Consider the following 288,358-nt stretch of genomic DNA (forward strand, 5'->3'; position numbering starts at 1 on the left):
ATATTATAAACAGACAACCATTTTTATTTATTTTCTAGATTGCCTTAGGCCATATCTTCTTAGAATTGTGGCCACATGGATCCATGTACCTAACTGTCGTTTTTAATTTGTGAGATTGTATTTAATAATTTTAATTGTATATCTTATTGTTTTAACTATATAACATCTGTTTTTATTGTATAAACTTGTATACGGTTTTCGTACTAATTGTAATAAATATTTTGTGTGATATATACTACAACCTACTTATAGATTTATTTCTATGATACATACACATAGAGACGATTCTAACACTAAGCAAAAGCTATACGAACCTAAGATCTAGCATTACATTTATCAGACCCTGCCTCTTTTGGCGCTCCTCTCTATTTATTCTATATATCCTATATATATATAGTTGATCACAATACTTTAGACATTTTTATCTAATGATTTTTCTACAAATTCAGCATTACGGTCTATGGGAATTTTAGTAGATAAATAATTTGATAAACTTTTTTAAAGGATTGTGTTTATCCCCTGAATTAATTGAAGAAATAAGTGCAAACTTTTCACTGCCGTATTGTAAGGTTTTCCTTATCTCTGTTGAGGCCAACTAGGGACAAGAGAGTTACTAGAATGAGGAAACAATGGCTGTGTAGAATACAGTCTTGTGAACTTCCAATTCTTACTGGTATTGAAAATCTCACATTTAAATTACAGGAAAAGAGATTAAAATAAATAATGAAAGTATAATGCATGTTTTGTTTTCTACACATAACTGAACAATTTTTAATACAATCTAGAAGTGCTTACAAGGACAGTCTACTCTAGAATTTGTATTGTTTCAAAAAATAGATAAACCCTTTATTACCCATTCCCCAGTGTTGCATAACCAACACGATTATTTTAATATAATTTTTACCTTTGTGATTACCTTGTTTCTAAGCCTATGCGGACTGCCCTCTTATTTCACTTCTTTTGACAGACTTGGTGTTTAGCCAGTCACTGCTGACTCATAAATAATCCCACAGGAGTAAGCATGTTATCTGTATAACAAACATGAGCTAGCGCTGTCTAGCTGTGAAAAACTGTCAAAATGCACTGAGATAAGAGGCAGCCTTCAGGGCTTAGAAATTAGCATATGAACCTACTTAGGTTTAGCTTTCAACAGAGAACACCAAGAGAATAAAGCAAATTTGATGATATAAGTAAGTTGGAAAGTTGTTTAAAATTATATGCCCTATCTGAATCATAAAAGTTTAATTTTGATTAGACTGAACAGGATTAATTTTGTATTAAATACAGTATGTGTCCTGTGCATTAGTTGTGCATCTATGATACACTTAATCATATGACATGGAAAAAAAATTATATGCAATCACAGCAGTACTTATTGCCTTCCAACATAGCCCTTGGTTGTATTTTTAATTGAGCTTTAAGCGCCATCCTTCAAGTTTTATTCCTTTTCATCACTTTAACCTGTCTTTAACCTTTATAACCACATGGGGCACCACTCCTCATTACAACCTATTCACCCATCTTCCCACCTTAATGGCTTAGAACAGGGATCGGCAAAGACAGGCAGATAATAAATATTTTATGCTTTGCATTCCAAGAGGCAACATTTAGGATCTTATGTAGATATTTCAATATCAAGCAAGAAAACGTTCCACAATTTTTATTGACAAAATTCAAAATAAAACAAATTAGTCACTCAGAAACTTACTTAGTTCATTCTGTTATTTTTCTGAAGAAATTCTGCTGTGATGAGATTCAATTTTAAATTTCTTTTGTGTCAACCTATATGGTAGTGCTCAGAGCATTGGTTTGCCACCCAGCTGGTATTTTGGTGACATGGCTGGTATATTTAAAGTTCAGGTTGAAGATGAAAATAAAGATTAAACATAAAAATAAAGATTCTATCATAGTAAAACTTCTTCCAAGTATGTTAGAATCTAATTATAAGCCTATATTTATTTAAAATCAGTCCTAGCAGCTATAGTTCCTGTGATGAGAGTGGGAAGTGACGTCACCGGATGGGGCGGGGCTTAGGTCCGTTAGTCTATGTCGCAGTTACTAAGCGAGATCAATGCTACCAGATGTATATTTCCATGCTCTTCAATAAAATAGTGTTGTACCCTCTTTGCTGTGTCCTGCATCTCATGACATGGTGTCAGAAGTCCTTGCCTGCGCTTCTGTTTCCTGATTGATGACGATGTAGAAGTTTACCCAACCTGAGCCTTTTGATTTCTCTCAGCCTGCAGCTTGGCCCACATGGCGTCAGCGGTTTCAGCGCTTCAGGATTGCTTCCAAGCTGGACAAGGAAAGTTGTGAAGTACAAGTTAGCCTTTACTTTCCAAGAAGGGGAAGAATTTGACTTTGAAATAGTTATGAACAAACTCAGTGCCCAGTAAGAAAAAATGCCAAGAGTCAGCGCTACAATATCCCTATTAGGGGATATATTGCTTAAGGTGGTGTCCACGATCAGTCAATAAATAAATAAATAATAATAGGACCTATAGTGTGTAAAATTTATAAAATTCAATTTATAAAATTAATAGCATTTAATAGGGTTACAATGTAAAATAAATGAATATATAAAAACAGGTGGTAATATAAAACAAATGGATATGTAAAACCAATTGGAATTAATATTATGTAAAAAACAATGTATAGGTAAGATATCTACAAAACCTATCGTTCTACTATACCTAATATTCCTAAACTAATTTTGATAAGAGCAACTAAGATCACAATGAATCACAATTAGTCAAATAAATATGTCTGTTATTGTAAGGCGTGTAAGAATGTTTATAGGAGAAATGCATGCAATCTTTGCCACTCAGTCTCACACCACACCTTAGACTCTTAAACAAAGAGAGTCAGGACTTTGCTCATCGACATGAGGGGACTTAAGAGAAGTCAGGAAGGAAATAGAAACAACCAATAGTGTGTAAGATAGCATTAGTAATAACACACATCATAATGAGAAGTAAAACCTAAAGTGCACAACCAATTAAACTCCCATTAGAAAGAAATAACTTTGATACAGAGAGATATGAGAACAAGATGTAATGTGTGATAGAAATTAGTTAGGATTAGCACAGCAGTACTTTCAGAATGTCCATTGATAGAAAACACTTATAGTGCAGGGTTCCTGAGAGCTACCCAGCTGGGGATGTTATTCCCTAATGAGAAAGTCAGTATTTCTACTAAGAAGTAAGCAGATATGCTGTAGGGCTGACTTAACAGAAACAAATGCCTGCTGTTGGAGAGTTGCTTGTAGCGGCACCACTATAGTAAATAAGCATATAAAATATAACCAGGTAACAGAAAGAGTGAAAGCTCCACTCAGAGATGTGTAATTGAAATTATAAGAGAGCCTTACTCACTGATCCTGCGTGCTTAAGAGATGGTCCGGCAAGTAGTATCTTAGTTGTGAGTACTCAGGTATGCAGCGTGGAGCTCCGGTGCCAGATCCTGTGAGACTGTTGTTTAGAAGACGCTCAGTGTGTCTGCAGCGTGCAGACAGCGTTACTGGTAAGTGCTGGGAATTGAAACTGCTGGCTTCTCAGTGTGCTGCAGCTTCAGGTGTCAGTGAATGTAATCTGATCCCTCTGAGCAGCAAGTGCTGTGAACACAGCGTTTTGGCAGAAACAAGTAACTAAAGATTTTGGCAACAGTGTTGCAAACAGATTCAAGCTGAAAAGTAACAGCTAAAATAAGCACAGTATAATTGACTTGTATTTGGCTAAGCTAAAGTTAGATTCAGCCTGTTATGCCTTCAACTACAAATTACTTAGCACTGAGGCAGGAAAGGGAGGAGACTTATATAACCTTGCCTTGCATATCCTTAAAGAGACAGTCCATAACATTACAGGATACCCCTCCCAAGGAGCCGCTCCGCGGATCAGGGTCCAGGCCTGTCCGGGTGTTTACGATGAAATTCTGAGATCAATCGTGGAGCTGAGAGATTGGAAGAAGGTTCCCACGAATCCTCCTCAGCACTGAAGTTTTTCCATCTGATTAGGTACTGGAGTCGTCCCCTTTGGTATCGTGAATCAAGAATAAACTGGACCTCGTATAGGTCATCAGGTACCGTAGGAACTGGGTTAGACTGGGAAGAAGAATTCGCTCTCATCTGCTTATAAGGCTTCAGTAGGGCAACATGAAAGACCGGGTGGATCTTGTAGGTGGTAGGAAGACTCAACCTGACTGCGTTTTGGTTTAGCACTTTTTCAATGGAGAAGGGACCGATGAACAGGGGAGCCAGTTTCTTGGATGGTACAGATAATCTTAGATGTTTTGTGGACAACCAGACCTTATCACCAATCTGGTAGGGTGGTGTAGTTGATCTCCGAAGGTCGTAGTAACGTTTTTGACTTTGTTGAGCCTCAAGTAGAGTAGCCTGTATAGCAGTAAATCCATGTGCAATGGAATTGAGGAATTCGTTCACCACAGGAGATTCAGTTTGAGATTGATTGTTCAAATGGTACGTTGGATGGAATCCATAGTTGATGAAGAAAGGAGTAGCCTTTGTAGAATTATTGACTGAGTTGTTGAATGAGAATTCAGCGAAAGGCAACAGGCTTAACCAATCGTCTTGTTGGGATGAACAGTAGCAACGCAGAAATTGCTCAAGAGTTTGGTTAGCTCTTTCACAGAGACCATTAGTTTGTGGATGGTAGGCGGTTGACATACGTCTCTCAATCTTCAATATGCTACAGAGGTTTGTCCAAAACCGAGAGGTGAACTGGGAACCTCTATCTGTTGTTACAGAGTCCGGGAGTCCATGTAAACGGACTATGTGTTTCAGAAAAAGACGCGCTGTTTCTTTGGCTGTTGGTAATCCTATAGCGGGTATAAAATGAGCCATCTTGGAGAAGTGATCAATGACCACAAGGATTGTGTTATGATTGGCAGAAGGGGGTAGATCCACTATAAAGTCCATAGCAATTGCCATCCATGGTCTCTGTGGTATAGGAAGGGAAAGGAGGCATCCATAGGGTAGTTGTCTAGAGTGTTTGTTCTGGGAACAAGTAGAACAAGTAGCAACATAGTCCTTCACATCTCGGGACATATGTGGCCACCAATATTCTCTTCGAATAAGATCAAGAGTTTTATGTAACCCCGGGTGGCCTGCCAAGAGGCCATCATGTGAGGTTTTCAGAATATTTTGTCTCAAGGAAGTAGGAACGAATAGAAGATTCCCTTTGTACCAGAGTCCGTTTGAAGCCTTCTGTAGGTGCAGAGAGTTTGTATGGCATTCTTCCTCTTGCCTGCATTTGAGGTGTGTATTGCTTGTAGTGGTAAGTCCAATCAACCTATCTCTGGGAATTATGTTATCCAAGGGTTTATAATCATCAGGTCTGGGATCTCTCCTTGATAAGGCATCAGCCTTGCCGTTTTTTGTTCCGGGTCTATAAGTTATAACATAGTTAAACCGACTGAAGAAAAGACTCCATCTTACCTGGCGTGAACTCAGGGTTTTATTGATCTTTAGGAACTGAAGGTTCCTATGGTCTGTGTATATGACTATCGGTGCGGGAGTTCCCTCTAGTAGATGCCTCCAGAACTCTAGGGAGGCCTTAATTGCTAGCAATTCTTTCTCCCCTACTCCGTAGTTCAGTTCAGCACTATTCATCAGTCTAGAGAAATAAGACACAGGGTGTAGCGGATGAGCAGAACTTTTACGTTGAGATAAGACTGCACCGATTGCATGGTCAGAGGCGTCGACTTCCAACACGTAGGGTAATGTTGGGTCTGGAAATTGCAGAATAGGTGCTGTCATGAATCTCTGTTTTAAAGTTTGAAAAGCCACCTCTGCTTGTTCATTCCATTTAAAGACTTGGTTTTTCTTGGTTAAAATTGTCATGGGTTTAATGATAGAAGAGAAGCGATAAATGAACTTTCGGTAAAAGTTTGCAAACCCTATGAATCTCTGTATATCCTTTTTGGACTTGGGTGTAGGCCAATTTCTGATCGCATCTACCTTGTTATCCTCCATCTCAATACCAGATGGCGATATTCGGTAGCCAAGGAAGGATATGGACTGGGAGTTAAAAATACATTTTTCAACTTTTACGTAGAGTGAATTTGCTCGTAGACGAGTGAGGACAGTCTTGACATGTTTTATATGGTTCTCCATGGTATCGGAATAAATTAGTATATCGTCGAGATAGACAACCATTATGACATCTAGCAAGTCCCGGAAAAGATCATTCATGAAATGCTGGAAGGTAGCGGGGGCATTGCAGAGTCCGAAAGGCATAACTCTGTATTCGAATAAGCCATATCTTGTGCGGAAAGCAGTTAACCACTCGTCTCCTTTCCTGATGCGAACCAGGTTGTATGCCCCGCGGAGGTCTAGTTTGGAAAAGACCTTTGCCCCTTGTAATCGTTCGATTAATTCTGGTATGAGGGGTAATGGATACCTATTCTTTTTAGTCCGGGCATTCAATTCCCTATAGTCGATAATAGGACGAAGACTCTTGTCTTTATTCCTGACGAAGAATATACCAGCACCTGCTGAGGAAGTGGATGGTCTGATGAAACCTTTCCGGAGGTTCTCATCGAGGTACTCCTTCAAATGCCTAAGTTCTGGATCAGATAGAGGATAGATTCGCCCGTATGGAACTGAAGAATTAGGAAGCAAATCGATAGGGCAATCGTAGGGCCTGTGGGGTGGTAATACTTGAGCTTCCTTTTTATCAAATACATCGGCGAATTCCTGGTAACAAGGAGGTATTGTGACCTCAGAGATGTGCAGGAGTATCCGAGGACAGGTTGAATTGCTTGAATTGCAGGTCCGTATGCAGGTATTGGAGTTGAAGCTTAGTTCACCTGTTCCCCAGAGTATGTTGGGGTTGTGAAGCTTAAGCCAGTTAAGACCTAGTATCAAAAGGAACAAAGGCGTGTGTATAACCTCTAACACAATAATCTCAGTGTGCCCAGATGTGAAAGTTAAACGTATAGGTGCTGTCTGGTGTGTTATTGGGCCTGATTTAATAGAAGAGCCATCCACAAGCTTAATAGGTAGTGAATTTATTTTCTTAATTAAAGGAATTTTATGTGCACAAACAAAATCATAATCAATGAAGTCTCCGGTTGCTCCGGAGTCAATCACGGCTTGAGTAAGGACTTGCTGCTGCTGCCATTGTAGAGAAACAGAAAATGAGAGATGAGATGAGCTTTTGTCAGCAGTAACACGACACACAGACTCAACTAGGGACTTACCCTTCCGCTGTCTAGGGAGATTGGGGCAATCCTTTACGGTGTGATCTGGAGCAGCACAGTACATGCACAGATTGAGATGCTTACGTCGAGCTTTTTCTTCCGGTTTTAACGGACCTTTTACAAAAGCTATTTCCATGGGTTCTTCAGTTGCCCTGATCGTGGGAGCAGAGGTAATGAATCTTCTTGTGGGGAAGTCTGAATGTGCCCTTTCAGACTTTCTTTCACGTAGACGTCTGTTGATGGAAATACTGAGGGCTATGAGACAGTCCAAACTGGTCGGCATAGATATGCGTGCCAGCTCATCCTTTACGTTCTCACTTAGGCCAAGACGAAATTGATTTTTTAGAGCGTGTTCATTCCAGAGGGTGTCTGGAGCCCACCTTTTGTATTCTGTAATATAATCTTCGACTGGACGTCTACCCTGTTTCAATGCCCTAATGGCTGTTTCAGCTGAGCACTGCTTATCATGATCTTGGTAGAGTTGTGACATCGCGGTAAAGAATGAGTCCAGGGAATCAAGAATAGGATCATTTGACTCGTAGAATGTATTTGCCCAAGTTCTAGCCTCACCTGAGAGGTAAGATATAACGGTGAGTACACGTACACGATCAGTGGGGTAGGTTTTCGGTTTGAGCTGGAAAAATAGAGTACAGGAATTTTGAAAATCCCTAAAACGGGTTCTGTCACCAGAGAACTTTTCAGGGGGGCAGACCTGTGGTTAAGGTAAATCTGAAGTTGCCGTCTTCAAAGTCATTTGTTCATTTATGAACTTTCTGAGTTGTTCATTTTCAGACTTGATTTCACGTAAGCCCTGGAGCATGAGATCCATGTTCTGAGAGAGGGTGCCTACCCTTGTTGATAAGTCACTAAGATCCATGCCTGTAGCAAAAGATTGGATACAATAATTTAAATGGCTAAGTAATATGTAAGGCGTGTAAGAATGTTTATAGGAGAAATGCATGCAATCTTTGCCACTCAGTCTCACACCACACCTTAGACTCTTAAACAAAGAGAGTCAGGACTTTGCTCATCGACATGAGGGGACTTAAGAGAAGTCAGGAAGGAAATAGAAACAACCAATAGTGTGTAAGATAGCATTAGTAATAACACACATCATAATGAGAAGTAAAACCTAAAGTGCACAACCAATTAAACTCCCATTAGAAAGAAATAACTTTGATACAGAAAGATATGAGAACAAGATGTAATGTGTGATAGAAATTAGTTAGGATTAGCACAGCAGTACTTTCAGAATGTCCATTGATAGTAAACACTTATAGTGCAGGGTTCCTGAGAGCTACCCAGCTGGGGATGTTATTCCCTAATGAGAAAGTCAGTATTTCTACTAAGAAGTAAGCAGATATGCTGTAGGGCTGACTTAACAGAAACAAATGCCTGCTGTTGGAGAGTTGCTTGTAGCGGCACCACTATAGTAAATAAGCATATAAAATATAACCAGGTAACAGAAAGAGTGAAAGCTCCACTCAGAGATGTGTAATTGAAATTATAAGAGAGCCTTACTCACTGATCCTGCGTGCTTAAGAGATGGTCCGGCAAGTAGTATCTTAGTTGTGAGTACTCAGGTATGCAGCGTGGAGCTCCGGTGCCAGATCCTGTGAGACTGTTGTTTAGAAGACGCTCAGTGTGTCTGCAGCGTGCAGACAGCGTTACTGGTAAGTGCTGGGAAGTGAAACTGCTGGCTTCTCAGTGTGCTGCAGCTTCAGGTGTCAGTGAATGTAATCTGATCCCTCTGAGCAGCAAGTGCTGTGAACACAGCGTTTTGGCAGAAACAAGTAACTAAAGATTTTGGCAACAGTGTTGCAAACAGATTCAAGCTGAAATGTAACAGCTAAAATAAGCACAGTATAATTGACTTGTATTTGGCTAAGCTAAAGTTAGATTCAGCCTGTTATGCCTTCAACTACAAATTATTTAGCACTGAGGCAGGAAAGGGAGGAGACTTATATAACCTTGCCTTGCATATCCTTAAAGAGACAGTCCATAACGTTACAGTTATATAGAAGTCTAGGTATGTGTCCATATGAAGGAGTTAAAAAATGAAAATCGAAAATGGTGTTCCAATCCTATTGTGTAGTTCAGTGTTGGTGATGGAAAAAACATATGTGGGTGAATCGAAAAAGTAAAATTCTCAAAAGAGCTTGAAAAAATGAAAAAAAGAAAAATATGAAATAATCAAAAAAAATGGAATAAAAAATGTAAAAATATAAATTTGTGAAAAAAGTGATATGTGATCAACAATAAAACAATGGTAAAAGGTGTACACCTAAAAATAGTCCAAAAGAGTTTTTTCCTTAAATAAATCCTTAGTATCCTGAAAATGAGTGATATCCCAAATGTAATAAAAAATAGTGAAATGTGTTCTAGTAGTTAGTGATGATCCTTTTCCCAAAGTGAATTTGGATAATATATGATGACATCAAGATCCTATGAAAAATATAAAGATGGACATAGTGCAATAAAGCTACTACAAATGGAAAATATAGGTATTTTACTCACCAAAAGAGCCTGAGCCGTAATACCAGTAACAATCTACGCATTTCGGTCCGCAGGGACCTTTCTCAAGACTGGAATCGACTTTCTGGTAATCTTACCTTAAATGAATTATCTTAGCCAATTGGGTATCCCGAAAATTGCGCCAAAAAACACTGTTAAGTTCAGGTATGACCCATATGTAATGCCTCTTGCTTGCCCCGGATGTATTTTAGATTGTATATCTCTCTCTCTTATTGGATTACAACATGGTTTTCTTCCCTGTGTACTAACTTACCGGATGTTTTTACCGGATGTTTGATCTAACCGGAAGTGACGTCATAACGTTTACGTACACTTCCGGTTTTGCGCCGTTGTGTTGTAACATGTGGCGCGTTTATCTTGGCGGCAATAAGCAGATGGCTTAAATATGTAGGGTTTAGGTAGAAAAAGAGTATATGTAAGAAATATATATAAATGTTAATGTCAAAAATATAAAAAATATATATAAAAATAAAAATATGAATGGTATTATTGGCTCAGGTTCTCGGGTGTGAAGTGTATCTTTACATTCTATTTGAATTTACATAATTTCCGATGTGAATTAGTTAGTTGAAAAATGCACAACTAAGTATAGGATAATATTTATCCATGGCGAGACATAACTATAGATGGCAATTAATATATATACACATTTTGCCTGATAATGCATGCATTATATATAACCTGGTGGTAAATTCGTATACACATATAGAGATATTACACTTGATGGTCAATTGATATTCCATACTTAAACCTTAAAATGATAAATATCTCTACATATTGTGGGGAGTTAGCCTTTGATGTTTTAAGTTCAACCTTAGGGATCGGTTGTTCTGAGAGTCCGGAAAAAATAATAATAATAAATTAATAGATTAATAGTAATACATTCCAGCGATCTAAATGATGTAATAGATAAATACATAATGCACTCCCATATTATCTATATTGTATAAGATGGATGGGTATGTTAGATATCTATGTATCAACTTGCCATTCATTACCAATCCAGAAGTAGGCTAATAGATTGGGAAATTTAAGTGAAAAAATGGAGTGGGAACATATACCTCAGATGGTCCACTTTCTTCACCCATTACACTATATTATTGTCACTAAGTCTATCATGTACTCTGAAGTGGAATAGGGTATGTGAGAAAAGCGGGGGAGCGAAGAAGTTCATAGTGAAGTGGATTCTGCTCTTTTCATAATAAATGAAATATTTCTGTGTTGCTATTTAAGCCTTTTGGAAAAGTGCAGTCTAAAAGGAAAATCCACTTTGATTCCACTTTTAGAAGTTGTCTTTCAAAATCCCCCCTCTCCAGTTTTTCATTGGTCTACTAATACCCATATATTTAAAGGTTTTGTTACTGCCTTTATGTATTTCTTTGAAGTGCTTGTATAGTGGGAAATCTTCTTTACCCATTTATTTAGATCTTTCCCAATGATATTATCCTCTTTGAGGAAGTGCCAATGTTTTTTGATGATTTTTTCTATTACAAACCTATTTTCGCTGTATTCAGAGATGAAAGGCACCTGTATGGTGTTGTCCCCATCTGGAATCTTATCTTTATATTTCAACATGGACCCTCTGTCCATTATCTCCACCTCCTCTATTATTTTGTTTATAGTTTTTTCATTGTATCCCCTGTCCACAAACCTTTCTTTTAGGATTTCTGATTGTTCTCTCCATTTAACTGTGTCAGAACAGTTCTTCCTGATTCTTATTAGCTGCCCTTTTCAGGATATTCGTTTTCCATCTATGATGGTGACAGCTGGTTTGGTGGATATAGTTACTACAATCTACATCCTTAAAGTATGTAGAGGTTGAGAGTCTTCCTTTCTTTATGTTTATATTTAAATCCAGAAAGTGAATGTTATTCCTACTTATTTTGTGTGTGAATTTCAAATTCATTATGTTATTATTCATCACACTTATAGTGTGTTGTAGGTCTTCCACAGACCCCCTCCACACAATGAGGATGTCATCTATGTATCTCTTGTAGAGGACCAGGTCTGCGCCTGCTGGGCAGGAGTCCCAAAATAGGTTCTCCCATTTGCCCATATATATAAGTTTGCATAACTAGGCATAACTAGGCGCAAACCTGGTCCCCATAGCTGTTCCACATGTTTGATTGTAGAACACTCCTCTATCATTAAAATAATTATGACTAAAGATATAAGAGATACCTTCCAGAATGAACTCTCTCTGTTCTGGACTGAGTTCACTATCTTTTTCCATAAAGTATCTTACCACTTCTACACCCAAGTCATGTGGAATGCTCGTATAAAGAGCAGTAATGTCACAGGTGGCTAGGATATAATGATTATCCCATTCTAAACTATTCAGTACATTCAGGACCTCCGTTGAATCTTTAAGATAAGAGGGCAACTTTTGTACATATTTTTGAAGTCTCTTCTCAATGTATTCTGATAGGTTGCAGGTGATTGAGCCAATGCCTGATATTATAGGCCTTCCTGGGGGATTTGTCAGCCTTTTATGTATTTTAGGAAGGTAGTAAAATACAGGTATCTTTGGATGTTTTATGGATATATACCTGTATTCGTGGTTGTTTATTATACCTCTCCTTTTTGCTGACAAAAGCATGGAGTCTAGTTCTCTTTTGAAACTCTCTGTGGGGTCTGAGTCGAGAACTTTGTGGGTATCAGAGTCTAGGCACTACCCACATTACCATAGAAACCAACATCAAGGATATGAGAACCAGTTCAGACAAGGTTATCATAGGGAGATATCATCCCACCATCAAGTAAGAGACGCGGGTTTCAGGGGTAGGTCACCCACAAACTTTAGCAACCAATACCACACCAGATTTCCATCCTACGAAGGAAGAGACATATATGCAAATAGGGGCAACTATGGTTACAGACATGGATATAAACATACGTACCCTAGAGTACATTTCCAAGAAAATAACCAGAGTTATCACCCTAGAGATACAAGACTTAGAAATGATTGGGTAGATACTCCCACACCAACTACATACAGATTCAAACATTTAAGACACATTGAGGACCCAAATAGCACTACCCCCACAGTCCTGAGACACACAAACAACCAACCATCAGGAACTACTCCCGACCACAATAACCACCATTTTTTATGGGAGGGCAATGCGACACTCGTAGACAGAAACAAACAATCAAAGAGGAAAAACAGAATACAAGACACAGAAGAGTCCCCAAATCAAAAAAGAAAAACCACAGAGGTAGAAGAGCAGGTCTAAAGATATAAAGGAAATCTATAAAAACTACACAGGTACATAAAGCACATGAGAGTGAACCAACCATAATTCCCTCTACTAGTAACCATATTAGTAACTCAAAAAACAAAGGGATATATAATCTGAGAAACACAAGCCTAAACCCTAAGGATATTGAAGTATTGTCCTTAGGCTTATCATATGCTCCATCAAGGGGACTGGATAAATTCCAGACCTATACGCATCATGCATGTTAAACAATTGGTAAGAAAATTAACCCTTAAAAGATTCTTTTGTAAATCTGCATTAGAAAAATCAAACTCCCAACAGAACACAAGGACAAGGACAAATGGAAACCAAGTACAAGAGAAGCTTATATACACGGATCTTAAACCAAAATCCACTTTCTTCCCCATTACACATAAAGGACCTCATATTGAAACCTTTGAGAATGTAGTCTGTGATGACCTAAAGAAATTAAGTAACACCTACATAAGAAAATTTCATCATAACTTAACTAACCAGCCGATAAGGGAGGGGGGATTGTGATCTTAAATAAAGAAGATTACAACAAGGAGTCAGATAGGATTTTAGGAGACTCTGATACCTACGAAGTTCTCGACTCAGACCCCACAGAGAGTTTCAAAAGAGAACTAGACTCCATGCTTTTGTCAGCAAAAAGGAGAGGTATAATAAACAACCACGAATACAGGTATATATCCATAAAACATCCGAGGATACCTGTATTTTACTACCTTCCTAAAATACATAAAAGGCTGACAAATCCCCCAGGAAGTCCTATAATATCAGGCATTGGCTCAATCACCTGCAACCTATCAGAATACATTGATAAGAGACTTCAAAAATATGTACAAAAGTTGCCCTCTTATCTTAAAGATTCAACGGAGGTCCTGAATGTACTGAATAGTTTAGAATGGGATAATCATTATATCCTAGCCACCTGTGACGTTACTGCTCTTTATACGAGCATCCCACATGACTTGGGTGTAGAAGCGGTAAGATACTTTATGGAAAAAGATAGTGAACTTAGTCCAGAACAGAGAGAGTTCATTCTGGAAGGTATCTCTTATATCCTTAGTCATAATTATTTTAATGATAGAGGAGTGTTCTACAATCAGACATGTGGAACAGCCATTGGGACCAGGTTTGCGCCTAGCTATGCAAACTTATATATGGGCAAATGGGAGAACCTATTTTGGGACTCCTGCCCAGCAGGCGCAGACCTGGTCCTCTACAAGAGATACATAGATGATATCCTCATTGTGTGGAGGGGGTCTGTGGAAGACCTACAACACACTATAAGTGTGATGAATAATAACATAATGAATTTGAAATTCACACACAAAATAAGTAGGAATAACATTCACTTTCTGGATTTAAATATAAACATAAAGAAAGGAAGACTCTCGACCTCTACATACTTTAAGGATGTAGATTGTAGTAACTATATCCACCAAACCAGCTGTCACCATCATAGATGGAAATCGAATATCCCAAAAGGGCAGCTAATGAGAATCAGGAAGAACTGTTCTGACACAGTTAAAGGGAGAGAACAATCAGAAATCCTAAAAGAAAGGTTTGTGGACAGGGGATACAATGAAAAAACTATAAACAAAATAATAGAGGAGGTGGAGATAATGGACAGAGGGTCCATGTTGAAATATAAAGATAAGATTCCAGATGGGGACAACACCATACAGGTGCCTTTCTTCTCTGAATACAGCGAAAATAGGTTTATAATAGAAAAAATCATCAAAAAAACATTGGCACTTCCTCAAAGAGGATAATATCATTGGGAAAGATCTAAATGAATCTCCCACGTTTATATATCGGAAAACAAAAAATCTTAAAACAATAATCGCCCCAAGTGTTCGTACGATCACCAAAAAGACCAAAAAAAATTATCCATATGGTAAACAAATAAAAGGCTTCTTTCCATGTCACTCATGTAAAGCCTGTAAACATGGCAAGAAAAGTTACACCTTCAAATCAAAGGTTACACATGAGTCTTTCAATATGAAAGAGGTTATTAGATGTCAGGACACAGGCATTATATACTTGATAGAATGTGGATGCGGATTACAATATGTTGGGCAAACGTCTAGGAAACTTAGAGACAGAATCCGTGAGCACATCTTACAGATAAAATGGGGTAAAGAAGATTTCCCACTATACAAGCACTTCAAAGAAATACATAAAGGCAGTAAAAAACCTTTAAATATATGGGTATTAGTAGACCACTGAAAAACTGGAGAGGGGGGGTTTTGAAAGACAACTTCTAAAAGTGGAATCAAAGTGGATTTTCCTTTTAGACTGCACTTTTCCAAAAGGCTTAAATAGCAACACAGAAATATTTCATTTACCCTATTCCACTTCAGAGTACATGATAGACTTAGTGACAATAATATAGTGTAATGGGTGAAGAAAGTGGACCATCTAAGGTATATGCTCCCACTCCATTTTTTCACTTAAATTTCCCAATCTATTAGCCTACTTCTGGATTGGTAATGAATGGCAAGTTGATACATAGATATCTAACATACCCATCCATCTTATACAATATAGATAATATGGGAGTGCATTATGTATTTATCTATTACATCATTTAGATCGCTGGAATGTATTACTATTAATCTATTAATTTATTATTATTATTTTTTCCGGACTCTCAGAACAACCGATCCCTAAGGTTGAACTTAAAACATCAAAGGCTAACTCCCACACAATATGTAGAGATATTTATCATTTTAAGGTTTAAGTATGGAATATCAATTGACCATCAAGTGTAATATCTCTATATGTGTATACGAATTTACCACCAGGATATATATAAAGCATGCATTATCATGCAAAATGTGTATATATATTAATTGCCATCTATAGTTATGTCTCGCCATGGATAAATATTATCCTTTACTTAGTTGTGCATTTTTCAACTAACTAATTCACATCGGAAACTATGTAAATTCAAATAAAATGTACAGATACACTTCACACCCGAGAACCTGAGCCAATAATACCATTCATATTTTTATTTTTATAAATATTTTTTATATTTTTGACATTAACATTTATATATATTTCTTACATATACTCTTTTTCTACCTAAACCCTACATATTTAAGCCATCTGCTTATTGCCGCCAAGATAAACACGCCACATGTTACAACACAACGGCGCAAAACCGGAAGTGTACGTAAACGTTATGACGTCACTTCCAGTTAGATCAAACATCCGGTAAAAACATCCGGTAAGTTAGTACACACAGAAGAAAACCATGTTGTAATCCAATAAGAGAGAGAGATATACAATCTATAATACATCCGGGGCAAGCAAGAGGCATTACATATGGGTCATACCTGAACTTAACAGTGTTTTTTGGCACAAATTTTATGGCGCAATTTTCGGGATACCCAATTGGCTAAGATAATTCATTTAAGGTAAGATTACCAGAAAGCTGATACCAGTCTTGAGAAAGGTCCCTGCGGACCAAAACGCGTAGATTGTTACTTGTATTACGGCTCAGGCTCTTTTGGTGAGTAAAATACCTATATTTTTCATTTGTAGTAGCTTTATTGCACTATGTCCATCTTTATATTTTTCATAGGATCTTGATGTCATCATATATTATCCAAATTCACTTTGGGAAGAGGATCATCACTAACTACTAGAACACATTTCACTATTTTTTATTACATTTGGGATATCACTCATTTTCAGGATACTAAGGATTTATTTAAGGAAAAAACTCTTTTGGACTATTTTTAGGTGTACACCTTTTACCATTGTTTTATTGTTGATCACATATCACTTTTTTCACAAATTTATATTTTTACATTTTTTATTCCATTTTTTTGATTATTTAACATTTTTCTTTTTTTCATTTTTTCAAGCTCTTTTGAGAATTTTACTTTTTCGATTCACCCACATACATTTTTTCCATCACCAACACTGAACTACACAATAGGATTGGAACACCATTTTGGATTTTCATTTTTTAACTCCTTCATATGGACACATACCTGGACTTCTATATAACAGACATATTTATTTGACTAATTGTGATTCATTGTGATCTTAGTTGCTCTTACCAATATTAGTTTAGGAATATTAGGTATAGTAGAAAGATAGGTTTTGTGTAATTCCAATTGGTTTTACATATCCATTTGTTTTATATTACCACCTGTTTTTATATATTCATTTATTTTACATTGTAACCCTAATAAATGCTATTAATTTTATAAATTTTACACACTATAGGTCCTATTATTATTTATTTATTTATTAACTGATCGTGGACACCACCTTAAGCAATATATCCCCTAATAGGGATATTGTAGCGCTGACTCATGGCATTTTTTCTTACTGGTTAATCGGAATCTGGTTGGGAGATTTCGCCTTTCTGAGTAATAGCCTGTGTGGTTGTTTATTGTGGCACTGTATGATAAACTTCTAAACAATTTCAGTGCCCACTTTGTGCCCAAAAGAAATGTGATTCATGAGAGGGCTTGTTTTCACAAACGTGCCTAGCATGTGGGAGAATCTGTGGAGTCATTAATGCGCAGCCTGTATGAACTAGCTGAATTCTGTTTGGTGTTGCTAAAGAGGAACAAATCAGAGACAGAATAGTTATAGGAATTGCAGATGCTGAAGTCTCACTGAAGCTACAGTTGGAGGCTGATTTAACATTGGATGGGGCTATTAGGATGGCCCACCAGAGTGAACTGGTGAAAAAGTGCTGATCTGAGGTCTGAGAGTATTGTGGATGAAATGCAGCAGTTTAGGAGGGCTGCTAGTGAAAGGCACAGTGTGAGCGGTAGACCAAGGGCAACAGATAGGCCCAGAAGCGGATGGGTGCAGCATGCCCACTGCACACGGTGCGACCGTACCCATGATTAGATTGTCATATGTCCTGCTAAAGACAAAAGATGTAGAAAATGTAACCGAATGGGCCATTTTGAAGTGGTGTGCAAAACTGAATATATTAAGGAGATGCAAGTGGATAGCGACCAGGAGGGCCAAGAAGTGTCCTTTGTAGGGTTTGTTGTTGAACAGCCTGGTTCAGATGAAGATTTGAGGGTTACTCTTACTGTAATGGGAGCCAAAGTTGCCTTTAAGATTGACACAGGAGCAGACATCACTGTTATATCCCTTGCAGCATTCATAAAACTGCCTCGACAGCCTCAGCTGGCGAAAGTTACAACAAAAGTCCATAGTCCTGGTGGCCGCATTGATTGTGCGGGGAAATTTCTTGCCAGCTGCAAGTACAAGCAGAGGAAATTCACCATATGGGTGCATGTGATTAGAGGTCGGTGTGTTAACAACCTATTGAGCAGAAAAGCAGCCTGTGGTTTGGGCCTAGTCACCAGAGTGAATGAGATTTCAGAAGATATGTTTGGTGAATTGAGCCTACTGAATTGCAACCCAGTCCGAATATCACTTAAAAGTGACGCAGTCCCATACAGCATTACCACTCCACGTAGAATTCCATTCCCACTCATGCCTGCAGTGGAGAAGGAGCTTCTGCGTATGAAGAATATGGGAGTTATTGAAGAGGTTGTTGAAGCAACTGACTGGTGTGCACCCATTGTGCCTGTTGCGAAGAAAAATGGGAAAGTACGCATCTGCGTAGACTTGAAAAGGCTGAATTAGGCGGTGAAGAGAGAGAGATATGTGCTGCCGACACTTGAAGACATAGCTCCGAAATTGGCTGGGGCGAAGTTCTTCTCAACACTGGATGCTTCCAGCGGCTTCTGGCAGATACCCCTAGATCCAAAGTGCTGCAAACTGACTACCTTTATCACACCGGTAGGTCGGTTTTGCTTCTGCAAACTCCCCTTCAGGATATCCTCTGCTCCGGAAACCTTTCAAAGAGAAATGAGTTCTCTCCTAAGAGACTACGTGGGTACGGCAGTTGTCATGGACGACATCTTAGTGTATGGGTCTACATTGTGGGAACATGATCAGCGATTGAGCTGTGTGCTGCAGACTATTAGAGAGTCCGGGCTGAAGCTAAATAAAGAAAAATGCCATTTTAGGAAAGCTGAGTTATGTTACTTTGGGCATATCATCAATGGGGATAGCATCAAGCCAGACCCCGAGAAAATGTGTGCTATTGAACAGATGAAAAGTCCTTCTGATGTACATGAGCTGAGACAAATATTGGGCCTTGTAAATTATGTGGGCAGGTTCCTTCCAGATTTATCCACAATACTGCACCCTATCACAGAGTTGCTAAAGAAAGATGTTGCCTGGGTCTGGGGACCTTCACAGGAAGAATCTTTTATGCAGGTCAAGTCCCTGCTGGGGTCTAACCACAGTCTTTTGGAAGGGTCGTAGAACCCCAACACTGGGGCACAGTGTTGGGGTTCTACCCTTCCAAAAAGACTGTGGTTAGTGCTGATGCGAGCAGTTATGGGTTAGGGGCCGCCCTCCTGCGGTTGAATGAGAACAAACTACAGCCCATCGCCTACTGTTCATGTACACTGACGGTTGCTGAGTCAAAATATGCCCAAATTGAGAAAGAGTGCCTGGCTGCAGTTTGGGCCTGTGAGCGCTTTCAGTGTTACCTAGTGGGTTTAGAGAAATTTAGTCTGGAGACTGACCATAAACCGCTAGTTCCTCTAATCAACTCCTATGATATTGATAAAACACCCCTAAGATGCCAGAGACTTCTAATGAGGCTGCTCAGGTTCAACGTCCAGGAAGTGCATGTGCCGGGGAAACAACTGGTTGTAGCAGATACACTTTCCAGGCTCCCACTGGCTGCTGCTGAAGAATCTTCAATGGAATCAGATGTGAAAGTGTATGTAGATTCAGTTCTGGCCTCCAAATCCATTTCTTCAGGGAAGCTAGAACAAATAAAAAAAGAGACATATTTAGATACAGACCTTCAAGAAGTTATAAAGTACATAAAAGAAGGTTGGCCCGAAAGTCGGGCAGCCTGGATATCCTTAAGTTCTTACATGTCAGAAAGGTTGCAGCTCATGGAGCTGGATGGGTTGGTGCTGTTCCAGGACCGCATTGTTATTTCTGTTAGCATGCGGCAGGAGATGTTAAACAGGATTCATGATGGCCACTTAGGCATTACAAAGTGCAGAGAAAGGGCAGCTACGGCAGTTTGGTGGCCTGGGATCAGTTCCGACATTGCAAGCCATGTGTCAAAATGTGAATGGGAGCCCTTGATTTCTACTCCGCTGCCTGCAGGCCCGTGGCAGAAAATAGCTGCTGATTTGTGCGAACTGTACGGGAAAAAGTACCTAGTTGTGATCGACTACTATTTCAGGTATTTGGAAATTGCACCTTTGAATGAAATCACAAGTCAAGCCGTTATCACTCGCCTCAAGAGCTTGTTCGCCCGGTGGGGCATACCAATGGAGTTGGTGAGTGATAACGGAATGCAGTTTGCTTCCACAGAGTTCAGTCTTTTCAGCAGAGAATATGATTTTTTACACTCCACGTCAAGTCCACATTACCTGCAGGCCAATGGAATGGCTGAAAGGGCAGTTCAAACAACAAAGTTAATTTTGAAGCAATCTGATCCATACCTAGCCCTCTTGTCCTATAGGGCGACTCCCATTCAAGCCACGGGTTTTAGCCCAGCATAGCTGATGCTAGGACATCAGATTCGCACCACCTTATCCTCTGTAGGTGTCTTCCAGCCAACTGGCTCTATTCCTCAGGACGAGGTCCTTAGGAGGGATGAAGAGGCAAAAAAGGGGCTATCGACTCTTCTACAACAGGAAATATTCTGTAAAGCCCTTGCAGAAGCTGAATGCGGGGCAAAGTGTCAGAATTAAACTGGATGATGAGAAGAAATGGAAGACGCCTGCTACGGTAATTGGACGCTCTCCAGAACCAAGGTCTTATGTAGTCCTTACTGATGGAGGGACAGTCACACGTAGAAATCGAAAACATCTTCAGCCTGTACCTGAGAGTTTGGAGTTGGATGCGTCTGTACAACCGCCGGTGGGATCCCCTGTTTTGAGAGGTGTGCCTTCCCCACAGCAAGATCACAGCGGGGATACGTCTTTGCCTCCAGCAGACTCTCAATCACCTTCTTCTGTATCAGAGGACAGTTCATGTAGAATTACATCAAGCGGAAGAGTGGTGAAACTTCCGGCCCGATATCGGGATTAGCACTAGATAGAACAGTGACCAGAAGTATGGGCAGAATAATCCCATGGTCACTGTGGACTAGGGTAGTCTACCCCGATGTTCAAGTCAGGATTTAATTCATGTTGTTTATGCAGATATTCTCTTTAGCCTGTTATTTGTTATATACTATACAAAACTGTTGTTGTATGCTTCTTGTATACCTTGTTATTTGTTGTATTCAAATGAAAAAAAATGTATGCTTTGTCCTTTAAAAAGGGGGAAGATGTGATGAGAGTGGGAAACAACCGTAACATTACAAATCGCCACCCCCAAACCCACAAAATAAAAATAAACCTAATCTACCTATTGCCCCGAAAAGGGCATTTGTATGGGCATTGCCCTTAAAAGGGCATTCAGCTCTTTTTCGGCCCATTAAAAATAAAAAATGCCTAACCTAATAAAAAAAAACACCCCAAAAATAAAAAAAAATATTCCTATTCTAATACCCATTTAAGAAAAAAAAAAAAAAAAACACTGCAAAATAAAAAACCCTAATCTATAAAAAACTACCAATAGCGATGTTGGGGGCAGCAGATTAGGGGTTCATAAATATAATGTAGGTAGGTGGTGGCGGTGTCCGGAGCGGCAGATTAGTGGTTAACATTTTTATCATAGTGTTTGCAATGCGAGAGGGCCTCAGTTTAGGGGTTAATAGGTAGTTTATGGGTGTTTAGTGTACTTTTTAGCACTTTAGTTATGAGTTTTATGCTACAGCGTTGTAGTGTAAAACTCATAGCTACTGACTTTTAAATGCGTTAGGGATCTTGACAGGGTAGGGTGTACCGCTCACTTTTTGGCCTCCGAGGACAGACTTGCAATACCGGCGCTATGGAAGTCCCATAGAAAAAAGACTTTACAAAGTTTACGTAAGTCATTTTGCGGTAAGGCCAAACAAGTGTGCGGTCACCCTAAACCTTCAAGACTCGTAATACCAGCGAACGTAAAAAAGCAGCGTTAGGACCTCTTAACGCTGCTTTTTTACCCTAATGCACAACTCGTAATCTAGCCATAAATTATCCAAAATAATAAAAATTATTCCTATTCTAATACCCCGTTTTAAAAAAAAAAAAATCACTGCAAAATAAAAAAGCCTAATCTATAATAAACTACCTTCAGGGCCTTTTGTAGGACATTGCCCTAAAGTTAACAGCTTTAAAAATTAACAAATTACAACAAGCACCACCTATCATTATAAACCCCCCCACCCACAAAAAAAAAAAACTAACTTGAAAAAACCTTATCTGCCCATTGCCCTGAAAAGGGCATTTGTATGGGCGTTGCCCCTAAAAGGGCATTGAGCTATTTTACTGCCCATTAAAATTAAAAAGCCCTAATCTAAAAAAAAAACACTAACCCCAAAATCGGTACTCACAGTTGCTGAAGTCCAGCAAAAGATCTTCATCCCAGCAGTGAAGCATCTTCATCCAGGCAGCTCCATCTTCATCCATCACGGGACCTTAAAAGGGCATTCATCTATTTTAATGCCCTTAAAAGGGCATTCAGCTCTTTTACTGCCCTTAAAAGGGTATTCAGCTCTTTTTCAGACCATTAAAATAAAAAAAAAGCCCTAATCTAAAAAAAAACACTCTAAATAAACAAAACAATGCCTAACATTAACCCCAAAATCAGTACTCACAGTTGCTGAAGTCCTGCAAAAGATCTTCATCCCAGCGGCGAGGCATCTTCATCCATTACTGGACCGGCATCTTCTTCATCGTGCAGAGGCGGAGCAGTCAAACTGCTGGTGCAACGCCACCCCCTGCAGATTCTCGGCCAATCGTCCGCCAGCAGGGGGTGTCAATCAACCCGATTGTATTCGACTGGGTTTATTTCATGCGATCTCTGTCCGCCTCCTCAGAGCAGGTGGACAGGTTATGGAGCAGTGGTCTTTAGACGGCTGCAAGCTCCATACGGAGCTTGATAAATGGGCCCCTTAGTATCCAAACCCATTTTGAATTGTAATCACAATCCACTGACACCACTTTAGAGTTGTATTTTCATATATGGGCTAGATTCATTAAGGCTCTATTCATTGCTCTTGGCTGTGATGATTTCCCTTACACACTGTACAAAGGGGTTCATTCAAGACAAACTAACATTAAGAGGTGTAAAATGAACATTGTATATGCCAGGCTTGGTTGGATTCACAGTTTCCATCCTGCTAAATATTTAAGAACCGAAAACACGTTTACGGGAAGGAACATCTCTAGTAAAAACTTTTTCTCGGCTGTGGGCATTTAGTGTCCAAATCCATTTTGGATTCAATATCATTCAAAAACGCTTGTCAGGAGCAGATACTGGAAAGATTGAGATTGAGGTCAAAATGTTTTATAGTCTATTGTTTGTGTGTTTAAGTGACCAAGCACATAGTTTAGACTTTTTCAGCCATGAGAGTGACAAGCTTGGCTTTCACAAAAGTTTTTGCCTTAAACTATAGATAACATACACCCAAATTACGAGTTTTGTGCTACACAGGGTGCGAAACTAACGCCCAAAAATTTGCGTTATTGCATTCTCCATAGCGCTGCCATTGTGAGTTACTGAAAAGCCTCCTTGTGCTGTGCGTTATGGTGCGTTAAGCTCCATACCGCACAAAAGCCAAGAGCTGAGTTTACGTGCTCATGCACGCTTTCCCCCATAGACATCAATGAGGAGAGAGTGTTAGAAAAAAAACAACACCTGCGATCACAGAATGGAGATCGCTGTAATGCAACCCCGTTGATGTCTATGGGGAAAAGAAAATTACGTTTGAATGTAACACCCTAACATAAACCCCAAGTCTAAACACCCCTATTCCGCTGCTCCCCAACATCGCTGACACTAATAAAAGTTATTAACCCATAATCCGCCACTCCCCGACATTGCAGACACTAATAAAAGTTATTAACCCCTATTCTGCTGCTGCTCGACATTGCCGCTATTTCGTCGCTCCCTGACACTAATAAAAGTTATTAACCCCTAAACCACCGGCCCCCCACATCGCCAACACTATAATAAAGTATTAACCCCTAAACCTCCATTCCCCCACATTGTAACTACTAAAGGAAACCTATTAACGCCTAAACCGGCGCCCCTCCACATCGCAAAACACTAAATTAAACTATTAACCTAAACCTGAAACCCCCCTAACTTTAAATTAAAATTAAAATATAACTATCTTAAAATAAATAAACTTACCTGTGTAATAAAAAAATCTAAGTTTAAACTATAAATTAACCTAACATAACTATTATAATAAAATTAAAAAACTACCATTTAAAAAATCTAAAATAACAAAAAATAATAAATACTAAATTACGAAAATTAAAAAACACTAAGCTTACAAAAAATAATAAAGGGGCATTTGTATTGGCATTGCCCTTAAAAGGACATTCAGCTCTTTTACTGCCCTTAAAAGGGCATTCAGCTCTTTTACATTTGCCCAAAGCCTTAATCTAAAAAAAAAACACCCCAAAAAATGAAAAAAAAACTAACACTAACCCCATAAAATCTACTCATGGTTCCTGAAGTCCAGACATCCATCTTCATTCAGGCGGCGAGAAGTCTTCATCTAGGCGGTGACACCTTCATCCATCTTGGGGACGTCTTCTATCTTCATCCCCATGGCACGGAGCAGAGTTATCCTTGAAGACATCCTGCGTGGAGCATCCTCTTCATAAGGTCACCGCCGTATACTGAAGTTGAATGCAAGGTAGCTGTTTCAAAATGGCGTACCTTGCATTCCTATTGGCTGAAACAGCCAATAGGATGAGAGCTACTGTTTTGAACAGCCAATAGGATTTCAGAAGCTCTCATCCTATTGGCTGATTTAAATTTGAAGAATCAAATCAGCCAATAGGAATGCAAGGTACAACATTTTGAAACTGCTACCTTGCATTCAACTTCAGTGTATGAAGAGGACGCTCCGTGCAGAATGTCTTCCATAAAAGCTCCGCTCCACGCCGCCGGGATGAAGATAGAAGACATCCCCGAGATGGATGAAGATCATTTTTTGGGTGTTTTTTTTTAGATTAGGGCTTTGGGCAATTGCAAAAGAGTATAATGCCCTTTTAAGGGCAATGCCCATACAAATGCCCCTTTAGGGGCAATGGGTATCTTAGGACATTTTAGCGTTAGGTTTTTTTATTTTGGGGGTTGGTTGGGTGGGGGGGTTACTTTTAGGTGGGGACTTAAAAAAATTTAAGGTAAAAGAGCTGTTTAACTTAGGGCAATACCCTACAAAAGGCCCTTTTAAGCACTATTGGCAGTTTATTATATGTTAGGGGGTGTTTTTATTTTGGGGGGGATTTTTTATTTCTATAGGGCTATTAGATTAGGTGTAATTGTTTTTATTTTTGATAATTTTGTTTATTATTTTTTGTAAGTTTAGAGTTTTTTTATTTTTCGTAATTTAGTGTTTATTATTCTTTGTAATTTTAGTTTTTGCAAATATTTTTTTAGTGTTAGGTTTTTTAAATTTGTATTTAGGTTTTTAATAGGTTGTATTTTTTTATTTTATTAGAATAGTTATGTTAGTTTAATTTGTAGTTTATGCTTAGTTTTTTTTTTATTTCACAGGTAAGTTTATTTTTTTTAACCCCTTAAGGACAAGGCCATTTTTCAATTTCTTTCCCTTAAGGACCAGGGCTATTTTTACATTTCTGTGGTGTTTGTGTTTAGCTGTAATTTTCCTCTTACTCATTTACTGTACCCACACATATTATATACAGTTTTTCTCGCCATTAAATGGACTTTCTAAAGATACCATTATTTTCATCATATAATTTACTATAATTTTTTTTTATTAAATATGAGGAAAAAATTGAAAAAAAACACACTTTTTCTAACTTTGACCCCCAAAATCTGTTACACATCTACAACCACCAAAAAACACCCATGCTAAATAGTTTCTAAATTTTATCCTGAGTTTAGAAATACCCAATGTTTAAATGTTCTTTGCTTTTTTGCAAGTTATAGGGCAATAAATACAAGTAGCACTTTGATATTTCCAAACCACTTTTTTTCAAAATTAGCGCTAGTTACATTGGGACACTGATATCTTTCAGGAATCCCTGAATATCCCTTGACATGTATATATATATTTTTTTTTAAAGACATCCCAAAGTATTGATCAAGGCCCATTTTGGTATGTTTCATGCCACCATTTCACCGCCAAATGCGATCAAATAAAAAAAATCGTTCATTTTTTCACAAATTTTTTCATAAACTTTAGGTTTCTCACTGAAATTATTTACAAACAACTTGTGCAATTATGGCATAAATGGTTGTAAATGCTTCTCTGGGATCCCCTTTGTTCAGAAATAGCAGCTATATATGGCTTTGGTGTTGCTTTTTGGTAATTAGAAGGCTGCTAAATGCCACTGCGCATCACACGTGTATTATGCCCAGCAGTGAAGGGGTTAATTAGGGAGCATGTAGGGAGATTCTAGGGTTAATTTTAGCTTTAGTGTAGTGTAGTAGACAACCCAAAGTATTGATCTAGGTCCATCTTGGTATATTTCATGCCACCATTTCACCACCAAATGCGATCAAATAATAAAAAAACGTTACATTTTTCACATTTTTAGGTTTCTCATTGAAATTATTTACAAACAACTTGTGCAAGTATGGCATAAATGGTTGTAAATGCTTCTCTGGGATCCCCTTTGTTCAGAAATAGCAGACATATATGGCTTTGGCGTTGCTTTTTGGTAATTATAAGGCCGCTAAACACCGCTGCGCACCATACATATATTATTGTAGGGAGCTTGCAGGGTTAATTTTAGCTTTAGTGTAGAGATCAGCCTCCCACCTGACACATCACACCCCCTGATCCCTCCCAAACAGCTCTCTTCCCTCCCTCACTCCACAATTGTCCCCGCCATCGTAAGTACTGGCAGAAAGTCTGCCAGTACTAAAATAAAAGGTATATATTTTTTTAAGCATATTTACATATGCTGCTGTGTAGGATCCCCCCTTAGCCCCCAACCTCCCTGATCCCCCCCAAACAGCTCTCTAACCCTCCCCCTCTACCTTACTGGGAGCCATCTTGGGTACTGGCAGCTGTTACATTCATTCCCTCCCCCCTTTCTCCCACTTTTTAACATAAAATGTTTCTGTAGTGTAGTGGTTCCCACCCGCTCTCTCCCCTTGCACGCGCCCGCCCACCGCCTCCCGTGCATGCGTGCACGTCCGTGCGCGCCCCTGACGACCCCGGCCCCGATCCTGCCCCCCTCTTAATCAAAGAAGCCATCGATGGCCGCCCACCCGCCTCCCACTTCGGCTCCCACCCACCAACGATTTTCGGCCATTGATGTCCGTGGCAGAGAGGGCCACAGAGTGGCTCTCTCTGCATCGGATGGGGGAAACATTTTATAGCAGGATGCCTCGATATCGAGGCATCACTGCAATAACCGGAAAGCGGCTGGAAGCGATCAGGATCACTTTAAACCCCTAATGTCGTACAGGGTACGTCGCTGGTCTTTAAAGACCAGTTTGTGCAAGACGTACCCTGTACGACGAGTGTCGTTAAGGGGTTAAAGATAGTTATATTGTAATTTTAATTTAAAGTTAGAGGGGTTTAAGGGTTAATAGTTTAATTTAGTGTTTTGCGATGTGGGGGGCTGGTGGTTAAGGGGTTAATAGGTTTAGTTTAGTAGTTACGATGTGGGGGTCAGGAGGTTTAGGGGTTAATACTTTATTATAGTGTTGACGATGTGGGGGGACAGTGGTTCAGGGGTTAATAGGTTTATTTAGGTGTTGGCGTTGTTGGGGAGCGGCGGATTAGGGGTTAATAACTTTTATTATTGTCGGCGGTGTAGAGGGTAATAGGTTTATATAGTGTTGGCGATGTCGGGGCAGCAGAATAGGGGATAATATGTTTAATATAGTGTTTGCAATGCGGGAGGGTGGAGGTTTACGGGTTAATAGGCAGTTTATGTGCTTTGTAACAGTTTAGTTATGAGTTTTGTGAAATTTTTTTTTTTTGCAAAATCCATAACTACTGCTCTCAGATGGCGGTATGGATCGTGTCGGTATAGGCTGTAACGCAAGCATTTTAGCTGGACCACACAACCTGTAATAAGGTGCAATGTAAAATCCTGCACTCAAACGTCATTTGAGTACAGAATGGACGTTGCATTACAGACTAAAATGCTTGCGGTATAGCTATACCGCCGCGACTCGTAATATGTGTTCCTGGCCATTCCAGCGTAATGGCCAATTTTTCAGTACCGCAAAACTCATAATCTAGCCGATAGTATTGTTTAAAGCACTTGAACTATAAGTGTTTTTGTAATAGGAATATTGTACTACTGTGATAGTGATATTTACAGTGTGGATTATAATGACAGCAAATTCAAAATTAAATATTTATTCAGACAGAACAAGCAATTTTAAACAATTTCCCCATTTATTTATATTATCAATTTTGCTTAGTTCCCTTAATATCCTAGGTGAGTTCAGGAGCATTAACAAACACAATTAAAACAGATTAACATATTTTTTGGAGAAAAATATGTAAATTTCATAACATTCATATGTTAATAATCTGGATAGAATAGCCTTCTTTAAAAGGATATATATCCAGATACACAAAACCAAAATGGTGTAACTCAAATAAAAATTTACAAAGAGAAGGATGCAGAGCGCACAAACACCAATCTGTGTGTACACACATTTAATAATTTAAATAAATTAAAAGAGAGAAGCACTCAACCTGGGAACGAGCAATAGCATAATAGCTTGTTCTATGGCTAGTTACCACCCAAGAAGCAGTCTCTTTTTGCTCAACATGTGCCTTTCACAGAGAACTTTCCTGAAGCATATCAGTTTGATCCTGACTTAACAGTACAGTCCAGCCCCGAAATACCAGGCAGTCCTTCTCTGAACAAGAGAAACTGCAAAACCCCAGATGTACGTTTTGACCTATTGTGGGCCTCATCAGTGAGGTGCAACCATATCCCTCTAGGCACACTGAGCAATGGGTCCACATCTGGATTCCCATGTCACACTTAGGGAGACTTCCCTAAGAGTCATAATTTGCATAAATTAAAAGAGAGAAGCGCTCAACGTGGGAACAAACAATAGAATAATAGCTTGTTCTATGGCTCATTATCAACCAAGAAGCAGCCTCTTTTTGCTCAACATGTGCCTTTCACAGAGAACTTTCCTGTAGCATATCAGTCTGATCCTGACTTAACAGTACAGTCCAGCCCCAAAATACCAGGCAATCCCTCTCTGAACAAGAGAAACAACAAAACCCGAGACTTACATTTCGGCCTAGTGTGGGCCTCGTCAGTGAGGTGCAGCCATATCCCTCTAGGCACACTGAGCAATGGGTCCACATCTGGATTCCCACATCACACTTGGGGAGACTTCCCTAAGAGTCATAATTTGCATAAATTAAAAGAGAGAAGTGCTGGGGGGGCGGAGCCAGCAGGGCATGAGAGAAGATGCATGAAACAGTAGCTCCCGAAAAATCCTCTTAATAATGGCAATTTAACTAACTTGTGGCACCCAAATCAACATCTAGTGTTAACGTAGGAGCTTGTGTTCTACCCAGTAGATAGTTGAAGACCCTTTTTTTTTTTTGCATGTCTGTGATGTGGCAATAGATTGCAAACTCTTACAAGAAACACAAGAGGAGAGTGGAAGGGGCGCCATTTTTTCCCTTATTGGGTGAGGCTAGAGACATGCAATTTAGCTGGGAAGCAGAGTTGTTCCGGATTTGTCATGAGCACTTTGAAAGATTGGACCGTACGTTGCTCTCTGCTTTTCAGGGGGAGACGATCAGAAATTCGTCGGATGAAAAAGAGAGCAGTGTGGCTGAGAAGTCAGTGAAGACCATATCAGTCACATGTTATGCAGCTATAGGCTGTGCAGATCTACCTAGAGGTCCGAAGAATACAAGTTTACATGATGTCTATATCGCAGATCGGGCGGTGAACCTTGCTGAGATGGGAATATGCAAGACGCAAGCATCTGTATTTAAAAACCCTACTGTCAACAAGTTTTTCAGCTTTGCACAGACTAACGTTAAGCCTCTGGCTGATTCTCTGCTGGAGCTACAGCCGCAGCACGCAGATCCCGTCCCACACGTAACCCAATGCCCAAGTTTTAAGATATCATCCTTCAGAAACGTCACTCCATCTATACCTAAAGCTGAAGGGACATCGAAACTTACTCCATGGAACAGCATGCAACTGCTCAGTCTGTATACCTTACAGAGACTATACCCAGCACTTCGTTCTGGCGTGGGATAGAACACTAACTCCATTGGCACGCTGTGTCGCAGTTATATCTCTCATCTCAGTTGAACACTGACAGAGGGAGTTTGCATACAAATGGACAGCTTGCCTGAGCGACAAAAAATAATAGAACTGCCTTACCCTACCGTTATTATAGTTCATTTTGGTTAGTTTTTAATGTTTGCTGTGGGCATAATTTGTTGGTTGTGCTGTGTTGAAGTGCTTTAAACTGGAAGCTTGCATGTAAGAGAATATACATTGCGGTCTTTATACTGAAGCAAGGAACAGGGGTGCTGGGGCGACATTATTGTTTTTCTTGTGATTCTTACTTAGGGCAGAGATTGGGTAGCCTTTTTCCCCCAAACTTAACTAATGAGACTTAGACATTTGCTAGATATCTCCCGTGATATTTACCCAGATTTGCCTTACGACAGACTAGGGATTTAAATTCAAATATCTAGCAATAAGTAAATACCAACTGTGACCACTAGAGGGGAGTCTAGGATTGGTCACAGTTCCCCATTTGCATTAGATGTACGTGAAATTAATCTGGTCTAGCCTTTACAATTACTACATTGCTATTAGACATGTCTCCGATAATTTTGCATTTATTTCATGGGAATTTTGCCTGCTGTCATACACAAAGATTTAGAGTTTTGCGTTAGAAGGGGTGCGTTAGCTACGCGTGATTTTTTTTTCCCCGCACCTTTTAAACAACGCTGGTATTTAGAGTTCTCTGAAGGGCTGCGTTAGGCTCCAAAAAGGGAGTGTAGAGCATAATTTACCGCCACTGCAACTCTAAATACCAGCGTTGCTTACGGACGCTGACAGCTTCAAAAACGTGTTCATGCACGATATCCACATAGGAAGCAATGGGGCAGTTTGAGCTGAAAAAAAACCTAACACCTGCAAAAAAGCAGCGTTCAGCTCCTAACGCAGCCCCATTGTTTCCTATGGGGAAGCACTTCCTAAGTCTGCACCTAACACCCTAACATGAACCCCGAGTCTAAACACCCCTAACCTTATACTTATTAACCCCTAATCTGCCGTCCCCGCTATCGCTGACCCCTGCATATTATTATTAACCCCTAATCTGCCGCTCCGTACACCGCCGCAACCTACATTATAGCTATGTACCCCTAATCTGCTGCCCCTAACATCGCCGACCCCTATATTATATTTATTAACCCCTAATCTGCCCCCCCAACGTCTCCGCTACCTAACTACACTTATTAACCCCTAATCTGCCGACCGAACCTCGCCGCCACTATAATAAATGTATTAACCCCTAAACCGCCTCACTCCTGACTCAAAAACCCTATAATAAATAGTATTAACCCCTAATCTGCCCTCCCTAACATCGCCGCCAGCTAACTTCAAGTATTAACCCCTAATCTGCCGACCGGACCTCGCCGCTACTCTAATAAATGTATTAACCCCTAAAGCTAAGTCTAACCCTAACCCTAACACCCCCCTAAGTTAAATTTAATTTAAATCTAACGAAATAAAATTTATTAAATAAATTAATCCTATTTAAAGCTAAATACTTACCTGTAAAATAAACCCTAATATAGCTACAATATAACAAATAATTATATTGTAGCTATTTTAGCATTTATATTTATTTTACAGGCAACTTTGTATTTATTTTAACTAAGTACAATAGCTATTAAATAGTTAATAACTATTTAATAGCTACCTAGTTAAAATAATTACAAAATTACCTGTAAAATAAATCCTAACCTAAGTTACAATTAAACCTAACACTACACTATCAATAAATTAATTAACTAAACTATCTACAATTATCTACAATTAAATCAACTAAACTAAATTACAAAAAAAAAAACACTAAATTACAAAAAATAAAAAAAGATTACCAGAATTTTAAACTAATTACACCTACTCTAAGCCCCCTAAAAAAATAACAAAGCCCCCCAAAATAAAAAAAATGCCCTACCCTATTCTAAAATAAAAAGTTAACAGCTCTTTTACCTTACCAGCCCTTAAAAGGGCCTTTTGCGGGGCATGCCCCAAAGAAAACAGCTCTTTTGCATTTAAAAAAAACATACAATACCCCCCCCCAACATTACAACCCACCACCCACATACCCCTAATCTAACCCAAACACCCCTTAAAAAAACCTAAAACTAAGCCCCTGAAGATCTCCCTACCTTATCTTCACCACGCCGGGTATCACCGATCCGTCCAGAAGAGGGTCCAAAGTCTTCATCCTATCCGGCAAGAAGAGGTCCAGAAGAGGGTCCGAAGTCTTCATCCTATCCGGCAAGAGGACATCCGGACCGGTAGACATGTTCATCCAGGCGGCGTCTTCTATCTTCATCCATCCGGCGCGGAGCAGGACCATCTTGAAGCAGCCGATGCGGATCCATCCTCTTCTTCCAGCGACTCCCGACGAATGAAGGTTCCTTTAAGTGATGTCATCCAAGATGGCGTCCCTCGAATTCCGATTGGCTGATAGGATTCTATCAGCCAATCGGAATTAAGGTAGGAAAAATCTGATTGGCTGATTGAATCAGCCAATCAGATTCAAGTTCAATCCGATTGGCTGATCCAATCAGCCAATCAGATTGAGTTTGCATTCTATTGGCTGATCGGAACAGCCAATAGAATGCGAGCTCAATCTGATTGGCTGATTGGATCAGCCAATCGGATTGAACTTGAATCTGATTGGCTGATTCAATCAGCCAATCAGATTTTTCCTACCTTAATTCCGATTGGCTGATAGAATTCTATCAGCCAATCGGAATTCGAGGGACGCCATCTTGGATGACGTCACTTAAACGAACCTTCATTCGTCGGGAGTCGCCGGAAGAAGAGGATGGATCCGCGTCGGCTGCTTCAAGATGGTCCCACTCCACGGCGGATGGATGAAGATAGAAGACGCCGCCTGGATGAACATGTCTACCGGTCCGGATGTCCTCTTCTTGCCGGATAGGATGAAGACTTCGGACCCTCTTCTGGACCTCTTCTTGACGGATAGGATGAAGACTTCGGACCCTCTTCTGGACGGATCAGTGATACCCGGCGTGGTGAAGATAAGGTAGGGAGATCTTCAGGGGCTTAGTGTTAGGTTTTTTAAGGGGTGTTTGGGTTAGATTAGGGGTATGTGGGTGGTGGGTTGTAATGTTGGGGGGTGTATTGTATGTTTTTTTTAAATGCAAAAGAGCTATTTTCTTTGGGGCATGTCCCGCAAAAGGCCCTTTTAAGGGCTGGTAAGGTAAAAGAGCTGTTAACTTTTTATTTTAGAATAGGGTAGGGCATTTTTTTTATTTTGGGAGGCTTTGTTATTTTTTTAGGGGGCTTAGAGTAGGTGTAATTAGTTTAAAATTCTGGTAATCTTTTTTTATTTTTTGTAATTTAGTGTTTTTTTATTTAATTTAGTTTAGTTGATTTAATTGTAGATAATTGTAGGTAGTTTAGTTAATTAATTTATTGATAGTGTAGTGTTAGGTTTAATTGTAACTTAGGTTAGGATTTATTTTACAGGTAATTTTGTACTTATTTTAACTAGGTAGCTATTAAATAGTTATTAACTATTTAATAGCTATTGTACCGAGTTAAAATAAATACAAAGTTGCCTGTAAAATAAAAAAAAATCCTAAAATAGCTACAATATAATTATTCGTTATATTGTAGTTATATTAGGGTTTATTTTACAGGTAAGTATTTAGCTTTAAATAGGATTAATTTATTTAATAAGATTTATTTTATTTCGTTAGATTTAAATTATATTTACCTTAGGGCGGTGTTAGGGTTAGGGTTAGACTTAGCTTTAGGGGTTAATAAATTTATTATAGTAGCGGCGAGCTCCGGTCGGCAGATTAGGGGTTAATACTTGAAGATAGGTGGCAGCGATGTTAGGGAGGGCAGATTAGGGGTTAATACTATTTATTATAAGGTTTTTGAGGCGGGAGTGAGGCGGTTTAGGGGTTAATACATTTATTAGAGTAGCGGTGAGGTCCAGTCGGCAGATATGGGGTTAAAAAGTGTAGGTAGGTAGCGGCAACGTTGGGGGGGGGGCAGATTAGGGGTTAATAAATATTATGTAGGTGTCGGCGATGTTAGGGGCAGCAGATTAGGGGTACATAGGGATAATGTAGGTTGCGGCAGTGTGCGGTCGGCAGATTAGGGGTTAAAAAATTTTATTAGAGTGGCGGCGATGTGGGGGGAACTCGGTTTAGGGGTGCATAGGTAGTTTATGGGTGTTAGTGTACTTTAGAGCACAGTAGTTAAGAGCTTTATGAACCGGTGTTAGCCCATAAAGCTCTTAACTCCTGACTTTTTTTCTGCGGCTGGAGTCTTGTCGTTAGAGCTCTAACGCTCACTTCAGCCAAGACTAAATACCAGCGTTAGGCAGATCCCATTGAAAAGATAGGATACGCAATTGATGTAAGGGGATCTGCGGTATGGAAAATTTGCGGCTGGAAAGTGAGCGTTAGACCCTTTCCTGACTAACTCTAAATACCAGCGGGCGGCCAAAACCAGCGTTAGGACCCCTTAACGCTAGTTTTGACGGCAAACGCAGAACTCTAAATCTAGGCGTCATTTAGTTAAAGGGAACAGTAACATTCCACTGGTTTTCTGCACTGCAATATGACAGTTACTATCTTTCAAGTACAGGTGAGAACTTTGTTTCTGCAATACTCATTCTAATAGAGAAGTATAAGTATATTGCATTGGGATCTAGGTCTGTTGATAATTGTGAAGGCTACTTCACTTATGGATCTCTGTAATTAGCAATCCTCTTAAAAATGTTCTATTTGCTAGATGACTCCACAAATGTGTATACTACAGAATATCCTGCCATTTTTTAACATATTAAAAGCCTCATATGTCTCTGTACACCTTTGTTGATACACATGAAACATATGCCTACCTGCTTTATATTTCTGCTATTGCCTAGCTTCTAATTTAATATTACAATGTAGTTATATTTACTTGTTGGTTGGCAAGCTCTTGTTGTTTGGGGCAGTTAATCCTATTTATATATATATCTATATTTGTTTATTTGCTATTTACCCCCAGTAGCTGCTCCATATGGAATTTTATTAGGCATATAAGTAACCCCTAGATCTCAGCTGACCCACTATTGAAACTTAATGATTAACACCTAGTTTACTCCTTGTGCCGGACAGATGCCCTGTATTGCTAGCTGTAATTCTATCCCATGGTGATTTTCACCTTTTTATTAATCTAAACAAGACTTTAGTCATAACCTGTCAAATGCGTTAACAGCGCCTCCTCTAGTGTAAAGAAATATGTAATGGTAGGTATCTGGCATCCATGGAGTGCGGCACCGTATATAAAGTCTACTATATGATTGTATGTGTGCAGAAGTGTGCTGTACAGCAAAAGCATATGACATTCTCATTCCTTGATCTTGATTGTTTTTTAACTCAATGTATAACTCTTCTATGGTATTTGAGGTCTAAGATACATACACCCTAATGTTCACTTTTCAGGATCCAACATGTTTTCAACCCTAACGTTTTTGGTACTGACTAACTACAGATTATGGTTATATGACCCAGAGCAGCATGGTATTCACTGACAATTCCTAAGGCATAGATTAACTACATCTTTGTGGTTAATTATACTACCATGCAGCAGTTATTCTATTCTGTTTTATTGCAATTAGCTCAACTCTGAGCCTAACCTTAAAACCAGGACTATCTTATATCTTATGCCTACTGGTCCTGTGTGGTTGCGCCGGCGGCGGCCAAGGCGGTGTTCCATACACGACACACTCAATAGCTTTTTAGTATGAGACTAGCTCTATTGATTATAATATACTAGCTGTGCTGGGCTGTTTGCACATATGCGGTACTATCTGTACATATACAGTTCAGAATTGGAATCATAGTCCGACAGTCAGACCCAATATTGATGTGCTGTGCAGCCTTACTCCAAAACATTTGACAGCTTTCCAGTGCAGGCTGGCCCTACACTAACGCTATTATCTCCCTGCGCATGATACCTTCCATGACCCACATAAACTATATCATATAGAGGAGTCTGGTTGTTGGTTTCCACTAAATTAGATGCAGCCCAGCCCAGCAAACAATTAGTTCACTTTCATGCAACTATCTGTAATTTATGCCCCTAGGGATTTCTCCACAATAGATCAACATTATTGAATTATCACCTCCTGCCCCCCTATATAATAAACCTCCTATATCAGGAGGGTTAAATATGCGGTTTTTCTATTCTATACCGCACCCTAATTACTGCCTTTATAAGTTAGCACTGCAATATTGTGATATATATATATATATATATATATATATATGTGATACTGTTTTTTATTTTCCTTACCCAGTGTAACAGAATTGTCTATTAACAATGCCTATCTGCAGTTTTTGAAAGTATTGCACCATATCTATATCTCCTTCTATGTTACTTATATATAGGAAAAGAAATCCTCCTCTATAGTATTTAAAACTCTGCAGGGTCCATAAGAGGCCCTAACTGTTAATGGAGGAATCTATGCTTGTTATAAAAAGAGGTTCTACCTTTATATTGTACTATAATGTTTCTCCTGTTCTACACTTTTTAACGTTATGTATTGTTATTGTCTCCACAGGAGAATACTTGGCAAATTGTCATTCCTACTTTGATTTCAATGAGCATGTTAATGTACCTGTTGAAAACCTCAATAAAAATTAAAAAAAAAAAAAAGAGAGAGAGAAGTGCTCAACCTGCAAATTGTGACTCTTAGGGAAGTCTCCCAAAGCGTGATGCAGGAATCCAGACGTGGACCCGTTGCTCAGTGTGCCTAGAGTGATATGGCTGCACCTCGCTGACGAGGCCCACACTAGGCCAAAATGTACATTTAGGTGTACGAAATGGTAATTTCAGAGTTAAAACAGAAATGCTGAATCCTATTGGCTGATCCAATCAGCCAATAGGATTGAGCTCGCATTCTATTGGGTGTTCCAATCAGGCAATAGAATGCAAGATCAATCCTATTGGCTGATTGGATCAGCCAATAGGATTGAAGCTCAATCCTATTGGCTGATTGCATCAGCCAATAGGATTTTTTCACCTTTAATTCCGATTGGCTGACAGAATTCTATCAGCCAATCGGAATTCAAGGGACGCCATCTTGTATGACGTCACTTAAAGGAACCTTCATTCTGGAAGAAGACTTCGATTGAAGAGGATGCTCCGCGCCGGATGTCTTGAAGATGGAGCCGCTCCGCGCCGGATGGATGAAGATAGAAGATGTTGTCTGGATGAAGACTTCTGCCCGTCTGGAGGACCACTTCTGCCGGCTTGGATGAAGACTTCTCCCGGCTTCGTTGAGGACTTCTTGCCGCTTGGATGAAGACTTCTCCCGGCTTCGTTGAGGATGGATGTCCGGTCTTCAAAACTGTAAGTGGATCTTCGGGGGTTAGTGTTAGGTTTTTTTAAGGGTTTATTGAGTGGGTTTTATTTTTAGCTTAGGGTTTGGGCACTTGAAAAAGAGCTAAATGCCCTTTTAAGCGCAATACCCATCCAAATGCCCTTTTCAGTGCAATGGAGAGCTTAGGTTTTTTTAGTTAGGATTTTATTTGGGGGTTGGTTGTGTGGGTGGTGGGTTTTACTGTTGGGGGGTTGTTTGTATTTTTTTTACAGGTAAAAAGAGCTGATTTCTTTGGGGCAATGCCCCGCAAAAGGCCCTTTTAAGTGCTATTGGTAATTTTGTTTAGGCTAGGTTTTTTTATTTTGGGGGGCTTTTTTATTTTGATAGGGCTATTAGATTAGGTGTAACTAGTTTAAATACCTGATAATTTCTTTTTTTTATTTTGTGTAATTTAGTGTTTGTTTGTTTGTTTTTTTGTAATTTAGGTAATTGTATTTAATTATTTTAATTTATTTAATTGTAGTGTAAGGTTAGGTGTTAGTGTAAGACAGGGTATGTTTTATTTTACAGGTAAGTTTGTATTTATTTTAGCTAGGTAGTTAGTAAATAGTTAATAACTATTTAGTAACTATTCTACCTAGTTAAAATAAATACAAACTTGCCTGTAAAATAAAAATAAACCCTAAACTAGCTACAGTGTAACTATTAGTTATATTGTAGCTAGCTTAGGGTTTATTTTACAGGTAAGTATTTAGTTTTAAATATGAATTATTTAGGTAATAATAGGAATTTTTATTTAGATTTATTTTAATTATATTTATGTTAGGGGGTGTTAGGATTAGATTTAGGTTTAGGGGTTAATAAATTTAGTATAGTGGCGGCGACGTTGGGGGCGGCAGATTAGGGGTTAATAAATGTAGGTAGGTGGCGGCGATTTTAGGGGCAGCAAATTAGGGGTTAATAATATTTAACTAGTGTTTGTGATGCGGGAGTGCGGCGGTTTAGGGGTTAATATGTTTATTATAGTGGCGGCGACGTTGGGGCGGCAGATTAGGGGTTAATAAGTGTAGGTAAGGTTGCGGCGACATTGGGGACGGGAGATTAGGGGTTAATAAATATAATGTAGGTGGCGGTGATGTCGAGGGCAGCAGATTAGGGGTTAATAAGTATAATGTAGGTGTCGGCGATGTCAGGGCCGGCAGATTAGGGGTTAATAATATTTAACTAGTGTTTGCGATGCGGGAGTGTGGCGGTTTAGGGGTTAATATGTTTATTATATTGGTGGCGATGTCGGGAGAGGCAGATTAGGGGTTAATAAAAAATTAGTGTTTGTGATGGGGGAGGGCCTTGGTTTAGGGGTTAATAGGTAGTTTATGGGTGTTAGTATACTTTTTAGCACTTTAGTTATGAGTTTTATGCTACAGCTTTGTAACGTAAAACTCATAACTACTGACTTTAGATTGCATTACAAATCTTGCGGTATAGGCTGTACCACTCACTCTTTGGCCTCCCAGAAAAAGCTTGTAATATCGGTGCTATGGAACTCCCATTGAAAAAAGACTTTACGCAAATTGCTTAAGTTAATTTGCGTTACGGCCAAAAAGTGTGTGGTACAGCTTTTTTAACAAGACACGTAATAGCAGCGGTAGTGAAAAAGCAGCGTTATAACCCATAACGCTGCTTTTTCACCCATAATGCAAAACTCGTAATCTAGCCGTATGTATTAACTACCTAGTTAAAATGAAAGGATTACTTTCTGTTATAATTTTTAAGCTAAACAACTAACATATTAAAGTTAATAAACATTAATTAAAACCTACTGACCTATATTTTCTCCAAAACAAAGTTTCATAACGTTCTAAAAGTTATATCTTTTATTCGCCGATGATGTCACGTTATCCTGCCCACTATTTTCAGCACTGCATGTTCAAAATACTTAAACCAATAACTTTGTGTTTAACCCCTTAAGGACCAGCGACGTACCCTGTATGTCGCTGGCCTTTTTTTGGGACTTGATTGTTTTATAGCGCGGTCTTGCCACCAGCGTCGAGACTGCTCTATTCCACAAAGCCTTCTGGAGGGAGGGCATTAATAGCGTGTTCTTGCTAGACTTGTGCTATTATGTCCTGAAAAAACACTTAACGACCAGTGACATACAGGGTACATTGTGGTCATTAAGGGGTTAAAGCGCCATTTTGAAACCTAGGTACTGTAAACGGATTGGTACAGAGCAAAGGATACCCACGGAGTGGGTTTGGAAAACAATTAAATTTGCAGACAAGATTTCTGATATACGGTAGAGATATGTTAATGAAATGCTATTGATAAAAAGCGTATTTGGGGTAGTTAGTTTGTAACAGGCATAGAAAATATTTACTTACAGTGGCCCTTTAATACAAACTTACCTGTGAAATAAAACCTAAACTGCCTTACACTAAAAGCTAACATTACAAAAATTAAAAAACCTACCATTAAAAAAATAAAAAAACCTACCATTACAAATATAGCAAACGAAATTATCCAAAACAATAAAAATTATTCCTATTCTAATACCCTGTTTAAAAAAAAAAACACCACAAAATAAAAAAACCCTAATAATAAACTACCAAGAGCCCTTATACAAACCCCCACCCCCCCCCCCCAAACCCACAAAATAAAAATAAAGTAAAACCTAATCTACCCATTGCCCTGAAAAGGGAATTTGTATGGGCATTGCCCTTAAAAGGGCATTCAGCTCTTTTGCTGCCCATTAAAAAAAAATGGCTATTCTAACATTTTAAAAAACACCCCAAAAGAAAAAAAGAAAACATTACACAAAATAACAAACAAATTATCCAAAATAATAACAATTATTCCTATTCTAATACCCATTTAAAAAAAAAACACTCCAAAATAAAAGAAACCTAATCTAAAATAAACTAACAATAGCCCTACAAAAGGCCCTTTTAAGAGCCCTTGGTAGTTTATTATAGATTAGGGGTTTTTTTTATTTTGGGGTGGGTTTTTTTTAAAAACAGGTTATTAGAATAGGAATTATTTTTATTGTTTTGGATAATTTTGTTATTTTTTGTAATGGTAGTTTTTTTTTATTTTTTGTAATTTAATGTTTTTTATTTTTTTTAATGGTAGTTTTTTAATTTTTGTAATGCTACGTTTTAGTGTAAGTCATCTTAGGTTTTATTTCACAGGTAAGTTTGTATTTATTTTAACTAGGTAGTTAGTAAATAGTTAATAACTATTTACTAACTAGTCTACCTAGTTAAAATAAATACAAACTTACCTGTGAAATAAAAATAAAACCTAAGCTAGCTACACTATAACTAATACTGATATTGTAGCTAGCTTAGGTTTTATTTCACAGGTAAGTTTGTATTAAGTTTAAATAGGTATTATTTAGTTAATAATTGTAACTTTAATTTAGCTCTATTTTAATTATGTTAAAGTTAGTGGTTGTTAGGGTTAGGTTTAGGGGTTAATAGTTTAATTTAAGTTGTTGCAATGTGGGGGGTTGGCAGTTTAGAGGTTAATAGGTTTATTTAGTGGTAGTGATGTGGAAGGCCAGAGGTTTAGAGGTTAATAGCTTTATTTAGTGGCGGCGATGTCGGGGAAGGCTGAATAGGGGTTAATATCTTTATTATAGTGTGGGCGATGTTGGGGTGCGAGGAAATAGGGGTTAATAACTTTATTACAGTGGTCACGATATCGGAGCGGCAGATTAGGGGTTAATAACATTATGTAAGTGTCGGCGATGTCTGGGGCGGCAGATTAGGGGTGTTTAGACTTGGGGTTTATGTTAGGGTGTTAGGTTTAAACGTAACGTTTTTTTTTCCCCATAGACATCAATGGCGCTGCGTTACGGAGCTTTTCATTCCACGACCGCAATCGCACAAGCCAGCTTTTCAAAAACTTGTAATGGCAGCGATATGGAGGGTGAAATAACGCAACTTTTGTTGCGTTCGTTAACTACCCTCTATAGCGCAAAACTTGTAATCTAGGTGGATGTGTTTACTGACCCTTTAACTTTCATCCACTAAAAACTCTTTTTATAAAGATATATATATATCAAGGAGTTTTTCAATTTGCGGCAGTGTATAATGCAAATGTTATGTATTCCAATGGCCGCTATATCTGGAGGTTACACTATCACCAGTGAAAAGGGATAGAGATTTGTAGTAGGTGGTTCAGATTCAGTGCTCAGAGAAGGATGAGAAAAAGATATAAAGGCAACTTATGGTGTAGTATATCAACACATGTCACTGCCAATGCGATTAAAATAAATGAAAACTTGCTCACCTATTTGGACCTCAAACATGTGAGGTATGATTCGCACATGGTGGGGATATATTTTCCTATCTGTGGTAAAGGTGTTTTTCCTCTTTATGTTCCCATCAACCTCTTGGAGTATCTAAGTCACGAAATGCGTAAGCGACACGCCCACTTGTGACGTCACTTCCAGTCCGGCAAGACCAACAAAAGAGTTCAGCGGTGAGCTTACCAGCGTAAGCTGCTTTTCACTTGCAAGTCCAAACAGGACATTATTTCTTCACCTTCAATATTGGGTTTCTTAACGTTAGAAATTTGGATTTCCCAAGGAGTTTGTACTGTGCAACCAGAGGTGTTCTACACACTATCAAGGAGTGCCATTGAAACAAACTGACCCCTTGAAACCGAATACCACACAGCACAGCCAGATTGTGAAGCCACAGGCAGAACTGCTGAGTGTTTTAAAAATGTTTAATTGTTTTTTTGAGTCAAAATAAAAAACAGCTCTGTTTTACCAAAAGGATTACAAAGTGTGATTTCAAAAGCAAGATAGCTACCATACTTCATAGAGACAAACGATACCATACTACAAGGGGTCGATGGGAATATAAAGGAGAAAAACACCTTTACCAAAGATAGGGATATATATCCCCTCCGTGTGTGAATCATACCTCATATGTTTGAGGTCTAAATAGGTAAGGAAGTTTTCTTTTTTTATCGCATTGGCACTGACATGTGTTGATATACTACACCATAAGTTGTAGTGAAGGGGTTAAATCCAGGCATTTCCTAATTCATATGTTTGAATGTAAACTTCAATTCTGGTATTGTCAGATCTTTTTTTTTTCCACTGAACATCTGTGTTTATGTATAGAAAAGAACAGAATTATTAGGGTTAGTAATGATAGACTGCTCAAAATGATTTCAATTATAAAAAGTGCTTAACAAATAGTGGAAAGAAGGGAGTCATTTCCCAAACACTTATTCTGGGATAGTAGTACTAGAGAAGAGCCATTGCAGAGATTTTTAAAAAAAAAAAATGCTTTATTTATGAATCAGACAGGGTACAGAAGAGAAAAATGGGATTTAAAAAAAAAACACACACACAACACAGGAATATTACAATTTTTACAATTAACAGTAAGTAATTCATTAGAAAATCCTTAATAGCGTTTTAAAAAAGTGTTTTATATAAACCCACAATATTTACCCAGTAATGGATAATAATGTTTGTACTCTGTCTTTATTTATACAGGGAGTGCAGAATTATTAGGCAAATTAGTATTTTGACCACATCATCCTCTTTATGCATGTTGTCTTACTCCAAGCTGTATAGGCTCGAAAGCCTACTACCAATTAAGCATATTAGGTGATGTGCATCTCTGTAATGAGAAGGGGTGTGGTCTAATGACATCAACACCCTATATCAGGTGTGCATAATTATTAGGCATCTTCCTTTCCTGTGGCAAAATGGGTCAAAAGAAGGACTTGACAGGCTCAGAAAAGTCAAAAATAGTGAGATATCTTGCAGAGGGATGCAGCACTCTTAAAATTGCAAAGCTTCTGAAGCGTGATCATTGAACAATCAAGCGTTTCATTCAAAATAGTCAACAGGGTCGCAAGAAGCATGTGGAAAAACCAAGGCGCAAAATAACTGCCCATGAACTGAGAAAAGTCAAGCGTGCAGCTGCCAAGATGCCACTTGCCACCAGTTTGGCCATATTTCAGAGCTGCAACATCACTGGAGTGCCCAAAAGCACAAGGTGTGCAATACTCAGAGACATGGCCAAGGTAAGAAAGGCTGAAAGACGACCACCACTGAACAAGACACACAAGCTGAAACGTCAAGACTGGGCCAAGAAATATCTCAAGACTGATTTTTCTAAGGTTTTATGGACTGATGAAATGAGAGTGAGTCTTGATGGGCCAGATGGATTGGCCCGTGGCTGGATTGGTAAAGGGCAGAGAGCTCCAGTCCGACTCAGACGCCAGCAAGGTGGAGGTGGAGTACTGGTTTGGGCTGGTATCATCAAAGATGAGCTTGTGGGGCCTTTTCGGGTTGAGGATGGAGTCAAGCTCAACTCCCAGTCCTACTGCCAGTTTCTGGAAGACACCTTCTTCAAGCAGTGGTACAGGAAGAAGTCTGCATCCTTCAAGAAAAACATGATTTTCATGCAGGACAATGCTCCATAACACGCGTCCAAGTACTCCACAGCGTGGCTGGCAAGAAAGGGTATAAAAGAAGAAAATCTAATGACATGGCCTCCTTGTTCACCTGATCTGAACCCCATTGAGAACCTGTGGTCCATCATCAAATGTGAGATTTACAAGGAGGGAAAACAGATGCATTTTATCAGTAAGAATCGTTTTTTGCGACAAGATTGCCCCCAGAGCATAATCCGAAGCATCTACCTCAACAATAAACTGTCTATTTGTGTCTGGGAACTGCAGTATGGGAGCTGTGGTGAAGTCTTTTTTTAACTTTTGGAAGACCTGTTCACATTTATCTGTCCATTTAAAGGGCTTTCCCAGTTTAGTCAAGTCAGTGAGAGGTCTGGCTGTGTGTGCAAAGTTACAAATAAACTTACGGTAAAAATTGGCGAATCCAAGAAACCGTTGTACCTGTTTCTTGGTATTCGGAGTTGGCCATTGGGTTATCGCATGGATTTTTGAATCATCCATCATAATTCCAGAGTTAGATATGACATATCCCAAAAAAGTGACCTTGGAACTATGGAACTCACATTTTTCTACCTTGGCATACAATTTATGTTCTCTTAAGCGTGCTAAAACAGTCCTGACATGGGTGATATGTTGTTCTTCAGTGTCTGAATAAATGAGTATATCGTCTAAGTATACCACTACAAAATTATCTAGAATGTCATGAAAAATGTCGTTGATAAAGCATTGAAATGTTGCTGGAGCATTACAAAGGCCGAATGGCATGACAGTGTATTCATAATGACCATACCGAGTTCTAAATGCCGTCAACCATTCGTCTCCAGCCCTCATTCGTATGAGGTTATAAGCACCCCTGAGATCCAATTTTGTAAAGATCTTGGCAGTGCGTAACCTCTCTATAAGTTCAGGTATAAGTGGGAGTGGATAACGGTTTTTCTTTGTTCTTTTGTTTAGCTCTCTATAATCTATTATAGGCCTAAGTGTCTGATCTTTATTTTTAACAAAGAAAATACCAGCCCCAGCTGGGGAGGTTGATGGTCGTATAAAAACTTTGGCTAAATTCTCTTGTAGATATAACTTCAAATGATCTAATTCAGGTTTTGACAATGGGTATATGTGACCTACAGGAATAGTTGCACCAGGAAGGAGGTCAATGGGGCAGTCGTATGGCCTGTGTGGTGGAAGAACCTGTGCCTCAGTTTTATTAAATACATCTTGGAAGTCTTGATATACAGTAGGTATGTTTTCAGTAGTGGTCAGTAAAATGTTGTCAAGTGGATAACAAGTTTGTGTACAATACGTGGAAGATAGATTTACAGTCGAGTGTTGCCAGTCAAAATCAGGTTTGTGTAGTTGCAACCAAGATAAGCCGAGAATGATAGGATATAGTGGGCTAGGAATTATGTCAAAACTAATTACTTCTCTGTGACGTGAATTAATACAGAGTAGTAAGGGTATAGTCTCCTGAGTTAAAGGACCTGTTGAGAGAGATGATCCATCAACTAAATTAATTGAGACGGACACCTGTTTTGCTAGGAAGGGAATTTTATTTAGTTTTACAAATTCAGAATCAATGTAGCTTGCTGTAGCCCCGGTATCAATTAACGCCTCGACTTCAATGTGATGGAGATCCCACTGTAATGTAAGTGGCAAAGTAATATGAGAATCAGATTTTTTGTTTAGTGATAGGCTAAGAGATTTAGAGATTGTCTTACCGAGTTTTGTCTTTTTCAAAAGTGGGCAGGTGTTCACATCATGCTCTGGGGATGCACAGTACATGCACAATCTTAAAGCACGTCTTCTACTTTTCTCTTCAGTAGAGAGTGGACCACGCATAAACCCAATCTCCATAGGTGTTTCTGATTCCTTAGGAGTGAGAGCAGTGGGTGTGTACTTTTTGTACGTTGATGAGGTACCAGATCTCTCAAGCTTGCGTTCACGCAGACGTCTGTCTATAGTAGTACAAAGACTACAGAGATCCTCTAACCTAGTTGGCACTCCAGTGCGGGATAATTCATCTTTTATTTCCTCACTGAGTCCAATTCTAAATTGGTGTCTTAATGAAGCCTCATTCCATTTGGATTCAATGGCATATATTTTAAATTGAGAAATATAATTCTCCACAGGCTGTCTGCCTTGTTTCAGGCTCCTAAGTGATGTTTCGGCAGATTCCTGCTTAAAAGGATCATCGTATAAAGAAGAAAATGCCTTTAGAAAATCTTGTAGTGAATCTAATATAGGGTTTTGATTTTCAAATAAACTATCAGCCCAAATTCGGGGCTCAGCCCTCAAATAAGAAATAATGGTCAGAACCTTTAACCGGTCAGTGTTATAAGTCTTAGGTTTGAGTTCAAACAGAAGTAAACAGGCATTTCTGAATTCTTTGAAATTAGCCCTGTTACCACTGAATTTATCTGGCGAGGAAACCTGTGGTTCTGGTTGTGTGGTTTTAACAGCATACATTTCTCTCACACAGTCTTTCAACACCTGGGTTTCACTTTGTAATTCCCTGACTGATTGAGTCACATTATCCATACGCTGTGTGAGAACTGATAATTGATTTGATATCTCAGACATATCCATAATTGTATCACCAGTAGTTAAATCTTTAGGCTGGATTATTATATCACACCTTACAAATTCAATCTAAAATAATTTACACAAAACCTGTTTGTAGTAGGAATTGATACTCAGGTACAGGAATGTCTCAGAATCCTTAACTGCAAGCAACTGGAAGTTTACAGGTTAAGATTCTGAGTTTAATATATGCCAAATACACTAGTGATAGACAGACACTGAAGTCTGTATCACTGTGTAAAGGCGAGGAGAAAATGGTAGAAATCACAGGCAATAAATGAGAAGTGTTACTGCAGCTTCAATATGAGTGTAATATATACAGCGATCTTGAGCAGAAATAAATGTCAGCAATAAGGAAATATACGACCTGAGAATGGTGTTAGGATAAACCGACAACTGTTAGATGTATATCCAGCTTAGGTTACCCATGCTCTGAGGTTGTGTGAGAGCGGGTATGAATGCGGCCGTAGCTGATGACGTGGCAGCGTGTGCTCACAGCCTGTGTGAGTAGGAGGCAGTGAGAGCTGACAGTTTGAGCACGCAGCGTGGCAGCGAGTTAGGAGCTTGAGCAAGGCTTCAGAGGAGAGAAGTTTGGAAGAGCAGCTGACTTCCTGTAAGGTGAGAACCGGATTGGTTCACTGAAACTCTGAGACGTCAGAGACAGGAAGAATAATCCAGCAAAGTGTCAATGAAACTGTGGGGTTTTATAGGGAGGCAAGAGGAAATTTAAAGGAACAGTAACAGGAGGCAGATAGGATCTGACAACAGTACACCTCTCTGAACAGTGTCTGTGAGGCTGTGGTTGCTGCTGCACGCAATGTTGATGGTGAACAGATCAAAAGACTGACAGAATCCATGGATGGCAGGCTTTTGAGTGTCCTTGCAAAGAAAGGTGGCTATATTGGTCACTGATTTGTTTTTGTTTTGTTTTTGAATGTCAGAAATGTATATTTGTGAATGTTGAGATGTTATATTGGTTTCACTGGTAAAAATAAATAATTGAAATGGGTATATATTTGTTTTTTGTTAAGTTGCCTAATAATTATGCACAGTAATAGTAACCTGCACACACAGATATCCCCCTAAAATAGCTATAACTAAAAACAAACTAAAAACTACTTCCAAAACTATTCAGCTTTGATATTAATTAGTTTTTTGGGTTCATTGAGAACATGGTTGTTGTTCAATAATAAAATTAATCCTCAAAAATACAACTTGCCTAATAATTCTGCACTCCCTGTATATTAATATAAAACCATACTTATACATTCCAACTCTCCCTGAATGTAATAGCGGCTCCCTGATGCCAGCAAATGGAATGCAATCTCCCTGAAACTCCAAGTACCATGATCCAATGTTGCCCAAATCCGGAAAAGTGGTTCTTTAAGGAATGCCTTTAATTACTGGGGCGTTATAGAACCCTCAAAGCATGCATCAGTAACCAAAAAAGCCCCCACTGATTTAATAAAATAAAAACACAAATACTACCTTATTTACTGCATGTAATTAAACTTCGTATTCTAAAATATTTAAGCATTCAACAAGCATACGATCACTGGAAAATAGGTTTGTTGTATGTGGTTGTGCAATAAAGCTACTTTTTTAATGTGACTTTAGTGGGAAGCTACTTTAATGATGTCTCTATCTTATTTAGGGTTTTAAGGTGTCCAGTATATAACTGGGAGGGGGGGTGGCGGCGCAGTAGCGAGTGAAGCCACCTCCCTGAAATGAGTTTTTGCAGGTTGGGATGTCTGCATACTATAAAAACACACACAAAATAGTGATTTCTCCTCACTCTGCCCCCACTCCCCTTGGTCCTCCGAATTTTACAAAACCCCAAGAAGAACTAAATCTGTGTTCTTAAAAGGAAGTTATGATAATATCTTGTTCTTCTTTTGACAGGGCTTTTATGAAGATAGACCATTTTCTAAAAAAAAAACTAGTATATTTGCAATTCCGTATTTGTATCTGTGTCTTTGTTCTATTATATAGTTTTTTAATAAATTCTAATATTTCTGAAATTTTTGGTGTCTGCTTCTCTTTCCATTTAAAAATATCAAGTGACGTGAGGAAAATGTTAAATCTGTTTTTTTTTCATTACGTTTTTAATCCAATATTCAAGTTGTAACCAAACTTGTTGGATCTTAGGGCAGTCCCAAAGCATGTGTAGTAAATCTGCAACCAGATGTTGACATTTTGGGCATTTATTAAAATTTATGTTGTGCCAAATGTATCCCTTTTTAAGTGTGTAATACGTCATATAAAGTCATTTTAAATGTGATTCTCTCAATCATAGCATACTTTATTAATAGAAGTCTTATTGCTGTCAATGTCATCATACATCATTTTCCATTTGGAGGTAATATAAATTAAATATCTATCTCCCTTCAATGAAGATACAATTTTATACCTTTTAACAATCCCAATACATGAGTCTTGCTGATCACAGCTCCAATTCCAACCGTGGGGCCTATTTATCATATGTCTGTCGGACCTTATCCGACACTGCGGATCAGGTCCGACAGACATCGCTGAATGCGGAGAGCAATACGCTCTCTATTCAGCATTGCACCAGCAGCTCTTGTGAGCTGCTGGTGCAACGCCGCCCCCTGTAGACTCGCGGCTAATCGGCCACCAGCAGGGGGGTGTCAATCAACCCGATAGTACTCGATCGGGTTGATTTCCGGCGATTCCTGTCTGCCTCATCAGAGCAGGTGGACAGGGTTATGGAGCAGCAGTCTTTAGAAGACTCGCCAGAAACACAGGCCTTCAAGCTCCGTTCGGAGCTTGATAGATAGGCCCCTGTGTGTTAATGTAATATTGGACATAGTGTCTTAACTGCAAGTATGCAAAAAATGTATTTATTCTCCAAAGAAAATTCCTCTTTTAAATCAGAAAATTATTTAATAGTTCTAGATGTTAAACGCATGAATTGCACTAATTTGGTAAGCCCTAATCGGGCCCATCTATTGAAAACAGTTGAATTAATGCCTGCCATAAAATCAGTATTTCCCCTTATAATTTAATGAGTAGAAATGGCATAATTAATGGGCCACTAAACCCAAAATCTTTCTTTCATGATTCAGATAGAGAATAGAAATTTAAACAACATTACAATTTACTTCCTTTATTTATTTTGCTTCATTTTTTAAATATCCTTATTTGAAGAAAAAGCAATGCACATGGTGAGCCAATCACATGATGCTTCTATGTGCAGCAACCAATCAGCAGCTAGTGAGCATATCTAGATATGCTTTTCATCAAAGAATATCAAGAGAATAAAACAAATTAGATAATATAAGTAAATTAGAAAGATGTTTAACATTGCATTCTCTTTCTAAATCATAAAAGAAAAAATGTGGGTGGCATGTCCCTTTAAGTCCCAATAATAAGCATATCTTATGCCAGGCTAGTAGTACGTTTTGTATAGATCTTACATTTTGAATTGTGTTAGGGAGAGTTTTAGGGTTACAATGGAGAATAGATATAAGTGAATATGGGTATTTTACATTTTCCTCTAGATCAAGATGTGAAAAATAATTAGTTCCTAAGCCACCCTACAGCAAACTTCCCTAGGGAAACCACGTTATATAATTCAAGGTCTGGCAGTGCTAGCCCCCCATATTTTTTAGGCAAAAATAGTTTAATGCTATTCTAGGTTTTTTTCCCCTGCCAAATAAGGAAAGATAAAAAGCTATTCGCCCTGATAAAGATAAGGGAAGATTGTGCCAATGTTTCATTTGTTCCTTAGTATTTAATAGTATATTTGTAATATTGAGCTTATACCAATTAGATGGTTCCAGTTAAATAATAATTCCAAGATATTTCAAGGATAGGTTTGCAATTTTAAATAGGATATTCACCCTGGAATTACTGCTGTCACCCCTTAGCCAGAAAATCTCAGATTTTGTAGCGTTTACCTTATAGCCACAAAAAGAACTAAATAAATAAATATCTTGTAAGAGTCGAGGAATATTAATTAATGTGCCTTTCATTAATGTAATGTTCTGGGATATTTGTGTCACATTTGGTGTTGGGTCTGGAGAGTGAAGCTCATTCGCAGAGGCATATTTGGTTACAGGCTCTAGTTTATTCACTGGGGCTAATGTAGCCTTCTTACTTTTAGAACATAATGACAGATTAGGAATACAGGCACTGGTATCACAGCACAGGAACTTGGTGGTTTCAGGCAAGCAAGAGGTTAACAGAGGTCCTGGCAGTTCAGGCAAGCAAGAGGGTAACAGAGGTCCTGGTAGTTCAGGCAGGCAAAAGGTTAAACACAGGCCTTGGCAGTTCAGGCAGGCAAAAGGTTAAACACAGACATTAGCAGTTCAGGCAGGCAACATGTTAAACACAGGCCTTGGCAATCCAGAGGTTAAGCACAGGCCTCGGCAGTCCAGACAGGCAGAGGTCAAGCACAGGCCTTGGCAGTCCAGGCAGGAAGAGGTTAGAAAACAGGCAAGGAAGAAAATCCAGCAGGTAAGTCAAAATCAGGCTTCAAGGCAAAAGGCTTCTTCTTTCACAAGAAAAGACACAGAATGAGTAGACTCAATTTCAGGGCAAAGATTAACCAGGCAGGTTTAAATAGTCTGTTGGTAATTGCACATTACCAACAGCTGACATGAGGTGGAGCCAGAGAGCCTGAGAGAGAAAGCAGAAAACAAAAAGGAATGCATCCACAACTAGAAGGGTTTTAGTGGCCCAGTGAAAAGTCACTGGGATACAACATGGGAGACCAGAGTTCAAGACCCAATGGGGGCATGACAGTACCCCCTTCCCAAGGCTGACCTCTGGGCGGCTTTATCTTCCTCATAGACTTGTAGGTCTTCAAAGCAGATAATGGCTCTGTCAGAGGCTTTCACACATCCTGGAGGGAGAGTCACCACATGCATCACAGAAAGACCGGCAGAAGATGCAGGTACAGTATGGGTAGGCATTGTATTTTCCTTACCTTGAGTGCCTTCAAGACATATGTCAGAGTTAATCTCACTGATGCGAATCCTCCTATCCTGGAGTGTGATACCATCAATAGTTAAAGCCTCCTGTAGAGATCTTTGATCTTGCAAAAACACAATGCATTTGCCTTGAAATTCGGCAGTTTACTTGTCTCTGAACAAATGAATGTCTATGATCTTACAGTTTTTAAACAGGTAAGCAATATCTCCCGTAATAGTAGCTGAAGGGAGGGTTTCCAAGCAAACAACAAAGTTATGTGCTGGCTGTTTATAAGCTGAAATAACAGAGGTTTCTCCAATGGCTCTAGTGGTCAGGCTGGAAACAGAACTGGAAGGAAAAGATGCTTGCTTGTTAGCTTTTACTAATTTTGAAAGTGCAGAAAATGGATATACCATTCCAAGGCAAGGTTGAGGAAGCACTGGAGTTACCTCAACAAGGCCAGAAAATGTCTGTTGATGAACTTTGGGATAATTTGATCTTCTTATAGCAGCAAGAGCAGTCTGTGGCTTACTGGTATATTCCAAATTATTCTCCCCTTGGTCTGATGCTTTCTCCGATGTAGAATATCCATCAGACATTTCCTTAGTAGTACAGAATGGTAGAATAATTGGAGTATCTGAGGTAGGAGAATTCCCAACAGCTATTTGTGTGGCACAATTTTTAGCACTCTTAGCAACAGCTGCAGTTACTTGTCCCTTGACTTGAATTGAATTTCCAGAAAAATATTTTGACAAAGGGACTTTACAAGCTTTAGATTGACCCTTCCTCCATACAGCAGTTTGAGGAGTTGTTTGTTCTGGCTCAGAGAACTCCTCAATGGTGGAGTAGGCATCAGAGTCAGACGTGATGGCGTCAGCATTACTCTGTAGTGACTGAGGACCAGGAACAGGATATTCAGGAGCTAAAGTCTGTGTAATGCTCGTGGGATATTCCACTTTTAGACCAAACTTGGCCAGTAGTCATCTTATCCCGGTGTCAAGTGGAATGAGAGGAAATATCCCAGAGCAGAGAGAGAGTTTGTAAAATGAGGTAAGCAGTACTCACAGCAGCCAGAACAGTATTCGTCGGCAACAGGAAGGTAATCAAGAAGTATGGCAGTTCAGGGGTAAACCAACAGAAGGACCGGGAACATGCAGGAGTCAGCAACAAAAGGATATCAAGCAGTATAGCAGTTCAGGGGTAAACCAATAGAATGGTCAGACTGGCAGAGTTCAGCAACAAAGTAGCAATCCAGTAGTTCAGGGGTTAAGCAAGCAGAGTAGTCAAACAAGCAGAGTTCAGTATCAGTATAGCAATCCAGTAGTTCAGAGGTTAAGGCAAGCAGAGTAGTCAAACAAGCAGATTTTAGTATCAGTATAGCAATCCAGTAGTTCAGGGGTTAAGGTAAGCAGAGTAGTCAACAAGCAGAGTTCATCATCAACAAAGTATCAATATAGCAATCCGGTAAACAGAAATACAGCACCCAGGAGAACACAAAGTAACACCTATACTTGGGCACAGGTGAGAGAGACTGAGGCACTTACATAGGGAAGACAGGGCAGGCGGTGATGATGCAACAGGAGGACTGCCTGTGTCCGTGGTAATGGCCACAGCAGAGCGGAGGAGCAGCGTGAAAGTTTGTATACAGGATTCAAGAGAGTTTGACTTCAAATCTGAGGCAGCAGAATGTGATAAAGGGCTAGATGCTTTGAGGTCATTTAGAGAACAGATTGTGGGGGCTTTGGAAATAGCCTTTTCAATACTGCTCTGAGAAGGCACCAAAGTAACTATACTGCCCTTAGGGACTGCAGGTTGTAAATCAGGAATGTAGATAGCACTGTACTTAGTACCTTGTTTTATGCTATCAGGCATAGTTTGAAGCAGTCTTTTTTATTCTGTACCCCCAAATCAAAGCTAGAATCAGAAGGACAAGGGGTTGAAGAGCCTGGTGCAAGTTGTACTGATACCTGATTCTTTTTTCTGGGTTCATGTAAATCAGGTTTGTACCTTGGTGCTGAAGAACTCTGCTCATGTACCGTAGATTTCTGGACAGTGAGTCTGGAATCACTTCCCTTAGTACCCTGAGTAGTGCTCCCAGATTTCAATTGGGATAATCTTGTCTTAGAAATTTACCTAAGAGGAGATGATGATGTAACAGAAGAGGATTGTTTCTCAGAGCTAGCAGGTGTAGGGGATCTAACTGGACAAAAAGAAGCTGGCGTTGGTCCTGATATGATGTTAGGCTCAGACAGAATAAATTGTAGTAACTTTTGAAAAAAGTCTTTATTACTGTGTTGGAATTCCTGAAATATATCCAACCAAGGTTTCAAAAAAGAAAACAATCTGATCAGGAAGTTTTAAATATACTTGAAAAAGTTCTTGGCTTACCTTAGTCATTGTTGTCACTTGGTCTGACAATACAGACAGGTACCGAACCACCTCTGCAAACTCCGTTGTTTGGACCTGACATACTGTCACACTTGGTGTTGGGTCTGGGAAGTGAAGCTCATTAGCAGAGGCATATTCGGTTACAGTTTATTCATTGGGGCTAATGTAGCCTCCTTACTTTTAGGCATAATAACAGATTAGGAATACAGGAGCTGGTATCACAGCATGGGAACTTTGTTTCAGGTAAGCAAGAGGTTAACAGAGGTCCTGGCAATTCAGGCAAGCAAGAGGGTAACAGAGGTCCTGGCAATTCAGGCAAGCAACAGGGTAACACAGGTCCTGGCAGTTCAGGCAGGCAAAGGTTAAACATAGGCCTTGGCAGTTCAGGCAGGCAAAGGTTAAACACAGACCTTGGCAGTTCAGGCAGGTAGGGTTGCCACCCATCCCTTAAAATACGGAATCGTCCCGTATCTGAGACTAAAATAGTGCGTCCCATTTTGAATCAATATGGGATGGGGTTTGTCCCGTATTTTCTACTGGTTGTCAGCCACCGTCTGATCATAACAAGCTGGTTCCAATTACATAGTCTGATTTATTTTGACTCTCATCGGCTTCCTTACTTTTCCTGTTCCCCGCTATACTTCCCGCAGAACATAAACGCTGTAAGCTACAATATCAGTTCCCAAAGACTAATACACAGGGCAGATCTGACCGGTGACGATAGTGATTCACACAGCTGAGGTATGTCCATGATAACACATTAACAAATGGATACAACAATAATAACTGTTACATTTTGTCTATCTGGGAGGTATGGGAGATAATTCAAATGGAATACTACAGTATCTTGGAGAAAAAATGCTTCCGTATATAATGAATAGGAAACTGGTAAAATGTGTAAAATACACTGCATGGGAAAACTGAGGGCAATTCTGTAATGTTTACTGATTGTTAATTATGAAAAAAACAAAAACAAAAAAACCAGACAAATTGTTGACGACTTTAAAGGGACACATAGGCTTACAAGAAAAACTCTCACATGTTATTTTTCCCCAGTACATAAACACAATGCACAGTAATACATTTGAAACACTATATTGTGGATGGAACATAATGTTTTGAATATTAATTCCCTTTAAATCAAACACTGGTAAGATAAGAGGATCACTGGGGGCAGCGGGCTGAGAGGTTGTGGGAGGACCGAGTACACTAGGGGCACTATACTGAGGTGATAAGTGGGCATGAATGGTGTCCACAAGGAGAGAGAAAAAGGGAGAGAGAGAAAAAGAGATAAAAAGAGAGAGAGAGGTAAAAAGGAGAGAAAAAGAGAGGGAGAGAAAAAGAGAGAGAGAGAAAAAGAGAGAGAGAGAAAGAGAGAGAGAGAGAAAAAGAGAGAGAGAGAAAAAGAGGGAAAAAGAGAGAGAGAGAGAGAAAACGAGAGAAAGTGAGAGAGAAAAAGAGAGAGAGAGAAAGAGAGAGAAAAAGAGAGAGAGAAAAAACGAGAGAAAGAGAGAGAGAAAAAGAGAGAGAGAAAAAGAGAGAGAGAGAAAAAGAGAAAAAGAGAGAGAAAGAGAAAGAGAGAGAGAGAGAGAGAGAGAGAGAGAGAGAGAGACATATAGTGCTCCAGAAATGGGCAGCCTAAGTATATATCCCTACTTTTCAACAAAAGATACCAAGAAAACAAAGAACTTTATAAACAGATGTAAATTAGAAAGTTGTTTAAAACCATACACTCTGAATCATGATAGCAGATATCACTTTATAATGACCATGTATCAATCTTAATATTTTTATGAAAACATGTTTTAAGTTGTGATTTACCACCAATGGCACGTCATCGGGCCTGTGTTCATCATGGCCCCAAGGGGTGTGGTCCCAGCTGCGGCAGGCATCCCTTTTTTTCTGTATTGAAGGTGGCAACCCTACAGGCAGACAAAGGTTAAACACAGACCTTGGCAGTTCAGGCAGGCAAAGGTTAAACACAGGCCTTGCCAGTCCTGGCAGGCAAAGGTTAAACACAGGTCTTGCCAGTCCAGGCAGACAAAGGTTAAACACAGGCCTTGCCAGTCCAGGCAGGCAGAGGTAAAGCACAGGCCTTGCCAGTCCAGGCAGGCAGAGGACCATTATGCACTCAACATTTCTAATAGGTAATGGATACATTTAATATCAATTAGTTAATATATCGCAATGTATTTAAAAACAGTTAATTAAACAGTGGTAGATTTAAAATTTAGACTTACACAATAACCCTTTGTCCGTCGCCGTAATGCTCCACCTTCATAGAGGGGCAGAGCTAACGAACAGTATACTAACGCCTACGTATCGTCTTTTGACCTATAAGGTTGCATATGCTAATTGTCGGACGAAGTTTCCCCTTTCCATATGTGCATGCGCCAGCCATTACAGCATTGTTTTTCGCATGCGCATTGAATCCTAGATTGACTCACTGACGCGCACTGACATACAAGGATACATGCCCCATACAATGTACATGTCCTATACAATGATGCCAATAAAATATGGGTGTATAATTCCTTTGACTTTGCAGCTCACATTTTTTGAACCCGATACTGATTGAATCCCAGATTGACTAACGCGCTGTGACTAGGGTTGCCACCTCGGCCATGTTTTCCTGGACACTTATGAGTTACACATGTTGCAGGGTGTGCAGGGAGAGACCTGCATTGTGCTGCTGGACAGCACAAAAATAGTAACCCTGGACATCACTATTCATGTTCCTCCTTGCACACCCTGCAGCATGTGTAACTCATAAGTGTCCGCTGCACTTCAGTCACATGTATTACGCTAAACAGCACGTCAGTCAATCAGGGATTCAATGAGATAAAAAAGCTGCTTTTTTTAAAATGGATGCATAGTTTTAGGGTTGGGATACAGCATCTGGTGCTTAGCTTGTGTTCAAAGCCAGAGTACCTACAAAACCGCTGTACAGGTCAGGTCCCACAATCAGTGCAGCGCAAAAAGAAGGAATTATACATGGCAGCACGCATATTGACGCCGCAAACAGTGCTTCAGGTGAGCTGACGTCACAGCCAATTAAAAGCATGCCCTCTTCATTAATGGGTATTGGTTGCGCACATATGGAAGTGCGGCCAAACTTATTCTTCTAAAAAGCAAGGGCTTGGTAAGTAACCCAAAAACAGTAAAGATCGGATTAATATAAACTATACTAGCCTTTATTTTTCATAGATAGAAACAGCTAAACTATATGATCGGTACATGCCCCATACAATGCTGCAAAGAAAATATGGGTGTATAATGTCCATTTAAGCACAGGCCTTGGCAATCCAGGCAGGCAGAGGTTAAGCACAGGCCTTGGAAATGCAGGCAGGCAGAGGTTAAGCACAGGCCTTGGCAATCCAGGCAGGCAGAGGTTAAGAACAGGCTTTGGCAATCCAGACAGGCAGAGGTTAAGCACAGGCCTTGGCAATCCAGGCAAGCAGAGGTTAGAAAACAGGCAAGGAAGAAAATCCAGCAGGTAAGTCAAAATCAGGTTTCAAGGCAAAAGGATTCTTCTTTCACAAATAAAGGCATAGACGCAATGTCAGGGCAAAAGACTGATTAGCCAGGCAGGTTTAAATAGTCTGAGAGAGAAAGCAGAAAAGAAAAAGGGATGCATCCACAACTAGAAGCCCTCTGGTGGCATGGTGGAAAGTCACTAGGATATAACATGGGAGACCAGAGTTCAAGACCCGATGGGGGCATGACAATTTGTCTATTTATTAACAATGAAGTATTAGGGTTGCTATAAATATTTTCGATGAATTGTAGAAGATGTCCTTGAAAACTAAATCTCTTTTAATGAGAAAAAAAATATGATCATGATATACCCAGTGGAACGTCTTCTCTGCATCTAGTAAAATCACTGCCATATCTTCTGTAAGAGTCAGGACTGATATTTCTTTTAATCGAAGATAATCTATTACAAGAATTAACTCTCTGATCTTTGCTGAGGCATTTCTTGATGTGCTTGAAGACTTAAAGGGACAGTCTACACAAGAATATTTATTGTTTTAAAGGATAGATAATACCTTTATTATCCATTCCCTAGTTTTGCATAACCAATACAATTATATTAATACACTTTTTACCTCTGTGATAATCATGTATCTAAGCCTCTGCAAACTGCCCCGTATTTCAGTTCTTTTGACAGACTTGCCTTTCTAGCCAATCAGTGCTGGCTCATAGCAACACCACGTGCATGAGCACAGTGTTTTCTATATTAAACACATGAACTAACACCCTCTAGTGGTGAAAAACCGTCAAAATGCCCTGAGCTAAGAGGTGGCCTTCAAGGGCTTAGAAATTAGCATATGAACCTCCTAGATTTAGCTTTCAACTAAGGATACCAAGAGAACAAAGCAAAACTGGTGATAGAAGTTAATTGGAAAATTGTTTAAAATTACATGCCCTATCTGAATAGTGAAACTTTGTTTTGGACTAGACTGTCCCATTAAGCCTGGTCAGTACCAAAGTTCACAATAATACCAGAATGTATTGCTGTGGCCAAAGTTTTGCTGCACCTTCTATATAATTAAAGGTTGTTTAATGTTTAAATACTATTTTATCCAGGAAGTGTTCATATTAAACTTGAATATAAGCTTAAGAAGTTTCACCTAGGTTGGTGTCTTCACTGGGGTTGGATGTAATTCAAACAGATGTAGAAATGCCTATAATGCCCATTTATTGAATACTTTGAAGCTTCTTATAGAAGGCAGGCAGGCAATATACACCTCACTCCCAGACTTGTTTGCCAAGCCCTTGGACTTACCTCCTTTTATGTCAGAATCAAAACAAACGGCTTGGATGAGCACCTCCCAGCCTCTTGGTTTAATGAGAGTCCAGGTATCAGACACTGGATCAAGGTCTTTAGGTATCTTAGCCGCTTCTCTCCATGGTTAGCATCGCTGTGAGAGCTTTACAGTGCAATCAGCGCCTATAGAATGTGCTGCTAGGGGGTAGAGTGAGGCGATAGAAGGCCCAGTACCGGCTGAACCCTGCCCAAGCAGATTCCAGCGTACAGGCCTACGCCAAGGTCCCAGCTGTGCAGCGCAGTCAGACAGGAAACACTGCGGCTCACGTAACACGTGACTGTGTGTGCTCACAACTCCTCCCCCCCAGCCATTGCAGAGATTGATGCTAGACCACTGGTTTTCAAACCTGTTCTGAGGCCTCCCTAACAGGCCAGATTTTTAGGATATCTGAACTAGAGCACAGGTGAAATAATCAGCTGATTAGTAAACATGGTTATTTTACCTGCTCTCCCCCAAGATAAGCCTTAAAATTTGGCCTGTTAGGGAGGCCTGAGGACAGGTTTGAAAAACAGTGTATTAGACTGCTCAGAAGACTAGCTAGAGTGTAGTGTGTGGGTAAGTAACTAAAGCATAGAGTGAAATCCTACCGTAAAGTGGCAGGAATTTGCCTTTTTATTTCCACACATGTGGTTAGCTGTAGTCTGCAGCAGTGTAATATTTATTGATTAGTGTCATAGTATAGGTTTCTCTAACAGATGACAAAATCCTCTCCATTTTTTTTTTAAAGGGACACTGAACCCAAATTTTTTCTTTCATAATTCAGATAGAGCATGATATTTTAAGCACTACTATTATCAATTTTTCTTCGTTCTTTTGCTATCTTTATTTTAAAAGCAGGAATGTAAATATTAGCAGCCAGCCCATCAGCACCATGGATAGTGCTTTCTTATTGGAGGCTTACATTTACCCACCAATAAGCAAGCATAACCCAGGTTCTTAACTAAAAATGGGCCGGCTCCTATGCATCACATTACTGCTTTTTAAATAAAGATAGCAAGATAACGAAAAAAATTGATAATAGGAGTAAATTAGAAATTTGCTTTAAATTGCATGCTCTATCTGAATCATGAAATAAAAAATTTGGGTTTAGTGTCCCTTTAACTGCTTGATAAAATGATGTGTCTTGTCTTTGTGTCCTTGCAAATACTTACGGCTAGATTACGAGTTTTGCGCTATAAGTGAAAAAGCAGCGTTATTGCTCTTTTTCACTACCGCTGCTATTACGAGTTTTGCAGGTATGGGTGTACTGCACACTTTTTTGGCCGTAACGCAACATAACTACCTCAGCTTTCCAAAAGTCTTTTTTCAATGGGACTTCCATAGTGCCGGTATTACGAGTTTTGCCTGGGAGGCCAAAAAGTGAGCGGTACAGCCTATACCGTCAAGATTAATTCTGCCATCTAAAGTCAGTAGTTATGAGTTTTACGTTACAAAGCTGTAGCATAAAACTCATAACTAAAGTGTTACAAAGTACACTAACACCCATAAACTACCTATTAACCCCTAAACCGAGGCCCTCCCGCATTGCAAACACTTCAAAAAAATTATTAACCCCTAATCTGGCGCTCCCGACATCGCCCCCACCTACTTACACTTATTAACCCCTAATCTGCCGCCCCCGACATCGCTGACACCTACATTACACTTATTAACCCCTAATCTGCCGCCCCCAACGTCGCCGCCACTATACTAAAGTTATTAACCCCTAAGTCTAACCCTAACACCCACTAACTTGAACATAATTAAAATAAATCTAAATAAAAATTACAATTAATAATACCTAAATAATTCCTATTTAAAACTAAATATCTATAAAATAAAACCTAAACTAGCTACAATATAACTAATAGTTACATTGTATCTATCTTAGGTTGTATTTTTATTTCACAGGCAAGTTTGTATTTATTTTAACTAGGTAGACTAGTTACTAAATAGTTATTAACTATTTACTAACTACCTAGCTAAAATAAATACAAATTTACCTGTAAAATAAAACCTAACCTGAGTTACACTAACACCTAACCTTACACTACAATTAAATAAATTACATTAATTAAATACAATTAACTAAATTACAAAAATAAAAAATAAATTATCAAATATTTAAACTAATTACACCTAATCTAATAGCCCTATCAAAATAGGATTGATCTTGCATTCTATTGGCTGATTGGAACAGCCAATAGAATGCGAGCTCAATCCTATTGGCTGATTGAATCAGCCAATAGGATTAAAACTCAATCCTATTGGCTGATTGCATCAGCCAAAAGGATTTTTTCACCTTTAATTCTGATTGGCTGATAGAATTCTATCAGCCAATCGGAATTCAAGGGACGCCGTCTTGGATGACGTCCCTTAAAGGAACCTTCATTCTACAGTAGCCGTCGTCAGAAGGATGCTCCGCGCCGGATGTCTTGAAGATGGAGCCACTCCGCGTCAGAAGGATGAAGATAGAAGATGCCGTCTGGATGAAGACTTCTGCTCGTCTGGAGGACCACTTCTTGTCGTCTGGATGAAGACTTCTCCCGGCTTCGTTGAGGACTTCTTCCCGCTTGAAGACTTCTCCCGGCTTCGCTGAGGATGGATTTCCGGTCTTTAAAAACTGTAAGTGGATCTTTGGGGGTTAGTGTTAGGTTTTTTTTAAGGGATTATTGGGTGTGTTTTATTTTTAGCTTAGGGTATGGGCAAAGAAAAAGAGCTAAATGCCCTTTTAAGGGCAATGCCTATACAAATGCCCTTTTCAGGGCAATGAGGAGGTTAGGTTTTTTAGATAGGATTTTATTTGGGGGGTTGGTTGTGTGGGTGGTGGGTTTTACTGTTGGGGGGTGTTTTTTTTTTTTACAGGTAAAAGAGCTGATTTCTTTGGGGCAATGCCCCGCAATTGGCAGTTTAGTTTAGGCTATGTTTTTTTTTTATTTTGGGTGGGCTTTTTTATTTTGATAGGGCTATTAGATTAGGTGTAATTAGTTTAAATATTTGATCATTTCTTTTTTTATTTTGTGTAATTTATTGTTTTGTTTTTTTTGTAATTTAGTTAATTGTATTTAATTAATGTGATTTATTTAATTATAGTGTAAGGTTAGGTGTTAGTGTAACTTAGGTTAGGTTTTATTTTACAGGTAAATTTGTATTTTTTTTAGCTAGGTAGTTAGTAAATAGTTAATAACTATTTAGTAACTAGTCTACCTAGTTAAAATAAATACAAACTTGCCTGTGAAATAAAAATAAAACCTAAGATAGCTACAATGTAACTATTAGTTATATTGTAGTTAGCTTAGGTTTTATTTTATAGGTAAGTATTTAGTTTTAAATAGGAATTATTTAGGTATTAATTATAATTTTTATTTAGATTTATTTTAATTATGTTCAAGTTAGTGGGTGTTAGGGTTAGATTTAGGATTAGGGGTTAATAACTTTAGTATAGTGGTGGCGACATTGGGGGCTGCAGATTAGGGGTTAATAAGTGTCGGTAGGTAGCAACAACATTGGGGGCTGCAGATTAGGGGCTAATAAATATAGGTAGGTGGCGGTGATGTTAGGGGCGGCAGATTAGGGGTTAATAAGTGTACTGTAGGTGGCGGTGATGTCGGGGGCGACAGATTAGGGGTGTTTAGACTCAGGGTTTATGTTAGGGCAGTGCTTTCCAAACGGTGTGTCGTGACACATTAGTGTCAGCGGCAGTGTGTAGGTGTGTCCCTGCTTCAGCACAATTTTTTTTTAATGTAACATTTTAAAAAAAATATTTTTTTGGTTTCTGACTTTCCGCCTGCCTGCTACGCATATCACGTGGTTGACACGTGATTGATACCTAGTGGGTCACAGATCATCTTAACCGATCTTAACTGAAACTATTCCCATTGGCGGCTTTGGTGGGAAAATTGGCTCCTGACTGCACGTGTAGTCTCCTCAATCGCCTTGTGACTGCATGTGTAGTCAGTGAGTGGGACAGCAGTGTGTTTGCAGCACGGGCAGTAGTCAGTCGGACAAGCAGAGCTCTGAGGGCGGCAGCTTAAACAATGAGCTGAAGTCAGAAGTCAAAGTGTTTTTTTTGCAGCTAGCTCCCAGTAGTGCATTGCTGCTCCTGCTCTTGATATATGGATAGGAAGGGGAAGCTTAAAAATGCTTGATGATGAAATGCGAGTGTCTTTATCTAATATTCCACCAAATATTCAGACACTGTGTTCATCCCATCAACCTCAAACATCCCATTAAAATAGTTAGTAGCTATTGGTGTTATTAAACTTTTTTTTAATTCTTGCACACACATACTTACTGTTACTTGTAAATCCATTTAGTTATTATATCATTTATGTATGTGTCCGTATCTCTTAAAACAAGTTAGTTTAACCTCCTGTTTGCAAGTACAACTGAATTACTGTGTTGCGAAATGATGTAGGTCTAAAAAGTGTGTCACCAACATGAAAAGTTTGGAAAGCTCTGTGTTAGGGTGTTAGGTGTAAACATAAATTTTCTTTCCCCATAGGAATCAATGGGGCTGCGTTATGGAGCTTTATGCTCCTTTATTGTAGGCGTTAGGCTTTTTTTTAGCCGGCTCTCCCCATTGATGTCTATGGGGAGATCGTGCATGAGCACGTAAAACCAGCTCACAGCAGCGCTGGTATTTGAGTGCAGTATAGAGTTCAATGGAGCTCAACGATGCAATATTGCCTGCTAACAACGGGTTTTTGAAAACCTGTAATAGCAGCGCTATAGGGAGGTGAGCGGTGGAAATAACTTGCAAGTTAGTACCGAGCCGCTCATAACGCAAAACTCGTAATCTAGCCGTATGTTCACATGATAATTGACACATTTGTTTCTTAAAAATAAAAAACATTAATAATCAGATCAAATCTTTAAACTATGAAACCTTTACACAAAATAAAGGGACATTAAACCCAAAAATGTTCTTTTATGATTCAGAGAATACAATTTTAAACAATATTTCAATCTACTTCTATTATGTAATTTGCTTCATTCTTCAGATATCATTTGTTGAAGAAATAGCAATGCCAATCACACAAGGCATTTATGTGCATCCACCAGCTACTAAGCCTATTTAGATATGCTTTTCAACAAAAGATATCAAGAGAATGAAGCAAATTAAATAATAGTCGTAATTTGGAAAGTTGTTTAAACTAGTATGCACTATCTGAATCATGAAAGAAAAAAAATGTGTTTTGTGTCCTAAAAAAATGTGTGTTTGTCATCAGATTGTTTATTAATCATTGCAATAAAGTGGACAAATTAATAACAGAATTAAGGAAAATTATATAAAAATTTAATTGCACATGTAATTAATTGATATCAGTCATTAAAGGGACAGTTCACACAAAAACTTTCTCCCCTTTAAATTATTCACAATGATCCTTTTTACCTGCTAGAGTGTATTAAATTGGTTGCAAGTAGCTCCTTTACTCATATTTCAGCATTTGAAATTGCTGATTTAGCTTGTGGTTTCCCAACCTATACTGAAAGTTTTGATACTGGTGTATACGCTATTGACAAGCCTAAGTAAACACAGCCAGCAGAAGAGATTACACTGTCAGTGGGGGGCATGATAGTTAAGTAATAAAATGATAATTTTCCATTGTTCTCTCTATGTATTGAGCTTTGGTGTTCCAGACAAATATAAGATAAGGAAGCAAGTCTGTGTACATGAAAGTGATAACATAATATGATCTGATATTACCTGAAGCTCAACCCATTGTAATAGGCTGTGGTTTCAAAGCACAAAACCAGCTACTTCAGATACACAAATAAACCCGAAAATGCAATTGCTCTTAAAGGGACAGTCAACACTAAAATTGCTATTTTTTTTTTTTTTTAAAGTTTTTTTTATTGAGGTTATAATAAAAGTTTTACAACATATTCATCCAATAACAGTGATAGCATAATTCTGAAAGGTACATCCTTATAGCATAAACATAGTTATAAACCAAAGAAAAATGGACAGGAGACGAATGAGACCGCTAGGGTTAACCATGTAAAACAGGGATGTCAGTAACGGAATCTATGTTTGTACCTAAAATAATAGAACCTCCGTTTTTTATTTTATATATGATAGATGTGGCCCACGCCTACCGTGAGGAGAATTTTTAGGTTTGTTTATTCTAATAGGGTTGAGGCAGGTGTGGGGCAGTATTTGTTTGGATGCTCTAAGACCAGGATGGCCTAAAGAAGGGAAAAGAAAATTCAGCGGGCAAGAGCCGCTATTATTAGAAAAGGAGGGGGAAAGAAGGGAATGAGGGGCGGAGCCATCTAGGATGTCAAGTCAACAAAGTGAATGGGGCTCTTAGAGGGCTTATTATACAGTTACAATTTTACAGGTGACATATGTAGAAGAGACTATTAGTATATATAGAGTATAGGGGACTACTGCATGAACTCCTCTCCTGGGGAAGTGCCAGCTCTAGGCGATGTGGGTAAAAGGGATATGGGTATGACCCGCAGGCAACCAGTACCGGCGGGAAAGGGAGAAGAGGAGCTCAGCAAAGGCCAACATTTTGTCCAAATATAAACTTCCACACGGGGAGTGTGATTAATTAGTGCAGGTTAAAGGTTAAAGGTTAGCCTTGTGAATTATAGCTTTTATTTTACAGAGAGAGGGGTGTAAGGGGCGAACTACAGTCCAGAACCTATGCACATGAATAAAGCATATTATAGGTATACCTATAGTATAGATGCAGGCATCCGCTAATATTTAGTAAACATTGATGGATGTTCACTTGAGGATAGTCATTATGGCGTCCAAATTTGTGTCTAAGGGTGTATGAGGTAAGTGGACAATACTGGTATAAGCAATAATCTCACATCTCAAGACATTATATGAAGGTGTTAACAGCACTAAATATGTCCAAAAGTGTGGGGCAAAAATATATACAAGCTGACGTTCAATAGGAAACAATGCTTAGACATAAATTATTAGATTTAACTATGAATGCAATTATCTGGCGATCGGTGTCCCATTGAATATGAGTATTATGGAGCACCAGTACAATTAGGGATATGTAATGAACAAAAACAGCACTCAGGAAACATTCAAACATCAAAGTCAACAAACCTAAACTTGAACACCAACAGTGTTATCGTTAAAAAATGTTCAGTGAGCTCCTATGTGGAGTAGATATTAGCTATGTAGGACTAAATGATATATTTTAAACTTCCCTAAAAAAAAAAAAAGCTGTGTCATACTGTCTCGGCCGCAGACAGCACAATTCTAGAGTATAGCAAGTTTATGTAGACTAGTTACTATACTGTAGATGTCTCAGCCAATGCATGTTAGTCACTGAAGTGGTGCTCTCATCTCTGTACACACTTTAATAACAGTTATGAATAGCAGAAGAATGTCATTAGCTTGCAATCTTAGCAAAGGGGAACCAACTTATAAACAAAATTATCAACAGGCAACATACAAAAATCACTTAGTAAACATCCCTGCAAATGTTAACCTGACTACTACAAGCCATTTTCTTAACCTATTCCCGCTCTCAAAAACAGGTGCTGATTGCGTAGGTGTAAAAGTACATATCTTCTGCTGATAACTGCAGTCCGTAGAAGTTTCAGGTGGACATTCTGTATCCTACTTGGCTTAGTTTATAGTTCATGACTCACAGCTAGGACAAAGTTAGAAAATTAACTGACCAGGGCAGATCAGGAGAGCGCTGACATGATTCCAAGTACAGCACTACAGTTTGTCTCCACTTTAACCTATGCCCAATCGCAGTTTAAGATATAAAAGCTGAGGTCCAGACTTGCTCCCAGTGAGTGTATGCGGGAAAATGGCCAGAGTCACCGTGTCTCCAAGCTTTATTTCTGCTGATGATCGCCTGGGCAGCTTTATGGAAAGATCCCTTGCGTCCCACTCGGAGACTTTTCTGCGGCTCCCTCTTGGGAAAGAGACCGCAAAGAAAGATGTAAAGAGGCTGTGGACCCCCCGCTTCCCTCCCGGAGGCTCGACTATTTTCCCCACAGCCGCCGGCGAGGCTAGCGGTAGACACCGCTCTTCAGTAGCTGAAAGGTGTGGCTTGGGGCCCAGAGGCTGTCGTAGCTCCTCATGTGGGTACCAGTCCGATATTATAGGGCTGTTCAAAGCGGTTGGAAGGTAGGCACTTAGGAGTGGAGCTCGGTGGGCTAATGATATATCTCCCACGTCGTTGCCACAAAGGTACAGTGGAGGAGGTTGGGGAGGTGTCGCAGGCAGGTTTTCCTGGGATAGGTCCGTCCTCATGGCTCTAGCGTCCTTGCTAGATAGGGTAGTGAAAAACGATCCCCTCATCTCCGATTGCAGCGTGTCTGACAGATCGAGAAAACAGTTAGCCATCTGCCGGCCCAGGTCCTGGAGCAAAGTAAATAGTAGCTCTGGATTCTCCTCCATATTTCAAAGAGCCTCAGGTTCCAAGTAAAGTCAGTACCAGGAGGAGTAGGCCCCCGCAACTACCTCCAGCAAGAATTATTAATCGTCAGGATAGTCCCATAGGCTAGCTCAAACAAGTTATCCCTTGGTTAAGGATTAATTAGCAGCTATCCCCATGTAGATTTAGGTCAGTTTTTACTGAATATAAAGGCTATTTTGCAATTTAGGCCTAGGAGCTCTATATTCGTGCGTCTAGCCACCTAGGCTGCTGGCTCCGCCCCCTAAAATTGCTATTTTAAAAGATAGACAATGCCTTTACTACCTATTCCCCAGCTTTACACAACCAACATTGTTATATTAATATACTTTATAATATTTAAACCTCTAAATTCCTGCTGCATGTTTCTAAGCCAATACATACAGCCTCTTATCACATGCTTTTTTATTTGCTTTTCACAACAGGAGACTGATAGTTCATGTGGGCCATATAGATAACATTGTGCTAATGCCTGTTGAGTCAGCAAAACACAGCACTAATTGGCTAAAATGCAAGTCAAAAGATCATAAATAAAAAGTCATGTGATCAAGGGGCTGTCAGAAGATGCTTAGATACAAGGTAATCACAAAGGTAAAAAGTATATTAATATAACTTTTTTTGGTTGTGCAAAACTGGGGAGTGGGCATTAAAGGGATAATCTATCTTTTAAAACAATACAAATTCTGGTGTAGACTGTCCCTTTAACTAGCATATTATTATTTCCTTTATTTGTAATGTGCCAACCAGAGATGTGGACTTGAGTCACTTGACTTGGACTCAAGTCACAAATCTGATGACTTGTGACTCGACTCGACATAATCAAGTAAGACTTGTGACTTGACTTAGACTTTGACAGCAATGACTCGAGACTTGACTTGGACTTGAGCTCTATGATTTGCTGAGTCTTTATACATTCTAAAGGTCAGAGTTGTGAGCTAGGATGGTCCCTGGAGAATGGTAAACAAAATAATATATTTAAATACCCAACTCACTTTTGTTTTAATTACACCCCAAGATATTTTTGGTCAAACAATAAATATGATAAAATGCCATTAGACAGGTACGTTGTGTTCTGTAAAAGTCTGGACAAATGGAACTGTTGTCCACATCAAGGGAGTGGCATCAATTAAAGGAGTTGGTGGACATCCTGAAGCCATTTGCAGAGGCAACAGATTTGACACATGGGGAGAAAATGGTGAAAATCAGCTCTGTTGTTCCATTTGTTCTTGCTCTGAATCACCACTTAGGGCTAGATTTATCAAGCCCCTACGGCAGCAAGTTCTCACAAGAACTTGCTCGCCGTGATTTATCAAGCAGCGGTCACCAGACCGTTGCTTCCCTACGCTCTTCGCCACCTCTAAGGTGGCGAAATTCAATCTCCTCAGTCGAGTCCAACCGAGGAGATTGACAGCTCCTGCCCGCGCGTGATTGGCTGTGCGCGGGCAGGTGGCGGGATTGCACGCGAGCACAAAATTGCGCTTGTGTGCAATGTTGATTACCTACGGGTAATTTCGCCCTGCCACAGGCGAGCTGAGGCGTACAGGGGCACGTATAGGTGCCCCTGTACGCCTCAGCTATGATAAATCTAGCCCTTATTAGAGAAGCTGAAGTCAGAAGTCTGCAGTCATCCCTGACCAAAAGATTCCTTGAAATCTTTGCCAATGTAAAAATGGCAAGCACAAAAGTTGGAACCACTGCAACTTTTTCAGACCCAATCTATCTAAAAGCAGCTGTCTTGGATCCTGCTTTTTCACTGCAGTGGGTAGAGCATCACGTGCTTATCAGCCCTGAAGTCAAGTGGTTGAACAAAAAGTGAAGGGTACATATCATCATACTTTAAAGGGACACTGAACCCAATTTTTTTCTTTCATAATTCAGACAGAGCATGCAATTTTAAACATCTTTCTAATTTACTCCTATTATCAATTTTTCTTCGTTCTCCAGGACTTGACTTGGGACTTGCCTGTCTGGACTCGGGACTTGACTTGGGACTTAACGACAAAGACTAGAGACTTACTTGTGACTTGCAAATCAATTACTTGGTCCCAACCATTGGCAGGGCTTTACAAGGAGTATGGTACAAAAAGATTAGGCAGTAAAGGTAGACTGGGGGCGGGTGGTTAAGGAACTTGTGGGCAGTGGTCAATCAGTGTTTTCTGGGTGGGGTAACTACAAGAGGAGCAGGCTGTGGTTGTGATGAAAGGCATAGTGTGGGCATGTCTTGGGTGGCACTGAAGCAGTCATGGCTGACAAGCTGTGGACAGGAAGAGGCCAGACCTCCCAACCAGTGACAATCCTTGATGAACCGGGATAGTTGGGAAGTCCCTGCTAACTAAAAAGTTCACAATCTACAATTTTGCTTTTTATATCTTTTTATAATTCTACTGGAAAAAAAAATCTGAAATAAAACATATAATTCTGGCAACATCAGTAATGAATTAATTCACTATCATATTTTACTTTTGCTCTTACCTTTTAAATATTCTGCAAAATCCCTTTAAAGAGACAGTAAATTCAAAATAAAACTTTCATGATTCACATACATCATGCAATTGTAAACAACTTTCAAATTTATTTATATTACTAAATGTACTTTGTTCTCTTGGTATCCTTTGTTGAGGAGTCGAATCAGGAGCAGCAATGTAATATTGGGAGCTACTTCAACGTATCTTGTGATCCAATGACAAGAGGAATATATGTGCAGCCACTAATAGCCAGTTAGCCCCCAGAGGTGCATTACTGTTCCTGAGCCTACATAGATGTGCTTTTTAACAAAGGATACCAAGAGAATGAAGTAAATTTGATGATGGAAGTACATTTGAAAGTTGTTCAAAATTGAATGTTTGATCTCAATCATAAAAGTTTAATTTTGACTTTACTGTACCTTTAACCTCTTGAGTGCTAATGACGGCTCTGAGCCATCGCAAATTGTCTCACTCAGGTGCTAACGACGGCTGAGAGCCGTCGCTAGCACTCTCCCACCTTGAGGGAGAGCTGGAGGCTTCCACCCGCTCTTACCCTGCAATCGGCCTGTATAGTGACAGGCATCGCCGGGGCTTCACGTTTTATGCAGTGACATCATGCACAATGACGTGATGATGTCACTGCACAACTTTATTTAAAATGGACAATGTAACGTATAGGGAAAGGGGGCATGCTACTTAGAAGCCTCTATCTCAGGCATCTAAGCAGCTACAGACCCCCAAGACCCACTGTTGGAAAGGTAATCGCCTAACCTAAAAAGTTACAAAATGTTTTATGTAAAAAAAAAAAAATTTTTGTTTTTTTTTAAAAAATCAGCTTAGCACTTATGTGGGAAAGTGCTTAGCACTCAAAGGGTTAAGAATCCTGTAATATGTATGTTTTCTGTATGTTTTGTGTTTGCTTTTCGTACTTTTAAATAGATTTTCTCGATTTAAGGTTAGCTGCCGAGCAGATCAACAGCATCTTGCAGAGGCTCCTGTGCAAATTATATAAAATAACTACTTAAACCACTTAATTTTACCTAGGTTTGCTGGAACACCTAGGAGATTACTGCAGCGAGATGCTAGGTTGCCCTGACTGACTGCACTATTAACGGATAAGGGCAAAACTCAAAAGAGATACTGGGAACTACAAATTGAGGCCCTGAGTCGCTAGGCAAATTAGTCCCTCATCGGATCCTTAGCCATAAACTAACTGCCAGTTTGATGACTGCTGCCCACAACTAGACACACGACTCCGGAGGGTCGGGGCTCCGCTCCGGAGCTGTCTCAACATACCCAAGTGAAACTGAACTCACCGGCAGCTCCGGGTGCACCTGCTACAGCTGAGACTTGTGATTGCGCCGCATTGACAAGGAGAGCGGCGGCTGACTAGTGCCCGGCAGAAGATCATGCACCCGGTCATCGCGGACATTCACACCCGGTGGTGTTTGAAGCAGAGAGCCGCTGACTAATTGCCGCTATAGAGAGAGGAAACGAGTGGCGCGAAAAATCGCCATCTTGAATGCGGCCCAGCAGCCGGAGCACTAACAGGGGAATAACTTTTGGGAGTGGGATGCCGGAAAATACTCACAATCACTGGAAGCAGGTATTGGAGAAATATATTGAGGGCACATATTAAATGACTGTACTAATGCTACTTGCTGAAATTATAAGCAAGGTCCTGTAGCTGCTGGACACTATTGTAATTAAATACTGCACATTAGAACTGCATCACTAAAGGCTAAGGCACAGAGGTAGAGAACTGGGCCTATTACATCAGAGACTGTTTTGAGGCAGGATACAACACTTGCTGAGATATTTTAATACAGAGCTGAATAATAAAACATTGCTGTTTTCTGTCCCCTCCATTTCCTGCTGACTTTGCTCAGCAGGTCATATCCCACTTTCCCTCTCCGACTTCGTCCAGTGTGGACACCTGCCCTGGGGATCAGAGTCAGCAAAAGGGACGCAAAAGTATTGATCTAGAGTGACATTACAAGCTCTGGTCCATTTAAGGTGTAAAAGTGAATGGAAATGGATAACTAAATGGCTATGTGACGCAACTTGGCTGGATGGTCTGACAGGAACCTAACAATGGGAAGGAATTAAAAACTTTTCTTTTATCACAGCAAGCCCCTCATACTCTTCAGAGAGATTTATCAATATGCTTCTCAGCAAGGAATGAGGGCGATATAGATAAAGTGAGTGAAGTCTTTACTAGAACGGTGGATGGATGCTGAGATCTGAATTTGACAGTGCATAATAAAGATAAGAAGCAGAGATTTGGAAGGCAGCTGTCCCTTCTCCATTTACATTGAGAGAGTGGGGATCTATATATATATCTGTGGAAATCAATACGCAATCTTAATATCGTGCAGTAGTTGAAAGCAAATTGCTTGCTCTCTATACCTGAGGAAAACAGAGGGTGGAGTCTGCTATCCAGCATATTATTACTCTTAACTATATTGCAATACATCTTCATCAGCTCTGAAATTTGTCATGTCTACCAGAAAAGGCCCCAAAAGTGATAAGGGGACGAAATCCATATCAGTGGACACCTTCTTTAAGACGGCTAAAACAACCAAAACTCAAGAACATCCCACTGTTGAAACAGAAGAAGATATGGAGTCTGAGGATGAGATGGAATCTAATGATCTGATACCTGTAACTAGAGCAGATCTCCGGTCCTTAGTCTCTAAACAAGACATCACATCTAATTTTGAAAAGCTGTGGGAGAAAATGGACAGCTTTCAAGCGACAATTACTGGCAGTCTCAATGAGATTAAGAATGAGATCTCGGAACTGGGAAACCGGGTAGACTCTCTAGAAACAGCCACAGATGAGATGGGAGAGGAGATTACGACAGTTTCAGAAACATTGGCCTTACAACAACAAACAATAATGGAGCTAGAAGAGAAAATAGAAGATATAGAAAATAGAAGCAGAAGATCCAATATTAGGCTTAAGGGGATACCGGAAGCCATAACAGCTGAAGAACTTCACACTTATCTCCAACAAATGTTTCATGCTATTCTGGGAACAGCCAATGATACGGACTACCCAATAGAAAGAGCTCATAGGGCTCTCAGACCTAAACCCAAACCGGACCAGCCACCAAGAGATGTTATCATCAAATTGTTACGGTTCCCAGATAGAGAGAAGATACTTCTAGCAGCCAGACAAAATCCCACCTTCAAATTTCAAGGAAATATCATCCAATTCTTTCAAGACCTCTGCGTTAAAACACTACAAAGACGAAATGCACTGCGGCCTCTTACTCTACTTCTGCGGAAAAATCAGATCCCATACAGATGGGGCTTTCCTTTTGCGCTACAAGTGGTGCGAAATGGAAGAATGCTATCTATCAAGACAGTAGAAGAGATACCTGATATATGTAAATTCCTTGACCTAGAACCTCCAGACACCTCAACTGGAGAAATAACAACCCATCCGCCTGACTCATCTCAAGTTCGTCCAAAGCCTCAAAGATCAAAGTGGAAGAAAGTCACTAAGAAGAAAGCGAAAACCTGAAATTATCGAATAAACAGCACACAAGGTTGAGAAGAGTATCTGAACTCTTTGGGGACAAATCCGGGTTCTACCCGAACTTGATAACCTCTGACTTAGCAATGAGGTTCACTGCTTGGACGTTCTTAAAAGAACTGATGTAATTATTTCACACACTGGGGGGAAAAAAAAGAAAAATATGCTATGGTTTCTGGTAAGATCACCTGTTTGCCATTATTTATGTTGGTTTTGACACATGTTTATCTTAAAGGTATGTCAGTATCAGTTAATGTTAATTATATGTTTGTTCACATGTACGTTATATAGAGTTGTACAATATTATGCACTGAATATTTACTCATCAGAGGAGCCAGCTTTAGGGAAATACTGGAGATGGGGGGAGAACCAAAAACCCCTAGAATACTGGAAGAGTAGTGAAGGCGACCCTTGTGACAATAGACTGTTACATCTCATGCTAATGCGGACGGTGAGGGGTAAGAGATTGACACATACTCATATTAGAGACAATAGCGTTCCCTAGGATTGTGTTAATCTCGCACAATGCGAGAGGTCTTAACACGGACATTAAAAGAAGGACGGCTATGACTAACTATAGAAGATTAGGGGCCACTATCATTTACTTACAAGAAACCCATTTTCTTAGAAATACCATACCTAAATACTGGGCAAAAGATTATCCACAACAATTCCACTCCACCTTAGATTCCAAAAAGAGAGGAGTTTCTATCTTGTTACACTCATCCATACCATTCTTACACAAGGAAACCATATCAGATAGGGAAGGTAGATATCTCTTATTGATAGGTAGGATGGGGGACATGGATGTGCTTTTGTGCAATATCTATGCTCCTAACGAGCAACAAGATAAATTCTTTGAAAAGGTTTCACATTTATTGACCAGCTGGTCGAGAATGCGAATACTACTGGTGGGAGATTTTAACATTGACCTTCAGGCATTAGTAAAACAAAACCTCACCCTGTCATCAAAGAAAAAACATAGGCAAAAAACAACTGCTAAAAATATACTAGGCATACTTGAGCAACATACTCTGCAAGACACTTGGACGGCATTGAATGGAGGGTCTAGAGATACGACTTTCTACTCATCAGCCCACAATAGTTATAGTAAAATAGACTATGTATTTACAAGTCAGATCCTGCAGCCTACAATACAATCAATAGACATACATCCATGCGTATGGTCTGACCACTCCATTACACAATTAAAGTTAGGTAATCTCTCAGATCCACATAGAACAAAGACCTGGACATATGATCCATCCTGTATGAAAAATCCTTTAGTAAAGAATAACATACATAGAAACTTAGAGGAATATTGGATGATTAATACAGATTCCACAGTGAACCCGATCACGCCTTGGGCGGCACATAAAACAGTGCTGAGAGGGATCCTCATTAAGGAGAAGACTCAATACAAGAAACAAAGGGAGGCCCACCTAAAGCAGATTGAGGCAGAAATTAAATCTTTAGAAACACTACATAAACAGACTCAGTCGAGAGCTATACTGACGCAACTTACTACTGAAAGACAGAAACTGCACTCACTATTAAATGAGCAATCTCTAAGAGCTGCACATAAACTAAAAACAAACTATTACATTTTCTCCAATAAACCAGACAAATACTTAGCGAAGAAAATTAGAGATAATTACAAGGCTTTAGCTATACCACAGATACAGAGTTCCAATGGTCAGATGACCTCCCACCCTCAGGAGATTGTTGATACATTCGCTCAGTTTTATAGCGAGTTATATGATGGCTTAAAAGTTCAACATAATTCCTCCACAAGAGAGATTTTCGACTCCTTCATCTCAAAAGCTACACTAACGCCAATAACTGAAGAAGATAGGGATACCCTAAACGCCAAAATCACACAGGTGGAGGTGCTGGCGGCTATTAAAGAACTTAAGCCAGGTAAAGCCCCAGGACCTGACGGATTCCCAGGGGAATATTATAAAGCATTTAAGGAGATACTGGTGCCCCACTTAGTGGTATTCGCAAATCATATTATGGAGGGAGGGGAAATACCTAAGGACCTCCTTCGTGCCAGGATAGTGGTCATACCGAAACAGGGGAAAGATCCCAAATTCTGTGCTAGCTATAGACCGATCTCTCTTATCAATCAAGACCTCAAAATAGTTACCAAAATATTGGCCAATAGATTAAAACATATTTTGCCCTCTATTATACATGCAGACCAGGTTGGATTTATTAAGGATAGGGAAGCCCCGGATAATATTCGTAAAATGGTGTCGGTAATAGATTATCTTCAAGACAAGGGAATGCCTTCTCTGATCCTATCACTGGATGCGGAGAAGGCATTTGACAGAGTAGATTGGAAATATATGATGGCAGTGCTCACAACAATGGGATTTAATGGAAGATTCTTACAAGCCATTAGAGGTCTGTACTCGACACCAACAGCCCAGGTTAGGGCGATAGGACACCAATCTAAAGAGATACACATACTCAGTGGCACACGACAGGGATGCCCACTCTCGCCTTTGATCTTTGCATTGTGTATGGAACCACTAGCAGCATACATAAGAAATTGCCCAGACATATCAGGGGTGGAGGTGGGGAGGATAAATCATAAAATTGCCCTGTTTGCTGACGATGTGCTACTCACAATAACTAACCCATTAAAATCCTTACCCTTTTTATACCAGGCATTAGATTTGTTTTCCCAAATTTCGGGCTATAAAATCAACGCTGATAAGTGCGAGGCACTCCCTATATCTATCCCAAAACATACAATCAAACTGATAGAAGCTAACTTCGATTTTCAATGGGCGCTAGGGGGGCTAAAATACTTGGGGATTAAATTAACTACACATTCCTCTAAACTGTACACCACAAATTATACTCCCCTGTTCAAGGCAATCAGATCTGAATTAGGGAAATGGAGGAAGATGGGGTTCTCCTGGTATGGCAGAATGTCTGCAGTGAAGATGACAATTCTGCCTAGAATTCTATACATATTTCGAGTACTTCCCATCAAAATCAATAACCCAGACCTTGAGAATCTCCAGAAAGATATACATAGATTTCTGAGGGATAATAGACACCCGAGAATATCACGCCATATTTTGGATAGACATAGACAACTGGGGGGGATGGGAGTCCCCAATCTACATGACTACTATACAGCAGCTCGATTAGCCCAAAATTCGATATTAGGGAGGCGACAGACAAACATATTATGGCCTGCTCTGGAAGCAGAAATGCTGAATCAAGAGACGCCAGATGGCATCCTATGGGACAAAGATCTCAGGGAATCCCGTGCTTTATATCTAAATAAAACCACACTGCTCACCAGACAACAGTGGACGACTACCAACCGGAGGGGAGGGATGGTTCCTGTAAACTCACTGACAATACCACTGAAATATATAGTAAATGACGACTTCAAGTGTAGAGTCATGAAATGGGAAAATAAAGGGTTATATAGGGTCGCAGATCTACAATACCAGGGTAAGATGTTGACATATAATCAACTTCAGCAAAAACTTGAGCCCATCCAGCTACATTGGTTCCTATACCTCCAGACAATGTCAGCCATACGAGAATACATAGGGACAGAGGGGCCACAAAAAGGACAGACGACTTTAGAGCTCCTATGCACATCCCCCACTAGACCTAAAAAGGCAATTTCTAGGTTATATATTTCTATTCAGGAGATTAAGACCCGAGAAAAATCCTCAGTAATGTTACAATGGGAACGAGATCTAGGTAAAGAGATTGAAATAGATAAATGGGATGAAATGTTTTCTCAGGCTAGTAAAGGACTTATAAGTGCGGATCTTAGGGAAAATATACTGAAAACATCTTTTAGATGGTACCTGACACCAACAAAAACGGCCCATATGGTCAAAGGGAGCAATAATCACTGTTATAGAGGCTGTAAAACAGCAGGTTCCTACTTCCACATGTGGTGGGAATGCAACAAAGTAATAAATATATGGCAAAAACTGTCCACATTACTGAGCAAGATACTGAATGAACAGATTTTTCTTACCCCAGCACAGGCACTACTACATGAGAATATAGCTAGATTTAACACACACATAAATGTGTTCATCAGGATTCTGTGCACTATAACGAGAATAACAATAGCAAAATATTGGAAGACGGAAATACCGTTGTGGGCAGAGGTTCTAGCTAGAATCCAGGTAACATATTCAATGTATGAATCAGCAGCAAAAGTGCTAGACATAGAACCTTGGTTCCAAAAAGTCTGGTTCTACTGGATAATGGAGAATACTAAATAGTGACACCCTACAACCAGAAAAAAAAAGGCATGAGACTGAGGGGAAGAGGAGGTGTACCCTATAGCTAAAAAGGTAGAGAGGGGAAGTGGTTGACTGGAAGGGATATTCGGGTCCTGGACAGAAGCACTCCTAGATGAGCAAGTAATATATAGATAAGGAGAATATAAAAGGTACAGCGACATAGTATAACTCTATGAATGTTTCTATATTGTTAATTTGTTGGATTAGTTTGTTTATATTTTAGATTTTGATAATTTATGTTGAAACTATAATGAGAGCACAACCCCCACAATGTTCTACTCCCTACGAAGGGTATTATTCTACAGGAGATGGAGGAAGAGCAATAACAGGGGGAGAATTTATCAAGAAAAACAACTCCACAGGAGACTACGAAGAATAAAGTTTTGAGAATATAAGTTAAAAACACATTTAATTGTCAAATTCTTCATATGTCTCAGCTAGGGATGAGGTACACGAACTGTCGAGAGACTCATGTGTTGGGAAACCCTCAGAGACTAACACCCTTATGTTAAGAAATTATTGTATTGTGATATCTGATGTACCCAAAACATGGAATGTCTGTATGATCCCTGTGTTTGATGGAGATGGAGAGGAGTTAATAAAAATTATTTCAACTAAATAGATTTTCTCTTCTAATTCAAGTGTTCTTTTCAAATGCAAACAGAAATGCGTTTTATGAACTAAAATGGCTAAGAAAGCAATTCAAAGAACAAAAAAACAAGCTGCCATATACAATATTTTTGCGTGTAAATGCTAAATTTGGGTATTTAACATAAACAAATTTTAACTGAAAAAAATATTTTACTACAATTCATTTTGGACAGGGGTGTATTTTGGTCTAAGCCAACAAGGCATGTGCCTAGGGCAGTATAATTTTAGCAGCGCAGCAAATGTGATTAGTTTCATTATGCTTTGCAGCTCTTGTGCTCTCCGTGGGGCTGATGTAAAGATGGCTCACAGAATAAACACTTGGGCATGCTTTTCTGTGTGCCTGGCAATAAGTAAAACTAACTTCTTAGCCAAGAAGCATATAGGAGGTATATATATGAGCTAAAAATGCATGGAGGTGGGGAGTAGTATGGGGGGCAGCAGATTTCTCAGTGCCTAGGGCAGCACAAAACCTATAAGCACCTGACTTTAGGGGTTTGAAAATAATTTAGAGTAATGACTGATGTATCACACTATAGCTTCTAGTAAAGGTTTTTTACTTGTTTCAGTGGCTTATATACTGCATGTGCCCTGTACAGCAGAATTCAAATGCTATGGGGTCGAATGATCAAATGGCAGACAGACATGATTCGCTGTAGCGAATGTCTGTCTGACATCGCTGAATGCTGACAGCATACGCTGTCGGCATTTAACATTGCACAAGCAGTTCTGGTGAACTGCTTGTGCAATGCCACCCCCTGCAGATTCGCGTCCGCTAGCAGTGGGTGTCAATCAACCTGATCGTATTCGATCGGGCTGATTGCTGTCCACTCTTAATTCCTGTTTCCGGCGATCCTAAAGGCTTGCGCGGAAACAGGTATTCAGGGCCATTCAGTCCTTGATAATTCAGCCCCTATAACTGCTCAGTGTCAATAATAGCTTGTATGACACAAATAAAGGGCCATGATAATGATAAAATGACATGCTCTATTTTGTTAAAGCACTTTCGGAAAAGGGGTTAAGCACATAATCAATGTACTGCTTGGCACCCGCAAACTAATCCTGGTGTGTTTAACGTATTTTTTGATAAGCTGTTCTCTCTGTTTGCATAGTGTGTAAATGAGGGTACATGGGTACACACACCATTTGTTCATATTATATCACTGAAATGGTAAAAGCTTTTACTAGAAGTACATACTTCCCAACATTTCCTGGACACTTTTCTGGACAGGGAGGTCAGGGGATTTGTTGTGGGCAAGACTGCATTAGGAGTAGAGGGGAGTGATAGGGCAATGGGACATTTGCCCTGACAGCAGGTAAGCAGATATAACTCCGAGACAGTACATGGCAAAGTGCATCTATGCAAAGCAGCACTCATGCACTTTCAGTGTTGACCCCCTTCCCTCAGCCATACATTTTATTGAAATTTGTTGCTTTAACCAGAAGCTTTCAAATTTTACAAGGCAATAATTACACAGAACAGACTTGACTGTGTTTCCCTAGGTATGTACTAAAAGGAATGACAAGGGTGAATGACAAAATGGAATGCCCATAGACTTTAATGGGATGTAAAATTAAAATTGTTGAAGCAACAAAAATATGAGACATATCAACTAGATATTTAGCAGATATGTTCCCCAGGTACAGTAGCATATTCTGAAAGTGAGAATACTTCAGATTATAGCTGCTTTCTATGGAATGACAAGGGTGAATGACAGAATGGAATGCACATAGACTACAATGGGATTACATGCAACAAGTATATATAAACTGCGCTTCCCAGTTATCACATAAAGTATTTCACAACAGATAACAGAATTTATGCTTACCTGATAAATTACTTTCTCCAACGGTGTGTCTGGTCCACGGTGTCATCCATTAATTGTGGGATATTCTCCTCCCCCACAGGGAAAGACAAGGAGAGCACACAGCAAGAGCTGTCCATATAGTCCCTCCCAGGCTCCGCCCCCCCCCCAGTCATTCGACCGACGGTTAGGAGAAAAAAAGGAGAAACTATAGTGTGCCGTGGTGACTGTAGTGTATAGAGAAAGAAATTCTTCAAACCTGATTAAAAAACCAGGGCGGGCCGTGGACCGGACACACCGTTGGAGAAAGTAATTTATCAGGTAAGCATAAATTCTGTTTTATCCAACATTGGTGTGTCCGGTCCACGGTGTCATCCATTACTTGTGGGAACCAATACCAAAGCTTTAGGACACGGATGAAGGGAGGGAGCAAATCAGGTTACCTAAACAGAAGGCACCACGGCTTGCAAAACCTTTCTCCCAAAAATAGCCTCCGAAGAAGCAAAAGTATCAAATTTGTAGAATTTGGACAAAGTGTGCAGAGAAGACCAGGTCGCTGCCTTACATATCTGATGAACAGAAGCCTCATTCTTGAAGGCCCATGTGGAAGCCACAGCCCTAGTAGAGTGAGCTGTGATTCGTTCAGGAGGCTGCCGTCCGGCAGTCTTGTAAGCCAATCGTATGATGCTTTTCAGCCAAAAGGAAAGAGAGGTAGCAGTAGCTTTTTGACTTCTCCTCTTGCCAGAATAAACTACAAACAGAGAAGACGTTTGTCTGAAATCCTTTGTTGCTTCTAAATAGAACTTTAAAGCACGGACTACATCTAAATTGTGTAACAAGCGTTCCTTCTTTGAAACTGGATTCGGACACAAAGAAGGCACAACTATTTCCTGGTTAATATTCTTGTTGGAAACAACCTTTGGAAGGAAACCGGGTTTAGTACGCAAAACAACCTTATCTGAATGGAACACCAGATAGGGCGGATTACACTGCAGAGCAGATAATGCAGAAACTCTTCTAGCAGAAGAATAGCAACCAAAAACAGAACTTTCCAAGATAACAACTTGATATCTATGGAATGTAAGGGTTCAAACGGAACCCCTTGAAGAACTGAAAGAACCAAATTTAGACTCCAGGGAGGAGTCAAGGGTCTGTAAACAGGCTTGATCCTGACCAAAGCCTGAACAAAAGCTTGAACATCTGGCACAGCTGCCAGTCGTTTGTGTAACAAGACAGATAAAGCAGAATGGATCCTAGGAATTTTAATCTTACTCCATGAGAATCCCTTGGATTCACACCAACAGATATATCTTTTCCATATTTTATGGTAATCTTTCTAGTCACAGGTTTTCTGGCTTGTACCAGAGTATCTATCACAGAATCCGAAAACCCACGCTTAGACAAAATCAAGCGTTCAATTTCCAAGCAGTCAGCTGGAGAGAAACTAGATTTGGATGTTCGAATGGACCTTGTACTAGAAGATCCTGTATGAAGGTAGCATGGTGGAGCCGATGACATATTCACCAGGTCTGCATACCAAGTCCTGCGTGGCCACGCAGGAGCTATCAAAATCACTGAGGCCTTCTCCTGTTTGATCCTGGCTACCAGCCTGGGAATGAGAAGGAACGGTGGAAACGCATAAGCTAGGTTGAAAGTCCAAGGCGCCACTAATGCATCCTCTAGAGTCGCCTTGGGATCCCTGGATCTGGACCCATAGCAAGGAACCTTGAAGTTCTGACGAGACGCCATCAGATCCATGTCTGGAATGCCCCATAATTGGGTCAACTGGGCAAACACCTCCGGGTGGAGTTCCCACTCCCCCGGATGAAAGGTCTGACGACTCAGATAATCCGCCTCCCAGTTTTCCACTCCTGGTATGTGGATCGCAGACAGGTGGTAGGAGTGATCCTCCGCCCATTTGATGATCTTGGTCACCTCTCTCATCGCCAGGGAACTCCTTGTTCCCCCCTGATGGTTGAAGTAAGCAACAGTCGTCATGTTGTCTGATTGGAATCTTATGAATCTGGCCTTTGCTAGTTGAGGCCAAGCCCGGAGAGCATTGAATATCGCTCTCAGTTCCAGGATGTTTATCGGGAGAAGAGACTATTCCCGAGACCATAGACCCTGAGCTTTCAGGGAATCCCAGACCGCGCCCCAGCCTAATAGACTGGCGTCGGTCGTGACAATGACCCACTCTGGTCTGCGGAAGCTCATTCCCTGGGACAGGTCATCCTGAGTCAGCCACCAACGGAGTGAGTCTCTGGTCTTCTGATCTACTTGAATCACTGGAGACAAGTCTGTATAGTCCCCATTCCACTGTTTGAGCATGCACAGTTGTAATGGTCTTAGATGAATTCGCGCAAAAGGAACTATGTCCATTGCTGCAACCATCAACCCTACTACTTCCATGCACTGAGCTATGGAAGGCCGTAGAACAGAGTGAAGAACTTGACAAGCGTTTAGAAGCTTTGACTCTCTGACATCTGTCAGGAAAATCTTCATTTCTAAAGAATCTATTATTGTGCCCAAGAAAGGGACTCTTGTTGACTGAGACGGGGAACATTTTTCTATGTTCACCTACCACCCGTGAGATCTGAGAAAGGCTAGAACAATGTGTGAGCCTTTGTCTTTGAAAAGAGACGACGCTTGAATTAGGATGTCGTCCAAGTAAGGTGCCACTGCAATGCCCCTGGGTCTTAGAACCGCTAGAAGGGACCCGAGCACCTTTGTGAAAATCCTTGGAGCAGTGGCTAGTCCAAATGGGAGAGCCACAATAGGTAATGTTTGTCCAGAAAGGCGAACCTTAGGAACTGATGATGATCTTTGTGGATAGGAATATGCAGATACGCATCCTCTAGATCCACGGTAGTCATAAATTGACCCTCCTGGATTGTAGGTAAAATCGTTCGAATAGTTTCCATTTTGAACGATGGCACTCTGAGAAATTTGTTTAGAATTTTTAAATCCAGAATTGGTCTGAAAGTTCCCTCTTTTTTTTTTTTTTTTTGGGACTACAAACAGATTTGAGTAAAACCCCTGACCTTGTTCCACAGTTGGAACTGGGAGTATCACTCCCATCTTTAACAGGTCTTCTACACAATGTAAGAATGCCTGTCTCTTTACTTGGTTTGAAGATAAGTGAGGCATGTGGAACCTTCCCCTTGGGGGTAGTTCCTTGAATTCTAGAAGATAACCCTGAGAGACTATTTCTAGTGCCCAGGGATCCAGAACATCTCTTGCCCAAGCCTGAGCAAAGAGAGAGAGTCTGCCCCCTACTAGATCCGGTTCCGGATCGGGGGCTACCTCTTCATGCTGTCTTGGTAGCAGCAGCAGGTTTCTTGGCCTGTTTACCCTTGTTCCAGCCTTGCATTGATTTCCAAGCTGGTTTAGTCTGGGAAGCGTTACCCTCTTGTCTAGAGGCTGCCGAGTTGGAAGCCGGTCCGTTCCTGAAATTGCTAAAGGAACGAAAATTGGACTTATTCTTAGCCTTGAAAGGTTTATCTTGTGGGAGGGCATGGCCCTTTCCCCCAGTGATGACTGAAATAATCTCTTTCAATTCTGGCCCAAAAGGGGTCTTACCTTTGAAAGGGGTATTAAGCAATTTTGTCTTGGAAGATACATCCGCCGACCAAGACTTTAGCCAGAGCGCTCTGCGCGCCACAATTGTAAACCCTGAATTTTTTGCCGCTAACCTCGCTAACTGCAAAGCGGCGTCTAAAATAAAGGAATTAGCTAACTTAAGTGCGTAAATTCTGTCCATGACTTCCTCATACGGAGTCTCCCTACTGAGCGACTTTTCCAGTTCCTCGAACCAGAACCACGCCGCTGTAGTGACAGGAATAATGCACGAAATAGGTTGAAGGAGGAAACCTTGCTGTACAAAAATCTTTTTAAGCAAACCCTCCAATTTTTTATCCATAGGATCTTTGAAAGCACAATTGTCCTCAATAGGAATGGTCGTGCGCTTGGCTAGAGTAGAAAACTCCCCCTCGACCTTAGGGACTGTTTGCCATGTGTCCTTCCTGGGGTCGACCATAGGGAACAATTTCTTAAATATAGGAGGGACAAAAGGTATGCCTGGCTTCTCCCACTCCTTATTCACTATGTCCGCCACCCGTTTAGGTATCGGAAAAGCATCAGGGTGCACCGGGACCTCAAGGAACTGTCCATCTTGCACAATTTTTCTGGGTTGACCAGATTGTCACAATCATCCAGAGTAGATAGTACCTCCTTAAGTAATGCGCAGAGATGCTCTAATTTAAATTTAAATGTCACAACATCAGGTTCTGCCTGCTGAGAAATTCTTCCTGTATCAGAAATTTCCCCATCTGACAAACCCTCCCTCACTGCCACTTCAGATTGGTGTGAGGGTATGACAGAAAAATTATCATCAGCGCCCTCCTGCTCTACAGTGTTTAAAACAGAGCAATTGCGCTTTCTCTGAAATGCTGGCATTTTGGATAAAATATTAGCTATGGAGTTATCCATTACTGACGTCAATTACTGCATAGTAACAAGCATTGGCGCGCTAGAAGTACTAGGGGTCGCCTGCGCGGACATAACTGGTATAGACACAGAAGGAGATGATGTAGAACTATGTCTACTTCCTTCATCTGAGGAATCATCCTGGGCAACTTTACAATTTGTGACAGTTCTGTCCTTACTTTGTTTGGACTCAATGGCACAATTATCACACTATATTTGAATGGGGAACCACATTGGCTACCATACATACAGAACATGATCTATCTGAAGGTACAGACATGTTAAACAGGCTTAAACTGGTTAATAAAGCAAAATACCGTTTTAAAACAAAACCGTTACTGTCTCTTTAAATGTTAAACAGGGCACACTTTATTACTGAATATGTGAAAAACTATGAAGAAATTATCCAATCTTTACCAAATTTTCACCACAGTGTCTTAATACATTCAAAGTATTGCACCCCAATTTTCAAGCTGTTAACCCTTAAAATGTGGAAACCGGAGCCGTTTTTAATTTTAACCCCCTTACAGTCCCAGCCACAGCCTTTGCTGCAACTTCACCAATCCCAGGGGGGTATATGATACCAAATGAAGCCTTCTAGGAACGTTTTTAGTGGATTCCAGACCCTCACACATGCAGCTGCATGTATTGAACTCAAAATTAACTGCACAGTAATGGCGCGAAAATGAGGCTCTGCCTACTACAGAGAAAGGCCCTTCCTGACTGGGAAGGTGTCTTAACAAGTGCCTGGTGCTAAAAACGTTCCCCAATGTTATAAAAGTGTGAAATACAACTTCAAACTGCATATAATACTTAAATAAAGCAATCGATTTAGCCCCTAAAAGTGTCTACCAGTTTATAGCCCATAATAAGCCCTTTATTCTGTTTGAGACTAAGAAAATGGCTTACCGGTCCCCATGAGGGGAAATGACAGCCTTCCAGCATTACACAGTCTTGTTAGAAAAATGGCTAGTCATACCTTGAGCAGAAAAGTCTGCAAACTGTTCCCCCCAACTGAAGTTCTCTCATCTCAACAGTCCTGTGTGGGAACAGCAACTGATTTTAGTTACTGTCTGCTAAAATCATAATCCTCTTTTAAACAGAACTCTTCATCTCTTTCTGTTTCAGAGTAAATAGTACATACCAGCACTATTTTAAAATAACAAACTCTTGATAGAAGAATAAAAAACTACAACTAAACACCACAAACTCCTCACCATCCCCGAGGAGATGCTACTTGTTCAGAGCGGCAAGGAGAATGACTGGGGGGGCGGAGCCTGGGAGGGACTATATGGACAGCTCTTGCTGTGTGCTCTCCTTGCCTTTCCCTGTGGGGGAGGAGAATATCCCACAAGTAATGGATGACACCGTGGACCGGACACACCAATGTTGGAGAAATAGAACCAACATATTAAAATATCATAGAAAGTAAGTGGTATATAGTTGTACGTACAATATATAATACAGAGAATATAGGGTAAAACTCCAAAGTGACCTGTATACTTATAACCAGATCAGAAAAATATATATCACGGCTGTTGGTATGTAAGTTCCTGCATATGATGGAAGCAGAGGAAAATGTATTTTCCAATATATGTCCCTGGAAAGAGGTGTGGACAATTCCAAGCGGTGGCCTCAGAAAATTTTGTCAATGGATGCTGCTCTAATTATACTGAGATGACTGTGATCCTCCTCCCAAATGGAACTTGAAAGACAAAATCAGAGAGAGCGCAAACCACTCTAAGAGTAAAAGTATTTAATACAAAATGTGAAGCGCAAGTAAAAAATATACGTACAGGAATTAAAAATAACAAAGCATATAGTGCTCTTATTAAAACTAGATTTAGTGAACATTGCTGTAATATTAAAAACAAAATTGAGACCCATAACCATTTCATACACAACCAACCCTACTCTAAAACCACAGGGTTTTAGAGTAGGGTTGGTTGTGTGGGTGGTGGGTTTTAATGTTGGGGGGGATTTGTACTTTTTTTACAGGTAAAAGAGCTGATTACTTTGGGGCAATGCCCCGCAAAAGGCCCTTTTAAGGGCTATTTGTAATTTAGTGTAGGGTAGGGCTTTTTTTTATTTTGGGGGGGCTTTTTTAATTTGTTGGGGGGGATTAGATTAGGTGTAATTAGTTTTAAAATCTTGTAATTTGTTTATTTATTTCTGTAATTTAGTGTTTGTTTTTGTACTTTAGATCATTTTATTTAATTGTATTTAATTGTATTTAATTTAGGGAATTCATTTAATTATAGTGTAGTGTTAGGTGTAATTGTAACTTAGGTTAGGTTTTATTTTACAGGTAAATTTGTCTTTATTTTAACTAGGTAGTTATTAAATAGTTACTAACTATTTAATAACTATTCTACCTAGTTAAAATAAATACAAACTTGCCTGTAAAATAAAAATAAACCCTAAGATAGCTACAATGTAACTATAAGTTATATTGTAGCTATCTTACGCCTAGATTTAGAGTTCTGCGTTAGCCGTCAAAACCAGCGTTAAGGGGTCCTAACGCTGCTTTTTCCGCTCGCTGGTATTTAGAGTCAGTCAGGAAAGGGTCTAACTCTCACTTTCCAGCCGCGACTTTTCCATACCGCAGATCCCCTTACGCCAATTGCGTATCCTATGTTTTCAATGGGATCTTCCTAACGCCGGTATTTAAAGTCTTGGCTGAAGTGAGCAGTAGACCCTCTACCGACAAGACTCCAGCCGCAGAAAAAAGTCAGGAGTTAAGAGCTTTATGGGCTAACGTCGGTTTATAAAGCTCTTAGCTACTGTGCTCTAAAGTACACTAACACCCATAAACTACCTATGTACCCCTAAACCGAGGTCCCCCCACACTGCCGCCACTATAATAAAAAAATGTAACCCCTAATCTGCCGACCGCACACCGCCGTCCCCTACATTAAACCTATGAACCCCTAATCTGCTGCCCCTAACATCGCCGACACCTACATAATATTTATTAACCCCTAATCTGCCCCCCAATGTCGCCGCTACCTTACCTACACTTATTAACCCCTAATCTGCCGACCGGACCTCGCCGCCACTATAATAAATGTATTAACCCCTAAAACGCCTCACTCCCGCCTCGCAAACCCTACAATAAATAGTATTAACCCCTAATCTGTGCTCCCTAATATCTGCGACACCTAACTTCAAGTATTAACCCCTAATCTGCCGACCGGACCTCGCCGCTACTCTAATAAATGTATTAACCCCTAAAGCTAAGTCTAACCCTAACCCTAACACCCCCCTAAGTTAAATATAATTTTATTCTAACGAAATAAATTATTTCTTATTAAAAAAATTAATCCTATTTAAAGCTAAATATTTACCTGTAAAATAAACCCTAATATAGCTACAATATAAATAATAATTACATTGTAGCTATTTTAGGATTTATATTTAACTAGGTACAATAGCTATTAAATAGTTATTTACTATTTAATAGCTACCTAGTTAAAATAATTACAAAATTACCTGTAAAATAAATCCTAACTTAAGTTACAATTAAACCTAATACTACACTATCAATAAATTAATTAACTAAACTACCTACAATTACCTACAATTAAATCAACTAAACTAAATTACAAAAACAAACACTAAATTACAAACAAAACAAAAAAGATTACAAGAATTTTAAACTAATTACACTTACTCTAAGCCCCTAATAAAATAACAAAGCCCCCCAAAATAAAAAAATGCCCTACCCTATTCTAAAATAAAAAGTTAACAGCTCTATTACCTTACCAGCCCTTAAAAGGGCTTTTTGCGGGGCATGCCCCAAAGAAATCAGCTCTTTTGCCTGTAAAAAAAACATACAATACCCCCCCAACATTAAAACCCACCACCCACATACCCCTAATCTAACCCACCCAACCCCCCCTTAAAAAACCTAACACTAAGCCCCTGAAGATCTTCCTACCTTGTCTTCACCCAGCCGGGTACCATCCGATCCATCCAGAAGAGGGTCCGAAGTCTTCATCCTATCCGGCCTGAAGAGGTCCTCCAGAGGGTCCGAAGTTTTTATCCAGGCGGCATCTTCTATCTTCTTCCATCCAGAGCGGCTCCATCTTGAAGCAGCCGGCGCAGATCCATCCTCTTCTTCGGCCATCCTAACACCGAATGAAGGTTCCTTTAAATGACGTCATCCAAGATGGCGTCCCTCGAATTCCGATTGGCTGATAGGATTCTATCAGCCAATCGGAATTAAGGTAGGAAAAATCTGATTGGCTGATTGAATTAGCCAATCAGATTCAAGTTCAATCCGATTGGCTGATCCAATCAGCCAATCAAATTGAGCTTGCATTCTATTGGCTGATCGGAACAGCCAATAGAATGCAAGCTCAATCTGATTGGCTGATTGGATCAGGCAATCGGATTGAACTTGAATCTGATTGGCTGATTCAATCAGCCAATCAGATTTTTCCTACCTTAATTCTGATTGGCTGATAGAATCCTATCAGCCAATCAGAATTCGAGGGACACCATCTTGGATGACGTCATTTAAAGGAACCTTCATTCGGTGTTAGGACGGCGGGAGAAGAGGATGGATCCACGCCGGCTGCTTCAAGATGGACCCGCTCCGCTCCGGATGGAAGAAGATAGAAGATGCCGCCTGGATGAAAACGTCAGACCCTCTGGCGGACCTCTTCAGGCCGGATAGGATGAAGACTTCGGACCATCTTCTGGACGGATCGGATGGTACCCGGCTGGGTGAAGACAAGGTAGGAAGATCTTCAGGGGCTTAGTGTTAGGTTTTTTAAGGGGGGTTGGGTGGGTTAGATTAGGGGTATGTGGGTGGTAGGTTGTAATGTTGGGGGGGTATTTTATGGTTTTTTTACAGGCAAAAGAGCTGATTTCTTTGGGGCATGCCCCGCAAAAAGCCCTTTTAAGGGCTGGTAAGGTAATAGAGCTGTTAACTTTTTATTTTAGAATAGGGTAGGGCATTTTTTTATTTTGGGGGCTTTGTTATTTTATTAGGGGGCTTAGAGTAGATGTAATTAGTTTAAAATTCATGTAATCTTTTTTTTTTTTAATTTAGTGTTTGTTTGTTTTTTTTAGTTGATTTAATTGTAGGTAATTGTAGGTAGTTTAGTTAATTAATTTATTGATAGTGTAGTGTTAGGTTTAATTGTAACTTAGGTTAGGATTTATTTTACAGGTAATTTTGTAATTATTTTAACTAGGTAGCTATTAAATAGTAAATAACTATTTAATAGCTATTGTACCTAGTTAAAATAAATACAAAGTTGCCTGTAAAATAAATATAAATCCTAAAATAGCTACAATGTAATTATTATTTATATTGTAGCTATATTAGGGTTTATTTTACAGGTAAGTATTTAGCTTTAAATAGGATTCATTTTTTTAATAAGAAATAATTTATTTTGTTAGAATAAAATTATATTTAGGTAAGGTAGTGGCGATGTTGGGGGGGCAGATTAGGGGTTAATAAATATATATGAAACAATGGGGCTGCGTTAGGAGCTGAACGCTGCTATTTTGCAGGTGTTAGTTTTTTTTTTTTAGCCCAAACTGCCCCATTGTTTCCTATGGGGGAATCGTCCACGAGCACATTTTTCCAGTTTACCGCTACCGTAAGCAACGCTGGTATTGAGAGTTGAAGTGGCGGTAAATATGCCAGTATGCTCCCTTTTTGGAGCCTAACGCAGCCCTTCAGAGAACTCTAAGTACCAGCGTTATTTAAAAGGTGCGGGGGAAAAAAAACATGCGTAGCTAACGCACCCGTTTGGCCGCAAAACTATAAATCTAGCCGTTAGGGTTTATTTTATAGGTAAGTATTTAGTTTTAAATAGGAATAATTTAGTTAATGACAGTTATTTTTATTTAGATTTATTTAAATTATATTTAAGTTAGGGGGTGTTAGGGTTAGACCTAGATTTAGGGGTTAATAACTTTAATATAGTGGCGGCGACGTTGGGGGCGGCATATTAGGGTTTAATAAATGTAGGTAGGTTGCGACGATGTTAGGAACGCCAGATTAGAGGTTAATAAAATGTAACTAGTGTTTGTGAGGTGGGAGTGCGGCGGTTTAGGGGTTAATATATTTATTATAGTGGTGGCGATGTCCGGTTTGGCAGATTAGGGGTTAAAAAATTTATTATAGTGTTTGCGATGTGGGAGGGCCTCGGTTTAGGGGTTAATAGGTAGTTTATGGGTGTTAGTGTACTTTTTAGCACTTTAGTTAAGAGTTTTATGCTACGGCGTTGTAGTGTAAAACTCTTAACTACTGACTTTTAAATGCGGTACCAGTCTTGACAGGAGAGGGTCTACCGCTCACTTTTTGTCAGACTCATAATACCGGCGCTATGCAAGTCCCATTGAAAAAAATAGCATACGCAATTGATGTAAGTGGATTTGCGGTATTTCCAAGTCTGGCCAAAAAAGTGAGCGGTACACCTGTACCTTCAAGACTCGTAATACCAGTGGGCGTTAAAAAGCAGCGTTGGGACCGGCCATCGCTGCTTTTTAAGCCTAACGCAAGATTCGTAATCTAGCCGAGTGTGTCCTTTTTAATGTTCATTTCATAATCAGTATAGGCTTTTGGAGTCTAGCTAGTAGCTATTCCCATAAGTACATACACCTATTTTCGTTCTTTGGTTTAACACACCATATTGTAAGACAGAGGAGTAGTGCTTCCATAATCTTATCTCTCCTCTCTTTTAGTAAGGACAGTGTTTTAGCGTTAGCAGCTGATAATCTTCAGAGCTATCTATGAGATCACCTAATAGTCACCCATTTTTGATAGCAGATATTATTTCAAATTTAGTATCCTGGATCGTTTTCTCATATCACAGTATTGTCAGGGTATCTGTGAATAGCATTAAATAAACTACAGAGGTATCATAAAATCTAATATTTCATTTTTTTTTGGCTAAATATTTTGAAGTGAATTGGTCTCATAGCAGACCAACCCCAAAACTTTTTTTTTCCTGATCACAATACATCCAAATGAGAACAAAGGATAAAACATTTGGTTCTAATTAGTTCAGGCAGTCATTTGAAAGACCAGGCAGTTACTTCAAAGTAAATATTAGCATTTTGAAACCTTCAGATGTGTAGGTAAATATGGAGTTTCCTGCCCAAAATGGATAATAGATTTTCAGACCCCCTTACTGCTCAATACAGAGGGAGCCTAAAAGTCTGAATAAATCAGATAAGAAAACACTAAGGCCCAGGAAATAACCCTTAGCATATAGGTGATTAATTGTCCCTGCTGAGATTTAAATACACATAAGGCATCTGAACTCAAGTTACCTGTATGACATGGGAAAAATAAATCTTACAAAAAGAATTGTGCCAAATTTTCATGTAAATTTAAGATACTCAAATGAACATGTATATTCAGACACATATTAAATATGAACATGAAAACCTGAGAGTTAGAAATAATACTTATTTTTCATATTAAAATAATCAGGAAAAATGACAAAATATGATCAATGTATATTAAACATATGACCAGACAGGTTTATTAATATAAAGAAATAGTGTATTTGATAAACATTTTATAGATTAGATAATTGAACTGCAGCAATATTTGAATGAAACTGTTTGTCTCTGTCTGCTGCCCCCGATGGCCTAAATCCAGTATTACAGCCAAAAGACATTTGGCTGTTGAAAATGAAATCTCCCAAATAACCAATCCGGGACAAGCTTCCGAAGGGCCTATCATCCTAATTTCACTAATGATTAGAATAAAAAGGGGTGGGATTATATTGCGTGATATAACCCCAGGCAAGAGGGAAAAAGAGGGCTGCTGCTGCTGAGTTTTTGACTGACAAGCTGCTGCCTTGTGATCCAGTCTAGTATAAAGCAACCTGGTCCTAATTTTTATCCATCTTGCAAAAATTACCTCTTTTAATTTATGATGAAGTGAAACTGGATTTGTCAGAAGAACCCTGGAAAAATTAATTTGCTTATTTGAGTGATGTATGACTGTTCTATATTTTTAATATTTTAGACAAAGGTATTCTAAGACTATAGTCAAATTGCAGTTAGTAATTTTAAAACGGCACTTTGTATTTTAGCTTGCATTCATAATCCTGTGTGGTTAAAAATGAATCTTTTGTTTGCCAAGTAATTTATAATTGTAGCCATATAAATATATTTTAGAATTTGAGTTATTTCTGCTAAATAATTTATTTCATCTTAAATTGGCATATAAACTGACTGTTTACATTAAGAATATATATAACTTCTAGTGTTTTAATTAGAGTTGTATTGAATCATTTGTGGGCTAAATAGCTTAATTATATTTGTCTGGAAGTTAAGATACCATACCTTGGCATCTCATTGTGATATTTAAATGCAACTCTGATTTGGGAGATTAAGGTAATTTTTATGATCTTTGTATAGAATATTATAACAGCATAAACGTGTATAGTTTGATTCATAACCTGGTTCCTATAAATATAATTCAATGAGTCTATAAATTTTAACTAATATAAAGAATTTAGGAATCTACATTCATTTTTAATTGTTTTGTATATGCATTTTATTGGGGGTTTGTTTAAAGAATAATTATTAAAGGGACACTCAGGTTTATTAAATTTTAATGATTCAGATAAATCATGTCATTTTAAACAACTTTCCAATTTACTTCCATTAAAAAAAATGTGCACAGTCTTTTATATTTACACTTTTTTGAGTCACCAGCTCCTACTGAGCATGTGCAAGAACTCAGACTATACGTATATGCATTTGTGATTGGCTGATTGCTATCACATGGTACAGGGGGAGTGGAAATATACATAACTTTGAAATGTGTTTGAAAATAATCTACTACTCATTTGAAATTCAGAGTAAATGTTATTGTATTGTCTTGTTATCTTGCATTTGTTGATTATGCAAATCTGCTGTGTTTACTGGTCCTTTAAATACATTGTATTATAACCCGGCCATATACTGACAGTATACAATTACTTACATCAGTGTTTACAGTGTTACTTAATACATGCTTGTATGTGTAAAGCTATATAAGTATTGTCCAATAGCTAGGTATATGCCTTCTTAGCACTTTATGTATTATATCACATATCACTATGACAGCTGCTTGGGAGGATTTCACTGGCATTCAGTAGCCAATCATTAAGTGACACGTAGTCAGCCAATCAGACGCTGCAACGTACCTGACCTTTGACAGCCCGCTGAATTCAAAAGGAAGTAAGCGGTTTGTTGATACATCACCTCTTGACAAAGTAGGGTCAGATCCCGATGAAATGCATTGAGGAGCTATATCGTACTCACATGATCTCCAGACACAGGCTATTACAACTTTGAGTAGCCCCGCACCTCCAAGTCTTCACGGCATTCTTGTTGCGCTTAGACTGTAGGAAGGACCGAGTGGCACAAGTCACTCATCTGGCCTGCAACTGAGTTTCTGTGGTGATATGCACTATATGCTTTGTTGTTTTTAATTCCTGTACGTATATTTTTTACTTGCACTTCACATTTTGTATTAAATACTTTTACTCTTAGAGTGGTTTGCGCTCTCTGATTTTGTCTTTCAAGTTCCATTTGGGAGGAGGATCACAGTCATCTCAGTATAATTAGAGCAGCATCCATTGACATAATTTTCTGAGGCCACCGCTTGGAATTGTCCACACCTCTTTCCAGGGATAGATATTGGAAAATACTTTTTCCTCTGCTTCCATCATATGCAGGAACTTACATACCAATAGCGGTGATATATACATTTCTGATCTGGTTATAAGTATATAGGTCACTTTGGAGTTTTACCCTATATTCTCTGTATTATATATTGTACGTACAACTATATACCACTTACTTTCTATGGTATTTTAATATGTTTGTTCTATATCTGTTGTGAAATACTTTATTTGATAACTGGGAAGCACAGCTTATATATACTTGTTTCATGCAATCCCATTATAGTCTATAGGCATTCCATTTTGTCATTCACCCTTGTTATTCAATAGAAAACAGCTATAATCTGACGTAATCTCAATTTCAGAATACGCTACTGTACCTGGGGAACATATCTGGTAAATATCTAGTTGATATCTCTCATATTTTCATTGCTAAAGGACTTTTAAATGTAATCAAATTATAGTCTACTAGTCGATAAGCCTGCCCAGATGGCAGTCTAATTATTTTTTAAACTACAGATGTAGAAACAACCTATTTTGTAACTGTTCTTTTATATAAATATTTAAGGTACAGGTGTAGCAATACTATAATTATAATGGACTACTGTCTTAAATATATCAAAAATATTTTCTATATAATAAACTACAGATATAGCCAAACTCTATTGACACTGACTTATATGTTAATTCCTATGATCTTAAAATATTTTCAGAAGTTTCGATCGGCAATTTCCATAACTCCACCCACACATAATTTATACTGTATCAATGCATAGTTACTTTATCAATAATGTAGACACTGACACAGAAAAAATAAGCATTAATAAAAATGTCTGTGTCTACATTATTTATACAGTTACTATGCATACTGACTGTATAAATAATGTTTAGACTGAGTTGCCTCCCAATAATAAACCTAACAGTTCTTTACCTATATTTCCGGCTTCCCCAAAAAATCGCAAGTAAAACTAAAATTAATAACCCCTTAACCATCAACCACCCACATCGCAATACACCTAATTACCCTATTAACCCCTAAACCGCAAAATACCAACATTGCAATACACCTAATTACCCTATTAACCCCTAAACCGCAAAACCCCCACATCGCAATAAACCTAATTACCCTATTAACCCCTACACCGCAACCCCCCCACATAGCAATAAACCTAATTACCCTATTAACCCCTAAACCGCAAAAGCCCCACATCGCTATATACCTGTACCTAATTACCCTATTAACCCATAAACCGCGAAACTCCTACATTGCAATAAACCTAATTAACTTATTAACCCTTTAAACCGCAAAAACCCACAACACAAATAACTATTTAAATAACTAAGTACCCTAACCTAACACCCCTTTAAATTAAACCAAATTACCTTAACTAATACATTCTAAAGTAATAAAAAATAAAAAAAAGTTTACAAAAAATAAAAAAGGCTAACATTACAGAAAATAAAAATCAAATTAGCAAATTTAACAAAATTAAACCTAATCCCTATGAAAATAAAAAAGCCCCCCCCAAAATAAAAACACCCCCTACTATAAGAATAAACTACCAGTAGACCTTAAAATGGCTTTTTGCAGGGCATTGCCCCAAGATAATCAGCTCTTTTACAAAAAATACAAAGTCCCACCTAACAGTAACCCCCCCCCACCCCCCAAAATATAATAACCTAACACTAAAAAACCTAAACTACCCATTGCCCTGAAAAGGGCATTTGTTTGGGCATTGCCCTTAAAAGGGCATTTAGCTCTTTTACTGCCCATCTCTAATCTAAATAAAACACCCCCCCAAAAAAAAACTAAAAAAAAACTAAGTCTAACCCCCAGATTGCTACTCACCATTCCTGAAGTCCAGCGGAGAAGGTCCTGTTCCAGGCGGCGGTCTTCTTCCAACGCAACCTCTTCTTCTTCCAGGAACATCCTGCACAGAGTGGAGCTGAAGACTGAAGACCATGTAGCTAAGGACCGGCGACTGCGGAGCCATGGAGCGTGGAGGATCCTCTTCGTACGATCTCCGCCGTACACTGAATAGAGAATTCAAGGTACGCGATTAAAGATGGCGTCTATTGAATTCCTATTGGCTGATTTCATTCTTCCAATTCAAATCAGCCAATAGGATGAAAGCTACTCAAATCCTATTGGCTGTTTAAATCAGCCAATAGATGAGAGCAAGTGAAATTCTATTGGCTGATTTGAATAGCCAATAGAATTTCACTTGCTCTCATCCTATTGCTAACACCAGGGTAACGAACAGTGGCAGCCTCAGACTGCCAGCTAATGTGCTTGCCAACCCCAGGACCCCATACAATGAGTTACAGATACCCATATATGATGTAGTGTGTGTGTCTATCTGTATCTATAAGTGTGTATGTGTGTGCATCTGCATGTATAAGTGTAAACTGTGTAGTGTGTGTTTCTATATGTATAAGTGTGTGTGTGTATCTGAATGTATAAGTGTATGCTGTTTAAGTGCTGCATGTATAAGTGTTGCATAGTTTAAAATGTCTCAGATACAGTGCAATGGGTGTTTTGCACTTTTTAATCGTGCTACTTTTTGGAGATTTAGGGGCTGTCCTGTTTGTAAGCAGTTTTCCCTCTTAAGGGAAGAAATAGCTAAACTTCAAGCTAAGGTAAGTAACATACCTGTTACCTCTACAAAGCTGCCTCAGAAAGAAGCCCCTCTATCCCAGAGATCAGCAAGGAAAGGCAGATGGATCACTGTAGGCTCTGGAAGAATTAGAACAGTAGCCCAGAAGCATTGCCCACAACCTCTGCCATTGCAAAACTCATATGCTGCTCTTGCCGAACACACTTGTGATGAGGAGATTGCTGTTTCTGAGCCCTCTGAAGCTGTAACAGGTAATTTAAATCTTTTGGTACCTGATTCTCCAGGTAACATAACACAGGAAAGAACTGCAGATGTGTTTTTGAGGAAAAGACTGTTAGTGGGTGACTCTATTTTGAGGAATGTGTATTTAGGTGAATGTAAAGAAGAAGCAAGGGAGGGATAAGAATCGTATTTTGAGAATTGTTAAGGCAGCAGGAAAGGGAAGTGAATAAGATGTGATTGTTCATTTAGGAACAAATGATCTGGCTAGTAATCATGTTGCTGCTGTTCAGAAAGTGTTTTGTGACCTAGGTAATCATTTAGAGAATGTGGCATCAACTCTATCATTTTCTGCTATTTTTCCTGTGTATGGCCAGGAAGCAGGAAAGATGGAGCGGATAACAACATTTAATTATAGGTTAGATAAGTGGTGCAGGGAACGAGGATTTGGTTTTATTGGCCATTATAGCTCTGTTTGGAAAGATACTAGGTTATTTAGGAGAGATGGCTTGCATTTGGATGTTAAAGGAACAGAGTATCTAGGAGAGGATTTCAAATGCTTCATTAGAAATCATTTAAACTAATAAAGGGGGCAGCATTAATATATCCACCTGCCCCCCACAGCATGCCAAAACTTTTAGTCCAAGTAACAATTCTAGAAATTCTAGTAGAAAATTCTTTGTTCCATGAGCACAAATGCTCGCAGCTTAGGAAATAAATTTCCTGAACACATTTCAATAATGACTAGGGACAACTTGGATTTAGTAGCTATAACAGAAACATGGTACAATGACGGGCATGACTGGGACAAAGTCATACCTGGATACAGGTTATTTAAAAATAACAGAGTAGGAAAGAAAGGTGGAGGAGTTTCTCTGTATGTAAATGAAAATATAAAGGTTAGTGAAATTGTAGGAACAAATGATGATGTGGAAAGTATTTGGGTGACTTTGGAAATTGGAGATAAAAATGTGTTTAGAATAGGGGTTGTATATAGGCCTCCATTGCAGGATGAAAAACCGGACAATCTGTTATTAGAAGAAATAACCAAAATGACCATGAAGGGTAAGGTTATAGTACTGGGGGACTTTAATTTGCTAGATATAGACTGGAAGATTCCTTCTGCTAGATCAGCTAGAAGCAGGTATATTCTTGAATCTCTGCTAGGGGAATCACTTGAGCAATTAGTCAAGGAACCAACTCGTAAGGAAGCTATATTAGATCTAATACTTACAAACAGTGAAACAGTTTCAGATGTGTCTGTAGGTGAGAGCTTAGGATCCAGTGATCATCAATCTGTTTGGTTTAGTATTCATGTGCAGGAACTGTCCACCCAGACTGAAACAAAAGTTTTAGATTTTAGGAAGGCAGATTTTTTATTAATGGGAGAATACTTAAAAAACTATTTAAAAGGGAAAACTCTTATTACAGGGGTTCAAGAACAGTGGGAATTTGTGAAAGGTGCCATTTTAGATGCAACCGCACACTGTATTAGACATGTCTGTAAAAGTAAAAGAAAGCGGAAAACCAAATTGGTTTTCCAAAGAAGTAGCACATGCTGTAAATAAAAATTACAGACACACACAAGCAGATGATGATATGAAAATATGGAGACTCCAACAAAAAAAGACTAAGCAGTTAATTAGGAAGGTTAAAGCTCATGCAGAAGAGAAGATAGCACAGTCAGTAAAACATGGGAACAAATCTATAAGAGAAAGAAGCACAGAGGCGCCAACATGGCCTAGTAACGTCACGGCAGTCGGATACAAAACATCAGCAGGATAGGAAATATACTCACAAGCGTAGCGCACCCAAATGGTGCTATTGTGGCAGCCTGGAACATCAAACAGTGGTCCAGCTCACTGGTGTCTCCAGCCAGATAGAGATGATCCTTGGCGAGGGCCTATCCTATGATGCCTATAAGGGCAAAAAAATGCACACACATAGCCCAGTAACGTTTGTACACCAGATAAAAAAGGATTCAAGGTTGTACTTACAGGAAACAAAGCACCACCAGGTGCAATATCAGCAGTACTGGGACCTCTCAGCCGCCCAGTGGACTGTGGAATCCAATTTGCAGGATGCAGAAAATCCCCACTTTGGAAGATAGAACTAGCACACACACTCTGCCCCCAAACAGGAGCAGAATAATTGTGATAAAGCAAGTGTATATTTAAAAACTTTTATTTTAAAAACAGCGACATGTTTCTCAGCCACCACAGGCTGTTTCCTCAGGCTATGTTAAAATGTTAACAACACTTGCTTTATAAAGACAATAGAACACATAAAACTAAATCTGATAGGCTAATTAATTTCTAAAGTGTGAACACCTGTTGCACAGGTCAGCAGTTGGTAGGCATGGAAACCCCTATATACAAAGCTCTCATATGTAACACAAACCGTTTTGAGCAGATCCCAAATAAGAATAGATATCTCTGTATTAACCTCCATACCATTGCCATACCCAAAATAGACAATAACCTTGTAACCCTTCAAATTAAGATTAAAAAATGGAAAACAGTAATATAACAATCACGATAAAAACATTTGTTATACACCTCAAAATAAAATAATCACAATATGTACAACAATATAATATACCCACATAAAAAACATAAGCAGGATACATGTATTTTAATAGTCTCTATTCTACATATAATCACATAATATGCCTGACCACATGTATGTTTTATATCACAATAGATCTATATTTTTCCTATAGTATTATAGACCTTAATTGGTATTATATCTACATTGTACCCTCCTTTAAAGTGTGACATTTATTTCTCTGCCCTAACAAAAAAGCTCTCATATGTAACACAAACCATTTTGAGCAAATTAAATAAAATGTAAAATGCAACTCTAGAGCACCTAAGCCATAGAAAGATTATTTCATTGTAAGACAGTATAAACCTTTTGGGAAAGAAAAAAAAAAAAAAAAAAGACACAATGACTAACTAATGTTAAACCCTATCTGTGATATCATATATGCAAAATGTATGTACCTATATTTAATATAAATGTACTAGCAAGATATTTATAATATATAATAAAAATGATAAGCCAAGAATGTAATCAAAACCTAAAGCTATATCTAAATGACGTGCAGAAAATATATATATAAATATGTGTAATCATTGGTCCAACATAAAGATACCCTTGTACATGGGAACAAAACATTCTTTAGATATATCAGTGAAAGAAGAAAAAATAAGGTAGGAATAGTAAAATTGAAATCAGTTGATGGTAGAATAATAGAAGGAGACAAGCAGATTGCAGACTGTCTCAATGATCACTTCTGTTCTGTTTTCATAAAAGATTGTGAAGATAGAATGTCTACATTAAGGGATGCTACGAAAAATAGAAACAAGCAAAACAGTAATCTTTTTACAGAGGATGAGGTTGTTAGCATTATCAAAAATAAATGTTAAAAAGGCAGTGGGTCCTGATAATATTAATCCAAGGGTTTTAAAAGAGCTTTGATCAGTGCTATCTGTCCCATTAACTGATTTGTTTAATCAGTCACTATTAACAGGAGCTGCCCCAGATGATTGGAGAATAGCAAATGTAATACCTCTTCATAAAAAGGGCAGTAGAGAAGAATCTGGCAACTACAGGCCAGTTAGTTTAACTTCAGTAGTAGGGAAATTAATGGAAAGCCTCTTAAAAGAAAGAATTATGACTTACATAAAGACAAACAATTTAGAGGACCAAAATCAGCATGGTTTTACTTCAGGGAGATCATGTCAGACTAATCTAATTGACTTCTTTGATTATGTAACAAAAGTATTAGACAAGGGTGGAGCAGTTGATGTAGCATATCTAGATTTCAACAAAGCATTTGACACCGTCCCGCACAATAAACTAATTCACAAACTGTATCTCCTTGGTCTAGATTCAAAAATTGTGAACTGGGTGGAATGCTGGCTTAAGGACAGAAAACAAAGTGTCTTAGTAAATGGAGTTCATTCAGCAGAGGGGTCTGTTACTAGTGGTGTTCCTCAGGGCTCAGTTCTGGGGCCTATTTTTTAAAAATATTTATCTGTGATATCAGCAAAGGGCTACAGGGGAAAGTATGTTTGCAGATGATACAAAAATTTGTAACAGGGTGGATGTTCCAGGGGGGGTAGACAAAATGAGAAGTGATATACAACAATTGGAGGATTGGACAAATGATTGGGATCTAAAGTTTAACACAGCAAAGTGTAAAATAATGCATTTAGGGAAGAAAATCCAAATTTTAATTACAGACTCAATGACACTTTACTGACTACAGATGAGGAACAGGACTTGGGAATTATTATTTCAGATGATTTAAAACTTAGTAAACAATGTAGTAATGCAGTGAGTAAGGCTAGCAGAATGCCTGGATGTATTGGTAGAGGTATTTGCAGCAGAAATAGTAAGGTTCTTATGCCACTTTATAGATCATTAGTTAGGCCTCATCTTGAGTATTGTGTGCAGTTCTGGATGCCATATCTTCAGAAGGATAGTAACAAACTTGAATCTGTGCAAATGAGGGCTACCAAAATGGTACATGGTCTAAAAAATAAAACTTACCAGGATAGGCTCAATGACCTACATATGTATAGCTTAGAGGAGAGAAGGGAAAGAGGTGATATGATAGCAACTTTCAAGTACATTAAAGGGTTTAGTAAAACTGAGGCTGTGGGTATTTTACATAAAATGGAAAATTCAAGAACAAGGGGTCATGAGCTCAAGCTAAAGGGTAGTAGATTCAGGAGTAATTTGAGGAAGCACTTCTTTACAGAAAGAGTGATTGATTTATGGAATAAACTTCCTCAAGAGGTAGTAGCGACAAACACTGTGGGGGACTTTAAATATGCATGGGGCAAGCATAAGACTATCCTACAAACTAGATACGTTTATACTGTTAGATAATATCGGGCAGAATTGCTGGGCCTATGGCTCTTATCTGCCGTCAATATCTATGTTTCTATGCTATGTAGTGTGTGTGTCTGCATGTATAAATGTAAGCTATGAAGTGTGTGTATTTGCATGTATAGGTGTAAGCTATGTAGTTTGTGTGTATCTGCATGTATAAGTGTAAGCTATGTAGTGTGTTTGTGTATCTATGTATAAATGTATGCTATGTAAGTGTGTGTGTATCTGCCTGTATAAGTGTAAGCTATGTAGTGTGTGTGTATCTGCATGTGAAAGTATATGCATTGCAGTGTGTGTGTGTATCTGCATGTGTAAGTGTATGCTATGTAGTGTGTGTATGTGCATATGTAATTGTATGCTATGTAGTGTGTGTATTTGCATATGTAAGTATATGCTATGTAGTGTGTGTGTATCTGCATGTGTAAGTGTATGCTATGTAGTGTGTGTGTGTACAGGGAGTGCAGAATTATTAGGCAAATGAGTATTTTGACCACATCATCCTCTTTATGCATGTTGTCTTACTCCAAGCTGTATAGGCTCGAAAGCCTACTACCAATTAAGCATATTAGGTGATGTGCATCTCTGTAATGAGAAGGGGTGTGGTCTAATGACATCAACACCCTATATCAGGTGTGCATAATTATTAGGCAACTTCCTTTCCTTTGGCAAAAATGGGTCAAAAGAAGGACTTGACAGGCTCAGAAAAGTCAAAAATAGTGAGATATCTTGCAGAGGGATGCAGCACTCTTAAAATTGCAAAGCTTCTGAAGCGTGATCATCGAACAATCAAGCGTTTCATTCAAAATAGTCAACAGGGTCGCAAGAAGCGTGTGGAAAAACCAAAGCGCAAAATAACTGCCCATGAACTGAGAAAAGTCAAGCGTGCAGCTGCCAAGATGCCACTTGCCACCAGTTTGGCCATATTTCAGAGCTGCAACATCACTGGAGTGCCCAAAAGCACAAGGTGTGCAATACTCAGAGACATGGCCAAGGTAAGAAAGGCTGAAAGACGACCACCACTGAACAAGGACACACAAGCTGAAACGTCAAGACTGGGCCAAGAAATATCTCAAGACTGATTTTTCTAAGGTTTTATGGACTGATGAAATGAGAGTGAGTCTTGATGGGCCAGATGGATGGGCCCGTGGCTGGATTGGTAAAGGGCAGAGAGCTCCAGTCCCGACTCAGACGCCAGCAAGGTGGAGGTGGAGTACTGGTTTGGGCTGGTATCATCAAAGATGAGCTTGTGGGGCCTTTTTGGGTTGAGGATGGAGTCAAGCTCAACTCCCAGTCCTACTGCCAGTTTCTGGAAGACACCTTCTTCAAGCAGTGGTACAGGAAGAAGTCTGCATCCTTCAAGAAAAACATGATTTTCATGCAGGACAATGTTCCATCACACGCGTCCAAGTACTCCACAGCGTGGCTGGCAAGAAAGGGTATGAAAGAAGAAAATCTAATGACATGGCCTCCTTTTCACCTGATCTGAACCCCATTGAGAACCTGTGGTCCATCATCAAATGTGAGATTTACAAGGAGGGAAAACAGTACACCTCTCTGAACAGTGTCTGGGAGGCTGTGGTTGCTGCTGCATGCAATGTTGATGGTGAACAGATCAAAACACTGACAGAATCCATGGATGGCAGGCTTTTGAGTGTCCTTGCAAAGAAAGGTGGTTATATTGGTCACTGATTTGTTTTTGTTTTGTTTTTGAATGTCAGAAATGTATATTTGTGAATGTTGAGATGTTATATTGGTTTCACTGGTAAAAAAAAATAATTGAAATGGGTATATATTTGTTTTTTGTTAAGTTGCCTAATAATTATGCACAGTAATAGTCACCTGCACACACAGATATCCCCCTAAAATAGCTATAACTAAAAACAAACTAAAAACTACTTCCAAAACTATTCAGCTTTGATATTAATGTTTTTTTTGGGTTCATTGAGAACATGGTTGTTGTTCAATAATAAAATGAATCCTCAAAAATACAACTTGCCTAATAATTCTGCACTCCCTGTATATGTAAGTGTATGCTATGTAGTGTGTGTATCTGCATATGAAAGTGTATGCTATGTTGTGTGTGTGTGTATCTGCATGTGTCAGTATATGCTATGTAGTGTGTGTGTATCTGCATATGTAAGTGTATGCTATGTAGTGTGTTATTGTGCATTTTTGCTAACTTTAAAGGCAAAAATCTAGAATATTAATGAGGAATGCAGAGAGCAGTTTTAAAGAATGTTTTATTAAATGCCCAATTAAGATAAAACATATTTAGCACTGTCTCTGCAAAGGTTAATTAAATACAGAGCTCACATAGCTATACCAGTGGTTTGAGCTTGTGTTTGATTTGCTGCCTAAGGCCTAGATTTAGAGTTGGGCGGTAGCCGTCAAAACCAGCGTTAGAGGCTCCTTAACGCTGGTTTTTACCGCCCTCTGGTATCTGGAGGCAGTCATTAAAGGGTCTAACGCTCACTTTTCAGCCGCGACTTTTCCATAACGCAGATCCCCTTACGTCGATTGCGTATCCTATCTTTTCAATGGGATCTTTCTAACGCCGGTATTTAGAGTCGTGGCTGAAGTGAGCGTTAGAAATCTAACGACAAAACTCCAGCCGCAGAAAAAAGTCAGTAGTTAAAGGACAGTCCTAGGCCAAAATAAAACTTTCATGATTCAGATAGAGCATGTAATTTTAAAACAATTTTCCAATTTACTTTTATCACCAATTTTGCTTTGTTCTCTTGGTATTCTTAGTTGAAAGCTTAACCTAGGAGGTCCATATGCTAATTTCTTAGACCTTGAAGTCCACCTCTTTCAGATTGCATTTTAACAGTTTTTCACCACTAGAGGGTGTTAGTTCACGTATTTCATATAGATAACACTGTGCTCGTGCACGAGAAGTTATCTGGGAGCAGGCACTGATTGGCTAGACTGCAAGTCTGTCAAAAGAACTGAAAAAAGGGGCAGTTTGCCAGAGCTTAGATACAAGATAATCACAGAGGTTAAAGTATATTATTATAAACTGTGTTGGTTATGCAAAACTGGGAAATGGGTAATAAAGGGATTATCTATCTTTTAAAACAATAAAAATTCTGGTGTAGACTGTCCCTTTAAGAGCTTTCTGGGCTAACGCCGGTTTATAAAGCTCTTAACTACTGTGCTCTGAAGTACACTAACACCCATAAACTACCTATGTACCCCTAAACCGAGGCCCCCCCACATCTCCGCCACTATATTAAATTTTTTAACCCCTAATCTGCCGATCGCCACCTACGTTATACTTATGTACCCCTAATCTGCTGCCCCTAACACCGGCGACCCCTATATTATATTTATTAACCCCTAACCTGCCCCCCACAACGTCGCCGCCAGCTACCTACAATAATTAACCCCTAATCTGCCGACCGCAAAGCGCCGCTACCTACGTTATCCTTATGTACCCCTAATCTGCTGCCCCTAACACCGCCGACCCCCTATATTATATTTATTAACCCCTAATCTGCCCCCCTCAATGTCGCCTCCACCTGCCTACACTTATTAACCCCTAATCTGCCGAGCGGACCGCACCGCTACTATAATAAAGTTATTAACCCCTAATCCACCTCACTCCCGCCTCAATAACCCTATAATAAATTAGTATTAACTCTAATCTGCCCTCCCTAACATCGCCGACACCTAACTTCAATTATTAACCCCCTAATCTGCCGACCGAATCTCGCCGCTACTGTAATAAATGGATTAACCCCTAAAGCTAAGTCTAACCCTAACATCCCCCTAAATTAAATATAATTTAAATCTAACGAAATAAATTAACTCTTATTAAATAAATTATTCCTATTTAAAGCTAAATACTTACCTGTAAAATAAACCCTAATATAGCTACAACATAAATTATAATTATATTATAGCTATTTTAGGATTTTAATTTATTTTACAGGTAACTTTGTATTTATTTTAACCAGGTACAATAGTTATTAAATAGTTAAGAACTATTTAATAGCTAAAATAGTTAAAATAATTACCTGTAAAATAAATCCTAACCTAAGTTACAATTAAACCTAACACTACACTATCAATAAATAAATTAAATAAAATACCTACAATTACCTACAATTAAACCTAACACTACACTATCAATACATTAATTAAATACAATACCTACAAATAACTACAATTAAATAAACTAACTAAAGTACAAAAAATAAAAAAAGAACTAAGTTACAAAAAATAAAAAAATATTTACAAACATTAGAAAAATATTACAACAATTTTAAACTAATTACACCTACTCTAAGCCCCCTAATGAAATTACAAAGCCCCCAAAATAAAAAAATGCCCTACCCTATTCTAAATTACAAAAGTTCATAGCTCTTTTACCTTACCAGCCCTGAACAGGGCCCTTTGCGGGGCATGCCCCAAGAAATTCAGCTCTTTTGCCTGTAAAAAAACACATACAATACCGCCCCCCAACATTACAACCCACCACCCACATACCCCTAATCTAACCCAAACCCCCCCTTAAATAAACCTAACACTAAGCCCCTGAAGATCTTCCTACCTTATCTTCACCTCTCGGGTATCACCGATCGGTCCTGGCTCCAAAATCTTCATCCAACCCAAGCGGGGGCTGGCGATCCATAATCCTGCGGCTGAAGAGGTCCATTAAGGTAGGAAAATTCTGATTGGCTGATGGAATCAGCCAATCAGAATCAAGTTCAATCCGATTGGCTGATCCGATCAGCCAATCAGATTGAGCTCGCATTCTATTGGCTGTTCTGATCAGCCCAATAGAATGCGAGCTCAATTTGATTGGCTGATCGGATCAGCCAATCGGATTGAACTTGATTCTGATTGTCTGATTCCATCAGCCAATCAGAATTTTCCTACCTTAATTCCGATTGGCTGATAGAATCCTATCAGCCAATCGGAATTCGAGGGACGCCATCTTGGATGACGTCGCTTAAAGGAACCGTCATTCTTCAGTTGGACGTCGTCGGAAGAAGATTGATCCGCGCTGGAGGTCTTCACGATGGAGCCGTTCCTCATCGGATGAAGATAGAAGATGCCGCTTGCATCAAGATGGTTGCCGGTCTGGATCGCCTCTTCTTCCCGGATAGGATGAAGACTTTGGAGGCCTCTTCTGGACCTCTTCAGCCGCAGGATTATGGATCTCCAGCCCCCGCTTGGGTTGGATGAAGATTTTGGGAGCCAGGAACCGATCGGTGATACCCGGGTGAGGTGAAGATAAGGTAGGAAGATCTTCAGGGGCTTAGTGTTAGGTTTATTTAAGGGGGGTTTGGGTTAGATTAGGGGTATGTGGGTGGTGGGTTGTAATGTTGGGGGGGTATTGTATGTGTTTTTTTACAGGCAAAAAGAGCTGAATTTCTTGGGGGCATGCCCCGCAAAGGGCCCTGTTCAGGGCTGGGTAAGGTAAAAGAGCTTTGAAACTTTTGTAATTTAGAATAGGGTAGGGCAATTTTTTTATTTTGGGGGGCTTTGTAATTTCATTAGGGGGCTTAGAGTAGGTGTAATAGTTTAAAATTGTTGTAATTATTTTTCTAATGTTTGTAAATATTTTTTTATTTTTTGTAACTTAGTTCTTTTTTATTTTTTGTACTTTAGTTAGTTTATTTTAATTGTAGTTATTTGTAGGTATTTAATTAATGTTTTGATAGTGTAGTGTTAGGTTTAATTGTAGGTAATTGTAGATATTTTATTTAATTAATTTATTGATAGTGTAGTGTTAGGTTTAATTGTAACTTAGGTTAGATTTATTTTACAGGTAATTTTGTAATTATTTAACTATTTTAGCTATTAAATAGTTCTTAACTATTTAATAGCTATTGTACCTGGTTAAAATAAATACAAAGTTACCTGTAAAATAAATATAAATCCTAAAATAGCTATAATATAATTATAATTTATATTGTAGCTATATAGGGTTTATTTTACAGGTAAGTATTTAGCTTTAAATAGGAATAATTTATTTAATAAGAGTTCATTTATTTCGTTAGATTTAAATTATATTTAATTTAGGGGGGTGTTAGGGTTAAAGTTAGGACTTAGCTTTAGGGGTTAGTAAATTATTAGAGTAGCGGTGAGCTCCTGTCGGCAGATTAGGGGTTAATACTTGAAGTTAGGTGTCGGCAATGTTAGGGAGGGCAGATTATGGGTTTAATACTATTTATATAGGGTTTATTGAGGGGCGGGAGTGCGAGGCGGATTAGGGGTTAATACATAATTATAGTAGCGCTCAGGTCCGGTCGGCAGATTAGGGGTTAATAAGTGTAGTTAGGTGGAGGCGACGTTGGGGGCAGCAGATTAGGGGTTAATAAATATAATATAGGGGTCGGCAATGTTAGGGCAGCAGATTAGGGGTACATAGGGATAATGTAGGTGGCGGGGGTGTATGGAGCGGCAGATTAGGGGTTAAAAATAATATTCAGGGGTCAGCGATAGCGGGGGCGACAGATTAGGGGTTAATAAGTGTAAGGTTAGGGGTGTTTAGACTCGGGGTACATGTTAGAGTGTTAGGTGCAGACGTAGGAAGTGTTTCCACATAGAAAACAATGGGACTGCGTTAGGAGCTGAACGCGGCTTTTTTGCAGGTGTTAGGTTTTTTTTCAGCTCAAACAGCCCCGTTGTTTTCTATGGGGGAATCGTGCACGAGCACGTTTTTGAAGCTGGCTGCGTCCGTAAGCACCGCTGGTATCAAGAGTTGAAGTTGCGGTAAATATGCTATACGCTCCTTTTTTGGAGCCTAACGCAGCCCTTCTGTGAACTCTAAATACCAGCGGTATTTAAAAGGTGCGGCCAGAAAAAAGCCAGCGTAGCTAACGCACCCCTTTGGCCGCAGAACTCTAAATCTAGGCGTAAGAGTATTAAAAGATATGACTTTATTTACAATTTTATTTATATTACTTTGGCCTTATGATTTTCTAAGCCCCGTCCCCGCCCACCACATTTAAAAAAAATTGCCGCAGGGGGTGGTATCCCTCTTTTGAATTTTGAAATGTAGGGAGGTATGGAATATGCTACTGTACCTGGGGAACATGTCTGGTAAATTGCTAGTTGATATGTCTGTCTCATAATTTGGTAAAATCTTAGTTTAGCGTTCTAAATTATTTTCTCAGCCATATCTTATTATTTTCCTACAAAAATTGGTGTGGGGGTTCAGATGAGGTCTACCAACAATGCTGCAATGTTTGTGTCTCCAGGAACAAAAAGGGGAGCCCTATTTTGGGGTGTAAGTCCCTGTTTTCCCCATAGACTTTCCACGCCAGCCAGCTCTGCTCACCTACATGGATACATTGTATCAAACCCTCAGCCTACAGCTTTTTATACATTTGTAACTGTTTACTGTACACAGACACTTAAAGTAGCCCTCTTGGTAACAACTGTACCAAACCTGCTGAAGGAAATAATGTTCACACAGTCTTAAAGGGCAGGATAGCACCTGGTCACACAGTCTTAAAGGGAAAGACAAAAAAACACACAGCCTTGAAAGGGGTCAACTACGCACCACACGCACAGAGCCTTAAAGGGACAGATTGCAGTAATGCTTCATGCAGCCGCAACCTTAAAGGGCAGCTTGACACCTGCGCCACAGAGCCTTAAGGGACAGATCACCATAATGTGCACGCAGCGCAACTTTAAAGGGCAGCTCGACACCTCCTGCGCAAAGAGCCTTAAAGGGACAGATCACTGTAATGTACACGCAGCACAACCTTAAAGAGCAGCTCGACACCTGCGCACACAGCCTTAAGCGACAGATCACCACAATGTGCACGCAGCGCATTCTTAAAGGGCAGCTCAACACCTGCGCACAGAGCCTTAAAGGACAGATTCGCAGTAATGTGCACGCAGCGCAACCATAAAGGGCAGCTCGACACCTGCGCACAGAGCCTTAAAAAGGGACCAGATCACCGTAATGTGGACACAGCGCAACCTTAAAGGGCAGCCTCGACACCTGCACACAGAACCTTAAAAGGGACAGGTTACCTTAATGTGCATGCAGCGCAACCTTAAAGGCAGCTCGACACCTGCGCACCGGAGCCTTAAAAGGGAAAGATCACCGCAATGTGCACCACCAGCGTAACCTTAAAGGGCAGCTCGGCACCTGCTCACCAGTCTTTAAAGGGCAGGCTACACACAACCTTTTAGTGAGTTTACACTCACAGTTTTAAAGGGAGCGATAGTATGCATCCCCCATGTGATGCACGCAGCCTTAAAGGGACGCTCTGTCTTAACGGGACAGTGGCACGTGCACGCACACAAACACACAGAGCACTCTCAGCCTTTAAATGGACAACTTGCACCACACGCCTACAGCCTAAAAGGGACAATTCACCATAATATTCACGCAGCGCAACCTTAAAGGGCAGCTCGGCACCTGCGCACACAGTCTTTAAGGTACAGGCACACACAACCTTTAGTGGTTTTAAACGCAGACCGTTTTAAAGAGAGCGATAGTATGCATCCACACGCAAAACACAGCGCCTTAAAGGGGCAATCTGTCTTAAAGGGACAGGGGCACGTGCACAGTCTTTAAAAGGACAACTTGCACCATAACCACACAGTGTTAACGGAACCACGCTCACGCCATGCACACCTAGTGCAAAGCCTTAAAGGGCAGCTCAACGCCTGCTCGCACAGTCTTAAAGGGGCAGGCACACACAACCTTTAGTGGGTAAAGTCACACCACACACACACAGTCTTAAAGGGGAGCAATAACAGTATACATCCACAAGCAACGCACACAGCCTTAAAGGAACATCTCACACAATGCTCAGTCTTTAAGTGTCAGGCACACAGGCTTTTAAGCACACCCAAATGCACACAGCCTTAAAGGGGCACCCAGTATTAAAGTGACAGACACAAACGCAGACTTTAAAGGGGGAGCACACACCACACACACACACAGTTTTAATGGTACAGGTGCACAAACACAGCACACACAGCCTTAAACAGCACAGATCACATTATGCTTGCACCGTCTTAAAACGCACAGACACCCTCACACAATGCACACAGTCCTTAAAGTGATAGTAAACTTTTCCCCTTTGTCTAAACAAATCTGGAATGTTATAGATATTTTAGAAGGAGTTTAACTCTCAGTAATTATGCAGATGCGCTATAACTTACTTTTTAATGTAGCACTGAAATTCAAATACCCTGCCCTCTGGTCACCAAACTTGAAAAGTAATATTTTTATTGAACTAACAGTTTGAAATATTTTCCCAATCATCTCTCTAAAACAAAGGTGCTGTATGACTAGAGGGCTGATTGGGGAACCATTCAACTGTTAGCTCAACAACAAAAAAACACACACACTCACAGACTAAAAGCACAGCTCATGGCTTTGTGTGGATGCCATAAAATCTCTATAACTCTTTTTATGATTGCCTTGAGCCATCTCTAAGGGGCCGATTTACTAAAGTGCGGACGGACATGATACAATTGTAGCGTATCATGTCCGCCGCACATCGATAAATGCTGTCGGCATTTATCATTGCAGAAGCAGTTTTTGTTAACAAGCCTTTGTTTGATTTTTATCAATGAGATTTTCAGATGGCTCTTTCCATTGAAATTGCTATGTGTTTAATGAAATATGTTCTTATTTATTTATTATGAGACGATATTTATTCATTCTATATTTTCTTTTTATTTATTATGTGATGAATTGGATTCTTCCTCTTTTAGTGAATTGTAATTGAATTTGTTTGAAGGTTTTTTTATGATGAATTACTGAATGATTTGCTATTATATGCTATTGTGTTTCGTTTATTCACTGATTCTGCTTACTGTATGGTTTTCCTAATCAATGGATCTATATGAAATACATCTGCTGCTAATATGCTTTTTAATTTTAATTTAATATGTTCTCAATGTGTTTATAACATTCTTTTTAGTTTTATGTGTAAAACGTCTTCTTAACATATGCATAGGAGCTCATGTCTTTTTAATTACCATCGGGGTGGAACTTTTACTTACCAATTAGGATTAGAGACCACTGATATTTAAGGACATGGACAATGATGACCGATCGCTCTTGAGAAAGCCGTGTGTCACAGGCGAAACGCATTGAGCTTTTTGGTCATCTTGTGGATCCGTTAGTACCTGCTGGAAGGACGCTCAGTGATGTGTCCTGTCAATCACGCTTTGGAAACAACAGCCGGGATCTTTTGAATCCTTTGAACGCAGACGGCTCCTTCAGATTGGTACTGACGCCGCTACGTTTACCATTGTGGACTACATCATTCCCTTGTTTTGAGGCTTGCTTTAATCTATTTTCTAGTAAGTTGTATTACTAGTGTGTGTCTTCTCTCAACAAATACATTTTTACCTTGAGTCGGAGGTGCGCTGTCTCCCTTTCTCTGTTGCAGTTTTTGTTAACTGCTTGTGCAATGGCGCCCCCTGCAGATTAATGGCCAATCGGCCGCTAGCAGGGGGTGTCAATCAGCCTGATCATATAGGATCAGGTGTATTGAAGACCGCAGCCTCAGAGGCAGCAGATCAGTTATGGAGCAGTGGTCTTTAGACCGCTGCTTCATAACTGCCATTTCTGGTGAGCCTGAAGGCTTGCGCGGAAACAGGGGGGCATTAAGCTCCATTCGGCCCCAAAGTCTGTGTGTACCATAAACCATTCATTTAAAGCATTTAAGGCTGTGCGTGAATGCCATGAGCTGTCCTTTTAAAGCTGTGTGTGTGAACATTGTGGCACCTGTACCATTAAAACTGTGTGTGTGTGGTGCGAGCTCCCCCTTTAAAGTCTGCGTTTGTGTCTGTCACTTTAATACTGGGTGCCCCTTTAAGGCTGTGTGCATTTGGGTGTGCTTAAAAGCCTGTGTACCTGCCCCTTAAAGATCTGAGCATTGTGTGAGATGTTTCCTTTAAGGCTGTGTGTGTTGCGTGTGGATGTATACTGTTACCGCTCCCTTTAAGACTGTGTGCGTGTGGTGTGACTTTACCCACTAAAGGTTGTGTGTGCCTGCCCCTTTAAGACTGTGTGATCAGGCCGGTGACCTGCCCCTTTAAGGCTGCGCTAGGTGTGCATGGTTGTGAGCTGTTCCGTTAACACTGTGTGGTTATGGTGCAAGTTGTCCTTTTAAAGGCTGTCCCCTTGCCCCTGTCCCTTTAAGACAGAGTGTCCCTTTAAGGCACTGTGTTTTGCGTGTGGATGCATACTATCGCTCTCTTTAAAACTGTTTGCGTTTAACCACTAAAGGTTGTGTGTGCCTGTACCTTAAGACTGTGTGCGCAGGTGCCAAGCTGCCCTTTAAGGTTGCGCTGCGTGAATATTACGGTGATCTGTCCCTTTTAGGCTGCATGCATGTGGTGCAAGTTGTCCTTTTAAAGGCTGAGAGTGCTCTGTGTGTTTCTGTGCGTGCACGTGCCACTGTCCCGTTAAGACAGAGCGTCCATTTAAGGCTGCTGTGCATCACATGGGGATGCATACTAATCGTTCCCTTCAAAACTGTGCGTGTAAACTCACTAACAGGTTTGTGTGTGCCTCCCCTTTAAGACTGTGAGCAGGTGCCGAGCTGCCCTTAAGGGTCGCCCCTCTGCGTGCACATTACGGTGATCTGTCCCTTTAAGGCTCTGTGCACAGGTGTCGAGCTGCCCTTTAAGGTTGCGCTGCATCCACATTACAGTGATCTGTCCCCTTTAAGTCTGGGTGCGCAGGTGTCGAGCTTCCCTTTAAGGTTGCGCTGCGTATACATTACGGTGATCTGTCCCTTTAAGGCTGTGTGCGCAGGTGTCAAGCTGCCCTTTAAGGTTGCGCTGCGTGTACATTATGGTGATCTGCTCTTTAAGGCTCTGTGAGCAGGTGCCGAGCTGCCCTTTAAGGTTGCGTTGCGTGCACATTACGGTGATCTGTCCCTTTAAGGCTCTGTGCGCAGGTGTTGAGCTGCCTTTTAATGTTGCGCTGCGTGCACATTACAGTGATCTGTCCCTTTAAGTCTGTGTGCGCAGGTGTCGAGCTGCCCTTTAGGTTGCGCTGTGTCCACATTACGGTGATCTGTCCCTTTAAGGCTCTGTGGCGCAGGTGTCGAGCTGCCCTTTAAGGTTACACTACATGAACATTCATGTGATCGTCCCTTTAAGACTGTGTGCGTGTGGTGCTAGTTGACCCCTCTCAAGGCTGTGTGGTTTTTTGTCTGTCCCTTTAAGACTGTGTGACCAGGTACTCCTGCCCTTTAAGACTGTCGTGAGACATTATTTCCTCAGCAGTTTGTACAGTTGTTACCGAGAGCGTCTACTTTAAGTGTCCTGTGTGCAGTTGTTACCGAGAGGGCTGCTTTAAGTGTCTGTGTACAGTTGTTACTGAGAGGGCTGCTTTAAGTGTCTGTGTACAGTTGTTACTGAGAGGGCTGCTTTAAGTGTCTGTGTACAGTTGTTACTGAGAGGGCCTGCTTTAAGTGTCTGTGTACAGTTGTTACTGAGAGGGCTGCTTTAAGTGTCTGTGTACAGTTGTTACTGAGAGGGCTGCTTTAAGTGTCTGTGTACAGTTGTTACTGAGAGGGCTGCTTTAAGTGTCTGTGTACAGTTGTTACTGAGAGGGCTGCTTTAAGTGTCTGTGTACAGTTGTTACTGAGAGGGCTGCTGTTAAGTGTCTGTGTGCAGTTGTTACTGAGAGGGCTGCTTTAGTGTCTGTGTACAGTTGTTACCGAGAGGGCCTGCTTTAAGTGTCTGTGTACAGTAAACAGTTACAAATGTATAAAAAACTGTTAAGCTGAGGGTTTGATACAATGTACCATGTAGGTGAGACAGAGCTGGCTGGCTGTGGAAAGTCTATGGGAAAAATAGGGACTTTACACCCCAAAATAGGGCTCCCCTTTTGTTCCTGGGGACACAAACATTGCAGTTCATCTGAAACCCCCACACCAATTTTTGTAGGAAAATAATAAGATAATAATGTAGAACACTAACTAAGATGCTTTAACACTTTTTGCATCCCATTAGTCTATGGACATTCCATTTTGTCATTGACCCTTGTCATTCCTTTTAGTACTACGTCCCGTTTCCCTAACTACTTTTATCAGCAAGTACGGATTTGACGTCTAAATTCCTCCCCACATCGTCTTGAAGCAGCTTTAGAAATCCACAATAATCCCACCGCTGACATTTTGAACTTTCCCCCAGAAGTGAATCTAAACAGGGAGATTAATAAGCGTTACATAATCATAATGTACCGCAGAGACAACATTAAACGGTTGCCTATAGCCTAATAGCAAGTATAATAGCAAGATACTAATAAGATATAAGTCTGAGGACAACAAATAGAGGTGGGCGTGGCTACATGGAACATCCTGGTGGGCGGTGGAATTAATAATAGGCGTGGTCGGGCGGCTGTGTTCTGCTTAGGACCGAACAGCGGCATTGACGATTTGGGCGGAGTTATCGTGTGAAAATCTTGCGGTGGGCGGGGCTTAGCTGCGGCAGGCGATTCACACACTCAAGCCACTTGTTACAGTTGCTTACACTGGTAGCGGGCAGGATGTGGCACGTATTGGCACTGGGATTCTTATTTTTTCCGGGGCTCTACCTCTTAATCAGACGTTGTGCTCACCGAATCCAGCCCCAATGGTCCGAAGCGGATTGTTCGCTCTTCAGCTCCAGGTATCACTGCTTTCCTTGTATGTTGTATTTGTTCTCACACAGCAGCAGTGGGCATTTGTAATTTACTGTACATTAGTTATAAACTGATAGAAGGCCATGAAATGATGCAAGAATTGTGTAAGTAGTGGGAGTTATCTGCCAAGGATGAGGTTAGGCATCTGTGTGTGTTTGAATAAGCGCATCCTGTTGGATTCAGGGTCTGCCTCTTCCTTCATTGGGTTCACCCTCAATCTTGCAAGGAGCAGTCGTGCTTGTCCTGTGTACAGCTCAGATGTTGGCTGCTGTAGCCATAAACCATGATAATATCAATATGACACTGTGGCTCCCTACCTACAACAAATACATATTTTACAATGAATATTTCTGTACGTCTTATTCGTATTCATACAGCAGATTGGAGGCATCAACAATTAAATCCTATCTGTATTCACAGTAGATTCTAGTAGCTGAAGTGAGACCAATTCATTTGAACTCTTTGCATAACTACATTATAGATAATCTAATATATGAACAAGGGTACGTGCTCCCCCATGTTGTTTAACCCCTTAAGGACCAGCGACGTACCCTGTATGTCACTGGCCTTTTTTTGGGACTTGATTGTTTTATAGCATTGTCTTGCACCAGCGTTGAGACTTCTCTATTCCACAAAGCCTGCTGGAGGAGTGCATTAATAGCGTGTTCTTGCTAGACTTGTACTATTATGTCCTGAAAAACCCTTAACGACAAGTGACATACAGGGTACATTGTGGTCATTAAGGGGTTAATCACAAATCACCTTCTGTTAATTAAATATAGTTTACTTTCTGTTGATTATAACAGCTGGCAGGGCTGGTGTGCATTTTAATGGGATGATGCTCTGAAGAACGTTGAGAAGCAACAGCTGGGAGAAGGAAGTCACCTTCCCCTCACCGAGTTATCTTCATAAGTCAGACAACTCCAGAGACATGATTCATTAATTGTAACGTACCTACACATCTAATAGTCCTTAATTGTAGGTGAGCTGACCCAGTTCATTAGCAGTGTTAATAACTTAATAATGCAACAGCTCTGATGCATGAAGTTTAATTATAACGAAGCACAAAGTATAATTCAAACAATAGATATTTGTCCAAGAACAAAATTTCTTATATATGGAAAGAAAAAAAAAGAAAGGAGATAAAACAAACAGTAAAAAAAAAAATCAGAAATAAAATATTAGCCATTTTAGCTAAATAAAACATGAAACAATTCTGTTTTCCTGAAATAAAAAAGAAAAAAATAAGAAGACAATGCTTAAATTCTTTCTAAGTTTCTAGCTTCTAAACGGTAGATTTGACAGAATTGTTAAATCAGTAATCAGTTCTATACTTATACATTTGTGCTACTTTCCTATTTACCTAAAAATAATGATGAAGGAACAAAGCAAGGCACAACAAAACAAGCACGCAAAAAAAAGGGGGGGGGAGGGAGGGGGGGATCCTGTACACCCCAGCTCCACACCACACTCTTTATCTGTATATGAGTACATTGTTAATGCCAGGCAGGAGGAAATATATTGTTCAGAACCAGGGTTCAAAAAAAGTCTGTTTTATGAAACATTTTGTTTAGTGAGTACTGTAGGTTACTAGGTTGGTATAAAATTAGAGTGAGCCATTTGTTAAAACATTTTTGGACCTGATTACTGTAGTACTGAGTTGGTATTTAGTTGTTCAAACATAATTTGTGAATAAACTGCTTGTTTGAATAATGTTATTGGGGGAATATTCTTTTTACAATACCGGAGGATCTGATTACGACCCATCAGAATTAGTGTGTCAATAGTTTTGGAGAATTTGTAGTATCCTCGTTGGTTAAGAAAAGAACTTGATATATATCTAAAGTGAAATTCTCATGCAAGACCTTAGAGGAGCCAGTAAATTACTTTAAGCCGAGCTGTTTAATTTTAGGACAAAACCAAATGCAGTGTAGGAGGTCAGCGTCGGTTTCTTACATTTAAAACAATCACCTGATTTATTACCTATCCAATTAGCTAATATTTTCGGTGTAATATATGATTTGTTAATTAATTTTAATATGTGATTCTTTCCAAGAGGTGGGAATTTTGGCCTCTCTTACACGTTTGATACTGATTTGAATTTTTTATAGGGTTATTTTTTGAAAATGGGGTCTCCACATACCAACTAGAGTTTCTAGACCCAGTTGTCCCTGTTTCGACATTGATATTATAGATTAGCGAGCTAGTGTGGATACCATTTTTATGAAGAATAATATAATCTCTAAGCTCGCCAAATTGTTTATAGTCTTGTCTGATGTTTTGAAGTCCATTTATATAATGTCTAAGTTGTAAATACGCATAAAAAGTTTGGTTTGATAAATTATATTCTTGAAGAATAGATTCAATGTTCTTATTTTACAGTCATTATCAAGCACTTGCGATATATAAGTTAACCCTTTCTCTTCCCATTTTAGGAAGATTTCAGATGTCAGGCCAGGAGAGTATAGCTTATTACCTCTAAATGGGAAGATATGAGGATATTCGATAGTCTATGTCTAGGGACAACGCACAATTTTTGCCATGCTAAAACCACATTACGAATTACAGATAATTTTTGGATATGTGATGGTAGTTGTGTAACTGGGCAGTGAATAATAGCTTTAAGTGAAAGAGGAGCAACTAATTGTTTTTCAATTTAAAAATTTGTGAAATAGTTAGTGTCTGTAATCCAGTCAAAGGCAAAGCGTGCAAGTATTGAAATATTATACCATTTTATATCAGGGAGGGCAAAGCCTCCAAATTCTGGTAGTTGATACAGTTTGGCTCGAGATAGATAGTGCCTTTTCTTACTCACAAAAAGAGGAACAGTTTTTATTAAAAAGCCTTAAATCTTTGTTGGAAACAAAAAGGGGGAGATTTTGAAGAAGGTATATCAGTTGTGGAAGAAGAATGGATTTAATTAACATAATTCTAGATGAGAGAGAAAATAGGGAATGAAGCCCATCTACACAGTTACTCAGATACGTTTGAGAAAAAGATAGAGTAGTTATTATTGTACCAGATATTAGGATTTCTGTGTAGGTTGATTCCTAAATATTTTATATTCTCTGTAACTTGAAAAGGATGTTCCTTGCAGCTATCTTTATTTTGATGTATCCATAAAACTTCGGATTTACTCAAATTTAATTTATATCCCCGAGAAAGAACTAAATTGTTTAAATATATCTAAGACAATAGGGATATTTATTTTGGTATTTTGTAAGAACAATAAATAGATCATCCGCATAAAGCGAGAGAACAATTAGTTGATCTCCTAGTTCTATACCTTGTGTGGTTTCTCTTAATAGGATTGCAAGAGGCTCTATGGCGATGTTGAATAAGGAGAGGGGATAGGGGGCATCCCCTGTCTCGTCTCTTTATGTATATGAAACCTAGAAGTTGGGTTGCCATTAACTAAAATGTAGGAGATAGGTGAATTAATAAATAGACCTGATCATTGAAAGGGAGAAATTCCCACTGAAACCAAATCTATCAAGAGAGCAGTATATAAATGGTCCCATTGTTACTGAATCAAAAGCTTTCTCGCGTCGGCTGTTAACAACGCATAGACTTGTTTTATACCAGATTTGTTTTCTTGAGTTTTAATCCAGAAATATTCTAGTATGGTGTTGACCCGGCGTATATTTCTGATGGAGGATCTCCAGGCATAAAGCCGGATTGGTCCTCATGTATTATTTGTTCTATGCCAGATTTAAGCCTTTTTGCCATTATAGTAGTGAGTAATTTTGTAATCTACATTCAGAAGTGAAATGGGTCTATAAAAAGCTGATTCACAGGGGGTCTTTACCTTTCTTGAGTATTATATGTAGCAGCTGACGCCGAGAAATATCCAGACATAGGCTTTCCCTGCTATAAAATACTCATTAAACAGCTTGACCAAAATAAATAAAAATAGTTTCGCAAGATCTTATAGAACTCTGATAGAAGCTGGTCAGGGCCAGGAGCTTTATTGGTCTTGGCAAAATCTATTGCCTCAGCCTACTTCTTCCGAAGTAATAGGGGTATTTAGAGAATCTAGAAAAGCTGGAGAAATTTTAGGCGTTTTAATACTCTATTCCAAAAACTATTTTTATTTTCAAAGTTAATCTCATTCGCCGCATAGATATTTTGGAAGTATAAAAAAATTCTTTTGATCTCTAAAAGGGTCCGTATATCTTTCTTGGCCAATCCCTGATAGCTTCAATTGAATGTTTTTTTCAATCTAGCCAGGAATTTGGCTGATCTGCCAAATTGTCCACTATACTTTGCGTTAATTCTAACCTCTTCCGCAGTGTTTTTCTTTAAAGAAAAGATCACGTTCCTCGAGTTCTAGAAGTGTTGTTAATATAGTTTTTTTATGAATTACTAAGTTGATTCGCCAACTGTATTTCGCGGGTGCATTGGAATTTTTTTTAATTTTTATCATATATGCTTTGATTTCACCCCTTAAGATACGCTTTGGCAGCTTCCCAGTATATCTCAACTTTATCTAGATAACCTTCGTTAAAATATTGATAATCTCGCCATTTTGTCCTAAACCAGTCAGAGAATTTTTTATCTTGAAATAGAAAATTAGGAAAATAATAATTACTTGCTGGATTGATATTTAGGTTCTTGGTATGTATATTTACGATTGATGATGATAGCAATGGTCGGATATAACTATATCAGCGATTTTGGACATCAATATTCATTGCTAACATGGAGCTAGAATATAAACAAGAAACTCTATTCTAGAAAGTGCTCTATATGTTTAGACTCGCAAGAGAAATTTGGGAGTCCGGGTATTTGATACGCCATATATCATGAACTTTCAAATTATTACAAATCTGACAAATATTTTGGCCATCACGTTAGAAAATTGAGAATTGTTTTGGGGTACGTCTATCTAAAAGTGGTGGTTAGGAATTAAATTAAAATCTCCAACAAGAATCAGGTTTTGTCCAATATATTGAGATAAATATACAAATAATTTTATTCCAGGAATTCTATATCTTCCAAGTTCGGACCGTATATATTACAGAAGATATATATTTAATATTCCCTATCTCAATTTCAATTAGGAGCCATCTATCCTCCTTATCTGAAACTTGTTTTAATAACTTATAAGACAAATTTTTTATTGAAACAATATAGCCACTCCTCTTTCCTCTTATTGCATGCAGAAGCAATTACATGACCCAACCCATTTCGATTTGAGTTTATTTACCTCTGTAGCTTTAAGTGTGTTATCTTGTAAGAAAGCAAGATCAGGTTTGTGTTTACCTAATTGCTTAAGGATCAGCTTCATTTTTATAGGGAGGTTCTTCCTCCTATATTCCAAGAAACACTCTTAAAGATGACTCCTATCTCCTATGTTTTGAGTCGGGTGTGGAGAGGGTGGGTTGAGAGAGAGAAAGAGAAAAAAAAAACAATACATTAAAAACAAGATCTTGTCTACCCAAATGACAACATCACAAGGGACCCAATAATATGTTCGCTAGATCTAGTTAACTTCCTTATCTTATAAATAATTTTCAGATTGTTACAAAATTGTCTGGCTTCTTGCTTCATTTACCAAGGTGTGTGTGGTATCTTATCTTCTACTATTATTTTGGCTGGATAAATTAATATGTCCTGCATTAATTAACTTAGTGCAGAAGGGAGCCATGGCTTTCCTTCTTTGGGAGGTTTCGCTGGAGGTAATCCTGAAATCCTGAAAAATTTTCCTGTAAAGTCGCAATAGTGTCATTTTTGTCTTGATAATTTTGAAATTTAATCATAAACCGCTCTGTGAGGAATTGTCCATTCATTGTTTTCCTCTGAGGACCTATTCTATGTGCTCTTTCAATCAGTAGAGGAGTGTTATGTTGTTGTAAGCCTAATAATTGAGGGAGAGATATTAGAAGAAAAAATGCAAGAGATCAGCAAAAACTCACTGATTCTGGTAAATCCTGCCTATTTTTAAATTATTTCGTCGAGAGCGGTCCTCAAGATCTGTTACACGATCTTGTAGAATTTTAATGTATTTAGTATGATCTGTCAATTGGACTGCTTGACCATTTATGATATCCTCTGTTTCAGAAACTCTGTTTTCGACCTCATTGAGTCTGTTTGAAAATTGTCTGATCTCAGCCGTAAGGCTAACCATCTGTGACTGTAACACTCAATTGAGGTAGAAAATTCGGTTTACTAAATGGTTGGATATTAGTTTTAGAGGTTGTAGTCTTTTACTGTTTCAGGCAAAATATCTGAAATACGGTTCTTCCTGTCTTTTTGTTTAACTGGCATGGTTGGCGAGTTAAATTTAGAAGCCGAAATATATCTGTCCCATATATAATACTTGTTTTTTCCCTTAGTGCACACTCTTACTAAAAAGAGAATAAAGTGAGGAGTGAAAAAAAAAAAAGTACAAATAGTGTGCAAAAAAATCAAATAATGTGTCTATATATGTGGTGTGGTGTGATCACTTACTAAAAATAGTGTAATTATAAGATAATTGAGAGTGCCTGTCGGCTATATATGTGTGGGTGTAAATATATATATATACGCACGCACACAAAAGGGGTGAGCTTGGGAAATGTGAATGCAAATTAGATCAATAAATACTGTGTTGGTGTACTTATAAGGGGGAAAAGGCGATTAATTGTAAATACAATATTAAGAACAAAAAATAACGTATTACTAAAACTACAAAAGCTATAGAATAGCATCCTGGAAACCTATTCCGTAGATACTCTTGATACTGTGTTCTAGTAAAGACCGCTAGATATTGTGAACATAGTGTGTCATATAGTGTATATTTAGGAGCGAGCCCAATAATACTTAAGATTTCCGTAGTGTGACATTGTATAATCAATTTGAAAATGATATTTAACACAGTTTATGACTTGTTAAATATCTCTCACCATAAATTAATTATAACTGCATAGGCTATAACACAACCAAAATCCCTAAGTGGGCCGAAACTAGCTAATTACCACCAAGACATATATACAAAAAGATGTATGATTCAATTATAAATCTGTGGATTTAGAAAATAAACAAACAAAAGATAGATTGCTGGTCATGAGCGGATGATAACAAAACAGTTTTTTCACATTGAAGACTGTGGTAGAGGACTTTCAGACTTAGTAAACAGATCCTTGAAACCTGGACAACACGTCTTGCCTCAAAGTTAAACCCCTTTGCTTGCCAGTCCAGTATAGTTGTTCCAATACCATTTATTCAGCTCGTCTGGGTGCTATAGTACTGTCTTTGCCCAAGTCTAAGCAGCTTAATATAGTGAATAAGACAGATGTGGGCAATGATTATAGACAGAGTGCAAGAAAACAGACGTCAGCAATACCGGTAGGCTGATATATACTTCGAAGGATATAATACTGAGTCTAGACTAGGTTGAGTCCATGTAGCTGCACATATAAGGTATAGAGGTATGCACAAATCTCATGAGAGAGAAAAAAGATGCTGTAGATAGTCATAAATCAAGTCCCCATGAGGGAGCACATATACTTGCGCTTTTCAGGTCCAACGATATAGTGACAGAAGTAGAAAACTCAGCCGGGTCCAGTGCAGGATGACAGCTGTAGTGAGCCCGTCTGATACTCTTGTAGGAGGCTGGAACGGTTATCACCTGTATGCTAGCGGTATTAATGTCGGAGTATCGAAGTAGCGGCTTTATCCAGGAGGTACAGCTCTGGGCAGGATGTTAATGCTACTAGGTGCGTGCCGAGCTCCGTTTGTCTGGTCAGAGTGAATCTGTTTCACTGCTTTGTCACTGATATGCGGATGAAGAGGATACCAGACCCTAGGGGGTAAGACCGTCCCACAGCGGGTCCGATACACGTAACCTTCTTTTACAGCGAGCCCCGTCACGATTTTAGTATAGTTGGTTTTGTTCTCACTCATGCGAGACTCCAGTGCAGAGGTTAGTAACAATTCCTAGATACCAAACAGTGGCTAAAGGAAGATCCGTATCCTTCTATTGTAGCCTGCTGAAATTCAGCTACAATAAGCGTGTGAGTCCTTTGTGGTGTGGCCAGTTGCAGCTCTGGCAATGGAGCCTATGTCTAAGCTCTCCCGGGCTTCCTGCTTGGCTCTAGTTGTAACTGCCCGGCTCCCTAGGGTGCAGACCGCACCAACAACGGTGAGAGATGGCAAGGGAGGAAAAGTTGGTTCACAAGCTGTCGATGCACCACACCAAAACTCGGCGTGCTCTGCTCCTGATCAGCTCCTCCCCACCGGAAGCCACCTCTGATGCATGAAGTAGTGGTTGAACATTGTGAGATTTAAAAAAAAAAAAAAAAAAAAAAAAAGTTTTTATTTAATTAAAAATGCTGTAAATTGGTAGAGCATGTAATTTTTTCAATGCTGCTTTAGCGTACTAAGGGCTAGATTACAATTGCAGTGCTATTTTGTGCTACCACTCATGTGTTACATTTGCTAGACGGAGGCTTTTTGCACAAGTCAGGTTGCATTCGTATTGCAAGTTGAAACAAAAAAGTTAACAAGAAAGCGAAAAAACAGGACACGGGCAAAAAGCTGTACTTCACATATCGCAACCATGTGAACATATACTCCCATAGACTTCAATGGAGCACAAAAAACCTGCAAACAACCTTAACACCCATACTTGTGCGCTAACCAGACCGTGTTTATTCAGAGTGCTAAACCATTCATGAAATATGAATATTTCACATTCCAAAGGTTCTTCATATAGAAGAATATATTCTATTCTTTAAGGGCCAGTAAACCTAGGAAATAATGTTATATAATTCTGCACATAGTGCAGAATTATATAACATTAGCTTAGCTCCAGATTTCTAAAGTGAATAGTTAAACAGAACGCCGCTCCCAGCTCTACTGAGCAGGTCTGTTTTCTTCTGCTAAGTGCATCACGGGCACGCTGTCTATTCACATCGTGCCCGATCGCACTATTAAAATCAATGTAGCTCGCTCCCGGTCCTGGTCTGGTAGTGGGAGCGAGCTACATTGATTTTAATAGCGCGATCGGCCGGCTGTGATTAGACAGCGTGCCCGTGATGCACTTAGCAGAAGAAAACAAACCTGCTCAGTAGAGCTGGGAGCGGCGTTCTGTTTTCTTTGTGTGATGTCTATTTAACTATTCACTTTAGAAATCTGGAGCTAAGCTAATGTTATATAATTCTGCACTATGTGCAGAATTATATAACATTATTTCCTAGGTTTACTGGCCCTTTAAAGAATAGAATATATTCTTCTATATGAAGAACTTTGGAATGTGAAATATTCATATTTCATGTCTGGTTAGCACTCTTAAATAATCACAGGTCTGGTTAGCGCACAAGTATGGGTGTAAGGTTGTTTGCAGTTTTTGTGCTCCATTGACGTCTATGGGAGTATATGTTCACATGGTTGCGATATTTGTAGTACAACTAATTTTCAGTAGAGCCAAGAGTGGCGTTCTGTTTTCTATGTGTGATATCTATTTAACCCTTCACTTTAGAAATCTGGTGCTAAGCTAATGTTATATAATTCTGCACTATGTACACGAATTATATAACATTATTTCCTAGGTTTACTGGCCCTTTAATAAAATTTCTATATATAGTGAAGATTGGATTAGCCGTGTTTAGTCCAGTAGATAAGATGCTCAAATAACAAAGTATTGCAGTATGCAGTGATACCTTTTTTATTGGACTATCATAATATTTCAAAGACAAGCTTTCAAGAGTTTTCCTCCCTTCCTCAGGTCTGAAGCAATACAGACTGAGGAAGGGAGGAAAACTCTTGAAAGCTTGTCTTTGAAATATTATGTTAGTCCAATAAAAAGGGTACCACTGCATACTGCAATACTTTATTTGAGCATTATATATATATATCTATCTAGCTATAGAGATCTATTTAAAAATACTTAGAACACATTCTCCTATGTGAAGAACATTGGAAATGTTTACAGTTAATACATAAACTATTAATAAATATTAATATTGAATACAAATGCTTTTTAATGGTTTCAGCTATTTGACTGCAAATGGCTCAAATGCGCGCACCCACCCACACACACACACCCACACCCACCTATATATATATATATATATATATATATATATAATCTGTATGTGTGTGTGAACATATGTATTTATATGTGTGGTGTGTGCTACAATTACATACTCTAACAAATATGATATAATGACACTATAATATAATGTGCAAGTTATATAGGGACTTCACTGTCTTATCTAGTGTTTGGTGTTGAAGTCCATTGACTGGATTCAATACACTTTTTTTTCTTTTTTAGCATACTGAAAATTTGACCAAAGTCAGGGAGGGTGTTGTGCGCTTCCATTCAATAATGTTTCAGCTCCTCAGAGGTGCCAAATGCCCCAAATTAGCAGAATAAGTGTAAAATATTGCATGAATCATATTAGGCAGTCATCCTCAATGCTGAATTAATCTTTTACTTTATATGAAGTTTTGTTAAAAAAATCCACTTGAGAATCTTGTTTTTGTTTGTTTTTCATGTTCTTTACTATGATATTATGATAATTACCTTTATTTACAATGCAGCAAACATTCAGAAGCTCTATACAAGGAGTACAGTAAATCAAGATAAGACAGCAGCAGACAAGGGGCTGGGGTGGTTATGGAACTTGTGGGTAGCGGCCAGTCATTGTTTTGTGGGTGGGGTCAGTACCATAGGGGCAGACTGTGATGTGGAAGTGCATGGTGTGGGTGTGTCCTGGATGGCAGTAGGGTAGTCCCTGAAAACTGGAACATTTGTCCTTGCTGAGAAGCCAGGACAGGATTACTAGTACCTTAAAAGGACGGTATACTGTAAAATAGTTTTTCCCTTAATGTGTTTACAATTGCTTTTTTTACCAACTGCAGAGTAAAAAATGTATGAAAATTAGCTTTTTAAGGTTTATTTCTGTATATTAAAGCTCTGATCTTGTGTTTCGAAGCCACAGCCTAATAAAATAGGTTGAGCTTGTAGGTATAATCAGATCTCATTACTGTATCACATTGTGCACATATACCTGCTTCTTTATCTTATATCTGTCCTTAAAAAAAAATCACCAATACTCTGAGAGAACAATGGAAAATCAACATTTTATTACCTTATCTCTGCTTTATCACACTGGGAGTGTAATTTCTTTCTGCTGGCTGTGTTTACAAAGCTTATCTATAGCTGGTACGCGCGGCCACAAACTTTCAGAATAGGTGGGGATACCACATGCTAAATTAACAATTTCAAATGCCAATATAAGGGTAAAGGAGCTACTTGTAAACAATTTAATACACTCCAGCAGGTAAAGTGGATCATGGGAACAAATTAAAGGGGAGAAAATTTTTGAGTACAACTGTCCCTTTAATAATATACTCTAACAAATATAATATAATGGCCCTTTAATTTGATTTGAAAGTCATATAGGGTAGTGTTTCTCAACTCCAGCCCTCAAATAACCTGAGCAGGCCAGATTTTCATGATATCTTAAAGGGATAGGAAAGTCAAAATTAAACTTGCATGATTCCAATACAGCATGTAATTTTAAGGCACTTTTAAATTCACTTCTATTTTCAAATGTGCTTTGTTCTCTCTGTATCCTACACTAGTGGGAGCTGCTGCTAATTGGTGCCTGCACACATTTGTCTTGTCTTTTCTGATTGGCAGACTAGTTGTGTTCATCTTGCTGCCAGTAGTGCAATGCTGTTCCTTCAGCAAAGGATAACAAGATAACTAAGCAATTTTGATAATGGAAGTAATTTGGAAAGTTGTTTAAAATTGTATGTTCTATCCAAATCAGGAAAGAAAATAGGGGGTTTTCTGTCCCTTTGATCTTAGGGACAAAAGCCGTTTAGGAACCATGGTTACTATTTAGCTGATTATCTAACCTGTGCTCTAGTTGAGCTCTAATGAATATCTGGCCTATTAGAGGAACTTGAGCACTGGGTTTGAGAAACTGATTTAGGGACACCCTTATCTATTGGTTGGTATTGAAGCCCCTTGAGTAGATTCAATATATTTTTTTCTTTTTTATCTTTAGCATAGCAATGGTTTGACCAATCCTGTGGGGGTGCTGTGCACTTCCGTTCATTACTATTGCACATCCCAAGCCTTAGAGGTGCCAAATTCCCTGAATTAGCAGAGTAGTGGCACAGAACAAACAGACAAAGGAAGAAAAATGGTTATTTTAATAAATAATTGAATAAAAATAACAAGTAGTAATAATAAGTACAGAATATTGTACCTAATACAGCTTTGATATTCAGCTTTGATGTCAACTTCTTAGACACCCACTATTTATGCCGAAACACCCCTAGTTTGATCCTTTTTTGGTCAATAATATATTCTAAATTTCAAACAAGCATAGCAAACTACTTAATGAAGGTTAAGTGTCCTACACATTATGAATATTTCTTAACATTCCAGACGCCTGACACTTCCCGTTTTAGATGTTACTTTGCTGGTTAGATATAACAGAACCTGATATTCACTTCAGAATTACTTACCTGATAACCACTTTAGTGCTGAACGATACCCCTCTTCTATAAGCTGTTTGTAATTATTTAGTACTGGTTAAGACATATAACTTTAAAATTTTTGCTGGCAGATATCCACACAAATAATATATATTTTTAACAAAAATATAATTTGGGACAATTACACCACATAAAATGCAAAAAAAAAAACAACAAAAAAAAACATTTTTGCATCATTTTATTTCGCATACATGGTAAATAGCATTTATTTATTTCCTAAATATTTTAATCACACATTTTATGGTTTCAAATTTTGCATCAGTTCGCTTTTGAAAAATGCCAACATGATTTTTTATCTATATTGTTCAATACCAATTAATAATTGAAAATCAAAATATAAAAGGTATTATTTTTCTCACTATGCACCATCTTGCAATTCATATAGAAAATGAGCAGGTATAAAATGTCTAACCATAAACAAATTACATTCAAAAAACACAAACATAAAATAGTTACACCAAGTCAATTGACAGTTGACAGGCCATTATCTTCTTATTTGAAAAGTCTTATGATATATTTCTATGTTGAGGGGGTAATAAAGGCCTTTTAAAAATCCCCAAACCCTCCACAATACAACCAATGAGGTATTTGTTATGACAATTATCAAGGAGATGGATGCATACTGGCCAACATGAGAATTGCTTCTTTCAAATAAAGGGTCTCAGATATTGGTCAGGTGATAACTTTTGCCATGGTGATCAGCTGATTTGCTACATGGGCATGTGACTCCTACTTTTAAAATGGTGGTTTCTTGCTCCAATCTGAATGCATTCTTAGCATCTGACTTGTTCATATGCTCCTGTGCACTAGATAGACAGGCAAGCTAATATGTAGGGTTCCTTATAAGAAGCTGCAAACGTAGCTTTAGAGGACCGTGCAACCCTGCAGCCGATATTTAAGAAGCAGTGGTCATCAGACTGCTGCTTCTTAACCTACTATGCCAACTATAAAGTGGCATTTCTCAGTCCCAACAGACTTCTCAGACTGTATCATAGTGATTGAAAGCCCATGCGAGAAATGCAGTCCGCTAGCTGTGATGCCGGGTGGAGATGTCCACCCGGCCCTGTTAAATGGACCCCATAGTTTACATCTATCTATTAGCACTCAGATAAGCTCAACAATCAGCACTAGACTTGTGAATGTTGTACCAGTCTTAGGAAAAATAAAATAAAAAATAAAAACTTAAAGGAATAGTCTAGTCAAAATTTAAACTTTCATGATTCAGATAGAGCATGCGATTTTAAGCAACTTTCTAATTTACTCCTATTATCAATTTTTCTTTGTTCTATTTGTATTTTTATTTGAATGCTTAGGAGCTGGACAATTTTTGGGTTCAGCACCTGGGTAGCTCTTGCTGGTTGGTGGCTACATTTAGACACCAATCAGAAAGTACTACCCAGGTGCTGAACAAAAATGTGTTGGCTTCTATGCTTTCATTCTTGCTTTTTCAAATAAAGATACCAAGAGAACGAAAAAAAATGATAATATGAGTATATTAGAAAGTTGCTTAAAATTGCATGATCTATCTGAATCATGAAAGTTTAATTTTTAATAGACTATTCCTTTAAGCTGCCTTTTAAAGAGACATTGTGTATTAAACTGTTTCAATAGTCTGAATAACACTAGTATAGTATTAACTTGTATGCTCTTTAAAAAACTTAAAAACATAGCTCAAATTACACTTTTAAACTGATACATATATATTTCTGTTATCAAATTTACTTTGTTCTCTTTGTATTATTTGTTGACAAAAATACCTAAGTAGGCTCAGGAGCTACAATGCATTGCTGGGAGCTAGCTGGTGATTGGTGGCTGCACACGTCTCTTGTCAGTGGCTCACCAGATGTGTTCATTTAGGTCTCAATAGTGTAATTGTTGCTTTGGAGGTGACTAACTATGCAAGCAATAATAGTGAGCATAATTAGTGTGATTTCTGATCCTTATCTGCCGTCAAATCACAACTGAAATAAAATTACATGTTTCACAAGATTACCACACATTTATGAGCAGCTTTATATGTATCAGAGCCTGTAATTGTAAATTACCTGCCATGACTCAGATCTGAAAAATAGCAGCCAGGCAACAGCAAAATTATAATTCTGATCTAAAATAAAAGGGACAGTAAACATAAAAAAGAATGTTACATAATTCTGCACATAGTACAGAATAATGTAACATTATCTTAGCAACAGCTTGAAAAAAGACAAACGATTTGAGAGATTTTAGCCCCCAAAGTTATACTTACCTTTTTTCCTCTCCAGGCTCTTCTGATCAGGTCTCCTTTTTAAAAGCGATTTGCGGGCGTCCTCTCTAATCACTGCGTGCCTAATTGCGCTATTGAACTAAATGTAGCCGCTCCCGCTACCAGACCAGAGCGAATTGCTTTTGAAAAGGAGATGTGATCAGAAGAGCCTAAAGAGGAAATAAGGGAAGTATAACTTTGGGGGCTAAAATCTCTCAAATTTTTTTTTTTAAGCTATTGCTAAGATAATGTTACATAATTCTGCACTATTTAAAGTGATTGTAAAGTTGAATGAATGAGTGCCCGGTTTTTAAAAATACTATTAAAAACAGGGGCACTTTCATTCATTAAACTTTACATTGCAGCGTATTTTTTTTAAATACTTACCTTTTTCTTTAGGAAACTCAGACCGGCGATCTTCCGCCTGCTTCTCATGCTGTACTTAGCATATTGATGACAAAACCGGCTTTCTCCAATCGTTGCGTGGCTTCTCGAGCTGGTCACCTATGTGGTGCACCTCATGATTGGAGGAAGACGGTTTTGTACAGAGGAGCTGCGGGCGGAGGGTCGCCGGTCTGGATTTCCTAAAGAAAAAGGTAAGTATTTAAAGAAAAACGTTGCAACGTAAAGTTTAATGAATGAAAGTGCCCCTGTTTTTAATACTATTTTTAAAAACCGGGCACTCATTCATTCAACTTTACATTTACTTTAAATAAATCCTATTTAAATAAAAATCAATGATTTAAAAAAAAACAAAAAAAAAACATATTTTTTTTTATCTACCCTGTGGCAAATACATAATACAAAGACACTGCAATAGCACTTACTTTGAATTTGACATGAGCAGTAGATTTCTTTTGTAGTTAAATAAACCCGGAAAGTTTATTATGTGATTCAGACAGAGCATACAATTTTTCAGTTAACAATTTGTTTCATTTTTCAAATTTTCTTTGTTCCCATGTTATTCTTTGTTGAAGAGATACCTAGGTAGACCTCTGGAACACTAAATGACAGGAAATAGTGCTGCCGTTTAGTGCTCTTGCAAAACTGCTGCCGTATAGTTCTCCAGACATGTTCCTGAGCTTAAGTCCCTGTTTTTCAACAAAAGATACCAAGAAAATGAAGTAAAGTAGAAAATTGCTTTAAAATTGCATGCTCTATCTGAATCATGAAAGAATCATTTTGGGTTTCATGACTCCTAAAGAGTACAGTACATTGATTTTCATATAACTGCATGTAATAGACACTACAATAAAGAAGAATATGCACAGATACTGATCTAAAAATCCAGTATAAAACCTTTTAAAAAAACTTGCTTAAAAGCTCCCAGTTTAGCACTGTTGATGAGGTTAATCTGGGACACCCACTGAAAGGGGTTGTGGAAGGAGGAAGGACATACACCCCCAACCCTTCCCTGCATATGAAAAGATCCATTAGACAAACAAGAGCAAATAGGAGTCTGTAGACTTGGATTTACATCTGATACTTTTGGGCTTGCTTAGGAGTGTGAAAATCGGCACAATCGGCTAGATTACGAGTTTTGCGGTAAGAGCGGCTCAGTGCTAACTTGCAAGTTATTTGCACTGCTCACCTCCCTATAGCGCTGCTATTACAGGTTTTCATAAACCCGGCGTTAGCAGGCAATATGTGAGCATAGAGCAAAATTGAGCTCCATACCGCACTCCAATACCAGCGCTGCTTTGAGCTGGTTTTACTTTCTCGTGCACGATTTTCCCATAGACATCAATGGGGAGAGCCGGCTAAAAAAAAGCCTAACACCTGCAATAAATTAGCGTAAAGCTCCGTAACGCAGCTCCATTGATTCCTATGGGGAAACAAAAGTTATGTTTACACCTAACACCCTAACATAAACCTTGAGTCTAAACACCCCTAATCTGCCTCCCCCGACATCGCTGCCACCTACATTACACTTATTAACCTCTAATCTCCCGCCCCCGACACCACCGCCCCCTACATTACACTTATTAACCCCTAATCTGCCGCCCCCAATGTCGCCGCCACCTACCTACACTTATTGACCCCTAATCTGCCGCCCCCAGCGTCGCCACCACTATACTAAAGTTATTAAGCCCTAAACCTAACCCTTAGTCTAACCCTAACACCCCTAACTTTATTATAATTAAAATAAATCTAAATAAAAAATTAAAATAAATACACAGTTACCTGTAAAATAAAACCTAACCTGCCTTCCACTAAAACCTAACATTACAATAAAATGAAATAAATTAAATTAATAAAATACAATTTACTAACTTGCAAAAAAAATAAACACTAAATTACAAAAAATAAAAAAACGAAATTATCAAAAATAAAAACAAATTACTCCTAATCTAATAGCCCTATCAAAATACCCCCCCCCCCCCAAAATAAAAAAAACCCCTAGCCTACACTAAACTGCCAATGGCCTTTAAAAGGGCCTTTTGCAGGGCATTGCCCCAAATAAATCAGCTCTTTTACATTGCAATAAAAAATACAAACCACCCCTCAACAGTAAAACCCACCCAACCAAACCCCCCAAATAAACCTAAGCTAACCATTGCCCTGAAAAGGGCATTTGGATGGGCATTGCCCTTAAAAGGCCATTTAGCTCTCTTATGAATTGCCCAAAACCCTAACCTCAAAAAACAAAAACAAAAAACCTTAAAAAAAAAAAAATAACACTAACCCCCGACGATCCACTTACAGTTATCGAAGTCCGGACAGCCATCCTCCTCCAGCCGGCGAAGTCCTCATCCAAGCGAGAAGAAGTCTTCTTCCAAACGGCATCTTCTATCTTCATCCATCCGGCGCGGAGCTGGTCCATCTTCAAGACATCCGGTGCGGAGCATCGTCTTCTTACGGTCCTTGGCGTAAATTGAAGGTTCCCTTTAAGTGACGCCATCCAAGAGGGCACCCCTTACATTCCTATTGGCTGAAAGATTTCTATCAGTCAATAGGAATTAAAGGGGAAACAATCCTATTGGCTGTTGCAATCAGCCAATAGGATTGAGCTTTCATCCTATTGGCTGATTCAATCAATTTACTAATGATAGATATAGGTTTTTTTGAACCTCCAAGCACAGGAGAAGCAAGCGTTTATCCGATATCCAGTGTGTTCTTTTATAACACACGTTTTTAACACTTTCATTTCTACTAATTGTTAGATGATTTTAAATCATCTTTTTATTTAGTCTAGTTTGGGTAATAACTACCATAATTGACAAACCTATATACAGGGAGTTCAGAATTATTAGGCAAGCTGTATTTTTGAGGATTAATTTTATTATTGAACAACAACCATGTTCTCAATGAACCCAAAAAACTCATTAATATCAAAGCTGAATATTTTTGGAAGTAGTTTTTAGTTTGTTTTTAGTTTTAGCTATTTTAGGGGGATATCTGTGTGTGCAGGTGACTATTACTGTGCATAATTATTAGGCAACTTAACAAAAAACAAATATATACCCATTTCAATTATTTATTTTCACCAGTGAAACCAATATAACATCTCAACATTCACAAATATACATTTCTGACATTCAAAAACAAAATAAAAACAAATCAGTGACCAATATAGCCACCTTTCTTTGCAAGGACACTCAAAAGCCTGCCATCCATGGATTCTGTCAGTGTTTTGATCTGTTCACCATCAACATTGCGTGCAGCAGCAACCACAGCCTCCCAGACACTGTTCAGAGAGGTGTACTGTTTTCCCTCCTTGTAAATCTCACATTTGATGATGGACCACAGGTTCTCAATGGGGTTCAGATCAGGTGAACAAGGAGGCCATGTCATTAGATTTTCTTCTTTTATACCCTTTCTTGCCAGCCACACTGTGGAGTACTTGGACGCGTGTGATGGAGCATTGTCCTGCATGAAAATCATGTTTTTCTTGAAGGATGCAGACTTCTTCCTGTACCACTGCTTGAAGAAGGTGTCTTCCAGAAACTGGCAGTAGGACTGGGAGTTGAGCTTGACTCCATCCTCAACCCGAAAAGGCCCCACAAGCTCATCTTTGATGATACCAGCCCAAACCAGTACTCCACCTCCACCTTGCTGGCGTCTGAGTCGGACTGGAGCTCTCTGCCCTTTACCAATCCAGCCACGGGCCCATCCATCTGGCCCATCAAGACTCACTCTCATTTCATTAGTCCATAAAACCTTAGAAAAATCAGTCTTGAGATATTTCTTGGCCCAGTCTTGACGTTTCAGCTTGTGTGTCTTGTTCAGTGGTGGTCGTCTTTCAGCCTTTCTTACCTTGGCCATGTCTCTGAGTATTGCACACCTTGTGCTTTTGGGCACTCCAGTGGTGTTGCAGCTCTGAAATATGGCCAAACTGGTGGCAAGTGGCATCTTAGCAGCTGCACGCTTGACTTTTCTCAGTTCATGGGCAGTTATTTTGCGCCTTGGTTTTTCCACACGCTTCTTGCGACCCTGTTGACTATTTTGAATGAAATGCTTGATTGTTCGATGATCACGCTTCAGAAGCTTTGCAATTTTAAGAGTGCTGCATCCCTCTGCAAGATATCTCACTATTTTTGACTTTTCTGAGCCTGTCAAGTCCTTCTTTTGACCCATTTTGCCAAAGGAAAGGAAGTTGCCTAATAATTATGCACACCTGATATAGGGTGTTGATGTCATTAGACCACACCCCTTCTCATTACAGAGATGCACATCACCTAATATGCTTAATTGGTAGTAGGCTTTCGAGCCTATACAGCTTGGAGTAAGACAACATGCATAAAGAGGATGATGTGGTCAAAATACTAATTTGCCTAATAATTCTGCACTCCCTGTGTGTGTATATATATATATATATATATATATATATATATATATATATATATATATATATATATATATATATATATATATATATATATATATAGTTTGTCTTGTGTTTTCACGTTTTTTATATTCCCATTCTTAACATTTGTCTCGTGTGTGGGTGTGTATATATATATATATATATATATATATATATATATATATATATATATATATATATTGTATTGTTTGTCTTGTGTTTTCACATTTTTTATATTCCCATTCTTAACATTTGTCTCATGTGTATATATGTATTGTTTGTCTTGTGTTTTCACATTTTTTATATAATACATGAATAAAAGTTATATTTTATGCTCAATCAGTCCTTCATACCCTTTTATAAATACTAATATAGTAATCTAGGCTCTTATTCCAAGTGTGCCACATGATACCTCTGCCTCTCTCCCAATTTTTTTTGTTAAAATGATATTTTGGTATCAGGCACTGCCTCTTAGGGATACATAGGTTTACCATAAGGGGATACATGTCTGAGTTATAGCTCTTTTCCCTCATTTCCTCTATTTTTATAGGGGTTCCTTTAAATCTCATATACAAGGCTAATCAAGTGATGTACCTTTACAGTTTAATATATATTTAGACATTTTGTGTGATGTAAACTTGATCTACCTCTACCTTTGGGCTTTGGAGATGTAAATCCTGTCCTACCATCATGACGTCAGGCCTAAGTTTAACAAACCAAGCAAGCAAAAAAGTTTTTCATTACTAAAAAGGTTTTTCTTTGCTGCTGGAAATATAACATGTTAATTAGCTGATTTTTTTTTAAATCTCAGTAAGTAAAAGTGAATACTTGTGTTTGTATTGTTATCACTTCACGTAGCGCCGGCCTATTCATGTACGGTGATAACATGTACAAATAGGTGCATTCATTCTGAGGTCAAAGTGATATCAAAACTTATAGTAAATAGTAGTCATGAAATGTCACCATAACACTAACAAATCAGTCTGGGTATAACCTGTAATTCAGGAACCTGAAAGTCAAAGTTAAACTTTTATGATTCAGATAGAACGTGCCATTTTCAGACCCTTTTCAGACCCTTTTAAATTCACTTATGTTATCAAATTTACAGTTTATTTGTAAAAAAAAAAAGAAGAAAAAAAGCATATTTACATATCCTTAGCAGCAGCAATGCTTCTGGGAGCTAGCTGGTGATTGGTAGATACATTTGTGTCTTGTCATTGGCGCTCCAGGTGTGCTCAGCTAGCTCCCAGTAGTGCATTGCTACTCTAGAGCTCCGCCCGCCACTGGCCTTATTTAGAGGAGCCCTATCTGGGCATTGTTTTGCAGCTGTTATCTTTTAAAGACAATTCGGGAAACGTGTAACGGGGTTCGCCTTGAAAAAGTCAGCCGTGTGCATTTCCCGTTCTTAAAATTAGAAAATCTTAATTTTTCAAAGCTAAAATCCATGAAAGGGGGACAAAATAAACAATGAAAGTATATTGCAAAGTTGTTTTATCACAACTATAAACTTTATATTAAAATTTAAAAAAATAACTTTTTTTTTTTTTTTGGCCGTAACGCAACGTAATTACTGCAGCTTTCAAAAAGTCCTTTTTCAATGGGACTTCCATAGCGCCGGTATTACGAGTCTGCCTGGGAGGCCAAAAAGTGAGCGGTACACCCTATACCGCCAAGATCGATACCGTAAACTGAAAGTCAGTAGTTATGAGTTTTGCGCTACAAAGCTGTAGCATAAAACTCATAACTAAAGTGCTAAAAAGTACACTAACACCCATAAACTACCTATTAACCCTTAAACCGAGGCCCTCCGGCATTGCAAATACTAAAATAAAAGAATTAACCCCTAATCTGCCGCTCCAGACATCGCCGCCACTATAATAAACATATTAACCCCTAAATCGCTGCACTCCCGCATCACAAACACTAGTTAAATATTATTAACCCCTAATCTGCCGCCCCTAACATTGCCACCACCTACCTACATTTATTAACCAATAATCTGCCGCCCCAACACTAAATTTATTAACCCCTAAACCTAAGATTAACCCCTAAACCCAACACCCCTTAACTTAAATATAATTAAAATAAATCTAAATAAAACCTACTATCATTACCTAAATAATTCCTATTTAAAACTAAATACCTGTAAAATAAACCCTAAGCTAGCTACAATATAACTAATAGTTACATTGTAGCTATCTTAGGGTTTATTTTTATTTTACAGGCAAGTTTGTATTTATTTTAACTAGGTAGAATAGTTACTAAATAGTTATTAACTATTTACGAACTACCTGGCTAACCTGGCTAAAATAAATACAAATTTACCTGTAAAATAAGACCTAACCCGAGTTACACTAACACCTAACCTTGCACTACAATTAAATAAATTACATTAATTAAATCCAATTAACTAAATTACAAAAACAAACAAACACTAAATTACACAAAATAGAAAATAAATTATCCGATATTTAAACTAATTCCACCTTATCTAATAGCCCTATCAAAATAAAAAAAAGCCCCCCAAAATAAAAAAATCCTAGCGTAATCTAAACTACCAATAGTCCTTAAAAGGGCATTTTGCGGGGATTGCCCCAAAGAAATCCGCTCTTTTACCTGTAAAAAAAAAATATACAAACAACCCCCCAACAGTAAAACCCACCACCCACACAACCAAACACCCCAAATAAAATCCTAACTAAAAAAACCTAAGCTCACCATTGCTCTGAAAAGAATTTGGAAGCCCTAATCTAAAAATAAAACCCATCGAATAAACCCTTAAAAAAAACTAACACTAACCCCCGAAAATCCACTTACAGTTTTTGAAGACTTGACATCCATCCTCAACGAAGCCGGCAGAAGTCTTCATCCAACCAGGCAGAAGTCTTCATCCAGATGGCATCTTTTATCTTCATCCATCTGGCGCGGAGCGGGTCCATTTTAAAGACACCCAGCGCGGAGCATCCTATTCTCTTGACATCTAACGAAGAATGAAGGTTCCTTTAAGTGACGTCATCCAAGATGGTGTCCCTTAAATTCCGATTGACTGATTGGCTGATAGAATTCTATCAGCCAATTGGAATTCAAGATACGCCATTTTTTATTTTGTGTAATTTAGTGTTTGTTTGTTTTTGTAATTTAGTTAATTGTATTTAATTAATGTAACTTATTTAATTGTAGTGTAAGGTTAGGTGTTAGTGCAACTCAGGTTAGGTTTTATTTTACAGTTAAATTTGTATTTATTTTAGCTAGGTAGTTAGTAAATATTTAATAACTATTTAGTAACTATTCTATCTTGTTAAAATAAATACAAACTTGCCTGTAAAATTAACCCTAAGATAGATACAATGTAACTATTAGTTTTATTGTAGCTAGCTTAGGGTTTATTTTACAGGTAAGTATTTAGTTTTAAATAGGAATTATTTAGTTATTAATAGTAGGTTTTATTTAGATTTATTTTAATTACATTTAAAGGGACATTAAACCCAAAACAATTCTTTCATGATTCAGACAGAGAATAAAATTTTAAACATTTTAATTTACTTCTATTATCTAATTTGCTTATTTTTTTAGATATCCCTTTTTAAAGAAATAGCAATGCACATGGGTGAGCCAATCACATGAGGCATCTATGTGCAGCCACCAATCAGCAGCTACTGGGCCTATCTAGATATGCTTTTCAGGAAAGAATATCAAGAGAATGAAGCAAATTAGACAAAAGAAGTAAATTAGAAAGTTGTTTTAAATGATATTCTTTCATGAAAGAAAAAATTAGGTTTTAATGTCCCTTTAAGTTAGGGGGTGTTAGGGCTAGACTTAGGTTTAGGGGTTCATACATTTTTAATATAGTGGCAGCAACGTTGGGTGCGGCAGATTAGGGGTTAATAATGTTAGAGGCGGCATATTGGGGGTTAATAATATTTAACTAGTGTTTGTGATGCGGGAGTGCAGCGGTTTAGGGGTTAATATGTTTATTATAGTGGCGGCGATGTCCGGAGTGGCAGATTAGGGGTTAATAAGTATAATGTATGTGTCAGTGATGTCGGAGGCGGCAGATTAGGGGGTTAATAAGTGTAAGATTAGGGGTGTTTAGACTCTGGGTTCATGTTAGGATGTTAGGTGTAAACATAAATTTTGTTTCCCCATAGGAATCAATGGGGCTGCGTTACGGAGCTTTACGTTGCTTTTTTGCAGGTGTTAGACTTTTTTTCAGCCGGCTCTCCCCATTGATGTCTATGGGGAAATCGTGCACGAGTAGGTAAAACCAGCTCACTGCAGCTCTCAGCAGCGCTGGTATTGGAGTGCGGTATGGAGCTCAATTTTTCTTTACGCTCACTTCTTGCCTGGTAGCGCTGTAGGGAAGTTTGCGGTGCAATAACTTGCAAGTTATTACCGAGCAGCTCTTACCGCAAAACTCGTAATCTGGCCGATTGTTATTTATGTGATGGATGTTTATTAACTCTTAATGCTAAAACTCTTAATACTAAATTGTTTTCACAGTTGGTTGATTGTGACTTTAAGGGCTAGTTTACAAGTGGAGCACAAAAATATGGGCACTGTTGTGTGTTTACATTGCTCAGGATAGTCTAGACTAGAGCATGCTAACCTCTAAATATCGGCACTTTTCCATTTTCTGTCCGTTTGGACCAGGGCTATTTTTACATTTCTGCGGTGTTTGTGTTTAGCTGTAATTTTCCTCTTACTCATTTACTGTACCCACATATATTATATACCATTTTCTCCCCATTAAATGGACTTTCTAAAGATACCATTATTTTCATCATATCTTATAATTTACTATAATTTTTTTTCCATAAAATAAGATGAAAAAAACACACACTTTTTCTAACTTTGACCCCCAAACTCTGTTGCTCATCTACACCCACCAAAAAACACCAATGCTAAATATTTTCAAAATTTTGTCCTGAGTTTAGAAATACGCAATGTTTAAATGTTCTTTGCTATTTGTGCAAGTTATGGGGCAATAAATACAAGTAGCACTTTGCTATTTCCAAACCACTTTTTTTCAAATTGGCGCTAGTTACATTGGAACACTGATATCTGTCAGGAAACCCTGAATATCCCTTGGCATGTTTATATTTTTTTTTTTAGAAGACAACCCAAAGTATTGATGTAGGCCCATTTTGGTATATTTTATTCCACCATCTCACCGCCAAATGCGATCAAATAAAAAAAAATCGTTCACGTCTTCACAAATTTTTTCACAAACTTTTAGGTTTCTCACTGAAATTATTTACAAACAGCTTGTGCAATTGTGGCGCAAATGGTTGTAAATGCTTCTCTGGGATCCCCTTTGTTCAGGAATAGCAGACTTATATGGCTTTGGTGCTGCTTTTTGGTAATTAGAAGGCCACTAAATGCCGCTGCGCACCCACAGTGTATTATGCCCAGCAGTGAAGGGGTTAATTCGGGAGCTTGTAGGGTTAATTTTAGCTGCCCATTTTAGTATATTTCATGCCACCATTTCACCGCCAAATGCGATCAAATAAAAAAAAAAAAATTACTTTTACTTTTTACACAATTTTTGCACAAACAGCTCTATTCCCTCCCCCACCCCACAATTGTCCCCACCATCTTAAGTACTGGCAGAAAGTCTGCCAGTTCTAAAATAAGTTTTTTTTTATTTTAAACCCAACATATTCTGCTGTGTAGGATCCCCCCCAAACAGCTCTCTAACCCTCCCCCTCTACTTTATTGTGCATCATCTTGGGTACTGGCAGCTGTCTGCCAGTACCCAGTTTGCCATAAAATGTTTTTTTTTTATTTGTATATAGTTTTCTGTAGTGTAGCAATCCCCCACCCACTCCCAGATCGCTTAGATAACCCCCCTCTCTCCCACCTTATACTAAAAATGTGCCATAGTGTAGCATTCCCACCCGCCCCGTGCTCGCGCCGGCGCCCCGCATGTGATCCCGCCCCCTCCTATGCATTTCCCCCATTGATGGCTGCCCACCAGCCTTTCTGCAACGGCTCCCGCCCACCAACGATCGTGGCCATCGATGTCCGATGCAGAGAGGGCCACAGAGTGTGTCTCTCTGCATTGGATAGCTAAAATATGTTATTGCAGGATGCCTCAATATCGAGGCATCACTGCAATAACATGAAAGTGGCTAGAAGCGCTTCCACCACTTGAAAACACCAACGACGTACAGGGTACGTCCTTGGTTGTTAACAACCGTTTCTTTCATGTAATTAGCAAGAGTCCATGAGCTAGTGACGTATGGGATATACATTCCTACCAGGAGGGGCAAAGTTTCCCAAACCTTAAAATGCCTATAAATACACCCCTCACCACACCCACAAATCAGTTTTACAAACTTTGCCTCCCGTGGAGGTGGTGAAGTAAGTTTGTGCTAGATTCTACGTTGATATGCGCTTCGCAGCAGGCTGAAGCCCGGTTTTCCTCTCAGCGTGCAGTGAATGTCAGAGGGATGTGAAGAGAGTATTGCCTATTTGAATTCAATGATCTCCTTCTACGGGGTCTATTTCATAGGTTCTCTGTTATCGGTCATAGAGATTCATCTCTTACCTCCCTTTTCAGATCGACTATATACTCTCATATACCATTACCTCTACTGATTCTCGTTTCAGTACTGGTTTGGCTATCTGCTATATGTAGATGAGTGTCTTGGGGTAAGTAATTCTTATTTCTATTTATGGCACTCAAAGCTATGGTTGGGCACTTTCTATGTAAAGTTCTAAATATATGTCTATAAACTTATATTTGCCTTGATTCAGGATAATCAGTATTACTTTAAAATTCAGACTGTCAGTTTCATTATTTGGGATAATACATTTCAAATTATTTTTACTTTACCTTGAAAATTTTCAATTGACCATTTTTTCCTGCGTGCTGTTAGGCTCGCGGGGGCAGAAAATGTTTCTTTTTATTGCGTCATTTTTGGCGCTGACTTTTTTGGCGCAAAAATGTTGTCATTTCTGGCGCTGTAGTTGACGCCGGAAGTTGTATTCTGTTAACGTCATTTTTTGACGCATGCGTATTCAGACATTTTGTGCGCCAAAAAAATGTGGGCGTCGGTTTCGGCGTCAGAGGATGTGGCGTCATATTTGGCGCCATATATATGGGCGTTGTATTTGGCGCCAATAATGTGGGCGTCATATTTTTTTGTTCCACTTTTTTTCTTCACATTATTTAAACCTCACTTTTTTATTGCTTCTGGTTTCTAGAAGCTTATTATTTTGCATTCTTTATCATTCCTGAAACTGTCATTTAAGGAATTTGATAATTTTGCTTTAAATTTTGTTTTTTTCTATTACATATTGCAAGATTTCACTGTTCCTGTTTCAAAACATACTAAGGGATTCCGGTGACTGAGTTCAGTCCTACCAAAGCTAAGTTCATTTATTTTCAATGTTATGAATGTTTATCTTTAGCTATGGTTTCTTATAAGTTTCATGTTAAACTTTTATATGCAGAATCCATTAGTATTTATGCTTTATATATTGCTATTCTTTTTACATCTTATGTACAAGAAATACTTAGAAGATTTATAAGAATATATTTCTGATTCTATTTTAAAGGCTTTGTCTGACTTTGTGCCTTCTAATAAAATTTTTAGGTCTTTTTCAAACTTCTTTTTTAATTATTGAAGTTTCAAATGTCCAACAACATACTGATTTATCCTTCTCTGATGATGTTTTTTTTCTCATTCAGAATTTTCTTCATCAGATATTGACACTAACAAATCTAATTTTTTATTAAAGTACATTTGTTCTTTGTTGAAAAGGTGTTGATTATTTTGGATATTAAGGTAACTAGTTATTTTTCAAGACTAGCTAACATTTTATTTCTGTTTATTTATTCTTCTGTGTTTTTTTTCCAGTTCCTCATACTAGGGAATGGAATAGGCTGAGAATTTTTCTTTTATTCCTTTTTCAAAGGTTTTAAACTATATTCTTTGCCGGCAGTTAAATTCAATTTTGAGGGTTCTCCAATTTATTGGGGCTATCTATACTCCTACTAATTATGCTATTGTTTCTATAGCAAAATAGTATTTATTTTCCTTTAGATGGTTGTATGTTATTTATGGAAAATTATTTAGTTTCAGGTACTTTTCTTGGACCTGTAATTTATTTGGATGATGTTGCAATTGCTTCATTTTTTTCTGTTTACTTTAAGATCAAGTATCAGATTATGATTTATTTTAGCATTGTTAAAGGGACAAAATTTACTAGACTAGGTGCTGTTGCATTTGTCTTTTTGTTTTGCATTTATTGATTATGCAAGTCCAGTATATTGACTGGTCCTTTAACTGGACTATCATGCTAATAATTTCATTTGTGTCTTCATTTTATTGAATATTTTCGCAAATGAGGTTTAATCTATGTCTTTAGCTGTTTTAGCTAGAAGAATTTTGAGATTTCTAAAAATCCATATTTCTTTTGTTCTAAGATAATCAATTATTTGTTTTATAATTGGATTCAATTCTTAACTGTTACTCTGGGCTTCAAGATTGAGTTCTAAGACTAAAACTTTAAGCTTATATTACTTTGGTTGTTCTTATTAAGGAACGAATTTCTGAATTCTTTCCCAAGTAACATGTTTTTAATTGAAAATTTTTCAGTTCAAAATCAGCTCCCTAAAATTGCGATGTACGTGCCGTATTCCAGCACGGCTGGTAAGGGGCAAGTTAAGACTTTATTGAAATCTATTTGGTTCTATTCGGTCCAAATTTCTTTGATTTTGGATACAGAATAAGTTCAGAATAAACCGTCTGTGAGAAGTCTTTTTTTCTCTATTTTATTCCAGCTATTCCAGTAAGGCTAACACTTTATTTAAAGTGATGGTAAAGTTCCCCCAATGTCTATGTAGTATAGCCTTATGTGTGGAAAAACACTATAACTTTCATTCATCAGATTTTATATTAATGAGTAGCGCATGCCCATTGAAAATTAGGATCGAGAGTAGCGCATGCTCATTTTATTCCGGATCCGTGAACGCGCATTTTAGAGGCGGAGAAAGCGGGTGGGATCGCTGAAGAAGGAAGTAGGGCTTGGGAGGAGTCAGGACCCAAACGGTAGGGAATTGGAAATAGATTTTTTTTTAAGTAAAATACCTGAAAAATAACAAAAATAACTTAGCGACTAGAGTAAGGTGATAATGATAAATGGTAGATTGTAGTTAATAAAGGCTAACTTTACCTTCACTTTAAGTGTCTTTCGGTCCTATATATTTTGGGTGCTGTTGAAGCATGGCTGATCACCCGTGGGGTTCAAGCGCTGCTCAGACCTGGAATCTTCTGGGGTATTTTTTAGGAACTGGGTTTTGGAGTTTTATTCAAACTATTCTGCCTTTTTTTTTATCAGTGATAGCATTATTTGTTTTCATTAGATACAATAAATGCATATTTTAATTTTTCTGTTTTCATTCAGATTATTTTCTGAGGATGCGGAATCTCATATGATTCACTTTGTTCTTTCAAGACATAGTTAGAGGATCTTTTTTTCAAAAGCTCTTGATTCCTCACACAAGGGTCATCTTTTTTAGGTTTCCAGATAGTTTGTGTCACTGTCTTTGTCTCTATCATTTAGTCTCTATTATTTCCTTCAGTTGCTATATATGCCTAGAAGTTTTAGGTCTTATGACCACAGCATTGGATTCAATTCCCTTTGCTCATTTTCAATAGAAAGAACCTTTCCAGTTTTTTATGCTGAATTATGGTGCAGGGATTCTAGGATTTCACATTTTAAATCTTCGAATCCTAATATTTATCTATCTTGATTTGGTGGTTAAGATCACCATCATTTAGTTCTACAGGTCTCTTCGTTTCTTTCAACCTGGACCATGATCTCTACAGATGTGAGTGTTTTTGGTTGGGAGGCTGTCTGAGGATCTCTGTCAGCACAAGGGGTTTGGAAATCTCAGGAGGCGAGATTACCATTTGATATTTTAGAACTCCGTGCATTCACAGAGTTTTTCAGTTAGTTTCTTTTTGAAGAAGAGACGTTTATTGTCTTTCAGACAATATCACAACTATGGTGTATGTCAATCATCAGGATGGGACTATCAGTCCTTAGGCTGTGACAGAAGTGTCTCGGATATTAGCTTGGGCTAAATCCAGCTCCTATCTAAATTCTGTGTTTTTTTCCCCAGGTATAGATATTTGGGAAGCGGATTATCTCTGTTAATCAAGCTTTACATCCGGGAGAATGGTCTCTCATACCCAGATATGTTTTTCAATTTTTCAGATGTGAGCATTTCTAGAAATAGATCTGTTGGCATCTCATCTGAATAAAGAACTTTCCAGGGGCCTATTCAGGTCCGGGGATCCTCAGGCGGAAGTAGTGTATGCATTGACATTTCTTTGGAATTATCTTTTTGCCTATTTCTTTCCGCCTCTAGTTCTTCTTCCAAAGTGATTTCCAAAATTCTTATGGAGTATTTGTTTGTTCTGCTGGTGGCTCCAGCATGGCCTCTCAGGTTTTGGTATGCGGATCTCATTCGGATGGCCAGTTGCCAACCTTGGACACTTCCGTTTTAACCAGACCTTCTTTCTCAAGGCCCATTTTTTCCATCAGGATCTCAAATCATTAAATTTGAAGGGATGAAGATTGAACGCTTGATTTTTAGTCATAGAGGTTTCTCTGACTCATTGATTATTACTATGTTTCAGGCTCGTAAATCTGTCTCTAGAAAGATTTATTATCGAGTCTGGAAGACCTACTTTTCTTGGCATTCTTTTAAAATTCATAGAATTTTATAATTTTTTCAGGTTGGTTTGGATAAGGTTTTGTCTTCAGTTCTTTGATAGGACAAATCTCTACTCTTTCTGTTCTTTTTTCACAGAAAGATTGCTAATCATCCTGATATTCATTGTTTTGTACATGCTTTGGTCCGTACCAAGCCTGTCCTTAATTCAATCTCTCCTCTTTGGAGTCTCAATTTGGTGCTGAGGGCTTTACAAGCTCCTCCGTTTGAGCCTATGCATTCTCTGAATTAATTCATTAAATTACTTTCTTGGAAAAGTATTGTTCCTTTTGGTTATTTCGTCTGCTAGAAGAGTTTTTGAGTTATCTGCTCTTTTTTGTGAATATCCTTTTCTGATTTTTCATCAGGATAAGGCAGTGTTACTTCCTGATATTCATCATTGTGTTCAGGTTTTGATTCGCATCAAACCTGTCATTAAGCCAATTTCTCCTCCTTGGAGTCTTAATTTGGTTCTGAAGGCTTTTCAGGCTCTCTATTTGAGCATATGCTTGCTCTGGACATTAATTACTTTCATGGAAAGTATTGTTCTTTTTGGACATCTCTTCAGCTAGAACAGTTTTTGAATTATCTGTTCTTTCTTGTGAATCTCTTTTTTCTGATTTTTTTCATCAGGATAAGGTGGTTTTTGCTGTCCTCATTTCAATACTTACCTAAAGTTGTAAATTCTAACAACATTAGGGAGGAATTATTGTTTTCCTAAAACTTCTTTGGGGAGATTCTTACTTTCTTTGGATATGGTAAGAGTTTTTTGAAATTCTATGTTGAAGCTATTCAGATTTCAGATAGACTTCTAGTCTATTTCTTATCTTTTCTGGTTTTAGGAAGGTCAAAAGGCTTCTGCCATTTATTTGGCATCTTGCTTAAACTTTTGTTTCATCATGCTTATTTGGAGTCGGGTGGATTCCCGCCTCGGAGGATTACGGCTCATTCTACTAGGTAAGTTTCTACTTCCTGGGCTTTTTAAGAATGAAGCTTCTGTTGATCAGATTTGCAAAGCAATGACTTGGTCTTCTTTGCATACTTTTACTATGTTCTACCATTTTGATGTTTTCTCTTATTTAGAAGCAGTTTTGGTAGAATGGTACTTCAGGCAGCTGTTTCAGTTTGATTCTTCGGCTTATAATTTCAGTTTTTTTCATTATAAAAATTGAAACTTTTTTGATTTGGGTAGTGGATTAATTTTTCAGCGGAATTGGCTGTCTTTATTTTATCCCTCCCTCTCTAGTGACTCTTGCGTGGAAGTTCCACATCTTGGGTATTTGCTATCCCATACGTCACTAGCTCATGGGCTCTTGCTAATTACATGAAAGAAAACATAATTTATGTAAGAACTTACCTGATAAATTCATTTCTTTCATATTAGCAAGAGTCCATGAGGCCCACCCTTTTTTGTGGTGGTTATGATTTTTTGTATAAAGCACAATTATTCCAATTCCTTTTTTTTTATGCTTTCGCTCCTTTCTTATCACCCCACTTCTTGGATATTCGTTAAACTGAATTGTGGGTGTGGTGAGGGGTGTATTTATAGGCATTTTAAGGTTTGGGAAACTTTGCCCCTCCTGGTAGGAATGTATATCCCATACGTCACTAGCTCATGGACTCTTGCTAATATGAAAGAAATGAATTTATCAGGTAAGTTCTTACATAAATTATGTTTTTTTGTAGGACGTATCCTGTACGTCGTTGGTTGTTAAGGGGTTAAATTTGTCAAATAATAGACTATGGGCACGCTCTGAAAATGTCATGCCGCCCATTATGCAAGCCCTAAGCCAAAGGTATACTATACCTCCACTCAGGTGTAGTGAAGTTCAGCGATATTTTGTATTGTGCTTTAGAACAACACTTCCAAAAAATCTTTCATGTTTCAAATAGGGCATGTAATTTTAAACAACTTTCCAATTTACTTTTATCACCATATTTGCTCTGTTCTCTTGGTATTTTATTTCTAAGCCCTTGAAGGCCGCCTTTTATCACATGCTTTTTTATTTGCTTTTCACAACAGGGGAGAGAAAGTTCATGTCAGCCATATAGATAACATTGTGATCATGCCCGTAGCTTGTGGCAGACAGTGCACTAATTGGCCAAAATGAAAGTCAATAGATAATAAATAAAATATCATGTGATCAGGGGGCTGTCAGAAGATGCTTAGATACAAGATAATCACATAGGTAAAAAGTATATTAATATAACAGTGTTGGTTATGCAAAACTGGGGAATGGGTAATAAAGGGAATATCTATCTTTTAAACAACAAAAATTCTGGTGTTGACTGTCCCTTTAACTCGCCACATGTAATATGAGCACTCCTAGACTTCCCTGCACTCTTCATTAGAAATATATTTAAAAATGTCACCTGCACTATGACTTTCTGGTTATCTTTTTTCTTTCTTAGATGATGAAAGTCCATAGGTGTCTATAACATGTACAAAATACTTACTGCCACTAGGTGGAGGTCAAGAACACCCACAAGACCTTTAATCCACCTCCTCTCCACATTGAGTTCTTGGCCCCTTGTTATACCACATTGTGCATTGTTCTTAGCCAGGGGCCGAGCATAAGCTAATGCACCCTGCGCTATCCGTTTTTACTCCACTTGTAATCTAGGTCTAACCTGGGTGTTGACAAATCCTATTTGCCAGACCATTTTTAGAATCGGGAATAAGTTTATATAGGGATGTGTATAGAAAAAATAAATCTAAAAGCTATATAAAAAATTAAAAGGACATTAAACTCAATACTTTTTATAAGCATATATTATTATTATCAGATATTTGTAGAGCGCCAACAGATTCTGCAGTGCTATAAACTTAGGCGGTATATAAGATAACATTTATAGGGATCAAATGGGTAGAGGGCCCTGCCGAGAGTTGCATTGTTGTAGTCGGCTCTTATGAGGGTGATCTACAAACAGCTGGACTCATTAGTCTTACATGCTAAGGGGCTCAAGGGGATAGCAATGGAGTTAGGAAAGGTTACTGTAAGTTGTATGCATCCCTAAATAGTACAGTCTTTAGGGAGCGCTTGAAGCATTTAAAAATAGGATAGAGTCTTGTGGAGCAAGGCAGAGAGTTCCATAAGATGGGAGCCAGTCTGGAGAAGTCTTGTAAATGGGAATGTGAGGAGGTAACAAGAAAGGAAGAGAGTAGGAGATTGTGAGCAGAGTGAAGGGGTCGGGACTCGGGAGGGAGAGTATTTGGAGACCAGGTCTGAGATGTAGGGGGGAGCAGTGCAATTGAGGGCTTTGTATGTTAGAGTGAGAATTTTGTGTTTAATATAGTGTTAACATGTATTCCCCCCCTTCCTCTAGTCATGAGGGCCGCTATGTGGAAAACTATCTTTCATTAAATTCCAGTGCTTATGTGTTTTACACATGTGCAGTAACTGTCCTTCAGATACCTGCAGCGTAACCTAGATTCCATAATAGTGGCACCTATAATTAGAGAGAGAGAGACACTGACTGACTTGCTTGCTTGCTTATTGGTGGCTAGAAAGTTGCTTAAAATTGCATGCTCTATCTGAATCATTAAAGAAAAAAATTGGGTTTAGTATCCCTTTAAAATCGCCTGTAGGCGGTGCGAAATGCATTAGACGGACCTATTCTGGGACACTATCCATGTCTGCAACAACGTGTGTATTATTAATGTTTTTTTTTAATAAATGTTATTTTTTAACTAAGTTTTGCACTGTGTAGTGCTGTGCTTTGATGATTTGGGAGCGAGTTGAGCCCTCACAGTGCAATTACTCTGAACCAGGAGAAGGCAAACTGGAAATTACGTACACTTATAATGTACAACATGTAGCTGCTTGGAGCTGCATCAGGTGTTTGAAATGTTTTGTACTTTTCACTGAGCAAGACTGAAATGCTTACTTTTTTATTGATGGTTGTCATCAAACATTGCGTTTTGTTTTAATTTCTTATGAAAAAAAATTGAAATTGAGATTTTATTGAACACCATAAACAATTTCTGCATGGCACGATAGTAATTCCAATATATATATATTTTTTTTTTCTCCCCAGAATTGTCTCCTCAGTACACGCAATAGCTGCAACAACCTCAGGAATTCTTATAACCTCTTCTATCAAAGATGTGAAATCTGGCAGGTAAGACTAACACAAAAATAGACCAGAAGTATTATTTGGTGCATTATTTTGTTTGTAAATCAGTGGGGGGGGGGAGACTTAAAGATGTAAATAATCCAATATTGTTAATTTATCATTTAAATACATTTTGTCTTATACTTGGGGTGATTATGTTATTACTTTAATAAAAATAATTCCCATTAATAAATATTGTTTAACTATATTTTTTGTTTGAAAAATATGCTATTTTTCTTCTAAACAAATATCCATGAAAACCTTTTTGTTTTTCTAAGGTGGTGAGTATCCACAAAAATCCTTACTTGTGGGAATTCATCTCCTGACCAGCAGGAGGAGGCAAAGACTCCCCATGCCAGAGCCTTAAAGGACCATTAATGGGACCGTAAAGTCATAATTAGACATTCATGGTTTAGACAGAGCATACCATTTTAAACAACTTACCAATTTACTTCAATGATATAGTTTGCTTCCTTCTCTTGTTATCCTTTGCTTAGAGGGTTATCTAGGTAAGCTCAGGAGCAGCACAGAACCTAGGTTCTAGCTGCTGATTGGTGGCTGTATATATAGATATATATATATATATGTATGTATGTGTGTGTATATATATATATATATATATATATATATATATATATATATATATATATATATATATATATGTATATGTATGTATGTATGTGTGTGTGTCTGTGTATATATATATATATATATATATATATATATATAACTTCCATGTGTATCTGCACTCACAATGCAATAGGGACATCAACCAGGGTGCCAAGTCGGGTATATCAATAATCCATTATAGAAGAGGACTGCACTCACTGGATTTGGTATATAAAATAAAAAAATTTATTAAGGTGACGTTTCGGGGTACGCAGACTGGTCTGAGGAAAGGGTCTGCGTACCCCGAAACGTCACCTTAATAAAAATTTTTATTTTATATACCAAATCCAGTGAGTGCAGTCCTCTTCTATAATGGATTATATATATATATATATATATATATATATATATATACACACCAATTGTCATTGTCTCACCAAATGTGTTCAGATAGAAACAAATGATACAAAGAGAACTAAACAAATTAGATAATAGAAGTAATTAGAAAGTTGTTTAAAATTGTATTCTCTAAAATTTTGGGTTTCATGTCCCTTTAAGTACAACTCACACTTTCCTTTCCGACCCAGTAGTTGTTTGCCTCATCAAGGAGAAGGTAAGTTTAGAGGTGTTCAGGATTTCTTGAATAATTTCAGGGATATTAATCTCTAATTCTACCTCAATTGGTTGTTCCTGGGGGAGAGGGACTTAATGTAAATCTCATCTCTAGAGTTGTTGTCATAAGCATGCCACGTGTGTTGCTGGGACAGTCTCTTTAGCCTCCTCTGGTTTGGCCTTGAAGATATACTCCTTCAGTGTATCCACTGCTGTTAGTTACAGTACAGGATGGGGTTTCCTGTTTCTTAAGGATCAGCATTCGGGTAACAGTGGAGGGGCATTTGCTGAGTAAGTACCTACATGTTTCACACAGCCCACAGGCTATCATCAGATGCATATTGTTTGTGCACAAGGGGGGGTTAAGTGCCTTTATTTATTGGGTTTATACCTCACTTGACAGCTATGTGCGTTTTATGTATGAGACACTTTATTGTGTACTTATGTGTGTTTTGTATTTTACATTTTTGGGTATCGGCCCCTTTAAATTTCACCGCTCCTCACTGTAGTCAGCGGCGTTAGCGCTCCACACTCTCAGACTGTTGTGGGATGACGCCTGGAGCCGATAAATTACTGCAGGGCACGTTACAAAGGCACTCCGGAACACTGGGGGTTAAAACTTTTAGTGGAATTTGGCTTTTTGGTGCTCATTCAGCCTCTTCCTGTCAATATGGCGGCTACCATCATAATTGGAACCCTGTGGTTCATGAACAGGATCTCTGTAATGGAGGGGATAAGACCCTATGCCAGGAGCCAAGGGGGATATTTTTGCCTTTATTTAGTAAAAGATAAAGTTAATTGGCTTTAATTGCGGTTGCCCTTTGAAGTGCATTGCCCCCTTAACCCCTTAACGACGCATGTCATACAGGGTACGTCGCACACAACCTGGTCTTTAAAGACCAGCGACGTACCCTGTACGACATTAGGGGTTTAAAGCGGCTGGAAGCAATCCTGCTCGCTTCCAGCCGCTTTCCGGTTATTGCAGTGATGCCTCAATATTGAGGCATCCTGCAGTAACACCCCTTGGCCATCCGATGCAGAGAGAGCCACTCTGTAGCCCTCTCTGCACCGGACATCGATGGCCAGTATCGTTGGTGGGTGGGAGCTGCAGTGGGAGGCGGGTGGGCGGCCATCGATGTTAGCTATGACGTGGAGGGGGCGGGATCGCAGGCGTGACCGTCGGGGGCGTGCACGGAGGTGCGCGCACGTGCACGGGAGGGCGGGCGCGTGCACGGGTGGAAGCGGGTGGGAACGGCAACACTACAGAAATGTAAAAAAAATAAGTGGGATAGAGTGGGGGTACAAAATAATTTAAAAAATACATCTAAGGGATCTGGGAGGGGGTGGGGGGTTGCTCTTTGGCTGGGGGGAAGCTACACTACAGAAAAAAATAACATGCGAGCACGGGGGCGGGAGCGGGTGGGAATGCTACACTATGGCACATTTTTAGTATAAGGTGGGAGAGAGGGGGGTTATCTAAGCGATCTGGGAGTGGGTGGGGGATTGCTACACTACAGAAAACTATATACAAATAAAAAAAACATTTTATGGCAAACTGGGTACTGGCAGACAGCTGCCAGTACCCAAGATGGCTACCAATAAGGTAGAGGGGGAGAGTTAGAGAGCTGTTTGGGGGGGTATCAGGGAGGTTGGGGGCTAAGGGGGGATCCTACACATCAGCATATGTAAATATGCTATAAAAAAAAACTTTTTTAAAAATACCTTTTATTTTAGTACTGGCAGACTTTCTGCTAGTACTTAAAGGGACACTAAACCCACATTTTTTCTTTCATGATTCAGGTAGAGAATACAATTTTAAACACAATTTCAATTTACTTCTATTAGCTAATTTGCTCCAGTCTTTAAATATCCTCTGTTGAAGTAACAGCCATGCGCATGGGTGAGCCAATCATACGAGGCATCTATGTGCAGCCACCAATCAGAAGCTACTGAGCCTATCTAGATATGCTTTTCATCAAAGTATATCAAGAGAATGAAGCAAATTAGATAATAGAAGTAAATAAGAAAGTTGTTTAAAATTGCACACTCTATCTAAATCATGAAAGAAAATTTTGGGGTTTCATGTCCCTTTAAGATGGAGGGGACAATTGTGGGGTGGGGGAGGGAAGAGAGCTGTTTGGGAGGGATCAGGGGGTGTGATGTGTCAGGTGGGAGGCTGATTTCTACATTAAAGCTAAAATTAACCCTGCAAGCTCCCTACAAGCTACCTAATTAACCCCTTCACTGCTAGACAAAATTCACGTGTGATGCGCAGCTGCATTTAGCGGCCTTCTAATTACCAAGAAACAACGCCAAAGCCATATATGTCTGCTATTTCTGAACAAAGGGGATCCCAGAGAAGCTTTTACAACCATTTGTGCCATAATTGCACAAGCTGTTTGTAAATAATTTCAGTGAGAAACCTAAAATTGTGAAAAAGTTAACGTTTTTTTTCATTTGATCGCATTTGGCGGTGAAATGGTGGCATGAAATATACCAAGATGGGCCTAGATCAATACTTGGGGTTGTCTACTACACTACACTAAAGCTAAAATTAACCCTAGAAGCTCCCTACATGCTCCATAATTAACCCCTTCACTGCTGGGCATAATTCACTTGTGGTGCGCAGTGGCATTTAGCGGCGTTCTAATTACCAAAAAGCAACGCCAAAGCCATGTATGTCTGCTATTTTTGAACAAAGAGGATCCCAGAGAAGCGTTTACAACCATTTATGCCATAATTGCACAAGTTGTTTGCAAATAATTTCAGTGAGAAACCTAAAGTTTGTGAAAAAATTTGTGAAAAAGTGAACATTTTTTTTTATTTGATCTCATTTGGCGATGAAATGGTGGCATGAAATATACCAAAATGGGCCTAGATCAATACTTTGGGATGTCAAGGGATATTCAGGGATTCCTGAAAGATATCAGTGTCACAATGTAACTAGCGCTAATTTTGAAAAAAAGTGGTTTGGAAATAGCAAAGTGCTACTTGTATTTATTGCTCTATAACTTGCAAAAAAAAGCAAAGAACATGTAAACATTGGGTATTTCTAAACTCAGGACAAAATTTAGAAACTATTTAGCATGGGTGTTTTTTGGTGGTTGTAGATGTGTAACAGAATTTGGGGGTCAAAGTTAGAAAAAGTGTGTTTTTTTTCCATTTTTTCCTCATATTTTATAAAAAAATTTTTATAGAAATTATAAGATATGATTAAAATAATGGTATCTTTAGAAAGTCCATTTAATGGCGAGAAAAATTGTATATAATATGTGTGGGTACAGTAAATGAGTAAGAGGAAAATTACAGCTAAACACAAACACCGCTGAAATGTAAAAATAGCCCTGGTCCTTAAGGGAAAGAAATTGAAAAATCGCCTTGTCCTTAAGGGGTTAAGGTGTCTCACTGTAATTTCAAGATGCCTGTTGGAGCTAAAGTGAGTGTGGCTGCTGTTTTACAGTGTTGAGGAATGCTAAGCTGTTACAGGGAGTATGTTTAGTACACTTGAGGTACACAGCACGGGGGTAATTTTCGTATGGAAGAGTGGGAGCTAAAACTTTTCCCGCCCTTAATATTAATTTGCATGGGCTCCCTTCTTCACCCTGGCGGTGTCCATCTTGCTCTCTGTGCATTATTTCTGCTTAGCAACTCTACAGGAGGAGGTAGGATACCCTCTACTGAGAGCACAGGGGTTTAGGTGACATCTTTCACTTACTTTCACAGTACAATTTTTGGGAAAGCTTTACAAGAGGTATAACCATTACTTCTATGTTTTGTCAATGAGCTTAAAAGAACTGATTGTCTTTTCCTGGGGTTAGAGAGGGCTGATATGTTTACAGAGAACTCTTATCCCCATACTGTTCCACTACTTATTTACTGTATTACCTTACTTGTTAGGGACACTAAGGTATATTCCATATATTTCTACTACCGTTCTATATCTTTACTTGTGAGAAGATAATACAGCATATTCCATACCTTTCTACTACTGTGATATATTGCTGTACAATAGTATACTCTTACTTGTGAGAGGATGCTAATGTATATTCCATACCTTTCTACTACTGTGATATATTGCTGTACAATAGTATACTCTTACTTGAGAGAGGTTGCTAATGTATATTCCATACCTTTCTACTACTGTGATATATTGCTGTACAATAGTATACTCTTACTTGAGAGAGGTTGCTAATGTATATTCCATACCTTTCTACTACTGTGATATATTGCTGTACAATAGTATACTCTTACTTGAGAGAGGTTGCTAATGTATATTCCATACCTTTCTACTACTGTGATATATTGCTGTACAATAGTATACTCTTACTTGTGAGAGGATGCTAATGTGTATTCCATATCTTTCTACAGGTAGCCCTCAGTTTACGCCGGTTAGGTTCCAGGAGGAATGGTTGTAAATCGAAACTGTTGTAAATTGAAACCCAGTTTAATGTAAGTCAATGGGAAGTGAGGGAGTTAGGTTCCAGGCCCCTCTCAAAATTGTCATAAGTAACACCTAATACTTTATTTTTAAAGCTTTGAAATGAAGACTTTAAATGCTAAACTGCATTATAAACAGTATCAAATAATCACACAACACAGAATATATAATTAAACTAAGTTTAATGAACGAAAACATTTGCTAAAACAGTATTATAACCTAATAAAATAATCAAACTAAGTTTAATGAACAAAAACATTTGCTAACAGCACCTAATAAAATAATTACACAACAGACTGCATCATCATCAAACTAAGTTTAATGAACAAAAAGTTTTTTTACTTGCATTTTTCTGCAAACAGTTCTCTGCATTGTTAGCATGTTAGATAATATTGGGTCTGCACCTATTCTATGCATTTCAATCTTCAGTGATTAGTAGGCAGTTAGGCACCCTCATCTCAAGCTGCTGGACAGGAAGATAATAGTGAAGTGCCTTCTAGAACTTGTTGCTTGATAAGTCTGGTCTGATATGTGTACACAGATCAATTTCAGGCTGTAAAACTTACTTAACTTTGCTGAAACACAAGCGGACAGCTCCACCTACTGGCTATTTTAATTAGTGCAATGTTTTTCAATGCATTTCAATAGCAGTCACATGACTGGAAAAAAAAGGTTGTTATTCTGAAATGGTGCAAATTGAACCGGCGTTAACTCAAGGGCCACCTGTACTACTGTGATATATTGCTTTACAATATTATACTCTTACTTGTGAGAGGATGCTAAAGTATTCAATATCTTTCTACTAATGTTCTATTTCTTTACTTGTGAGAGGATAAAACAGCATATTCTTTATATTTATACTACTGTTATATATTGCTGTACATTAGTATACCCTTACTTGTGAGATGATACTTCAGTATATTCCATATCTTGTACTTCTGCTGTATATTGCTGTGCTATGGTATGCCTTTACTTGTGAGAGGATACTGCAGTATATTCCATATCCTTCTTTTACTGTTATATATTGTCAGACAATGGTATACCCTTATTTGTGAGAGAATACTACAGGGATATCCCATATCTATTACAACTGTTATATATTGCTGTACAATAGTATACTTTTACTTGTGAGTGGATACTACAGTATATTCCATATATTATACAAATGATATTTATTGCTGTGCAATGGAAAACTGCAAATATATTCCATATTATGTGCTACTGTTAATTATAGTTGTACAATTGTATAACTCTACTTGTGAGAGGATATTACTGGATATCCCATATCTTTGTACTACTGTTATATAATTCTGTACAATGATACCATTTCTTGTGAGAGGATATTTCCATATATTCAATATCTTTTTTTCTACTGTTATATATTGCTGTACTGAAGTTGCTGAGTACTCAATACAGTTATCATATTTAGAATTGTTTTCTTACACTTTCTTAAGGACTACTATGGAGCAGACTGGAACTGTTTCTGCTAGATTAGACCCATCAGAGGACGGACTTTGTTCTTGCTACAAATAAATGCATGCTTTGCAAAATGGTTATTTCCTGTCATTCTGCTTAACTTTGCAGTTCTGGTCTAAGTTCTGTTTTGCTGTCTCAATTTTCTATGACTATTTTCCCTTACCAGTGTATACTACTCAGGTTGGTGTTAATGATTTTTCCTTTGATTTTAAAAATCATTTAAAGACCGGTATTTCTGCAGTTATGGCAGTAATCCTGCCTTCATGTATGCGTAAATGTAAGCACGTTTTTTTCCAAGTTCCTGGTGGGTTACCTACTTTCTTTGGCTATTTAAGGGACAGTCTACACCAGAATTTTTGTTTAAAAAGATAGATAATCCCTTTATTACCCATTCCCTAGTTTTGCATAACCAACACAGTTATACAAATACACTTTTTACCTTTGTGTGATTATCTTGTATCTAAGCCTCTGCAAACTGCCCCCTTATTACAGTTCTTTTGACAGACATCCATTTTAGTCTATCAGAGGTGGCTCCCTGGAACTCCATGTGCGTGAGCACAGTGTTATCTATATGACACCCATGAACTAACACTCTCTAGTGGTGAAAAACTGTCAAAATGCCCTGAGAGAAGAGGCGGCCTTTAAGGGCTTAGAAATTAGCATAGGAACCTAATAGGTTTACCTTTCAACTAAGAATACCAAGAGAACAAAGCAAAATTGTTGATAAAAGTAAATTGGAAAATTGTTTAAAATTACATTCTCTATCTGAATCATGAAAGTTTGTTTTGGTCTAGACTGTCCCTTTAACCCAGTTCAGATATCTGATAATGTCCATTCTTCACCTTCTGATGTAAATTGTCTACCTTAATTTTGAGTTCAGGAATTGAGTCCTGCTGAGGATAAGAATCTGGAGGACATGAGTAATTCTTCCTGTTCCTAGGTCAGAATAAAAGAGAGGTTCTTATTCCAAGCTCCCCTTTTTACCTTTAGTGACTACCCATACAGATAATCTACTCCAGGTTCTTTGTAGTTATGGCTGAAGAGTAAATGTGCCCAGGAGTTCGTTCACTTTGCTTACAAGGGAGGCCATTTTTGGGAGTAGTAATAGATTTGGTCTCCATAAGCACAACACATGCTCATATTACCATCTGATTGCCAGAGTTTACAATTCCTATCTCAAGTTACTATAGCTCAGTGTATGGAGGTAGTGGTTCTGATGGTAGCAGCATCAGATGCTATTTAATTTGCAAGGTTTCATGTGTGTCCATTGCAACTCTGCATGCGAAGGCAGTGGAATAGAGATCACACCAACCTATTACAGAAAATTAATTCTGTCCCAATAGTCAGTCTCTTGATGGAGATTTCACATTCCGGTGTTTCAGGGGGTGGTTTTCCTACGTCCATTATTGGACATGCTCTCCACAGACTCCAGCTTGACAGGTTGGGTGCCTTCTGGGGTTCTGGTCTTCTCAGGAGGCGAGGCTACCAATAAATGTTTTGGAACTCAGTGTGTAATGTTCAGAGCACTTCAGACTTGGCCTATTTAAGAACGTGCGAGTGGACATGATACGATATTACGGATCATGTCCACTGCACATCGATAAATGCAGACAGCATACGCTCTCGGCATTTATCATTGCACCAGCAGTTCTGGTGAATTGCTGGTGCAATACCGCCCCCTGCAGATTCGTGGCCAATTGGCTGCTAGCAGGGGGTGTCAATGAACCCGATTGTATTGGATCTGGTTAATTTCCGGCTCACCAGAAACACGAGGCATCAAGCTCCATACGGAGCATGATAAATAGGCCCCTAAGCCTCTTCTCAATCAGAAATTTTCAATCTGTTGGTGTAGCGTTGGTGTCTATTGAGGAGATCGATCTCCTGGGTTCTCCATGCACTCCCTAGATTTGGGTCAAGTGATCCTCAGGCAGAATTGCTACATGCACCAGAAGTCCCTTGGGCTTATCGTCTAGTTTATCTTTTCCTCCCATTGTGCTTCTACCGAGGGTGATTGCTTGACTCTAGCAAGAACAAATCTCTGGAGTGCTAATAACTCCCGCTTGGCCTGCAGGCAGTGATGTGCAGTCACTAGAGGCAGGTGAGGCAGTGCTTCACCTCTCATATGGGCAAAAATATATTTTTTTTTTATTGGCTTTAAAAAAAAAAATTGTATTTTTTTTTCCCCAGCATTTTTTTCTCTCACAGCTATATGTTGTGTAATGAAGAGGCACAATCAGGTCTGCCCACCATTACACAACATTCTGCGCCACCTACTGGATGCAAGTGGTTAAGATCATTGCATGGCCCATTAACTGCTTATTTGAGGCATTCCTATTTGGGCTGAACCAATCCAGCGAGAGGCATTAGTAAGTGGAACATAGGGTTGGGGCTGGATGTTAAATCATATAAAACAAAACAAAAAACGGAAAAAAAACAACTTTCATATATTTTGTTGCTGTCCTGTGAACCTGCTAGCTTTGCTAAAGTGAAAAAGAGAGTTCTGTTCTTCCCCTCTAAGTGCAGTGGAATGTGCCACTGTCACTTCCTGAATCCTTCCAGAGCAGGAGAGAGGCACAGAGAGCAGTGTTTCACCCACATCTTATTAAAGTAAGATTTTACTAAAAAGGATTCTGTTAGTGAAAATGATAATTTAATGAATGTGGTTTAGTGTTTTTTTTTAGTCTTTTACAGCAGGGTCGTTTTTGTATTTTGTTTACTCAAACTTTACACCCACTAACTTAGCAGCTTGCCTCTGTACTAATGTATAGTCTTACTTTCTGAACTCTCTGTAGCTCTGCTGTTTTATTACTTTAAAATGCAGTGGTCCCTCTCCCCCCCCTTGTGTGTGTGTGTGTGTGTCTCTCTCTCTATCTATCCATCTCTCTCCTTATGTGTTGTTCTCCCCATGGTCTCTTTCTCTCTCTGTCTCTCTTCCTCCCCCTCTGACTCTCTCATCCCTTATGTAATTAAAGAATCTATAAGCATAATTTACAGCATTAAAGGGCCACTAAACCCAAAATCTTTCTTTCATGATTCAGATAGAGAATAGAAATTTAAACAGCATTACAATTTACTTCCATTATTTATTTTGCTTCATTTTTTAAATATCCTTAGTTGAAGAAAAAGCAATGCACATGGTGAGCCAATCACACGAGGCTTCTATGTGCAGCAACCAATCAGCAGCTAGTGAGCATATCTAGATATGCTTTTCATCAAAGAATATCAAGAGAATACAACAAATTAGATAATATAAGTAAATTAGAAAGATGTTTAAAATTGCATTCTCTATAAATATATAAATCATAAAAGAAAAAATGTGGGTGGCATGTCCCTTTAAAGTAAAAAGTATGTTTTAAACATATTTTAATGGGCATGGATTTCTAGATCTCATAATCAGAGCAAGCATTGTGTTATCTGGCAAGAGTTTCTGTTACAATCCTTTTAGACTAAAATCAGATGTTTACTAAGTTGACCAGTTTTCCAAGACACCATTTAAAGGGACATGAAACCCATATGAAACCCATATGCAAATTTAAATAACTTTCCAATTTACATCTAATATCTAATTTTCTTCATTCTTTTGATGTCCTTTGTTGAAAATCATATCTAAATATGCTCAGTTTCTGCTGATTGGTGGCTGCACATAGATACCTCATGTGATTGGCTCACCCATGTGCATTGCTATTTCTTCAACAAAGGATATCTAAAGAATGAAGGCGTATCCTAGCCACTGCCTCACCAGTCTCTGACGTCACTGCACGTCACTGCCTGCAGGAAGTGGTATGCAGTTAGATCTAGTCCATTCTTTTATCAAGATCTTCAGTTTGACTACTTGGAGATTAAACGTTTTAGTTCTTCCTCAGATTGCTTTTTCTGAATATGTAATAGCAACTGATTCAGGTTTGCAAGCCTGTTTCCAGAAGGATTTACCACAAGGTGTGGAAAGTGTATCTTTCCTAGTGTTTTGAACAAGGAAACATTGGTCAGCACCCTAAAGGGTCACATTTCAGCACTTTCTGTTTTGTTTCACAGGCAGCCTGCTCAGTTATCTAGGCATTTATTCAGGCTCTGGTTAGTATAAGACCTGTTATCAAACCCCTCTCCTCCCCATGGAGTTTGAATCTGGTTCTAAGAGGCTTATGTTATCTTTCCTTAGGAACTTTATGTATTGATTGGATATTCACATTCTTTCTCCGTTTTTTTTTTTTTTTTAGCAATTTCTTCGGCAAGGAGAGCTTCTGAATTTTCAGCGATCTTCAGTTTACACCTTTCATAATTGCAATAAATGCTTTGTGCACTGTGCATAGTGTAGAACTACCAGTGAGCACCCAGGTTTGTGTAAGTGGTGCTGATAACACTTTTTATTTATTTAAAAAAAATAAAGACTAAAGCACTTTTTTTAACGCACTTTGTATTGCATTGCCCAGCATATTATCTGCTTCCGTGTCCAATTAAAGGGTCTTTAGTCATTTAGCATCAGAGTTTGCAACAATGTTTATAGCAATGCTCTATATAATTGCAAACAAGGCTACCAGATAGCTAAAGACATATGCAACCTTCTAAGCAACTATCAGCTCCTAGGTTAACTCTTCAACAAAGATACCAATAGAACAAAGAAAATTTTGAGAAGTTAAATTGGGAAGTTGTTTAAAATTGTATGCTCTATCTAAATTGTGAAAGAAACCTTTTGTGTTTCATGTACCAATAAGAAAAATAACAATAATAATAATCAAATGAATCTTATTCCTAAATAATAACTTCCTTTATCTTTATAACTTTGTGTAGTAAAAAAAGGCAAGGATATTTCCTCTTAAGGACATGACGAGTCCACGGATCATCTTCCTTACTTATGGGATATTCACCCCCTGGTCTGCAGGAGGCGGCAAAGAGCACCTACTGCAAAGTTGTTAAATAGCTCCTCCCTTCCCTCCCAACCCAGTCATTCTCTTTGCCTGAGTTAGTGATAGGAGATGGCAAAGTGCAGTGTTAGAAAAGATTCTTCAATCAAGAGTTGTTGTTTTTTTCAAAGTAGTGCCAGTGAGTGCTGCTTTGCTCCAGGGTGTAGCCTAGACCTGATCAGTCTCTGTAGTAGAGCATTTGGTGGCTTTAAAGCGATAGGAACTGGTGGGACATAATTCTCACTGCGCCTCCTATGTTATTGCGCTGCCCTAATTCTGACACGCCTAAGGAACAGTGAACTCAGGCTGATCAGTCTCCACAAGGCTCTGAGAGGCAGAAGACCTCTTACACCAGATGTGTTGACCTGCTGTCGATCAGCATATAAGGCAAGTGCTAACTTTTTTTCTCTTGCTGGAGACTCAGAATAAAAGTCAGCCCTTTCTATCCATGTGGGCGTAATCTGACTGGGGTACTTTCAGTAGAGTTTATGCTGGGACAAGACACTCTCTAGGTTAGAGAGAGAGTATATTTAGACAGCTTTATTTACAGGCAAGGGCTGAGGAGAATAAAGGGATAACTTTTATTTTGCACATGTGGTTTTTGGTGGTGTTTAAACAGTTAACTTATTTTGGCTCCATATTGCAATTACGCCCATGAGGGGCGAGCTGTTTCCTGTTTCAGTGTACAGTCCTTCAGCTCCGGAGCAGAAGTTCTTCCATTTTTTCTGCAACCACATGGCTTTTGTCAATTAGGCAGGCAGTTGCAGAATTGAGTGTGGCAGAGTTCCGGATCTTTTCTTCAGAGCTCCGGTTTGTCAGTGGGGCAGGTAGGCACCTCAGCAGAATCTTCAATTTTTTGGGGCTATTATTGTATTTGAGCAGAAAAAATTGTTACCGGTTTATTTCTTAAAGGCGCAGTACTGTGTTTTTGGCAAAGGGTTTTTTTGCATTCAGAACTCTCTCCCATAAATTACATAGATTCTGTTAGTCTAAGGCTTATTTTTATTAGTTGTAGCATTACAAAATTATTTTATACAAGTAATATTAAAAAAACAAAAAAAAAAAACGTTTTTTTATTATTTGTGTTTTGATTTCTGTTATGGAGTTAGACATGGAAGCCATGCAATCTAACAACTGTTCTATGTGCTTGAGTGCCAATGTTGAACCACCAGTCCCTTTCTGTCCCTCGTGTGTTGAGAGGGCTCTAAGTTACAAAGATAAGATTTTACATTTGCAAAACCTTTCTAGGGCGGGTACTTCCCAGGAGTCTCTTGATGAGTCTCGCAGTATGCCGCATCTTTCTCCTCAAATGTCTCAAGATTTAATGCCCGTGCAAGCAGCGTCCTGTACTATTACTTCACAGACCTTATCGGAGGTCTCCTTAAAGGACCTAGCTACCCTGATGTCATCTACAATTTCTGATCCTTTGTCAGATCTTCCAATGTTACAGGGCAAGCGTAAAAGGAGGGATACTAATGGGATCACTGAAGTCTCTGATGCATTAGTGGCGATCTCTGATGTACTCTCCCAGAGAGCTGAGCTAGAGGGTATGGAGATGTTATCAGAAGGTGAAATTTCGGAGTCAGATACCACCCCTTTAACTGATTCTGAGGTGGTATCATTCAGATTTAAATTAGAACACCTCCGTCTGTTGCTCAGGGAGGTTTTAGTCACTCTAGATGATTGCGACGTTCAGGATCCCTGGGCGATAGAAATTGTTTCACAGGGATACAAACTAGAGTTCAAGACCTTTCCCCCTCGGGGAAGATTTCTTCTTTCAAGGTTATTTGCAAACCAGATAAAGAAAGAGGCATTCTTACGTTGTGTTAAAGACCTCTTTTCCATGGGAGTAATCACTCCAGTTCCTGACCAGGAACAATGGCAGGGGTTTTATTCAAATTTGTTTGTGGTTCCCAAGAAGGATTTGATTCAGGAGGGTCAATTCATAACCACCGTAGACCTAAAGGATGCGTACCTTCATGTTCCTATACACAAGGACCATCACAAATTCCTGAGATTTGCTTATCTGGACAAGCACTTACAATTTGTCGCCCTTACATTAGGTTTGGCCACGGCTCCCAGGATTTTCACAAAGGTCCTGGGGTCACTTTTAGTGGTGCTGAGGTCGCAGGGTATTGCAATGGCGCCGTATCTGGATGACATTCTGATCCAGGCGCCGTCTTGTGTCCTGGCAAGGACTCATACGGAGATAGTAATAACCTTCCTAAGATCTCATGGATGGAAGATAAATCTGTAAAAGAGTTCTCTTGTTCCAAGCACGAGGTTTATCTATCTAGGTACCCAGATAGATTCCATCCTGATGAAGATTTTTCTGACAGAGGTCAGGAAATCAAAGATTATAGAGACCTGTCAAGTCCTTTGGTCAACTCCCCGACCATCAGTAGCTCTGTGTATGGAGGTAATCGGTCTGATGGTGGCGGCAATGGACATCATCCCATTTGCGAGGTTCCATCTCAGACCTTTGCAGTTGAACATGCTCAGGCAGTGGAATGGAGATTATGCAGACTTGTCACCTCTCATAACTCTAGATCAGGAGACAAGGGTTTCTTTTCTATGGTGGATGTCTCGGGATCAGCTCTCTCAGGGAACCTGTTTTCGCAGGCCATCCTGGGTGATTGTGACAACAGACGCCAGCCTGATGGGCTGGGTAGCGGTCTGGGGTCCCAGGAGGGTGCAGGGAACTTGGTCTCAAGCAGAGTCTGCGCTCCCTATCAACATTCTAGAATTGAGAGCGATTTTCAATTCCCTTCTGGCCTGGCCACAGTTGGCCTTGGCCCAGTTCATAAGATTCCAGTCGGACAATATAACAGTGGCTTACATCAATCATCAGGGAGGAACAAGGAGTTCGTTAGCGATGAGGGAGGTAGCCAAGATAATTTGGTGGGCGGAGACCCACTCGTGTTTTCTGTCTGCGACCCACATCCCAGGGGTGGACAATTGGGAGGCAGATTTTCTAAGCAGACAGACTTTCCATCCGGGCGAGTGGGAACTTCATCCGGAGGTATTTACCAGTCTGGTCCTCAAATGGGTTCTACCGGAAATAGATCTGATGGCGTCTCTCCAGAATGCCAAGCTGCCAAGATACAGATCAAGATCCAGACAGAGGTCCTCAAGCGGAACAGATAGATGCTCTGGCAGTTCCTTGGTCTTTCAGTCTTGCATACCTGTTTCCACCGATTGCCCTCCTTCCTCGGGTCATCGCGAGAATCAGACAGGAGAGAGCTCCGGTGATTCTTATAGCTCCTGCGTGGCCTCGCAGGATTTGGTATGCGGATCTGGTAGAAATGTCATCTCTACCACCTTGGAAACTTCCGTTGAGGAAGGATGTTCTCATTCAAGGTCCCTTCCTTCATCCGAACTTAGCTTCTCTGCAGCTGACTGCATGGAGATTGAACGCTTGATTTTATCCAAGCGAGGTTTCTCCGATGCCGTTGTTGAGACCTTAGTTCAGGCTCGCAATCCAGTGACTAGGAAGATTTACCATAAAATCTGGCGTAAATATTTCCATTGGTGTGGATCTCTAGAGGTTACTCGTGGAGTAAAGTTTAGATTCCCAGAATTTTTTCCTTTCTCCAGGAAGGATTGGAGAAGGGCTTATCGGCCAGCTCTTTAAAGGGTCAGATTTCGTCCTTGTCGATTCTTTTACACAGATGTCTGGCTTATATTCCAGACGTTCAATCTTTTTGTCAGGCTTTGGTCAGGATCAGACCTGTTTTTAAGTCTATTGCTCCCCCGTGGAGTCTTAATCTGGTTCTTTCTGTCTTACAGGGGGCTCCTTTTGAGCCTATGCATTCCATAGATATTAAGTTATTATCTTGGAAGGTTTTATTTCTTGTTGCTATTTCTTCTGCCCATAGAGTATCTGAACTCTCTGCTTTACAGTGTTCTGCTCCTTATCTTATCTTCCATGCAGATAAGGTAGTTTTACACACTAGACTGGGTTTTCTTCCTAAGGTTGTTTCTGATCGTAACATTAATCAGGAAATTGTTGTACCTTCTTTGTGTCCTAATCCTTCTTCTAAGAAGGAACATCTTTTGCACAACTTAGACGTGGTCCGTGCATTAAAGTTCTATTTACAGGGAACTAAGGACTTTTGTCAGTCCTCTTCTCTGTTTGTTGTTTTCTCAGGAAAACACAATGGTCAGAAAGCTATGGCTTCTTCTTTGTCTTTGTGGTTGAGGAGTATCATTTGCTTTGCATATGAGACTGCTGGGAAACAGTCTCCTGAAAGGATTACGGCTCATTCCACTAGGGCTGTTGCTTCTTCATGGGCTTTCAGGAATGAAGCTTCAGTTGACCAGATTTGCAAGGCTGCTACTTGGTCCTCCCTTCATACTTTTTCTAAATTTTATAAGGTTGACACCTTTGCCTCGGCGGAGGCTGCTTTTTGGAGAAAGGTTCTTCAAGCAGTGGTGCCTTCAGTTTAGGTATCCTGTCTTGTCCCTCCCGTATCATCTGTGTCCTCTAAGCTTGGGTATTGTATCCCATAAGTAAGGAAGATGATCCGTGGATTGTCATGTCCTTAAGAGGAAAAGAAAATTTATGCTTACCTGATAAATTTATTTCCTCTGGGACATGAGGAGTCCACGGCCCGCCCTGTCTTAGACAGGATGTTTTATTTTTTTCTAAACTTCAGACACCTCTGCACCTTTAGCTTTTCCTTTCTCTTCCTAACTTCGGTCGAATGACTGGATTGGGAAGGAAGGGAGGAGCTATTTAACAGCTTTGCTGTAGGTGCTTTTTGCCGCCTCCTGCAGACCAGGAGGTGAATACCCCATAAGTAAGGAAGATGATCCGTGGACTCGTCCTGTCCCAGAGGAAATAAATTTATCAGGTAAGCATACATTTTCTTATTTAGCCTCATAAATTTATCAAATATATCTGTGTAATTATAAAAACTTTCTGAAAGTAAGCAAATAAATGATCCTTTAGCCAGAAAAAAGCATGCACTTTATACCTTTTATCTTGACTGAAAAGGATAAACCTGGTTTATGAATGATCAGTTAATGTTTAATTTAAAGGGACATTGAACCCAAAAAAATTTTTGTGATTCAGCATGCAATTTTAAGCAACTTTCTAATTTACTCAGATTATCAAATTTTCTTCATTCTCTTGGTATTTTTATTTGAAAAGTAAGAATGTAAGTTAGATGCCGGCCCATTTTTGGTGTACAACCTGGGTTCTTGCTGATTGGTCGATAAATTCACCCACTAATAAACAAGTGCTGTCCAGCAAGAGAACGAAGAAAAATTGATACTAGGAGTAAATTAGAAAGTTGCTTAAAATTGCATGCTCTATCTGAATCACAAAAGAAATAATTTGAGTTCAGTGTCCCTTTAAGGGTGTTACTTTATGCAAAGTGAAAGTATATTAACTTTTTATTTTTGATGATGTATTCTGTTCCAGTCTGGGCATATTGGTTTGCATAGGATGTCAAATTTGAGTCTATTTAAATCAGAATACCCTGATTTTGCAAGATGATATATTGTTAACTTGTGACTTTGCACTGAGAAAACTGTAAGATACTTTGTATCAATACAGCCAACCAATAGTATTCCAGTGCGTGAGAAAATGTGTTTTCCACCATTTATTATTATTATTATTTACTTATAAAGTGCCAACATATACTGCAGGTCTCACATGATAAATACCTTTTATATAATTCAGCAGCCTTATCCTCTTAAAAACATATTTGGCCTGTTTTGAACAAATTATATTTTTTCACTGCTATTTTAAATACTTAACTTTTTTTGTGCTCACATTTGAACAAACGATTATGACCTCATTTAATATAAAGTGCTAAATATTGCTGAAATCCTATTAATAGGATAATCTCAATCTTTGTTCATTGTTGCAATTCTTTGGATGTTATATAAAGTGTTAAATACAATACAATCACATTAGGCTGGAGGATTCAGATTTTGTAATACAAGAGAGCATTTTATTTTTGCCCTTTTAGGTTCCTAAATTACATATTTTAAGGGGGTCAACTGTTTTGGCTTTATGGCTTTTATGCAGAAAAATCAAGCTAGTAATTAAGACTTAAATAAGTTTCCCAGTCACTGATTAACCACTTGGTACATTTAATACACAATAAAACAGAGTTAAATGTATCACACATTTTTTTTTTAGTTTTGTAATTAAACTTAGACTGAAATGGGTCATTTTTTTCACAGGCATAGGCATTTCAACTGGCTTATTTAAGCAAACATTTAAAATTATTGTAGTGGCAGAATTTTCAGGGTTTTCCAAATCGTTTTTTTTTTTTGGCAATTAAGATGATTCACCAGGTATTTGCCTTAGTGACAGAATATGATACTGGATAAATAATGCCCATGATATATGCTTGTTGGGTAAACTCAAAAGTATATAGCAAATTTGTTTCCATATTCTTAATATTAAAAACTAGAAAACGAGGAGAGGTATTTTCCTTGGTAAAACCTGTTATTGGTTTGTATATAAGGTCGTTTATACTGAAAGAAGTGCAGAATCAGGGAGCAAGTAAAGTCATGGGGGTCTATTTATCAAGCTCTGAACGGAGCTTGATGCCCCGGTTCGCCAGAAACACAAGTTATGAAGCAGCGGTCTAAAGACCGCTGCTCCATAATCTGTCCGCCTGCTCTGAGGCGGCGGACAGACATCGCCGAAAATCGACCTGATCCGATACGATCGGGTTGATTGACACCCCCTGCTGGCGGCTGATTGGCCGCAAATCTGCAGGGGGCGGCATTGCACCAGCAGTTCACAATGATTTATCGATGTATGGCGGACATGGTTCGCTATAGCGGATCATGTCCGTCCGCACAATGATATATGGACCCCATGATTGCTTATTCAGTAGCTAGTCACCACCGAAGCAGCACCTTTTAGCTGTTTACCACCCAGCTGCTATTTTAGTGGCATGGTCGGTATGTGCAAACTTCAGAACAATGTGGAAATTAAAGAATAAATCTAGAAATAAAGGCCCTGTTGTGGAAAATTTTCCAGGTGTGTTGAAATCTAATTTTGAAAACAATGATCATTTGAGCTATGCTGTGTAATTATTTATGCAAATGTATGCTGAGCTAATGTATAACATGTCCTTTATTTTTTACAAGAAAGGTAGCAACTCTTCTACTTTTAGTCTAACATGTGCCTTTCACAGAGAAGAACTTTATTGCAGTATATCGGTTTGGTCCTACATAAAAAAAGAGCATCATGTACATACCATGGAATAGCTCTTTAAACCAGAGACAACTCTAGGTGATTGTTTCTAGTTCATACTTTGGTTAATAGAAACCTCTTTTTTTAACAGAATTTTTGCCAAAGTGGAAATAGGTTGATGAAGGCTTGTTAATTTATGCTGGAAGGAACATATACTGGACTCTTGACCATGAGACCTATAAATAAAGAATAGATGGAGTTGCAAACAAAATCACAAGGTTACCTACCAACTTTTCCTGGAGCTCTTCTAGTATGGGAAGTTATGGGAACTTGCGGATCATGGCTCTCCAGCGTTGTGTGAGCGAGAAATAGCAGGAGGGGTGGGGCTGCAGCCAGGTTGTGGGTGGGGTGTAGGAGGGGCAAGTTAGTTGTGTTGTGTGTGGGGTTCAGCAGATTGCGGGCTTGGCAGAATGTGTTCCTGGAGGAACTTGTGGTAGTCACTTAAATCCAGGACGTCATGAAGGTGCGGGTGGCAAGTGAGCCAGGCTTTCCAACTTGTGACAACCCCACAGGATCAAGCACAGTTGGGAAGGTCTGCAGCACTTATTATTCATTATATATGGTCTGTTTTTAAAAAATACTATTAAAAACAGGGGCACTTTCATTCATAAAAGATTACATTGCAGCATATTTTACAAATACTTACCTTTTTCTTCACCAAAGCCAGATCGGCGATCCTCAGCCCGCTTCTTCCTGCTGTACTTACACAGCAATGACAAAACGGGCTTCCTCCAATCATGGCAAGGCCTCACGAGATGGACGCTCTAAGGGGGAAGCCATTATTGGAGGAAGCCGGTTTTGTCATTGATGAGGTAAGGTTAAAGGAACTGCGGGCGGGGGATCAGCGATCCAGCTATACTGAAAAAAAAGGTAAAGTGAATGAATGAAAGTTCCCATGTTTTTAATATTATTTTTAAAAACCGAGCACTGATTCATGAAAGTTTACATTCACTTTAATTTCATGGTTGGATCATGTGTCAGCTGAAGGATACTGACATCAAAGTAGATTTTAAAAGATAAATAGTCACCTGTATGTGTTATTGCAAAAGTTCTGCATACAAAGTAAACATTTTTATTGACAAATGTTGCATTGTTTTGCTGTGTAATCACATATCAATTGAAACGCCTCTAGACTAGAGTGTTTATCTCATCTGCTGAGGTCAGTAAATTAGTTATTGGAATGATTAGTTTATAACTGCATAATAGTGTTGCTTAGTCAGGTTTCAAACCCATCAAAATGCACTACTTCCACTTTGGGAGCAGTGGGGAAAAAAACTGTATTTTAAATATAACCCCTTAGGTCAAACAAATAGGGATTTTTTTTTATGAAATGCTGTAATTTAAATAGCTGTTTTTTTTTGGGGGGGGGAGTTTACTCTAGAATATCTTTTTAAGGTTCTTCATTAAAGGCATATTAAACCCAAACATTTTCCTTTGTGATTCAGACAGAGCATCATTTTAAAAAAAAATTCCAATTTACTTCTATTTTCAAATTTGCTTCAATCCCATGATATTCTGTGTTAGAGGCAGTCTTAATTACACTTTTGTGATTCAGATAGGGTATCGCATTTTAAACAACTTTCCAATTTACTTTTTTTTTTTTTAATTTCTTTTTATTGAAAGACAGTAAATAATTACAGTTTACAATTAATTTCTCCACAATGGTCCATGATATAGAGATGTGATTAGCCGATCACAAGAACAAAATAAATGCAAAATGAGAAGGATCTATAATTGACATTTGTGAGAACATACCAATATAGGTCATCTTCCATATGATTCTTCCTGATAATAAGCTTGTTCCCATACATAGTAATTCTGTCTATGTATATAACAGCAGCCTTAAGTATGTTAAGTGGTTTCTAAAACAGGGGAATAGAACAATTGTGTCTTAATTTTCTAACATCAAACATAAAACATAGTAAAACAAAACAACAATAACAAGCTTAGAGTGTGAATTTTGTATATTTGGTTTAGACTTCTGTAGAAGTGTGGCTGAATTAGAATGTGCTCCAATCAAAGGATCAAGATGAAGTCAGATTATAATGGTCATAATCCTAAATTACCCGAATATAGGGCACTGAGAATTAAGTGCAAGATTTAAAACTGCTTCGTAAGATTGGTAAATCATGTAATAAAAATTATACTATGTTAATTATAATCCAGGGGCATAAAGTATCAGAAATAAAGTTCACTTCAGGTTACTCATAATACCTCACAGAACGTTAAACAACTGTAGATTATCATAAAGTGAGTCAAAAGGCAATACTAAAAAACATTGAGGTGAATAAGTTGATGTTAAGAAAATCAGGGAGCTAGGCAACCCTATAGATGTTTTACTAGGTGAATTGTTGTCCCATATATGTGGTATATATAACGAAGAGCAGTGGCACCACTGAGCATGGCCAGCGTAGGTATGTTTAAAGAACTTATTGGGATATCAACAGAGTAAAGGGACCCAAAAGAAGAACAAACCTTGTTTCCACTGAATTGGTAGCAGGATTATAACAGTAGAAAGATAAAAATACACACACAATTCTTCCTTATAGCGATATAGAGCTGGGTTGTTCAAACCAATAGTATAAAAAAAAATAACAAACACATTTTTTGGTATTACTACAAAACATACCATATATATAAATTCAAGCAATCTGATATGTAGCGTTCATAGGGTGAGCAGATTTAAGTATAGAGATAAACATCGATGGGGCTTTGTAGCAATATTCACCACCTTTTTACAAGACAATATAATTAGTCCCCTATGATGTAGGTAAAAAAAAAAAAAATACATGTCAGCCAACACCCGTAGCTAAGCAGGTCCTACATTGCTTCCACCAATCAACAGACAAACCCCTACAGCATCTTGAACTAGCTTGGAGTAGACCAGATCTGTTCCATCTCATGTTGTTAATTAGCACAATGTCCATCCACTGATTTAGATTCTGCAGCTTGCTCCCCGCACTTCCACTTGAGCAGTCTCCCAGAAAGGATTCCTCCAAGCTAAGCTGCGTGCTTCTTATAGCCGGTACACCATAACTGCGATAGGCAGCCGCCCTCCATATCTTTTGATGCCATCTCGGAATACTCCAGCCTAAGTGGCCTCCATATATTATCCCCTACATTGGGGGAGGCTGAATAAAGGAGAGCAGGTAAAGTAACAGAGGCTGGTTGATCCTGTAGGTAATCATAGTTTGAAGTATATAGTGCAGTCGCGGCTGGTGGAGATCTTATTCCTTCCAAATCTTTTATGTCGCGCTGAGTTGCCGCCATTTTCATTTCTATACTCAGTGATGCACATTTTTGAATAATATTATCCAATGCCGGGATCAACATTTCCGATATTCCTTTAATTATGTAAGTCACACTGTTGGTCATATTGCACATTTGATAAAAAGAAGATTTCTGGGTGACAAGAAGGTTTACTGGGACAAAGTCCACTTATTTAGGTTTACTTGCCTTCCGGGGAAGAAGGGATGACTTTCCTTCTATCCGCAATAAGTTCCCGGACACTTTGCTTGTCAAGGGAGAAGCAGATGGCTTCAGAGGCTAGCTGTGGCACAGAAAATAGAAATGCTTTTCTCTGAGCTGTAGCAACTTGCTGCCATCTTAGAGAGCGGTCCACCGGCAGTCTTTCCAATTTACTTTTACCATAAAATTTGCTTTGTTCTTTTGATATTAGTTGTTGAAAGCTAAACCTAGGTAAGCTTATATGCTAATTTCTAAGCCCTTGAAGGTCGCTTATTTCAGTGCATTTTGACAGTTTTTCACAGCTAGACCACACTAGCTCATGTGTGTCATATAGATAACATTGTACTCACTCCCGTGGAGCTATTTATGAGTCAGCACTTATTGACTAACATGCAAGTCTGTCAAAATAACTGAAATAAGGGGGCAGTCTACAGAGGCTTAGATACAAGGTAATCACAAAGGTAATAAATGTATTAATATAACAGTGTTGGTTATGCAAGAGAATCTATCTTTTTAAACAATAAAAATTCTGGAGTAGACTGTCGCTTTAAAGATATAACTAGGTAGGAATCTGGAGCACTACATGGCAGAAAATATTTCTGCTATCTATCTAGTGCTCTTGCAAATAGATAACATTCAAGCAAAACTGCTGCCATATAGTGCTCCAGAAATAGTCTATTTTGTCGATTTTTGCTACTTTGACACGCGCATGCTCAGAATTATGCAATCACATTCAACAAATGTAAAAAAAGGAATGTGTTGAATCCGATTATGAAATGAGCAGCATGGGCACAAAGCAGATCTCGACAAGGACATTGATCCATTGCTTACATGTGGCCACGGACATGTGCGCATACACAGTATCTCACAAAAGTCAGTACACCCCTCACATGTTTGTAAATATTTTATTATATCTTTTCATGTGACAACACTAAAGAAATTACACTTTGTTATACAAGCTGTACACTCCCTACTATACATTGTAGCAGTGTAAATTTGTTGTCCCCTCAAAATAACTCAACACACAGCCATTAATGTCTAAACCGTTGGCAACAAAAGTAAGTACACCCTTAAGTGGAAATGTCCAAATTAGGCCCAATTAGCCATTTTCCCTCACCGGTGTCATGTGACTCATTAGTGTTACAAAGTCGCAGGTGTGTTAAATTTGGTGTTATCGCTCTCAAGCAATCAAATAAGCCAAAATTGAAAATGAAAAATTAATTGCAAAGGATTCTAAATCTAACCCTAAAAGGTTCTTTAAGTACATAAATAGCAAAAAATCTAAGAAAGACAATATAGGTACATTAAAATGTGGGGAGAGTAGCATGATTAACAGTGACAGGGAGAAGGCTGAGATACTAAACCAGTTTTTTTCTTCAGTATACACAAGAGAGGAACCATTGGATGATACTTTGGAACAAAATAGAACATGCCAGCCCATACCGTTAATTGGGTTATGTATAGAGGATATCGGGAACAAATTGGATAATATTAAGGTAAATAAAACTCCAGGCCCAGATGGAATACACCTAAGGGTGTTAAGGGAACTTAGCACTGTTATAGACAAACCTCTACTTTTAATTTTTCAAGACTCATTATCCTCAGGCATGGTACCCAAGGATTGGCGTAAAGCTGATGTGGTGCCACTCTACAAAAAAGGGAAATATGGATGATCCAGGAAGCTATAGACCAGTTAGTCTGACATCAGTAGTGGGGAAGATATTTGAAGGGATTATAAGGGATTATATTGATGAGCATATTTGTGTAAACAAGATTGAGTTCTAATTAGCATGGTTTTATGAGAAATAGATCATGTCAAACTAATCTAATTAGATTCTATGAGGAAGTAAGTAAAAATACAGATAAAGGGGAATCAGTTGATGTGATATACTTAGATTTTGCAAAGGCGTTTGATACAGTGCCACATGAGAGATTAATGCACAAAATTAAGGGACTGGGAATAGCTGAAAATGTTAGTTTGTGGATAAATAACTGGATAAAAGATAGGGAGCACCGAGTAGTAGTAAATGGATCATACTCAGATTGGACAAAGGTAATCAGTGGAGTACCCCAGGGATCAGTGCTGGGCCCTATTCTTTTTAATATTTTGATAAATGACTTGGAGCTAGGATTAAATAGCGACATCTATATTTTTGCAGATGATACTAAGTTAAGTAAGGTCATTAGGTCAGAGCAGGATGAACTTTTGTTACAAAGGGACCTGCAAAAATTAGAAGTATGGGCAGGTAAATGGAAAATGAGATTTAATATGGGAAAATGCAAGGTTCTACATTTTGGAAGTAAAAATAAGCAGGCAACGTATTATTTAAATGGGACAAGACTTAGCCAAATACAGGAGGAAAGGGATTTGGGGGTAGTAATAGATAACAAGCTAAAGATGGGTGCAAAATGCAGGGCAGCAGCTTCAAAGGCTAATAAGATACTAGCATGTATTAAAAGAGGCATTGACTCGGGGGGGCGGAGCCAACATGCAACGAGACAAGACGCAGATCCTTGAAGCTCCTGAAACATAGCCTTAAAAATGTTTAATAACTGAGGGTATTTTATCTCAAAAAATCATAATCTTTCTAGCAAAGGTACCTAGTGTGCAATTAGCACCCGGTAGCAGCTACAACATGAAATGGAATCTCTCGCATTTGCTGGACAGGAAGCTTGCAGGGTAAAAGCTACGGCACAGTTTTTGAGCCATCATTTATATCTCACTGGCGTGTATTTATCCAAGAGGTACTACTCCTAGAACACTAAAAAACGGGGCTTGGTAATCGCAGCATCACCCCTCAGCCTCTACAGCTCTGACTGACCCTACTGTACACGGAGGAAAATGGCGATCCCAGCCGCCATATTGGAAATGATTAGCTCTCTATTGCATGACCACCGGTTAGCCTTCTTAGGAACTATGCAAGCGGCATACATTACCCTAAAATCCGAGGCTATCGGAGTGCACAACGGAAGTGGTGGGGCGGTAAGGCCCCCGCCATTGCTGCCTATCGTCTCTACAGCCGTCTGTCAGTCATCAGGGGAAAATGGAGCCACGTGGGAGTGCCAGTTAGCTGCAAGCTCGGCTTTTCTTGAGAGGCCGATTTCTACAGACTTAAAGGCTCACGTTCCTGTCAGTCACACTAGCCTGTCTGTCGATATGCCATCTACCTTGTATGCTGCCGGTTGGTCGTCGGATGGGAGATCTGCCCTGTTTGTCCACGGGACCAAAAGCAAGAAAACACGAAGGTCTGTATTTACAGGGAAACCAGCTCAGCACAGCTGGGACTCACAAAGCGCAATCGAGGCAGACTGGCCTGTAATGGTACTCCCTACATTACCTACTGTCAAATCTGGTATTGGTTGAAGACTCTCTATGTTTCTACCTACACTGGCCATTTAGGGACTGTGTTTGCTGAACTGAACATCAAAGTTCGATAGAGACCTAGACTACCTGGGGATTTGTGTTTGTCCTTGTTCACTGTCGGCCTCAGGGCCAGGGTTAACGCATCTACAGCATAACACCTGTTTTGATCTCTAGCTCCTTATGGCTATGTTATAGCAACCAATGCGCTATAATGTTTTTCTTTGTCAATGTTATAGTGATATGTGTACTGTGGGTATGTCAGTTCACACCTTAATGGTTTACATCCTGTTTCTACTTATGTTGCTGCGACATGTTTAATGATATAACTCTATAGACGCTGCACGCAGATTTGACAATATTTACTCTATTTAGCTCAGTTGCCATATAGGTAATGCAGCACATATTACAAAACATATCTTTCCTGGTCACAGGGGTTTCCTTTTCAGCATAATCTGAAGTTCTGCCCATACTGAGCGATCTCTATCTAGCTGCTTATACACTGGGACACAAGTCTAGATCACTATATGCATGTTAAATGTTAGTCTCACTGACAAATTTTGCTTCTCCCATCTTAAAATCTGTTTATCAGCCTTATGTTAATCCTGCTTCATGTTGCTGGCGTTCATTATATATTTTACATGTTTTGATGCCTATTTATGTGTATGTGAATTTATATGTATGTGTACAGTCCATTGATATGCCTTATTAGACTGTCTTTCAGCTTAGGTCCTATCAACTCAGATTCCTCAAGTAATACAATAGGTATTGCAAATGCTATATAGATAATTGAGGGAAAGTTGAGTGTGCTTGTTGTTTGGGCATAGGGCCCGTGTCTAGACAACAAGGTTTCTAAGTATGTGGAAAATACTATATCTTACTCTCTGCTTATACTGTAATGCCTAATTGATCATCGGGACTAAAATGTTGGAGTTATTTTTGTTTCCCTATAATTAGGTAGGCATTTTAGCTTGTTAGTAGAGGATTTAATTACTGTAGACATGCATATATAGCTATATTGGTAAGTGAGGAAGGCATTACAATTAAACTTGCAGCTTCCAAATTTCATCAAGAGGAAGGCATCCCTTATTAGAGTCTAACAAGATCTTTTAGACCCCAAAAATAACATATATGTATAGGAAGGCTGGGTAGCTTACACTTACTAGCAATTTCCAGCTTAATAAGCTCTATAGTTTAAACACAGCCATCTTACTGAGAGGCTAAACATTATTCCAATATTCTTCGTATCTCTGTTACTTGACCTACTCCTATTTGCTTAACCCTTTAATGCTAATATTTTATGTAACATGAATGAACCATTTTTTACGTCACTTCAGTGGGCTGGACCCACATTGCTACTCTTACTTATGGTCCCCCAGTGCATAAAACCCTAAACGAATCATAGCTCCACAAAAGACTTCGACCTTAAAGCTCTAACAGACCAAACCGCTCAACAGCCCAGTACGACACTAACCCTTTTTTGTCATTCCCTTAGTAACCCACATGCTCCTGAGAGCACTACTGAAGTTCGTCTCACGTTTGAGTTATTGTATTATAAGCCATCTTGTCTCTCCACCGCACTCTAAATAACCACCTCCCCCCCCCCAACATAATGTGCCTCCAATAAGTGGAGGACTACTTAAGCGGTTATTCTCTTCTATACCGCATCCATAATAATTACTTTAACAGTCCTACATATCTCATCATAGCACCTAAGCATAGGAATGACGCCTTCATCGTTGTTACCATTTAAAATGTTAGTTGCTAACCTTTTTGAAGCCTATAGATCTCCTCAAACTAACCATTTTCCTCTTCTAGAGATCCTTGCAATTTATATGAGGTACAAGAGTTGCCTCTAGTGTGAAATGAGGAAACACATTGTGTTTAGGTTATGTAAAAAAGAAAAAGAGGTTCCAGTTTCTGTATAGCATTACCCAGAATGTGAATTTTATGTATCTATATAGAAGCAGTTAAATTGAGATGTATCATTTATGTCTGTCTTATGTTTTGCTATTTCAAACAAGTTGTATTGTTCTCGCACAACCTCAATAAAAATTTATGAAAAAAAAAAAAAAAGAGGCAGTGACTCAAGGGAGGAAAGCATAATTCTGTCACTATATAAAGCCCTGGTAAGACCTCACCTTGAGTATGGAGTGCAGTTCTGGGGACCAATCGCAAAAAAAGATATTGCAGAACTAGAAAAAGTTCAGAGAAGGGCCACAAAGCTAATAAGGGGATAGGAGAATTTAACCTATGAGGAGAGGCTAGCCAAACTGGGTCTGTTTTCTTTATAAAAAAGGCGCTTAAGAGGTGACATGATTACTTTTATATAAATATATTCAAGGCCCATATACAGAGATGGCAGAAGCTCTGTTTATTCCAAGAAAATTGTTTGTAACCAGAGGTCACAATTTAAGGTTGGAGGAAAGGAGATTTAATCTCCTGCAACAGAAACGTTTTTTCACTGTAAGAGCAATAAAATTGTGGAACTCATTACCAAAGGAGGTAGTGAATGCCAATACCCTAGATATATTTAAAAATTATTTGTATACATTTCTGTGTATAAACAAAATTCATGGATATGATTACTACAGGGAGTGCAGAATTATTAGGCAAATGAGTATTTTGGCCACATCATCCTCTTTATGCATGTTGTCTTACTCCAAGCTGTATAGGCTTGAAAGCCTACTACCAATTAAGCATATTAGGTGATGTGCATCTCTGTAATGAGAAGGGGTGTGGTCTAATGACATCAACACCCTATTTCAGGTGTGCATAATTATTAGGCAACTTCCTTTCCTTTGGCAAAATGGGTCAAAAGAAGGACTTGACAGGCTCAGAAAAGTAAAAAATAGTGAGATATCTTGCAGAGGGATGCAGCACTCTTAAAATTGCAAAGCTTCTGAAGCGTGATCATTGAACAATCAAGCGTTTCATTCAAAATAGTCAACAGGGTCGCAAGAAGCGTGTGGAAAAACCAAGGCGCAAAATAACTGCCCATGAACTGAGAAAAGTCAAGCGTGCAGCTGCCAAGATGCCACTTGCCACCAGTTTGGCCATATTTCAGAGCTGCAATATCACTGGAGTGCCCAAAAGCACAAGGTGTGCAATACTCAGAGACATGGCCAAGGTAAGAAAGGCTGAAAGACGACCACCACTGAACAAGACACACAAGCTGAAACGTCAAGACTGGGCCAAGAAATATCTCAAGACTGATTTTTCTAAGGTTTTATGGACTGATGAAATGAGAGTGAGTCTTGATGGGCCAGATGGATGGGCCCGTGGCTGGATTGGTAAAGGGCAGAGAGCTCCAGTCCGACTCAGACGCCAGCAAGGTGGAGGTGGAGTACTGGTTTGGGCTGGTATCATCAAAGATGAGCTTGTGGGGCCTTTTCGGGTTGAGGATGGAGTCAAGCTCAACTCCCAGTCCTACTGCCAGTTTCTGGAAGACACCTTCTTCAAGCAGTGGTACAGGAAGAAGTATGCATCCTTCAAGAAAAACATGATTTTCATGCAGGACAATGCTCCATCACACTCGTCCAAGTACTCCACAGCGTGGCTGGCAAGAAAGGGTATAAAAGAAGAAAATCTAATGACATGGCCTCCTTGTTCACCTGATCTGAACCCCATTGAGAACCTGTGGTCCATCATCAAATATGAGATTTACAAGGATGGAAAACAGTACACCTCTCTGAACAGTGTCTGGGAGGCTGTGGTTGCTGCTGCACGCAATGTTGATGGTCAACAGATCAAAACACTGACAGAATCCATGGATGGCAGGCTTTTGAGTGTCCATGCAAAGAAAGGTGGCTATATTGGTCACTGATTTGTTTTGTTTTTGAATGTCAGAAATGTATATTTGTGAATGTTGAGATGTTATATTGGTTTCACTGGTAAAAATAAATAATTGAAATGGGTATATATTTGTTTTTGTTAAGTTGCCTAATAATTATGCACAGTAATAGTCACCTGCACACACAGATATCCCCCTAAAATAGCGATAACTAAAAACAAACTAAAAACTACTTCCAAAACTATTCAGCTTTGATATTAATGAGTTTTTTGGGTTCATTGAGAACATGGTTGTTGTTCAATAATAAAATTAATCCTCAAAAATACAACTTGCCTAATAATTCTGCACTCCCTGTAGTATTAAATGGGTCACCTATTAGTGGGATTATTTAAGCTTAACTGGAGCTTTTTGTATATATTTTAGATTTGTATAGGTTGAACTCGATGGACTCATCTACTATGTTACACCCTCTCATATTGGTCACTGGAAGTTCAACATGGCACCTCATGGCAAAGAACTCTCTGAGGATCTGAAAAAAAGAATTGTTGCTCTACATAAAGATGGCCTAGGCTATAAGAAGATTGCCAAGACCCTGAAACTGAGCTGCAGCACGGTGGGCAAGACAATACAGATGGTCGAACAAAGAAGTTGAGTGCACGTGCTCAGAGTCATATCCAGAGGTTGTCTTTGGGCAATAGACGTATGAGTGCTGCCAGCATTGGTGCAAAGGCTGAAGGATGGTGGGTCAGCCTGTCAGTGCTCAGACCATACGCCACACACTTCATCAAATTGGTCTGCATGGCTGTCATCCCAGAAGGAAGCCTCTTCTAAAGATGATGCACACGAAAGCCTGCAAACAGTTTGCTGAAGACAAGCAAACTAAGTAAATGGATTACTGGAACCATGTCCTGTGGTCGGATGATACCAAGATAAACTTATTTGGTTCAGATGGTGTCAAGCGTGTGTGGCGGCAACCAGGTGAGGAGTACAAAGACAAGCATGGTGGTGGGAGTGTCATGGTCTGGGCCAGCATGAGTGCTGCCGGCACTGGGAAACTACAGTTCATTGAGGGAACCATGAATGCCAACATTTACTGTGACATACTGAAGCAGAGCATAATCCCCTCCCTTTTGGAGACTGGGCCGCAGGGCAGTATTCCAACATAACGACCCCAAACACACCTCTAAGACGACCACTGCCTTGCAAAAGAAGCTGAGGGTAAAGGTGATGGACTGGCCAAGCATGTCTCCAGACCTAAAACCTATTGAGCATCTGTGGGGTATCCTCAAATGGAAGGTGGGGGAGTGCAAGGTCTCTAACATCCACCAGCTTCGTTATGTCATCATGGAGGAGTGGAAGAGGATTCCAGTGGCAACCTGTAAAGCTCTGGTGAACTCCATGCCCAAGAGGGTTAAAAGGACACTGAACCCAAAAATTTTGTTTTGTAATTCAGAAAGAGCATGCAATTTTAAGCAACTTTCTAATTTACTCCTATTATCAATTTTTATTTGTTCTCTTGCTATCTTTATTTGAAAAAGAAGGCATCTATGCTTTTTTTGGGTTCAGTACTCTGGACAGCAATTTTTTATTGGTGGATGAATTTATCCACCAATCAGCAAGGACAACCCAGGTTGTTCACCAAAAATGGGCCGGCATCTAAACTTACATTCTTGCATTTTAACCCCTTAATGACCACAATGTACCCTGTATGTCACTGGTCGTTAAGAGTTTTTTCAGGACATAACAGCACAAGTTTAGCAAGAACACGCTATTAATGCCCTCCCTCCAGCAGGCTTTTCTTAAAAATTGCATGCTCAATCTGAATCATGAAATAAAAATTTTGGGTACATTGTCCCTTTAAGGCAGTGCTGGAAAATATTGGTGGCCACACAAAATATTGGCACTTTGGGCTCAAAAAGTACATTTCCACTTAGGGGTGTACTCACTTTTGTTGCCAACAGTTTAGACATTAATGGCTGAGTGTTGAGTTATTTTGAGGGGTCAGCAAATTTGCACTATTATACAGGATGTACCCTCCCTACTTTACATTGTAGCAAAGTGTCATTTCTTCAGTGTTGTCACATGAAAAGATATAATAAAATATTAACAAAAATGTGAGGAGTGTATTCACTTTTGTGAGCTACTGTATATGATATGGTGGACATGCTTTCAAGATATGACTATGCATAGTACCAAAACCAATGAGTGTTGAAATTGGCTCCAAAATTGAACTGCGCATGCAAGCATGTTTGTGGCCACATGAAAGCACTGGATCAATTTCTTTGTCAAGATCTGCTACCTACTTTGTGCGAATGGTGCTCATTGCATAATCACATTCCTTTTTAAAATATGTTGAATGTGATTACGTAATTCTGAGCATGCGCATATCGGGGTAGCAAATTTTGACAAGGTAGCAAAAATCAACAGAACACCGGCTCCTACATATACTTGACTGCTTTTCAACCAAAGATATCAAGAGAACAAATACATTGATAATAGAAATAAATTATAAAGTTGTTTAAAATTATATGTTCTATCTATTACTGAGCATGTGCAAAAGTTCAAAGTGTATGCTTATACTAGTCTGTGATTGGCTGATGGCTACCACATGATACAGGGGGCCAGCAAAGGGAAAAACATAATTTATGTAAGAACTTACCTGATAAATTCATTTCTTTCATATTGGCAAGAGTCCATGAGCTAGTGACGTATGGGATATACAATCCTACCAGGAGGGGCAAAGTTTCCCAAACCTCAAAATGCCTACAAATACACCCCTCACCATGCCCACAATTCAGTTTAATGAATAGCCAAGAAGTGGGGTGATAAAGAAAGGAGTAAAAAGCATCAACAAAGGAATTTGGAAATAATTGTGCTTTATACAAAAAAATCATAGCCACCAAAAAAAGGATGGGCCTCATGGACTCTTGCCAATATGAAATAAATTAATTTATCAGGTAAGTTCTTACATAAATTATGTTTTCTTTCATGTAATTGGCAAGAGTCCATGAGCTAGTGATGTATAGGATAGCAATAGCCAAGATGTGGAATTCCACGCAAGAGTCACTAGAGAGGGAGGGATAAAAAAATAAAAACAGCCATTTCTGCTGAAAAAAATAATCCACAACCCAAATCATAAGTTTAGTCTCATAATTGAAAAGAAAAAAACTTAAATTAGAAGCAGAAGAATCAAACTGAAACAGCTGCCTAAAGAACTTTTCTACCAAAAACTGCTTCCGAAGAAGCAAATACATAAAAATGGTAGAATGTAGTAAAAGTATGCAAAGAAGACCAAGTTGCTGCTTTGCAAATCTGATCAACTGAAGCTTCATTCTTAAAAGCCCAAGAAGTGGAGACTGATCTAGTAGAATGAGCTGTAATTCTCTGAGGCTGGGTTTACCCAACTCCAAATAAGCTTGATGAATCAAAAGCTTTAACCATGATGACAAAGAAACGGCAGAAGCCTTCTGACCTTTCCTGGAACCAGAAAAGATAACAAATAGACTAGAAGTCTTTCGGAAATCTTTAGTAGCTTCAACATAATATTTCAGAGCACTCACCACATCCAAAGAATGTAAAGATCTCTCCAAAGAATTCTTAGGATTAGGACACAAAGAAGGGACAACAATTTCTCTATTAATGTTGTTAGAATTCACAACCTTTAGGTAAGAATTTAAATGAAGTCCACAAAACTGCCTTATCCTGATGAAAAATTAGAAAAGGAGATACACAAGAGAGCAGATAATTCAGAAACTCTTCTAGCAGAAGAGATGGGCAAAAGGAACAACACTTTCAAAGAAAGTAATTTAATGTCCAAAGAATGCATAGGCTCAAAAGGAGGAGCATGTAAAGCCTTCAAAACCAAATTAAGACTCCAAGGAGGAGAGATTGATTTAATGTCAGGCTTGATACAAACCAAAGCCTGAACAAAACAGTGAATATCAAGAAGGTTAGCAATTTTTCTGTGGAATAAAACAGAAAGAGCAGAGATTTGTCCTTTCAAGGAACTTGCAGACAAACCTTTATCCAAACCATCCTGAAGAAACTAAAATTCTAGGAATTCTAAAAGGATGCCAAGAAAATTTATGAGAAGACCACCATGAAATGTAAGTCTTCCAAACTCGATAATAAATCTTTCTAGAAACAGATTTACGAGCCTGTAACATAGTATTATTCACTGAGTCAGAAAAACCTCTATGACTAAGCACTAAGCGTTAAATTTCCATACCTTCAAATTTAATTATTTGAGATCCTGATGGAAAAACGGGCCTTGTGATAGGTTGGCAACTGGACATCCGAACAAGATCCGCATACCAAAACCTGTGAGGCCATCCTGGAGCCACCAGCAGCACAAACGATTGCTCCATGATGATTTTCGAGATCACTCTTGGAAGAAGAACTAGAGGCAGGAAAATATAAGCAGGTTGATAACACCAAGGAAGTGTCAATGTATCCACTGCTTCTGCCTGAGGATCCCTAGACCTGGACAGGTACCTGGGAAGTACCTGTCCAGGTCTAGAAAACACATCTAGGTGGAGAGACCATTCTCCCGGATGTAAAGTCTGATGACTGAGATAATCCGCTTCCCAATTGTCTATACCTGGGATATGAACCGCAGAAATTAGACAAGAGCTGGATTCCGCCCAAACAAGTATCCGGGATACTTCTTTCATAGCTTGAGGACTGTGAGTACCACCCTGATGATTGACATATGCCACAGTTGTGACATTGTCTGTCTGAAAACAAATGAACGGTTCTCTCTTCAACAGACGCCAAAACTGAAGAGCCCTGAGATCAAAATATTGATTGGTAATCTCGCCTCTTGAGATTTCCAAACTCCTTGTGCTGTCAGAGATCCCCAAACAGCTCCCCAACCAGAAAAATCTTGCATCTGTTGTGATCACAGTCCAGGATGGAAAAAACGAAAGAGGCCCCTAGAATTATACGATGGTGATCTAACCACCAAGTCAGAGAAAGTCGAACATTGGGATTTAAGAATATCAATTGTGATCTCCTTGTATAATCCCTGCACCATTAGTTCAGCATACAAAGCTGGAGAGGTCTCATATGAAAACGAGCAAAGGGGATCGCGTCCGATGCTGCAGTTATAAGACCTAAAACTTCAATGCACATAGCTACTGAAGGGAATGACTGAGACTGAAGGTTCCGACAGGCTGCAACCAATTTTAAACGTCTCTTGTCTATTAGAGACAAAGTCATGGACACTGAATCTATCTGGAAACCTAAAAAGGTTACCTTTGTCTGAGGAATCAAAGAACTTTTTGGTAAATTGATCCTCCAACCATGTCTTCGAAGAAACAACACTAGTTGATTCACGTGAGATTCTGCAGAACGTAAAGACTGAGCGAGTACCAAGATATCGTCCAAATAAGGAAACACCGCAATACCCCGATCTCTGATTACAGAGAGTAGGGCACAGAGAACCTTTGAAAAGATTCTTGGAGCTGTTGCTAGGCCAAAAGGAAGAGCAACAAATTGGTAATGCTTGTCTAGAAAAGAGAATCTCAGGAACTGAAAGTGATCCGGGTGAATCGGAATATGAAGATATACATCCTGTAAGTCTATTGTGGACATATAATGCCCTTGCTGAACAAAAGGCAGAATAGTCCTTATAGTCACCATTTTGAAAGTTGGTACTTTTACATAACGATTCAAAATCTTTAGATCCAGAACTGGTCTGAATGAATTTTCTTTCTTTGGGACAATGAATAGATTTGAATAAAACCCCAGACCCTGTTCCTGAAACGGAACTGGTATGATTACCCCTGATAATTTCAGGTCTGAAACACACTTTAGGAAAGCCTGAGCCTTTCCTGGGTTCGCTGGAATGTGTGAGAGAAAAAAATCTTCTCACAGGCGGTCTTACTCTGAAACCTATTCTGTACCCCTGAGAGACAATACTCTGAATTCAATGATTTTGGACTGAATTGATCAAAACATCTTTGAAAAATTTTAATCTGCCCCCTACCAGCTGAGCTGGAATGAGGGCCACACCCTCATGCAGACTTGGGGGCTGGCTTTGATCTTTTAAATGGCTTGAATTTATTCCAATTTGAGGAAGGCTTCCAATTGGAAACAGATTCCTTTTGGGAAGGATTAGATTTCTGTTCCTTATTATGTCGAAAGGAACGAAAACGGTTAGAAGCTTTAGATTTACCCTTAGGTTTTTTATCCTGAGGCAAAAAGACTCCCTTCCCCCCGGTGACAGTTGAAAATATTGAATCCAACTGAGAACCAAATAATTTATTACTTTGGAAAGAAAGAGAGAGCAATCTGGACTTAGAAGTCATATCAACATTCCAAGATTTAAGCCATAAAGCTCTTCTAGCTAAAATAGCTAAAGACATATATCTAACATCGATTTTGATGATATAAAAAATGGCATCACAAATGAAATTCTTAGCATGTTGAATTAATTTAACAAATCATGATCCGAAACTTGTTGCGATAAAGTTTCCAACCAAAAAGTTGAAGCAGCTGCAACATCAGCCAAAGAAATTGCAGGCCTAAGAAGATGACCTGAATATAAATAAGCCTTCCTTAGATAAGATTCAAGTTTCCTATCTAAAGGATCTTTAAAAGAAGTACTATCTTCCGTAGGAATAGTAGTACGTTTAGCAAGAGTAGGGATAGCCCCATCAACCTTGGGGATCTCTTCCCAAAACTCCAATCTAACAGTTGGCAAAGGATAAAAAAAAATTAAACCTTGAAGAAGGAATAAAAGAAGTACCAGGCGTATTCCATTCCTTAGAAATCATATCTGAAATAGCATTAGGAACTGGAAAAACCTCTGGAATAACCACAGGAGGTTTATAAACAGAATTTAAACGTTTACTAATTTTAATATCTAGAGGACTAGTTTCCTCCATATCTAATGTAATCAACACTTCTTTTAATAAAGAACGAATATACTCCATTTTAAATAAATAAGAGGATTTGTTGGTGTCAATATCTGAGGCAGGATCTCCTGAATCAGATAGATCCTCATCAGAGAAAGATAAATCAGTATGTTGCCGGTCATTTTAAAACTTCTCATAGAGTTGATGAAATTTCAAAGATCTTTTACGTTTATTAGAAGGCGGAATGGCAGACAAAGCCTTCTGAATAGAATCAGAAATAAATTCTTTTAAATTTACAGGTATATCTTGTGCATTAGGTGTTGAGGGAACAGCAACAGGTAATAAATTACTACTGATGGAAACATTTTCTGCATGTAAAAGTTTATCATGACAAATATTACAAACCATAGCTGGAGGTATAATCTCCACAAGTTTACAACAAATGCACTTAGCTTTGGTAGAACCGTTATCAGGCAGCAGGAATCCAACAGTAAATGCTGAGACAGGATCAGATTGAGACATCTTGCAAATGTAAGAGAAAAAAACAATATATAAAGCAAAATTATCAATTTCCTTATATGGCAGTTTCAGGAATGGGAAAAAATGCAAACAGCATAGCCCTCTGACATAGAAAAAGGCCAGAGGCAAAAGGAATGGGGTTTTAAATAATGAAAATATTTGCGCCAAGTATGACGCACAAAAAAAAAAGTATTTCCCAGATATGAGACCTTTTACGTTTATTAGAAGGCGGAATGGCAGACAAAGCCTTCTGAATAGAATCAGAAATAAATTCTTTTAAATTTACAGGTATATCTTGTGCATTAGATGTTGAGGGAACAACAACAGGTAATGAACTACTACTGATGGAAACATTTTCTGCATGTAAAAGTTTATCATGACAAATATTACAAACCACAGCTGGAGGAATGGGAAAAAAATGCAAACAGCATAGCCCTCTGACAGAAAAAGGCCAGAGGCAAAAGGAATGGGGTTTTAAATAATGAAAATATTTGCGCCAAGTATGACGCACAACAAACAGAAAAATATATTTTGGCACCAAAAACTTCCGGAAATTAAACACTTGCGTCATAGATGACGCAACCTTGTGAAGGACTCGGCATCAACTAAGACGCCGGAAATGACGAATTGGTGTCAACTAACGTAAGTTCGTGCCAAAAAAATCTCACGCCAAAAATGACGCAATAAATTTTGGCATTTTACGCCCTCGCGAGCCTAATTCTGCCCGCAAATTTAAAAGACATTTAATTGAAAAAGAGACTAAACCCCAGTTAAGAAATAATTTTTCATAAAAAAAAGTATTTCCCAGATATGAAACAGTCTGCAAAAAAGTAAATATACTGAAACCTGAATCATGGCAAATATGTACAATACATATATTTAGAACATTATATAAATACTTAAAGTGCCAAACCATAGCTGAGAGTGTCTTAAGTAATGAAAACATACTTACCAAAAGACACCCATCCACATATAGCAGATAGCCAAACCAGTACTGAAACAGTTATCAGTAGAGGTAATGGAATATGAGAGTATATCGTCGATCTGAAAAGGGAGGTAGGAGATGAATCTCTACGACCGATAACAGAGAACCTATGAAATAGATCCCTGTGAGGAAAACCATTGTATTCAATAGGTGATACTCCCTTCACATCCCTCTGACATTCGCTGTACTCTGAGAGGAATCAGGCTTCAACAATGCTGAGAAGCGCATATCAATGTAGAAATCTTAGCACAAACTTACTTCACCACCTCCATAGGAGGCAAAGTTTGTAAAACTAAATTGTTGGTGTGGTGAGGGGTGTATTTATAGGCATTTTGAGGTTTGGGAAACTTTGCACCCCTCCAGGTAGGATTGTATATCCCATACGTCACTAGCTCATGGACTCTTGCCAATTACTTGAAAGAAAACATGTTTGTCAGAAAGAAATCTACTGCTTATTTCAAATTCAGAGCAGGTAACTTGTATTTAATGGTCCTTTAGCCTTGGGAGGGCTGCCTGTTCTTACAGCTCCAGTAAACTTCCCAGCTGCACACACTCCAGTTGCCTTAAAGGGTCATGAATCCCCAATTTTTTCTTTTATGATTCAAAAAGAGTGTGCAAATTAGAAATATAAAAAAGACTTTCAAAATGTATTTATCAAATCTGCTTTATTTTCTTGGTATTCTTTGTTGAAGAGCATATCTAGGCAGGTAGAGTGCACGTGCCTAGAGCACTACATGGCAGCAAAATGCAGACATCTAGCGCTCTTGCAAATGTATAAAATTATTAAAGTATTCTTGAAAAACTGCAGCCATAAAGTGATCCAGACACTTGCATCCTCTTGAGCCTACATGGTTTTCAACAAAAAAGTAAATTTAATCAAGAGAGCAAAGTAAATTTGATAATAGATGTAAAGTAGAAACTTTTTTAAAATTGATTGCTCTATCTGAAGCATACAAGAAGAGAAAAAATAAACTGGATTCATGTCCCTTTTAAAGGCCATCAGGGGATGAAAAAAAGGGGTACTCCAGTTGTTGGCCAGGGGGGAGGGCCAGACACCAGTAGTGCCTTAAAATTAGTCTCTAGCGTCTTGGTTTGGGGCTATAGCTAGCCACATCAGAAATTTAGATTGTAGGGCAAGGGGTTACAAATCCAACAATGCTGTCAAATCAGGGGTTGGGGGGAGATTCTGCCCAGAGAAACACATATACGTCGGAAATGGGGAAGAAAGTCCCTCTGCAGGAGCAGTATGTGGGGACTGGGGAAGAAGGGTCCCCTGGAGCAGTAGCAGCAGCAAATGGTAACTGGGAAAGAAGGGTCCCCTGGAGCAGTAGCAGCAGCAAATGGGAACTGAGGAAGAAGGGACCCCTGAAGCAGTAGCAGCAGCAAATGAGAACTGGGGAAGAAGGCCCCCCTGGAGCAGTAGCAGCAGCAAATGGGAACTGGGGAAGAAGGGTCCCCTGGAGCAGCAGCAGCAAATGGGAACTGGGGAAGAAGGGCCCCCTGAAGCAGTAGCAGCAGCAAATGGGAACTGGGGAAGAAGGGCCCCCTGAAGCAGTAGAAGCGGCAAATGGGAACTGGGGAAGAAGGGCCCCCTGAAGCAGTAGCAGCGGAAAATGGGAACTGGGGAAGAAGGGCCCCCTGAAGCAGTAGCAGCAGCAAATTGGAACTGGGGAAGAAGGGCCCCCTGAAGCAGTAGAAGCGGCAAATGGGAACTGGGGAAGAAGGGTCCCCTGGAGCAGTAGCAGCAGCAGCAGCAGCAAATGGGAACTGGGGAAGAAGGGTCCCCTGGAGCAGTAGCAGCAGCAAATGGAGCACAAAGAGGAGTTATTTAATATATATATATATATACTCTGCCTGAATCATAAAATAAATAAATGCTGGGCTTTGTGTCCCCTTTAGCAGATACATTCACAAAATAATCGCATTTCAAATAGCAGTTTTTGTTAATCACGTTACCTGTATAAACTGTCAGGCTCCAGTAGTGCCTTAAAATTAGTCTCTAGCGTCTTGGTTTGGGGCTATAGCTAGCCCAATCAGAAATTTAGATTGTAGGGCAAGGGGTTACAAATCCAAGAATGCTGTCAAATCAGGGGTTGGGGGGAGATTCTGCCCAGAGAAACACATATACGTCGGAAATGGGGAAGAAAGTCCCTCTGCAGGAGCAGTATGTGGGGACTGGGGAAGAAGGGACCCCTGGAGCAGTAGCAGCAGCAAATGGTAACTGGGAAAGAAGGGTCCCCTGGAGCAGTAGCAGCAGCAAATGGGAACTGGGGAAGAAGGGACCCCTGAAGCAGTAGCAGCAGCAAATGAGAACTGGGGAAGAAGGCCCCCCTGGAGCAGTAGCAGCAGCAAATGGGAACTGGGGAAGAAGGGTCCCCTGGAGCAGTAGCAGCAGCAGCAAATGGGAACTGGGGAAGAAGGGTCCCCTGGAGCAGTAGCAGCAGCAAATGGGAACTGGGGAAGAAGGGCCCCCTGAAGCAGTAGCAGCAGCAAATGGGAACTGGGGAAGAAGGGCCCCCTGAAGCAGTAGCAGCAGAAAATGGGAACTGGGGAAGAAGGGCCCCCTGAAGCAGTAAAAGCGGCAAATGGGAACTGGGGAAGAAGGGCCCCCTGAAGCAGTAGCAGCGGAAAATGGGAACTGGGGAAGAAGGGCCCCCTGAAGCAGTAGCAGCAGCAAATGGGAACTGGGGAAGAAGGGCCCCCTGAAGCAGTAGAAGCAGCAAATGGGAACTGGGGAAGAAGGGCCCCCTGAAGCAGTAGCAGCAGAAAATGGGAACTGGGGAAGAAGGGCCCTCTGAAGCAGTAGCAACAGCAAATTGGAACTGGGGAAGAAGGGCCCCCTGAAGCAGTAGCAGCAGCAAATGGGAACTGGGGAAGAATGGTCCCCTGGAGCAGTAGCAGCAGCAAATGGGACTAGGGAAGAAGGGCCCCCTGGAGCAGCAGCAAATGGGAACTGGGGAAGAAGGCCCCCCTGAAGCAGTAGCAGCAGCAAATGGGAACTGGGGAAGAAGGGCCCCCTGAAGCAGTAGCAGCAGCAAATGGGAACTGGGGAAGAAGGGTCCCCTGGAGCAGTAGCAGCAGCAAATGGGAACTGGGGAAGAAGGGCCCCCTGGAGCAGTAGCAGCAGCAAATGGGACTTGGGAAGAAGGGCCCCCTGAAGCAGTAGTAGCAGCAAATGGGACTGGGGAAGAAGGCCCTCATGAAGCAGCACAAAGAGGAGTTTATATATATATATATATATATATATATATATATATATATATATATATATATATATATATATATATATATATATATATATATATATATACTCTGCCTGAATCATAAAATAAATAAATGCTGGGCTTTGTGTCCCCTTTAGCAGATACATTCACAAAATAATCGCATTTCAAATAGCAGTTTTTGTTAATCACATTACCTGTATAAACTGTCAGGCTCCAGTATTTAAGGTAAATACTGAGACTGACGGTTTTAGAATAACATTTATTAAAAACTTGTAAAATAATGAAAACGATAAGCATCCTGTTGGTATTTGATGGTCTCACTGCTGAAAAAAAATTATACTCATCAGAATTAAAATAATTATTAGCCCAAGGACAGAGTTATTCCTCAAATCTCTATATGTAACAGAAAAGTATTCTCAAATTATTTAATTCATTCTTACCATCACATGTGATATACTCTTATAATTGTTGTAACACCAAAAATTTTTGAAGTGCTAAATAAAGATAAAAAAATATGTAATCTGTGAAATAGTTTATCTATATAATGTGCCACAATAAAACGTCTTTTTTTATTTGATTATATTTGTACATTCGTATGAAATATATGCTGTCTTACATAATATTGAAACATTCATGAATGATTTTTCATTTAAAGACTCTGAAATGAATCAAAACTTGATAAAAGACTAACTTCTTTTTTTTTTTTGCGTTCCCACATAATTACCACTCACATTTATTTTTTTAAGTGCTATAGTGGTGTAGTAATCATTTCTACTAGTATCTATTCATATTTGCAAAGCATCTATACCTCTTTTTGAGGCCCTTTCTGGCGTCTTCCTGGAAGAGAATACATCATCCTTCTTTCAAACACACTTTGGCCCTCCAGTCTTAATAAAGACAATAATAATCTATCTGCTTAAAAGAAAAAAAAATCACATATTAATCATTTGAAAATACTCAACCATTTTTACTTAAAAATTTCAAAATTTGTATTGATTTTGGATGGCAAATTACCAGGTTTCAGACACATTTGTTTACCCTTTCAACGGTTCCTAAGCATTTGAAAATCAGTGGTAACATAATTTTGTTTAAACCTAAGCTTTAGATAAAACTACTGTGCAGTTATAATAATATTGCAACCAAATAGCCTTTTTTCAAATTAGTTTTATATTCCCTTAATAATAAATAGCTCTACATTAAATAGCTTCATCAAACACGTAAATAAATGCATGCACTGCAAAACATAGTTGAAATATTCAACATTACTCTGATATGTGTAGGATTCCTTTTGCATACAGAAGCATCGGGCAGCTACAGTTGTAAATGTTCAGTGCCTCATGCGTAGTGTTAAATTAAAATGCTGTGTATTAGAGCATTTTATTTTTAAACAAATTCCCTTTTGCTAAAAAAAAAGAAATAATAATGTATAAAATGCAAAAACGATTTGTAATGATAGTCCAAGGGTTCTTGCTTTTCGTAGATGGTGTAAAACCTCCAAGAAAAAGAAAAATGCATGCAATGGTGAAGCCCTGTTAGGAAAAGGAACAAATATCCAAAATAACCGTACTCGCATATACAAGAGCTATGACTAAGCCCTTAGTTTAAAAGCCCAAATATAAATCCTCCGCTTCATATGAAGGACATGTGAAACCTTGATAGGTGAACCGATTTATTAGGGAGCATACATATACAATCACTGGGGTACACAAGGGGAATTCAACATAGAACAATCAGCAAACTCAGAGAAAAAATGCTGTCTCAAGTGAGCAAATACACTGTTAGAAACCACTTCCTCCTAGTGACATGTAGTCCCGGATCACCAATCCACTACGACATACATATTACCAAGTTAAGTCTGACTTTTTCAAGGATATGGTTAATCTCAGTTGTTGTCCTTTCCATCTAATACGGGGAGAGTCCATGGCTTCATTCATTACTTGTTGCAAATACAGAACCTGGCCACCAGGCGGAGGCAAAGACACCCCAGCCAAAGGCTTAAATACCTCCCCCTCATCCCCCAGTCATTCTTTGCCTTTCATCACAGGAGGATGGCAGAGAAGTGTCGGAAGATTTCCGAGTAGTCTCTGATGGAGGGTAGTACTCTTAGGAATGGGACTGGAGTTTTAAGTAGTCTTGTCAGCCTCTCAGTGAGAGCATTGACAAATGTTAGGGTCTGGAGATGCAGGGAGAGACTTTCTGCAAAACCATCCAGACTCGTGTTAACAGCTCCTTAAGCAATCGGTGTTGACGAGTTTTACTGCCTGCTTTCTTCACTCAAGTCCATGTCAGGAGCGATGCTACACACTGTCAAACTTGAGAGGCCGTGCTCCTGTTCCACGGCGTTGATTCTGATAAGATAGTTTTATTTTTTATATCTGTAATGATAACGCAAGAAGGCAGGGTCATGTGTGACTCCTTTATCTGTATAGAATCAAGGGTTAATATCTCCGGAAGGTGATTATTGAACAGGGGGGATGTATACATGATTGCTTTATTGTGTTTTTTGCTGCGACATGTGTGAGATGTGGCTTTGGCAATGTGGAACAGTCAGGCTTTGCCTTCCATTGATTACTGCGCAGCCTGTTTTAGTTGGCACACTTTTTCTTGGCTGCAGGGGCGGTCCTGCATGGTACTCTATGTGACTGGGTGTGGCTTCTTTTTCTTTCTTTTCCTGACCGTCAGTTGCAGGAGACGAAAATAAGCTCTCTGTGGGCCTGGGTCATAGGAGGTGGTGAGTGCCCCGGCCATTGGGAGTATAAAGGTGCCATTTAATCTTTTCTATAGTCTTTATTAAAGGTGCAAGCTATGGAGGACTCTGATATGTTAGAGGGTACTCCCTCTTCACCTAAATCTAATGCCTGTGTTTATTGTGAGGAGGCTTCGGTATACCCGCCTACTCAACTATGTTCCACATGCCTCGATAAAATAGTGATATCTAAAAAAAAGAAGATGTTTAGTACCACTGAGCCATCCACCTCTGAGGGTCTCCATCCCGTGAGGTGCGTTTCCTACATTCATCTCCGATTACACATGCAGCTCCCCAGTGCACTTCTAATCCTTCTGCGGGAGGGGCCACGTTGCCGCACGATTTTACTGAACAGTTCCAAACTGCAGTATTTGCGGTCATCAGTGCTTTACCTCACCAGGCCAAGCGCAAGGTTAAACATTGCTATCCTTCCCAGGGGTCATCTACTCCTTTGGATGTATCTGAGACTAGAGTATCCGCTAAGGATTCCAATACTTCGGAGGACTCTCTCTCTCTCTCTCTCTCTCTCTGGGTCGGAATCTGCGGCCTCTAAACCTCCGGCTGTGGAGGAGGCAGACTTTAGGTTCAGGATGGAGAACTTATGCTTTTTGTTAAAGGAGGTGTTAGCGACTCTAGAGGTTCCGGAACCAAAGTTACCAGAGGAACCTTCCATTCCTTAGCTTGATAAAGTTTATGAGGACAGGGTAGTGCCCCAGACTTTCCCGGTTTCCATAAAGATGGCGAATATTATTAAGAATGAGTGGGAGAGACTTGGCTCGTCTTTCTCCCTCATTTAAAAAATTGTTTCCGGTTCCAGATTCTCAGCTAGAATTGTGGGGATCTGTCCCTAAAGAGGATGGTGCTATCTCCACGCTCACTAAACACACCACTATCCCGCTTGAGGATAGTTAGTCGTTAAGGGAACCTTATCTGGACGACATTCTGGTGCAGGCTCCGTCTTGCCAGCTGGCAGAGGAACACTAAAGTTCTCTACTCCTTCTTCTTCTGCAATCTCCTGGATGGATGGTAAACTCAGGAAAGAGTTCTCTGGTTCCCAGTACCAGAGTGGAGTTCCTGGGCACGGTAATAGACTCCATTGCCATGAAGATATTTCTAACAGACAAGAGACGATGCAAGATTGTCTCCAGCTGTCTTGCTCTCCAATTTTCCTCAAGACCATCAGATGCCCGGTGCATGGAGGTGATTGGGCTCATGGTATCCACTATAGAAGTCATTCCATTCGCCAGATTCCATCTCCGGCCTCTTCAGCTGTGTATGCTGAGGCAGCGATCATTCGGACCTGTCCCAACTGATCTCTCTGGACAACATCCATACCGGCTGTCCCAGGGAACTTCCTTCCTCAGACCATCTTGGGAGATTGTGACTACGGGCGCGAGTCTCTCGGTTGGGGAGCGGTTTGGGGTGCCAGGAAGGCACAGGGCAGGTGGAATCGGAATTAGTCTCTTCTCCCAATCAACATTATGGAACTTTGGGTGATCTTCAATGCTCTGGAGGCTTGGCCTCTCCTGGGTCCATCCAAGTTCATCAGATTCCAGTCAGACAACATTACCTTGGTGGCCTACATCAACCACCGGGGGGGGGGGGAATGAGAAGCTCCCTGGCCATTAGGGAAGTACAGGTGGCCCTCGTTTTACAACGGTTCAATTTACACCGTTTCAGAATAACAACCTTTTTTTCCAGTCATGTGACTGCTATTGAAAAGCATTAAGAAGCAGTGCATTTATTAAAATAGCCAGTAGGTGGAGCTGTCCGCTTGTGTTGCAGCAAAGCCAAACAAGCTGAAATTAATCAGTTTAACCAGACCTGAGCTATCGAGCAGATTTCAAAGGAACAAGATCTTCCTGTCTATAAATCAGTCCAGATTGGAATGCATAGAAAGAACTGTTTGCAGAAAAATGCAAGTGAAGTCTGTGTTGTGTGATTATTTTATTAGGTTTATAACGCTGTTTAGCAAATGTTTTTGTTCATTTAACTTAGTTAAATTATATATTCTGTGTTGTGTGATTATTTTATTAGGTTTATAATGCTGTTTAGCATTTAAAGTCTTCATTTCAAAGCTTTAAAAATAATGTATTAGGTGTTATTATGACAATTTGGAGAGGGGCCTGGAACCTATCTCCCTCACTTCCCATTGACTTACATTATAAACTGGGTTTCAATTTACAACGGTTTCCATTTACAACCATTCCTTCTGGAACCTAACCCCAGCGTAAACTGAGGGCTACTTCTCAGATTCTGGAGTGTGCGGAAGCCCATGAATGCTCGTTATCAGCGATCCACATCCTGGGTGTGGACAACTGGGAAGCGGACTTTCTCAGCACACAATCTTTTCATCCGGGGGAATGGTCTCTTTACCCAAAGTGTTTGCGGAGATTTGCAACAGTTGGGGGACTCCGGAGATAGATCTCATGGCATCCAGACTCGACTTCAAGCTACCCAGATATGGGTCGCAGTCCAGGGACCCCCAGTCAGAACTGGTAGATGCTGTAGCAGTGCCTTGGGTATTCAACCTAGTGTACATATTTCTACCGTTACCACTTCTACCTCGTGTAGTGGCACGCATCAAACTGGAGCAAGTGTCAACTATTCTGATTGCTCCATCGTGGCTGGGAAGACGTGGTTTGCGGACCTAGTGGGGATGTCATTGTCTCCTCCATGGAGGTTGCCCTGTCGCAGGGATCTACTGGTACAGGGCCCCTTTGTGCATCAGAATCTAGATTCTCTGAGTCTGACTTTGTGGAGATTGAATGCTTAGTCTTAGCCAGAAGGGTTTTTTCTGAGAGGGTGATTGATACTTTCATTCAAGCCAGAAAGCCGGTTATCCGTCGCATCTATCATAAGGTGTGGAGGACCTACTTACTCTGGTGTGAATCTTGTGGATATTCCTGGCATAGGGTCAGGTTATCCAGAATTCTTTCCTTCCTCCAGGACGGTCTGGAGAAGCAACTTGCCGCCAGTTCCTTAAGGGGACAGATTTCAGCTCTATCTGTGCTGTTAAACAAGAAGCTCGCTGATCTCCCTGATATTCAGTCTTTTCTGTTTAGGCTCTGTCCAGGATCAGGCCTGTGTTTAGACATTCTGCTCCTCCTTGGAGTTTGAATTTGGTTCTGAAGGTTTTGCAGGGGCCTCTGTTCAAGCCTATGCATTCTCTTGACATCAAGAGAATAGGGTCCTCCTCCTTTTTACCCTCCCGTTTTTCATTCAGTGTACCCTAGAGCTTGGGTATTTGTTTCCCAATGAATGAAGCCGTGGACTCTCCTCGTATTAAATGGAAAACATAAATTATGCTTACCTGATCATTTCATTTCCATCGTTATGAAGAGAGTCCACAGATCCAGCCCGGTTCTTCGTTGGGTGGACCTAAATTTCTTTTGTTTTTTCTTCTGGCACCTTTTTTTATACCCTGATATTTCTCCTACTCTTCCTTGTTCCCTCGGCAGAATGGGGATGAGGGGAGTGGGGGAGGTATTTAAGCCTTTGGCTGGGGTGTCTTTGCCTCCTCCTGGTGGCCAGGTTCAGTATTTCCCACAAGTAATGAATGAAGCCGTGGACTCTCCTCGTAACGATGGAAATGAATATATCAGGTAAGCATAATTTATGTTTTTATTGGTCCATTGTGTCTTATTTTGTTTTGAAATCTCTTTAGCTAAAAGTCTTTATTATAGAAAATGTCATAATGCAACACAGATTAAAAACAACTAAAATACATGTTATGGGCTACAGCTAATTATACAGAGCAAATTCTCAATATAGAGGCAAATATGCGTGTTATATCAAATATGCTAATAGACAATCCAAAATGGCTAATAGTAATATGAATAAAAATAAATTAACATAAAACACGCTTAAAATTCATTGTTTTCAAAATAATCCAATTTAGTATGAATAAATTCAAACAAAATAGAAAAAAGAGAGGAGTATAGGAATCAAACTCACTTCCCAAAAATGAAAAAATTGGTACTGAGCAAATGCTCTAACCATTAGTCCTACTTAGGAGATGTGAATCTCTGAGTTTGCTGATTGTTCTTTGTTGAGTTCGCCTCGTGTACCCCAGTTATTGTATATGTTTGCTCCCGGTTTACCTATCAAGGTTTCACATGTCCTTCATATGAAGTGAAGGATTTATGTTTGGGCTTTTAAACTGAGTTTAGTCATAGCTATTGTATATTTGAGTACGGTTCTTTTGGATATATAATCCTTTTCCTAACTGGGCTTCACTATCGCATTTTTTTTTTTGTTTTCTTGGAATTTCTACCCTCTACAAAAAGCAAGAACTCTTGGACTCTCATTATCCTTTGTGCACTTAATACATTTTATTATTTATCTATTTTGGGATTACAGTGTTACTATTTTTGTACCAATTCCCTTATGCTATCTGTTTTTAACACTCCTGGGACACCCTCGTTCTGCTCCAAATGAAGATATAGGCAGTGACTAGGGCATACACGTGTGTGTCTGTTATTCACCATTAATATTTTCACGTGGAGATATGTATCGGCACAGGAGTACAACTTTGACCTTCACAGGGGTTAAACACATAGTAAAATAAAATAACTTTTTAAAGATAAAATGTTCTTACAAAAAAGAGAGCATTTTATTATGAGGGAATATTCCTTTAACTTATCCACAAAAAGCTTTGTATAGTAGATGTTTGTAATCCTAAATACAGATGGTTTAATAATGTGATATATTAATGATGCCATTTTTTAAATTATTTTTTTCCCTTAGACACTGGCTGGCGACAACGTTCATCTGGATTGTCATTCCTTACATGGTTTATGATGCATTAGCCATGTTTCTATGGCATTGGTACAAATGCAAAGAAAAAATGGTTACAAATGGGAAAGATCACTTTTCTACTGCAATGAACAGCTTCCTGCAGAAGGATTTCCTCATGCTAGTTCACCACACTGCAATTCTAACTATCTTTGTGCCTATCGATCAGGTAGTATTATTTTTTTATTATTACTGTTGACTTCATTGTTTGAGAAACAAAGGTGCTTGATTGAGATCAGATATATTTCATCATATTTTAAACTGAACTTTCCTGCAGAGAATTTGAAGTTCAGACTTTAAAACTATAGCAAAGCGATTGGACTTTCAAGAAATTCCTAAGTTTACCAGGTATCCAGTATTCAACAAGATATTCCAGTATCTCAACTGACTGTCATGTCCAATAAAAACTATATAAAAACTAGACACTTAATTATACATTTTTAACCCCCTGAAAGTCTGCTACATTTTTAAAGGTTGGCAATGGGGCCTATCTATCAAGCTCCGAATGGAGCAGTTATGAAGCAGCGGTCACAAAGACCGCTGCTCCATAACCTGTCCGCCTGCTCTGAGCAGGCGGACAGACATCGCCGGAAATCAACCCGATTGAGTACGATCAGGTTGATTGACACCCCCTGCTGGCGTCCGATTGGCCGCGAGTCTGCAGGGAGCGGTGTTGCACCAGCAGCTCTTGTGAGCTGCTGGTGCAATGCTGAATACGGAGAGCGTATTGCTCTCCGTATTCAGCGAGGTCTGGTGGACCTGATCCGCACTGTCGGATCAGGTCTGCCAGACCTTGTTAAATATAGGCCAATATCTCTAGTTCTTTTATAGGTAAAGCATCTCCATATTAATTGACTGACTGATTTGTGTGTATTACTGGCAGCCAAAATAGTAGAGGGGTAAAATTACTGCTTTGTTTTTATTGGCATAAAATTACTATAAATATATATAATATAATATCAAATGTAAAATATAATTTTGCATGACCGCACCTACTCCAGATGGTCATCTGCTCAGTCACTCAGTAATGTAAGGAAGGACATCTGTCAACCCTAGGACCGCCTTATAGTAAAAGTTCCATTTATTTTGGTTGGTTGAAAACATAAATGGATGTAAGTCTTGTTGCATGAAATCATTTTTCACATAATGCCATTTCTTTCCTATGGCATGGAGAGTCCACAACGTCATTCCAATTACTAGTGGGATATTCAACTCCTGGCCAGCAGGAGGAGGCAAAGAGCACCCCAGCAAAGCTGTTTAGTATAACTTCCCTTACCCATAATCCCCAGTCGTTTTCTTTGCCTCTGTCAATGGAGGATGTGTGAAGACGGTGTCTGAAGATATTTAATCCTTTTATGGGTACTTTTCCCTGCAAGCAAGGATTGGGGTCTAGCTGTGTCCATGTCAATCTCTTTAGTAAGAGAAGTGGTGGCTTTTAGCAGTTAGAAGGCGGCGAGGTGGTCTTTGCTTTACTTCTAACACTTTGCTACCCCTTTGCAGAAAGCCAGGGTTGGTTACTCTGTTTTTTACTACAGGTCCCTGACAGGGAGTGGAGTACCGGTCACACCTTAGTAGCTGTTATCTGCCCTGCAGCTGGATCCACAGGTAAGTGCTTTTGCCTTCTAGGTATTGAAGGTCAGCACTTTTGAGGTTACTCTCAGGTGGATATCTTTTGGGACTAAGTTTATCCTTATATGATTAAGGGTACATTCACGGGCAACTTTATTGGTACAATCTAAAGGCACTTAATAAATGAGACAGTTAGAGAGACTTAAGGGTTAATGAAGCTTGCTTACATTCTCCCTTAATTACTTGTCAAGGTTTTTTTTATTTATTTTTGCTTAATGAAGGATGTCATTTCTTGAAAAATGAATATGTGCAGGGTACTTTATTTGGGCCGTTTTTATTAATGCGCGCTTATTAGCTGTGACGCAGTTCTTTTTCGGCCGCTCACGTGGCTTCCGCATTTTCACTGTATTGGAGCGAAGGGTCGTGAGTTTAGAAGTGCCAGCTTTCACAGACTTTGCTGATTAGATCATTCGCTTTGAGGAGAGGATCTCTGCTGGAGAGTCTCGCTCCTCTTACTAGTGGGATACTGATTCCGGTCATGGTAGGAGCCTCAGACAAACGCTTAGGTCTCTTGTCTGAGGATGGGTCTTAGAGTGTCAATAAAATTATTAGCCTCTGTGTTAAGTCTTCACATATTCCTTGAACATATTGTTTTATTTTTTGGAATCAAATTAATATAATTTTGGTCATAATTTTTATTCACATTTTAATTGGTCTTTTTTTAGTGGGGACTAATTACGATAGTTATGGACTCAAATTCAAAGACAAGTTACTCCCTTCTGAGCCAAGTGTCTCTTAGGATATTGCTGTGCGTGACATTCCTCAGCTTTCTCCTCAAACGTCCCAAGCTTTATTTGTTTCTAATTCTGTGCCTTCTGTTTCCTCTCAACCTCCTGGGGGTGTCTATTTACCAGGGGATTTTGCCACACAGAACTTCTGCAGTATCTGCGGCTTTGTCTGCTTTCCCTATTTCGGGTAAGCGTAAGAGGAAATCTAAACATTTGTCTGCTAGTAAGGTTTCTGACCCCCTCTAACTCTGCGTTGGTCAACCTTTCTCAAATGTCTGATGAGGAGGATACCTCAGTAGCTTCTGAAGGTGAGATCTCAGACTCTGACACTATGGGGAAAAATCTTCTGAATCTGAAGAAGTTAATTTCTGATTTAAGCTTGAACATCTCCGGTTGCTTCTGAAGGAGGTTCTAGTTACTTTGGGGCGACTCTGAACCTTTGGTTGCTGTCAACCCCAAGAAGTCCTCTAAACTTAATAGAGTTTATGATTCTCCAATGTCTGAGGATGTTTTTCCTGTTCCAGGCAAAATGTCTGATATTATAGCTCAGGAATAGGATAAGCCAGGCGGTCCTTTTTCCCTTTCCCCAGTTTTAAAAAAGATGTTCCCTGTTGCTGACTCCATTCGGGACTAATGGCGCATTGTGCCTAAAGTAGAGGGAGCTATCTCTACTCTGGCTAAAATAACTACCATTCCTATAGAGGATAGTTGTTCTTTTAAGGATCCGATGGATAAGAAGCTAGAGGTTTACTTTAAAAAGATGTATTTCCATCAAGGATTACAGTGGCAACCTGCGGCAAGTATTGCCACGGTTGCGGGAGCAGCATCTTATTGGTGCGATGCCCTGTCTGATCTGTTAACAAAAGAGACTACGGTAGAGGAGATCAAAGCTCTTAAACTGGCCAATACCTTTAATTATGATTCCAACATGCAGGTAATTAGACTGGGAGCTAAGATGTCTAGCTTCACTTTTCTAGCTCGCAGAGCTCTGTGGTTAAAATCTTGGTCGGCTGATGTATCTTCAAAGGCCAAGCTTTTGGCTTGACCTTATAAGGGTAAAACTCTCTTTTGTTCTGGCCTGGCAGAAATCATTTCAGAGATTACAGGAGGAAAGGGATCTTTCCTACCTCAGGAGAAGAAGAATAGACCTAAGGGTCGACAGACTTCAAATTTTCGTTCTTTTTGCAGCTTTAAGGGAAAGAAGTCCTCCTCTTCTTCCAAGCCAGACCAATCCAGGTCCTCTTGGAAATCCAGCCAGTCTTAGAATAAGGGAAAGCAAAACAAGAAGCCTTCCACTGACTCTAAATCAGCATGAAGGGGTCCGCACCTGATCCGATTTTGGATCAGGTGGGGCAGGCTCTCTTTTTCGTCAGGCTTGGATACGCAATGTTCCAGATCCGTGGGCTGTGGACATAGTATCCCAGGGTTACAAAATAGGATTTTAAGTCTTGCCCTCCAAGGGGTAGATTTCTCCTGTCGAGACTATCCTCAAACCAGGTAAAGAGGGAGGCCTTCTTAAATTGCGTAAAGGACCTATCCTCGCTGGGAGTTATTGTACCAGTCCCTCTAGAGGAACAAGGTCTAGGATTCTATTCAAATCTATTTTCCCAAAAAGGAGGGAACTTTCCATCCCATCCTAGATCTAAAGTGTCTCAACAAATTCCTCAGGGTTCCATCCTTTCATTGGTTCAGGAAGGTCAGTTCATGACCACCATATACCAGAAGGACGTGTATTTACATGTTCCCATTCACAGGGATCATTACCAGTTTCTAAAGTTTGCCTTTCTGGAGAAAGCACTGTTTATTGCCCTTCCATTTGGTCTTGCCACAGTGCCCAGAATATTCACAAAGGTTCTGGGAGCCCTATTGGCAGTGATCAGATCCCATGGAATTGCTGTGGCGCCTTATCTAGATGACATCTTGGTCCAGGCGTCATCTTTTCAACTAGCAAAATCTTATACAGAGATGTTGTTGTCTTTTCGTTCCCTCGGGTGGAAAGTGAATCTGGAAAAGAGTTCTCTAGTTCCAACTACAAGAGTGTGTTTCCTAGGGACAGCTGCAACTTTGCATGCTCAGTCAATGGCACGGAGACCATTCCGATTTATTGCAGAGGATTAATCTGGACCCCTTAACAAGAGACTCTCTCTCGTGGTGGATTTCACAGGAACATCTGTCTCGGGGCACTTGCTTCCTGAGACCTTCCTGGGTAATTGTGACTACAGATGACAGCCTGTCAGGCTGGGGAGCTGTTTGGGGTTCTCTGAAAGCTCAGGGTCTGTGGTCTTGGGAAGAGTCTTCTCTTCCCATAAACATCTTGGAGTTGAGAGCAATCTTCAATGCCTTGACAGCTTGGCCTCAATTATCTTTAGTCTGGTTTATCAGATTCCAGTCGGACAACATCACCTCAGTGGCTTACATAAACTCAGAGTTAATATAAGCAACAAGAGTTTACCCTGGGGTAGAATAAGCAACTCAATAGTGTGGTAATCCCTAATCTCACACTATAAATATATGCAAAAAAACACAGAATGATGGAGTGCGCTAATGAAAGCTCTACCAGTCTAACAAGATTGAAATATAATTATATATATATATATATATATATATATATATATATATATATGTGTGTATATATATATATATATATATATATATATATATATATATATATATATATGTGTTTTAAAAATATAATATTCCTAAAAATATATTAAAAATAAGAACATGATATTCCACTTAAAAATAACAATTTAATGACACAATCAATAACAAAAAACACAATTGATACTCTATTATAAAAGCAAAAACAAAATATATAAGGTGCACCTTATAAAATCAAATATTGTTCTTAAATATTGTTCTTAAAATGTACTGCAAACTTTGCATAAAAGGTTTTTTGTTAGGTTAATGAAAACCCCAAAGCTGTAAAATTGTATCCAGCAAGTCAATTTCTGCTCCGTGATAAAATGAATACATTTGTAACTTTTTAGCTTCCAACGGATAGCAAGTGACAGACAATTCACTTTAGAGAGTATGCACTATGCACATGTAATGTTATATCTCAAATGGATCCAGGGAATCCTACTCACCAGAATACGAAAGCTAAACTTCAATGATCGCTTTCTGACTTACTCTCTATTCCAGCATGGAATTGGCGTTCGGGTGGCCATTACGTGCCTGCTGACGTGTAAGTATCACGTGTCTCCTCGTTCAGCCAATCGAGAGGTCAGCTTACCGGTGGTTGCTTATTTTAAACTTCAGTCCGAGATTCCACTAAGATATATTTTCTCACTTGTATTTCTCTCAGTAAATGCACTCAGTATCTTTGCCAAGACTTGTCCCAAGATGATTGTTGTTGATAATCGTTAGTAGAAATTCCACTGTTAATGAAAGTGGTAATTCATTCACAGAGAATCCATATAGAGCTGGCCAGCTACACAGGACTGCTTATCAAAGCGTTTCAGCCCAAAGCTTTTGTCAAGATAAGCCTGTGTACTTCCTCTCATCCTTATATACCTCTTTTCTTAAAGGTATAGAGTTCTTTCATTGTTTTATTCCAAGTTGTTTCAGAAGTATAATTACACGGAGTCGTGGGTGTTCATTTAATTCATAAATAGCAAAGCAGTCTTAGTTAATTTGTGTGGCAGGATGACAGTGTTCCATTTATGAAAACCTTTATTTGGAATTTATATTAATAAACTTTATAAAAATCTATGTAAAAATCTAAAACTTATTATATCATTATATATTCCTAACTTCATATCGGATATTCCTAGATCTCAGTAAGATAAAGAAGTTAAAGCGAACACTTATTCTCCTATTCTCACTGTCTAGGTTATCTCAACAATTTATGTGCAAGGAGAAATCAAACAACAATATGTTTTTTATATTCAAAACATAAATACAATTTATAATATTTCTACCAACGGTTTTATCATGTTTATAATTTTATATTCAGACTTTAAAAATAGCAATCACAATAGAAACAAGATATTAAATGATGTCTAAAACAGTATAATATTTAAATAAAGGGATTTAAATCAAGCTCTGCATTGAGTCCTAATGGGTCTAGGGTCTTAAAAGTGAAAATTAATTCTGCTTCTGTTCCTATCAGTTTTTTTATTTAAATCTCCGCCTCTCCAGCCTTGTGTAATCTTTCTTATTCCCCAATATTTCAAACCTTTTGGGTTTTGGTTATGCATCTCTTTAAAATGTTTTGAGAGCATATGTCCTTCAAAGCCATGTTCTATGTTGAGGAGGTGTTCTCTGATCCTATCTCTCAACATACGTGAGGTCTCACCTAAGTACTGTTTTTTTACATGGGCATTCAATTAAGTAATCTACATTTCGATCTGAACATTTTATTTGGTCCCAAATTTGATATTCTTTATTGGTTACTGCTGATTTAACACTTTTTGTTTTACAACTATATTTGCAAGCTTTACAATGTATACAAGGAAAATAGCCCTCTATTTTATTGCCTCTTAAGTCTACATCAGTACCTCCCATTTTTCTGGGTTTAAAAGTGCTTGGTGCCAATATATTTTTAAGGTTCCTGGTTTTCTTAAAAACTATTCTGGGTTTCTCTGTAAGAGATTCGCCAATAAATGGATCTCTCTGTAATAAGTGCCAGTGCTTGCTCAGAACATTCCTTAGTTTATTATGATTAATGTTAAAATCAGTAATAAAAGGTATATCTAGTAATCTTTCAAGACATTCTTTTGGAGTTTTTTCTTTTAACAGCTCAGTTTGTGTTTTTTCTTTTGCTCTCTTTTTTGCTGTTCTCACGTGATTCATATTATATCCCGTATTTTTAAATTTTGTTTCTAAGGTACTTGCCTGTTCCTCAAAATCTTCTATTTTGCTGCAATTTTTTCTAATTCTTAAAAATTGATTCATTGGAATATTATCCAACCATTTCTTATAATGACAGCTTTTATTATGGATATAATTATTTGAATCCACCTCTTTAAAGTGGGTTCTGGTGGTTATCTCTTCGTTGTTAATCATTATATCTATATCTAAAAAAACTAATATTTGTTGTGCTTTTTTCGTATGTTAAATCAATCCCAAATCTATTATTCTTAAAATCATCTATAAAAACATCTAAAAGCTCTTCATCCCCCTTCCAAACTATGATAATATCATAGATGAAACGGCGATATAGCACCAAATTCGCCTCCCAGATAGATCCATGTATCATTTCTTCTTCTAAGAATCCCATAAATAAATTAGCATAACTGGGGGCGAATTTGGTGCCCATTGCCGTTCCCTTTATTTGCATATAAAATTGGTTATTAAAATAATTATTGTTCAATATAAATTTAATACTTTCCAATATAAAATCAATCTGCTCAATTGGTATTTCTCCACGCTTTTGTAAAAAGTGTTACACTGCTTTTAATCCTAAAGTATGTTGAATATTAGTATATAATGAGCATACATCTCAAGTTACAAGTATAAAATCTTTGCTCCATTGTATATTCTTCAGTTCTCTTAAAAATTCAGTGGAGTCTTTTAAATATGAAGGGAGTTTAACCACATAGTGTTGTAAATACTTATCCACAAATTTGGATAGATTAGATGTAATCGATTGAATTCCTGAGATTATGGGTCTCCCGGGCGGATTTGTTAGCGATTTATGAATCTTGGGCAAATAATTAAATATGGGGGTTCTAGGGAAATCAACTTTTAGAAAACCGTATTCTTTACCATTAATGATTCCTACATTATGTGCCTTATTGAGTAGATTGTTAAATTCTTTAGCTAATTGAATAGTTGGATTTGATTTAATTTTTTTATATGTTTCTATGTCATTCAATAATCTATTTGCCTCTTTAATATAATCAACTGTATTAAGTATAACAATGCCACCCCCTTTATCGGCTTTCTTTATGGTGATTTTGGGATTCTTCTGTAGTTCTTTTAAAGTATCATTTTCCTTTTTTGTTAGATTATAAGTAATTTTATCTAAATTCATATCTTCAATATCTTTTTTGACTGCTTTCTCGAACATTTCTTTATTCCTCCCCTTCTCATTCGTGGGAAAGAATTTAGATCTAGCTTTAAGGTTTGTATGGTGAAAGCCCTTCTTATCATTTTTTCATGTTCAATTGGATTTTTTATGAAGAATCTTAAGAGTAATATTACGAATAAAGCTATTTACATTGATTAATGTATTCAATTTATTTAATTTATTAGTGGGAGCGAATGTTAAGCCTTTTTGCAATACCTTATATTGATGAGTAGTCAATTCAGTGTCGCTTAAATTAAAGATTCCATGTTTATCTATCTCATTCGTTTCTGTTTATCTCTTTCCTCCTCTACCTCTGGTTCCTCTCTTTCTCTTTTTTTCTCTTTTACTCTTTCTATTTGTCTCCTGTCCTCTTCTAAAAAAGAAACAGAAGTGCCTTGTCTGGGACTAGCTGTATTTGGTCCCCATTCGAGGTCTCTTAACGGTTCAAACCTATTATAATTTGTCCAGTTTTGTTCTCTGGGTCTCCAATTATCCTCTCTAGTTCTCCAATCATGTTTATAATTATTTATGGAGTTTTGTTGATTATATGGTTTATATGAATCATTCCTTTGATATGGTTTATAAGTATAATTTTCAGAGGCTTTATCATTACCCCAATTTATTTGCATCTTAATATCTAGTTTTTGGATATTATTTATATGTCTATAATTTTGTTGTGTATTTGAGTGATATTGTTTATTATTTTGTTCCTTCTTCCTATTGTATTCTGTGGGGATGGTTTTATCTAGATTTCTACTCTTTATTCCATTATACTCCATGTTTTTCTTTTTATTACTTTTTCTGGAGAAAAATTTCCATTTTCGTTCAACTGATATTGGTGGTTTGTTAATATCAGCTGTAACCTCCACTGTTTGTGTTTCAATATTTGTATCCTTTGTATTATAGTCTGTTAGGTCCCTATTCATTTTTCTAAATTTAATATCAATAGTTTCTTTTTTAATTTCTTTTAAATTATTAATAATATTGGATTGTATTGTTTTATATTCATTCTCTGAATTCCAAGGAGCTAGGTCATTACTTAGATGCTAGATTTTCTCTCCAAATTCTCTCAAACTAATGTTCCTAGATTTAACAATAATTTTCATTAAATTTAGAGATGCCCCACTTAGGTTCTTGTAATTGGAAAGTACAATCTTTCATTAATCGCAGACCCCTTGGTACTACATTTAAATTAATATATTTCTGTAGAAAGCTTACTTCTAATTTTTGCTTCATTTATTTAATTAAAATTTTTTCCAAGTTCTCACAAAGTTCTGATAAATTCCCTGTTGGAATCTGATCATTCCGGGTTACACAGTTTTTTAAACTCTCAATTTCAGTAAACAAATCTAATTTTACTTAGAAGAGATCCATAATCTAAATGATACAAATAGGTTCTAAATACACACTATAGGGTAAGGGATATCTATAAAATATAAGCAACAAGAGTTTACCCTGGGGTAGAATAAGCAACTCACTCACAGGGATCATTACCAGTTTCTAAGGTTTGCCTTTCTGGAGAAAGCACCTGTTTATTGCCCTTCCATTTGGTCTTGCCACAGTGCCAAGAATATTCACAAAGGTTCTGGGAGGATCAGATCCCATGGAATTGCTGTGGCGCCTTATCTAGATGACATCTTGGTCCAGGCGTCATCTTTTCAACTATCAAAATCTTATACAGAGATGTTGTTGTCTTTTCGTTCCCACGGGTGGAAAGTGAATCTGGAAAAGAGTTCTCTAGTTCCAACTACAAGAGTGTGTTTCCTAGGGACAATCACAGATTCCCTGTCCATGAAGATTTTCCTGACTGACGTCAGAAAGTTCAAGCTTCTTGTCTTTCTCTCCAGTCTGCTTTTCATCCAACAGTGGCTCAATGCATGGATGTGATTGGTATGATGGTGGCTTCCATGGACATCATTCCTTTTGCTCGGTTCTATCTGCGTTTGCTGCAACTTTGCATGTTCAGTCAATGGAACGGAGACCATTCAGATTTATTGCAGAGGATTAATCTGGACCCCTTAACAAGAGACTCTCTCTTGTTGTGGATTTCACAGGAACATCTGTCTCGGGGCACTTGCTTCCTGAGACCTTCCTGGGTGATTGTGACTACAGACGCCAGCCTGTCAGGCTGGGTAGCTGTTTGGGGTTCTCTGAAAACTCAGGGCCTGTGGTCTCAGGAAGAGTCTTCTCTTCCCATAAACATCTTGGAGTTGAGAGCAATCTTCAATGCCTTGACAGCTTGGCCTCAATTATCTTTCGTCTGGTTTATCAGATTCCAGTCTGACAACATCACCTCAGTGGCTTACATAAACCATCAGAGAGGAACTCAGAGTTCCTTGGCCATAAAGGAGGTGACACGCATCCTGCAGTGGGCCGAAGCTCACCATTGTATCCTATCTGCCATCCACATTCCAGGAGTGGACAATTGGGAGGCGGGTTTTCTGAGCAGACAGACTTTTCATCCCGGGGAGTGGGCTCTCCATCCGGAAGTGTTCTCCAGGATAACCCTCAGATGGGGAGTTCCGGAGTTGGATCTGATGGCGTCTCGTCAAATGCCAAGCTTCCAAAGTACGGTTCAATGTCAAGAGATCCTCAGGCCGCCCTGATCGATGCTCTGGCGATTCCTTGGGATTTCGGCCTAGCATACCCGTTTCCTCCATTTGCTCTCCTTCGATAAGTCATTGCTCGTATCAAGCAGGAGAGAGCGTCTGTGATTCTAATAGCTCCTGCCTGGCCTTGCAGGATCTGGTTTGCAGATCTGGTGAAGATGTCATCTCTTCCACCTTGGAGGTTACCTCTGAGGAAGGACCTTCTAATTCAGGGTCCATTCCTCCATCCAAATCTAGGTCCTCTGAAGCTGACTGCTTGGAGATTGAATGCCTAGTCCTGTCTAGACGTGGTTTTTCAGAAACGGTCATTGATACGATGCTTAAGGCTCGTAAACCTGTTACGCGTAGGATTTACCATAAGATATGGCATAAATACCCTTTTTGGTGTGAAGCTAAGGTTTTTTTCTGGAGTCGGGTGAGGATTCCCTGAATTTTATCTTTTCTTCAGGATGGCCTGGAGAAAGGTTTGTCAGTCAGTACTCTGAAAGGTCAGATTTCTGCACCGTCTATCCTTTTGCACAAACGTCTGGCAGATTTACCAGATGTTCAAGCTTTTGTTCAGGCCCTGGTCAGAATCAGGCCTGTATTTAAACCTGTTGCTCCTCCTCCTCTGTTTGAGCCGATGCATGTTGTTGATATAAAATTGATATCTTTGAAGGTTTTGTTTCTCCTTGCTATTTCTTCCGCTCACAGAGTTTCTGAGTTTTCAGCTCCTCAGTGTGATTTCCCCGTACCTTATTTTACATGCAGATAAGGCGGCTCTTCGTACTAAATTGGGTTTTCTCCCTAAGGTGGTGTCAGATTGAAACATTAATCATGAAATTGTTGTTCCTTTTTTTTTGGCCTAATCCTTCTTCTCATAAGGAACGTCTTTTGCATAACTTGGATGTTTTGCATGCTCTAAAATTTTACCTACAAGCTACTAAATATTTTTGGCAATCTTCTGCCCAGTTTGTTTTCTCTGGAAAGCGTAAGGGTCAGAATTATGATTCGCTTTGCCTATGAGACTGCTGGACAGCAGCCTACTGAGAGAATTACGGCTCATTCCACTAGGGCTCTCTCCTCTTCTTGGGCTTTCAAAAATTAAGCTTCTGTGGAACAGATTTGCAAGGCGGCAACATGGTCCTCTCTGCATACCTTTTCCAAATTCTACAAATTTGATACTTTTGCCTCAGCTGAGGCCTCTTTTGGGAGAAAGGTTCTTCAAGCGGTGGTGCCTTCTGTTTAGGTCCTCCTGCCTTGTTCTCCCTCCCTGTTCATTGTGTGTCCTCTAGCTTGGGTATTCGTTCCCACTAGTAATTGGAATGACGTAGTGGACTCTCCATGCCATAGGAAAGAAAACAAAATGTATGCTTACCTGAAAAATGTATTTATTTCTGGGCATGGAGAGTCCACGACCCTGCCCTCTTTTTAATTATAATTTGGCAGTTTTTTTGAGTAAACCTCAGGCACCTTTACACTGTGTTTCATCTTTTTCTATTTTCCTTCGGCCGAATGACTGGGGATTATGGGTCAGGGAAGTTACACTTAATAGCTTTGCTGGGGTGCTCTTTCCCTCTTCCTGCTGGCCAGGAGTTGAATATCCCACTAGTAATTGAAATGACGTTGTGGACTCTACATGGCCGGAAAGAAAGATATTTATCAGGTAAGCATACATTTTGGGTTTTTTTACATTAAAGGATTTTTAAAATATTTTTTTTTTTTAAATGAAGCGATGTGTCATTTTCCACCAATTGAACGGTGGGAGTTTTGCTTATCAGCGAGTAAACTTCTATCCCACAGAACGTTATCTTCACAAACATACACTGGTAATGATGATTATTATGATCATTTATTTATTAAGCGCCACCATTTTTCTTGGCACTGATTCATGAGTAGGGGTACACAAGTACTAAATCATGGTAAAAAAAAATACAGATATATAATACAGTTTAAACAAAACAAATTAATACAGGGGGGGGGAGGGCCTGCTCCAAAGAATTTATAATCTACAGAATCAAAATAAACCGCTTAATCTTTTTTTTCCTATACAAGAAAAAATATTTTTAAAATTCAAATGTACAAGATAAATGTTTAGAGTTTACTGTCGCTTTAACTGTTTTAGAACAAATTGTATACTGGGAGATCTTCAGGGGTGAAATTATGCACAGGAACTCAATAGAAGGTGTGTCCAGATACAACCATTTTGTTTTCTTTCTGCGTCATACACACATACAGTATGCCGTGAGAGCCGTGCACCAGTTATCAAGCTCAGAGAGCTATTGGTGGTGTGTATTGTTTCTGTGAAGACTTCATTTGTGTTACACAAGCCACAGCTGACTCTGAGAAGGTGTAGTGTTTGAATAATAGTGCACAGGCCCTCACAGCATATGTGCATATGCCGCAGAAAAACAGTAATAATGTTTACTAGAAGCATTTGTGCTAATGGAAGTATATTGTAAAAATTATTTTATGTCATATTGAAATGCACCCGTATACATTTTTATTTTGACCTTTCTATCCATTTAAGTTTACCTTTTAATAATTTAAACAAACATTTAGAAGCTCTGTTACGTAAAAAAAAAAAAGTGCATGTCCCATACTCTCTAGAGGCCAATAAGCAATTTCTGTAACCAAATATTTCTTTAAAATGCTGCCCATTATCTAAACCAACAATTTGATTTGCAGCATTTCTAGGGAGCGTGGGAGAAAGCACAGGTTGTTTTTTTTCGTACAAAAAACAAAAATATATTTAATGTCCATTTAATAAATAAAGGTGTAGAGACACTGTCTATCTGCTGTTTACAGCTGCAGGATGTGTTTTGTGTCACTGATAAGCTCAGGCAGCATCTATAAATATATATTTATGGAAAAGAGTAGCTTAAAAATACACAATGTAATCAGTTGGTATAAAAGACACAATAATTTTCTGTTAATATAGAGCAGTCTATTCTTTGACTGCAATTTAAAAGCATAGCAGCAACATCTTATGTTCTGTATATGAAAATAGATTAATACCACTTTACCCTTTATAACCGCTTTATCCAAGTTGTTTTGGGGGTTACCGTAGAAAAATACTTTGCACTAAAGCAGCACTCTCAGTTCACATCTAACCTAACCTAAATGTAGCACTTTATGGTTAAACGCAAATGAGAGCCACATTTTTAAAATAGAATTGACTGGAGGGATGTGAAATTATCTAGATGCATTTGAATATTTAAAATAAGCATTTTTTATCTTTGGTGGTCTTGAACTGACCCAGTTATAGGACAAAATGTAATGAGTAAACTCCATTTGGAAATTTAAATGAGGGCATTTTTCCAAACTAGTTCAGCTGTTTCAAGTTCAGGAATGTAAAAACCTTGGCCTAGATTTAGGGTTTGGCGGTAGCCGTGAAAACCAGCGTTAGAGGCTCCTAACGCTGGTTTTAGGCTACCGCCGGTATTTGGAGTCACTCAAAATAGGGTCTAACGCTCACTTTTCAGCCGCGACTTTTCCATACCGCAGATCCCCTTACGTAAATTGCGTATCCTATCTTTTCAATGGGATTTTTCTAACTCCGGTATTTAGAGTCGTTTCTGAAGTGAGCGTTAGACATCTAACGACAAAACTCCAGGCGCAGGAAAAAAGTCAGTAGTTAAGAGCTTTCTGGGCTAACGCCGGTTTCTAAAGCTCTTAACTACTGTACTCTAAAGTACACTAACACCCATAAACTACCTATGTACCCCTAAACCGAGGTCCCCCCACATCGCCGACACTCTAAAAAATGTTTTAACCCCTAATCTGCCGACCGCCACCTACGTTATACTTATGTACCCCTAATCTGCTGCCCCTAACACCGCCGACCCCTATATTATATTTATTAACCCCTAATCTGCCCCCCTCAACGTCGCCTCCACCTGCCTACACTTATTAACCCCTAATCTGCCGACCGGACCTGAGCGCTACTATAAAAAAGTTATTAACCCCTAATCCGCCTCACTAACCCTATCATAAATAGTATTAACCCCTAATCTGCCCTCCCTAACATCGCCGACACCTAACTTCAATTATTAACCCCTAATCTGCCGACCGAATCTCGCCGCTATTCTAATAAATGTATTAACCCCTAAAGCTAAGTCTAACCCTAATACTAACACCCCCCTAAGTTAAATATAATTTAAATCTAACGAAATTAATTAACTCTTATTAAATAAATTATTCCTATTTAAAGCTAAATACTTACCTGTAAAATAAACCCTAATATAGCTACAATATAAATTATAAATATATTATAGCTATTTTAGGATTTATATTTATTTTACAGGTAACTTTGTATTTATTTTAACCAGGTACAATAGCTATTAAATAGTTAAGAACTATTTAATAGCTAAAATAGTTAAAATAATTACAAATTTACCTGTAAAAGAAATCCTAACCTAAGTTACAAATAAACCTAACACTAGACTATCAATAAATACATTAAATAAAATACCTACAATTACCTACAATTAACCTAACACTACACTATCAATAAATTAATTAAATACAATTGCTACAAATAAATACAATTAAAGGGACAGTCTACTCAAAACTAAACTTTCATGATTCAGATAGGGCATGCAATTTTAAACAACTTTCCAATTTACTTTTATCATCAAATTTGCTTTGTTCCCTTGGTGGTATTTTTGAAAAGTTAAACCTAGCTAGTCTCAAACTGATTTCTAAACAGTTGAAAACCGCCTCCTAGCTCAGAGCATTTTGAAAGTTTTTCACAGTTAGACTGTGCTAGTTCACATGTGTCATATAGATAACATTGTGCTCACTCCCGTGAAGTTATTTGGGAGTCTTCACTGATTGACTACACTGCATGTCTGTCAAAGGCACTTAGATAAGGAGGCTGTCTGCAAAGGCTTAGATACAAGGTAATCACAGAGGTAAAAAGTATATTAATATAACTGTGTTGGTTATGCAAAAATGGGGAATGGGTAATAAAAGAATTATCTATCTTTTCAAATAAGAACAATTTTGGTGTAGACTGTCCCTTTAAATAAACTAGCTAAAGTACAAAAAATAAAAAAGAACTAAGTTACAAAAAATAAAAAAATATTTACAAACATAAGAAAAATATTACAACAATTTTAAACTAATTACACCTACTCTAAGCCCCCTAATAAAATAACAAAGTCCCCCAAAATAAAAAAATGCCCTACCCTATTCTAAATTACTAAAGTTCAAAGCTCTTTTACCTTACCAGCCCTGAACAGGGCCCTTTGCGGGGCATGCCCCAAGAAATACAGCTCTTTTGCCTGTAAAAAAAAACATACAATACCCAAGCCCCCCAACATTACAACCCACCACCCACATACCCCTAATCTAACCCAAACCCCCCTTAAATAAACCTAACACTAAGCCCCTGAAGATCATCCTACCTTGTCTTCACCATACCAGGTTCACCGATCGGTCCAGAAGAGCTCCTCCGATGTCCTGATCCAAGCCCAAGCGGGGGGCTGAAGAGGTCCATGATCCGGCTGAAGTCTTCATCCAAGCGGGGCAGAAGAGGTCTTCCATCCGATTGAAGTCTTCATCCAAGCGGCATCCATCCGGAGCGAAGCGGCAGCATCCTGAAGACCTCCACCGCGGAACATCCATCCTGGCCGACGACTGAACGACGAATGACGGTTCCTTTAAATGACGTCATCCAAGATGGCGTCCCTCGAATTCCGATTGGCTGATAGGATTCTATCAGCCAATCGGAATTAAGGTAGGAATATTCTGATTGGCTGATGGAATCAGCCAATCAGAATCAAGTTCAATCCGATTGGCTGATCCAATCAGCCAATCAGATTGAGCTTGCATTCTATTGGCTGATCGGAACAGCCAATAGAATGCGAGCTCAATCTGATTGGCTGATCGGATCAGCCAATCGGATTGAACTTGATCGGAACAGCCAATAGAACAGCCAATAGAATACGAGCTCAATCTGATTGGCTGATCGGATCAGCCAATCGGATTGAACTTGATTCTGATTGGCTGATTCCATCAGCCAATCAGAATATTCCTACCTTAATTCTGATTGGCTGATAGAATCCTATCAGCCAATCGGAATTCGAGGGACGCCAACTTGGATGACGTCATTTAAAGGAACCATCATTCGTCGTTCAGTCGTCGGCCAGGATAGATGTTCTGCGGTGGAGGTCTTCAGGATGCTGCCGCTTCGCTCCGGATGGATGCCGCTTGGATGAAGACTTCAATCGGATGGAAGACCTCTTCTGCCCCGCTTGGATGAAGACTTCAGCCGGATCATGGACCTCTTCAGCCCACGCTTGGGCTTGGATCAGGACATCGGAGGAGCTCTTCTGGACCGATCGGTGAACCTGGTATGGTGAAGACAAGGTAGGATGATCTTCAGGGGCTTAGTGTTAGGTTTATTTAAGGGGGGTTTGGGTTAGATTAGGGGTATGTGGGTGGTGGGTTGTAATGTTGGGGGGCTTGGGTATTGTATGTTTTTTTTTACAGGCAAAAGAGCTGTATTTCTTGGGGCATGCCCCGCAAAGGGCCCTGTTCAGGGCTGGTAAGGTAAAAGAGCTTTAAACTTTAGTAATTTAGAATAGGGTAGGGCATTTTTTTATTTTGGGGGGCTTTGTTATTTTATTAGGGGGCTTAGAGTAGGTGTAATTAGTTTAAAATTGTTGTAATATTTTTCTTATGTTTATAAATATTTTTTTATTTTTTGTAACTTAGTTCTTTTTTAGTTTTTGTACTTTAGCTAGTTTATTTAATTGTATTTATTTGTAGCAATTGTATTTAATTAATTTATTGATAGTGTAGTGTTAGGTTAATTGTAGGTAGTTTATTTAATGTATTTATTGATAGTCTAGTGTTAGGTTTATTTGTAACTTAGGTTAGGATTTCTTTTACAGGTAAATTTGTAATTATTTTAACTATTTTAGCTATTAAATAGTTCTTAACTATTTAATAGCTATTGTACCTGGTTAAAATAAATACAAAGTTACCTGTAAAATAAATATAAATCCTAAAATAGCTATAATATAATTATAATTTATATTGTAGCTATATTAGGATTTATTTTACAGGTAAGTATTTAGCTTTAAATAGGAATAATTTATTTAATAAGAGTTAATTAATTTCGTTAGATTTAAATTATATTTAATTTAGGGGGGTGTTAGTGTTAGGGTTAGACTTAGCTTTAGGGGTTAATACATTTATTAGAATAGCGGTGAGCTCCAGTCGGCAGATTAGGGGTTAATGTTTGAAGTTAGGTGTCGGCGATGTTAGGGAGGGCAGATTAGGGGTTAATACTATTTATGATAGGGTTAGTGAGGCGGATTAGGGGTTAATAACTTTATTATAGTAGCGCTCAGGTCCGGTCGGCAGATTAGGGGTAATAAGTGTAGGCAGGTGGAGGCGACGTTGTGGGGGGCAGATTAAGGGTTAATAAATATAATATAGGGGTCGGCGATGTTAGGGCAGCAGATTAGGGGTACATAGGGATAATGTAAGTAGCGGCGGTTTACGGAGCGGCAGATTAGGGGTTAATAATAATATGCAGGGGTCAGCGATAGCGGGGGCGGCAGAATAGGGGTTAATAAGTGTAAGGTTAGGGGTGTTTAGTCTCGGGGTACATGTTAGAGTGTTAAGTGCAGACGTAGGAAGGGTTACCGCATAGCAAACAATGGGGCTGCGTTAAGAGCTAAACGCTGCTTTTTTGCAGGTGTTAGGTTTTTTTTCAGCTCAAACAGCCCCATTGTTTCCTATGGGGGAATCGTGCACGAGCACGTTTTTGAGGCTGGCCGCGTCCGTAAGCAACTCTGGTATCGAGAGTTGAAGCTGCGTTAAAAATGCTCTACGCTCCTTTTTTGGAGACTAACGCAGCCTTTATGTGGACTCTCAATACCAGAGTTATTTTTATGGTGCGAAATAAAGAAAAAGGACCTAGGAGCGCCAAATAAAGGCAGAGGAAATTAAATAAATTCTATAAATTATGCCACCAACTGTTAGTATAGAGTTCTATGTATCATAAAGGATAACAAGTAAATGGGTGGATAAATAACGCTATTATATATACAAAAGGCTGACATCAATATCCCTATTGATATCTATACAAATATAAATTATGTATAAAAATACAAATGTGAAACTATTTGTATATAAATATAAATGTAAAACAATTTATTACAAATAACAACTAAATAGTTAAAATCATGGATCCATGTTACAGTACATATAGATTATATAAAACACAATAATAAAAAGATATAAAACAGATATGTATAAAATGCAGATTGAAATAAATGTAGCTGGAATTGGGTACAATAATGTGCAAATTTGCATAAGAAATACTCCAAATATAAGGTGTCTAACTGTGATGACAAAAAATGAAAAAGAAGGGGGGCCCCTCAAAAAACAAACGAGTGGAAGTGATCCAAAAAATGTGTAAAATTGTCCATACAAAAGTGTGAGAAAAAATGAAAAAATGGAAAAAATGAATGTGAATACGTGTCCGTGAAAAAAAGGTCAATATGAAACAAAGTCAGTGATATAAGGTTCCAAAATGAAAATGTGTGTGTGTGGATGAATCTTCCTTGAGTCTCCTCAGATGAAGGTTCCAAATAATATGAATATGGTGGGTAGAGGGATGTCCGGTAAAACCTGGAGTGTGATCCCTATATCCAACCTGTAAAAGAAATACACAATAGTGCAATATTGCTGACAAATAACATGTATTAAAGGATAAAAGCTCACCAATTCTGCCAACGCGTTTCGGCCCAAAACTGGGCCTTTTTCAAGACTATAGGTGGTGTGTGATGGTGGCTCTATTTAAGAATATTACTGACCAATCACTAATGTCAGTGTTTTGGCGCTTGTTTTTGGCGCCAAATATCAACCCGGAAGGAGATGTGGGTGTAAAATATTGAATAAGCCTACTAACGTTGCTGAATATGGTATTGTATAATGGATACCTAAAGGAATTATGTTTCGATCTCCATTGTTTGCGGTTAGTGATAATGAGATTGCTTTTAGCGTTTCTACTGTTCGATGTCACCGGAAGTGCCTAGAATGTACCTAGCTTAGGTTCTCTATCCGGTTCCGCTCTGTGTTTTAGTTCCGGTAGGTCTATGATCACTTCCGGTGTAGGTATTTGGCGGTACGGGTCACATGGCCTTATTTAGCGGGTATTTTTGTGAAATGGCCAATTACAAGAATTGTGTCATTATTTCACAAGAAGTATATGATGAAATATCGGAAAGGGTCTGAAAGTTTTAGTATATAATACTACTCAATGGCACATGGGAATACAAAATCAAATACAAAAATCAAATAGTTGTCCATAAAATCAAAAAAGACTATGGTAAAAAGACGCTGGTACATGTTTATGAGAAAATAAACTTAAAGATTCTCATGATTTGAAACACAAGGTAAATAACAATAAAAAATAATTCAAAAATACAAAAAATACAACTAATAATAAAAATGTGTGAAACATCGGCATAAATATTATTTTGGATGCTCATAACGCTCAAGTTAACGTTTAAAAGGGGTTGTAAAATATATAAGATATATAAAATTCATAAAATTCCTTAAGGAAGTGGGATAAAAATATATAATAGAGCAATGCAATATGTTAAGAGACTGTTCCATAAATGTGGAAAATAAGAAGTGTATTCCTAAAAGTCCCTCACATGGTGTAAATAAATTAAAATACAATTATTTTGGGGACTGGCTAAAAGGATTAGATTGCATAGAGACATTGTGGGAAAGAGTCGAGATTCTGGATTTATGTAAGTGGAGATAGAGTCAGAACTATTGCACCTACGGGATGTCTGTCCGTATTTAATAAATTCCTTGGGAGAATCAGAGATAACTGTACATCTAGCTAGTATGAAAATACATGCTATGTGGTTATGTGTTCCCCCAAATAAACTATTTCTCAGAATTCTTCATTTTAGGCTTAATAGGTGTGACAGATCTTCCCTGTTGTTTAAACCCCTAGGGTATAGGCAGTCCATATTAAAAATCCATCTGGACTCTGATATTAATAGTCCTTTTTCTGAATCTTCACCCCTCCAGTTGGGTGTGACTAATTGGATGCCGATATAGCTAAAATCTTTTTGTTTGGCCTGATGTTTAGTTAAAAAATGTCTATATAGTGCTGTTTCGGTGTTTTTGTGTTTGATCTTTAATAAGTGCTCCCTGATCCGGTCTTTCAGGGTTCTGGATGTTTGTCCTATATATTGGAAACCGCAACTGCACCATATCATATAGATTACTCCTTTACTGCTACATTTTATAAAGTCCTTGATTTTGTATTTGACCTTCGTATTAAACGAGGTAAATTCTTTTGTTTTCACTCCCCTCTGACAGGCCTTACAGCTAACACATGGGTAAAAGCCTTTAACTTCTCTACCATACACATCTCTTGTGTTGGTCATCGTGTTTCTGGGTATGCTTGGAGAGAGTCTGTTTTTCAGGTTATTTGTCTTTCTGTATATAAATATTGGGCGGGGTGTTAATTTATCCCCAATAATATCATCATTTCTTAGTAGTGGCCAGTGTTTCTCTACAATCTTCTCCACAATATGCCTGTTTTCGCTGTATTCCATAATAAAAGGGATGTTTAATTGGTCTCCATCTAGACTATTGTAGACTTTTTTTGGTTTGTATGATAGGAGATCCTTCCTATTTCTCTGTCTCACTTCTTCTATGTCGTCTTCGAGGGCTCCTTCTTCGTATCCCCGTTCCAGGAATTTATTTTTCAAGATGAGAACTTGCTCTTCCCATTTCTTGGGGTCTGAGCAATTTTTCTTTAGTCTCAACATTTGTCCTTTCGGTATGTTGGACTTCCATCTCTTAAGGTGACAGCTGTCTTTGTGAATGTAGTTGTTACAGTCTACTTCTTTGAAGAATGTAGACGTTTCCAATTTGCCGTTCTTAATCTCAATCTTTAGGTCTAAGTATGTGATCTCATGTTTACTGTATTCATGGGTAAACCTAAGATTATGCATATTGGTATTCATTATTTGGATGGTGTACTCTAAATAATCTATTGAGCCTTTCCAAATCATAATGATGTCATCAATGTATCTGTTATAGAGGACCAGGTCCGCGCTCGCTGGGCATGAGTCCCAGAAGATACGTTCCCAGTGACCCATGTACAAATTCGCATAACTGGGCGCGAACCTGGTCCCCATAGCTGTCCCACATACTTGTCTATAATAGATTCCTCTATTGTTGAAATAGTTGTGGGTTAAGATGTATTGTATCCCATCAATGATGAAATCTTTCTGTAATTCTGGTAGCTCCGGATCTTTATCGAGAAAAAAGTTGACTGCCTCTATACCACCTTTGTGCGGTATACAGGTGTACAGGGAGGTAACATCACATGTTACTAGTGTGTAGTTTTCTTCCCACTCTATGCCTTCCAGAATGTTAATTATTTGGGTGGAGTCTCTCACATATGAAGGTAGCTGTACCACATATTTCTGTAATTGTCTATCCACGTACTCGGATAAATTACTGGACAGACCGCCAATGCCCGATATAATCGGTCGGCCTGGCGGTTTCGTAAGTGATTTGTGGACTTTAGGGAGATAGTAAAACACCGGTGTAATAGGGTGTTTGATGTTCATATATCGGAATTCTTTGTCGTTCAGTATTCCTTGCCCCTTTCAAAATTTCGTCCATTTCTTTCTTGAAATCATCTATGGGATTCCCTTTAAGTATTTTGTATGTTTGTCTGTCTGACAAAATTCTGTCGCACTCTTGGTCATAATCCACCTTGTTGAGGATAACAATTCCCCCACCTTTATCCGCAGGTTTAATGACGAGGTCATGGTTATTTTCGAGGGTTTTGATGGTGTTGAATTGTTCCTTCGAGAGGTTGTGCTTGTGTTTGTTCAATCTGCTTTGTTTCAGGTCTCTGATCTCATTACATACTACCGTGTCAAAGGTCTCGATAGCGTTACCTTTGCTGGTAACCGGAAAAAAGGAAGATTTTGGTTTTAGGTCTGTATGCCGGTAGATCCCTTCGTTCATCGTTGTATTGTTTTGATATGATCTGCTTTGCACGGACATGTGCATTTCCAGTGGAGACTTCATAAAATGTCTCTTTAATGTCAGTTTTCTGACAAATTCCTTGGCATTTACAAATGTATCGAATTTGTTCAGGCCCTTGGAAGGGGCAAAAGATAGCCCATAACTCAGTACTGATGATTCTTTTTCTGTCAGTTCTTTCGAACTCAGATTGAATATTCCTTTATTCGGGGGATTGGCAATATTAGTCGGAGGGGTTATTCTTTTATTTATTTTTCTTCCCCCTCTCTTGCCTCTGTGAGTAATCTTTTTTCTGTGGGAGTTTGAAATTCTTCTGGACAGGAATTTTTTCTTTTGGTTGAGGTTCTCTCCAGTTCTTTGGTTGTTTGTAGTGGTTTCCCTAAAAAAGAATGCCCTGATGTGGAAGCTCTGTATTGTTCATTCCTATCATGGATAGGGGTGTTCTGGTTTGTATATCGTTCCCTTTGTTCATTGGGGGGCTTTACTTTAGGTGCATCTAGGTTCCTTTTGGACTCTGATTGGTTGTTATAGTTATGTGCATTACGATGTTGGGGGTAATTGGGTGGGTGATCCCAATACCCTCTTCTATCATTATGATCGTAATGTCTCTGTTGTCTATCTGGTCTCCAATTGCTATATTGCTCTCTTTCATAGTTATCATTATACCATCTATTTTCTCTTGTTTGACGGTTGTGATAAGTGGGTTCTTGTCTTCTATCATTATAGTGAGATGTACCCATAGTGTTGAACCCCCTATTGACAAATTGTCCATCTCTGGCCATCTTGTTATGATATTGTCCCCTATTGGAACCGTCAAACAAGAGAAAATTTTATGAAGTCTCCACTGGAAATGCACATGTCCGTGCAAAGCAGATCGTATCAAAACAATACAACGATGAACGAAGGGATCTACCGGCATACAGACCTAAAACCAAAATCTTCCTTTTTTCCGGTTACCAGCAAAGGTAACGCTATCGAGACCTTTGACACGGTAGTATGTAATGAGATCAGAGACCTGAAACAAAGCAGATTGAACAAACACAAGCACAACCTCTCGAAGGAACAATTCAACACCATCAAAACCCTCGAAAATAACCATGACCTCGTCATTAAACCTGCGGATAAAGGTGGGGGAATTGTTATCCTCAACAAGGTGGATTATGACCAAGAGTGCGACAGAATTTTGTCAGACAGACAAACATACAAAATACTTAAAGGATGATTTCAAGAAAGAAATGGACGAAATTTTGAAAGGGGCAAGGGAGATTGGAACACTGAACGACAAAGAATTCCGATATATGAACATCAAACACCTTATTACACCGGTGTTTTACTATCTCCCTAAAGTCCACAAATCACTTACGAAACCGCCAGGCCGACCGATTATATCGGGCATTGGCGGTCTGTCCAGTAATTTGTCCGAGTACGTTGATAGACAATTACAGAAATATGTGGTACAGCTACCTTCATATGTGAGAGACTCCACCCAAATAATTAACATTCTGGAAGGCATAGAGTGGGAAGAAAACTACACACTAGTAACATGTGATGTTACCTCCCTGTATACCGCACAAAGGTGGTATAGAGGCAGTCAACTTTTTTCTCGATAAAGATCCGGAGCTACCAGAATTACAGAAAGATTTCATCATTGATGGGATACAATACATCTTAACCCACAACTATTTCAACAATAGAGGAATCTATTATAGACAAGTATGTGGGACAGCTATGGGGACCAGGTTCGCGCCCAGTTATGCGAATTTGTACATGGGTCACTGGGAACGTATCTTCTGGGACTCATGCCCAGCGAGCGCGGACCTGGTCCTCTATAACAGATACATTGATGACATCATTATGATTTGGAAAGGCTCAATAGATGATTTAGAGTACACCATCCAAATAATGAATACCAATATGCATAATCTTAGGTTTACCCATGAATACAGTAAACATGAGATCACATACTTAGACCTAAAGATTGAGATTAAGAACGGCAAATTGGAAACGTCTACATTCTTCAAAGAAGTAGACTGTAACAACTACATTCACAAAGACAGCTGTCACCTTAAGAGATGGAAGTCCAACATACCGAAAGGACAAATGTTGAGACTAAAGAAAAATTGCTCAGACCCCAAGAAATGGGAAGAGCAAGTTCTCATCTTGAAAAATAAATTCCTGGAACGGGGATACGAAGAAGGAGCCCTCGAAGACGACATAGAAGAAGTGAGACAGAGAAATAGGAAGGATCTCCTATCATACAAACCAAAAAAAGTCTACAATAGTCTAGATGGAGACCAATTAAACATCCCTTTTATTATGGAATACAGCGAAAACAGGCATATTGTGGAGAAGATTGTAGAGAAACACTGGCCACTACTAAGAAATGATGATATTATTGGGGATAAATTAACACCCCGCCCAATATTTATATACAGAAAGACAAATAACCTGAAAAACAGACTCTCTCCAAGCATACCCAGAAACACGATGACCAACACAAGAGATGTGTATGGTAGAGAAGTTAAAGGCTTTTACCCATGTGTTAGCTGTAAGGCCTGTCAGAGGGGAGTGAAAACAAAAGAATTTACCTCGTTTAATACGAAGGCCAAATACAAAATCAAGGACTTTATAAAATGTAGCAGTAAAGGAGTAATCTATATGATATGGTGCAGTTGCGGTTTCCAATATATAGGACAAACATCCAGAACCCTGAAAGACCGGATCAGGGAGCACTTATTAAAGATCAAACACAAAAACACCGAAACAGCACTATATAGACATTTTTTAACTAAACATCAGGCCAAACAAAAAGATTTTAGCTATATCGGCATCCAATTATTCACACCCAACTGGAGGGGTGGAGATTCAGAAAAAGGACTATTAATATCAGAGTCCAGATGGATTTTTAATATGGACTGCCTATACCCTAGGGGTTTAAACAACAGGGAAGATCTGTCACACCTATTAAGCCTAAAATGAAGAATTCTGAGAAATAGTTTATTTGGGGGAACACATAACCACATAGCATGTATTTTCATACTAGCTAGATGTACAGTTATCTCTGATTCTCCCAAGGAATTTATTAAATACGGACAGACATCCTGTAGGTGCAATAGTTCTGACTCTATCTCCACTTACATAAATCCAGAATCTCGACTCTTTCCCACAATGTCTCTATGCAATCTAATCCTTTTAGCCAGTCCCCAAAATAATTGTATTTTAATTTATTTACACCATGTGAGGGACTTTTAGGAATACACTTCTTATTTTCCACATTTATGGAACAGTCTCTTAACATATTGCATTGCTCTATTATATATTTTTATCCCACTTCCTTAAGGAATTTTATGAATTTTATATATCTTATATATTTTACAACCCCTTTTAAACGTTAACTTGAGCGTTATGAGCATCCAAAATAATATTTATGCCGATGTTTCACACATTTTTATTATCATTTTTTATTATTAGTTGTATTTTTTGTATTTTTGAATTATTTTTTATTGTTATTTACCTTGTGTTTCAAATCATGAGAATCTTTAAGTTTATTTTCTCATAAACATGTACCAGCGTCTTTTTACCATAGTCTTTTTTGATTTTATGGACAACTATTTGATTTTTGTATTTGATTTTGTATTCCCATGTGCCATTGAGTAGTATTATATACTAAAACTTTCAGACCCTTTCCGATATTTCATCATATACTTCTTGTGAAATAATGACACAATTCTTGTAATTGGCCATTTCACAAAAATACCCGCTAAATAAGGCCATGTGACCCATACCGCCAAATACCTACACCGGAAGTGATCATAGACCTACCGGAACTAAAACACAGAGCGGAACCGGATAGAGAACCTAAGCTAGGTACATTCTAGGCACTTCCGGTGACATCGAACAGTAGAAACGCTAAAAGCAATCTCATTATCACTAACCGCAAACAATGGAGATCGAAACATAATTCCTTTAGGTATCCATTATACAATACCATATTCAGCAACGTTAGTAGGCTTATTCAATATTTTACACCCACATCTCCTTCCGGGTTGATATTTGGCGCCAAAAACAAGCGCCAAAACACTGACATTAGTGATTGGTCAGTAATATTCTTAAATAGAGCCACCATCACACACCACCTATAGTCTTGAAAAAGGCCCAGTTTTGGGCCGAAACGCGTTGGAAGAATTGGTGAGCTTTTATCCTTTAATACATGTTATTTGTCAGCAATATTGCACTATTGTGTATTTCTTTTATAGGTTGGATATAGGGATCACACTCCAGGTTTTACCGGACATCCCTCTACCCACCATATTCATATTATTTGGAACCTTCATCTGAAGAGACTCAAGGAAGATTCATCCACACACACACATTTTCATTTTGGAACCTTATATCACTGACTTTGTTTCATATTGACCTTTTTTTCACGGACACGTATTCACATTCATTTTTTCCATTTTTTCTCACACTTTTGTATGGACAATTTTACACATTTTTTGGATCACTTCCACTCGTTTGTTTTTTGAGGGGCCCCCCTTCTTTTTCATTTTTTGTCATCACAGTTAGACACCTTATATTTGGAGTATTTCTTATGCAAATTTGCACATTATTGTACCCAATTCCAGCTACATTTATTTCAATCTGCATTTTATACATATCTGTTTTATATCTTTTTATTATTGTGTTTTATATAATCTATATGTACTGTAACATGGATCCATGATTTTAACTATTTAGTTGTTATTTGTAATAAATTGTTTTACATTTATATTTATATACAAATAGTTTCACATTTGTATTTTTATACATAATTTATATTTGTATAGATATCAATAGGGATATTGGTGTCAGCCTTTTGTATATATAATAGCGTTATTTATCCACCCATTTACTTGTTATCCTTTATGATACATAGAACTCTATACTAACAGTCGGTGGCATAATTTATAGAATTTATTTAATTTCCTCTGCCTTTATTTGGCGCTCCTAGGTCCTTTTTCTTTATTTTAGATCCATTTTTAAGGGTTGGCTAGGTCCCCTTTTGCACCCAGGAGCCAGTAGGAACACTTATAAGCGCTGTGAGATATAGTATCTTGACATTATTTTTATGGTGCGGCCAGAAAAAAGCCGGCATTAGTTTTTCGGGTCGTTACCGACAAAACTCCAAATCTAGCGGCTTGACTTATAAGGTTTAAATAAATGATGATGACCAGAAAGGTCTACTAGTATGTGCTGAATGTACAAAATGCCTCTCTTCACACTGTATGAGTCTATTGATCATCATGTGCTGTGATCGGCATAGACCGTCAGGCGAGTGTACCTTTTGCTATTTGATGACTATTTAAGCCTATGTCTACCTTGACACTGCCTTCAGCGTTTCTATTGTTCTCCTGGCATAGCAAACTTAGTCTGCTGATATCCGTATATAAATCATTGCAAATGCTTTTTTATCAGAGCCTCGGTAGTATAACACATTTTCCATTTAAGAATCTAATTTCCCAGTCATTGGTAAGTGATTTGCCATCAAATTTCTATCAGGCATCAATTTATTTACTGTACATGGGGAAAAAGCCCCTGTCTCTTAAAGACAGCTTACACATCATACACAGAATATCCCTCATGAAGAGTGGATAACTCCCTTTCAAGTGATGGCTTTTAATGCCATTTTATCAGATGCTTCACATAGGAATAGCAATAACCACTCTACTAGAAGACATTTAGGGTGCTCCAAGTTTTAAAAGGCCACATAAAGGACCAGTCAACACAGTAGATTTGCATAATCAACAAATGCAAGATAACAAGACAATTCAATAGCACTTAGTCTGAACTTCAAATGAATAGTAGATTTTTTTTTTCTGAAAATTTTATTATGTCTATTTCCACTCTCCCTGTACCAGGTGACAGCCATCAACCAATCACAAATGCATACACATACCATGTGACAGCCATCAGCCAATCACAAATGCATATATGCTTATTCTGTGAATTCTTACACATGCTCAGTAGGAGCTGGTGACTCAAAAAGTTTAAATATAAAAAGACTGCACTTTTTTTTAATGAAATAAATTGGAAAGTTGTTTAAAATTGCATGCTCTATCTGAATCATGAAAGTTTAATTTTGCTTGAGTGTCCCTTTAATTAAAGCTCTAAAGTCAGCTAATGACTTTCAAGTGATGGCTCACATACTCGGGTTGCTACCAGCCGACCACCTTAGCAACTTACAGTAGGGAAAGGGTATGAAATCTCTTATTTGAAAGCAATAATGTCTTTCATATGAGTGGTCCTGTACCAGTTCAGCTGCTAGATGACTGCATTGGTCTTATTTTGACACATCTAGCAACTGTAAAGAAGACTTTAACCCCCGCCTCACTAAAGGTATAGAATCCTAAATTTAAGGTGTTTTTAGATGTTAAATGTGGAAAGTGTGTGTCTGACATATGTATGAAATGACTCCCATGCTAGTGTTTACAATGTACATTATAGAAAATTAGACAAAAACAAATATTTTCCCCCATATTTTGGTGTTTCTGTAAACTATGGTTAGTTTTTAAGGCTGGTAATAAAAGAAACAAATCATCTGTGTGGGTAATAAACTGAAACATCACTGAAATTGATATTTATATGCAACATGTACAAACGACTAAAAATTGATATTAGCACAGAGTGATGGAATGACTCAATAAGTGAAGGGGTTTATATATTTATTTTCTGTTTTGCAGTTCGTTAGAGGAGACATTGGGGATTTCTATGTCGGTTGTCTATTTCTAGCAGAAACAAGCACTCCATTTCTTTGCCTTGGCAAAATTTTAATACAGGTATGTTTCAGTGATTTCAACTTGTAAGTATTGATGTCTTCATTTGTGTGTTGAATTAAAATAGACTCATTGTAATAAACTGTGGAGTAGATTCTAATATACTTGATGATGTTTTCGCACTGGTTAAATACATAGGTCTAGATAGCAAATGGAGCACAATAATATTAGCCTTTTTGTGTTTTGACATCGCTCAACCTCAGTCAATAGCGCTCCTATTTTTGTGTTCAAACGATAGTCTAGTGGACGCTAATATATGTGCATATGGGATATCACAGATGCACTAAATCCTTCCCATAATATACTTCTATGTGGGTGCACAGTAAAATTCATGGATATCACTCAAGCTGTAAATCCACTCAAGTTATGGACTTCTTGTAGTTCTATACTAGCTCCATAAGACGCACCTAGTTTTTAGAGGAAAAAAACAAGAAAAAAAATATTCTGAATCAAATGGTGTAGTAAACTATTTAATAAACTATAACAGAATAATAGAATCATCAGTGTCATTAACAAATTAAGAGAGACTTTAAGGTTTCGAGTACTCTTCTAGTCTGTGTACCCCAAGAATGACACCCACACTGACACACTCATACTGTGTGTGCCCGGCCGCTCCGGCCCCCTCAGAGTCAGAGAGACCCCCCAGGCCCCATCCTAGTAGAAATTCAAATACCCCTCCTCATAGAGCCCCCCATTCCAAGAAATGCCAGCTTCGGCCTCCGGACCTCTCCTCAGAGACCCCCATCAGTGCTGCCACAATTCCTACCTGCTCGGATGCTCCTCACTCGTCGACTGTCTTCTGGCGGGCTCACTCAGTCACCACCTCAGGTGGCTCAGATGGATGGATGGTGCTGCTGCTGCAGACAGTGTGTGAGCCTGTGTCACGACTCACGTGGAGATGTCAGGTGGCCGCGAGTCATCCCGCAAGGTTTCTCCCTCTCAGTCTCAGAGTGAGTGACGTCAGGACTCAGTCAGCCACTGGCAGCGACAGGCAGAGCAGCAGCTGCGCAAGGCAAGTGAGCTCCGCTTCGTCGCACTCCAGTCCTCCACTCTATGACTCTGAGTCTAACAACAGACCACCACGGTGCCAACATTAAAGTTAAAAGCAATAATAGCCGGGGCGGGCAGCCGGGCCAGCCAGGTCACTGTGCGGTGTCACTCAGTAATCTTGGAATTAGTAAAATAAGTTTAGTTGCAAGCAAGATCAAAGTTAAAAAAAATTAATAAAAATAATAAATTTAATTTTTTTTTTTTTATCATAGGCAGTCGGCACCACTCTCAGCGCCCCCCTGCTGGTGCGCCCTAAGGGTGCTGCCTATACTGCCTACTACAAAACGCACACAAATACATTTACATACATATATACACACATACATATATACACACATGTGCACACGTACACACACATACACCTTTGACCACTTCAAAATCCCACCCCTTGTCACATGCCATATCCTTTTAATTCTGCCACAAAACCTTTTATTTTGTTAGTAAGCCTTTGGTTCATTGAGTATTAAGTCTAAATATAACATAAAACCTTTATTTTCATAGCATTTTCATGTTTTTATTATGTCAGCGATAATGGTTTACTTTAGGTGTAGTAAAAAAGCACTACATTTTACAGCAGTATTTTAGATTGAGCGCAACACTCACCACTTTTAATACATGCGCAGTAAGCTCCCACTCTGCACTATCCATTAAAAGATTAGGGTGCTAAAGTTTTGCCCACATTAAGATGCTTTGCTTAAAATATTTAATCATCCACTTGTACTACCAGATAGTGCTTTATTCTTTGTGCAAGATAACGCACCCTGAGCCAACGATTGTGCTCCACTTATCATCTAGCCCATAGTTATCTAGCTTACAAAGTCAAAATGATGTTAGAACAGGTACTCTTTCCCCACACAGAAGATCTGTAGATTGTCTTGAGACTAAATTAAAGCCAGGTGAATTACAGGGACCAAAAAGTAATGGTTACTTATGGATGTGTGTTTGGCAGTTTTTCAAAGTCACGAATGGGGAAGATGGCGGCTGCAAGCAGCATTTGCCTATTTTCAGTGCAGGATTTCTTCATGTGAAAGTGTTGCACACTAAGATGTTGATTTGCACAGATTTTAGTGTGTTGCACTTTCACAAGAAGAAATCCTGCTCAGAAAATAGCTGAATTCCACTTGTAGCGCTATCTTCCCAATATGTGACCTCAAAAAACTGCCAAACGCACATCCCTAATGTTTATGTATAGATGTTATATTACAGCAGTTATGCAAAAGAAATGCAGAAACTGCAGTAAGGTGGGATTTGAGGCATTGCCTATACTTACAACCTCAGGATAGCTGCCCTATTACAGCAGTTATGCAAAAGAAATGCAGAGACTGCAGTAAGGTGGGATTTGAGGCATTGCCTATACTTACAACCTCAGGATAGCTGCCCTATGCACTTTGGCACTCCAGTGCCCCAGGCAGAGGGGGTTAGCAGTTTGTTGTGGAAAATTGCAATTTTTTTGTGATGTCTTATAAGACATATTATGGAGTAATATGCTTGTAGGCATTCTTGGAAACTTACCAAGGAACACAATATTATCATTCCCATTATTGTAGCTTGTATTTATGCATTCCTAAATCTGTTTTGAGTCACAAGTTAATATGTAGGGCCACAAGTTTTTAACCATGATTTCATAGTAGCATGCAAACATTAGTCCCTATTACTTATCCTTGCATATTTTTCTTTAAAGAGACAGTAAACATAGTTGTTAAAGGGACCGTAAACGTTATTCACGACTTAGAAAAAATTATATTTAGGAATGGGAGGACATTTTAGTCTAAAGTCTACAAATAAGGGGATGTTGACCAATAGGAAAATTATTTAATAAAGCATGTTTGGCTGAAATAGCTGAACGATATAAATTAACAGATCTATAAGCTAAACCAGATTCAAAAAGAGACGTTAAGAAATTAATAATATGACTTAAATCACTGAAAGGGGATCCAAGTTCCTAACCATGCACCAGCTAGACCACTTTGACCATGCATAAAAATTGGATTTTCGGGTGCCTGAAACCCAAGACTCTCACATGAGAGTCTTAGCTCCTTCAGAAAGTCCCTCGAGCGTGTAGGAATCACCGAAATTGACCAAGCGATGAGACGAAGGGAGTCTTGAAGGATGAGATCGTGAAAATCTCCTTCTGGATTGGTTAACAAATGTGGAAGATGAGGGAAAAGAATAGGAAGTTTGAATGACATTTCCAGAAGAGCAGGGTATCATGGTTGAGTCGGCCAAAGAGGGGTTATTAAAAGAAGAGAAATGTTGTCTCTGCGAACCACTGAAATTGTTCTCGAAATCATTGAAGGGGGGAAAAGCATAGGCCCCTTGAGGAGGCCAGAGCTGGAGAAAAGCATTGATTGCCACTGCTTCTGGGTCCGGTCTCCAACTGAAGTAGGGAAGAATTTGGAAATTCAGACGAGACGCAAAAAGATCGAGAATGAAGGGACCTCTGAGGTGAGATAGAGAAAGAAAAATATCTCTGTCGAGACTCCAATTGCTGGAATCCACCAGAGAGCCCCAATCCGCTGCTGTGTTTGAAAGACCTGGAATATACTCTGCTTTCACAGAGATGTTCCTGTCTAAACACAGATGAATGAACTCTTTGGTAATATTGGAAAGATCTCTGAACTTCGTACCCCCCAAGCGGTTTAGATATCGAACTGCAGAGATATTGTCCATGCAAAGTAAAATGGTAATTGGAGAAGAATTCCTCACAAAACTCTTGACAGTGAAAGAACCCGCTAGCAGTTCTAAACAATTTATATGGAACCGTTCCTCATTCAGAAACCATTTTCCTCCTGTGATGGAAGGACAGCAATGAGCACCCCAGCCGGACCTGCTGGCGTCTGATTCAATTACAAGGTCTGGAGAATTGCCAAAAATAGCTCTCCCGTTCCAAGCCTCCATATGAGAAAGCCACCAGGAAAGTTCCTCCTTGGCCTCTGGAGGAAGTTAAATTAAATGAGAATAAGAAAACTCTTTCTGTAAATGGCAGATTTTGAGACGTTGTAATTCTCGATAGTGAAGGGGAGGCGGAAATATAGCTTGAATAGAGGATGAAAGTAACCACACTATTCTGGCTATATTCCTGATAGGAATGAATTGAGCTCAGAGAGTATGAGATATTTCTTTCTTGATATTTTTTATTTTGTCTGGAGGTAAACTGAGAATGGCTTTGGAAGTATCTATGGTGAAACCCAGAAAGACCAGAGACTGAGTAGGAGTCAGGACAGATTTCTGTTTGTTTATTATAAAACCTCTTTCTCCAGAAGATGAATGGTAAGGGATAAATGATTTTGAAGAGAAATTAAATTCTGGTTCATAATCAGAATATTGTCTAGGTAAATAATTAGACTGACTCCTCTGAGTCTTAACCAGGCCATAACTGGTTTTAGTAATTTCGTAAAAATCCAAGGAGCTGAAGAAAGACCAAAAGGAAGACCAGTAAAACTCCACAATTGGTCTTTCCAGGAAAAAGTTAGAAATTTCCGATGCTCCGGAGCAATAGGAACGGTCAGATAAGCATCTGTCAAATCCAAACGAACCAACCAATTGTTTTCTCTGAGGCAATCTCTTAGCAATAAATTCCCTCCATCTTGAAATGATGATAAGAAACAAAAGCGTTTAGATCCCTTAAATTTATGACAGGGTGGAACTGACCGTTTTTCTTTTTTAAAAGAAGAAGATTGCTGAGGAAGAAATCCTGAGAAAAATTGACATTTTAGATGGCTTGTTTTTGAAAAAGAGTTGAAATTTCTGATTGAACCAGAATTTGATCTTCTTTTGAAAATTAAATGAGACAAGGTCTTAATATTTGAACGGGAGGAGAAGAAAATTCTATCAAAACACCTTGAACTATTTGAAGAATACAAGGATCTGAAGTTACTAGGCTCCAATTTTGAGCAAAAAGAGAGTCTGCCACCAAGATTTTTTGGGAAAGAAGGAAGGAAAGGGAAAACTTACTTGCAGGGGGGCGAGATCTTGTCCTGGATCGCTGACCCCTTTGGAACCACGGTCTGGAACGAGACGGGAAGAACTGGGAAGTAGAGGGATCTTGAAAAGATAGTTGGAAATGTTGCTGGAACTGTTGTTAGTATTGGAATTGAGGTCTTGATTGATAATTTATGCGGCCAGGAAAGCGACCCCTGCCTTTCCCTGCCCTGTCGGAAAAACTGTTTGGGTAAAAAATCTTGCGAACTGAAGTTCTTACCTTATTAAAATTTGAAAAAGTATTAATATAATTATTAAGATCTTTAAGAAAAATGTGTCCGAAAAGAAGACCATTAGAGTCAGAATCCAATTCGTTTACAGCATTGTCACAAATTTTTGGGTCTATTTTGTGTAGAATATTCTTTCTACGTTCAATAATCATAGCTGTGTTAGTATTCCCTATAAACAAAAGAATTCTTTGTACCCATTCTCTAACCAAAAAGGGGTCAAGAGAGGAATTTTCAATAACAGCCTGTTCAGAAATTTAAAAGAGTTTTGAAATAGGGCCAACAGAATCTAAAAGTTTATCTTGGCATGTTTTGCATGCCCTATCCATGCCTTTCTTTACCTTATAACAGGGGAACCTATACATTTTTAATAATTTTTGGATCAATTTCGGGAGTAATAAAGGCATTGTTGGGAAGAAGGGGACAAGGGCATTCAGCTCTCATTTTATTACGGGCATCTTTTTTGAGAGGATTTTTTAATTGTAAATCAATGAAAGAGGCTATGTCTAAAGAGGGGCACCATTTATAAGATCTGGGGCGATGTAAATCATCTGCACAAAATCTGGGATTACCAAGGCAGTCAAAAAAAATAGAATTTTCTTTTTTAGAAGATTTTGATTTTTTTAAAAGATTTCTTTATTTTTTTAGGCTTAGGGGCATCTGAGTCTGAAGACAAATAATCAGATAAATCCTCAAAATCAGAATTAGATGATAATACCACTTTCTTAGGTTTTTTAATAGTTAAAGTCTCAGTATTTTTTGATCCCATATGTAACCCCTTGGGATTAGGGGGAGGTTTTGCGGATGTTTTCCTTCCTTTATTGCCAGGAATTGAAGTGTCAGCAAGAGTCTGACGAGACTTAAAGTAATTTTTTACGAGCCAAAACAGAAACAGAGCAAGGTCTTTAACTTTAAAAAATAGTTTTAGGATTAGGCTGTTGAGATAGATTAGACATGTGAGACATCATTTTTCCCATAGTAGAATTATCAATCATCATTTGTACAGACTGTGCAGTTAAGGGTTCAATTGACTCAGTGGCTTGAGATATATTTATGAATAAAATAAATAAAATAAAAAGTTACAATAAGATCTTAAATAATGGCAGTCAAAATACAATAAATTTCCCCTCAGACCGTTTAATATAACAAGTCTGTAAGTAAATAGATAAGATAACGATTTGCCTCCACCTAGTGGTTATATAGCACTAGATATAATAAGGGCTTGGTGAAGAGACAAAATATACAAAAAAAAAGTATCTATCACCAGACACGGAGTAGATGTGAAAGCCAGTCGTTATGCAGAGGAATTTAACAACGTCAGAGGGCGGGAAAAGGAAGCGGGAAGAACAGAGAGAGAAAGTGACGTCTCAAGATGGCGGGCGGGCGGCCGCTCGAGACGGAGCCAACTGTCAGAAGAGAAGAAAAAAGGTGAAAAGGAAGGAGACGAAGGTCTAAGTTTAAAAATATACACAGAAAAAGACGGGTAGCGTGGCGGCAGATACTGTTAACAAGAATAAGCAATATAAACCCAGAAAAATAAAACCTGGAAATTTATATAAAATAATAAAACAGAATGAGAAAAAAAACAGAAATAATAAAACGGAAGTAAAGAAAAAAGGGAATAATTTAGAATGAGTGATAAAAGGAGAATAAACACATAAAATATATATTAACAATACAAAATATATATTTAAGAGCAATACAAAATTAACTTATCCTGCAGCAAGCATCAAAAGAAAGAGGAAGTTGGGGAACAGATTGGACAGTTTATGGAAGCTATGACTCATCTTATTGGTCCATTTTTTTTGTGTTTTCCAAAGTATCCATTTCATTGGTTACTTATGTTAACTCTGTTATCTTTATTGTTTTAATGTTGGATTAATTTACTTCTGTATCATTACTTTTAAATGCTGCATATGAGTAGTATAAAGAAAGATATGCAAAATATGAGTCTCTGGTCTTGTCATAAAATTGATTTTTTTTTTTTATGTCTTATTAGACATATTATGGGGTAATATGCTTGTAGGCATTCTTGGAAACTTACCAAGGAACACAATATTATCATTCCCATTATTGTAGCTTATATTTATGCATTCCTAAATCTGTTTTGAGTCACAAGTTAATATGTAGGGCCACAAGTTGTTAACCATGATTTCATAGTAGCATGCAAACATTAGTCCCTATGACTTATCCTTGCATATTTTTCCTTAAAGGGACAGTAAACGTGGTTGTTAAAGGAACGTAAATGTTCATTTGATTTAATTAGTAATAAGAATTTAATCTTATTAAAATACTTTTTATCTTAAAATTCAGAGCATAAGCACTACAGAAGCGTTTTAAAATAAAGATAAAAACTTACCAAATTAGGGCTCCACTATCCGCCCAATGAGCCAGAGATTATTTTTTTTTCTTACCAAGTGCTGCAGGGAGGTCATGTCAATCAAAACATTTTTTACCCGTCCATATTCAAATTCGGAGCGTGCATTCCCTCTTCACTTGCACATGCATGATACTCTCAGTCGGCTTGACAATATAAGCAGTAGATCGTGATGCTCCCTGCTTTGAGATTCTCTGTGTATATTTTTGTTAGCTCGATGTAGTGTGCATGCGCAGGACGAGAGGGAACGCACACTGTCAAACTGAGAGAAGATGGACATTCCCTCTACTGTTGGCTGCAGGGGCCATGATGGCAACAATAGAAAAAATACCCAGGATTTGTAGGCGGCCCGTGAATTCATGTTTGGGGAAGTATAAAATATAAATAAAAACCCTTCCACTGCGCCTTTGCTCTGCAACGTTAGACTGATTTAATATTTAAAGGTAGAACTTTAATTTTGTGGATAAAATGTATTAACGTTTAATGTCCCTTTATTATTAAAGGGACAGTCTAGTCCAAAATAAACTTTCATGATTCAGATAGAGAATGTAATTTTAAACAATTTTCCAATTTACTTTTATCACCAATTTTGCTTTGTTCTCTTGGTATTCTTAGTTGAAAGCTAAACCTAGGAGGTTCATATGCTAATTTCTAAGCTTTTGAAGGCTGCCTCTTCTCTCAGGCCATTTTGACAGTTTTTCACCACTAGAGGGTGTTACGTTTATCATGTATATAACACTGTGCTCAAGCACGTGGAGTTCCAGTGAGCAAGCTCTGATTGGCTAAAATGGATGTCTGTCAAAAGAACTGAAATAAGGGGGCAGTTTGCAGAGGCTTAGATACAAGGTAATCACAGAGGTAAAAAGTGTATTTATATAACTGTGTTGGTAATGCAAAACTAGGGAATGGGTAATAAAGAGATTATCTATCTTTTCAAACAATAAAAATTCTGGTGTAGACTGTCCCTTTAAGGTTATTGTATCACTCATCTTTTGTGAAGCCCATTTTCACTAGATTTTTGCCCACCTGGCAGCTACAACATTTGTTGTAAATCCTGCACTGGATAAAGCAGTCAGCTACATAGTCTTATCAATGCCAGGTGCTTCCTATTAGATTCTGCATTCCAGAGAGCTGCATTACTTTCTGTTGGAGGCAGCTTACCACTTGCCAGAACTTCAGGATTCAACCCCCATTTTAGAGAAATTAGTAAGGTCTGCCCCTGTAGAGCTGTGATGATATAATTTTACCGAATAGTATTAGAAAATTAAGCCTTTAGAGCTAGCAAAGTGAAAAGAGATTTATAGCATGAAATAAGAAATGTCTGTAGTTTTCACTTCTCCAAACAGGATATATGTATTTCTCAGAATATTTGATATTACCTCTATAATATAACTTTAAAAAAAAAAAAAAGTTGTGAATACATAGATAGTATAACAAATTTTAGTACTATGCACAAGTCCACAAATCTTAAACCTCAATTTTTATTACATTTTGTGCCCTTGCAGTTCTTACCCATAATCCCTTTTTTGCAGTAGAACTAAGAAGATGATAAATACACCTAAGAGATATTAGTATACTAGTGTTGTAGTGCCACTACCGGTGCTAGTTTTGAATTTAATCTGCCTGGAAATATAATGCACCCTGCATCCCAGCTTGGGCAGATTGAATTTTAAGAAGATTATCTGCTCGACAAGGTTTGGGACGAGTTCTGAGGGTTCAGGATATTGCCAGCAATAGAGAAAATTCTCTCACTTTGGACGCTGCTAGGTGGACACTCTAGCAGCACCTGGACAACTATAGAGAGGGCATGCCCGACAGTAGTCTTCTGATCCTAGTATACTTATGGACCAGAAGTAGGAGGCAAGGGAGGTTCAGCAAGGTAGGCTTTCACCATCTCCGAAGCGCTACTCTCACTTGTGTGGGGTATGGCTGTTCCGGTCTGTCAGGTCTCACCATGTCTGTGTCTTTAGCACTCTATGATAACTTTACTGTTCCTTTAAGGGGTAACCATTCCTTCCTAATAAGATTGTGACATCAATGACACATTCAAATGTTTTTTTTTTGCTAATTTTGATTTTTTTTTTCTTCAATTAACAGATGAACTTGCAGAACAGCCTCCTGCACAAAGTGAATGGCATTTTTATATTGCTTAGTTTCTTCACCTGTCGTATCCTCCTTTTTCCATTCATGTACAATGCCTACGCCAAGCAGTATGGGATCCCAATCTATAAAGTGCCGTTCAACATCCCTTTGCATTGCAATATTTCAAACGCCACACTCATGGCTCCACAGATATATTGGTTCTGGCTTATTTGTAGAAAGGCATTAAGACTTTATAAAAGTTCACCAGCCTCCAAGGACAGATAAGACAAGAGACTATCACAATTACTCTGTTATTTATATTTGCAATAATTCTAGTGCCATTACCTGGTGTGTGGGAGTGTGTCATGAAGATTACTGTCAAGCGGTAAATGATGTAGGCGCATCAGGTACAGGAAGTCTGTATCTAAAGGTCACTAAACTGTTACATGTTACTTAAACTTCCTAACCCTTAACAGCTACCATGAAGTCTGAATATAAAGAACTAACTAGACTTTTTTTATTATTAAAAAAAAGGACTCTATAAAAGTCATGTGCAACAGACCATATATGTCAATGTATATGGTTTATTTGATTTTGGTTATGGTTTTATAATTTAATATTTTAATGTATTTGCAAGTCAATACTTTAATTGACAAGGTTGCCTTGCTTAGTACTAGTGTATTTTGTGTGTTATTCTTTAACAGATTGTTTACTTTTATCAAAAAAAAAATCAACAAACTTAAGTATAAATTTGAAGAAGAATAAAAAAAAACTAAATAAATATATATATCAGGGCTCAAAATTTCCACTCTTTACTAGCCATTGGCGAGTGGAAATTTAATGGTGGCGAGTGAAAGTTGTAAGTAGCAAAGGTAGCACATTTGCAAAGTTTGCACTCCTATTGCATGACAAACACACATTTCGGGCTATGTGCTAAAAATATTATCTGAAGGGAAATTCTATATCCTAGAAAGGGCAAGAATGTTATTCCTCTAGGGCTGTAGGAACACCATTAGTGCTTCTGAGAAGGTAAATGGGGCAGAGAAAGAGAGATTAGAGAGGAAAAGTAAAAGTGGGGACGAAGAAAGCTTTACGAGAGAGTGGAGAAAGAAAAAAAGAAAGTAAAATGTATGAGAGGCGAAAGAGTATAAGAGAAGATATGACTTAAGAGATAAGGGGGCGAGTAAGAAGAGAGATTGACGAGAGGAGGGAGGGGAGAAAGATACTTTAGAGATAGAAGTGAAAGATGATAATTATTAAAAGAAAATCTCCAGGTCTGCTATGACCTTCCATGACTGTCAGCACTTTCTCTACTCTCTCACTTCAACAACTTCCTATTTCTATCCAGCTGTTGTCTTACCCAGAACCACCAAGTTGATGTTGCTAACTGCTATGCACTTTTCAATCTATTACTGTATGTAGCATTATTTAATTTGCTAAGGTATAAAATAATATTAAAAATGACTGCACAATATTGTGTTTCACAATGACTAAACATATGCAAAGAGGGGGCGGAGTAGTGGGTGTGGGCAGGTAGTGGTTAGGATCAAAAGTGGCGAGTAACATTTTAGCCTGGCTAGTAGCTTACGACCTGAAATTTTGAGCCCTGTGTGTGTGTATATATGTATGTGTATATATATATATATATATATATATATATATATATATATATATATAAAAAAGGTTAAGCACATCAAACAATTTCTTCCAGCAGCCAGGGTGCACTTTAAAATGTATACAAAAGGCACTCACTGTTCACATAAAATTTAACTTTTAATAAATATGCAAAAATTAAAAAGACATAACATTTCGGTGTTTACAAAACACCTTTGTCAAATGTCAGCAATACAAAGTTTCCCTAGTATCCCAAAACTCACCTACCGTACCCAACAAATACAGTTCCTTATATACCAACAAACATTCACTGCTCATGTGGTAACGTAATGACGTCATCACGCTACATGTTCACATGCTGAAGCATATTAATGTGCACTAGCACATATGTCATTTATATGTTGATCTGTCCGTGCTCTTTGGTCTATATTAGCAAAACAATAACGAGTTTCCGAGACCGAATGGCGAACCATCGCTGCGCAATACGTGAGGCATTGAGACAAGGGGACTCGGAGCAACCTGTTGCCCGACACTTTGCTGAACACAACCATAGTCTATCCAGCCTTAGATCAATGGTAATTGACCATGTGCCGCCACTGAGGAGAGGTTGAGACAGGTATACTAGGTTGTTACAAGTGGAAACAAGATGGATTCATATGCTTGAAACATTGGTTCCTAAATACTGTCCTTGACTTCGGACCGTTCTATACTAAATAGTACCACATTGGAATCTACCAGCTACTGTTGTATGCACTGTCACCCGAGACTATTCACATGGATTTTCATCCTAGTGGGTAACCACAGGTTTCTATGCATACTTCAAGAGGCATGGAGGGGGATGTCACCTCCACACATGAGGTTTAGCGTAATCTGTTCTACCATCTAAGTTTGTGCCTACAAAAAAATATATATAAAAAATGTATAAAGCATTTTGGAATGATTTTCCATATCACTACTATTGATTTATGCCACATAGGTTTTAAGTTACACATATCACTGAATATGTAAATGTTTTTATTTCTATTTGCGCTGCTGTGCCATGATCAAATGCTCTGGATTTACACCACTTCTGACACTGATGCACTGACGCTTGTTTTTACTTAGTATTGTTATTGGCTAGAATTTATGAGCCAGCTTTTATATTAATAAGGGGGCACGACATGTTGGTCCCTGTAGTAACTGAGCATAACGTAGTTGGCCACCATTACATCCCACATTAATATCTGAGTGCCATACTATATGTAATTAAGACTGGCATATGCATGCGTCTAGTGCTGACACTGACCGTGAACCGCAAATTAATCTCATAATGGTTAAGGCGGCATTGTATTTGTGTTTCCATGACAATCGGTCACAATATGATTGGCCAGCACTATAACACTGGGACACGTAATGATAGTGGATAATGCCGGAGGTTTATTCCAGCGTTTATACTCCTATGCTGACACCCACCTCCATAAGAATATTGTTGTCGGCTGTAGATTTTGAGCTAAGTCGCATATGGGTAAGGAGATGTGTTATGCCGGTTTCCATAGTAACCGATCGTAACATGGTTGGCCATGATCGCAATATATATCTACATCTGAGTGCCACATTTTATGAGGTTGAGGCGGGTATTTACATCTGCTTAATGATGTCACTGATTATGGATTGTAAGTTAGCCCCACAGTGTCAAAAGCGGCAGTGTTTTTGCATCTATGTTGCTGTGACAACTGGCCACAGCGTGATTGGTTGGTGCTTCAGCATGTGAACATGTAGCGTAATGACGTCATTACGTTACCATGTGAGCAGTGAATCAGACACAGGAGCGCAAATGGATTTGTTTGTTGGTATATAAGGGACTGTATTTGTAGGGTACGGTAGGTGAGTTTTGGGATACTAGAGAAACTTTGTATTGCTGACATTTGACAAAAGTGTTTTGTAAACACCGAAACGTTATGTCTTTTTAATTTTTGCATATTTATTAAAAGTTAAATTTTATGTGAACAGTGAGTGCCTTTTTGCTGGACTTTTTTATTTATATATATATACACACTATACATTCAGAAAAATAAACCCTTTCAAATCCAGCTGAAGCAATGCGAATAAACTCTCAGCAAAATAAGGATGATTGAATTATTGTTATGATGTCTAAATGTTATATGAGGTGTTACACATTAATCCTTTGTAGTCGAGTCTATCTGCTGATGACAGGTTTGCTGTTTCTGTCTCAAACTTTTTCTTTAGAATTACAGCAAATGAATAATTGAGAAACAAATTAAACAAATGATGTGCCAGAATATGTTTCTATGTGTTTAAAGGGACACTGAACCCAAATTTTTTCTTTTGTAATTCAGAAAGAGTATGCAATTTTAAGCAACTTTCTAATTTACTCCTATTATCAATTTTTCTATTATTATTTGAAAAAGAAGGCATCTAAGCTTTTTTTTTGTTTCAGTACTCTGGACAGCACTTTTTTTATTGGTGGATGAATTTATCCACCAATCAGCAAGGACAACCCAGGTTGTTCACAAAAATGGGCCGGCATCTAAACTTACATTCTTGCATTTCAAATAAAGATACCAAGAGAATGAAGAAAATTTGATAATAGGAGTAAATTAGAAAGTTGCTTAAAATTTCATGCTCAATCTGAATCACGAAAGAAAATTTTTGGGTACAGTGTCCCTTTAACACATTTTATAATTATGGCCACTGCGGGAGATCCATTTTGCTAAGAAACTAGATAAAAGAAACTTGCTGACAGCTGGCTGAATGTTAACAGTTCTGTCTTGTTAGTGGTCAGAGTTCCCCAAAGAAAAACATGGGAATCAGCCCTGCAGACACAAACTGTCATGTAAGGACAGAATTGTGAATTTATTTTTGTACAACTATGTTGAGACTTGTGTTCCCATGGAGGAGAAAAAAAATAACAAATACAGGACCAAAATATGTTTTGCCTTTTAAATAAAATTATTTTTGATGTGTCGGATTCTTTTTATAGAAACCCATTCTCATTTATACTATTTGTACTTGGCGTGTTATGCTCAAAGAACTGAGATGTGAGGTAGTTATTTAACTTTATAATCTACAGGACTTTAGTTTTAGAATCACATATGGGCACACTCCATGGGCCTTCAAGTTCTTAACTGCCATTAACCTCTTAAGGACATATGACGGAATTTTTCCGTTATAAAACCATTGAGCAAACTGAAAGCTGTGTCCTTAAAGGGTTAAAATCTATGGTTTTGTTGTCTTGCAGGGCCTAGACTAATTACTTGTATTCACTGTATAACTATACATGTCTAAGGACTTTGTTTTGATGTATAAAGGTTTACAACACTTGATACAGTCTTTTAAGCACTGGAGTTGTGCAAGTAGCAGTATCTCCATACAGCAGACAACAACACTTCCTTACAGAACTGAGAGATTTACTTAGGAACATTAAACACTAAATTATATGCATCTCCCTCTAATTATGGGGCTGACATTTTGGAACCTAGGTTACACTGCAGGTGTCTAAAGAAAAGTTGCTGCACATGTGCAAACACATCAGCACTGGAATGCAGTGAAAGACAGATTTCAAAATGGCAGCATGCATGACGAGAGAAGTGTCAGAGGATTACCTCAATACGATGATTATAAAATTTATTTAGTGTTTAATGTCCCTTTAAAGGGACATTAAATACTTAATAAATGCTAAATATAATGATGCATTAAAAACTAAGATTACTCTGAGGAGAATATGTAGTTGTGTTTTTTTATAAAGTATATTATGTTAACTGTTTAAATATTCAATAAATGTGTAAAGTTTTACTTTTGATAATGTAATGGGTGCCACGATATTGTAACTAACTTATTCCAGGTTTAAAAACCTATTTTCCTTATCTTATCTCATCTGCTAAGGCCAACCAGGAAAAGTTCTAAAGGGGTTACTAGATTACCAATCTCAAAGTGTTTAATGTCCTTTTAAGTGGATAGAAAAGCTTTATGATTCAGACAGAGAAGTTTCCCATTAGCTTCTATTGTCAAATTTGCTGCCATCTAGTGATCATGCAAATGAATAACATTTTTGCAAAACTGCTGCCATATAGTGCTCCAGACACGCACGCTCCTGAGCTTACGTCCCTTATTTTCAAAAAAGATACCAAGAGAACAAAGAAAATTGATGTAAATTGTATGCTTTATCTCAGTGTTTCCCCAACTCCAGTCCTCAGGACCCTTAACAGGCCACATATTTATTATATCTTAACTAGAGCACAGGAGAAATAATCAGCTGATGGGTGAACTGATTATTTCACTTGTGCTCTAGTTAAAGGGACAGTCTAGTCAAAATTAAACTTTCATGATTCAGATAGGGCATGCAATTTTAAACAAATTTCCAATTTACTTCTATTATCTAATTTGCTCAATTATTTAGATATCCTTTGTTGAAGAAATAGCAATGCACATGTGCGAGCCAATCACACAAGGCCTCTATGTGCAGCAACCAATCAGCAGCTACTGAGCATATCTAGATATGCTTTCAGCAAGTGATATCAAGAGAATGAAGCAAATTAGATAATAGAAGTAAATTAGAAAGTTGTTTAAAATGACATGCTCTTTCTAAATCACGAAAGAAAAAAAATTGGGTTTCATGTCCCTTTAAGATATAATAAATATGGGGCCTGTTAAGGGTTCTGAGGACTGGGTTTGGGAAACACTGCTCTATCTGAATCATGAAAGAAAAAAAAATTGTGTTTTATGTATATATTATCAACAACAAAATGAGTATTGGTATCATCAAGAGTTATTATATAATTGTATATTATTAAACTGTAGTAAGCTAGGCCTGGGAGCTTTACTGAACATTAACAGATATAGCAAACATCTTATTTTAGGTCTGTAGCCACTACTTCCTATTACAAAATGTATTGTTATGTGCCACTTCCTTCATATTTTTTTTAATTTGCAAAGGAAAAACCACAAGACTGAAATAGCTAGCCAATAAGTTAAAGCATTCTATTGAAAAAATGTGAGCCAGCACGTGGTTTAAAACAAATTATTTAAGGACAGCATATTCACTGCATGGTTCACCAGCTGAGAACAATATGGCTTCATTAAAGCTTTAGAGTTTATTTTCAGCATTTATATTTAAAAAAAAAAAAAAAAATTGTACTCTCCTTAGTGAGGTGGAGAGACAGGACCCTACAATTGGTGCTGCAAGTTTAATCTGCCTGCCTGCTCTAAACAAAAAAAAGCTATAACTTATGTCACACAAGAATGTATATGTGTGTGTGTATATGTGTATATATATATATATATATATATATATATATATATATATAACTAACTGTGGTAAACAAGTGCTTAAATGGACAGCCTACAACTTAGTAATTTTAAAGTCTTACCTTAGCTCACTGGTATTCAAACCTGTCCTCGGGCCTCCCCAACAGGCCATGTTTTCAGGATTACCTTGGATGAGAGCAGGTGAAATAACCATGTTTAGTAATCAGCTGATTATTTCACCTGTGCTCTAGTTCAGTTATCCTCAAAATGGGGACTGTTAGGGAGGCCTGAGGGCAGGTTTGAAAACCAGTGGGTTAGATTAAGCTGCAAATACCCTCTTTGAAATAGCTGGCAAGCTCTGCCCACTGATATCACGATCTGAGCTGCATATTGCTTCCAATCACAAAAGCCTCACTAGTTGGATTCAACAGACTGTCAATGCTTTTCAGCAGAGTGCCTAGATGCAGCCCAGATTGTGATGTCATCAGTGGGCGGAGCTTGGCAGCCATTTCAAATATTCATTTAAAAATAACTTTTTACCGTCCTTCTGCATGATATAGAAAGGGGTGCCGGAGGCTATTTGCAGCTTAATCTAAGGTAATACTTTAAAATGTCTAAGGTGTAGACTGTCCCTTTAATCTGTTACAATAACAGTTCAGACTGTTTATATGTAATTAGGCAATAACTAATATGGCTGCAGTCTAAGGGATTTGTCTCTTTACGGATTTGCACAGATATTTGGGTGTTGCACTTGTTTCCTAATAAATCCTGCAGCGGAAAGAGCCAAAGGCCTCTGACCGCAGCCAGATTCAGCATTTGCTTCCCTGATGTATAACAAATATATGCACATGCCCAATGTTAATCTTTTTGGAAGACTGCAGAAATATGTTGTAAATTACAAAGTGTTAATTGTCCCTTTAACGTTTGCATTTAAAAAAGACAAAAGAACAAAAACTGAAAAATGTATCACCCGTTTGTACACCAGTGTTCTGCTGGTTCTAAGCGGTACTTTAACTGGGGGTTAAACATAGAGTTTTAGTGTTGCTAGTGATTAAATGATAATGACCCATTAAAAAACGGAAATATTGGTACACTTTTGAATGCATGTTACACAGTGCAGTTCATAGTCATGTTTCCTTGTGAAAGTCCTTAAATATGCCAAGGTCACAATATGCATTTTGGCTCAGTATTCCTGCTGTGCAATTTACAATCTTCTGTGTTTATCTGAGACATTTCAGTGTTGATTCTCATTCCATTCCTCTTTGGTGCCTCTTTTTCAGGGTAAGGTCATCGTTGAAGAACAATAGCCTTTATGAAAATATCAGTTTGTGTTTACAGCTCTCCAGACTCTCCATGCATTTCCATAATCTGAAACACACTTTATTAAACTTAATTCATGTAAATAATGGTTTAAACCACATCCTTTCAGTCTCTCGGTTTTCAAGGGGCATTAAAAACTAACTTTATTAATAATTTGAAAAACTCTGCACATTGTGAAAACAAAATCCTGGTGTAAATATGTATCTTATTTATGTTGAGTTGAAGAATATGTATGTTACAGAATTTATTTACCAGCCTATTTATGAGGAGTAAAACAAGCAATGTTTGTACAGCAAATGGAAGAAAAATAAATAATGAAAGTATTTTGCAATGTTTTCAACTAATTTAAGTCATGGGGAATTACATTTTGAGTTTAAAGGGACAGTCTACACCAAAGTCATCTCTTAGTCTTACTTTAGATTAAGCTGCAAATATCCTCCTGCACCCCATTTTTATCATGCAGCAGTAACCGTTAAAAAAAAATATTTTAAAATTACTATTGTTTCTGTTCACTTTGAAATGGCTTCTAAGCTCCGCCCACCGATGACATCTTGATATTGAGGAACAATGTAAAAAATAGTAATATGTGTGCATCAGAGTTAACTAAATAAACCCAAAGGCCCTTATTTATAAAAAGATAGCCTTTTCTTCTTTTGACTGCAGAGTTTAGAGAACAAAATACATTGTTTGTTTATGTTTATTTTTTAATGAGGGTGTCTTTAGGCACTTATAATAGGCTACCAAAGAGGCCTGGATACCCCCAAGATCCATTGTTTTAAATCCTTTTCTTTAAAATAAGTTGTAAGAGCCAGATGATCAATGTGGTAATAATGAAACCTGGTGGGAATACATGTACATTTATTTGAGTAGAGGCTCATAGGAGCCCTTATATGCACATAGGTATATAACTATACCCAAAGGCCTTTGTTTATATTAACATAATCCTTTTTTACAATTCTCATGTCATGATTTATACATAAATGAACTGTATACTTTTTTACAGTGGGGCTTAAATATAAACTGTATCTAAAAACTCCAAAACAGCTTATTTAAGGAGTTTAACAACTTTCCAATTTACTTATTGTGACAGACTCTGGCTACCCCAACTTGTACCTATAGAGTGGAGAAAGTGATTTTAGCAAGAGCCCACCCTAATAACGAGACAAGACCACTATTAAGGTGAAACACAAACAGACTTTATTGGGAAAACCACACAGCTTATAAACACATTCTCATCTTGATAAGAGCCTTATCTGATCCCGCCCCTCCAGACAGGCTGACGCCTCCATAGGAGCCATAGTCACATAGAGACCCCCACAGTATCTAGGTTGTGGTTTCGGGGTGATCCCGGGGGAGCGGCAGCCCTTCCAGGGTGTCGTTCGAAAGCTCCTGGTTCCCAGATGCCACAGTCTAAAAAGCAACATGATCCGTTACTGGAGACTGGAGCAACAGCCTGGCAAAGGTACTCAGGAACAGCCTAAGGTGAGGGGTGTCCAAAACCCCCAGGTTCCCAAGCAAGCTCCCCCTCAGCACTCACCCCAACCCCTGTCCACCAAAGGCCTTACAAATCCCCAAAAGAGCAGAGCTTGGGGACAAAGGACCTCTGGAGCGACCTAGGTTAAAGTTCAGCGGGGACCGCTAGCAAGCCCAGCCGGCAAGTAGTTCCATAAGCCCGGCCAGGCATGAAGGGGCCAAGCGGCAGAGATCAGCTCTTTCCGTGACAATGTGCAATCAGGGTAACAATACAAGGGAATTCACAATATGGGAGGAGGTAGCCTTGGCAGCCTGGTATCCGTGACACTTATTACCAATTTTGCTTAGTTCTCTTGGTATTATTTGTTAAAAGGTAATCCTAAGTGAGCTCAGGAGTGTGCATGTGTCTTAAAGGGATAGAAAGGTCAAAATTGAAATGTGCATGGGTGCATTTCAATTTGAAATAGTAGCATTTTTTGCAATATACTATTCCAAAAATGCTTCCAGTAAAAGTTATAACTGTTTTTCTGCGGCATACGCACATATCTGGTGAGGGCCTGTGCACTAGTATTTGGACACTACACCTCAGAGAGCTGGCAGTGGTGTGAATTGCTTCTGAATATGTAATTTGTGTCATGCAAGCCACTGCTGACTCTCTGAGAAGGTGTAGTGTCCGAATACTGGTGCTCAGGCCCTCGATGGATATGTGCGTATGCTGCAGAAAAATAGTAATAACTTTTTCTAGAAGCATTTTTGCTACTAGAAGTATATTGCAAAAATGCTTATATTTCAAATTGAAGTGCACCCATGCACGTTTCATTTTTGACCTTTCTATCCCTTTAAGCTATCTGGCAGCAGTGTTTGCTACAATATTTATTGCAATGTTATACTGCTGCCTTAAAAAATTGCTAAAGACACATGCATAGTCCTATTAGCCTACCTAGATTTACTCTTTAACAAAGGATACAAAGAGAAAAAAGTGAATTAAGTAAACTGGAAAGTTTAAACATACATGCTCTATCTGAGTCATGAACTTTAATTTTGACTCTACTTTCCATTTTAACTGCTAATTTGTACTACAAGTTTAAAGTCCCTTTAACGGTTCATTTTACCCAACATACTACATAGGACAGTGTAAAATAAAACTGAAATTAAAGTGGGTCAGAATGAGAGCGCTCCCAGGCAAAATAAAAAAGGTGCTGGCTACACCTTTGAAAGTGAAATGCATGCACGCACTGTGTTTTTCATCCAGTGATAAATTCCTAATATGATATACAAGTTCTAGCTTTAAAGAAATCTAATGAAGTATTAAAGATTTAAGTGTTATGGAGTTATCTTTCAGGTTAGGACAGAATAATGAATAAAATATACTGCTTTCTGTGTTGGAATCAGCCAATTGTGTCACTATGCGCCCATCTTGTACAATTTAACAGCCGTGAATTTAAAGTGCAGCATGTATAGATAGATATCAATGCTTCCTGCTGTATCTGCCAGTCACATGACACAGTGAATGCCAACTTGGCAGTCCTATGACACCTGTATGTAGGCCTTATTATTGAATGCCTGCTTTTAAAAAGATATTTCCTTTATGAGATATTAGTAAGATCTGCAGTTATTTTTAAAGAACTGCAGCTGTATAGGTAACTTACATTACAAAGGAAAATTTAATACTAGGTAAATCATTAAAACAAGCTTCACTAGTCACAAAAAAAGAAAAAGAACTCACTCTTGAAAGGAAATAGTGTGACCAGTAATTACCATCACACCCTGTAAAGTGGCTGAATTACCAAGAGAAATGCAAAAGTATAACTGACAAATTTATTTGAAGCTTAGGAGGAGCAGAATATAGAGTAGTCAAGCACATGATGTTTCCACGACTCTAAGCATTTGTCAATTCCTGTGCTAAGAAGTTTCTATTAACGTAGAAATGCACATCAAGTACAAAAAATATACAGGAAATTGGATCTTTTTTGTATAGACAGTGTATCTTGTTCCAAACAAAAAATAATATGCTTTGGGGTTAAACTTAGATTATTACTCAAGATTGAAAATTCTCTCAGATGAGAAATATGTCCCAGTTCCTTTGTTATTTTATTAAAAGGACATAAAAGAAACATTCATAAATTCATATAGAACATTACATTTTAAGACATTTTTACATTAAAAGGGACAGTATATTCCAGAATTTTTATTGTTTAAAAAGATAATCTCTTTATTACCCATTTCCTAGTTTTGCATAACTAACACTGTTATATTAAAGGGACATGAAACCCACATTTTTTCTTTCGTGATTTAGAAAGAGCATGTCATTTTAAACAACTTTCTCATTTACTTCTATTATCTCATTTGCTTCATTCTCTTGATATCACTTGCTGAAAAAGCATATCTAGATATGCTCAGTAGCTGCTGATTGGTTGCTGCACATAGAGGCCTTGTGTGATTGGCTCACACATGTGCATTTCTATTTCTTCAACAAACGATATCTAAAGAATTGAGCAAATTAATAATAGAAGTAAATTGGAAAGTTGTTTAAAATTACATGCCCTATCTGAATCATGAAAGTTTAATTTTGACTAGACTGCCCCTTTAATATACTTTTAACTGGTATTTCCTTGTATCTAAGTCTCTGCAGATTGCCCCCATATTTCAGTTCTTTTGACAAACTTGCATTTTAGCCAATCAGTGCTGACTCATAAATAATTTCTCAGGAGTGAGCACAATGGTATCTATAACACATATGAACTAGCGCTGTCTAGCTGTGAAAAACTGTCAAAATGCACCGAGATAAGAGGCGGCCTTCAGGGGCTTAGAAATTAGCATAGGAGCTTACCTAGGTTTAGCTTTCAACAAATAATACCAAGAGAACAAAGCAAATTTGATGATAAAAGTAAATAGGAAAGTTGTTTAAAATGACATGCCCTATCTGAATCATGAAAGTTTAATTTTGCCTTAACTGTCCCTTTAATTTTTATTATTACATTTATTTGTTCTGTTGGTGTCTTTTGTTGAAAAACATGTCCATATCCGTAGCAATGCATTATTGGGAGATAGCTGGTGATTAATAGCTACACACATTTGTTTCTTGCCATGGGCTCAGCTAGTTCCCAGTAGTGCATTGCTGCTCTGGAGCTGAATTGAACTGTGTGTTTAACCCCATTTGCAGGAGTTAGAGCACGTTATTCTTGCACTGGTGCTTGCATAGAACTACATGTTTAACCTATAGGAGCATTTTCTTTTTGCATTTTTATTTATGTCCCCTTAAAAAGTAAGCAGGGTCTGAAGAGTTACCCAACGTTTTTGTGAATACGCCCCAAATTCGAGAGATTTTTTAATTCAATTCAATTCAAAATTAAGCTTTAATGATTCAGAGCATGCAATTTTAAACAACTTTCCAATTTACTTCCATTAATAAAATAAAAAGTGTAAATATAAAGACTGTATAAGTCACTGGCTCCTACTGCGCATGTGCAAGACTACACCGAATATACATATATGCATTTGTGATTGGCTGATGGCTGTCACATGATACGGGGGAGTGGAAATAGACATAACTGAAATTTGTCAGAAAGCCCTACTATTTTGAAGTTCAGACAAAGTGCTGTTGTGTTGTCTTTTTATTATGCATTTATTGGTTATGCAAACCATGTAGTCCGTGTTTTTTTTTTTTTTTTATTTAAAAATCTATTTCAATTTTTGTTGCTTTGAAAAACTCATGTTCCTATCCTGAATAAATTAATGTTTTTTTTTACCATACTCGCCGTCTTATCCCTTTAAACCAGTACTGTACTATTGGTTTCAATTCAAATTGTAACAACTATTACTTAATATCTTTAAAGGGACATTGTACTATAAAATTGGTTTCCTCAACAAGTAAATACAGTAGATTTGCGTAATCAACAAAATGCATGATAAAAATACAATGCAATAGCACTTAATCTGAACGTCACATGAGTAGTAGGTTTTTTATGACAAATTTCAAATATGTATATTTCCCCTTCTGTATCATGTGACAGTTATCAGCCAATCACAAATGCATATACTTATATTTTGTGAATTCTTGCACATGCTCTCTAGGAGCTGGTGACTCAAAAAATGTAACTACAAAAAGACTGCACATGTTATTAATGGAAGTAAATTGGAAAGTTGTTTAAAAATGCATGCTCCATCTGAATCATGACATTGTAATTTTGACTTGAGTATCCCTTTAATTTACTCCTATTATCAATTTCTTTGATTTCTTGCTATCTTTTTTTGAAAAGCAAGAATGTAAAAGCCGGCCCATTTTTGGTTCAGCACCTGGGTTGCGATTGGTGGCTAATTGTAGCCACCAATCAGCAAGCGCTATACATGGTGCTAAAACAAAAATGGTTCCGGCTCCTTAGCTTAGATTCATGTTTTTTCAAATAAAAATAGCAAGAGAACGAAGAACAATTGATAATAAGAGTAAATTCTAAATTGCTTAAAATTGCTTGTAAATTCTAAATTGCTTAAAATATAAAAATATATATATCGGAAATTACTCCTTAAAGGGACAGTCTATAATATATTTTTTATTTATTTATAAGATAGATCATCCCTTTATTACCCATTCCCCAGTTTTGCATAACCAACACGGTTATATTAATATACTTTTTACCTCTGTAATTACCTTGTATCTAAGCATCTTCTGACAGCCCCCTGATCACATGACTATTTATTATCTATTGTCTTGCATTTTAGTGCTGTGTTGTGCTAACTCTTAAATAACCTCTCGGGAGTGAACACATTGTTATCTATATGGCCCACATCAACTAGCAGTCTCCTGTTGTGAAAAGCAAATAAAAAAAGCATGTGATTAAGAGGCTGTCCATAGAGCCTTTGAAACGGGCAGAAATGTAGAGTTTTACATGTTATAAAGTATATTAATCTAACAATATTGGTTCTGCAAAGCTGGGGAATGGGTAGTAAAGGCATTATCTATCTTTTTAATTCTATTTTAGACTGTCCCTTTTAATGCTTATTTTTGTATATGAAATAGCTGTTTCTGCTCATTGAAAACACAGCCTATTTAAATGGGTTGAGATAACAGAAAGAGCAGACTTCCATATTGTATCTATTTCTCCATACACAAAGGCTGCCTTTTCTTAACTCTTTGTCTTTACACACAGAGCAATTGAAAATTAAAGGGACATAAAACCCAATTTTGTTCTTTCATGATTTTGATAGAACATCAAATTTTAAATAACTTTATCATTTGCTTATATTGTCATATTTTCTTCATTTCCTTGTTATTTTTATTTAAAAAGCAGAAATGTAAGCTCAAGAGTGTGCACGTGTCTGCAGCACTGTATAGCAGAAGTTTTGCAACAATGTTATACATTAGCAGGGGCACTAGATGGCAGCACTATTTCCTATTGTGTAGTGCTGCAGGCATGTGCACGCTACCTACATAGGTATCTCTTCAACAAAGAATAACATGAGAATTAAATACATTTGATAATAGAAGTAAATTGGAAACTTTTTAAAAATTGTATTCTCTATCTGAATCATGAAAGAAGTTTTTTTGGGTTTAATGTTCCTTTAACATTGCATTATCTGTCACTCCCACAGGGCTGCTGTCGATTCTTGTTTACATAGCATTTCTTTTGGAGCATACCAAACTATTCATATTTTCAGTATAGGTAGTGGTTTTAACAGACAAAATCATCTATTACAAATGTCAATTTATTACTCTCCACTAAGTAAAATAAATCTTTGGGATCACACACACATAACATATATATTATCGGTGGCTGGTGGAGGAAACTATAGTCACTGCTGCAGAGGGGACATCCAGTGCTGGCTTTAGAACTTGGATATGCTATCCTGACATATAAACTTCTCTGTATAGCTCCTTATATGGTTCATCTGCCTGTGAGGAAGCAAAAATAAAGACTACATACTCCAAGAGGTGGTTGGCATACTTGAATATCCTGGGAGTAAACTACTGGATGTGAATTTCTCTCTACATACTCCAAGAGGTGGATGAGATCTTATAGGCACCCTTTGTCAGTCCGGACCCACCTACATCAGCATTTGAGTACCCCTTTCAGTGCAGCAACTTACCTCATTAGATTGAGGTAAATTCTGGTAAGGGGATTCACCTCACTAAAGATCATTCAAGTGGACTTGTACTATTTTGACATTTTCCTTTCAACTTTTATATTACATCTTATCACTGTCCTGAATTTAAATTTTATTCATATCCATTTACTAATTTATCTATTTATATTTACTGTTAGAGATAAGGAATGTTTTAGCGCTGTTATCCTCTTGTAGATATATATATATATATTCCCACAAAAACATGTTCTGAAGAAGGGGTGTCTTATTCCCCGAAACGTCAATAAATAATATATATATTAAATGCTGCTTTATATGAATTACAGAAAAAAATGCATACACTGTCCCTTTAAATTGTTTCTAAATCTAGCTGTAGATGTTATGGGCAGCTAAAGATGTGATTTGCATATTTATTTTTGATGATACTATACAATGAATTCCTGTATTTTTAAAAATGTTTGTATTTGTAAACCTCAGAGTGTGATCTCTGAACATTTTGAAGAGCTGTAATGTTGCTGAATCATGTTTAACATATGTTTTTATACTACTGTATTACTGTTTAATAACTGTACATTTTTACTATTATATTACATAAATATTTTCATTATTAAATGCTATCTGCAAGCCTGTTTATTCATGCAATGAAAAAAGTGGCCTATACAGATTTAAGACAGAGAGACAAACCGAATAATAAGTCACAGACAAAAAGTTTATCTATGTAATACTTGTGAGAAGCTAATAATACAATAATACAGTTCTAGTCAGTTATGAATGAAACTGCTGATATCTGAAAAACATAGGTCACAGCAGTTTGATAACGCCATGGATCCCTTAATATATATGGGTAAAGATTATACTATTAGAACAATATTTAGTAAAATCAACTGTTACATACTAAGTAAATAACAATATAAAGTTGACATATCCATATGGATAAATGTAGTATGTGCTCTTTACAACCATTTGACAACATAGATTTACACAAAATAATATTCTAATAATCTATAGGAAGATGCTTACAGAACCATTATGGGAGGTTACATAAGCTGTATGAATTAGATCCATAAGCCACTTTAAATCAGTATATAAAGAGTAAATGAAATAATAAAATGTATTCTTACCTGATAAATTATTTTCTTTGTTGGTGGTGAGAGTCCATGAAATCCTATTCTTAAAGGGACAGTAAACTCAAAAAAAATATTTCATTATTTAAATAGGGTATGTAATTTTAAACAACTTTCCAATTTACTTTTATTACAAATTTTCCTTTGTTCTCTTGGTATTCTTAGTTGAAAGCTAAATCTAGGAGGTTCATGTGCTAATTTCTTAGACCTTGAAAACTGCCTCTAATCTGAAAGCATTTTGAGAGTTTTTCACCACTAGAGGGCGTTAGTTCATGTGTTTCATAAAGATAACATTGAGCTCAGGCACGTGAAGCTCCCAGGAGTCAGCACTGATTGGCTAAAAATGCAAGTCTGTCAAAAGAACTGAAATAAGGGGGCAGTTTGAAGAGGCATGGATACAAGGTAATCACAGAGGTAAAAAGTATATTATTATAACTGTGTTGGTTATGCAAAATTGGGGAATGGGTAATTAAGGGATTATCTACCTTTTTAAACAACAAAAATTCTGGTGTTTACTGTGCCTTTAAGTATGGGAATACATCACATGGCCACCAGTAGGAGGCAGACGCACAGCAAGCACAGCATTCAACCATCCCTCCTACTTCCCCAACCCTCCCAGTAGTTCAAACCGAGGACAGGGAAAAAGTAAAAAAAGATAAAAAGGGGTAAAGAGATGCCAACTAGACTGCCGTCACAAAAAGATTAAAATCCAGGGCGGGTTTGTGGACTCTCATTACCAAGAAAGAAAATAATTTATCAGGTAAGAATGAATATTATTTTCTTTCCAATGGTAGGGAGAGTCCACAAAATCCTATTCTTACATATGGGAAGATATACCCAAGCTGTGAGTCCACAAAAATTTTAGGGTGGGAGTATAAAAAATGCGATGCAGTCCCTAGTTACAACCACTTGAAGAACATTTCTCCCAAATGATGCCTCATTCGAGGCAAAAACATAGAACTGATAACATTTTATGAAAGTATGTATAGAAGACCAGGTAGCAGCCTTGTAGATCTGTTCAACCAAAGCCTCATTCTTGAAGGCCCAAGTCGTTGACACTACACGGGTAGAGTGAGCCGTAATATGACCCGGAGGCTGCTGCCCTGCCTCTAAATAAACAATACGAATAAGACTTCTCAGCGAGAAAGAGAAGGAAACAGCAGTGGCCTTTTGACCCTTGCGCTTGCCAGAAAAAAGTGCAAACAGGTATGACGATTGAGGAAATTCCTTAGTAGCATGGAGATAGAACTTTAATACCCGAACCACATCCAGATTGTGTAATAATCCTTTCCTTAGAATAACCTGAATTAGGGCAAAGAGATGAACAACAATTTCCTGATTTATAGTAGCAGTTTAAACCACCTTAGGTAGGAAACCCGTTTTTGTCCGAAGTATAGCCTTATCCTTGTGAAACACCAGATAAGGGGGATCACACTGAAGAGCAGACAATTCCAAAACTCTTTGTGCAGAAGATATTGCAAAAAAAAATAATGCTTCCCAAGGCAATAATTTAATATCAATAGAATGCATATGCTCAAAAGGAGCATGCTGTAGAACTTTAAGAACAAGAGTAAGGCTCCAAGGAGGAGCGATAGGTTTGAAATCCAGTTTCATTCTAACCAAAGCTTGAACAAAACATGCCAACTTTCTATGTAACAAAACAGAAAGCTGATATCTGGCCCTTAAGAGAACTAGCCGATAGGCCCTTTTCAAGTCCCTCTTGTAAAAACTGAAGAATAGGTGAGATTCTCACTCTGTGCCAGGAAAAAACACATTCTGCAAACCAGGACAATTCACCTTCCCTGCATTATGAAATATGGGCCTGGTGACAAGCTTTTGCGCCTGAATTAGGGTATCAATTACAGACTCAGAAATCTTCCCAGCCATAATCAGCTGTTCAATCTCCATGCAGTCAGTTCTAAGAGAAAGGGCCCTGAGCTAGAAGGTTTGGTCTGTGAGGAAGACGCCATGGAGTAGCAGACGACAATCTTATGAGATTTGTGTACCAAGTCATGTGTGGCCATGCAGTAGCTATGAGAATCGCAGGCACCCCCTCCTGCTTTAGTCATGCTATCACGTGGAATGAGCACAATCGGGGGAAATAGATAAACTAGCTGGTAAACCAAAGGGACTGCTAACATCTATCAACTCCGCCTGAAGATCTCTCTGCCTCAATCAGTATCTCGGAAGTTTGAAATAGAAATGTTACACCATGAGGCCTATCTCTAGAGTCCCCCACCGGTGTGTGATCTCATTGAAAACTTCCTAATTTAGGGACCACTTGTCAGAGTGAAGAGTTGGTCTGCTTACATTCCGCCTTCCAGTTTTCCACACCTGGGATGTGAATAGCTGATATCAGACATTGATGGTGCTCCGTCCATTCTAATATGCAAGCTACTTACTGCATCGCTAATGAGCTGCGTGTTCCCCTTGATGATTAACGTATGCCACTGTAGTGATGTCTGATTGAAATCGAACGACCGAGCACAACTGAGGTTATCGTGTCCAAATTTATAACTTGAGACAGATCTGTGATCCCCGTTCTATTGTGTGAGCATGCACAGCTGTAGAGGTCACAAATAAAATCAAGCAAATGGTATTGCATGCAAAACAGCTACCATAAGCCCTACTACCTCTATACATTGTGCTACAGAAGGGCAAAGAGTAGACTGGAGAACTCAACAGGCTGACTGAAGTTTGACCTTGCGTTGCTTTGTTAGGAAAATGTTCATAACCATTGTGTCTATAATGATGCCTCGAAAACTTACTCTCGTACGAGGAACAAGATAGCTCTTTTCTAGGTTTACTTTCCAGCCATGAGTCTGAAGATACCAAAGTAACTTCTATATATGAGCAGCCGCTACTTGTAAAGATGGAGCTTTAACCAATAAGTATGGAGCCACCACAAGTGAACCCCCAGTAATTTAGTAAAAACTCTGAGAGCTGTTGGCTAATTTAAAGGGTAGAGCTGTGAATTGGTAATACTTGTCCAGAAAGGCAAATCTGAGGTACTGATAATGATCCCAATGAATCAGAATGTGAAGGTATGCATCCTTCAAATCTAGTGGTCATGAATTGTCTCTGTAGAACGAGAGGAAGAATTGATCTTATTGTCTACATTTTGAATGATGGAACTTGTACAAATTTGTTAAGACTCTTCAGGTGTAAAATGGGTCAAAAAGCTCCTTCTTTTTTTGGAAGAATGAAAAAGTTTGAGTAGAAACCCTTTTGCCTCTCTCCCTGAGGGACGGGAACAATAATACCCATGGATTCCAGATCCTCTTCGCAATGCAGGAACGCTAATCTCTTTTACTTATACTCAAGACAAAAGAAACCTCTCTCTTAAAGGTTGAGAGTGGAAACCTATTCTGTACCCCTTTAACTCGATGTCCTGAACCCAAAGATCCTGAATGGACCGAGCCCAAACCACTTGAAACACACTTAAAGGGATAGCCTAATCAAAATGAAACTTTAATGATTTAGATAGAGCATGCAATTATAAGCAACTTTCTAATTTACGCCTATTATTTTTCTTCATTCTCTTGGTATCTTTATTAGAAAAAGCAGGAATGTAAGTTTACAAGCTGGACCATTTTTTGTTCAACACCTGGGTAGCGCTTGCTGATTGGTGGCTATATTTAGACACCAATCACCAAACGCTACCTAGGTACTGAAAAAAATTGGGCCAGTTCCTAAGCTTACATTTTTTGCTTTTTCAAATAAAGATACCAAGAGAACAAAGAAAAATTAATAATATGAGTAAATTACATGCTCTATCTAAATTATAAATGTTTAATTTTGACTAGACTATCCCTTTAATCTGCCCCTACCTGATTTGATTCAAGGTTGGGGGATGCCTCTTCATACTTGGAGCCAGAGACTTGACTTTTTGGGCTGCCTGTTCTTATTCCAGACAGGGTTTGGTTTCCAGGTACTTCTGTTAGTCTCAGGTTTATTTGTGGAAGAATTTCTCTGCATCTTATTCTAATGTTCTTCCTTTAGGTCTGGATTTTTTTACCTGAGGGAGGAAAGCTTGTTTCCCACCTGTGACTGTTGAGATAATAGAATCCAGACCAGGACCAAAGAGAGTCTTACACTTAAAGGCCAAGGGTAATAATCTTGATTTAGAAACCATATCTGCCGACCATGACTTCAACCAGAGACCCGTCTAGCTAACACTGCACAGCTGGTATTTTTAGCATTAATGGGAACAATTTGATTAATTGTATTGCAAATAAAAGAATTAGATGTTTTAAGCGCCTGAATACGGTCCTGTATCTCCTCCAGTGGAGATTCAACCACTATCAGCTCAGATAAAGAATCACACCAGAATGCAGCAGCGCCAGTTACTGTTGAAAACTTACTGCCGGCTTGAAGACAAGACCCCCTTGTAGGAAAACCTAAAGTATCCCTCCAGTTTGCTATCCAATGGGTTCTTAAAAGGACGTACTGTGCTCCAATGGAATGATGATGCACTTAGCTAATGTAGAAATGTTCTGTCCACTTTAGTTACAATGTTCCACAATTCCAAATCATTATCAGGAACAGGGAATAACCTTTTAAAATTTGGAAAAGTAGAAAATGGTACCCATTCTTTGTATATGATATCAGCAACCAAAGAAGGAACAGGGAAAAACTTCAGGAGTCCTCAAATTAGGTTTAAATATGTCTAATTTTTGTACTGGTTTCTCCTCTACCGGTTTAGTTTCCATTACTCCTAAAGTTCTCAAAACCTCCTTTAGTAAATACATTAGATGTTCTATTTTAAATCTAAAGTTAAAAGGGATACTAATTCCAGATTTTTTCTTTCATGATTTGGATAGAGCATTCAATTTTAAGCAACTTTCTAATTTACTCCTATTATAAAGTTCTCTTTATTCTCTTGCTATCTTTTTTTGAAAAACAGTAATGTAACTTTTAGAATCTGGCCCATTTTTGGTCAGCACCCAGGTAGCGCTTTCTAATTGGTGGCTAAATGTAACCACCAATCAGTAAGCACTATCCATAGTGCTGAACCAAAAATGGGCCGGCTCCTAAGCTATACATTCCTGCTTTCCAAATAAAGATAGCAAGAATAAAAAGAAAAATTGATAATAGGAGTAAATTAGAAAGTTGCTTAAAATTGCATGCTCTCTCTGAATCATTAAAGAAGAAAAAAAACTGGGTTTAGTATCCCTTTAACCCCTTAACGACCAAGGACGTGCCAGGAACATCCTACAAAAAAACACCCTTAATGACCAAGTACATTCCTGGCACGTCCTCTGGGGTTTGAAGCTCTGGAAGCGATCCTGATCGCTTCCAGGGTATTGCAGTGATGCCTCAATATTCAGGCATCACTGCAATATCCATTTTACCCCACTGATGCAGAGAGAGCCACTCTGTGGCCCTCCCTGCATCGGCCATCGATGGGGCCGATTGTTGGTGGGTGGGAGCTGCAGTTGGGAGGCAGGTGGGGCGGCCCTTCGATGGTCACATCAGTGTTTGATGCTGGTGACCGGATCCACATGTGACGTGGTTGCGGCGGGGGGGGTCGGTTGCGGCATGTGCGCGCGCATGCCAAATTTAACCATCAATCGGTTTAATTCTAATTAAAGGAGGGAGGGTGGGATCAAATGTCCTGGGGAAGGGATCTGGGAGTGGGGGGGTGGGTAGTGTATTGAAGGGGGCAGCTACAGTACAGAAAATATAATCATTTACTTTTAAAAATAAAAAAACCCTCATTTTTTGGGGCAAATTGGGTACTGGCAGACAGCTGCCAGTACCCAAGATGGCGGCAAATGGGTAGAGGGGGGAAGGTTAGAGAGCTGTATGGGGGGGGGAATCAGGGAGGATTCTACACAGCAGAATAAGTTTTTTTTTTTTTTTAAATAAATAAAATAAACTTTTATTTTAGTACTGGCAGACTTTCTGCCAGTACTTAAAGGGAAACTGAACTCAATTTTTTTCCTTCGTGATTCAGATAGAGCATGCAATTTTAAGCAACTTTCTAATTTACTCCTATTATCAATTTTTCTTTGTTCTCTTGCGGTCTTTATTTGAAAAATAAGGCATCTAAGCTATTTTTTGGTTCAGACCATGGACAGCACTTGTTTATTGGTGGATGAATTTATCCACCAATCAGCAAGAACAACCCAGGTTGTTCACCAAAAATGGGCCGGCATCTAAACTAAAGGATTACTTTCCTTTTTTTTTTTTAAGTCTAAAACGGAACATAGATTTTGCATATAAAATATGATATAAATGTAAAGTACCTTCTTATTGTTTGTAACGAAGCTCCCTTTTGCCGTAAAAGTAAATTTTATTTTATGGCCATGACATCACGTCATCCAGCCCACAAATGTGGGCCGTCTAAGGGCTAACAAACTCGCCAATCATATCTCTTGATTTTTCATATATTTCATATATATATATTTCATATATAGTTACATATATTATTGGCATTCAACGCATGCGCAATAACATTTCCTTTCTCTCGCATGCGCGCATTGGGGCACTCAAGCCAAGATGATAGCTGACAGGACGATGACATTGACTGCGCAGGGAAGTCTATGATGTTGCGCTAACTCGCGCATGCGCAATGCGTCTCAGAGTCGACATGTTCCAACTGAAGTTGTCAGCACGGATTGGGAATCCGTAACGGCAGACAACTAAGTGGGTTTGGAAAAATTAATTATTTCAAAATGATATATTGTTTAAACAGTGCATATTTAATAGCATCCCAATTACAAAAATGTTTATTTACATGTATACTTGTGTGACATACCCATTACAAATCTGACTACAGTGTCCCTTAACATTCTTGCATTTCAAATAAAGATAGCAAGAAACTGAAGAACATTTGATAATAGGAGTAAATTAGAAAGTTGCTTAAAATAGCCTGCTCTATCTGAATCACAAAAGGAAAAATTTGGGTTCAGTGTCCCTTTAAGATGGCGGGGACAACTGTGGGGTGGGGAAGGGAAGAGAGCTGTTTGGGAGGGATCAGGGGGTGGTATGTGTCAGGTGGGAGGCTGATCTCTACACTAAAGCTAAAATTAACCCTGCAAGCTCCCTACAAGCTACCTAATTAACCCTTTCACTGCTGGGCATAATTAACGTGTGGTGCGCAGCAGCATTTAGCGGCCTTCTAATTACCAAAAAGCAACGCCAAAGCCATATATGTCTATTTCTGAACAAAGGGGATCCCAGAGAAGCTTTTACAACCATTTGTGCCATAATTGCACAAGCTGTTTGTAAATAATTTCAGTGAGAAACCTAAAATTTGTGAAAAAGTGAATGATTTTTTTTTATTTGATCGCATTTGGTGGTGAAATGGTGGCATGAAATATACCAAAATGGGCCTAGATCAATACTTTGGGTTGTCTTCTACACTACATTAAAGCTAAAATTAACACTTTCTACCCTGAAACCTATGGATATTCTATCTCATTGGTAAGACGTTCAATGTTGGCATTCAGTTATGTGTTAAAGTCACATTTACTCTTGTATTATGTGTAATCGAGTATGTCATCACAGTGCTTATCCAACAGTCTATTAAATTTGGAAAGTGGTTCATTCCTCATTCGGTATTTAATAGTTATAGTGCTGACTATTTTAACCTATATGTTAACCATGGAAATACATAAAATTATTTAAACATATGGCCATTCATTTCTTTAGATAGTCCTCATTTTTCAGAGTGATAAAGAAACCGCATATGTTGCAGTGTTTTAAGTGAGGAAAAAAGGATAATAGTATAAAAGATGCCTTGAGTGACATGTCTCCAACTTTGTACTTAGGCAATCTATAAGATATATTGATCATTATCAGAATGGGGCATGACACCCAAGACAATCCTCACTAATTCTTTTTCCAAAAATTAATAATATCACCTTCTATGTTGAAGCCCTCAGGTCTACGTGTTCTTAACTGAAAAATCCAATATGCTTCTTGATAAAGTAACTTGTTGACAATGTCACCCCCTCTCTCTGGGGTTCTAATCTGTTCTATTATCTGCCATTGGAAGCTTTTTACATTTTTACCATGTACTTGAATAAAATGTCTCGCCAAATCAGAGCATTCTATATTATTGTCTATATTATTCAAATGTTCACGGATACGTGTCCGTGCCTCCCTAGTGGAACATCCCACATCTTCTTTCCTACATGAAAGAAGATGCTTCTTGATAAAGTATGCTTCTTGCTTCTTGATAAAGTAACTTGTTGACAATGTCACCCCCTCTCTCTGGGGTTCTAATCTGTTCTATTATCTGCCATTGGAAGCTTTTTACATTTCTACCATGTACTTGAATAAAATGTCTCGCCAAATCAGAGCATTCTATATTATTGTCTATATTATTCAAATGTTCACGGATACGTGTCCGTGCCTCCCTAGTGGAACATCCCACATCTTCTTTCCTACATGAAATGCAACTCACCAGGTAAATGACATTCTGAGTGCGACAATTAGTGCAATTCTTTAACAGGTAGACTTTCTGTGTGACCATTGATGGAAAGATTTTGGTTATTTTAGTGCAGCCACAGGCAATGCACTTGTAATGTCCCTTCACTTGTAACCAGCTACTGGCGCTTGACGATTTCCTAAGCATACTCAGGGACAGTATGTTACCAATTGTGCATCCTTTCCTGGCCACAAACTTACAACCAGACTGTACAAAGTCTTTCAAACTATCTTCTGCGGTTAGAATTGGTAGATGCTTGTCTATGATGCCACAAATTTGCCTATACTGCGGGCTATAAGTGGTTACAAAAAGTGGTTTTCGGTCATCAAAGCCAAAATCTCTCTGTACCTGACTTTTAGTCAACAACATATCAGCCCTATCCATACGTCTAACTTCCAAGAGAGCTCTATTCACTGTTTTCTTAGAGTAACCTCTCTCTAAAAGCTGAGTTTTTAAGATCTCACTATGTTCCTCGAAATCTGCATTGCTGGTACAATTACGCTTTATGCGTATAAATTGCCCTTTAGCAATTCCAAACCCTGTATGTCTGGGGTGATTGCTATTAGCATGCAGAATAGCATTAGACAAAATGGGTTTACGATAGAGACTGGTAGTAATCTGGCCTGTCTCTATGTCACCTATTAAATTTAGGTCAAGGTAGGGGATCTGTACTCAGTCAGTTTCAGATGTAAACTCAAGTCCCACCTCATTGCAATTTAGCATGGCCACAAAGTCAGTTTTGTCTCTCTCATTACCTGTCCAGATGATCAAGAGATCGTCTATAAATCTCTTATAAGCTTTTATGTAGCCCCTATAGGGATTCCTTTCTCCATAGACGTGGGACCACTCCCACCATGCCATATAGATGTTTGCATATGAGGGTGCAAATTTTGCTCCCATAGCGGTCCCACATCTCCGGAGAAAGTACTCACCTTCAAATTTAAAATAATTGTGGTTTAAGAGGAAATCTAGGACCCTCACCACAAAGTCCTTAAGGGGCTCATCATAATTGCTATGACTATCCAAAAGGCACCTGACTGCTTCAAGGCCCAGATGGTGTGGTATTGCTGAGTAGAGACCTACCACATTGATGGTTACCCATGAACACTCCCTGTTCCATTCTACCTGGGTTAGATAATTGAGGAGGTGTTTTGTATCCCTCAGGTATGAGGGAATCTGTAAGTCTATGGGCTGGAGGAGGGATTCGACCCAGCTAGATAAATGCTCAAAGAGTGAGCCTATACCTGAGACTATAGGCTTCCCCTTCACCACCTCCAAGGATTTATGTACCTTTGGGAGGTGGTGAAAGATAGGTACCACAGGTCTAGCTAAATACAGAAAATCAATAGTTTCTTGATCTAGAATTCCCTCCTCCAGGCCATCGTCCAACAAGCTCCACAATTTATTCTTAAAGATCTCTGTTGGATCTGATTTCAAAATGTTATACACATCGCCATTGTAGAGTTGTCTATGGGCTTCTGCTATGTAATATGCCCGATCTAGCACGACAATACTACCCCCCTTATCAGAGTCCTTGATAGTTATATTGTGTCTAGATTTCAATTTAGTTAAGGCATCCCTCTGTGTGATAGTAAGATTGGGGTACATTCTCATGGGGTTATTGAAGAGTCTTATTAGATCTTGCTCGACCCTTTTATGGAAAGCCTCTAAGAATGGCCCCCTTTCTCGTGTAGGATAAAACACGGATTTGGGTCTGTAACCTCCATGAGAAGTTTTTACCCCTGTGTTACTGTGTATGATTCAGAGTCTAAGTCCTGAAGGCTCAGAATGTCACATGTCTCCTGAAAGTCAATTACATCAAAAATCTGTGGTTCCACTGAGGCTACAGCTGAGTCTCAGACAGGGGCATATTCGTTTGTTACATCTTTACCCCAAAATAATTTTTTCAATGTTAAATATCTTATTAATTTGTTGACATCAACAATGGTGTCAAAAAGATTGAATTTTTTGCTTGGTAAATAGCCCAAGCCCAAACTCAATACCTCTATCTCAGACTTAGTCAGAACCATGCTTGACAAGTTAATAATTTTTATAGGGTGTACTTGTTCCATCTCCCCCTGTTTCTTCCCCTTCTGCCTCTTGACCCTCTTCCTCTTTCTCCTCCTCCTTCGGGGGCCCTGATGGCATCCTGAAAACCCCGAGTGCCTACCATGTTATCAGAGGGTACTGAAGAGGCAATTGGTCTTGGATCTATCCCATTGTCATTTAGAAAATCATTGTTTCTTTGTTCATTAGCTGTTAAGTTTGTGCTAAGATTACCTTTTTTGTATGAATTTCTTGTGACAATGGGATCTGTCCTCACATTCTTAATGATTGGTCTAAGTGCTTGTGCTTCTTCATCAGACAAACCACTCGAATCAAATCTAGTGTCATTGTCAGAACGATCCTCATCTGAGGTATCATTATCAGAAAAGGTTCCCCTTTTATCAAGTTTCACTTGTTTAGTGAGTTGGTTAGAACCAGATTTAGACCTCCCTTTGTTTTGTCTCAGACCTGGAAGTTTGTAGCGTAAATGCCATGTGTATACTCTATTGTTTGTATGGTCTGCATAATCCCTATTGTATTTTTTAAGTTTGAGATTATCAAGTTCAATCCTAAACTTTTTTATTGTATCTTGCAATATCTTATCAAACTCAGTATACTTGGAGTGATCTGTGAAGCTATTCAGATGTTTCTGTATATTAACAACTTCCTCTCTAGTTTTTCTGAGCTCACCCTCCTTATATTTTATGATAAGACCCATCAACCTGTGTGAGCATTCACTCAGAACAATATTCCAGTCTCTAACTAATAAAGTCCTGGTCTTCAACCTTAAAAGAGGGATATTTGTTAAGTCTTAAACCTCTAGGTATAAGATTCATAAGTTGGTATTTCTCAAGTGCACGTTTGTCCCACCAAACTCTATATTCTTTTATAAGGGTTTCCATTGCTGCTGTGAGCTGAGCCTGTATATCCAATCACCGGACACAGTCTATTGTATAGTATGTCACTATTATATCGAGCCCACGGAAGAAAAAAGAGGTAGTTCTATCTGTCACCAAGTGTAGGTGTTCTTCCAAGTGAGGCTCAAGATATATGGGGAGGGGATCCCAAAAAATTGTATGCAGAAATATCAGTACTGACGAATATAGTGTGCCAACATCAAATAAGTATTAGTAGATTGTCAGAAATGCCAGGATTTCAAAGTTTGTCAACAGTCACGTCTTTCGGGTACAGCATTTATGGTAGCGGTTCAGAAACGGAATAGAGTAACAACTCACCAGGGTGTTTTCAACCTCATCATCCGAATATTCGCTTACCCCTGCCTCTTAAAGGGCCTTTTTTTCTTCTCCGTAAAGATTTTACACTGCCTTCAGCGTCTGTTGCGACGTTGCACAGCTAGGATTGGCCTCCGTTCCGTGTACTTCCGGTTCGCGTCGAGCCGTTCAGCCAATGGGATCCCCTACTACGTTTCCGTAGCCCCTGGCGCTGTTGTGACCTCCTGTATGCCGAAATCCAACCTGTGGTTATCTATTAATTTAAAATATCTTTACTTTCTACTAAATATAATATACTAAATCTCTATGGTGAGACCACTAAAACCAACACAGATAAATTGTGAAATAAACTCTATGAGGGGTCCTCCATTATTTGTCAAACAGTTTATTTAGGAATCAATATATGTTAATAATAAGATAAATATTTACAGGTATATATATATAAATCTATTTTACAGATAAACAGTCCAAAATTTAATTAATACAGGGCAACTCTTCTACACTAACCCCAATTGTGCAATACTGCTACACAGAATATTATCCCAGAAATACTTAGCCAGATTCTCTGTGTCCAACATCATCCATCTTTTAGCAGGAGCAGGATAAAATAGAGAGAGACAGAGGCTCTGGTGTTACAGTATTTTATAACCCAATTCAAAAGGGAGTGGCTTATCAAATGTCACTCAAAAAGACCATTGGGTGTGTCTTTCTAGACTACACTAGACAAAAGAACTACTTGAATAAACCAGCTATGTGAATTGTCAGTTATAAAATCTGTGAGCTATATTCCAATATCCCTGTGATAAAAATGTCACCACATTCCCTCACTTTTTCTTCTCCTATGTTGCCCCGTTTTCTAGTTATACCCACTAGTACAGAAGAACACAGTGGGAGCGAAAACCTTACAGGAGAAATTCTCCCACCATCCCTTCGGAATCATTCCCTCGGCGATATGAGCTCTTCTGTACTTTCCTAGGACTGTCAATTCCTAATCTAACTTTATACAATTCATTAGAAAAATTAATTTAAAATTATACATAGAAACACAAAATCCTATGCTAAACCCCATTAGAAACATTTATACAATGGTCTTAAATATTGGGAAAAGTTCATGTATGAGTGTGTGAGTGTGGGTACACTAGATGGGTATGCGTGTAGTAAAATCTTTATTAAGAAAGTGTGAATTGTGCCTGTAAAACAAAAGTTATAATGGTTCACTGAAGTTCTTTGTTGTCATCTTTTGGCATCTGGTCCTTGCTTTTGCTTTACCAAATCTCTCTCTTTGAACCACTTTGTTTTTTCCAAGACCCTCAAAGGAATGAAAAAAAGATTAAAACCAGGCATATATTTACTTCACACTACAACACTCCATCTGCAGTAGAAACCACATTCACAGTTATTAACTTCAAGTTGGAAAGTGCCTCTGTTATTGCATCATCCCACTCGCACCCTTACTTAACTTATGTTGCTTGATTTATATGATTATTTACCCCTTTATGATATATATATATATATATATATATATATATATATATATATATATATATATATAATTATTTTGGCCTAATGCACCATTTTACATCTCCATTGTGATACATTATACTTATTTAATTTGTCCAACGCCACCATCATAGCTTCATGGTAAGATCAGTCCTGAAGACACCTGAAAAACAACAATCTATAATATGTGTTATTGGGGAAAAACTGGAAGGAAAGGTGAGAAGCCTTCTATCTTCATTGGTTTTCTTCCTGCAAGATAAGACTTCAGACAGTTTACATAGAAATGGTATTGCATGTGGCCTCCCAAAACTAATCACAATGGAGGTATCTGTTATTGTTTTTTAGAAAGAGAATGCATCAATTAACTATACATTCATAATATTGGCATTTAAAACTTAATAATGAAAAACACTTAAAATTATTAATTGAACTTAAAACTAAAGTACACATTACACGATACAAATGTACTGCAAACAAATATGCTTATAAAAAAAAAAATGAATGATTTAATTTGAGCCCTCCAGCTCTGTCAGTTGCTTCTTTAGAAACCCAATTTGATCTCTCATTCTCCTGTTTTTTTGTTTGAGTTCCCAATAACTTAAGTTGGCCTTATTGTTTATCTCATTTGACCTCAGCCTCCAATTTTCTCCTCTGTTAATATCGCCATTTAAATTCCTGTCTCTCCAGTTTTCTGTATTTGATGCTCTACTATTCTGATATTCACAAACATTCCTTCTATTACCCCTCTCTGATTCCTGCCTGTGAATATTCAGATTATTCTCCATTGACTGCTTCACTGCAGAATTTGCCTTAATGCTGTATGGGTGATAATTCCACCACTTCTCAGCTCTAGTGAGCACCATATGTAGGTTTGTGGAGTTTGGATCATACAGCTTTACAAACTCCTGACATTTTCTGGGGAGAGCTTCAAGTACCCTCTGTATGTGAGCTGGTGACCCCCAGACCATTTGGGTCTGTGGCTGCCGCAGCACACACCAAAATAAAACTCTTTTTGCTACTTCAAATGGCCCATCTAGTGGTCTCATGGTAATTTCACTAATCTCTTTCTCTAGACTAGTAAAATTGAAAAAGGTTTTAGCTATCCTGCCAGCCTGATCACATATACTTGAATTAAATCCTAATAACCTGTTGGCATAGGGGCCCATGGCATCTTGAAGCAATTCTGTCCATTCCGGCATGCTCATACCTAATTTTATGGCTTTTTCAGTTCCCTTGTGAAACCAATGTGAAAAGTTATTAAAGCTGTTTGTGGGGATTGTGCCCCACCATTTCTTAAAAATGTCTTTATCTGCTACAGTCATTGGCCTAGTCTGATTTGAAAAACCTGTAGGAACTTTCAGGTTGTTAAAATTCTCAGAAATTATGACAGGGGCAATTGGAACAGAACTTGGGTTTTTAGTAGGGCCCATTTGCATTTTATCTTGTTTTACTAATTGTTTTGGCTCTTTCCTTTGTGGCAGTAAGTTATCACTATCTGCATTGTTCCCAGAAATATCACTAATTATTTTTTCTTTTTGTTCAATTTTCATCTGTAACTCAGTAATTTTGTTTGAGTATTCGTTACTGATGTGTTCTGTTAATTTTAATTTTCGTTGTAATTTACTGATCTGTATGGTGTTAGTTAAAGCAGAAAGCTTAATACAATCTCTGTCAGTCTGTGTGTTATCTAACTTTAATTTAAGGTCTTTATTTTGCTCTGTAAGTTCTCCAATAATGTCCGTTAATCTCTTTATAGTTGAAATCACTGCCTGCGCTATCATACATTTTCTTTTATTATTATTCATCTTTTTAAGAGTTAATACCTGTGTTAGTATATCTAAAACACTTTCACACTTGTTGTTTTTAGCTTCTGGGATGAGGAATGGACCATTATATTTATGAATGTAATTGTTAAAGTAATCACAGATTTCCTGTGAAATATATTTTTTTCCAGACATTTTTAACAGATAGCCGTTAGAACTAAAATAATAAAATAAAAATAAAAAAATATTTATATATATATATATATATATATATATATATATATATATATATATATATATATATATATATACACACTAGAATAGTGTGTCTCTCACAGCATAGTAGTTTTTTTTTTTTTTTTTTTTTAAATGTTAACACAGGATGTACAAGATACCATTGAGATGCTAATTTTACACAACAAAGGACATAGCAGTTAAGCCATGTAGAAAGGGTAGTAATTAGATCTGTTTATAAGCAGGTCAGCATTCCAGCAGAGGTGGTAATATAGTTAAATTTAGTTTTTCTAACCACTGCTCATTATTCTTTATTTTAAATCTGGGGAACAGACTATTGTATGTCTCTCATAGCATAGTTTGCCAGACTATTTTAACTGCCCCAAATGCAAGGAATTATAATCTCTATAGGGCAATGAAACACCAGACTAAACAGAAATTAAGCAGAACAAAATTAAAAAATTAAATATTGTTCTCTTTTAAAAAGGTGTGAACCATCAATAATACTAACCTAAATAAAATAAATGAACAAAGCAAAGCAAGGAATCCTTTTTACTGATATTTTCCAAAATTGAGGAAAAATTATAAAAATATTTTAAGTACAGGAAGATTCTATAGAACTTCTAAATGCTAATTTCAACTGTAGTTTTGGTTCCAGGATCTGCTCCAAACACAGGAAATGCAAATTTTTAACTTTGTTACCCAAAACAAAGCTTAATTAAACTGTAATTTCTTAACTTTAAATTCTACACAATTTCCCATACAATTCAGAATTAAATTTATGTATAGGGCAAGCTACAGCTCTGGGTGTAACACATTCACAGAAATGAATCCTTTGTAAAAAGAAATAAATAAAAAACCTTACTGTTGGCAGCTATTACATAGTACTGTAAAGCTTTTGTTTGTAAAATCATTTAGATGGGACCAACACAACACATGTCTCTAAAATTCATTAGAAAACTGATAGAAAACTGTCTCAACAATAAAAGTATCCAGTTTCCAAAAACAAGAAAAATACAAGAGTTAAAGGGACAGTCTAGTATAATCAACTTCACGATTTACTTCCATCATCAAACTTGCTTTTTTTCTCTTGGTATTCTAAGTTGAAGCCAAACATAGGTAGGCTCATATGCTGATTTCTAAGCCTTTTAGGGTTGCCTCTTATCACATGCTTTTTTTAAAATCTCTTTTCAACACAAAGAGACAGAAAGTACACATGGGCCATATAGATAACACTATGGGGGTTATTTAAGATTTAGTAAGCTACAAACAGCAGGCCTGCTGAAACCAACCATTATGTGCTTCCCCTATGCAAATGCAAATTTATACAGACCAGAAATACAGGTTTTTTTAAAGCCATGCTTTTCTTGAGAAACATACAACAGGCCTTTGAAACCAACCACTATTTGCGCTTTTTAAATAAAGTACTACATACAAAAACTTTGCTATAAAACACCAAATCTACATTTACTGCAGTTAAATTTAAAATAAATCAACATTCATTTGATTCCTGCAAAACTAAATGGCATATGGATTCGTCTACAACTTCATGGCCGCCAAAATGTGGTTATCTATTAATTTAAAATATCTTTACTTTCTACTAAATATAATATACTTTATCTCTATGGTGGTACCACTAAAACCAACACAGATAAATTGTGAAATAAACTCTATGAGGGGTCCTCCATTATTTGTCAAACAGTTTATTTAGGAATCAATATATGTTAATAATAAGATAAATATTTACAGATTTATATATATATATATATATATATATATATATCTATTTTACAGATAAACAGTCCAAAATTTAATTAATACAGGGCAACTCTTCTACACTAACCCCAATTGTGCAATACTGCTACACAGAATATTATCCCAGAAATACTTAGCCAGATTCTCTGTGTCCAACATCATCCATCTTTTAGCAGGAGCAGGACAAAATAGAGAGAGACAGAGGCTCTGGTGTTACAGTATTTTATAACCCAATTCAAAAGGGAGTGGCTTATCAAATGTCACTCAAAAAGACCATTGGGTGTGTCTTTCTAGACTACACTAGACAAAAGAACTACTTGAATAAACCAGCTATGTGAATTGTCAGTTATAAAATCTGTGAGCTATATTCCAATATCCCTGTGATAAAAATGTCACCACACAACCCGGTAAGCTTTATCAAAGTTATTTAGAAATAAACCAGCTGAGTCTGAAGGCATATTGTGAAATAAAACTCTTGCAGCTTTATTAGAAACCAATTTTCTTCAACAGGATAAATGGATAAATTCTCTTTTAAAACCAAATAAATTTCATAAGATCAGCTGGAGCAGTACTGTCTTACGCGTTTCGGCTTGATATCAGCCTTACTCATAGACATATTGATGTGGATAAACACAGAGCTTAAATAGCCCTGTGTCATCCACTATCAACTGCTCCAGCTGTATATAATTAAATGTCATAGTAACACTTATGGGTTATGTTTACAGAGTAGTATCAAAAGACGATAAAGTTTCATAGATGAGTACATATATATAAGGATCACAACTTAAGCGTGAATACAGTTAAAGAGTACTCTTACAATTATTTTGAAAATTCAAAATTCAAACTAAAGTACTTTTTACAAATACATAGTGTTAGTAAAGATGGGTAAATCAGCAGTAGATCGTTATTATTCTTATTCTTAATCTCTATCTAAATTTTGTCTTTAAGCAATTTGACTTGTTTTTTAAGAGATTAGATGAATTGACATATTTAATTTTGTCATTATTGGAGTTAACACAACAGAATGTTATATATATAGAAATGATTCTCAATGCCAATCTTCACAGAAAGTTTCAACGATAAAACTGCTGATTAAAATCACCCATATTACCAACATGAGGCTATTTAAATTTTAGATATATATAAGGCCATGCCTGAAACAACCTCTATATTGATTAGTCTTCTTTTTTCATGAAACGTGAGGGTAACAGTGGAAATACATGGATTAGTACACATTCAAAGATGGAAAGGACAGATATCCAAAATGCAATTAAAGGGATAATCCTTCAGCAATGTAAAGTCAACAAATTAGATTCAACACAAGTTAGTATTTACAAATAGCACTACGTTAAAATATATATGGGTAAATCAGCATTATTTGCATGGAATCATGAACTCGCTATTTGCATGGAATCACTTTCTACCCTGAAACCTATGGATATTCTATCTCATTGGTAAGACGTTCAATGTTGGCATTCAGTTATGTGTTAAAGTCACATTTACTCTTGTATTATGTGTAATCGAGTATGTCATCACAGTGCTTATCCAACAGTCTATTAAATTTGGAAAGTGGTTCATTCCTCATTCGGTATTTAATAGTTATAGTGCTGACTATTTTAACCTATATGTTAACCATGGAAATACATAAAATTATTTAAACATATGGCCATTCATTTCTTTAGATAGTCCTCATTTTTCAGAGTGATAAAGAAACCGCATATGTTGCAGTGTTTTAAGTGAGGAAAAAAGGATAATAATATAAAAGATGTCTTGGATTGCCTTGAGTGACATGTCTCCAACTTTGTACTTATTAGGCAATCTATAAGATATATTGATCATTATCAGAATGGGGCATGACACCCAAGACAATCCTCACTAATTCTTTTTCCAAAAATTAATAATATCACCTTCTATGTTGAAGCCTTCAGGTCTACGTGTTCTTAACTGAAAAATCCAATATGCTTCTTGATAAAGTAACTTGTTGACAATGTCACCCCCTCTCTCTGGGGTTCTAATCTGTTCTATTATCTGCCATTGGAAGCTTTTTACATTTTTACCATGTACTTGAATAAAATGTCTCGCCAAATCAGAGCATTCTATATTATTGTCTATATTATTCAAATGTTCACGGATACGTGTCCGTGCCTCCCTAGTGGAACATCCCACATACTGTTTCCTACATGAAATGCAACTCACCAGGTAAATGACATTCTGAGTGCGACAATTAGTGCAATTCTTTAACAGGTAGACTTTCTGTGTGACCATTGATTGAAAGTTTTTGGTTATTTTAGTGCAGCCACAGTGCACTTGTTAAAGTGGCACTTGTAATGTCCCTTCACTTGTAACCAGCTACTGGCGCTTGGCGATTTCCTAAGCATACTCTGGGACAGTATGTTACCAATTGTGCATCCTTTCCTGGCCACAAACTTACAACCAGACTGTACAAAGTCTTTCAAACTATCTTCTGCAGTTAGAATTGGTAGATGTTTGTCTATGATGCCACAAATTTGCCTATACTGCGGGCTATAAGTGGTTACAAAAAGTGGTTTTCGGTCATCAAAGCCAAAATCTCTCTGTACCTGACTTTTAGTCAACAACATATCAGCCCTATCCATACGTCTAACTTCCAAGAGAGCTCTATTCACTGTTTTCTTAGAGTAACCTCTCTCTAAAAGCTGAGTTTTTAAGATCTCACTATGTTCCTCGAAATCTGCATTGCTGGTACAATTACGCTTTATGCGTATAAATTGCACTTTAGCAATTCCAAACCCTGTATGTCTGGGGTGATTGCTATTAGCATGCAGAATTGCATTAGACGAAATGGGTTTACGATAGAGACTGGTAGTAATCTGGCCTGTCTCCATGTCACCTATTAAATTTAGGTCAAGGTAGGGGGATCTGTACTCTGTCAGTTTCAGATGTAAACTCAAGTCCCACCTCATTGCAATTTAGCATGGCGACAAAGTCAGTTTTGTCTCTCTCATTACCTGTCCAGATGATCAAGAGATAGTCTATAAATCTCTTATAAGCTTTTATGTAGCCCCTATAGGGATTCCTTTCTCCATAGACGTGGGACCGCTCCCACCATGCCACATAGATGTTTGCATATGAGGGTGCAAATTTTGCTACCATAACGGTCCCACGTCTCTGGAGAAAGTACTCACCTTCAAATTTAAAATAATTGTGGTTTAAGAGGAAATCTAGGACCCTCACCACAAAGTCCTTAAGGGGCTCATCATAATTGCTATGACTATCCAAAAGGCACCTGACTGCTTCAAGGCCCAGACTGCTTAAAGGCCCAATCCTCTAGTTTTTTAATCAGATCTTTTTGTTTATCTTTTGGAATTTCCTTTTTCTTACTATCAAAATTTTTTTTTTGTTTAGCTATATCTTCTCCTAGATGTTTCACTGCAAGTGTCCTTGCCTTAATTATAACTCCCAATAAATCTAACAAGGCTTTTTCTAGGATGTCAAACCAATCTCCTTTGTGTATATTATTTAATTCAAAAGTACAGTCTTTTTTGAGACGTAAACCCCGGGGGACCATACCCTGATCCACATATTTCTCCATAAATTTCAATTCTGTGTTGATTTTCATTTCTTTAATTAATATATTCTCAAGACTTTCAAAATTCATAATCTCTGGGGTAATTCCCCCTTCGTTGGCCCATGAACTATTTGAAACCTCATTATTATTTGATATAGATTCATCTATTGATGTGAGTATATTATCTCTAATTTTAAATAGATCCATTCTCTAAAAGCTTCCTCTCTAAGGGTATGTCACTGTTTATGTGAGATAGATATAAAGATCGTGGTTTTTGTGAGATAGTTCTAAAGAACGTCTAAATGTTACAACCAATGATAGCACGTTTTTTTTAAATATTTGTGATAATTTATAATCCTGACCTGGCTCAAATAGACTGGAGAGAAAAAGATTAATCAAAATAACCAAGGTTGTCTAGGAGCCCGGTCTCAGCAGCACTTAACACACCCACCAACGTTACACTTCTCTCCAAAAAATGTAACACACAGGTTAATGAAAAAAGAGAGATTGTGGGATGCACTCAAATGGCAGTCTGCTACTAACTCCTATATCATTCTGAAAGAGGCAAAAAAAAAGAGGAACTACGTTCCCAAAGACCATATGTGCTTAAAATAATTTTTAAAATAATTTTAAAATACAAGAGCCTCCAACCAAAAAATTAAGTACATAAATTTATTAAACACCTTAAAAAACTGTGGTTAAAATTATACAGTCTGTTAAGTCACTAGAACTATAAGACACCGGTGTCTCAACTTAAATTTGATACTTTTTTTAAAAAAACAATTGATACAACTATACACTGTTTGCAGACATATATTAAATATAAAATACTAAATTGCTGAATTAATAATTCGATACTTGTGTAGAAAAGTAATAAATAAATATAAATGTGCAATGCAATTTTAGCGTATACTCAGTCAGAAACTGTTCATCAAATAAAGGTTCTTTTACTATTTTTAGGTAATTGATTAGAAACTTTTACTTCCACAAATTCATGTTTCTTGATATTTGGTTAAAAGTTCACACAGTCATAGCTCCTGATTTTTGTACGTTCACTATTATAAATTAATGTTCCAAATGCGGTTTTAATGTATAGGATGATAGTTTTGTAATGTTCTAAGTATAAAAATGATCAGTACCTTTGTCGTCACTTCGTGTTATAGTACCTGCTATTCTCCGATCAGACGGAAAACTCCTTTCTCGATGCTTAGATGCCGCTTCTCAGCGGTTCACAGAATCACGGGCTGTTGGTGTTTGGTTACCAGGAACCGTTGAACTCACCAATCAGCTCCTCAGGTCGTGTAGTGCGCGCACTATTTGAATCTCAGTTTGCTGAACTCCTATTGCCCCACTGGCAAATTACCCACACAGTATCCTTATTCTTCAGGTTTGATGCCGGTGTTGCAGTTATGGTAGCAGTTAGGATGTCTTCCAAGGCACTTTTCCAATTGTTTCACATCAAATGAAATAAATAAATAATCCTTCCAAAATTCTGGCTATGTCATCTGTTTTTGAAGCTAAGGTATAGATCAACGCGTGTCGGCTCTCACAGAGCCTTTGTCAAGATACTTAGTTACCTCAGCTCCTCCTTCATTTAAAGGAAGTGTTGTTAACCCTTTGTTGTAGGTTAGGAAATTAAAACAAAGTTCTTACTATTTAGGGGTAAAACAGCTTAATAAATGGAATCACACATTCTCAGTATCATTGTCATTCATATTTTCAATTTAAAATGGTTATCGGCAAGTTAGAAAAGTTTGTAATATATACATATAACATTCATATATTTTTCATTACATATTTCGTTGGAAAATCTTGTAAAAAATTATTTAAAAAATAGCACAATTGGTGAAAATGAAAAAATATAAACGATGAGGGAACCACAAAATTTTAGAAAAAAGAGAATATAATAATAAATATGAAAAATATTTAAAAAAAAAAAAATATATATATATATATATATATATATATATACGTTAGCAAAGATGTGCACTCTCACTTAATTGCAACAACCAGGGTGCTAGTAGAATTAGATATACCATCAAAGAAAGACCTTGCACTCGCTGGATTTTTCAACAAAATTTTTACTTGGCAAAATTAGTGACGTTTCGGGGACAGTGTATCCCCTTCCTCAGACAGTGAATGCTTCAAACATTAGTGACTTTATACAAACAAACAAATAAACCCCTCCCCCCAATTAGCAAAAAAAACCGCCAAATGCGTTGCTAAGGTGACCATATGTCACAAAGTAAACATAGTATAAACATCATACATAAAATGCAGTATAAGCCATCATTGCTCCTATACCAACTGTGACAGTGCAAATGTTCATATTAAAAGACCTGTAGCAATACTGGGCATGGTAAACAAATTTACATTCCACAGTTCTAATAATCACAACATACCCCTTATAACCATTATGTTAGGGGAGCCAACTAATATTGAAAGCCTCTTGAGTCATTAAATGAGCTGTCGGACACTAAGTTAATATATAAGCTGACTCGCAACCTACCATGTACAAAAAATATGCAGAATTCCTGATACCGATCGCCGTGTACCACGCCATCGCAACCGCAGCAGTAAAGGAAAACAGACCCGGAACTGCATCAGCCGCTCACGTGTGTGGCGATGCACCAATCACCCGGGTTGCGGTTGTCATGGCGATGGGTCACAACGATCCTAAGCTGAAACAAAGGGAAAAGCCAACAATACTATGTAACAGATTAAATGCAAAGCGTTATATTGTCTGCAACAATACTATGTGACAGATTAAATGCAAAGCGTTATATTGTCTGCACTAGAACACTGTATCCTATCTATGATAAAGCGCGTATCAATCTACACTCATAGTGGGCGCCGCTGCAATAACTATAACCCTGCTGTAAAATTCATGCTGTATACCAATCCTGCCGTAATGTGGTGGGGATATGTAAGTCTCATACACGGTAGCACCGCCAATTAGAGAAGGGCCACGATCATAGATAGGAGACCCAACAACCAATAGACCTTCCCAAGAGAGAGTACCCAAAACACCACAAAGAATGAAAAATGATAGATCAAGAGGACCCAGCAAGAGTAGTCCCCAAAAAGAAAATAGCAAAAAATGACCAAAATAACAAGAAATAAATCAAAAAGGTAAACAAAATTAAATAAACAAAAGAATAAATAATCAAATAAAAATAATAATAAAAAAATAAATAAAAAATAAATGAATAAATAAATTAATACAAATTAAATAATAAAATGAAAGAATAAAAATAAAAATTGATAATTACAAATAGACAAAAGAGAGAGAAAAAAAGAGAGAGAAAAAACAAAAATTAAGCAAAGGATAAACAGACAACAAGTGAAACAGAATGAAGAGTAAACCGCAAGAAGGAAATAAAAGATAAGCTAGTGATCAACAGACATCGAACGGAGTGTGGACTCTCAGGTAGGATAGCCAGGATGACATGGACTCTCATAATCTGTAAGGCAGAAATCCATAAAGGCTGGATCTAATTTACAAAAAACAATGCCAGTCAAACATAGTATTGAGTCCATGTGGTTGCAGGGTGTTTAAACGAAAGATCCATTTAGCCTCAATCTGTAGGAGAAATGTATCTCTATCACCCCCCCCCCGCCTCAGTGGGGGGACATGATCAATTAGGGTAAATCTCAGATCATGGAGTCCATGGCCTTTCTCCACGAAATGCCGGGCCACAGGTTGGTCACTAGAGCCCTTCTTTAGAGCAGTTCTGATGGATGACCTGTGATTAGCGAACCTGGTCCGGGCATCATCAGTTGTTTTTCCCACATAGAACCGCCCACAGCTGCAATTCAGTAGGTACACCACATGAGAAGTGGTGCACGTCAGCACATGCCTAATCTTGAACCTCTGGTTGCGGTGGGGATGTCCAAAGGTTGGTCCTGGAATCATGGCGTTGCAGGTGGTACATCCCAAGCATCTATAACATCCTGGTTTCTTTCTTTGTGTCAACCATGTCTCAGGGTTGTAGCAATGGGTAGGATCTGTGAGCATCAAAAGATCTTTTAAATTTTTGTCGCGTTTATAACCCACTCTCGGGGGTTGCCACTCGTTGAACGGGAGAGAGGGGTCACCTTGTACGATGTGCCAGTGTTCTCTTAATGTTATACCCAAGGCTCTAGTTGAGGGACTATATACCGTAGTAAAGGTCATCCTCTGCTCATCTTTAGGATCGGTTCGGGGAGACATCACGATATCGTTTTCCACTCCCATTCTACTCTGTTTGACAAGGTGCGGACTATAACCTCGTTGTATGAATCGTTGCTGCATCTCATCAAGTTGCTGGTGTCTTTTGGTCTCATCGCTATTATTTCTTGCGGCCCGCTGCAGTTGGGCTTTCGGAATAGCCTTGAGGAGTGCTGTTGGGTGGTTGCTTGTGGCGTGTAGGATAGAGTTCCTGTCTGTGGGTTTCCTGAACAGCGAGGTACCCAAATAGCCACTCTCTGTTTTAAAGATGTTTAAGTCCAGGAACTCAATACTTTCCAAATCGTATTTGAGTTTAAGTTTCACTGGATTAGTGAGTGAATTCAAATCCTCAAACTGTCACAGTTGGTATAGGAGCAATGATGGCTTATACTGCATTTTATGTATGATGTTTATACTATGTTTACTTTGTGACATATGGTCACCTTAGCAACACATTTGGCGGGTTTTTTTGCTAATTGGGGGGAGGGGTTTATTTGTTTGTTTGTATAAAGTCACTAATGTTTGAAGCATTCACTGTCTGAGGAAGGGGATACACTGTCCCCGAAACGTCACTAATTTTGCCAAGTAAAAATTTTGTTGAAAAATCCAGCGAGTGCAAGGTCTTTCTTTGATGGTATATATATATATATATATATATATATATATATATATATATATATATATATATATATATATATATATATATATACACACATATATATATATATATATACACATACATACACAATTATTTGATAGAAAGCAGTAAATTGGAAGTTAAAATTAATTTAATAATATATACCTTTAAAGATATATACATATATTCTGGACAAATCTAAAAATTACTATATTTGTTATAGTTAAAAAAAATATTTATTTATTTAAGAATGGGGGTAGGTCTGGGTGAAAGGAAAGGGAGATAAAATAATAAATGCTACTCAAGATGATATATACACTACATTGTAATATTGATTGCATTTTAAAATACCTATGATTTCATAAAATGTATTTATTTATTAAAAATATTTTAAATGGCATATGTTAGTACCTATTTGGCTTAAAAAAATTCTGAGTACAATTGGTCTTTATAGAACATATTGTCTTAATCCTCTTTAAATACTAAAATAAGTGATTCAGGTCCAATTCACTATTAAGGCCTGTGGGGGATAATGATCCAAAGTTATATATTAATTCAGCTTCTAGGCGTAATAATTTCTTCTCCAAATCACCCCTTTTTCCATCCTGTATTACTTTTTTGATTCCCCAATATCTCATACTATTAAAATTCCCATAATGTACCTCAGAAAAGTGTCTATAGAGTGTGGTGTCTTGTCTATTGTGTTCACTGCAAAGTATGTGTTCCCTGATACGATCCTTTAATTTTCTACTTGTTTGGCCTAAGTATATTAAATCACATTCACATTTTATGAGATAAATAACAAACATTCACATCTGTGCAGCGTATAATTCCTTTAATTTTAAAATATTTCCCTGTTTTTGGTGATCTAATCTGTTTTAGTTTATTACTGTACTTACAGGATTTGCAAAAATGACAGGTATAAAAGCCTTCTATTTTCTTTCCCTCAATATCTTTAACCCCTTGGTCAAACATTAGGGTATTTTCTTTTTATATTCACTTGGGGCCAGTATAGTTTTTAGATTCTGTGCTTTTTTTATATATAAATTGCGTTTTTTTACTCAAACTAGAACCTAATATTGGATCTTTCAAAAGAAGATGCCAATGTTTATTCACTACTTTTTTTAAAAAGTTCATGTTGTGATGAATAAGTGGTAATTAGAGGTATATTCATATCATTATTTTTACCTAGTTCTTTATCTTTATATCTCTTTTTAAGTAGTGTTTTTCTATCCACACCCTTGATTTCCTCAGATACTTTCTCAATTTTATCTTTATCATAACCTGTCTAAATCTATTTATCAGAATCTTAGATTGTTCTTCATACTCTTCTATTTCAGTGCAATTTGTCCTAATCCTCAGAAGTTGACCTTTTGGTATATTTCTTTTCCAGGTCTCGTGATGGCAACTTTTGGAGTCAATATAATTATTGGAGTCAATTTCTTAAAGTATGTTCTTGTTTTAATCTGACCATTAACTATTTCTACTTCTATATCCAGGAAACTAATTTTATTAAAACTGTACTCATGCGTAAAATTTAGTCCAAAATTATTCATATTAAGATCTTCTATAAATAAATTCAATAATTTCACATCCCTCTTCCAAATAAAAAACATATAATCAATGAAACGCCTATAGAGCACAAGGTTCGCATCCCACGGTGAGTTATCCACCATTTGATCTTCAAATCTCCCCATAAATAAAGTTGCATAATATACAATATACAGGTTTCACTTTCACTTTGAGAGCCATGCAGCTTACAAACTTGGCGCGCTCTTTCATAACAGGGACGGTCCTGCATTGTGCACCATGTGACTCATTCCCTTTTTCCTGACCGGGTGTCTATCAGAGAGGAGTAATAAATCTCTGTACTGTCTGGGTCATAGGGGGTGGTGAATGCACCAGCCATTGGGGTATAAGGGTGGCGTTTTTTTTTAATAAAATAAGATGTTTTATTTCTCTAGTTCTCCGGTTATTGCACTAGCGATGGACGATTCTGTTACTTTAGAGGGCACTCCCTCTATTCCTAATGAGTAATTCCTATTTATATGGTGAGGAGGCCTTAGTTCCCCCTTCTCAATTATGTTCCATATGCCTTGATAATGTGATAATATCAAACATGTTTGATACCACGGAGCCGTCCACCTCTGAGGAGTTGTCGTCCAGTGATGTGCATACCCTACATTCTTATATCTCTACACATGCAGTTTTCCCGTAGCATTGCTGATCCTCCATCTGGAGGGGGCCTTTTTTCACCAGACGTTACTGCGCAGTTCTTTCGCAGCTAAGCGTTACTTTCGCAGCTAAGCACAAGCAAAAGGTTACATATTGCACTCCTTCCCAGGATTATTGGATTTAACGGAGGGTTTTCTGAGGATGAAGTTCTTTCAGAGACTTCAGAGTATGAACATTCTGGGTCAGAGTCTGCTGCCTCTAAACCTCCGGCTGCGGAGGAACCAGACTTTAGTTTAGGAATTTGCGTTCTTTTTGGCGAATTTAGAGATTCCAGAGGCCAAATTGCCTGATGAACCTTTAATTCCTAAATTGGATAGAGTTTGAGGACAGTGTGGTACCTTATGCTTCCCTGCTCCTGTTAGATGGCAAACATTATTAAGAATGAATGGGACAGGATTGGATTCCTTTGCCCCATCTTCTCCCTTTAACAAATTGTCCCCGGTCCTGGACTCTCAATGGAGTTGTGAGGTTCCATCCCTAAATGGGATGACGTTATCTTCATCCTTGCTAAAACGTACTACTATCCTGCTTGAGGATAGTTCTTCATTTGAAGAGCCCATGGATAAAAGATTTAAACTCTGTTAAGAAAGATGTTTCAACATACAGGATATTTGTTTCAACCGGTGGTGGCTGTTGTCGCAGTTACAGGAGAAACTACCTTCTGGTGTGACTCCTTATAGGATTTGATCGGGGTGGAAGATCCCCTCGACGTTACGGCCTTGAGGGTTGTTAATTATTTTATCTGTGCTGCTATTAGGCAGTTTATTCGCTTGAATACTATGGCTTCAGCTTTTTCTGTTCATGCCCGTCAGGCTCTGGCTGAAGTCATAGTCTGCGGATATGACTTCTATGTCTAGACTTCTTCCCTCCCTTTAAGGGAATGATTTTGTCTGGTCCAGGCCTGGACTCAATTATCTCCACGGTCACAGGGGGCAAGGGTGTCCTCCTACCGCAAGAGTATATGAACTAATCTAAGGGACGATTTTTGTTCTGATAAAGCCCATGTCAGCAGTCCTCTGCTAAGCCAGTAGAGGGCAGTTTGTTGCTCTTTTCAGGGACATGCAGGATCCATGGGTCCTGGAGGTCATAGCTCAGGGTTACAAGATAGGTTTTAAGTCTCAGCCACCCAAGGGCAGATTCCTCCTGTTTTCCTGACCAGAAAGGAGGGAAGCCTTTCTGGGGTGTGTACGGGATCTGTCCTCTAGGAGCTATTGTCCCGGTGCCTATCGCAGTAAGAGGTTTGGGATACTATTCAAACCTTTTTGTGGTCCCTAAGAAGGAGGGAACTTTCCGTCCGATTCTGGACCTAAAGTGCTTAAGCAGATTTTTAAATGTCCCATCGTTTAAGATGGAGACAATACAGTCCATTCTTCCCCTCGTTTGAGAGGGGTAGTTCATGACCACGATAGATCTGAAGGATGCTCCCTTCTCGTACCAATCCTCAAGAACCACTTCCATTTCCTAAGGTTTGCATTCCTGGACCAGCACTTCCAGTTTATTGCCCTTCCATTTGGTCTAGCTAAATACATTTTCCAAAGAGTGGACCATTTGGAATATCTCCTCTGTCTTCTTCGATCCTATGGATGGCAGATAATCTAGAGAGAGTTCTCTTGTATCAAGTACCAGAGTAGACTTCTCGGGTACTTTAATAGTCTCCATAGACATGAGAATATTTCTAACAGACCAGAGACGTTGCAAGCTAGCTTCAACATGTCTTGCTCTCCAGATCTCCTTAAGGCCATCTGTGGCTCGGTGTATGGAGGTGATTGGTGTCATGGTGTCCAGCTTGGATATCATTTACTTTGCCAGGTTTCACCTCAGACTGTTGCAACTGCGCATGCTGAACTAGTGGAACAGCGATCATTGGGATTTGTCTCAACAGATTTCTTTGGAAAACCAATCGCTCTCTTGGTGGTTTTGTCCGGATCACTTGTCCTGAGGGACGTCCGTCTCAAGACCATCCTGGGTCATTGTGACTACTGTTGCGAGTCTGTCAGGATGGGGAGCTGTTTGGGGTGCCAGAAAGGCACAGGGCCTCTGGTCTCAGGAGGTAAAGCTCCCTCCTGATATCATTTTGGATCTTGGGGCAATATACAATGCTCTGAAGGCTTGGCCTCTGCTGGGTTTGTCCCAGTTAATTAGATTCCAATCAAACAATATATCCTCGATGGCTTACATTAACCATCAGGGGGGAAGAACGAGAAGCTCCCTAGTTTTGAGGGAAGAATATCGGATTCTGGAGTGGGCGGAGACCCACATTTGTTCACTCTTAGCGATTCACATTCCGGGTGTGTACAACTGGGAAGCGGATTTCCTCAGCAGACAATCCTTTCATCCGGGAGAATGGTCTCTCCATCCTGAGTGTTTGCAGAGATTTGCAAGAGGAAGATCTTATAACGTCTCAATACCAAGCTACCCAGATAGGGGGTCGAGATACAGGGATCCTCAGGCGGAGCTAACAGATGCATTAGCGGTGCCTTGGAGGTTCAACCCAATTTATCCTTTCCAACTGTTAACACTACTTCTTAGTGTAGTTGCTCGAGTCAAGCAGGCGTCAGTGATACTAACTGCTCTGTCTTGGACTTGAAGGATATGGTTTGCGGATCTAGAGGGGATGTCAATCTCCTCCGTGGAAGTTACCTTGTCGCAGGGATCTGCTGACCAAGGTCTCTTTGTTCATCAATATCTAGAGTCTCTGAGGCTGACTGCGTGGAGATTGAACGCTTAGTCCTAGCCAAGAGAGGGTTTTCTAAGAGTTATTTTTACTCTCATTCAAGCTCATAAGCTGGTTGCTCGTTGCATCTATCATAAGGTGTGGAGGACCTACTTATTCTGTTCTCCAGGATAATCTGGAGAAGGGCTTTTCTGCAAGTCCCTTGAAGGGACAGTTTTCGGCCCTGTCTGTTACTGCACAAGAGGTTTGCAGAGTTTCCAGATGACCTGTGTTTAGATCTAAGGCTCCTCCCTTGGAGTTTAAATCTTGTCCTTAAGGTTTTGCAACGGGCTCCGTTGGAGCCTATGCATGAAGTAGACAAATTGTTTTCTTGGAAGGTTCCTTTTCTACTGGCTATTGCTTCTCGAGCAGAGTATCTGTGATTGCTGCCTTGCAATGCGTCCCTCCTTATCTGGCTTTTCATGCCGATAAGGCTGTTCTACGACCCAAGTTAGGTTTTCTTCCTAATGTTGTGTCAATTCGCAACATCAGGTTCCTTTCTTATGTCCTAATCCTCCTTCGTTGAAGGAACTTTTACAACGTATTTCTGGATGTGGTTTATACCTTGAAGTTCTAACTTCGGGCCACAAAGGAATTTAGACAAACCTCTTTCTCGGTTTGTTCTCTTTTCCGGGAAGCGTAGGGGTCAGAGGGCCTCTTCGACTTCCATATCTTTTTGTCTGAGGAGTGTCATCGGTTTAGCATAGAAACAGCGGGACATAAGTTTGATGTTTTTGCTTCTGCTGAAGCAGCCTTTGGGAGAAAGGTTTTGCAGGCTGTGGTGCCCTCAGATTAGGGCCCACCTCTCTTTTTTTCCCCTCCCGTTAGCATTCTGTGTACTCTAGAGCTTGGGTAAATGATTCCCACATGTAAGGAATGCAGCTGTGGACTCTTCCCATATTAAGATAGAAAACATAAATTATGCTTAATTTAATTTCCATCTGTATGGAAGAGTCCACAGCCCCACCAGTGTTCTCCGTAAGGCGTCCCTAAATTTGGGGGAAAAAAATTCTGGCACCTTTTTCACCCTGATATTTCTCCTACTGTTTCTTATTCCCATGGCAGAATGACTGGGATTATGAGGAAGTGGGGGAGGTATTTAAGCCTTTGGCTGGAGTGTCTTTGCCTCCTTCTGGTGGCCAGGTTCAGTATTTCCCACAAGGGATGCAGCTGTGGACTCTTACCATACAGATGGATATTAAATTATCAGGTAAGCATAATTTATGTTTTTATTACCATTGACATATTGATATTACCTATTTTCTGTAGCTAATTCAAGATAAATATAAATGGGCCCCTGACCAACCAATTACTGTGTAGCTTGTTGCAAGGTCACTGTTCTGAATCGTGCAGGATGCACTTCGGTCTCTCTTGTTGGTGGCAGAAAAAAACTCCTACGATTTTTATTATTAAAAGGAACATGAAACGCTTGTAATGCAAAATATTTTGTTATGCCCAGTAAAACAGCTCTATAGATATTCATTATTTATTTTGTCCCCCTTTGTAATTTTGAACTGCATATTCCACACTTCACAAACTTAAAGGGACAGTATACACTTATTTTCATATAACTGCATTTAATAGACACTACTATAAAGAATAAGATGCACAGATACTGATATAAAAATCCAGTATAAAACTGTTTAAAAACTTACTTAGAAGCTGTCAGTTTGGCTCTGTTGAAAAGGTAGCTGGAAAGCCCACTGCAAGTGGCAAATAAGATACTCCCACCCCCTTCTTTTGCATATGAAAAGACCCTTTACACAAACAGGATCAAGCTGGAGAAGGTAGCTGACAGTATTCACATAAAACTTTGGGGCTTGGTTAGGAGTCTGAAAATCAGAGCAATGTTATTTAAAAATAAGCAAAACTATACATTTATTTTTTAAAAAAACTTTATGGGCTATATAAATAGATCATCTACAAAACATTTATGCAAAGAAAAAATGAGTGTATAATGTCCCTTTAACAATGCTACATTATACACAGTCATTGATCACTGCAGACATGTATATCTGTCCCTAAATTGGCCTCTGCAGGGGAGATAGGTATTACAAAACAATGCACATTTTGTTAACAAAATGACATTGGCTAGCATTGTCTCCCTAGTAACAAATATGTATTAGTTCCTCCAAATAAGGTGATTGGGAGGGGGTGACCACTGAAAATTGATTGCTGCAAACAAGGTGTTAATGTATTAAACACATTTTTCATGTTTATTTATTACAAGACTACATAAAAATCTTATAATAGAAAGGTGTTTCATGTCCCTGGTTAAAAATAGTCGCAATTTTATTTTGCATAGGAAAGAGCACCAATAAGCATTTTAAACTTCTGTACCAGGAAATGTATCTGTATATTACTGCTGTAATAATGCGTAGTGGCTGAAAAGGATAATGCCCACTGCTGTACAGGACAAGCCTTATAAGAAAAGTAGCTTTATTTACACAGGGACACCCATAAAACTTGTGCAATATTTTAAAAGTACCTTATTTTAAAGTTAACAAAAAAGAATTTCCATACAATTTCTGCTCGCAGAAGCAATTTCTGAGACATGGAGGATTTTAATTTCAGTTTTTTATCTCCCCCCATAATTTTAATGAATTTTGGTTTAATCTTGAAAATAGCTTTACCAATGCAGCAACCAGAAATCTATCTCCTACTGA

The 288,358-nt window shown here is 38.5% G+C and overlaps 1 protein-coding gene across 1 annotated transcript; it reads left to right on the forward strand.

Annotated features, from left to right (window-relative positions):
- The first annotated feature begins 115,424 nt into the window (after positions 1-115,424).
- TLCD3A (TLC domain containing 3A) lies at positions 115,425-239,998 on the forward strand. Its single transcript, XM_053704842.1, has 5 exons — positions 115,425-115,561; positions 149,892-149,975; positions 198,933-199,149; positions 228,715-228,810; positions 238,540-239,998. The coding sequence occupies exons 1-5, from the start codon at positions 115,440-115,442 to the stop codon at positions 238,807-238,809; spliced, it is 789 nt and encodes a 262-aa protein (XP_053560817.1). The 5' UTR covers positions 115,425-115,439; the 3' UTR covers positions 238,810-239,998.
- The last annotated feature ends 48,360 nt before the right edge of the window (positions 239,999-288,358 follow it).

The sequence above is a fragment of the Bombina bombina genome, chromosome 3 (assembly GCF_027579735.1).
Source record: "Bombina bombina isolate aBomBom1 chromosome 3, aBomBom1.pri, whole genome shotgun sequence".
In the NCBI taxonomy this organism is placed as follows: Eukaryota; Metazoa; Chordata; class Amphibia; order Anura; family Bombinatoridae; genus Bombina; species Bombina bombina.

Bases quoted from the DNA above. Each gene is read 5' to 3' on its own strand.
- TLCD3A (XM_053704842.1), top strand. From the start codon at position 115,440: ATGTGGCACGTATTGGCACTGGGATTCTTATTTTTTCCGGGGCTCTAC. The intron at 149,976-198,932 runs GTAAGACTAACA...TTTTTCCCTTAG, and splicing joins AAAGATGTGAAATCTGGCAG to ACACTGGCTGGCGACAACGT. The intron at 228,811-238,539 runs GTATGTTTCAGT...TTCAATTAACAG, and splicing joins TTGGCAAAATTTTAATACAG to ATGAACTTGCAGAACAGCCT.